Here is a 288,358-nt window from a genome sequence, read left to right as displayed (position 1 = left end):
TCAAGAGCAAGTTCCAGATGGCTGTGTCAAGATGCTCTTTGATTAAACTTGAAAGAGGAGAGAGAGGGAAGTTTCTGTTCCAAAGCAGAGCACTGACAGTATCTAATGGTAGTTTGTGTTCTTATTCGAAACATCAAAGTGATGCGTGGTGTATCAGAAACTTAAATAAGTAACAAATATAAAATGATTGGGCACATCAGACGTGTTTTTACACAACTGGGTCGGGGGCTGTGATGACAGCAGGTTACAGCTAGGCTCCCACAATTTTATCTGAGTGGATAAGAATAGGTCTGAATTTTTAAAAGATTAGGGCGGGAGATACAAGCTTCTTAACCCCTGGCATATTTGTGATATATGCGAACTCCCTCAGAGAAATGCTGAGAGAAACTTGATTCCTGAGCGGCCACAAAGAGAAAGCAAGAAGGAAGCCCAATTTAACACACAGGTGGTCTCCAATGTATAAACGGGGTATTTTTTGACTATCTGAATGCTTATGATGTTTTTATTACAGTTTTCCGTTATTAATTTATTTCTTATTTACTGTTAATAATTCTAAATATTATTTTAATTTTTAAAATTGTAAAATTGGGGCGTGTGGGTGGCTCAGTCGGTTAAGCGTCCGACTCTTGATTTCAGCTCAGGACGTGATCTCACAGTTCGTGAGTTCAAGCCCCGCATCGGGCTCTGCGCTGACAGTGCAGAGCCCGCTTGGGATTCTATCTCTCCCTCTCTCTCTGCCCCTCCCCTGCTCATGCTCGCTCACTCTCTCTCTCTCCCTCCCTCCCTCAAAAATAAATAAATAAACACTTTAAAGATAAACAACGTAAAATTGTGGGAAGATTTATGTAACATCAAATTTACCATTTTAACCAGTTTTGAAGGTACAATTCAGCAACGTTGAGTACTCTGGACTTTTTCATTATACCAAACACAAACTCTGTACCCATTAAACACTAACTCCCTGTGCCTCCCTCCCCAGCCCCTGGAAGCCACTAATCCACTTTCTGTCTCTATGAATTTGACTCCTCTAGGTACCTCCCAACCATGGAATCACACGACTGGTCCTTTTGTGTCTGGCTTCGTTCACTCAAAATGTTTTTGAGTCGTAGCATATATCAGAACTTCAGTCCCTGCAAAGACTGAATAACACTCTGTCATATGCATATCCACCTTTTGTTTCTCCATTCAGCCATCAGTGGACATCCGAGTTGTTTCCACCGTTCGGCTATTGCGGCTAATGCTGCTGTGAACATGGGAATCCGAGTATCTGTTTTGAGTCCCTGCTTTCAATTTGGGGAATATATATCTAGGAGTGAAATTGTAGGATCATATGATAGTAATTCTATGTTTAATTTTTTGCGGAGTCTCCATACTGTTGTCCATAGTGGCTGCACCCATTTATGTCCTCCCCGCCCCCAGCAATGACCAAGGGTTCCACTTTCTTTACAACCTCACCAACACGTTTGGTTTTTTTTTTTAATTTTTCTCTTATATATATTATATGTATAATTATATATATAGTAGCCATCCTACTGGGTGTGAGGTGGGGAAATCTTTTTAATGAGGTTGGAGCTGAGCGTTTGGGACCTCTGGAGCACAGTCACGTCACTTTAGAGTGCCACAGAGTAGTTTGAAAGCGGGGGCTGGGTTTTGTACCCCTTCTCAGAGTTTGTGATTTAACAGTAAGCCTTCCTTGACTTCGCTCCAAGAAGTGAGCAAGGTGATTGATTTCAAGCTGGAGGTGAAACCAGGAAAAGAAACAGATACCTCCATGCAGGGTTGAGTGTTCAGAGCCCAAGTAGAAACCAGTCACCCCCTCCTCAGGACCAGGTTTAGGACCAGAAATCATCCCTCTCCTCCCTCTCTCCTTCTCTCCCCCTCAAGCAACCACAGTAAGACTTCATTTCCCTGCCCTCCCTTCAGGAGCCCCAACACACTAAAAGGAATTATCCCAGTGTAAAACATTTTAAATCAATAGCAGTTTAGGGGCTGGAGTTTAATTCAGGTAGACTCCTCTACAAACCAATCAAAACCATCATCACTTCTGGGGAAATTTGTGGGGGGTCCTGGGAACACCTGCGGGAGGCCGACTCCCAGCCTTTCTCGCCTCCTCCCCCGTGCGTGCGGCTGCGAGCCACCTCCAGCCTGCTCAAGTCCACTGCTGCCTGGCCCGGGCTGCGCAAGGCTGTGGTCCTGCTCTGGGCAGCCACCCCTCTAACCCCACACTCAATTCCCACTCTTGGGAATCTGCTCAGGTCCTCCTTTCTCACTCCTCCAGAAGCGCTGAGGGGCTCTCTGCTCCAAGGAAAGGAAATGTTTCCTGCAAGTAGCCTTTGGCTGTGATGGCTCTTTTGGCCTTCCGAGTGCAGCTCCTGCCTGTTAGGAACTTGTGTCAAAACCCCCAGGGGCAGACTTTGGGGCTATTTGTCTGACGTTCTCCTCACCCGCTGACATGCCAGGGGAATGGGTCCCCCGGTCTCAGGATGAGTTCCCAGGCTCCTCCCAGCCCAAAGGGTTCACGACTCCTTCTCTGTTCTGGAGTATGTTCTACTGCCCGGGAGGTGTGGTGCTGAGGGCCCAAAGGTCCCCTCAGAGGTGCCCAAGGGGCTTGAGGCCCCAGACAGGTCTCCAGCTGACTGATAAGCCCATCAGGCTGAGTTGGGTTGCAAGTAATGGATAGTCCCACTTCAACCAAAAGAAAAATGTATTCTCTCGCTGGAGCAGAAGTCCTGAGGCAGGGCAGCTCTGGGTAGCTTGATTCAGTGGCTCCATAGCGTCTTCAAGGACTCCAGTTTCTCCGTCTTTCTACCAGCATCCTCAGTGTTTGGCTTGATCCCTGGGGTAGCTTCCTAAGGCGCAAGATGGCTGCTGCATGTCGTACTGCATGTACTGTGTGCCAATACTCAATCCAGACACTGCGATATCCAGTAGAAGGAAGGAGCGCTTTGTCCCCTTTGCTCCTCTCTTTAAGAGCAAAGCTTAACCAGCAGCCCCCTGGGCATTCCTTTAAATCTCACTGGCCCTGATTATATCATATGGTCAAGCGCAAGAGATCATTGCAGAGGGATGGGAACCATCACTATTTGGTTTTCTTCAGGTGTGTCCAGAGACATGTGCACCCATTCGTGAGCAAAGCCGGGTTCTGAACACCAGGAGAAGGTGGAAGGGGCAGCTGAAGAGATTACGAGACCACCGCACTAACCTTTGGGGTCACCCATTGGTGTTTCTCATGTACTTGCTTTGTTACATTTTTCCACTCTTTTCCTTTTTTTTACATAAGAAATGTATACGTATTTTCTTGTTCTAAATAATTTACTCCATACAGAAGTATGTGGAGTAGAAATATGAAAGGTGTCTTTCACTGCCCTCCCCAACCTCACTTCCCTCCCCAGAAGGAACTTCTGTCTCTACATTGGTGTCTCCTCTTCCTATCCCCTTTATGCATCTGCATATATACATATGTTCATTACACACATAGGTGCTTTGCTTTCCTTTTTACGTAGATGGTATCCTGTTCTGCCAATGGCCTTTTCCCACTTGGCTCTCAGTACTTCTGGATCCACTTGATTCACTGTAATGACCGAATATTATCCCTAAGGGTAGATATTCCACTGCCTTGTATCTTAGGTAACTTTTCAATCTTGGGCCTTATCTCCCTAGCTAGAGTATGAATATCCTGAGGGCATATTTTTCTTTCTACAGCCAAACACTTAATATAAAATGTTCCTGCAAAGTGAAAGTCTATTAATAGCTATTGATGAAAGGATCCTCTCTCCCTTGCCACCTGAGTTGTCTTAGCACCTCTGATGGACTGACAAGGAGCCCTTTTCTGAGCCAGTAAAGGTACCCGGCACCATGGTCTATCAGTTTGTCATTCTTTGGCCCATCGACAAGAGTGACAAATCAATCTACGAGCAAGAGAAAGTTGGTCATCTTCCACTGGTGCTTTGGTAGCGTTTTCTGAGTACAGGATGGCACAACATCTCCCTCTCCCTGAGCAGGCTGTCAATTCAGAGCACTTTGGGCTACTTGCAAAGTTATACATTATCTCATTGTTCAGCTCACATAGGAGCATCGGGGCAGAGTTATTAACAGCCACACTTCCTGGAGAACCATTTCAAGGGCTACTAATGGTGTTCACAGACTGTTGAACTGGAAAAGTTATCCATTTGCCTAGACACACACTCTTAATAACCCTTTCCAGGTTTCTTAAGGCAGTCACAACTACATAAAATAGATTACAACTGAACCTATTCTAGACCCTTTGGTGGGGAGAAATTACTTCAATATGAGGTTATCACCTGCAAACAGACCAACCAAATGAACCTCTCAGGGCAATCACTCTTTAAGCAGATGTTGGCATTCAGACCTGCTGATAGCATCAGCGGATATCATCTTAGGCCTTGGTGGGGCTCCTTGTACTTCTGAATCCATGAGCTTCCTGTAGTAGCCGAAAAAATTACCATTGTGAAAAAGCAAAGAAATGAAACACATGTCTCCCAGATGTGCTCTTTGCATTGGGGAAGACTCTTAAAGCTTGGGCCTTAACAGGAAACTTGGGACGATGAAAAGAAATCAAGCAATAGGAATGAAACTGAAATTAGTTTATGTCCCTCAGCTGATAACACACAAGGGGAAACTATTTGATCAATCATTTTAATTAATATTGATTATGAAAACTCTGGTCCCGCCTACTCAAAAGCCTACATGTGAATTAGGGAAATAGGACACCCACATGAAATATTGGACACCACCACCAGGTGATATGGGATCAAGACTAAGTAAATGCCTATTGTGGGTTTAGAGGGAAAATCTATTGAGCTGCAAGGCTATGCTTCCCAACAGGACTGGTAACCTGCCTTGTTATACTCCAAAAGGATTGTACTTGACCCTCCACTTGTATAAAAAATACAAGCATTTCTCTTTGGGAACCCAGCCTGCATTTCTTTGCTGACTTGCATGCCTCTGTGTGTGTGTCTTCATCTGTTGGGGTTGGAGGATTCCCAACCCGCCTCCCTCTGTTTCTACCACCTCCCTGACCTTGAAATAGTCATGACCATTGAAGACCTTTATGACCCTTCTCCCCTCACCTACACCCACCATCTCACCCTAATTCGTTGAGAAAACTATTGCTGGCAGATAGAGAAGGTAGAATCAAGAGAAAATCTAGACACCACTTGCTAAAACAGGGTAAAAGAGGGTTCATAATAAGTAGGTCAGAGCTGATTTGAGGGATTTGGCTGGGGGTTACCATACAGGCTGCACCTCCATGCCCTGGTATTGGTGTCCCCAATACCTCATGTGGGTATTTCTGTAAACAAATATTTTTTTAGGCCAACATTGGATTATATGGCTGCAGATCTTGGAATTCAAAAGGGAAAGATGAAACCTTCACAGTAACTTGGGAGTTTTCTTTCAAGTGGAGTTTTCTCTACAGAATGTTTTTGCTTTAACTGGTAATTAAAGATGAGCAAAACACTCCTGAAGAAACGGGCTTTCCTCCTCACCAAGCCTGTCTCTCCAAGAGAAACAGGCACAGGCAGGGCCACAGAACCCACCCTCCCAAGGAACGCCAACTGCTCCTGATAGTTTATGGTCTGGTCCATGTCAATTTCTCATGTGTTACCCCTTCTAGGGGCTGCAAGGCCCAGCGATCTGGACACAGGCCAAGAAGTCAAGAACTGTTGAAGCCAACGTCTCCACTCTCCTACTGACACCAGCGACCACCCAGCCCAGCCCAACCATATGGCTTCTTGTTTTCCTGATGTATGAGGTGGGTAGAATGCTCTCCCCCTAGAAGAGGACTCCAAGGGATCAATTAGTTAAAACCTGTAAACATGTATCATTATAATTATTATTCCAGTTTCTAGTTAAAATTGAACCGGCCAAAAGGAAAGAAAATACCGAGGCTGCCTCTGAGGGCAGCTCTCTTTGCTTTTCCGGTATTTCTAGTCTGACTGGTGGAAGAATGTCCTGAGCAGCTCTATGCTGGGGGGCTGAGAGGGAGCCGTGCTCACCGCATTTGAGGTTGAGGAGGCCAAGAAGACGATTGAGCCCTGGATATTACGGGGTTCTGGCTATTCATACCACCCTCTCTAGCCAAGGCCGGACGGCTCCCGTGAGCCCCACGGGTGAAAGCACGTCTCAGGCAGGGCCCTGACTGTGCCCCTTTGGCAGGTTGTGCAGGAGATCGGTAAGCAGACTTGGTTTCTAGGGTGTCGCTCTAAACCAAAACCTCTAAGGCAGTGACTACTGTATTCCTCAAGAGAAGAACCTCGGGACTCCTGACGTTGTTAGAGAAATTTTCAGCGTGGTGGGGGCAGCCTCCTTTCAGCATTGCCTCTGCCTTTCTCCTTATTTCTTCATGGAGACTTTCAGACAACACCTCAGTCACCTTACCACAGCTCTCCTTCTTCTCTGGGTCTGAAAAGTTCCATGGCATCCCCACTCCTACTTTCCTGTGGACACCTCCATGCCCATCTACCCTTCTCTAGCTTAGCCCAAAATGAGGCCCCGGACACTGGCCACGCAGCTTCTGGCCTGAGCAGCTTCCGGCCCCAGCAGCTTCCGGTCCGAGCACAGCCCGAGCGTGGCCTCCTCTCAAGATGGCCGTGCCGCCACCGGAAGTGTATGGGGCCCAGGGCCGTTCCCCCACCCGCAGGCCTTGGGGGATGCGGTTAGCACAGCGGCCGTGCCCGGGGCCGGGTGGAGACGAGCTAATAATTCCACACTGTTTAAACGGTGGTTTTAAAATATTTGTTCAGTATTTACTCAGAGGAAAGGCTGAGTGCTCTGAATAAATCAAGGAAGGGCCCAGCAGGAAGAAGGGCCCTTGGGGGCAGCTTCAGCCTCTCCCCTCCGCTCCAGAGACTTTATTTCTGCCTCCCAATTTGCAGCCCGCTTGCAGCAAAACAGAAGCCCGGCAATTAAGGGCACCGGCCTGTGTCAGAAGACACTGTTCTGGCTCTGGGAACCCCTCACTCCGGGCCCGGCCGCATTCAAGAATCCTTCCCTGTCCCCTTCTGTTCCCCCCGAGGGCGGTAGTGGAAAAGACTATTGTCTCTCTGTCTTGCGGTGTTTTGGTTTTTCTATGATGGTGCAGGCCCAACCTGGCTGATAGAACAGGGCGTTTGGTCTCTTTCCAAGCACACCGGTGCTCCTGCAGGTGGTGTTCCCCTGCCGGCCTGCCCCTGCCCGCCACCCCTGGCCAGGCCCCCCGACACGGTGTCGGATAGACCGTGACACGGAAGGGGAGCAGAAGTCAGGAAGGTTTGTTCTTCACGTCTTTATCAGCTTGATTTTGGCTTCCATCTGGACGCTCCGTCACCCCCGGCCCCGATGGGCTCTCCCAGGTGTGCAGTACTGCTTGTGAGGCTGCTTCGGATCGCAAAGTCCCCCACCCGGTCCCCAGGGGCTCGCCGAACCTCGCCCCCAGGTTCCTGTACCATTTCGCCCCAATCCCCTTTCTGCCCATTCTGTGTCCACACAGTAATTCAACACTCAGGCAGTTGTCTCTGGACTCTTTTACCTGGTGATGGCCTCAGATCCTGGAAGCCTCAGATCCCCTGCCACACGTTCCCCTGGATTTGATGGGGTCCCCCCAGGCTGATACTGCCTGTTACTAGAACTATTCACCAGCCAAGGGTGAGAGCAATCTAGGAGTTGCGTTTCTTGCTTTTGTCGATGCCTCTTGACCTTTACAGCATGACTGACTTTATGCGACCCCCTCGTTTCACGTTACACCTTTGGCTGACCATACCTGCTGCCATTTCCCGCAGCTCTTGCGTCTCTGCGACGGGCACCTTGTTCCGTGTTAAATTAATACATACTGTTACTTAAAAGAGAAGACAGAAGCGTGTGATGGCGGATACAAAACTCCCTCTCCTTTGTCTAGAGCCTTTGCTTCACTCCCCAGAGGTAACCATTGTGAACAGATGCTTATGCAGCTTCCAGAAGCGCTCTCTGCATGATCAAAATGCATATGCTTCTTGTTTCACACGAATATGATCACACTGTACCCATTGTGCTCAACTGGCTTCTTGTACTTAAAATTGCGCCTTGGAACTCTTTCCACAGGACTACACAGAGGAGCGCTGAGCCTTTTAATGGGGCGCTCTCTTCCACCGTGCGGGGTGCCATTGGTTAACTAGACTCTCGTTGAGCGCCATTTTGGTTTCATCCAGTTTTTTCGCCAGCAAAAAGAATCAACGAGTGTTGCCTTTGCTTGCTGTAAGAGAGTACCTGTAGGGTGAATTTCTAGCAGGCAAACCGCTGGGTTAAAGAGTATTCACAATTGACGTTTTGATAGTATGATAGCATCAACAGGGCATTTTTTCAGAGAAGCAAAATTGTCAACTCGGCCATCCATACGTGGAAAGCCATGGTGCTCTAAGTCACGTTTCCATCAAAGCCAGCTGGTTTGGACCGGGCCAAGCCAGGAAGGAGTTAATGCACTTCTCTCACAAAACTAAACACATAAGATTTGAGCAATTCTGAGTGGTTGTGTGTTTTCTTTTCACTGTGGCCCCCCGAGTTCCTCTTATCCCAAGGTCAGGTTGTTGTGTGTGTGCATTTGGCAAGGGGGGCAGCTTAAGGGTGATGGTGGGGAGTCTCTGAGCCTCGAAGAGCTCGTGGGGTTCTAGGGTGAGCTGCCGACCGTGGGCTCAGGGCTGCGGCTCCCCGAGGTGCTCTGTTCTTTGGATTTCTTTTTACCCCTCCAGTCATTCTGTGTCTCACAATCAAAGTGCCTGTTCTTCAGCCCTTTTTGACCTATGTTGTCCACTAGAAAATTAGTAAGGAGTTTAATAGGGTTGTTGTCCTGGGGTCCCCCTCCCGCTACAGCTCAGGTGGGCTTTCTGCAGTCCTTCCCAAGCTATTTGGGGTGAAAGACTGTTTTTTAATACTTTCCAATGTGTTACGGACCAGTACTTTGGTAGAATACTAGATATACTGAATTACTAGAAAAATGAAATCAAAAATACATACAAAATATGAGTTCAGTTTCTTTCTATTACATTTCACAGACATAAAAATGACTTTGTTATTTTGCTATAAAAGTATTTTGAAATGCTGAATCTCAGTTTCTGTTCTCATCTCATTGGAGATCTGGAACAGTTTGAGCAGCAGTACTCTATGCACTTTTCCAGAAGCTTTTGCAAGCTTCCTTTTGACCCAAAGCCTCTATTATTTTGCTGGGAGAGTGATTCTCCCCCAATAGGGGGATTCATCCAGGTTTTCATCCGTGGAGGCCTTGGTTTAATTCCCAGGGTTTACACTGGGCTTGGGTTTAAGCTTGAGGCCCAGTCCCGTTGACCCTGGCTTCTCCCCCCTTTCCCCCGACCTTTCTGGTGGTGGCAAGAAATAACTCATATGCACAAGGTGCCATGATCTGCCGCCTTCATGAGAAGACATTGTTTTCTGTCCTTTAGATTTTACTTTTTCCTTGATTTAAGTCAAACACCAGCCTTCCTATTACTGTCTATTCTCTATAACCCACTACAAACAAGAGAAATGTGAAATCTAGGGGTGTGGATCCAAGGGAAGCAATAGCACTTTTTCTTTCAAGCCTTTCAAACTTTTCAATTCACATTTTACATAATTTTACACCTAGGGATATACTTTGGTTAGGTCTTTTTTTTTAATTTTTTTTTTCAACGTTTATTTTTATTTTTGGGACAGAGAGAGACAGAGCATGAATGGGGGAGGGGCAGAGAGAGAGGGAGACACAGAATCGGAAACAGGCTCCAGGCTCTGAGCCATCAGCCCAGAGCCCGACGCGGGGCTCGAACTCACGGACCGCGAGATCGTGACCTGGCTGAAGTCGGACACTTAACCGACTGCGCCACCCAGGCGCCCCGGTTAGGTCTTAATACAAGGGACGTAATGAGCAGCAGCTCCTCAGAATATGAGACTTTTAAGTCTTTTGTCTTCAAAAGAGGTGGATTATTACAATTTTAGGTACTTGGAGAACATTGGTTTTCAGATTGCCTTTGAAACCTGAAGTAGCAGATTACAGCGGCATCTAGTGGACACTAATAATATGCACTGCACTGTATTTCATCGATTATAAAACAGATTTTTCCCTGTTTTGAACTTTTTTGAAACTGGGAGTGTAGCTCATAATATATGGCATATTATGGTTTAATTAAAAATGTTTCTGTCTCACCGATAACTTCTTACAATTATCTTTGTTTCGTCAAAATAGGATTTTCGATATGAAACTTTGTAGGATGTTCATTCTTTCAGTAATATTTATTGAATATTGAATTGTATCTGTAACTTACGGACTTATTGCATGTATTATATTCAAAACTATTCATTTTAATGCATAATGTAGGTCTTTATCCTTTGTGTTACACTAATGCATTGATATTCTAACTTCATAAATTTAAAAATCCATTATTGTCTAGACCCAGTAGTTCTCAACACTGGCTACATGTTGGAATCACCTGCAGAATTTTCTAAATTATAACTAGGCAGAGCACGCTTCTCAGAGACCTGACCTAATTGCTCTAGAATTAAGAATTTTAAAAGCTTCCCAAGCCTTTAAATGTGTTGCCCAGACTGAGAACCTTTTCCTTCATTCATTCAAGTCAGATGTTTCTGAGATTGTATAGATTTTTTAATAGTCAAGAAATGTTCAGTATTTTGTTTTATAAACAAAAACTAAACAACTCATGTTTCTTATAACTATTATAATTACGAAGGCAAAGAAACTCTACTTATTAAAGCAATCATGAATAACATTAAAACCACGATACTCAAGAAAAAATTCATTCCTAAAGATATCATCATTTAGTGCATCATCAAATAACGTACAACTTGCATTTGATTCTTACACATTCATCTGTGCAACATTATTTGAAGTGAACACCACAATAAGATCAGGAATGTCAATGAAGTGTAAAACGGTGGCTATAAAATTTACAAGACGTCACAGTAATATATCTTTAACATACCGTAACCCTCTCACGTAATGTCTATCCACTAAGGCAAAAAAAAAAAAAAATCTAAGGTATCATTTCCTTGGAATATTCTTTTCTTGGCTGGGAGTGGAACCCTGCTAATTCCGGGGCTGACCCCCCAGCATATTACAAAGATGGCGTAACTGCTCTTGACCTGGCTAGTGGAGCAGTAGAATGTGATACCGCGTGAGACTACAGTGGGGAGAAGAAGAATAGTTCATGGGAGACAGTGTAGAGAAGAAAGGACCCCGTTCATTTCTGGGCCTTACCACTTGCTAACTTTGTAATTTTGTGCAAGTTACCGAATTCGCCAAATCTATTGTTCCCCACTATGCAAACTGGGGATAACAGCACCAGCTTCAACTATTGTGGCTTCTGGAATTCACATGTGTAAACACGGAACACAAAATGGGCAGCTGATCCAATAGTAAGTACTGTGGCTTATGGTGGTTTATTCTTACTGCTTTTAGCTCAATATGAGAATCAAACGATGGTGTTTTTCTGCATATTTAAGGCAGAGCAGTACCATTAAGCCCTTCCAGCTTGTCTGGTCCAGACTCTCTAAACCGTGCTGTACAAGGTCTAGGCATGCAATTCATGTTTAAATAATAGCTGAGGGGTGCCAAGTGGTGTCCGGGTCGAGCACCCAACTCTTGATTTTGGCTCAGGTCTTGATCCCAGGGTCATGGGATTGAGCCCCGGATCTAGCTCTGTGCTGAGTGTGGAGTCCTCTTGAGACTCTCTCCCTCTCTCTCTCAGACTAAAAAAAAAAAAAACAAAAACAAAAGTTGAGCCCCTTTTGGGGTCTTTGGACTTCATCAATCACTGGGCTTTTTAAATTCAGAGAACTCTTTTCTATCCAGTGTTCCTTCATGGCCGAGTAACCAAGTCCTAAACTATTCTCATTTCAATCTTCCTCATTCCATGAAAAGCCACCCTTACCCAGGATCAGGGACTGGCTGGGAGCCTGCCATGTGTCCCTTGTATTGAGAGAACCACGGGTCCTCTAATTCAGGCCCAGGCTGCTGCTCAGAGAGACTGAGAGAGCCTGCAGTTGCGATGGACCGCAATGGCCACCCTTGGGTACAGGGCAGGAGGGCTGCGCCCATGCCCTTGGTGCAGGAAATATGGGAGGGAAGCCGCATAAAAGGGATCTTCGAGTGGGAAATGTGGGGGTGCTTGGACCCAAGTGTGTAGGTCCCCAGTTCAGCTCGCGGGTCTCAGCCCAGAGACGAATGTCTCAGATTCCAAACGTCCCAAATTCCACCCGGCCCCCACACCTTTGAGCATGACGCTTCGTGGGTCAGATGACAGTGGCCATATCCCAAAGGTGCTGATTATGTTCTGATTGGATCTTGAGCTGTTTCTACCACTCACGCTAGTGACTCTCAGTCATGCTTCTCAGGTTTATGGAAAGAAATATGTGAACAGAAGCTCTCTGCAGACATGTCAGTGTGAATGAGTGCATTTCCTCACTTTTCATTTTGCTAACACAAACTAGGAGGATAATGCAAGTCTTTCAGCCCTCAGCCAGACTTGGTTTTTTGCCTTCTTCCAGGCAAGAGACAAGGCTCAGCCTGGGGTAGGTCATCAGCAGACCGAGAGGGCTCATGGTGCTGAGAAAACATGTTGCTGAGTTGCAAGCCCCGGTCCCCATTTATGAGCTGGGTCATGTTGTGCCACTCACTTAACGTCTCTGAATTTGTCTTCTCATTATTAAATTTTTTTTAACGTTTATTTATTATTGAAAGACAGAGACAGACAGAGTATGAGCGGGGGAGGGGCAGAGGGAGAGAGAGACACAGAATCGGAAGCAGGCTCCCGGCTCCGAGCTGTCAGCAACAGAGCCGGACGCGGGGCTCAAACTCACAAACCGCGAGATCACGACCTGAGCCGAAGTCGACGCTTAACCGACTGAGCCACCCAGGCATCCCTGTTTTCTCACTATTAAATGGGATCTGATGATGCCGACTACATAGAGTTTTATGCGGATTAAATGAAACGATGTAAATGAGACAGACGGCACAGTGATGGCCATTAGGTTATTATGAAAATGTAATATGGCATCTATTTGAAACTTGAAAGTAAACATCAAGAGGACCAGCAATTTACTATTGAAAGGTAGTTGTTTTAAAACAAAACAAAACAAAAGGTAGTTGAAAGATGGACTATATCTCCATCTTGGAAAAGGATCCTTCAGACCCTGTTGTAGGGCAGGCAGTGGCTGGACGCGTCACTCCGTCCCGAGGCACCTTAGGCCGCAGTAACAGGTCGGACCTCAGCTGAGCTCGCAGCCAGGAAGGTGGGTGGGGGACGCGATTCAGCCCTCCCACCATTTCCTTTCATTTGCCTGCCCTCGACTTCTGTCAGACCCGGTGTCGGACTCCTGGATACGGGGCCGTGTGCTAACTTGCAATAAATAGACTAAAAAGGGGGAACTTTGCAACTAAGCCAAGTCAAACACCGCTGTGGAAACCTATCCCGAGTTGCCCTGAGGTGTTTCCAAAAGCAAAGCAAACATTATAAATGAACAGCATGCTCTAATTCTCCGCCTCGGGGGAGACCAGCATGGGAAGACACGTAGGCTCTGTCTGCAGCTGGGGCAGCCCGGCACTGCCCGTGGGGTCACTCAGGAGACCCCCCAGTTTCTCCCCACCAGCCACCTGATTCTGTGAGGCTATCACTCTGCACCAGGAGACCATGGCAGTCCTTGAAGCCCGCTGGTCACCCAGAAAGCAGTAAATCGTTTTTGGCTTTGCCCCGGCTGGCTCCGTGAGCTCTAATAAGCCACTCGTGTGTCCTTGGCCCCACCGGTGTATTTCGAATCCGTATTTGTTACCTACGGGTCTGGATCCGTGATTCTCAACTTGACCGTGCACAAGAATCACCTGGATTGGGCTGGAGCTGACGTAAAAACACAAATTCCCAGACCCGCCTCCTGAAATTCTTCTTCAGTAGGTCCGGGTCGGGGCCCCGGAACCTGCCTTTGAACAAGCAACCGTGCGGATGCTAACACAGGCAGACCTCAGGTCCACCTTGAGAAACTCAAAATGCATATAAAACAGCTCGATTTTGCCCCCGGTCATGCTGTGTTAACATCCTCAGCTGACTCAGTCCCTAGTGAGTAATTCTTTCTAGGAACCCAGGCCCATAACGCAAAATGGCTGCATTCATACACGTTTGAAGGGAACAACTTACTAAGTGTTCTGTCCCTGGATCGTGCCGTGGGGGCAGAAGCAGATATATCCTGGCCTCAGCCTTTCGAAAGCCTAAAATCTAGCCGGGGCGACGGCTTGTGAGTGAGAGAGAGACACCAGCGAGAGGGAGAGGCGGCGAGTGATTCAGGGAAGGAGTGACCTCCACATCGTCCCTCTGGGTACTCGACACAGAAGCTGTGGGTGCAGCCTAACGTGCTTGGGAGAGAGGCAGAGAATCCCGCTCAACGGACCAAGCACGAACTAAGACCCACTGTGTGCCGGTGTGGCGACACAGCCGACGGAAGCTCACTGTGAGGATGGGGAGGGCTAGCTGTCAGGAGGGAGGACAGGGGCCATCGGGCCAGAGCGCGGTGGCCGGAGGGCGGAGGAGGGCAGGGCTGGAGATGCGGTGGGTGGGAGCACACAGGGACAGTAGGGTGAGGCACGGGGGGCAGTGGGGAAGGATGTTGAACATGCAGGTAGAGGAGTTTGATCCTAATGACAGAGGGAGAGGGGGAATGGGTTTCTTAGTAGCAGCATAATGTTAAGAGAAGGGCCTCTTCTGGGACAGGAGCTGTCAGAGATGAACCGCGAGACCGGGAGCTTCCGTGGATGAATTCCCTGGGATTCCAAGGACCGAATTCTGTGGACTTCCGTGTAGGTGGAGAATGAGGATGTGCTGGGTTGAACAGTGTGTCCCCTCCCCAAATCCGTGTCCTTCTTAGGACCTCAGAATGTGACCGTATTTGGAAGTAGGGCTGTGGCAGATGTAATTAGTAGAGTTAGGATGACATCATACCCCAGGAAGGTGGCCTCTTAATCCAATATGCCTGGTGTCCTTCTGAGAAGAGGACAAAAGACACAGACGCAGAGGGACGATGACAGAAGCAGAGGTTGGGGTGATGTGTCTGCAAGCCAGGGGGCGCCAGTGATTGTGGGCAACCAGCAGGATCTGGGAGAAGAGGCCTGGGCAGACTCTCCCTCTGAGCTCCCATGAAGACTCAACCTGCTGACACCTTGATCTTGGACTTCTGGCCTCCTGAAGTGTGGGGGAATTAGCTTCTGCTGTTGGAAGCCACCCGGTTTGTGGCCATCTGTTCGGGCAGGCCCAGGAAGTTATTGCAGGGGGCTTGAGGAAGAGGAGAAGGTGAGGACAGGTCCCCGGGGAGAGAAGGATGCTGGGGCAATGGCAGAGGCCCCAGAGATAGGGCTGCGGCCCCAGGACGCCGGGCAGGCATCTGTGCGGCCCCCCAGCGGTATCCACGGAAAACAGGAGGCAAAATCCTCCGAGGAGGAAGCCGGCAGCCGCCGTGGGCTCCCCCCTCTGCCCCCACCCCTGCACATCTTCCTATTTCCTCTTCCACGTATTTCCTAAACAGGTATCACAGTAGGCACATGCTTAGTCGAGGTTTCTGAGCCTTCTCCGGAAATTAAAGGATTTTTCTGGTTATTAAATGTGTGCCCGACGATTGTTAAGAGCGGGTCTTGTTTTTCCACTTAAGTATTGGGTTGTTTCAAAGAGAAAACACAATGCCCCCATTTTCCTCACTAAATTATAGCCCCGGACTTCCCCTATAAATTCAAAATTGGAGAAGGCTGAGGGCAGAATGGCCCCATTCACACAAAAACTCTCAAGGCTGGTTTCCCATGAGCTGCGGGCTTCCGTGGCTCCCCCGACCGGTGTGTTAAGTCACTTGCGGCGTGCCTTCGTTGGTATCATCGCTGTGTGTCCCCTTCCCTCGGTGAAATTTCCTAAAAGCAACCAAACATTGCTCTTCTGTCATACCAGGGTGGCTCGTGTCCACCAACATGACCAATTGGTAAAACCATAATAATAATAATAGTAATAAATTTTTTAAAAAGCTGTCTCACCCAGATGACTGGATAACACAAGGAGGCCCCTGTCTGGGTGGCTAAATTACAAAAGGTGTCCCTGCCCGAGGGAGCCACTTAGGAGAAGATGACGTGACCCCTTGGCAGGGAGGGAGGCTTGGCCAGCAGAGCCCTGGTTGAGTTTCAGGTCTGTGAGCCCCCCGTTTGCACAGGTGGGCCCAGCAAGCCCGGTCCCAATCCGGAACGGAGGATCGTTGGGTCGTCTTCCTTGGAGCTCAAGGTTCAGCGAGGGGTGTTCCCACCTTGCTGTGGGCGGTGCATGTGCATGTCTGTCCCCGGCACTGTCAGCTTTAACCTTCTCCAGTCGCAGGTCATCCCAGCCTGTTTGTTGCACTTCAATGCACGTATCTAATCTGACCCTGGACATCTCATTTTCCTCCACCAACCTGTCACCATACAAACAGCTTCTCCCCTCCATTGTCCCACTGGTCTTTCATAACTAAACCCAGACAAGAGACGCAAAACAAAATTCTGTGTAGGAGGAAAGGGCAATTTTTCATCCTCCAGAACCAGGGAAAAGGCATCATTATTATCATTTCCCTTTTTCTTCTCTCTCCACTCGTACCTGTCCCCGCGCACAAAGGCACCCCCTCCTTGTCAACAATGTCACCACCAGTGTTGAGACCAAAGACTGACCACCGGGGAGCACCACCACTTCCAGAGGCTTCCTTCAGGGCTGCCCTGAAAGCGGCAGAGGAAATTAAACCACAACCCTCGCGAGGCCGCCCCAGCCCTCGCACCCCTGGAATAACATCGAAGTCACTGGTAGCAGATCTGAGGCGCAGCTCATAACTCAGCCCCTGCACGGGGGCTCATGCAGGTGTCTTGAGGTGGTTGGGACCCCAGTGACAGCAGTTAAGGGGACAGGTGTGACCTGTGCGGGGGAACAAAGTCTCCGTCACACAGCGATGAAATAAGGAGTGATTTCTCCGCCTCGTTCCGGCTTCCCCGGGCTCGGGGCAGGCCTCGAAGATGATTTATGTGAAGGCTTTGAAGTTAGGTACTTTCACTGCTCTCGCCGGGCCTGCTGGAGTTTGCTGAAAGGTAGAAGGTACTGGAGATAGGGAAGATCAGTCCGATGGAAGAGAGAAGAAAACAGACTCAGAACTGCTTCCTTCCGGGAAGCAAGAAAGCCTTTGTGCCCACGCAGGCTCCGTTCCCTCCTCCCCCGCAGCTGGCTCCTCAGGAGTGAGTCCTGCGTGGGTGACGGGCATTTGGTCTAAGGGCTCCAGACCAGGTGACTTAAACCAGGAAGCAGGTGCGAGGGATGCTTCCCGGAGATGCCCTGCCGCCTCCTGGACCCTGAGTTCCCCGCCAGGTTCTAAATCTGCAGGAATCCGCCCTCAGGAGAAAGGCTTTTAAATCCACTTGGATTGAACTTGGCCCTTCAGAAATCTCGACCTTGACGCCACGGTGTTTTAGCTCCCCAGGGCTGCCGTAACAAAGTGCCACCGATTGGGTGGTTTAAAACAACTGACATTTATTCTCTCACAGTTCTGGAGGCTAACAGTCCAAAATCAAGGTGTCAGCAGGGCCATGCTCTCTCTGAAGGCTCTAGGGAAGAATGCTTCCCTGCCTCTCCCGGCTCCTGGTCATTGCAGCAAACCTTGGTGTCCCTTGGGGTGCGACTGCTCCACTCTGGTCTCTGCCTCTGTCTTCACATGGTCTCCTCTCCGTGTCTCCTCTCCTTTTCGGATAAGGACACCAATCAGATTGGATCAGGGCCCACCATTATGACTTCATTTTGCTTTTTTTTACTTTTATAAAGGCACTGCCTCCAAATACAGTCACATTCTGAGGGCCTGGGTGTTAGGACCTCAACACAAGAATGGGAGGGGGGGAGGTCACAGTTCAGCACATGACAGTCATTCTTCCATGCCAAGATGGTGAGGCTCAGAGTCACTTCCACCATTCAAGTGTGGGGGTGCCATGAAGCTTCTTTAGTTCTCTTCCTCCTGAGCCCTTGTCCCCTGGGTAGCAGAGGGGACTTTTATTTGTCATCAGGATTACCTCTGCCCTTTCTGTTGAAACAATTACTTTGAGGGGAGCAGGCTTCATGAGGGAAACGCTCACCGGTTTACCTCTCATGAGTTTACCTCTCATGAGTGCTGGGTCTCTCCTTCCTAGGCTCATACCAAGATGGCAGCTAGTACACAGGGGAGTTCATGGGCCCCATGGGGAAGGGACAGATCTCCCATCCAGTCCCTGCACTGGCCTCTTCTACCTGGAAGCCACATTGGTCCTGGTGAGCGTGCTGATAGTTACCCGCTCAGAGAAGCATGGGCTGGGTCTGCCTTCTGGGCATCAAGCTGATGTCCTTGCTAAAGACAAGGAACTGAAGGACTAGGCTTGGGGGCTCTCACGTGTGACCAAGCCACTTTGGAGATCCCCCAGTGACTGGTGGGATGCCCACTCTATCCCTGGCCGAGGCGGGCTCTTTGCAGCCATTGACTCCCAGCCAGACTCTTGGCTACATGCGATACCTGCTTTGGGGACATGTGAGGATCCCTGGGTCCTCTGTAGGCCTCAGAGGAGACAAAGGGAGCCAGGAATCCTGAACTCAAGCTCATCCATCCCACCTTCCTGTGACCACATTGCACTCCCAGCACCCACGCACCCCAGTGTTAGGATGGGGTTGTCTCCTCCGAGGATTCAAACAGGTAGCAGAAGAAAAGCCCATTTTCTTTGGGGTCCCCAGAACGTTCAATGTGGGGGAGATGGGGGCAAGCATATGTGACCACAGGCTTCCCCTTCCTTATCCACGAGGGCTGGAAAGAACTGAGTTTCCCCTGCTCCTCGGGGCAGAAACTTATATGCTATGTCCTGAGTTTTCTAGATTATAAGAAGTTCAGGCATCAAATCTCTAGGCCCAGATCTTTATATGGTAACAGGAGCTAAAGGAATTTTGAAAGTTATCTCTTGCCAATCAATGCCTGGCTTTCACGAACACTGTCTTTCTGAGAACATAAACACCTATATTGAATATCACAAGCCAGAAACCTAGTCCTTCTTGCTACTTCTTCTCCACGCCCTGCCTTCCAGAGCAGCCCTCGCTACCCACAGAATCCCAATTCAGCTGGGACTCCTACGGTGTGCCACCTCTCTGTGGAGCTGGCCCTGAGACCAGGAGGGTAGGGCAGAGCCTCTCATCAACTGCTCTCTCTAGGGCTTGCTTCTTTCATCCTTGGACCCAGGAGCATCTAAGTGGCCATCCAGTGATCTCCTCTCAGGTAGCAGAAAAACAGACCAGCTACCAAAAAAACTGGCTCAATAGGTATTCTCTCAAGATCAGTTCTTCCTGCTTCTCAGCTCCTTACTTAAGGGCCAAGACTTTGACCAAGTTCTCCCGGGTTCTAATATGCCCCACCTCTCCCAGTCTAAACAGCTCCCAGCCTGAAGTGGGGGGTGTACGCATTTTCTGCGACTGCCATAATAAATCACCACAAACCAGGAGGCCCAAAACAACAGAGCTTGATTCTCTCACAGTTCTGGAGGCCAGAAGTCCAAAATCCAGGTGTCATCAGGGCCATGCTCCCTGAAGGTGCCAAGAGCCACAGGGAAGGATCCTTTCTTAGCTCTTTCAGCCTCTGGCGTCTCTTGGCACCCAGTGGTGTTCCTTGGTTCGTGATGGAATCACCCCAATCTCCGCCTCGTCTTGACATGGGCCTCTTCTCTCCTGTGTTTCTCTTCTCTTATAGGGACACCAACGAATAGATTTAGGGCCCACCCGAATCCAGTATGACTTCTTTTTTTTTTTTTTTTTTGAGATAGAGAGAGCGTGTGCATTTGCAGGGGAGAGGAAGAGAGAGGGAGGGAGAGAATCTCAAGCAGGCTCTATACTCAGCACGGAGGCTGACATGGGGCTCGATCCCACAACCATGAGATCATGACCTGAGCCGAAATCAAGACTGGGACGCTTCACTGAGCCACCCAGGTGCCCTATGACCTCATCTTAACTTAATTACACCTACAAAGACCTTGCTTCCAAATAAAGTCACAAATAAGGTTCCAGGTGGACATAAGTTTTGGGGTCAGGGGAGCAGTATTCAACACTACAGGGTCTCATGGGTCAGTGCTTCCTAATATTGTTCTCACTCTGGTGGCAAAACCCCAAGCAGTTTAGGTGCTCGGGAAGAGAAAGGCGCCTGTTCATCCTGCCCCATTCTGCCAAAATGTACCATATTTATGTGCAAGCTGTGTGGGTTTTCATAATAGCCTTACACATACCTTCCGAAGGTAACAGCGCCTGCAAACACTGGCCTGTGGCATTTGCTCCAGGCTCACACACACTCCCTGCTTCTGGAACAGCCCTTCCCCTGGTCATTTATGCCCCTTTGCTTATTTGTTTATACCCTTTCTTGTTCCAAAAAGGATTTCGGGCAGATGGTTTTTATTACCGGGCTAAATGAACACAGAAAGATCCTGTAGCAAATACAGTGCTCTCCGCAAACATAAATTTCCATGAAACCAACATGAAAAAACCCAAAAGCACTTGGAAATTAAAATGATGGTGTTAAGTTTGACATCGGGCTCCTTTCTTATTTTCGTTGACTTTCTGAAACATATTACATTCCTCGCTGCTCTGGTTTTGCAAGCTTTGTGCGTTCTTTCTTATTTTCTGGTTAACCTCTTTATGGAAGAGGCCCCTGGTCAAAGAAGGGAGATTCTTGAGCTAAAGGTGGAGATTAAAGTGTCTTGTTTTAGGGCACAAACTCTAGAAAGGAGATTGTGAGGCAAGTCCATCAGGGCACAAGCACACGTCGCTCCGTACTTCTCAAACTGAATATTCAGAGTATTCCTCTCCCTTTGGTAAAGGGCCTGATGGTGTCTGAGTGTGTCCTGAGAGCCTGACTTTCTCATCCACATGCTGCCTGATCTGTGGCAAATGAGATATTCTAGAAGTGTTGTAAGCTAGGACCCAGCAAAGCCATGCTGGTCGCTCAGCTGCGATGGACGTAAGCCAGGAATGGAACTGGAGAGCAAAGCTTTTCTGAAAATCGTGCTGGAGACCCACCCTTGTTCACTCACCAAATCTTGATGGAGCGTTCAGTGCCCGCCTGCAGACCTCCACCCGGAACCCACTTGCTCGTCACCGCTGCCTTTTCTGACGGCTTGAGGGAGGGCTGGTGACCCTGGGCGGGCAGCCTAGGGAGGAAGGAACTTGAGCTTGGGTCAGAGGCCCAGATTTTTCTATGATCAGCTGTAAGGACTGGACAAGATGCCTAGACTTGATAACGGATGACTCACAGAGTCGTCTGTATGATGAGATGATAGCCTGTGTGCAAGCCCTTGGTAAATTAGAAGGCGCAGGAAACCCGGAGGTGTGACACCAGCATCAGCCGACCTTCTGCACCATGAGGGGGTAGCAATTAGGAGGAATCCAGGGCGGGCGAGTCTAGAATGGCAAGTGGATGACCTGGCGGTCTTCGCAGGCCCCACCTGATGCTTCGCAGGTCCCACAATGGGGCTGCGTGGCTGCTGCTTCTGCGGTGGCCCAGCCGCCGGCACCTGGCTGAGTAGGAGCTTCCCACAGCGCACCCTTGAGGCCAGGAGGGCTCACTGCAGGGAGGCCACTGTTCACGGCCTTAAAGCCTCTGATAGTCCTTGGTCCTCCCAGGTGGACCAGGGTCAGGCTTTGGGCATTTGGCTCTCAGCACTATCTAGAACAGAGACAAGAGGAAAGTGTTGTTTGGGTTAATGTCTGAGAATATTTATTCCAATGAAACTCCTTGCACGTAAGCGAAAGAACTACTGCAAGACCACAATGGATGGGGCGGTCCCACTCAGAATGGCTAATATAAGACACACAATTTGTGAGTGTGCGTGTGTGTGTGTGTGTGTGTGTGTGTGTGTGTGTGTGTCTTTCATTGTGGTAGAATACACGTAACATAAAACTTACCATTTTAATCACTTTTCATTGTATAGTTTATGGCATTAAATACATTCGCATTGTACAACCATCACCACCATCCATCTCCAGAACTTGTTCCTCCTCCCAAAAGGAAATCTGTCCCTATTAAACTCTGACTCCCTATCCCCCCTCCCCTGCCCCCGGGAACCACTGTTCTACTTTCGGTCTCTATGAATTGGACTCCTTTAGGGACCTTAGATAAGTAGAATCACATAATATTTGACTCTCATGACTGTCTTATTTCACTCAGCATAACGTCTTCAAGGTTCATGTGGTAGCGTGTGTCCAAATTTCCTTTCTTCCTAAGGCTTGTAAATAATACTCTACTGCATGGATAGACCTCATTTTGCTTATCCATGCATCCATCATTGGACATCTGGATTGTTTCCACCTTTAGGCTACTGCGAATAATGCCGCTATAAACATGGATGTACAGATATCTGTTTGAGTTTCCAATTTCAATTCTGGTGATCTCTTAATATTTAAGACATATCTTTGGTTGTCACATATCAGGTAATCTCTGGGCATTCTGACTGTGAAGTTACTAGGATCTATTTCGTCCGAAAGGTTAAATCTTCCTGTGTCCAGAGTATGAAAGACCAATTAGCACATACAGGATCATGCTGATATGTGTGTTGCTGAGATTGCTGACAGCTAAATTATGGGCACCAGATTAAAAAAAAAAAGTGAGGTCATGTCTCACAGATGTGTTGTTTAAATTTCAGAAACTTCTCATTTCACACCAAGTGGCCAGCATTAGCCAAAATATTTATGTTCAGACAACATCAGAGAAGCCCAGCTTGAACTAAGGTCTACCTAGTCTTCCAGGATAAAAGCATAAACAGGGGTGGGGGGGGTGCCTGGGTAGCTCACTTGGTTGAGCCTCTGACTTCAGTTCAGGTCATGATCTCACGGGGTGTGAGTTCGAGCCCCGCGTTGGGCTCTGTGCCGACAGCTCAGACCCTGGAGCCTGCTTCAGATTCTGTGTCTCCCTCTCTCTCTGCCCCTCCCCCACTCACGCTGTCTCTCTCTCTCTAAAAAAAAAAAAAAAAAAAAAAAGAGCAGGCAGGGAAGGAGCTTCCTCCACCAAGCCTGTCCCTCCGTAGATAACACCATGGTCAATGCCAGGACCCCAAAAGGACCCCAAACCAGGACCATAGCAACCTGGCACCCACAAGAGCCCTCTCTGTGAAAGAGTGACAAAAACTCTCCTTGTGCAACAGGAGCCCAGCAGCTGCCAGCACATTTTGGAGATGTGATTTATATATATGGGGATATGAGCCCAGATACTAAGGCCAGTCTGCCTGGGTTCAAGTCTTGCCTCTGGTACTTAAAGCTGGATGACATTGGACAGGTCATTTATCTCCTTGAAGCCTCCATTTCTCCAACCATTAAATGGTATTAATAGTAGTGCCTAATAAAGCAAAGGGCTATTTTGAGGGTTAAGTTAGTAAATATATGTAATGTGCTTAAAATCACATGTAGCACACAGTGGGTGCTATGTTAGTGTTTGGCATCATTTTATTATCATTATTACTGATAAGAGGAATCCACCAAAGTCAGGCCTCTGTCAAGTTAACGTGAAACCTAGAACAGTGGTTTCCACTGGAGTCTAGTGGCTTTGACTAGATATGCTGTCAATAAATTTAGCGAGGTCAAGTTTTGCAATGGCCTTTACCCCCAGGAAGAGAGCTGAGAGTCTGCTAACTGCAGACCCAAAAGGGGCCTGAACCCCAAACCACAGGCCTACTGCATATATAGCTTCCCTTTCATTAAATTGTTCATTCAACAAACTTTTTACCAACTTCCTAATGTGTGTCAGACCTTAGCCCAGCTCTATGAGGAATCAAAAAATGAATCAAGCTTCAAAGACCAATTGAGAGCAGAATAAAGGTGATATATTCATCTGCCCATCCACCCATCTATCCATCCATCCATCATCCATCCATCCCTCCATCCATCTATCCATCCATCCATCATCCATCCATCCCTCCATCCATCTATCCATCCATCCATCCATCATCCATCCACTTATCCATCCATCCTTCCATCCATCCATCCATCCATCCATCCAGCTGCCCATCCATCCATCCATCTATCCATCCATCTATTCATCCATCCATCCATGCATCCATTCATCTAATGTGAAGTATCTACTGGCTTCTATCATATCCACAAGGACAGAGGTCACCCTAACTCAATGGAATGATTTTAGGGATGTTAGGAAAATGCTCAAACCTTCTTTTCCCCAGTTCTCCTTTGCATCCTGATTGGTGTTTGAAATTTCACTATTAAATCTTTATACCTTATATTTAAAAACACCTCCCGGGTGTGATAAAATGTTAAGCCATAATGAGTCATTTGCACCTGAGAGCTTTAAAAAAGGGATCCAAAACTGGACTTTGATGGCACGTTGAAGAAATGAGGATGAGGGTCGTGGGTGGGAAAGGAGGGCTGGAGCCCCGAAGCCTAACCTCCCTGCCTGCCAACTGTCCCTGGTGCAGCTGGCTTTGCATGCCTGTGACCCCCCACACTCTGAGGGGGCAGGAGTAGTGTCTGTCTTGCTCACCAAGCACCCTGTTGCTGACATGTGCTGGAGTTCAATAAATATTTAATGAATGAAAAAAATGAATCGATACATTTATACACAGATTGAGTCATACAGTGAACCTGTAACTCTGCCCTCTGGCCCAGGAAAGGTTCGTTCGTCCATCAGGAGCCACAGGCCAGGGCCATGGGTCTGGGAGCTTTCACACTTCAGCCCAGAACAGGAATGAACTGTTCCAGAGAAAATAAAGATTAATAAAGGTTTAATGAAAGTCTATAAAACATAACATTATGTCCATTCTGTTGATGGTTACATGTAGTATTTATAAAAATACTATAATCTTTTGAAACAATTTGGGGTTTGCATTTTCTCTCTCTTTGCAGAATTTCCCAAAAATACATAATCAGTACCAAGAAATCAAAGGCAGTTGCCAAATCTCCCCCAAAGACAAAAGTCCAAAAATCACTCCCCCCAAATTCCCTGCCTAAAATTATAGATCATGCAGGTGCATTTTACTATAGATGATATTTACTAAACACAAGAGGCTCTGAACCTATGAATGCCTCTCAACTAAAGATTTTGTTTACAACGGTTACTTTTGGAGAAGAGATTAAAAATCTTTGTGGATTTGGGTTGTGGGTCAATCCTCAATCAGTCATATCTAACAGACATTTCTAAACCACTCCAAGCTCCCAGCACTTCCAAGGGACACCCTCTCTGCCATCACTGTCCCATTGCCAGGGACATAGGGATTAGGTTTCTGGTCCACACTCAGGGCCATTTGCCCATGGCTGAGTTCCTTCATCTTTTTTTTTTTAATGTTTTTAAATTTATTTATTTTGAGAGAGAGAGAGAGAGCATGAGCGGTGGTGGGGGCGGAGGTGCAGAGAGAGAGGGAGAGAGAATCCCAAGCAGGTTCCGCACTGCCAGCACATAGTCCAACATAGGGCTCGAACTCACAACTGTGAGATCATGACCTGAGCCAAAACCAAGAGTTGGACTGAGCCATCCAGGTGCCCATTTCACTGTCCTTAAGCACCACCCAAAGCCACACAGATTGAGGGGTGCTGCTAAAGGAATACAGAAGCCCAAGTCCCTGCCCTTGGACCGTCACGATGGAATCAATGAGAAAGGGACAGACACAGGAATCAAGTTAAATGGTGGTTCTCGGCAATTCTGTACCTGAGAATGACCAGCAGCACACCTGGAGAGGCTGGAGGCATTCCCAGCACAGTGCGGTTCCCTTGGCCACCCTTGGGTGCTGTCCTAACTTTTAGAACTATGCCCAGCCCTACTGGGCTCTCCAGGCAAACTCCCTGTACATCCCAAGAAAGCCACCTTCTTCTTTTGGCACTGGCTTCACATTTCACCTTGTCCCTTATCTCCAACTCGTGGCACATCGTCCCTCCTTCCATGCAGTGCCCCATGGCCCACCCAGCTCCATACTCTACCAAAAGACTCTCCTAATGGCCCGTATCTGCCATTGTACCCGGAAAAAAACAAACAAACACAGTTGCACCTTGGTCAAAATTCAGTGATTTGCAACCAGAGCATAGCAGCCTGCAAGTTGAGAAACCCTTGAGTTGCTCAATATGATCAAAGTCCCAAGCAGTGTGGGGACAACTGCCAGGTGACCGGCCCAGAGCAGGATGGGCAGACAGGGTAACAGGAGGTGATCCTTGGCGGGAATCAGGCCGTTCCCCGGGGAGCCGTGAGTAAGGATACAGGGGAGGGGTGTGCCGTCAGTGGGCCCAGTGCGGGGAGTGTGGGCAGGCAGGCTGGGCTGACAGTGGGTGGCCCTCCGTGCCGGGCTTGGCAGTCAGGCTTTATCCCACTAGCCCCAGAGAGTGACCGGAGGGTGTTTTAGGGAGATGACTATGTGTATCGGGCATTTTTCCAAAGTACAGAAATGACATTTCTGGTTGGTCCTGAATGTCCGCCTTGGCCCAGCTGCCTCACATCGTGCACGGGGCAGTGAACCATTCAACCAATGACACACGTGCCCACGCAAGCCCTTCTCAAAGAGCAAGGTAGCACTTTTCTCACAAATACTCTGGCTTTGAAGCTTCCAGCTGGAGGGAGAGGGAGGACAGGAGGGCGGCAGCGTCCCTGCAGAGTCCTGTGTCACACAGGCTGCGCCCCAGCCAGGGTCCAGAGCAGCCCCACTGGCGAGGGACCCCATGAAGTGGATGGGACGCAAAGACATGTGAGTTTGGGGTGAGGCTCTGAGCCGGGAGGGTTTGGGGTTGACAGTCATGTGTCTCGGGGCTGTGAGGCCCCCGCCTACCAGAGCTATGGGCAGGCAAGGGTTGTCCAGGTGACACAGTCAACGTCCCCCCTTCAAAAGGGCAGCTGCAGTGGGCCGGGGACCCCTGGGGAGCCCAGCAGCCGACTGTGAGGGCAGCTGGGTTCCTAGTGAGCCAGAAAGGACAAGATCCCGTCCCTGAGTGTTTGGGAAGAACTCTTTCATTGCCTGCCGGGTCTAGGGCTAAATCTGTTGAGTGTTTCAAAGCGGTGTCAGCTTGAGCTCGCTGTCACTGACCCTTTGCACTGTGACAGGCTTGCTTCTCCTGCGAAGAGGGCCAGGCGGGGCACTCAGTTTCCAGACGTGGGAGCCTTTTCCTCCCCACGGCCCTCACCCCTCCCGCCAGCTCACACACACACACTGGCATGGGAGAAGGGGAAGGGAAGTTATAGATCTCTCTTAATAAGGGTAAAACAGGGGAAATTCCATGCAATCTGACCCCTGACTTAATCCTTCAACTACCTTGAACCCCACACCCCCAACAGCTGCCATGGTCTTCCCGGGATGGGCGGTCTTCCCGAGGCCTGCTGGGAGGGCCACAGGCAAAGTAGAAAGGGATCCGGGATTAGTGCCCTGACAGGGTCCCCAAACCGTGGAGTCACTCAGGACACTGGCTTTTTTGGTTGCACATTCCCACCAAGAGACTTAATTCCTGCAGTTTTCAAGGTCCAAAACCTCTTAATCGCTCGGTTTAGTTGTGAAGTCTTGGGAAACCGGAGAAGAGCCCCGTGGTTCCATTCTTCAGCGACTCAGCGCCAGGTCTGGGCTCAGCCCCGGTGCTGGGGTCGCAGCTTCGATGGACTCGGGAATGGATTCATCCATCATGATGATAAATCTTTAGCAGCACAGGCCTTGCATATGTTGGGCGTCCTTACAGGGCTTACAGGTTTTTACATATATTATCTTAGCATCTTCTAGATGGCTCTGGGAAGCAGCTGTTATGATGTAGATAGCCAGGTGAGTCACGTAAGGCTGAGCTAGTTGCTCAAAATTACTCAGACCTGAAGCCAGCCTCCATTCTTATCTGGCACCATCTGCTTTGCAAAAATCTTTTAAGCTGACTGTGTTTTACTTACCTGCATATATAATGGGATCAATGCTTTTTAAGCCTCTACAGAGAAATCTGTAAAGAAAAGGAAGAAACACAGATTCGTCCTCTGGTACCATGAAAATGTTACTAGAAATACTTGTTTTCCAGTTAGGTGTTTGTTTTTGTTTTTAGATAAAAATCAATACAACTGAATGTCAGTTTTTGTTCTTAAAAGGCTCATTCTCTTCTATCAGAGATCGTCTTCTATTACAGAAGAACAAGAAGTCTAAAAGCCTGTTTTCAAGGCTTCTTCCAATGTCTTTTTAAAAATGCAGACAGTCAATCTTGCCAGTTCAGGGGTGATTCTTGGCGCTTTTAAGCTCAAACATTCCTCCCTTCAGCTAATCTTCATATTCCTCACTCTGCTTGCGGGACGGATGGCTGCCAGGGCCACAGTTCTTGGCCCCGGGTTGCCAACGGCAATAACGCACCGGGAATTTTCCACTGGGGGCCGTTCTTGGGGAGGGCACCCAGCGCTTGGTCTCCGAGATCCTCCTATGTGGAGGACCCTGGAAGGAGCACTCTGGAAGGAACAAGGAGTAGCTGGGACTCAGAACCCTCGGCCACTTCTCGCTAGGGGCTGGGGGCCCTGCCAGAGCTTGGGGGCTTGGAGCAGAGTCTCCAAGAAGAAGCAAGCCACCCAGAGGCAGATGTTCCCTCTTCAACTCTGGGACGTGCACACCCACACCATGCACACCAACAGCTTCCCTGGAACAAGAGGGAAGTGAAAACAGATTTAGAACGACAGGTCTGTTTCCATCGGAGGCCACTCTTGGGCACAGGAGACCAGCAATAGCTTTGTTTTCGAAAGGCTCCTCCTTGGCAAGTACTTACAGCGGGCTACACTTAAACGAAGAAAAAATAAATATATGAAACCATATTTTTTTATTCTTCAGAACACTGCAAAAGTGTCTGCTGTTCCTTTCAATATCTCACCTAGATGTACTCATGGGTTTAAATAAGGAAAAATCCAAACCTCCAGTTCCTGGCTCCATCTGTAACAGGACCCACAGGAACCCACCCTCAGGAGAGGCCCATGCTGGTTTGATGCACTGTGGTCGCCATCTTGGAATTCTTCATGATTTTTGCACAAGGGGCCCCACATTTTCATTTTGCACTGCCTTCTGCAAATGATGTAGCCAGTCCTGAGAACAGGCAAAGGTAACCCATAGTGCCCTGTACTTTTCAGAGAAAAAGCACAAAATGGCCCTTTGTATTATGTCTGAAGACTAAGCTAGAAACACCACACGCTATTTCATCTGCGAGGCCTTTGACTTTATGAAGAATTCTGCAATCTGAAATTTCATACTTGACCCAATTAAGTCTAAATTTCTTAAGTGTTTTAAAAACACATGCCTGAAGGTATCACTGGTCTCCCTCCGAGGGCTGACCCAGTCATATTCTTACCAATGCAAGTGTTATTTGTTAGGGCCAGGGACAGGAGATTTATTTTCAGGGGCCATCTGGGAAAATGTAAGTGTCCTGTGGAGTAACTTCTTGGCCAGGATTAATACATGAGGTGGAGTGAGTGCTCAGGAGGGGCTGGGGTCCCAGAGGAGGACTGTAATGGTAAGAACAAGTTTATGGGGGGCTCTGGGAGGGCACTTGATGTCCAAGTCCTTAAAACAATGTTCTGGGCTCATGTGCCCCATTCTGATTCTCTCTTGAACCCATTACTATCACTCCACCAAAACTGTGCTTACCAGGGTCTGTAGTTTCCTCCATGCTGCTAAATCCAGTGATCACTTCTCAGTACTCATATTAGTTGATTTGTCTGAGGACTTGGCATGGTGGCTTACTCTCTCCAGTGTGGACCTCTGTCTTCACTCACCACTCTGGGTTGCCTCTTCCCTTGTGGCCACTCCCGTGCCCCATGCTACTGGGTCCTCCTGATCACCCAATCTCTGCTGTCGGAGGATTCCTGGAGTCACTGGCAAGGCCCTCCCCTTTTCTGTCTACAGCTCTCATCTAGTCTCATGGCTTTCAATCATAAGTCTATGCTGTTGTGTCCCAAATGGCCTTCTCCAGTCCAGTCTCCTCGCTGAACTCTACACCTCTATATCCAACCATAGGTGTCCCCACCTGTGCAGTGACAGCTATCCCAAACTCAACATGTCCAAAACAAAACTCCTCTTTTGTGCCCATCACCCTCCAAACCCAGATTCTTCCACCTCCCACTGTCTTCACCTTCTCAATAAGTGGAAACTCCATTCTTCAGCTGCCTAAGCAGAAACCTTGGGGCTATGTTTGACACCTGTCTCTCACACCCCACAGCTAACCCATCAGTGAAACACTTCCAGCACTCACTTTTGTCACTGCCGGCATCTCCTACCTGGATGATCACAGGTCTCCCTGAAACAGCCCAGGCGTGACTTTGGGCAAGTTACTTAACCTAAGCTTCAGTTTCCCCACCTGTAAATGAGGACAACAACATACACGTGATAGATTTCTTGAAGGATTATATAAGTTAATGCCAACGGAAGCGCTTAGCACATGTTTGGCACATCACAAGCCACTCACTACATTTAGCTGTGGTTATTTTTATTCCAATCATTAATAACTAACAGCATCTGTGAAGTTGGGTTCAGAAAGCTAAATTTATAGAGAATGAGCATTAGACATTGTATTTAACTGTATTTTATTTAACATTAGTAAATCTCAGTCTCATGTTTTCATTTAACACTACATTTTTTATCACTGCAATGTTTCCAGTTCATTGCCCAGATAAATCATTTTCACAAGCTTAAAAATTTCATGGAAGAGTTATCTTGTTCATGGAGGTTACCAGTCCAGCTAGGACAATGTCCTGTTGCTTGTTTTCATTTCTGTTTTGACGTTAAGCCCCAAAGGGAGGTCCCACTGAGCTCTACTGGATTTCCAAGGGAAAGTCTGGCAGGCTGGGATCCGTGGATTCATACACTTTTCCAATCTGGAGAGGTTGAGTCATCTGATTGCTGTATGGGTTACTTACTGTAGTTGGCACTTGCTCTTGAGTTTCCACAACTACAACGAGTCTTCCAAATTCTTCCTTCTCCATAGATTCTGTCCTCTATGCTTTGGGGCACAAAGCTAACTTCTGCCTTATTGTTTTCCATGACAGATGTGAAGCCACCAGACTGTGATCAATACCCGTTCTAGAAAGGACCCACTTCTATTCAGACACGAGTGCTTTTTTTCTACAACTCCGCATATTGCCATTCAGCTAGTCCCCTGTACTGGCTTCCTAGGGCTGCTGTAACAAAGTATCACAAACTGGGTGGCTTAAAACAACAGATACTTATCTTCTTACAGTTCTAGAGACCAGAAGTCCAAAACTAGGGTGTCAGCAGGGCTTGTTCCTTCTGAGGACTGTGAGGGAAACTCTGTTCCACTCCCCACTTCTGGTGGTTGCTGGCAAACCTTGGCATTTCTTGGCTTATAGACATATCATTGCAATCTCTGTCTCCTTCCTCACATGGTGTCCTCCCTGTTTTTCTGTGTGCTTGCAAGGCCATCTTGTTATAAGAACACCAGTCTTATTGGTTTAGAAGCTTACCCTAGTCCAGTATGACCTCATCTTAACTATATTATAATGAGCTTATCTGCAGTTATATCTGCAACGACCTTATCTCCAGATAAAGGCACATTCTGAGGCACTAGACATTAGGATTTCAACATTATCTTCTTGGGGGGGGGATATAATTCAACCCATAACATCCTTTATTATATAAAGCTTTCCCATGGAACATTTTAACTATGAATCATCTAATCTTTGACTCTCTAGACAATATTCTTATAACCTGTGTCTTTTTACTTTTTAATATTTTTCTTGTCTAACAGGTTTTTATTCACCTATACCTTGAAAAGGGAAAAACAACAACATAGCAAATCTAGACAACTATCTTGTCAGGAAAAACAGCTATGCAAAGGCACCAATGTATTTTATTAAATGAAATCTGATCATTTCATTTAGAAATATCTATCTGCTGTATTTTTAATGGCTTCTAATGAAATTTGGTGAGTTGGAATTAGAGAGATCATGCCTCCTGAGAAATGGTTTGGAATTTTTATGACTGTGGTTACTTAAACTCGGAGTTTTCACTAAATCAATAGATTGCTCAATCTCGCTGAGTTGAAAATGGTCTCTACAAGCATCTAACCACATACCCATGGTTTTCATTTGTATTAACACGGGCTTCTCCCCAAACCAGTTCTTATTATGAAAAATAGGTTTTTCTTTAGTCCTCCAAAAGAGAGGGGAAAAATTTAATCTATAAATTGTCATTTCTCTATGATGTGGGAAAGATGTTTCACACTGATATCCCTGAATGACATGAGCAAGCCCTAAACACCATGGTAGTAAGAAGTTAGTCATACAATTATTCTGTCTCTGCCTGTCACAGAAAGACTGCAGTTCTACAACATGGGTAGATGGCAGTGAAGTCCTCATAAACTTAAAATACAGATGCCTGCCAGTCTGAAAAAGAACCCAAGGAAAGTTATAGAATGTTTGGAGCTGTAATGAAGGAAACTTCATTTTTAGAGCCAAAAAACCCCACAGTGTGGCCCATTCTGAATGAATATGAAATGGTTTTTCAAAGGTATTACTTGATCACTTTCTCATAATTCTTATATATTTGTGTAAGAAGGTGTACTAAAATCGCACCTCCAGCTTCTAGGAAAGAGATCCATTTGCTTTGTACGTTAATAAGGAACACGGCAGCCAGCATGTGCTTAGGAAATACTAGAGTATTGCCGCTGGAGTCCAATCCAATTATTCGGATATAGCATAAAAGGTCTTTCTTTTCTCATGTTAGTTTTGCTCATTTATATCATTAAGGTGAATCCAAATCTTCCTTGAGTTTATTCTTAGTTCCCAGGCTGTAGCATTTGTGAAATATCTAAGCAATAATGCACAGCCAAGCTAGCTGGGGCAACAAGAACAGACAGTTTTTTGAGCCATTTTCTTAAACTGCTGAACATCAAGGTTGAGACAACTCTGCATTCTTTCAAGGTCCAAGGACCATTTTCACTTAAAGGCAGCTCTTCCTCTTTCTTGATAAGTGCTAGGAAACAAGGTTGTATGCTGTCTCCACAGTGGATCCAACCCCATGTCAGGAGCCCTTGGGGACAGTGTGATGTGTGTGATGAGGTGTGTGTGATGGCCCGTTCCCAGATGGCTTGATATCTCCCACTGCAGGGCAGACAAAACCTAAAAAGAGGCTGGGTGGCCGAATCTTCCAACTCTTCACCAAGACATGAGCCCAGGGGGTTCTGGATAAAGAAATTCCCACACGTCTGGCTCATGAACCTCCTTCCCCACGGGCTGCACCGCTCCCACGCCGGGTCTGACATGCCCTTCAGTAGTGTGGGTGGGGAAGGGCCAACGAGCCCCGTGTGTCCACAGGAGAGCTAAAGTAGCCAAAGGTGAGACTTCTGCAGGATGGGGACATCGTGTGACTCAAAGGTCCTACTGGCCTCACATCTGCACCCCTCCAGGCAGCCTGGGGGGCAGGGAGGCCTGAGCCCACACCTTATCCAGCAGGAGAAAGGTCTTCGGGAGACCAGACAAAATGAAGAATGGATGTGCCCAGGGACACTGGACAGTAAAAAAGCAGGAGCAGGGGCTAGGCAAACATTGTGTCTGTCCCTTGTCCCAGCCAGGCTGTCCCCACTGGCCCCCACTGTTGACACCTAATTAGGAGACAAAGCTCCAAAGCTGACGCAGCTAGACTCCAGGTGGGCTGGGAGGATGAATGCAATGGAGAGACTACACCATGTTCCTGCTCCTTTTTTTTTTTTATTTCCTTAAAAAAAAAAAAAAAGGAATGTAGCTCACAGACAACAGAGGAAGGAGCACCATAAAAGTTTATATGGAAAAAAACCCTCACCTTTCAGATCTGGTGCTCATAAAACCAGATCCAGTTTGAGGGGCCGAGCGTGCCCTGGTGTGTTTCACAGCTGGCCTTCATGTTACTTTATAGCCCCGGGGCTTTCTGAGACCCTGCTGAGGGCAAACCCTACATCCTGCTGGCCTTCCTGTCTATGCTCATTCACCTTCCCGAAAACCAAATCGGTTTTTTGGTTTTTGGTTTTTCTTTTAGCAATTCTAGCTCATCACTGCCCCATGAAACTTTCAAGGGACTTATAACCTCTCAGCCTGCTTGCCAAAGTGATTTGACTTCAGGCCGTTCCCGTTCCCTGGAAAAGTCAGGAGAGGATGTCTCTAGTCAAGCAAGTTTAGGAAACGCCGCGCAGCGTTTTCTAGAAGTTCACAGTGCACACCTGCATAGTAAGGGCGGTGAGAAGGTCTGTGGTTACCGGCTTTCGACAGACCCACCTGACATTTACATCCTCACAGGAGACATCCTGCAAACACAGCGTGGCAAGAAACACTCGCTGGGAAACACCATCCTAAATCGTGCTCACGCACACACCTAAGCCACGTATTGCCCACCCAGGAGTGTGCTTTGGAGGCTTTGCAAACCCAGATGCAAGACACAACATTTATTCCTGGAATGCATTATCTTGTTACGCTCAGCCTCACCCACCCAGGCCGTCAAGGTCTTTTTTGGAACTTGATTCTTAGAACCATGTTTGTCTTGGACTCACATCTCTCTAGCGCACGCTTCCACAAGCACGCACACGTCTGCAGGGAAAAGTGGCCCGCAGGTGAAGCCAGTTGCGACTCTACATGGCCCGGCGGGTCCTGTATGCACTGCCCCTCTTGGGAGGCATGCTTGGGCAGGATCCTTCCGGAGCATCAGGGATGGTTTTAGGTGGTTTCCGAGGAGGTGCGTTCATTTGAAATTGTTTTTCCATTGAACGGCCCCACGGAGAACAGTGGTTGCTGGGAAGCTGAATTATGACCTAATGCCAGTAGCAGCTGCTGGTAACTCCAGGGAAGGGGTGGGGAGCTGGTGTCTGGGAGTTGGGGGCTCATTAACACTCACTTCTTAAATTAGCAAATCCTTCTAGTACAAGTTTAAAAATAGCAACCTAATGGTTTCTAAAATTAGCAGTCACAGCTCTCCATAAATATTTAGACCTCCAATAAACTTCTGGTCCACTTCCCTAGACTAACGGGGTCAAGCGGGCTTAGCTTTTATGCCACATTCTTGAGGATCAGTGTACTTAACGATTGACCTTGACAAGCAAGAGCTTTGAGAAGCCTCAGAATGGCCAGGACCAGGGACAGCCTGAGCGGCCATCAGCCTGGGGACAACCTCCATGCAGGACTGGAAGGATCTCAAAGGCCACTTGGAGAAGTTGGGAGCCTCCAGGCTACGTGTAGGAACCGATTGTCCAGGCTGGCCTGGGACTGTCCCAGTTTCACACTGCGAGTCCCCCGCCCTGGGCAACCTCTCAGTCTCCAGCCAACCAGAACCATTGGGTCACCCTGGCCACCTGAACCACTGCAAAAGGATCAAGACTAATGTTCTCTGGGGACAAGTGGGACAAGTGTTGACTCTCCAGAATACACTGATGACACCACCCCTCAGTCTTCATGCCAACGTCCGTCCTATTGACTCACGAAGCGTAGCATTTGAAGGAGGAATTAAACCAGGGAAAAGACCAGCCAGGCCAGGCAGAGAACTTCACCCCCTGCACCCGGTTCCCCCATGTGTAAAACAGGATGAACAGTCGCTGCATGACCGGGTTACTACGGGGACACATGGGGCAACGTTATGTCAGTGCTCTGCAAAGTGCCCGGCATCCCTCAGGCCCAGAAATGGGCACTTTTGGTGGTAGCTCTGTTGGGGCACTCAGCACATGGGGCGGGGGGCTCACTGCAGCAGCCCTGCCTCATCCATCGGAGTGACCCCCTACCCGGGTGCCATCTCCTCCCCGGCAGTGGCTGCAAGACAGCCGGCCCCGCCCTGCTCTGGACAGCAGAGATTGTCGGGCGCCCCCCACCCCGAGCCCAGCCCCTGCACAGAGTGGGTGCTCGCTAAGTGGAGGGCAGAAGCCTTGGAGCAGAATCTAAAGAAAGCCAGCATCATGACAGGTGCAGGTGGCCTGTCAGGGCGAAGTGCGTGCGGAGACCACCGCGTCCTGAAGAAAGCATCATTTAAAACGCCTGTGAAAACCCTAACATTGACCACTGCGTGTCCTGCTGGGCACCACGCTGTTTCGTTGTCCCCTAGTTTTGTTTGTCTGTTAAGCAGCACGGAACTAAGAAATACCCGCTGCAATGCTGAGACATCGAAGCCCAGTAGTTCTAAATCCCGCAAGATGACGGTACGGGCCCCCCGTGGCAATGTCACTTGTGTTACTAACCAAATCCTGCGCTGTAACTTAGTAGGGGGTTTCTCCACAAGGGGACCCAGGGTTAAAGACAGTCGCAGTGAGCCTCTGTGCCGCCTGGGAGATGCCCTCCCAGCCCACATTTCGCTCCCTGCAGCCTTCCTGCGCTTAACTGAGATGAAGGAAGTAGGTTTTGCCCACTGAGTTCTTCCTTGGTTTGGGATGCTGAAGTGACTTGTCATCAGCAAAGAAGCTTCCAGAACCAGGAAACACTCTGGGGCCATGGAGTCCAGCTCCCTCATGTTAGAGAAAGAAGCTGAGCCCAGACAGACACCCTGAGTCACTCAGCGGGTGGGGGTGACAGGGTGGATTGGTACCCTGCCCTGGGCAGGAGAGAGGACCCAGCGGTGTTCACCAGGGTTTTCTGCTCACCTGCCCGCCTTCCCTCCTCCCTTCCTCTCCTCGTGGCGTCCTTTCCCCTGCCTCCCTGCCTCTCTCCTTCCTCCCTTCCAACACTTCCTGAGTGTCCCCTATTCGTCTGGCACTACATAGGTGCCGGATCCTTGCCCCCAAGAAGCGTTCTGGGTTTGGCCATGGTTAGAATTTCTGAAACCTCTGAAATGGCTCCGCATTCCCGTCTCTCTGCAAGTCAGGTAGCGACAAGCACACCGCTCCGCAGACAGGTGTGAGGGGAGGTGCCCCGGTTTGTGGTCCTGGCCCCGGCACCTAAGGAGCTGTGACCTTGGTCACTCCCTGGCCCCTGACATCAGTGCGCAATCTCGAAGTTCACATCCAGCTCTGGGGTTCTGGAAGAAAGCGTCAGACCTGCCTGTGGGTATTAAACCCTTCCCTCTCTGAGAGCCCAGGGAAGTCACCCCCTTTCGGGAGACGTTTCATCCTGACAGGCAGTCTGGGGCTAATTTCTCAGGCACAGGTAGCGCACACCTTAGCCCTTGTCAGTCCACGTGTGGGTTTAACAACGGAAGTGATTCCGGACCAAGCAGCACGAAATGAGATTCAAACGCAGCCGAAGTGTTTAAGGGTAGCCAGAAGGTAGAACTTTCCACGCCGGCTTGCTAAGTGCTGCTAGATCAGAAACTGGGGCTCTGGATTGCCCTTGCGGGGCGGGGAGGGGGGCGCCGGGGAAGGGCAGGCGGGCCGGATTTCTGCTGTCATCCCTTCCCCTTCTGGCCTCGCAGGGAAAATGTCTTGGACAGGCAGCTTATCCTTGCACCCAATGAAGTGTCAGAAACTGTTTTTAAAAATAGGTTAATTGTCCTAGCAACTGCCCACGGAAAACTCAGTTTCGGGGGCAGAAATAAACGCAGCAAGATAATCTTTAACCCATTTCCCTTCTCTCCCTGCCCCGCCTCCCGGCCTCATTAGGACTCCGGCGGGCGCCTGAGCGAGCCCGGCAGCCGGCCACCGGGGCCATGGCCAGCACCGCCGTGCAGCTGCTGGGCTTCCTGCTCAGCTTCCTGGGCCTGGTGGGCACGCTGATCGCCACCATCCTGCCGCACTGGCGCCGCACGGCGCACGTGGGCACCAACATCCTGACGGCCGTGTCCTACCTGAAGGGGCTGTGGATGGAGTGCGTGTGGCACAGCACGGGCATCTACCAGTGCCAGATCTACCGCTCGCTGCTGGCGCTGCCCCGCGACCTGCAGGCGGCGCGCGCGCTCATGGTCATCTCCTGCCTGCTCTCGGGCGTGGCCTGCGCCTGCGCCGTGGTGGGCATGAAGTGCACGCGCTGCGCCAAGGGCACGCCCGCCAAGACCACGTTCGCCGCGCTGGGCGGCGCGCTCTTCATCCTGGCCGGCCTGCTCTGCCTGGTGGCGGTGTCCTGGACCACCAACGACGTGGTGCAGAACTTCTACAACCCGCTGCTGCCCAGCGGCATGAAGTTCGAGATCGGCCAGGCCCTGTACCTCGGCTTCATCTCCTCGTCCCTGTCGCTCATCGGCGGCACGCTGCTCTGCCTGTCCTGCCAGGACGAGGGGCCCTCCAGGCCCTACCAGGCCCAGCCCAGGGCCGCGACGGCCACCGCGCCCGCCTACCGGCCCCCCGCCGCCTTCAAGGACAACCGGGCCCCCTCGGCCACCTCGGCCTCGCTCAGCGGGTACAGACTGAACGACTATGTGTGAGTCCCCGGGGCCCGTCCCTCCCCGAGTCCACAGCGGCACCAGGACCCAGACTGGCTCCGATGCAGGGTCCCGGCACAGAGTTTACTTCCGGGCTACTTTTTTGTCCAGAGGAATTAATATGAGTATGAGGGAGTGGGCTGAGAACACAGGGAAGGAAGGGAAAATAGGAGAGGGGAGAAGAGCTCTGTATACCAAAGACTTAAAAAAAAAAATCCTTTCTGTTTTTGTATTTATTATATGTATTTATGTGGGTGATTTAATAACAGCTGAATGAAAAGCGACTTGGGAGTTGGGTCAGTGGGGTTTGTTCGCGATACAGGAATAAACCTCTTGGATGTGGTTATTAATGAAATGGACAGTATTTGTTTCTGTTTCCAGTCTGTTCTGTCTGCTAAGGTCTTGTAACCACAACCTACTGTCAGGACTCCATATCACCAAGCAATGGGGACCCTCAGAGGGTGGCCACAACCCACATACGATGGGAAAATCAGAGGAGAGCCGGGCTGATATTCATGGAAATGATGCTTGAGGGATATTCACCAAGAACAGTCACTCCAGCTTAAGCCCAGAGGCAGGGCAGGAAGTACGGGGTCCCTGGGGGAAAAGATGATTGCTTTAAATCACAAAGTAAAGATAACAGTCGTTTTCTCCTGGTAGCCTCCACTAGTAAGGAAGCAAAAGTCAGAAGAAAAAAGAGCAAAAGGCGCCTGGCCGCTTGGCTCCCGAGGCATTGGCAAGAAGCCCAGTTAGGAGCACGGCTCAAGCCCAACTGCCCCGCAGATCACCGCTGGCTTTTCTGGGGACAGAAGCATGATGCCAGCTGCCTTCAGAGCAGGTACCAGAGTCTGTTGACTTCTTTAGCTGGAAAGAACTGCTGACCGGGCCACATGAGCTCTGACTGCTGTCAGAACATTGATGATGTTTTCTGGTTGTGATCTAAATCACGTGGTCACACACACACACACACACACACACACACTCACTCACTTACACTCAGACTCTTACAGCTGTCCCATTAGCTGGTCCGGGGAGCTTGGTCCTGTTCCATGTCCTTTCATTCCACAGCCTTGCCCATGATGTCCCCTGATGGTGCCCTGCTCTTATCTCTGTCCCGAACTCAAGTTCTGAACGTGTAAAGAAAATACCCTGTTGGGGGAAGAGTGGAGACTGAGACCTACCCACAGAGTGGCACTTTCACGAATTCCTCCATTCTCAAGGGGTTTTGTAGAAGGGCCACCAGGGCTCCAGGGTTCTAGCATTACTGCCTGCAGGGAAGAGAGCCACAACAGGTCAGCACAGACCCGGAGCCAACTGGCCAGGCTTGCTGCCGTGGCCTGGTGAAACCCTTGCCCCAGGACCAGGGGGGGCTAGAAGGGGAGGCTCCAGGACAAGGGTCAAGAGGCCAGGCAGGCCGCAGCCTGGGGCCCCCGGATCCAGTAAGGCCAGAGGTGGGTTTATACTCAACGAACTTCATCCTTCCTCCTGACAAGGTCCTCCAGGCCCTCAGACCAGGCCATGGAGATGGTGACGGGGAATCCCAGCCGCCGTGGGCTTCTCCTGCCATTGGTGTCTCCCCCAGACGGAAGCTCTCACCAGTAATGTACAAGCACTGAGAGCCCATCTGGTCCCTTTGGGCCTTACCAGTTAGAGCTACTGAACTGCACCACTGCTGACTCGTAACAGCATGAAAAATGAGGGACTAATGGAGCAGCTCCGTACTGTTTTTTGCTGACCTTCAGACCCCAGGCAACAAGTGCCATGTCTGTTCGGAAGGACGGGTGCGGTCCATTTTAGCTTTTATCCGACCGCAGAGAAGCTACGTGGGCTGGGATCTGCCATTCCTTTCAGACCAGGGATTTACACCCGAAACGTCATTTCGTGCAGGTTGAAACCAGCAATTTTAACCTACGATTTAAATTACACAAATCAATCAATCTGAACCAATAAAGAAGGCAAAGAAAGTCTAAAAAGAGCATGATGTTCTGTTAGTCCTACCTTGATGGTCATGGTCTAGAATGTACCTGGTGAAGTTATTCTAGGTAATAGACTTAGTACAAATTAAAGAAAAAAAATAGGTTTCTTTTTTCAAACTCTTTCTCAAATTCTGTCACAACTAAATTAAATATGTCTGTATCTCCTACTCAGGTGAAAGACCGATAATAATAGTGATTAGAGTTTATTGAGCACTTACTATATGCCCAGTTCATTCTTTTTGTTTACTAATCTGGTCCAATGAGATAAACGCTATTCTTAACCTCATTTTACAAAGGAGGAAGTTAAATCCGTTAAGCATTGGACTTCCACTCAGGTCAGGATCTCACAGTTCACGGGTTCAAGCCTGGCATTGGGCTCTGTGCTAACAGTACAGAGCCTGCTAGGGATTCTCTGTCTCTCTGCCCTTCCTCCACTCACTCTCTCTCTCTCTCAAAATAAATAAACTTTAAAAATATTCTTTAAAAAAAAAAAGAAACAAAGGAGGAAATGAAAATATAAAGAGATAAGTTACTTGAGCAGTATTTGCCCAGGGTCACAGCGCCAGTGAGTAAAAGACCCAGGATTAAAAGACAGGTGAGCAGGGGACAAATACGTTCACTCAAGTAGCAACGTGACCCATAGTCTCATTACTTTTGTGTCCAGACTATTTGCAAATAATTCAGCGATTATTTCAGGACCACACACGGCTCTTTCCACAGTCATCATCCCACAGAGCTTCTGGCTCTGGCTGGATTGACGAAATGTGATGTCAGACCCCGAGGTCCAAATTTGAATCCCCATAGGAAGCAGGAAGTGACACACAAGACAGCGACACATGGATGGCTCCGTCCTATAGCCTGGCCAGCCCAAACAGGAAGTAGATCTGAACAAGACCTTGACTCCCTCCCTCAAGTAACGGGGTATAGGGATGAGTTCCCAGTTTCCTCCTTCACTCCCAACACAAGTGCCAGGCCCTGCTCCAGCCCCTCTTTTGCCACATTACCACCAGGGCCGTCACATAGATGCATGTTTTTGGTTTTGCCCAAATCTTTGGGACTGGCTGGTCTTAACTAAGTCTGCTTTGACAACAGTCTGGTCTCCTTTTGGAGGTATAACACACAACCCCAAATTTCAGAATAAAAAGGAAACTTGAGTCGGACAGTTGTTATGGATTTAAATTACAGCAAGACCCTTATGGGATAAGAAATGCTACATTTCTTTGCTTCTCTGAATCAAATCAAACTTGGCTCTGATCCAGAGAGGTCTAAAGCCAGCCATGTTTTCTGGTTCCCTCCCCTGCATTTAGGTCTCAGGGCCGCAGCACTAAGGGAGGCCCTGGATTTGCAGGAGCCTTTAGTCCTTGGGGACACCTTGTTACCCGCTGACGGCCAGCGTCGATGCCTTTACAGCCCAGGGCCTCCCGATGCTCCTCCCAGGCCACAGCCCGTGCATCCCCAGTCATCCACGTCGTGTCCCAGACCCTCCCGGGTCCTGTGTGAACAGACACTGGAAACCTCCACCCTGTGAACGCTTTGTCCCCGTCCCTGACTCTGGGAAGCCACTTCCTGAGATGGAGCCACACCCCTCCTGTACTCAGAGCACCTGAGTGTCCCCTCTTGGATGACACACCTTGAGTGCTTTCATGAGTTCCCAGAGAAGCCTGCTTTCGTGTCAGCCACTGTCGCCCTAAATGGAAACAATTTAAGAACTATGGCTCATTCACAACCTGTGTGGTAACCGTCCATTACCTTTTAGCGATAAACTGAAGACAGGGCCAGGATTTTCACCCCTCAGTGTCCGACCCCCAAGTCCCATGGTTGGCCACAGTGCCACCCTGCTTCTCCCTGCTTTGGTCCCTCCTTGCTTTCTCCCTGCCCAGCAAAGGGAACGGCACGAATGGCGACAATCCAGGCAGGAGATGTGGGTCTGGACCAGGTGGCAGGTTGGAAGGGGAAGAAATCGGGATGCACCGGAAGGCAGTGCCAGTGGGATTTACTGGCGGGTTTGGTTGTGAGTGTGAAAAAAAAAAAAAAAAAAGAAGGCATAAAGGTTGATGCCAAGATTTGAGCCTGGATCACCTGGAAAAATGGGGCTGCTATTTTCTAAAATGAAGGGGATTCCGGAAAGAAAAGGTTCTGGTCCCGGAAGGGAGACTAAATCGTTCTCCAGGTGTTTGGTCTGAGCTGCCTCAAGTGGAGACGTGGAGTGGGTCTTGGATATACGAAGCCGGAGTTCAGGAAGAGGTCACTCTGGGAGCCATCGGCCCAGGAATGTCGCGCAAGCCGGCGGCTAGAAAGGATCACGTTGCAAGTGAACACACGTGAGGAATCAAAGAGGCCAAGAGAGATTCACGTTTCGAGGCTGGAAGGATGAGGCGGATGGAGCCAGCAGCCAGAGGGGGAATGCCCAGCGAGTGAGGAGAACTGAAGAGAACGTTCTAGAAGCCGAGGAGAAGGGCGTGATCAGCGGTGTTAAATCAACTCCTCTACTTTCACGCTCACGCGGGATGTAGGTGCGGTGGCTGGCTCCATTGGCAGGGGAGGCAGCTGGGCTTAAGACAAGCAAAGGGAAAGCTGAGGGGGCTGCCAGGCGGAAGCAGCAAGCTGCCTGAGTGGAGAGCGAACGCACTAGAACAGTCTTGTTTCCAGTGCAGAGGTTGCGAGAGCCCGCTAGGAAAATACGCAGTTCCCGCTCTTCCTGCGTAAGCACTAAGGCGACCTATGGATCCCTCCCGAGGTAATACATTGGGGGTCCTCTCACCGGGTTCTGTATAGGTTCCCATGAACTCCACCTCACATTAGTACTTTTCTTTTAGTTTACTTATTTCTTTATTCTGAGAGAGAGAGAGCAAGTAGGGGAGGGGCAGAGAAAGAGGGAGAGAGAGAGAGAAAATCCCAAGCAGGCTCCCGGCTGCCAGCACAGAACCCAACATGGGGCTCGAACTCATGAACCCGTGAGATCATGACCTGAGCCGAAACCAAGAGGCTGACGCTTAACCAACTGAGCCACCCAGGTGCCCCAAATGCTTCTGAACAGAAAGAAAAAAGATAACTATGTAAGATTTCAAAAGGAAACTAATGATAATTGACATGGTTGTCGACATATTTACAAAGTGTGGCATAGCAATATTTGTGCTCCTTTTCAAATGCACTAAATGACAATATCCGGCGATAAATACTGGAAGGCCAAAGCAGTAACGAGCATAAATAGTATCTTGAGACATTTGCAATGACTGTTGTTTGATTTGAAAATATTTGTGATTTCCAGGAGGGATAAAGTCCCGAGGGCTGAAATAAAAAGTTAAAAAAAAAAAAGCAAATTGCTCGGATGACTTAAAGATACATTTAAAGCCCCTTCACATGAGTTTGTGCAAGCAGAAATTCACATTTCCTTCTGCACGCACGTAATAGTTTACTAAAATAAACCCTAAGAGGGGCGCCTGGCTGGCTCAGTCAGAAGAGAATGCAACTCTTGATCTCAGGGTGATGGGTTCGAGCCCTACGCTGGGTGCAGAGATTACTAAAATAAGTTTAAGAAAAATTTTTTTTTTAATTTTTTTTTCAACGTTTATTTATTTTTGGGACAGAGAGAGACAGAGCATGAACGGGGGAGGGGCAGAGAGAGAGGGAGACACAGAATCGGAAACAGGCTCCAGGCTCCGAGCCATCAGCCCAGAGCCCGACGCGGGGCTCGAACTCACGGACCGCGAGATCGTGACCTGGCTGAAGTCGGACGCTTAACCGACTGCGCCACCCAGGCGCCCCAAGAAAAATTTTTAAAAATTAAAACGAAATAAGGCCTAAGAGCTTCCCCAGGCACCCCAGTGGCCTATGTGTATCTGTAGGGGTTGGGAGACCCCAGAACAGCAGCCCAGACCTGGAGCACAGTTCCTGAAGACAGCAGGAACCTGGCTTCACATTGAACTTCTCAAGAAGAGTCGTCTCAAGGCCCCAGGGGAAGGAATTGCAATGGCCCGCAGGCAGTATTCCCACCTGTTATAGACCCAGCAGGAGCTCCTCATGGTGGCCAGGGAGGCACCAGGCTTAAGTACCCATAGTAGGTTTCCAGGCACTGCCATTTGCATGATCCACAGACAGGAGGGAGGGAACAGAAAATGAGTCCCCGGGAGCAGCCTTGCAAAACGAAGTCAGGCCAAGAGCAAAGGCAAACCCGTTACACATTCCTTCTGCCAGAAACATCAGTTTTAGACAAATGACATTAGAATTAACAACGCCCAGTAGCTTAGCAGTCACTGTGCACTGGAGAGGGAGGAACAAGCAGAGGTAGCCTGGGGCGGTGGGTGGGGAGGGGGAAAGACACACGAGGAAACCTGGGTGAACTAAGATTTAGAGGATTAAATCCTCTGCAGTGTCCTATAGTATCTACAATGCCTTTGTCCCCCAGGACGAGACACAGCGGTGTGTGTGTGTGTGTGTGTGTGTGTGTGTGTGTAAGAGAGAGACCGAGAGAGAGACGGAGCCAGACAGAGACAGAGATGGAGACAGAGGAGGAGAGATTGAAATCTGAGGTCCTGGATATTTGAAGCCATTTCTTTCTTGAATCAAAAAGCACAAAGCCAATTGCTGGGCAACTATCCAAATGAAAACACAGAAATTTCATTCTAGTAAGTTATTTTGAAATACTACCAACTGGCCTTTGCAGGTGCGTGTGGCAGGGGAAAGGCATTAGCCAGCAGCCCATTTCCTGCCGGGGAAAGGCCAGTGGAGGTCACCCCATAAATCTGGGCGGGCCCAGCCCCTGGGGGCGATTCACCTGCATCGTCCTCTCCCCTCTCGCTCTGGCAGCTTCACCTCAGAAAAGCTCAGCACGGCGCACACTCTACACTTTAATTCCTTTCTCCTGAGGGGCTCTCGACTTAAAAGCTTGCCACCCGCCATCCCTGCTGGGCGACCGAGGGACCGGCCCAAGCTTTCCGTCCCACAGGGCGGCCCACCAGCTCCTGCCAGCAGCATCAGCCGCCTCCAGCTCTGGGGAGGTCTAGGGCTTTTTCAGTCATCCCAAGCATTTTTCCAAAATAAAGCATTTGCATAGATTTCCCACCCAGCGTAGTAAATAGCAAGAAGGCAGGATTTAACAGCCAGGACAGCATAGGAGAGTTTGGGTCTAGTGGCTTCAGCAGGTGTCTAGGGAAGCTGGTGTCTGCCTTGGGGAGGAGCTTATGTGAATAAGGGGACCCAGTGCTACACTTGGGAGTCCTTGAGCCTAGACAGAACCTGACCCCCAGCCTCTCCCCAGACAACCCTCTCAGCGGGAGAAGGAGCCTCTTTTTCCATTCACGGCTTCACAGATACCTCATTACGAAATTCACCATCCCCCTTTGCAATGACTGGCATGAGAATATCACACGACTTTGTTATTCTAACATCAAATCCGGTTCTGATTTTTTTTTATAAATTTTTAAAAAAGGTTTATTCATTTTTGAGAGACAGAGACAGAGCATGAGCGGGGAAGGGGCAGAGAGAGAGGGAGACACAGAATCCGAAGCAGGCTCCAGGCTCTGAACCGTCAGCACAGAGCCCGATGCAGGGCTCGAACTTACAGACTGTGAGATCATGACCTGAGCCGAAGTCGGACGCTCAACTGACTGAGCCACCCAGGCGCCCCTAAAATCCGGTTCTGATTAAAACCCCAATGAGATACTGCCACGTGCCCGCTAGAGTGGCTAAAATGTAAAAGATCGACAACATCAAGTGTTGGCAAGGAAGTGAAGCAACGGCAACTTTTGTTTTCAGGAGAGAGAAGGCAAATCAGTATCATTACTTTGTTCATTGGCAGGGGGCACTTGGGGGGCTTCTGGGTGCTGGTAACGTTCCCTCTCTAGACCTGAGTGGTAGTTACGCAGCTGTATTCGTTCTATGATCATTTATCCGGGTAGATACTAATCATTGAGGTATGTGCATCTTGTTGTGTTTTGTTTTTTACAACTTGCCCCGTGCTCACCTCCTTTCCCCACGAGACTGTGAGCCTTCCTGATCTAGTCACCGTTTGATTCCCATGGCCTTGAACATGGCAGCTCCTCAAGAAGAGACTTGTAGCTGAACGCACAGCTTTGTGATTCACAAAAAGGCACCATTGAATCCCTTTAAATATACAACTCTTCTCACATATTTTACATATGAGTTAGTTTATTTTAAAATCCATTTGCACAGGGGCACCTGGGTGGCTCAGTCAGTTAAGCCTCCAACTTTGGCTCAGGTCATGATCTTGCAGTTGGTGAGTTTGAGCCCCGCATTGGGCTCTGTACTAACAACTCGGAGCCTGGAGACTGCTTCGGATTCTGTCTCTCTCTCTCTCTCTGTCCTCCCCCCCACTTGCACTCTGTCTCTCTCTCAAAAATAAATAACCTTAAAAAAAATTTTTTTTAAAAAAATCCATTTGCACAGAACTTCCCAGGACCTCAGTGTGTGGAAAACAGGGTCTCCTGGCATCATGGGCCACTCTGCTATCGGAAACTCAACTTGACCAAAGCTGAAAAGGAGGAGAAAATGTAGGGCGATGCATTTTGTTCAGTGGCCCCAGAGCCCATCCCTTTTTCCAAGTGGAGGCTGAACCTTGTTTCACCAGGAGAGTCGACAGTAGGGAGCCCAAATGTGTCAGGGTAAGGGTTAAACCAGGGTCTTTGGGGAGAGGCTCTGAAGTGCCATTCTGGTGCTCGGAAACATCTGTACATCTCATCTTCCGTGCATGAAATTCTTGTAATGAATGCAAAGCCTTTCCATCCCTATTTAAAGAGAAGGCTTTAAGCTTCCTGAACCTTCTCTCCAAATCCCCCGACTTACTTGTCGATTCCCCTGTTCTGCGTCCTCTCTGCTTCTCTCCCTCTCAAGAGCCTTCTTCAAACTGGGGTCCCAGCCCCTCCAGACTTCTCCAGATTGCCTCCTCGACTATTTCTCTCTGTCCTGTGCTATTCAGTTCTTCGATATCCTTCCTGATTTTTCTACCTGGCCTACCACCTATTGAGAGGGAGGGGTTGGAGTCTCCAGCTATAAATTGTGGAGCAGTCCGCTTCTCCTTACACTTCTATGAGCTTTTACCTCATGTATTTTGAAGCTCTGTTATTAGGTGCATAAATTAGAATTATGTCCTTTTGATGTCAGCCTAACCATATCAATAATCACATTAAATGTACAGGGACTAGTAGCTTCAATTTCAGAAATAGAGATGGTCAAACTGGATAAAAAAACAAGACCCGGGGTGGCCCAGTTGGTTAAGCATCTAACTTCAACTCGGGTTATGATCTCACAGTCCGTGAGATCGAGCCCCACATTGGGATCTCTGCTGTCAGCCTGTCGGTGCAGAGCCCACTTTGCATCCGCTGTTCCCCTCTCTCTCTGCCTCTCCCACACTTGTGCTCTCCCCAAAATAAATAAATATTAAAAAAAAAAAAAGCAAGACCCAGCCATATGATGCCTGCGTAGAAATCCACTTTAAAAATAAGGACAGGGGCGCCTGGGTGGCTCAGTCGGTTAAGCAACCGACTTCGGCTCAGGTCATGATCTCACGGTCCGTGAGTTCAAGCCCCGCGTCGGGCTCTGTGCTGACAGCTCAGAGCCTGGAGCCTGTTTCAGATTCTGTGTCTCCCTCTCTCTCTGACCCTCCCCTGTTCATGCTCTGTCTCTCTCTGTCTCAAAAATAAATAAACATTAAAAAAAATTAAAAATAAGGACAAAAATAAGTTAAAAGCAAAAGGATAGAAAAATATACAATGTTAACACTAATTTAAAGAAAAAAAGATGGACTGGCTCTAATATTACCGGATAGAATAGATTCCAGAGCAAAGAATATTAAGAGGGATATACAAGCTCATTTGTTAATGAAGGGGTCATAACAATTCTGGACGGTTCTAGAACCAGATTCACTCTTATGCTCCTTTCTCATAAGACAGCCAAAGTAATCTTTTTAAATTGGGAACTTGCAATTCAAGACGGCAGACTAAGTTTATGTGTTTAAATGCCTCTCCCTGCTTGGACCCCATTAAAATAATAGTAAATAATAAAATAGTAAAAAGCACAACAAAGAGAACAGAAGAAGGACTGTTAGGGTTGGTTTGTTTTTTTTATTCTTGAAAACAAAAAGCTGATGTGAAAATATAAATTTTTTTATTTTTAATTTTTTTAATGTTTATTTATTTATGAGAGAGAGAGACACACAGTGTGAGCAGGGGAGGGACAGCGAGGGAGAGAGAGGGAGACACAGAATCTGAAACAGGCTCCAGAATCTGAAACAGGCTGACAGCACAGAGCCCGACATGGGGCCTGAACCCACGAACCGCGAGATGGTGACCTGAGCCGAAGTCAGACACTTAAAGGACTGAGCCACCCACGCACCCCTGAAAATATAATTATCAAACCAGAGTGGTGGAAGGCACAACAGGGAGTGCAGTGGAGGGTCTGCAACTGGGGGGGGGGGGGTTCCTCCCTTTACTGCTTCCCCCCACCCCCACCTCACACACACAGAGGATCCGGCTAGAGCAACTGAACACACTTTCTGGGGACAAGGTCATAGGGCAAGTAGCACAGGTGTCTGCCCGTCACCATGAGCCCTCTACTGGCATTTCAGAAGTTCTCCAGAAGTCCAGCTTCCTGCTCCATTTGGCTAAAGGCAAGCCTGCCTTTTGACAAGTCCTGCTTGCATAAGCCACACTCCCCACCAGCTTCTGCCTTGCCCCAGGCTTCAAAACAGCGTCAGACATTTGAGGAAAGCCTGTGCCTGTAGCACAAAATCGACAAAAACTGACATCAGAGGAAGTAGCCGCGTCAGGGAAGAGAAGAGAATGTTTCAAAATCTCCCTTCTAGGGGCGCCTGGGTGGCCCAATCGGTTGAACATTTGACTCTTGATTTTGGCTCAGGTCGTGGTCCCAGGGTTGTGTGATGGAGCCCCACGCTGGGCTCCATGCTGAGTGTGGAATCTGCTTGGGATTCCCTCTCTCTCTCTGCCCCTCTCCCCTGCTCTCTCTCTAAAATAAATAAGTAAATAAATAAATACAATCTCTAATCTATATTTTTACAGAAATTCAAGGTCTTACCTCTTCCATAAGAAGAGAATGCTATGAAAAGAATTGGAAAATGGGAAAGGCTCTTAAGTTAACATTTTTTAATAGAATATTTAAAAGTTTTATATAAAATAAATACATTTAAAAAAAATTGGACCAATTGAAACATAAAGTAGAGAAAATACTCCAGAGCATGACAAAGATTAAAATACAAATCAGAGGGCACCTGGCTGAGTCAGTTGGTAGAGCATGTGACTCTTGATCTTGGGGTCATGGGTTTGAGCCCCACATTAGGTGTAGAGATTGCTTTAAAAAATACAAATAATAGGGAACCACAGACCAGAAGACGAAAGACATAGAGGATCCCTGTGGGAGGTCAAACACCTGACAGATGGGAGTTCCTGAAAATAATAAAGGAGATGTATGAATAGCAATTATCTAAAAACATGAAAAAAATTCCCAGAACTGAAAGAAAGAAGACATGAATTTCCAAATTGAAAGGGCTTAACAAGTATTAAATAGAATTAATAAAGTTTTTTTTTAATTTTTTAAATGTTTATTTTTGGGACAGAGAGAGACAGAGCATGAACGGGGGAGGGTCAGAGAGAGGGAGACACAGAATCCGAAACAGGCTCCAGGCTCTGAGCTGTCAGCACAGAGCCCGACGCGGGGCTCGAACTCACGGACTGCGAGATCATGACCTGAGCCGAAGTCGGATGCTTAACTGACTGAACTACCTAGGTGCCCCTAGAATTAATAAAGTTTACACAGATAAATAAGATACAACCTCATGAAATTTCAGAACATAAAAAAAAAAAAAAAAAAAGATGTTTAAAAAACTTCCGGGGGAGGGGGGAGGACTCAGATCATATAGAAAGAATAATTGGTTCCTTCTCATCCACATCCCAACATCCCTGTTAGGCCCTATCTCAGCATACTTTTAACTCCCTCCACCCTTCTCAGAACGGGTAATTGTTTTATAATTTTGTATGTACATTTTTTTCCCTGACCCCTCCATTAGACTCCAGATCCTTCAGTGCAGAGATTTTGTCCATGGCATTCGCTGTTGTATGTGAAAGGACTGCCATAGCCCTGGGTCAAAAATAGGTCTATGATGATTTAATTAGAGTTCCCTGGAAGGAGGGAAGGCAAGAAGCGTGAGTTCCTCCTTGGATCCCTAGCAAAGCAGCATTGACTCACACTACAGTGTGAATGACTGATCCCTTCAGCAAGTTCAAGTTCCTGAGGGTGGAGGGAAAGGGGCACAAAACGGGGCAAACTGGAACACCACGATTGACTGGGGTCCTATACCATCTGGCAGCCTGTACAACCAAAGAACATTCTTCGGAGAGGCCTCACTCAGCCCAGAGGCTGCCTTTGGAGTTTGGGTCAAATTCACTCCAGAGTCAACGTGGTGTGCCGGAACGTAAAGCCTGGGGTAGAGGAGGATGGCACACGGGGGCGCGGCCCACGGAGGAAGCTCTGGGAGCCCCCGGAGCGGCAGCTGGGTCCTCAGCCTGTCCTGTGCATCCCAACTCCATCCCGCTGCTCAGGCAAGGTGGCGCTCTGTGAGAGTGGCCACTCTGGTCAGACCCCTCCACTCGAGCCCCAGGGCCACAGGTGTTACCACTGACCCTCCCTCCCTCGGGGTGCTGTTCTGGGTCACTGGTCCCCCAGAAGTAACTCAGTCTGTGGAAGCTGAGGCTCCAGGGGCAGCCCCTCGATCGCTCCTGCCCTCCCACGTTGGCTGGGTCCCGGCAGCAGAGCAGCCCTTCTCCATGATGCCCTTGCTCCATTTCAGCGCCTCCTTCTTCCACTCCCGAAACACCAAACTGCACATCGAGAGCCGTGTGTGAGGGCCCAGGATTAAGAAACCCTAACAGCGTGTACCTTGGAGTCCATGACCAGGACTGTGGGCGTATTTCCAGTAGGTGAGACTGAAGAATTGAGAAAGCGTGCGAGGATGGGTGAGAGTCCTGTAGAAAGTCCCAGAGAGTGGCTTCACCAACACATCTTGAGGAGTGGAGAATCCTTCTAATTAAAATGTAACGGTGGCCCAGAAACTCTACCCCTAGGTGCACACCCAGAAGAATTGAAAACAGATACCCAACTGCTTGTACACGAATGTTTCTACAGCAGCACTATTCACAATAGCCAAAAGGTGGAAACAATCCAGATGTCCGTCAGCAGATGAATGGATAAACAAAATAGGGTGTACCCATACAATGGAATACTCCTCAGCCATAAAAAGGAATAGGGTTCTGAACAGATGGTTTAACGTGGATGAACAGCAAAAAAGAAGACAAGCTAGGTGAAGAAAACGGACACAAAACGTTACATATTGTATGATTGCATATATGTGTATATATATATATATATATATATATATATATATATATGCAATTATGTAACATCTTCAGGATTCGTCCATGTCGTGGTATGTATCAGAACCTCGTTCCCTTTTTATGGCTGATTCATATTCCTTTGCATGGATCGTGCTCTGTGTGTTCCCTGTTGGAGCAGCCCAGTCAGATTGGTGGTTCTCAGGGACTAGGGTGAGAGAGAAGAACAGAGAGTAATTGAGGGGTACGGGGTTTCTTTGGGGGTGATTAAATGTTTGGGAGCCACATAGATGCAGTAGTTATACAACAGTATGATCACATGGCACTGAATTGTACCCTTTGAAATGGTTAATTTTATGTTACTGTGATTTTTTTTTAAATGACTAATTTTATGTTATGTAAATTTCACCTCAATTTTTGTTTAAATGTTGTAGTAGAGGCTCTCCATGGCTGGGGATCTCACAGCCTGAGGCTGCAGCCCGGCAAGGTGCAAGGGACAGCAGCAGCCCTGCTTCTCTGCTCTGACCACCCACACACAAACCACCACGTGTTGGCACTCGCTCAAGAGCGACTGTAATGCCCCCGATTTTGAATCCGAGAGACCACCAAGGAGCCGATACCGATGCAAACGCACGAGGGTTTATTTGCAAGCTCGAGCTTGGGCCCAAGTATACCCGACACTTGGGGTATACTCCCGACACGGAGCAGGGACTTGGACCCCTAGGTTAAGAGGGGTAGCAATTTTATAGGGGCCAGTGTCCAATGAGATTGTAACACACACAGAAAGTTGCATAGTCATGTCAGTCCACATACAGGTGGCCAATTGAATTACAATTTACCCTATAGTAACTGTTTGAACTAGCCTATCACTCTGGTCAGAATTGGCGCGCAAGGTTGGCGGGCAAAAGGCGGGGTTTACATTCTTTGGTGGTTAGGGGTTCCGCATTCCTATATGGGCCGGTTTCCAGTAAGGGTGTGCTCAGTGGCTTGACTAGGGTGGGGGAGTGTCTTAAGCAATAAGTAGGTCATGTGGGGGTTATACATGAGATGGTGGGTGTAGCACAAAATGGAGTTAGTCTGCTCTGCTTGTCCAGGGGTAGGGGATTTTTGTTAAATTCCTTGGGTCCCACACGACCTAAAGAATAAAACATTTAATGATGATCTCTGGTTTGCGATGAAGTACAAGATATAACTACCCCCTCTGTCTCCCTACTAAACCTTCAGTAAAATCTGCAAAATCACTCATGCTTTTGGACAACTGTTTGCCCAAATGTTTGGAGGGAAATTGAAGAAGTTCCTTGCCTGGGCTGGCACACGTTACATGTGGATTCAGGAGCAAAAGGACACGAGACAATTGATATCTGGGTTCTGTGAGAAAGACAACTCCATTTAGGCTAAAATTATGAAAGGCCCCAACCCCTTCTCGACTTCGAAGACCGTTGTCAAGGGGCGCCTGCGTGGTTCAGTCAGTTAAGAATCCTATTCTTGATTTCAGCTCAGGTCACAATCTCATGGTTCATGAGTTCAAGCCCTGTGTTGGGCTCTGTGCTGGTTGGAGCCTGCTTGGGATTCTCTCTCTCCCTCTCACTCTGCCCCTCCCCCCACTTGTGCTTTCTCTCTCTCTCTCTCTCTCAAAAGTAAATAAGCTAAAAACAAAAACAAAAAAACAAAGGCCATTGTCCAGATGTGCATGAGAAATGGCACACCAAGAGTATACACAGGAGTACTTGGCTTGTGAGCACAGTGAGTGCTTTCAGAGAAAAGGAAGGAAATTCTGAAAGAATCTCCCCCTCCTGAAAACATCCCCTGGCTTGAAAGAGTTAATGGCATGTGCGGGCTGGGGAAGGACAGAAAAGCCCTCACTAGAACAGCTCCCGATGCAGATCAGTAGGCACATAAGACTTAAAGAAAAGGCTCTCAACTAAGGAGCACCAAGATTTCTCCCAGCTCTGAGCTTTATGTGCTGTTCCTTTTTCCTAGAATGCTGCCCCCTAAATCTTCAAATGGCTTATTCCTTCCCTTCATTTGTGCTTCTGTTCAAATGTCAACTCCCTAGAGAGTCAACTCCCTCCTTTCCTAACGGGAAACTCTGGAAGCTGCAGACAAGCAGCAGCTCTTGGATAAAAATAATTGTACTACAGTCCCCACAACAAAATTCTTACAAACCAGGCTGCAAGGCGTCATCACACCCACTCAACTTCCACTCAACTTCTCGCACCAGAGGAACAAACTGAAAGCCAAGGTAACTCCAAATGCACAGAACAAGATAAGACATCAACCCAGTTTCCCACGGACTCAACAAATTCAGAGAGAAACCACAGGGCAAGAGCTTCCAGAATGCAGCTGCCTACAACCTTGGTCTTCCTCCCAAAGTCTTAAGCAACTGAAGATCTCAACAGAGAACATAGGTTATTAACCTCCCATCTTTCAGAATAAATGCTAAGGGAAGGATTGAAATAGTGTTCAGGAACACAGGAAAGTCCCACCCACATTACTTTTGAGCAATCAAGACAACAAACATTTCCATCATCTCCGAAAGTTTAGTCATGCCCCTTAACATCTCCTGCTGCATCTGTATACCCAGATAACTGCAGTATGGCTCCATATAAAACTCTAGAGTATTCAAACAGGGATAAGTACACTGTGTCACTTCTTATCTTCATGCCTTTTATTTCTTTAACTTACCTTATTGCAATGTCTGTAACTTTCAAAACTATATTGAATAGAAGCGTTCAAAATGCATATGCCTTATTCACAATCTTGGGGAAAACAACTCAGTCTTTCACCATTGATATGATATTAGCTTCAATCCAGTATATTTCAGAGAAGTCTATATGAATGATATAGCTCATGAATTCCTGACCATTTGATAACATCTTTCTGCTGCCTTGTCATACGAATGATAATTTGGCTGGGTATGGAAAATTGGGTCAAATAGTATTCCTCAAACAAAACCTTCAATGGACATTGTACCATTTTAGCCTTTCATTTAAAATTGCTAAGGAGAGGGGTGCCTGGGTGATTCAGTCAGTTGAGTGTCCAACTCTTGATTTCAGCTCAGGTCATGATCTCACGGTTCATGAGATTGAGCCCTGCGTAGGGCTCTGTGCTCACAGTACAGGGCCTGCTAGGATTCTCTCTCTCCCTCTCTCTCTGCTCCTCCCCTGCTCACGCATTCTCTCTCTCTCTCAAAATAAATAAAATAAACTGTAAATAAAATAAAATAGCTAAGGAGAAATCTGAAGTTAGACTAATTTTTTTAGTAGACAATTTTATTTCTGCCATATTCCCTTCAACCTCATCTTTCAATAATTTCATAAAGAGGTTATAGTTCTTTATTATTTTTGTCCCAAAAAATAAAAAACTCTTTTGATGTACAAATTTATGTCTTTCTTTATTTCAGAAAACTCTCGTTTTTATTATATCTCCTAATTGTTTTTCTATTCAATTCTATTTTTTTTTTTAGGTCTACAAAATTAAGTATATATTGGATATTTGGTTATCTATCCTCCACACTGAGCACTGCTTTTCCTTATATAGAAATGTGTGTTATCTTGTGTGTGTAAATGTGTGTTCTGTATGTGTTTTTTATAAATTTTTGTTACCTTGATTGTAGCAACAGTTTCACAAATGTGTGTGTGTGCATAAACTGATAAAATTGTGTACTTTGTATATGTGTAATTTACTGTACTTCAATTATATCTCAATAAAGTTGAAAAAATACTTAAAGATGTAATCCGAGAGATAAAAAGAAATAATTCAGAAGTGGGGAAGTCATAGGATTAGAAAAGCATTGAGCATTGACTATGAAATATACAGAAATTCTAATAACAAGAATATAATTATTATAATTCCTGGGAAAGTAGGGACTATTTAGTTATTTTTAAGTGATAATTATATAAAGTAGGACAAAAATTCCAGAACAAGCAAATAAAATTTGGGAAGAGAATCCAAGAATACAGTAGTTTCCCCTTACCTAGGATTTCAGTCCCCATGGTGGTTTCAGTTACCCATGGTCAACCAGGGTCTGGAGGCAGATGATCCCCCTTCTGACATATCATCAGATTAACAGCAGCCTAAGGCGATGTCACAACGCCTACATCGCTCACCTGACTTCATCTCATTACGGAGGCATTTATCATCTCCCTTCATCACAAGAAGGGTAAGGACAGTGCAATAGGAGATTTTGAAAGTGAGACCACATTCACATAACTTTCCTTACAATTATTGTTACAATTATTCTATTTTATTAGTAGTTATTTTTTAAGTTTATTTATTTTGAAAGAGAGAGAGTGCACGCTAGCAGGGGAGGGGCAGAGAGAGAGAATCCCAAGCAGGCTCCACACTGTCAGTGCAGAGCCCAGTGCAGGGCCCGGACTCATGAACCATGAGATCATGACCTGAGCTGAAATCAAGAGTCGGACACTTAACCAACTAAGCCACTCAGGTGCCCCACTTAGTTATTGTTGCTAATCTCTTACTGTGCCTAATTTATAAATGTATGCATAGGGGAAAAAACCCAATATATATATGGTTCAGTGTTATCTATGGTTTCAGGTACCCACTGGGGATGTTGGAAAGTATTCCTCACAAATAAGGAGGGACTACTGTGCTAATTGTCTCATCTTTTTTTTTTTTTATATGACAAAATAAAAAGGACGGTTGTGTTACTGAAGTTGATAGTGTGAAAAAAAATAGGCTTACGCATACTATATAAAATTATAAAGGTAAATTCCCAGACTATATATACTTTCTAAATTCAAAGGAGAAAAAAAAAAGTCAGCACAGCAAAAGGAGAGAAACAGAAGAAACAGCAAGAAAGTATTAAAAATATACACATCCAGGGTGCCTGGTGGCTCAGTTGGTGGAGTGTCGGACTCTTGATTTCAGCTCAGGTCACAATCTCATGGGTTTGTGAGTTTAAGCCCCGCATCAGGCTCAGGGCTGACAGTGCAGAGCCTGCTTGGGATTCTGTCTCTCTCCCTCTCTCTCTGCTCCTCCCTTGCTCATTCTCTCTCAAAATAAATAAATAAACTTACACACACACACACCAAAAAATGCTTTCAGATAAATGTAAATCAATTGTGATATAATCAGATGGACTTAATAAAATATTTAAAAAATCTCATACTGAATTTAAAAAATAAAATCTAACTATATGCTGATATTAAAACAAAGTGACTCAGAAAAGCTGAAAATAAAATTACAAGTGAAAGGATAGGAAGACTGATGAATAAGTAATGGGTAAGATGATGGCAAGTAAAAGGAAGCAGGGGAAGGTATCTAATATTAATACCAGAAATTTGAACTCAAGGAAAACTCATTAAGTGGCACATAAGGGTCACTTCATCATGATGGATTTTATAATCCACAATGAAAAGCTATCTCTCATGAACTGGGGAAAAAAATGGCAGAAACACATTAAGAGTAAGATATTTTTTTTATCTTTTTTTTAATATTTGTTTTTGAGAGACAGAGATAGAGCATGAGTGGGGGAGGGGCAGAGAGAGAAGGAGACACAGAATCCAAAGCAGGCTCCAGTCTCTGAGCTGTCAGCACAGAGCCCGACACGGGGCTCGAACTCACAAACTGTGAGATCATGGCCTGAGCCAAAGTCAGATGCTTAACCGACTGAGCCACCCAGGCGCCCCGAGAGTAAGATATTTTAATTCACTTCCTTTGGTCCCTATCATCAAGTAAAACAAACAAACAAACAAACAGATATAGATGATCCAAATAAGAGGATGAACAAGGCTGATCTTGTACAAACGTACCTACTTCTGTGTCCTAAAAAGAAAGAAAAAATACAATACACTGCCTTTTCAAAAAAAAAAATAGAACACTTACACAATTTCACTGTATATTAGATTACAAAGAAACCTCAACAAATTCCAAGAAGTGAAGCAGAAACCACATTCTCAAGCTAATAAAACTAAAAATAATAAAGTTAAATAAAAAATATATTAATACCCAGCCTATCAGAAATGTTAAAAAAAAAAAAGTCTGTTTTTCCTTGTTTCAAAGAGGAAATCGAAGTAGAACTGCAGCCTATCTAGGAAATTACAATAATGAGGATATTATATATCAACCCCCATGGGAGAAGGTCAAAGCTGAAGGAAAAGTAATAATCATATCCTTAAACACGTCACACAAAAATTAATCAAGCATTCTAGAAGGAAGAAAATTAGAAAGATTAATATAAAACTTAAAGAAAACATAAGGGGGAAAAAAAACAAAAGAACTGATCATGAATTTAAGATTTAGGGTTTTTTTTTTGAAAAACAGAGTAGAAAGACCACAAGGTAGCTTGCTCACTTCTTTTTAAAAATTTTTTTAATGTTTATTTTATTTTTGAGAGAGACAGAGAGTGAGTGGGGGAGGGGCAGGGAGAGAGGGAAACACAGAATCTGAAGCAGGTTCCAGGCTCTGAGTTGTCTGCACAGAGCCCGACACAGGGCTTGAACCCACAGACCATGAGATCATGACCTGTGCCGAAATCAGATGCTCAACGGACTGAGCCACCTAGGCGCCCCTGATCCCTTTTTTTTTTTTTTTTTTTTTTTTTTTTAATAAGACAGAGATGGGAGGGGCGCCTGGGTGACTCAGTCAGTTGAGCCTCTGAGTTAGGCTCAGGTCATGATCTGGTGGTTCGTGAGTTCGAGCCCTGCATCGGGCTCTGTGCTGACAGCTCAGAGCCTGGAGCCTGCTTCGAAGTCTGTGTCTCCCTCTCGCTCTGCTCCTCCCCCACTTGTGCTCTGTCTCTGTCTCTCTCTCAAAATTAAATAAACATTAAAAAAAATTAAAAGACAGCAATGGGAGAACACAAAGAGATAAAATTCAGATTAAATAGGAAAATAATTATAAAACAATATTTTAGCCAACTCTATGCCAGTTAATGGTATTCTGGGGAAGTATATCTCAATAAAACTGGACTGAGGAAAGATGGAAAGGCTAACTCAACAATTTGGGTAAAAATTGTAAAAAAAAAAAAAAAGCTGTCCATGAGCTATTCCCCCACAAAGGGCTCATGCTCAGATGGTTGATGGCAATTTTTTCAAACTTTGAAAGAACACATGCTTTCGAGACAATTTAAGCTACTCCAGGTCACGGAGAAAGAAGGCAAGCCTCCTGATTCTTTCAGGTGCTCATTATTTACCTACAGTCTCTGGTCTACACTACCCTTCTGTGGTCGGGTGGATACCAGGACTGGGATCCCTTTGCCGTTCAGATTCCAGAAGCAGCTGGTTCTGACGTCTGGGTTCTCCCCACATACCCTGTGGTAGCCTCACTGCACCTCTTCAGCGGGGCCAGTGGAAACCAAGCAGTGACCTACACTAAAATCCCTCCAACGCACCTAGCGTGACTTCTAGCTGGCCGGACCCCGACTCATACAAACACCGCTAACAAAGCCAGTTAAAAATATCCTACACACACCAAACAACAGACCAATCTCAGCATCTCAGTTAAAAATACTGATATAAATGCATGATAAAATACTGGCGAATAGATCACATCAAGATAAACATACACCATGAATAACATAAGTTCATTCAAAACAGATGTCAGAGGTCTCCGGGCGCCTGGGTGGCTCAGTCACTTAAGCAACTGCCTCTTGATCTCAGCTCAGGTCATGATCTTACCATTGGCGGGATCAAGCCCCGCATCAGGCTCTGTGCTGAGCGTGGACCCTGCTGGAGGGTCTCTCTCTCTGCCTCTACCTCTCCCCACGCCACGCGTGCATTCTCTAAATAAATAGATAAATAGATAGATAAATCTCAGAGGTCTCAGTAGGTCGAAGAAGAAAAACAAACAAAATGAACATCACAAAAAGAGCCCTTAACGTTTGATAAGCTGTCATGGCCTTTTCTTTTTGGAAGCAGAGAAAAACAGAGTCAGAAAAAATTTCCTTAAGTTTATATTTGCATGAAATATCTCTGCAAAGACACACAAGAAACGGATAACTTTAGCTGCCTCTGTGGAAGGAGACAAGGGTGGGAAGATGATTTATTATAACTTCTTGCTATATAGTCTTTTATACCTTTGAATTGTGAACAATAGGAATGTATCAAATATTCAAAAGCCAATAAATTTAAGGTTAAAAAAGAAAAAATGTTTTAAAAATCTGAAAAATACTTGGGTAAACTAGGATTAGGTTACTATTCCTTTATTTTTTTTTTAATTTTTTTTTTAACGTTTATTTATTTTTGAGACAGAGAGAGACAGAGCATGAACGGGGGAGGGGCAGAGAGAGAGGGAGACACAGAATCGGAAACAGGCTCCAGGCTCTGAGCCATCAGCCCAGAGCCCGATGTGGGGCTCGAACTCACGGACCACGAGATCGTGGCCTGAGCTGAAGTCGGACGCTTAACCGACTGAGCCACCCAGGCGCCCCAGGTTACTATTCCTTTAAAGTGAGAATTTATTTTCTGTACGTGTGTGAGCAGATATGCACATTTTAGGTATAAAGAGCACACCCCCCCCGTTATTGAACGTTTTTGAACAAAATAACCCATAAGAAATAAATGGAAAGTTATGTTTATATCCAGTTTTACGGTTGAATGTCTGAGGGGTCTAGTTCAGTAAGATGGCTGGTTAAAAAAACAAAAAAAGCAGAAACAGACCCACAAATACAGAGAACAAGCTGATGGTTGCCAGAAGCCAGCGGTGTGGGGGGGATGGGCAAAATGGGAGAAGGGCAGCAGCAGGTACGGTCTTCCAGTTATGGAATGAATTCGTCACGGGGACAAAAGACAGAGCACAGGGAAGAATCAATGGCATTGGAATAGTGTTGTGTGGGGACAGATGGTAGCCACACTTGGGGTGAGCACAGCATAATGTCTAGAGATGTTGAATCGCCTTGGCGCGCAAGTGAAATCAATTTAACATTGCGTGTCAACCACACTTCTGTTAAAAAACAAAGATGGCTGGTTAAAGAATAGATAGATAATAGATAGCTAGGTAGGTAGACGGAGATAGATGATAGGTAGATGGATAGGAAGGTAAATAAAAAGCTTTCCTGTGACAAGCGATAACCGTGAAGTATTAAGATATTAAGATCAGGTAGGATGTACTAGTTATAGGACAGTAGTTAATATAAGGAATTGGCTAGACGGGCATTGGACAACAAGAAAAGTGTAAAGGGGACTATGGCAGGAAAAGGAAAGTCCCCACAATGTCTACCTCCTAATACCCAGAACCCATGCACACATCAGGTTTCCTGGCGAGGGGGAAGGAACGCTAAGGGAACAGGTGGATTTAGGGCGGTTCATCAGCTACTTTAAGATGGGGAGAGGATCCTGGAGTACGCAGGTGGGCCCAGTATAATCACAAGCGTCTTTATAAAGCGGAGGAGGAGGCAGAAGGGAGAAGTGGAGAGAGCGCGGTGAGAAAAGGTCTTGGCTCGGCATTACTGCTGGCTTTGCAGAGCAACGAGGGGCCATGAGCTGAGGAACGCAGGCGGCCTTGGAAAAGGCAAGGAAATGGATTCTCCCCCAGAGCCGCCAGAAGGAACTCACTCTACCAACACCTTGAATTTAGCCCAGGGAGACCGGCATTGGACTTCTGACCTCCAGAACTGTAAGATAGCATCTCTGTTGTTTTAAGCCATTATGTGTGTGATGATTTGTTGCGGCAGCCACAGGAAATCCATACAGGGACACTGGGTTAACACGGAGAAAGTAATTGCAGGAGGCCACTGTCCCCCTGTGAGTCTGAAAGCTCAGAGGACAGGTCTGCAGAGCTGGGGCGCAGACGTCTGGGGCGGGAGTCGGTCCTCTAGCATCTCCGACGAGCCCAAGGGGGCTGTTTTGGGAGGTGCAGCCCAGCACCAACCACTCTGGAAGGGTGAGGGTCCTGCAAGGCAATGCCCCCAGGAAAGCAAGCCAGGGAAGGTGGAAGTCTGCCCTCCTCCAGCCTCAGTCTCCCTCCGTGCCGCTGCTGGCAGAAACTAACACACAGTCAGCATTTAAAGAAGAAATGTCAGAGTGAACATCCTTGTCTTACTTCTGATCTTGAGGAAAAGCTTTCCATTTCTATCCATTGAGTATGTTAGTGTGAGTTTGTCATATGTGGCCTTTATTAAGTTACACTCCTGCTATAGCCGATCTGCTCAGGGCTTTCATAATGAAAAGATGTTGTATTTTATCAAATGCTTTTTCTGCATCCATTCAGACGACTGTGGGATTTTTATCTTGCATTTTATTAATGTGATGTATTTACTGGTTTGCATCTGTTGAACTATCCTTATGGCCTAGAGAAGAATCCTACTGGGTCGATGGTGTATAATCCTTTTTATGTGTTCTTGAATTCAGTTTGTTAATATTTTGTTGAGCATTTTTATACCTATATTTGTCAGGAATATTGGTCTAGGGTTTTCTTGTAGTGTCCTTATCTGGCTTTGATAATGTTGGCCTTGTAAAATGAATTTGGAAGTATTTCTTCCTTAATTTTTTGGAAGAGTTTGAGAAAGATTTGCATTAACTCTCTTTTGAATGTTTGGTAGAATTCACCAGTTAGATCATCTAGTCCTGGGATTTTCTGTGTTGGGAGGGTTTTGATTACTGATTCAGTCTCTTTGCTCACTATTGGTTTCTCACCAATGTTAATCAATATAACACTAGAAGTCCTAGCTACAATGATTTGGCAAGGCAAAGAAATAAAAGGCATCCAAATCAAAAAGGAAGAAGTAAAACTCACTATATTTGCAGATGCTGTGATTCTGTATATAGAAAATCTCAAAGACTCAAGCAAAAAGTTGTTGGAAACAATCAATGATTTCAGTAAAGTTGCAGGATACAAAATCAACGTACAGAAATCAGTTGCATTTCTACACACCGAGGGTGAATAGTCTGAACAAGAAAACTATCTAAATCACAATAATGTTGAAGACAAAACACTCACAAATACATTTAACCAAGGAAGTGAAAGATCTATACCAAGAAAACTACAAGACTTTGCCAAAAGAAACAGACGCAAACACATGGAAAGACCTCTTGTGATCATGGGTCAGAAGAATTAATATTGTTAAACTGTCCATACTACCCAAAGCCCTCTATAGATTCAACACAATCCCCTTCAAAATACCAATGGAAATCTTCACACACACACACACAAAAAAAATCCTAAAATTTGCACAGAACCATAAAAGACTCCACATAGCCAAAATCATCCCCAGGAAAAAGAACAAAGCTAGAGGTTTCACACTTCCTGGTTACGAACTATACTACAAAGCTATAGCAAAGAAAATAGTGTGGTACTGGCACACAAAAAAACAGACACATAGACCAATAGAACAGAACACAGAGAGCTCATTAAACCCTGCTTACTCCATTAATCAATATTTGACAAGGGAGTCAAGAGCACCCAGTGGGGAGAGGATATTGTCTGCAACAAATGGTGTTGGGAAAACTGCACGAACACGTGCAGAGCAATAAAACTGAACCCATATCTTGTACATCCCACAAACAATCTGAAATGGATCAAAGACTTAAAAATAGGATCTGATACTATGAAACTCCTAAAAGAAAGTGAAGGGAAGAAGTTCCTTGACGTTGGTCTTGGCAATGATTTTTTGGACCTGACATTAAGCCTAAACAAAAGCAAAAATCAATAAATGGGATACATCAAACTTAAAAACTTCTGCACAGCAAAAGAAACAACAAAATGAAAAGGCAACCAACCTACAGAATGGGAGGCTTTTTGCAAACCATGTATTAGGTAAGGGATTGATATCCAAAACCTATAAAGAACTCCTACAACTCAATAACAAAACAAACAACTCACTTTAAAAGTGGACAAAAGAACTAAATAGATATTTTTTTTCAAAAAAAAAAAAGGCACCAAATGGTCAACAGGTACATGAAAAGAGGTTCTGCATAAATAACCAAGGAAATGAAAATCAAAACCACAGTGAGATATAACCGCCCGTCTATTGATGAGACCATCATCAAAAAGACAAGAAATAACAAATGCAGGTAAGGATGTGAAGAAAATAGAACAGTTGTGCTCTAGTAGTAGAAATGTAAATTGGTGCAAACACTGTGGAAAACAGTATAGAAATTCCTCAGAAAATTAAAACTCGAACTATCATATGACCCAGAAATTCTACTTCTGGGTATTCAAAGAAAATGAAAACACTAATTCCAAGACCCACATACCAGCATGTTCACTGCAGCATTGTTTACAATAGCCAAGATATGGAAACAACCTAAGTGTTTCTCAATGAATGAATGGATTTTAAAATGTGGTGTGTGTGTGTGTGTGTGTGTGTGTGTGTGTGTGTGTGTGTGAATATTATTCAGCCATGAGAAAGGAGGACATCCTACCATTTGTAACAACATGGATGGACCTTGAACACATCATGCTAAGTGAGCTAAGTCAGAGACAGAGAAGTCCTGTGTGATATCACTTATATGTGGAATTTTTTTTAATTAAACATATAAAATGGTGGTTATGAGGGCTGGGGATAGGGAGGGACAGACAGATGTTGTTTAAAGGTACGAAGTTATAAGTAGTAGATAAGCCCTAGAGATACAATGCACAGTACAGTCAGTATAGACAACAGTATTGTATTACAACCATCTAAGTTGCTAAGGTGGGGCTAGATCAGTGGGAGAAGGATGCAGCTGTTGATCTCAGGGTTGTGAGTTCAAGCCCCACATTGAGTGCAGACAATACTTTAAAAAGAAAAATCTTTAAAAAAATCTTTACGTTGCTGAGGGACGATAACTTATTCTACCTACTAAAAAGAAAACATATTTATGTAATGTAATAAATAGTTAATTATCACTACAATGGCCATCATATTCTATAAATGTATCCAGAAAGTTTCCAGAGTCCCAGCCCCATCATCACAAAGCTCTAGAAACAACTTTGATGCTAACAGACAGTGTGCATAGCTGGCAAGGCAACTTAGAAGTCATTACTGAAAATTTTCACTTATAAACCATCGTAAAAATGCATTTAAAAATCCCAAAGAACAGATAAATAAACTGCTCACATGCATATGGGCTTTATTCAGTGATAAAAAGCAATGAGCTCTTAAGCCACAGAAGGGCATAGAGAAATCCCAAATGCCTATTGCTAAGCCAAAGAAGCCAGAAGAAGCTGTGTGATTCCAAGTATATGGCATTCTAGAAAAGGCAAAACCATAGATAGAAACAGGAAAACCATCAGTGGTTACCAGGGGCTGGTGGGGAGGGAAGGAGAGATAAATTGATGGAGCTCAGGGGTCTTTTAGGGCAGTGAAACTTCTCTATAGGGTACTGTAGTGGTGGTTACATGGCATTATTTTTTAAAAATTTTTTAATGTTTTTAAGACCTTAGTTAAGAACAATGTATCAATATTGTTCATCAGTTGTAACAAATGTACCTCACAAATGCAAGATGTCAATAATGGGGGAATCTAGGCAGACGGGAGAGATTGAGTGGGTATACCAGAACTCTGTACTTACATCACAATTCTTTTGCTAACCTAAAATTGCTGGGGGGAAAATAAAGACTGTTAATTAAAAAACAAAACAAAGACCTCAAGGAATAAACTTAAGAAATATATAAGACTCAGAGAGAAGTTTTTTTTTTAACTCTCCTGAGAAAAATTAATGAAAATTTGAGTGACTAGAGAATTACCTCCTGTTTTGGGGTAGGATGACTCCATATGGTAAGGATGTCCTTTTTCCTGAGATCATCTGTAAATTTAATTCACTCTGATAAAAGCTTTCTTTTCCTTAGAATCTGAAAAGACTTATTTTGAAACTTGCCTGTAAGAATTAACACACGAGAATAACCATGGCATTTCTGAAGAGAAACAAGGGGGCACGTGGTATACAAGGCATTAAAGCTACTTTTTTGGTTTTTAACTTCGAAATGTTTATTTTTGAGAAAGAGAGCATGAGCAGGGGAGGGGCAGAGAGAGAGGGGGAGACGGAGCATCCAAAGTGGGCTCTGCTCTGACTGAAGTGAGCCCAGTGTGGGGCTCGAGCTCACAAACTGTGAGATCCTGCCGCGAGCTGAAGTCAGACGCTCTGCCCATGAGCCACCTGGCGGGATCCCTGAAGGTATCTTAACATATAGGAAGGAGACCCCTCTTTTTCTTGCCACCCAGAATCCACTCACCTTTATCCTCCTCTTCTGGTGACACTGCCCACTCTACCTTTACACAACCAGGTTCCCCACCTCAGCCAAGCCCTTTGGGTGAAGTTGAGTCCATGCCTACTTGGACTCGTGCCTGCCCAGGGATAGGCACGTGACCCAGTCAATGCCCACGAGAGGCAACGGGGCTTATACTGCAGCCAGAGAGGAGCAGGATGGGCTTCATGGACCTGATGTCACTGGCCAGACTGAGAACAAAGTCCAGTGATGGAAGGGAGGAAGAGAGGAAGGAAGGAAGGATGGATGGATCTTGGTGACTGTTAGCACCCCCTTGTCTTTTTCAGTTACTTGAACCAATATATTCCCCTGTCACATAAACCAGTTCAAGACGGATTTTCCATCACCTTGTCACCATGAGGCAGCATACATAAAGTAGCTGATTTTTATGTATAAATCTTCCAACTGTCCCGGCACCTGGTGGCTCAGTCAGTTGAGTGTCCAACTTGAGTGTAAACTTCAAATCATGATCTTGTGGTTGGTGAGTTCAGGCCCCACATCGGACTCACTGTTGTCAGCCTGTCTGAGCAGAGCCTGCTTCAGATCCTCTGTCCCCCTCTCTCTGCCCCTCCCCTGCTTGCACTCTCCCCCCGCCTAAAATATAAATATTAAAAAAATAAAATAAAATCTTCCAGCTATCTGCTATTCACTTTGATATATACAATGAGTTGTCTTTTTTAAATCCACATTTTGAGGTTTTTTTAATGTTTATTTATTTAGAGAGAGCATGAGCTGGGGAGGGGCAGAGAGAGAGAGAGAGAAAGAGAGAGAGAGAATATCCCAAGCAGGCTCCACGCTATCAGCTCAAAGCCCGACATGAGGCTCGATATCACGATCTGTGAGATCATGACCTGAACTGAAATCAAGAGTTGGACACTTAACCGACTGAGCCACCCAGGCTCCCCTCAAACCCACACTTTGAAATTTACTTGATCAGTTATCATTTGTCCAGAAGAACGATATTAGCTGTCCTCGTATTACTGCATTCCAGGTGTGGCTTCTGGCTCTTCCTACATTGGAAAATTTGCTGTAAAGACATCTTTAAAGATGTCCCCAAAGCTCTGCAAACCGTGGGACCCTCTCCTGCTCCTTAACCATCCTGAATGCTAGTCTGCTGCAGAGTGATTGTTAAAAGGGAAAAAGAAAATTCATCGCTCTAAGAGCTATCCCCACCGTCCAACAGTTGACCCCACCTCTGATCCCCTGGCTGGAAAATGGGAGCCAACGATGGACGTATTGCAGCAGAAAGCAGGTTCTGAGGCTCATAAATACGTACGTCCAGGCGAGCGGTGAAATCAGCTGCAGTGTTTCAAGTTTCAGAATGTCATTGCAAATGGAGCCCACTTGTAAAAACACTCTCTCCACGGAACATTAGCACTGCCGGAGGGAGGCAGGGGTCTCCGTTAATCCCTTGGACTTGTTACAACAGAGTATAAAAAAGAACCTTTCAAACGGCATTTTATTGACTTTTAACATTCTGGTCACCGCCTTTTGGTTTTTTGCATTTCCACTGTTATTTCCTCTCTTTTCCCTGCTTTTTATCTCCAAGGTACGTTTTTTTCCAAAAGGACCAAATGAGTCTGAGGAAGGCCAAATCCATAGCAGGATATGGGGGATCTGTTGGTGGCAGAGCGGGAAATGTACTTGCCAGGGAATTGACAAAGCAATCTCTTCCGAGGTGTGATTTCGAGTTTGGGAAACAGCTCAAGTTTGTCTGGCAAGAGGAATAACATTCTGCAGGATGCTTTGATGCAGACACAGTCTCGAAAGGACAGCCTAGAAGGTGTTAGTGATACGCTGAGAGCTGCGGGCGGGGAGAGCCCATGGCTATGTTTCACTCTCTCTTACTGGGACCTGTCAGGTCCTTACGCCACCTGGCTAATTCTTGGAAATCTCTCTCTCCTGAACCAGTGTTTTGACTTCCATTTGATGTGGCCACTTCTACAAGGGGGCTGTCCGGGGGTACCCGAAGCCAGTGCAACTGAAAAGCGCACATGGCATCAATGTGACTTGTTCAACAGATGTTGCCATCCCTGTGTTTAAGACACAGAGACAAGAACTGATTGCTCCCAACCACAGGGCATGTGTGCATGGGACCCTCCCCCTGTGTGAGGTGGAAGGGAAGGGGAAGGCCCACGGGCAGCAGAGTCCTGTCCCGTCACCTGGCAGGGTGCTGAGTCTCAGGCTGGACGCTTGGGAACGGTAGTCCCTGGCTCAGATGAACATTGAGATGCTAGGGCCTCAGTTTCCTCCTCTGTAAATGAGGCTCCGAGAGCAACACTTAAGTCCCAGCCAGCTCTCAACGTTCCATCCCTGGGGGGCATGGAGAAAAGAGTCAAAATGGGAAGCAGCTCCAGGGCCCTTTAAGACACCCTGCATCTCTCTCCGTGGGTGAAAAGTTTTCAAGCACAGAATCATGGGGGTCCAGACAGATCCACAGGTTGATCTTTGGAATAAACCAAACCTGTGGCTGGGCCTGGCCCTTCCTGCATCCCCAAATCAGTGAGGTCTGGAAGGAAGCCTCAGAAACCTCCCTGTCTGGGCTGCACCCTAGGATGGGCTCCCAATAATGGGAGCCACTATGGGCCACGAGGCTGTGCCCAAGCACCAGAGATGGGCTCATAAGTGGGATGGAGGGGTGCATGGGTGGATGAAGGGTGCTCAGGTAGGTCGGCAGTAAGTGATGGGGTAGTGGAAGGTGAGAGGTAGATGAAGAGGTGGGGGGACGGTGGCTATAGCGTAGGTAGATGATGCCAGATGGGTGGATGTTGGTTGGGATGCTGGGTTGGTGGACGGGGGTGGGAGGTGAAGGGGTGAGTGGATGAGTGAGAGGCTACCATCAAAGAAGCCATTTTCACAATTACTTTTAGAGAGAAACGACCAATGTTTCCAACGATTCCAACAAACTCTCTGGCTTGTGAGCAGTGTGAAAGGCAAGCGTTCCTTGTGGGTTTGATGTTTTCCAGCTTGTGAAGCTCACTCTTCACAGAATGTGGATCTTCAGCCAAGATTTACCCCTTCCCGGCTGCCATTTGTATAGTCACACAACAGTGCCTGTCTTCCCTTAATGGGTAATTCATTCATTCAACAGCTATGTGTTTAGTATCTAGCTTTTTTATTATTATTTCTTAATATGAAATTTATTGTCAAATTGATTTCCATACAACACCCAGTGCTCATCCCAACAGGTGCCCTCCTCAATACCCATCACCCACCATCAACCCTCAGTTTGTTCGCAGTTTTTAAGAGTCTCCTATGGTTTGGTTCCCTCCCTCTCTAACTTTTTTTTCCTTCCCCTCCCTCCCCCATGGTCTTCTGGTAAGTTTCTCAGGATCCACATAAGAGTGAAAACATATGGTATCTGTCTTTCTCTGTATGACATATTTCACTTAGCATAACACTCTCCAGTTCCATCCACGTTGCTACAAAAGGCCATATTTCATTCTTTCTCATTGCCACATAGTATTCCATTGTGTATATAAACCACAATTTCTTTATCCATTCATCAGTTGATGGACATTTAGGCTCTTTCCATCATTTGGCTATTGTTGAAAGTGCTGCTATCAACATTGGGGTACAAGTGCCCCTATGCATCAGCACTCCTGTATCCCTTGGGTACATTCCTAGCAGTGCTATTGCTGGGTCATAGGGTAGATCTATTGTTAATTTTTTGAGGAACCTCCACACTGTTTTCCTGAGAGGCTGCACCAGTTTGCATTCCCACCAACAGTGCAAGAGGGTTCTCGTTTCTCCACATCCTCGCCAGCATCTATAGTCTCCTGATTTGTTCATTTTAGCCACTCTGACTAGTGTGAGGTGGTATCTGAGTGTGGTTTTGGTTTGTATTTCCCTGATGAGGAGCGATGTTGAGCATCTTTTCATGTGCCTGTTGGCCATCTGGATGTCTTCTTTAGAGAAGTGTCTATTCATGTTTTCTGCCCATTTCTTCACTGGCTTGTTTGTTTTTCGGGTGTGGAGTTTGGTGAGCTCTTTATAGATTTTGGATACTAGCCCTTTGTCTGATATGTCATTTGCAAGTATCTTTTCCCATTCCGTCAGTTGCCTTTTAGTTTTGTTGATTGTTTCCTTGGCAGTGCAGAAGCTTTTTATCTTCACGAGGTCCCAATAGTTCATTTTTGCTTTTAATTCCCTTGCCTTTGGGGATGTGTCAAGTAAGAAATTGCTGCGGCTGAGGTCAGAGAGGTTTTTTTCCTGCTTTCTCCTCTAGGGTTTTGATGGTTTCCTGTCTCACATTCAGGTCCTTTATCCATTTTGAGTTTATTTTTGTGAATGGTGTGAGAAAGTGGTCTAGTTTCATCCTTCTGCATGTTGCTGTCCAGTTCTCCCAGCACCATTTATTAAAGAGACTGTCTTTTTTCCATTGGATATTTTTTCCTGCTTTGTCAAAGATGAGTTGGCCATACTTTTGTGGGTCCAGTTCTGGGGTTTCTATTCTATTCCATTGGTCTATGTGTCTGTTTTTGTGCCAATACCATGCTGTCTTGATGATTACAGCTTTGTAGTCGAGGCTAAAGTCTGGGAGTGTGATGCCTCCCGCTTTGGTTTTCTTCTTCAACTTGACTTTGGCTATTTGGGGTCTTTTGTGGTCCCATACAAATTTTAGGATTGCTTGTTTTAGCTTCAAGAAGAATGCTGGTGCAATTTTGATAGGGATTGCATTGAATGTGTAGATAGCTTTGGGTAGTATTAACATTTTAACAATATTTATTCTTCCAATCCATGAGCATGGAATGTTTTTCCATTTCTTTGTATCTTCTTCAATTTCCTTCACAAGCTTTCTATAGTTTTCAGCATACAGATCTTTTACATCTTTGGTTAGGTTTATTCCTAGGTATTTTATGCTTCTTGGTGCAATTGTGAATTGGATCAGTTTCCTTATTTGTCTTTCTGTTGCTTCATTATTAGTGTATAAGAATGAAACTGATTTCTGTACATTGATTTTGTGTCCTTTTTTTATTATTATTAAAAAATATTGATGGCGTGGTGCCTGGGTTAGAAGCTACCAGGAGCAGAGGGAGGGGTGATTGGAAGTTAATGCTTAATGGGTACTGTGTTTCTGTTTGGGGCGATACCAATCTAGAGATGGATGGTGGCAACACGTGCACAGTGTAATGAATGTAATTAATGCCACTGAATTGTACAATTAAAGATGATTCCAGTGGTAAACTTTATGTTCTATGTATGTTACCTCAATTTAAAAAAAAAAAAGGAAAATCCAGTCCCTACTTTCCATGAACTCACAGACTGGTGGTCGTGATGGGGGTAATGGACAGATGGAGCAGGGGGAGGGGAAGCTTGGTGGAAATGCTCCTCGGTGGTGAGCTTGGTGGCAACATCCACCCCAGAAGAGCGATGGAAGAGGCAGGCTCCCAGCCGACGCTGGAGACCATGCCGGTGTGATGGCGGGAGTCCTGGGTCAGGGGCAAGGGTCAGCTCGAGGAGAAACTGAGATGATTCTTTTTTCCCCTTTAATTGAAGTAGAGTTGACACATACACCTGAAACTGGTACAGTACAGTGATTCAACAAGTCTGTACATTACACAGCGCCCATCACAGTAAGCGAAGCTACCATCTGTCACCCTACAGTTGTCATTAAACTGATGAGTGATGCACATCTTTTCGTGTGTCCGTTGGCATCTGTGTGTCTTCTTTAGAAACATGTCTATTCAGAGGCACCTGGGTGGCTCAGTCTGTTAAGTTTCCGACTTCTGCTCAGGTCGTGATCTCACAGTTCGTGAGTTCAAGCCCCGCGCCGGGCTCCGTGTTGACAACTCAGAGCCTGGAGCCCTCTTCAGATTCTGTATCTCCCTCTCTCTCTGACCCTCCCCCACTAACACTGTCTTTCTCTCTCTCAAAAATAAACACTAAAAAAATTTTTTAAATGTCTATTCAGGTTCTCTGCCCATTTTTAAAGTTGGATTATTAATATCTTTGGTGTTGAGTTGTATAAATTATACATTTTGAATGCTAACCTCTTACCAGATCTATCATTTGCACATATCTTCTCCCATTCAGGAGGTTGCTTTTTCATTTCATTAATGGTTTCCTTCACTGCACAAATGCTTTTTATTTTGATGAAGTCCCACAGTTTGTTTTTGTCTTTGTTTCCCTTGCCTCAGGAGACATACCTAGAAGAATGTTGTTAAGGCCAATGTCAAATTACTGCCTGTGCTCCCTTGTAGGATTTTTTTTTTTAATTTTTTTTCCAACGTTTTTATTTATTTTTGGGACAGAGAGAGAGCATGAACGGGGGAGGGGCAGAGAGAGAGGGAGACACAGAATCGGAAACAGGCTCCAGGCTCCGAGCCATCAGCCCAGAGCCCGACGCGGGGCTCGAACTCACGGACCGCGAGATCGTGACCTGGCTGAAGTCGGACGCTTAACCGACTGCGCCACCCAGGCGCCCCCCCCCCTTGTAGGATTTTTATGGCGTCAGGTCTCACATTTAGGTCCTAAATACACTTTGAGTTTATGTTCGTGTATGGTGTAAAAAAGCGGTCCATTTTCATTCTTTTGCGTGTTGCTGCCCAGTTTTCCCAGCGCCATTTGTTGAAGAGATGGTTTTTTTCCCATTGCATATTCTTGACTCCTTTGTCAAAGAGCAACTGACCGTATGATTGTAGTTTATTTCTGGGCTCTCTGTTCCATTGACTGGAGTGTCTGTTTTTGTGCCAGTGCCATACTGTCTTGATGACTACAGCTTTGTAACATAGCTTGAAGTCCAGAATCACGATGCCTACATCTTTGCTTAGCTTTTTCAGGATTGCTTTGGCTATTTGGGTTCTTTTGTGGTTCCATACATATTTTAGGACTGTTTGTTCTAGTTCTGTGAAAAATGCTATTGGCATTTTGATAGTGATTGCGTTTTAATCTGCAGATTGCTTCGGATAGTATGGACATTTTAACAATATTTGCTCTTCCAGTCCATGAGCATGGGGTGTCTTTTTATTTGTGTCACCTTCCATGTCTGTCTTCAGTGTTTTATAGTTCTCAGAATACAGGTCTTTCACCTCCTTGGTTGGGTTTATTCCTAAGTATTTTATTATTTTTGGTGCAATTGTAAATGAGTTTGTTTTCTTAATTTCTCTTTCTGCTGTTTCATTATTACTGTAGAAAATGCACCAGATCTCTGTATATTGATTTTGCATCCTGTGACCTTACTGAATTCATTAGTCAGTTCTAGTAGTCTTTTTCATGGAATCTTGAGGGTTTTCTATATATAGTATCAGGTCATCTGCAAATAGTGAACATTTTACTTATTCCTTGCCAACCTGGATGCCTTTTATTTCTTCCTGTCTAATCACTGTGGCTAGAGCATCCAGTACTTATGTTGAATAAAAGTGGTGAGGGTGGACATCCTTCTCTTGTGCCTGACCTTAGGGGGAAAGCTCTTCGTTTTTGACCACTGAGAATGCTGTTGGCTATGGATTTTTTTTTCTTTTTTAAAAAATTTTATTTAAATCCAAGTTAGTTAACATATAGTGTAATAATGATTTCAGGAGTAGAATTCAGTGATCCATCACTTACATACAACACCCAGTGGTCATCTCAATAAGTGCCCTCTCTAGTGTCCATCACCCATTTAGCCCATTCCCCTGCCCACCTCCCTGCCAGCAACCCTCAGTTCTCTGTATTTAAGAGTCTCTTATGGTTTGCCTCCCTCTCTGTTTTTATCTTATTTTTCCTTCCCTTCCCCTATGTTCATTTGTCATGTTTTCCAAATTCCACATATGAGTGAAATCATATGATATACGTCTTTCTCTAACTTATTTTGTTTAGCATAATACACTCTGGTTCCATCCATGTTGTTGCAAATGGCAAAATTTCATTCTTTTTGATCACTGAGTAATATTCCATTACACACACACACACACACACACACACACACACACCACATCTTCTTTATCCATTCATCAGTCAATGGACATTTGGGATCTTTCCATAATTTGGCTATTGTTAATAGTACTGCTAATAAACATTGGGGTGCACATGCCCTTTCAAATCAGCATTTTGGTATCCTTTGGATAAATACCTAGTAGTGCAATTACTATCTTTAATTTTTTGAGAAAACTCCATACTGTTTTCCAGAGTGGCTGCACCAGTTTGCATTCCCACAGGCAGTGCAAAAGGGTTCCCCTTTCTTTGCATCCTCACCAACATCTGTTGTTTCCAGAATTGTTAATTTTAGCCATTCTGACAGGTGTGAGGTGGTATCTCACTGTGGTTTTGATTTGTATTTCCCTGATGATGAGTGATGTTGAGCATGTTTTTATGTGTCTCTTAGCCATCTGGATGTCTTCTTTGTAAAAGTGTCTGTTCATGTCTTCTGCCCATTTCTTCACTGGATTATTTGTTTTTTGGGTGTTGAGTTTGATCAGTTCTTTACGGATTTTGGCCTCTGGATTTTTGATATAAGGCTTTTATTACATTGAAGTATGTTCCCTCTAAACCTACTTTGTAGAGTATTTTTATCATAAATGGATGTTGTACTTTGTCAAATGCTTTTTCTGCATCTATTGAAATAATCATGGTTTTTATCCTTTCTCTTATTGATGTGAGGTATCATGGTGATTGATTATGAATACTGAACCACCCTTGCATCCTGGGAATAAATTCCACTTTATTGTGATGCATGATTTTTTTCAATGTATTGTGGGATTCGGTTTGCTAATATTTTGTTGATTTTTGCATCTATGTTCATAAGAGATATTGGCTTACAGTTCCCGTGTGTGTGTGTGTGTGTGTGTGTGTGTGTGTGTGTGTGTGTGGTGTCTTTATCTGATTTTGGTATCAGGGTGATACTGGCCTCACAGAATGAATTTGGAAATTTTTCTTCTTTTTTTTTTTTTGAATAGTTAACTTTTCTGTAAATGGTTGATGGAATTTGTCTGTGAAGCTGTCTGGTCCTGGACTTTGTTTGTTGGGAGGTTTTGTTTTTTGTTTTTTTTAAATTTTTTTTTTAACGTTTATTTATTTTTGAGACAGAGAGAGACAGAGCATGAACGGGGGAGGGGCAAAGAGAGAGGGAGACACAGAATTGGAAGCAGGCTCCAGGCTCTGAGCCATCAGCCCAGAGCCCGACGCGGGGCTTGAACTCACGGACCGCGAGATCGTGACCTGAGCTGAAGTCAGACGCCCAACCGACTGAGCCACCCAGGCGCCCCTGTTGGGAGTTTTTTGATGACTGATTTAACTTCATTGCTGGTAATTTGGTCTATTTAAATTTTCTTTTTCTTCCTGTTTCAGTTTTTGTAGGTTATATGTTTCTAGGAATTTACCCATTTATTTTAGTGTGTCCAATTTGTTGGTATCCAACACCATTTATTGAAGAGACTTTCCCCCATTGTATATTTTTGCCTCAATTGTCATAGATCTTATTAATATGGCTAACACACATTGTTGCATTAGTTTCAGGTATACAGCATAGTGATTCCACAAGTTTCTACAGTTTGCTACATTCACCAGACATGTAGCTACCATCAATCTCCATATAGTATTTTTGACTATATCCCTCATGTTGTGACTTTTATCCCTGTAACTTACTCATTCCATAACTAGAAGCCCGTATCTCCCACTCCTGTCCACCCATTTTGCCCAACCCCTTTCCTCTAGCATCCATCAGTTTGTTCATTGTTCAGATTTATAGATCTGATTCTGCTTTCTGTTTGTTTATTCATTTGTGGGGTTTTTTGTTGATTCCATACATGAGTGAAATCATATGATATTTGTCATTCTCAGTCTGACTTATTTCACTTAGTATAATAGTCTCTAAGTCCACCCAAGTTGTCTAAAATAGCACACTGTCATCCTTTTATGGTTGTGTAATATTCTATTGTATATGTATACCACATCTTCCTTGTCCATTCATCTATTGATGGACACTCAGGTTTCTTCCCTCCTTTGTCATAGATTTATTGACCATGTAAGCATGGGTTTATTTCTGGGTTTTCTATTCTGTTCTGTTAATCTATGTGTCTATTTTTGTGCCACTACCATACTACTTTGATTACTAGTTTTGTAGTGTATCTTGAAATCTGAGATTGTGTTATCTCCATCTTTTTTCTCAAGATTGTGTTGACTACTTCGGGTCTTTTGTGATCCCATACAATTATTTGTCCTAGTTCTGTGAAAAATGCTATTGGTATTTAGATAAAAATTGCAGTGTGTCTAGATTGCTTTGGGTAATATGGATATTTTAACAATATGAATTCTTCCACTCTATGAGTATGGTATATCTTTCAATTTGTTTATGTCACCTTCAGTTTCTTTCAACAATTTTATGGTCTTCAAAGCACAAGTCTTTCACCTCTTTGGCTAAGTTTATTCCTAAGTATTTCATTCTTTTTGATACAATTATAAATGAATTGCTTTCTTAATTCCTCTTTCTGCTATTTTGTTATTAGTGTATAGAAATGCTACTGATTTCTGGGTATTAATTTTGTATAATACATCTTTACTGAATTCTTATAATTTTTTGATGGAGTTGTTAGGGTTTTTTATATATATTATGTCATCTGTAAAAAAGTGACAGTCTAACTTTTTCTTACCAATTTGGTTGGCTTTTATTTCTTTTTCTTGTCTGATTGCTGTGGCTAGGACTTCCAGTACTGTATTGAATAAATGTGGTGGCAGTCAATATTCTTGGCACGTTCCTGATCTTAGAGAAAAAGCTCTCAGTTTTCCACCATTGAGTGATGTTAGCTGTAGGTTTGTCATTTATAGCCTTTATTTTGTTGAGCTATGTTCCCTCTAACCTTATTTTATTGAAAGTTTTTATTATGAACAGATGTTGAATCTTATCAAATGCTTTTTCTGCATCTATTCAGATGATCATATGATTTCATCCTTTGTTTTGTTAGTGTGGTGTATGACATAGATTTGGCAAATATTAAACTATCCTTGTATGCCAGGAATAAATCCCACTTGATTGTGGTGAATGATCCTTTTAATGTGTTGTTGAATATAGTTTGATATTTCCTTGAGGATTTTTGCATCTGTATTCATGAGGGATATTGACTAGTTTTGCAGGGCTAGGGGAGCGGGCATTGTTTTGTTTTGTTGGTAGTGTCTTTGTCTGGTTTTGGTTTCCAGGTAATACTGTCCTTGTAGAATACATTTGGAAGCTTCCTTCCTCTTCTATATTGTGGAATAGTTTGAGAAGAATAAGTATTAACTCTTCTTTGAATATTTAGTAGAATTCACCATTGTGAATCCATCTGATCCTAGACTTTTGTTTGTTGAGTTTTTAAATTAATTATTCAATTTTTTTACTAGTAATTTGTTTGGATTTGCTCTTTCTTTCTGATTCAGTCTTGGAAGATCGTATGTCTAATAATTTATTCATTTCTTCTAGAATGTCCAATTTGTTGGCAAAAAATTTGCATACCTGTCTGTTATAAACCTTTGTATTTCTGTTGTGTTGATTGTTACTTTTCCTCTTTCATTTCTCATTTTATTTATTTGGGTCCTCTTTTTCTTGGTGAGTCTGTCTAAAGGTTTATCAATTTTATCTTGTGAATGAACCAGCTTTTGGTGTTATTAATCTATTGGTTTTTTAGTCTCTGTTTCATTTATGTCTGTTCTGATATTTATTATTTCCTTCTTTCTACAACCCTGAGCTTTGTTTGTTCTTCTCTGTCTAGTTCCTTGAGGTGTAAGACTAGATTATTTGAGCTTCTTCTTATTTCTTGAGGTAGACCTATACCACGATAAATTTCCTCTTCAAATTACTTTTGTTGCATCTCAAAGATTTTGGACCGTTTGTTTTCATTTTCATCTCCTCTTTGATGTCTTTGTTGACCCATTGGTTATTTAGCCGTTTGTTATTGGCTTTCACACATTTGTGTTTTTCAGTTTTTTCTTGTAATTTATTTCTAGTTACGTATGGCTGTGGTTGGAAAAAATGCATGATATGATTTTAGTCTTATTCAATTTATTGAGATTTGTTTTGTGGCCATATGTGATCTATCCTGGAAAATGTTCCACAACCAATTGAAAAGAATGTGTATTCTGTTGGTTTGGGATGGAATGTTCTGTTAAGTCCACCTGGTCTGATGTGTCATTCAAGAACACTACTTCCTTATTGATTTTCTGTCTGAATGATCTACCCACTGATGTAAGTGGGATGTTAAAGTCCCCTATTATTGATGTATTACTATCGCTTTCTCCCTTTATGTCTGTTAATATCTGCTTTATGTATTCAGGTGCTCCTATGTTGGGTGCATAGATATTTACAGTTGGTATATCCTCTTGATGGATTGATTCCTTTATCATTACATAATGCCCTTTTTTGCCTCTTGTTACAGTCTTTGTTTTAAAGTCTAATTAGTCTACTATAGGTATTGCTACCCCAGCTTCTTTTTTTCACTTCCATTTGAAGGCAGAATTTTTTTCTATCCCTCCACTTTCCCTCCACTTTCCCTCCACTTTTCCTCCACTTTCCCTCCACTGTATGTATCAGTAAACCTTAAGTTGAGTCCCTTGCAGGCTGCTGCATGGTCTTATTTTTTTTTTTAAATCAATTCTGCTATATCTTTTTTTGGAGCATTTAAACCATTATATATAAAGTAATTATTGATATGTATGTACTTATTGACACTTTGTTCTTTGTTTTCTGTTTTCTCTTGTAGTTCTTCTTATTCCTTTCTTCTCTTGTTCTCTTTTCTTATGATTGAAGACTTCCTATAAGGTTATGCTTGGCTTTTTTCTTTATTTTTTGTGTATTTGTTATAGGTTTTTGATTTCTAGTTACCATGAGGTGTATATGTAATATCCTAAATATGTAGCAGTCTATATTAAGTTGATGGTCACTTAAGTTTAAACACATTCTAAAAAAAATTTTTTTTTACTCCCGCTTCCACATTTCATATACATGTTGTCATATTTTACATATTTTTTATTCATAATTTTCTTCTAATTATGGCTTTTTTTTCTCACTTAAAGAAGTCCATTTAACATTTCTTGTAATGTCAGTGGAGTGGTGATGAACTCTCTTAATTTTTGTTTGGGAAGTTTTTGTTGTTGTGGTTGTTGTGGCTGTTGTTGGGTTTTTTTAGGTGATTCTCTTGGGTAGTTCTTTAAGGTTCCTTAAGGTTACCAAACCCCAAATGCAAGGCCTTTTGTTTTATTTTTGTTTTGTTTGTTTTTATTAAGCTCCAAAGATGCAATAGCTGTAAGAGTCATAGAATTAGCATATTTTTTTCACCTATTTCACCCATTGCTGCACCCACCTCCCCTCTGGTAACCATCAATTTGTTCTGTATAATTGTTTGTGTCTTGGCCTCTCTCTCTCCTTTTCCTTTGTTCACTTGTTTTGTTTCTTAAATTCCACATAAGAGTGAAATCATATTGTATTTGTCTTTCTCTGACTTATTTCACTTAGCATAATACTTTTTAGCTCCATCCATGTTGCAAATGGAAAGATTGTCTGAATAATATTCTGTGTATGTATACATATATATACATACATACACCACTATTTCTTTATCCATTTATCTGTTGATGGACACTTGGGCTGCTTCCATAGTTGAACTATTATAAATAATGCTGCAATAAACATAGGGGTGCATGTATCCCTTCAAATTAGTGTTTTTGTATTTTTTGGATAAATATGCAGTAGTATATTGAATCATACAGTAGTTCTTTTTTTAATTCTTTGAGGAAGCTCCCTACTCTTTTTCATGGTAGTTGGACCAATTCGTGTTCCCACCAACAACGCATGAGGGTTTCTTTTTCTCTATATCCTCGCCAACACTCGTTGCTTCTTGGTTTAGTCTAACCATTCTCACAGGTGCGAGGTGGTATCTTATTGTGGTTTTGATTTGTATTTCCTTGATAATGACTGATGTTGAGCATCTCTTCATGTGTCTTTTGGCCATCTGTATGTCTTCTTTGAAGAAATGTCTGTTTAGGTCTTCTGTCATTTTTAATTGGATTATTTGCTTTCTGGTGTTGAGTTGTATACTTTTTTTATATATTTTGGGTACTAACTCTTTATTGAATATGTAATTTGCAAATATCTTCTCCCATTCAGTAGGTTGCCTTTTAGTTTTGTTGACTGTGTCCTTTGCCGTGCAGAAACTTTATATTTTGATGTAGTCCCAATAGTTTTTATTTCCCTTGCCTCAGGAGACCTATCTAGAAAATGTTGCTATAACTGATGTCAGAGAAACTACTACCTGTGCTCTCTTCTAGGAGTTCTATGGTCTCTGGCCTCACATTTAGGTCTTTAATCCATTCTGAGTTTATTTTTTTAAATTTTTTTTTTCAACGTTTATTTATTTTTGGGACAGAGAGAGACAGAGCATGAACGGGGGAGGGGCAGAGAGAGAGGGAGACACAGAATCGGAAACAGGCCCCAGGCTCCGAGCCATCAGCCCAGAGCCTGACGCGGGGCTCAAACTCCCGGACCGCGAGATCGTGACCTGGCTGAAGTCGGACGCTTAACCGACTGCGCCACCCAGGCACCCCTGAGTTTATTTTTTTTATAGAGTGTTAGAAAGTGGTCCGATTTCATTCTTTTCTTGTAGCTCTCCAGTTTTCCCAGGACCATTTATTGAAGAGACTGTCTTTTCCCCATTGTATATTCATGTCCCCTTTGTCATAGATTAATTGACCACATAAGAATAGGTTTATTTCTGGGCTCTGTTCTATTGATCTATGTGTCTGTTTTTGTACCAGTACCATACTGCTTTGATTAGTACAGCTTTGTAATATATCTTGAAATCTGAAATTATGATACCTCCAGGTTTATTCTTCTTTCTGTGGATTGTCTATTTGGGACCTTCTGTGGTTCCATACAAATTTTAGTACTATTTGTTCTAGTTTTGAGAAAAATGCTGTTAGTATTTTGATAGGGATTGCAAGGAATTTGTAGATTGCTTATGGTAGAATGGACATTTTAACAGTATTTGTTCTTCCAACCCACGAGCATAGAATGTCTTCCCATTTCTTTGTATAGTCTTGAATTTCTTTCCTCAGGGTTTTATAGTGTTCAAAGTATAGGTTTTTCACTTCTTTGGTTAATTTTATTCCTAGATATTTTATTGTTTTTGGTGTAATTGTAAATGGGATTTTTTTTTCTTAATTTCACTTTCTGTTGCTTCATTATTGGTGTATAGGAATGCAACAGGTTTCCATACATTGATTTTTGTATCCTGTGACTTTACATTTATCAGTTCAAGTAGTTGTTTTGGTGGAGTCTTAGGGTTTTCTATATATAGTATGCCATCCCAAATAGAGTTTTACTTTTCCTTTCCAATTTGGGTGCCTCTTCTTTCTTTTTGTTGTTTAACTGCTGTGGCTAGAGCATCCAGTACTATGTTGAATAAAAGTGGTGAAAGTGGGGGTACCTGGGTGGCTTAGTCAGTTAGGTGACCAACTCTTTATTTTGGCTCAGGTCATGATCTCACGGTTTGTGAATTCAAGCCCTGCATCAGGCTCTGCACTCACAGCACGGAGCCTACTTTGGATCCTCTGTCTCCCTCTCTCTGCCTCTCCCTCTCTCTGCCTCTCCCTCTCTCTGCCTCTCCCTCTCTCCCTCTCTCCCTCTCTCCCTCTCTCCCCCTCTCCCCCTCTCCCCCTCTCCCCCTCTCCCCCTCTCCCCCTCCCTCTCTCCCTCTCTTCCTCCCCCTCTCTCTCTCTCTCTCTCACACACACACGCACACACACACAAATAAACATTAAAAAAAATTTTTTTTATGTGGTGAGAGCAGACATCCTTATCTTGTTCCAGATCTTGGGGAAAAGCTCTCAATTTTTCACTATTTGTGTATGATGTTGACTATGGATTTTTCATAGAAGGCTTTTATTATGTTGAGGTACATTCCCTCTAGATCTACTTTGTAGAGGGTTTTATCATGAATGGATGTTTATACTTTGTCAAATGCTTTTTCTGTATCTATTGAAATAATCATATGATTTTTATCCTTTCTTTTATTGGTGTGGCATATCACAGTGATTGTTTTGTTAATATTGAACCACCCTTGCATCCTGGGAATAAATCCCACTTGATCATGGTATATAATTTTTTAATGTATTGTTGGTTTCAGTTGCTAATATTTTATTGAGGATTTTTTTGCATCTATATTCATGAGAGATATTGGCCTGTAGTTCTCCTGTGTGTGTGTGTGTGTGTGGTATCTTGATCTGGTTTTGGTATCAGGGTGATACTGGCCTCACAGAATGAATTTGGAAGTTTTCTTATATTTTTGGAATAGTTTAAGAAGAATGTATATTAACTCTTCTTTAAATATTTGATAGAATTTGTGAAGCAATCTGGTCCTGGACTTTTGTTGGGAATTTTGGGGGTTTTTGTTTTGTTTTGTTTAAAGTAATCTCTGTGCCCAGTGTGGGGCTTGAACTTCTGAGAGTAAGAGACACATGCTCTACCAACTGAGCCAGTCTGGTGCCCTCTTTGTTGGTAGTTTTTTGACAACTGATTCAATCTTATTGCTGGTAATTGGTCTGTTCAAATTTTCTATTTCCTCCTGCTTTAGTTTTGGAAGATGATATAGTTCTAGGAACGTATCCATTTCTTCTAAGTTGTCGAATTTGTTGGCATATAGGTTTTCATAATATTCTTTCACAGTTTGTATTTCTGTGGTGTTGGTGGTTCTTTTTCCTCCTTCATCAGTGATTTTGTTTATTTTGGTCCTCTGTTATTTATTGTTTGTTATTATATACTTTATTATTTATTTATTTTATTTTTTATCAATTTTATTTTTAAGTAATCTCTACACCCAGTGTGGGGCTTGAACTCACAACCCTGGAATCAAGAGTCGCGTGCTCTGTTGACTGAGCCAGCCAGGCGCCTCTTGTTCTTTCGTTTTTAGCATATTCCTCTGTCTCCTCATTTTGTTTAGCTTTCTGTGTTTGTTTCTGTGAATTGGGTGGGACTGCTACTTTTCTTAACCTTAAGGGATGGTCTTGTGTGTGGTTATTCCCTGTGTAGAGCGCTTGTGCCTGGTGACTTTGGCCGGTTGGCTAGAGCTGTGGCTTGCGTGGGCTGGGGTTGGGGCACCCCATGCTGGGGCTGCCCTGGTGGGGTGACCCAGCTGAAATGCGCTTGAGCCAGGGTGGCCCGATGGCTCTGCACAGAAGGCACCCTGGTAGGGCAGCTGAAGTGCAACCCAAGGGGTCACAGGGCTCTCTGCATAGAAGGTACCCTGGTGGGGTGGCTGAAGCTATGTGGGGCACAGACCAGGGTGGGGTCCAAGGGTACTCAGTGCAGGGATTCTGGTGTGGTGACTGCAGCCAAAGTAGGCATGAGCTAGGAGGCACTGGGTGCTCTGTGCCAGGGGTGCCCTAGCAAGCCATCTGGAGCCAAAGCAGTGTGGCCCTAGAGTGTTCCGGGGTACTTTGCCTATGTCACTTTGGCATAGTGGCCAGAACTGTAGTGAATGATCTGGGGTGTCCCAGGTTGTGACACATGGGGACCACCTTGGTGGGATGGCTAAGGCCGATGTGCTGGGGGCCCAAGGTTTACAGAGGTGGTAGGCTGGCTAGGACTCCCATTCATGCTATTAAGTTGGAGAGGGAACATAAACCATGGTGCTCACCAGCCCCTCTGACCCAGAGAGAGTTCCAGCAGCTCCCTTGCCATTTGGCAGGGTTCTAGGGCTGGTTCCTCTGTATTCTAGTTGCCCCTTTTAACTGCAGTGTATTTTTTCTGTGCATGAGGGCAGACGAATCTGCTCAGGATGTCTCTGTACTATCCCTCCCCCACTGCAGTTCACAGATGGGGCCGGGGGGGGGGGGTGGGTTCCCTGCATTACTGTGTCTCTATGTCTCTTGCAGTTCTCCATGTGGTCTCTCTGTCTCTTGTGCAGAAACTGTTCAATCAGTCCCAGTTCTTCTTCAGAGGAATTGCTGTATCTATAGGTATAGACTCGGTGTGTCCACAGAGGAGGTGGGTTCAGGGTTTTCCTGCATCACCGTCTCGGACCAGAATTCCCCAGATGGGTCTTGTCACACTGTGTCTTTTAACTGGAGCATTTAGACCATTTACACTTAATTATTGAGAAGCATGTCCTTATTATCATTTTGCTAATTGTTTTCTGGTCATCTTTGTATTTTGTCTCTTTTTCTCTTCTCTTGCTCTCTTTCTTTGTGATTAATGACGTTAGCATTATGCTTAGATTCTTTTCTTTCTTTCGTATACCTTTTATAGGTTTTGATTTGTGGTTACCGTGAAGTTCGTATGTAACATCCCAAGTAGCAGTCTGTAGTAAGTTGGTGGTCCTTAAGTTCCAACACATTTTAAAAGCACCACATTTTCTTCCCCCTCTACATGTTTTACGTATATGATGTCGTATTTTACATCTTGTTATTTTGTGGATCCCCTAACACGTAATTGGCTTTACTACTTTGCTTTTAACCATCATACTAGCTTTATAAGTGATTGACCTACTAACTTTACTGTTTGCTTTCTTTAAAAAAATCTTTTTTAATGTTTGATTTATTTTTGAGACAGAGACAGAGCGTGAGCAGGGGAGGGGCAGAGAGAGAGAGCGAGACACAGAATCCGAAGCAGGCTCCAGGCTCTGAGCTGTCAGCACAGAGCCCGACACGGGGCTCAAACCCACAAACCACGAGATCATGACCTGGGCCAAAGTCGGACGCTTAACCGACTGAGCCACCCAGGTGCCCCACTACATGTTTGCTTTTTACCTGTGAGATTTCTTCCTTTTATAATTTTCTTCTAGCTGTGGCCTTTTCTTTTCCATTTAAAGAAGTCCCTTTAACGTTTCATGTATGGTCAGTTTAGTGGTGATGAACTCCTTTAAATTTTTGTTTAGGAAACTTTTTATCTCTCCTTCAATTCTGAATGATAATCTTGCCAGGCAGAGTATTCTTGGTTGTTGATTTTTTCCTTTCCACAAAAACTTTATAGGCCAGAGGGAGCAGGATAATATATTCAAAGTTTTTGCTGAAAACTGAACTTATAGCCTTATGGGGGCTTCCCTATTTGTAACCAGCTGCTTTTTTCTTGCTGCTTTTAAGATTCTCTCCTTATCTTGAACCTTTGACATTTTATTTGTTTTAATGTTTCATTTTTTGAAAGAGCTTGAGTGGGGGAGAGGCAGAGAGAGAGGGAGACAGAGGATCTGAAGCAGGCTCCAGGCTCTGAGCTGTCAGCACAGAGCCTGACATGGGGCTTGAACCCACAAACCATGAGATCATGACCTAAGCTAAAGTTGGATGCTCAACGGACTGAGCCACCCAGGTGCCCCTAATCTTTGACATTTTAATTATTATGTATCTTGATATTGACCTCCTTAGGTTCTTGTCTGAGGCTATCTGTACTTCCTGGATCTGGATGTCTGTTTTCTTCCCCAAATTAGGGAAATTTTCAGCTATTAATTCTTCAAATAAGTTTTCTGCTCCCTACCTCCCCCCGCCCCCCCCCCCAATCCTGGATCCCTATAGGTGTGAATGTTAGTGTGCTTGATGTACTAGAGGTTCCTTTAAACTATGCTCAGTCTTTTTTTTTTTTTAATGTTTGTTTATTTTTGAGAGAGAGACAGAGCACAAGCAGTAGAGGGGCAGAGAGAGAGAGGGAGACATAGAATCCGAAGCAGGCTCCAGGCTCTGAGCGGTCAGCACAGAGCCCGAGGTGGGGCTTGAAGCCACAACCCACGAGATCATGACCTGAGCCAAAGTCAGACGCTTAACCGACTGAGCCACCCAGTGCCCCCACCTATGCTCAGTTTTTAAATTTAAAATTCTTTTTCTTTTTTGCTGTTCAGCTTGGGTGTTTTCTGTTACTCTGTGTTCCAGATCACTGACCCATTCTTCTGCATTCTGTAATCTACGACTGATTTCTGGTAGTGTATTCTTTCATTTCAGTTATTATATTCTTAAACCCTGTTGCTTCTTTTTCATATTTTCCATCTATTTTTTGAAGTTCTCACTGGGTTCTTCCCCTCCTCTCTCGAGTCCAGTGAGCATCTTTACGACCGTTACTTTGAACTCTTTATCAAGTACATTGCTTATCTCTATTTCATTGGGTTCATCTTCTGGAGTTTTGTCTTATTTCCTTTGGGGCATTTTCCTCTGTCTCCTCATTTTGTTTGACTTTCTGTGTTTGTTTCCATGAATCGGGCAAAATAACTACCACTTCCAGTCTTGAAGGAGTGGCCTTGTATAGAAATAGTCCCTGTGTAGACTGCATGTGCCCGCTTGCTTTGCCTGGCTGTCTACGTGAGCCGGGAGTCCTGGGGCACTGCACGCTGGGGCCACTGTGGTGACGTGGCTGAAACTGAAGCAGGTGTGGACCAGAGTGTCCCCAGGTGCTCTGTACAGGGGGCACCCTGGCGGGATGGCTGGAGCTGAAGTAGGCACTGGGGGGTGGTGTTCCAGAGTGTACCATGCTGGGGCTGCACTGGTGGGATGGCTAGAGCTCAGGCAGGTACAGGTCGGTGGGGGGGGGGGGGGGGGCGGCGCGGCTAGGGGATTAGCTGGAGCTGGTGTGGACCGGGGGCCTGGGTCTCACTGAAGCAACAGGCTGACTAAGGCGCCCAGACCCTGCTGCTGTCTGTGCTATGGAGGTGGAGGGGGAATGTAAACAGTGGCATTTATAAGCCCCTCTGACTCGGAGTTCCAGCAGTCCCCCACTTGGTGGACACCCTAGAGTTAGTGAATGGGTTTCCTTCCCTTCTAGTCTCATTGCCCCTTAAGCTGCCACTATTTTTGCTGTGTCTCAGGGAGGGCGAATCTGCAGGCACGTCCTTTAGGGCTGTCCCTCCCCACTGTGGCTTTCAGAGTAGAGGCTGGGGTTCCCATTGTTCCCGTTCTCCGTCTCTCCTGCCATCCTGTGTGGTCCCTCTGTCCTCCGTTGTGCAGAAGCTGTTCAGTCAGCCCTCAGTTTTTCTTCAGGAGGAATTGCCCTATAGGTAGGTGTGGATTCAGTGTGTCTATGGGAGGAGGTGAGTTCAGGGTCTTCCTGTGTCGCCATCTTGGATACTCCCTAAGTCTTAGACTTTCTCTCAGTGGTTCCAAATTTAAAAGCAAAACACTGACACTCGCTGTACTTCCGTATAGTGCCTACTATACAGAAAGCTCTTCAGTGTCTCATTCCACCCTCACAGACCTGAGGAGATAGGAGCTACCCGTGCTCTTACCTTTCCCAAGAGAAGTCTAAGGCACAGGGAGGCCACGTAATATTTCCAAGGCCACAGCTGCTCAGTGGTGGGGCCATGACTCCAGTCCAGCTCTCTGGGCCCAGGGCTGCCCCTTTCTGACAATGGAAGCCCAGAAGGTCCATCACAGCAGCTGAGAGTGGGGTCTTTGGCCAAACCAGGCAGGAGAGTGGCGAGCTCAGTCTTCCCCTTGACATCCACTGCATTCAGTGCCTTCCCCGGAACATTCTGGGCTCCACAGGGCTCACCCCAGGTCCTCCACTGGGACACTGCACAAGTTGTAAGTTCTGATGGAGACCTGTGAAAAAGGGCCAATCCTAACTCCTCCAGCATCACAGAGCTGAGCCCTGAAGACAGACCAAAAGGGAATGTCCAGGGAAACCAACAGTGTTTGGGAACGACTCAACCAAGGCTCTGTTTTCGGTGAGTTCATTTAGTTAAGTAAGACAGGACAACCCCACATGGCATCAGAAAATAAAACCGGTTGCACAATTCCCCACCCTGCTGAGAAGAGAAACACGAGAAACCAACCAGAAGACAAAGGTGAATGCCACGTGGTGACGAGGACACGTGAGAGCACCCACCCCGCCAAGCCCTCGCTCAGCTTCCCCTAGGACGCTCAGCTCGGTCTTGCATTTTGCACGGGCCTCTGGATGCCTAGATCATGTTTCTTCCAGCTGCTTCATCGGCCAGGGAACAGGAGCTCTCAAGGCGCAGTGCTGCCCTTGAAATAAGGATAGCCAGTGACTCACAGCTGGAGCCGATACCAGACAGACTCGGCTTTGTCACGCGGGCCAGGCTGCTCTACGAAGCCAAAGCCGTCTTCACCTCTGCTGCCGAAGCGGCTTCTCCCTCCCAACAGGGGCAGTCGGGGGAGGGGGTGGCAACTTACAGGTTAGGAGGTCCCGCTGTTCACGAAGTGTGTGTAGCCTGGAAAAGAAGGCCCCAAAGGGGGAGGTGGACATTTTGAAATCACCTGAAATTCTGGAAAGAGAGAACGGGCTGCTCTGTGGCTCACAGAACGGAACCCGAGCTGGGTTTGAGGCCGTAGATGAGAGAATGATCTACCTTGGCTGAGTGGAAATGGAGCAGGTTCCTCACAAAGGGGTGAGCTCTCCATCACTGGAAGGGTTCCAGGGGAGGCTGAGACGAAGCAGCGATCCGGGATATCCCTGCTTTAGGAAGAGGGTGGATTATATGAGCAGAACTGGGAGGGGGGTTGGGGCGGTGGGGGGGGGGGGGGGGAAGAGCCTGGATCTGGTGCTTTGTTTTCCTGGAAGCAACTTTGGCATCTGTAAGTCGTACAGCCCAGCATGGGCACCCACCCTCCCCAGGCCTCAGGCCCTCCCTCTGTAAGAAAGGTAACGGGAAATTAGGCAGATAGGAGCAATCCTACCAGACTGGCTGCTTCTAGCTCTGAAATCCAAAGCCCTGAGGCTCTTCCCAACAATGGAGTTCTAGAATTTCTACCATCAATAGCTATAGTAACCAGAGACGAGTCAATGCAGTTTCCCTTCCGTTTTGTTGAGCTAGAACTGACCTCTAGCATTGGATTACTTCCAGGTGCACAATATAAGGATCTGATATATGTGTGTATCATGGAAGGGTTTCCACAGTGGATTCTGCTAACACACATCATCACACAGAGTTGCAAATATTGCTTTCTTGGGATGAGAATTTCTAAGATCCGCTCTCTTAGCCACTTTGAAGTAGACAACCCAGTGTTGTGAACTGTAGTCACCACGCTGCACATTACATCCCCGGGACTTAATCTAACAACTAGAAGTATTTTCCTTTTGACCTCCTTGCTTTATCTCCAGAATGCTCAAGTGGGCCTGTCCCTCGGCTCCCCCTGCGTCAGCGTTCTGGTCCAGGCCCACCACCCCTGCCTGGACTATTGCAGTAGCCTCCTGACCACAGTTCCCGCCTCAATCCATTCTCTACGCGGTGTGCAGAGGACTTTCTAGAACGCAGGGGAATCAGGTCACTGTAAAGCACCCCATTTGCACTATGAACGCATCCAGACTCCTTTCCATGGTCCTCATCACACACTATCTACCCATTGGTCCACAGAGCTCCAGCCACGTGGGTGTCTGTCAAGACCCAGGCCCCTCCCCCCCAAAAGCACCTCAAGTCCCAGACCCCTCCCTTACAACACCCCAGGGCCCAGTCCCACCCCCACAGCACCCCAGGGCCCAGCCTCCAGCCCCACAGCACCCCAGGACCCAGCCCCCAGCCCCACAGCACCCCAAGTCCCAGACCCCTTCCCTCTAGTGCCCCAAGTCCCGGAGCCCTTCCCTACAGCGCCCCAGGGCCTAGCCTGTCCTTCATGGCAGGTGCTCCTTTCTCGGTGATCAGTTCAAATCTCTTCATCCCAGAAAGAGAAACCCCTCCCCAGTGTAGTGTGAGTTCTATTGACACCTGCTTCTCATGGCAAAGCACCCCATTGGCAAGAGAGACGTTTGAGATGTTGATTTTATAGCTTCTGCCATCTCGAAGGTGAACGAGGATGCACGATGTGAGTTGGGGTCCTAAAGCTTTGGTTTCAGACCCAAACTGCTGTAGCACATTCACCCACAGAGAAGCGGTCCTGTTCAGAGGCGAGGGGGATGGAGGTCTAGAAAGGAATAATAACGGCTGATAGGTTTTTGAGGCTCACTGTGGGGACATCGTACCCTCCACCCATGGCTTCCCAGTTAATCCACTCAAGTCCATCAGGCATCTCCTTTGACAGGTGAGAAGGACAAGGCTCAGAGAGGTGAAGGGATCAACCCTTGGCCACACAGTGAGTGGAAGAGCCAGGATTCGAGCAGGCTGGCCGGCCCCAGAACCTGCGACCTTCAAACCCTATGCTTGCTGAGAACCCGTGTTCCGCTGGGTTCAGCGGCAACGAGTTAACTCACAGGCGACTGGTTATCCCTGCTCCAAGGAACAGCCCTACAATGCCGCTTCAGTAATTCCTGAATTGCTCTGTTAGAGTCCTCAGATCATCGTGTGTCCTCATTTTGTAGATTAGGACGTTCAGATGGAGGGGGGTCATCCTACTAAATGGCCAGGAGGTCCAATTCGCCACGGAGCGGGGATGCAGACTCCGCACCGGAGATGGTCAGTTTGCCAGGCCACACGCGTTCTCAGTCCCCAGGGTTGGCCTGAGGTGGTGGTTGTGATGGTTAACTTTACGTGTCAATCTGTAGTGTGGTTTTCGACGAGAGTAACACCTAACTCTGAACTTTCAGTGAACAGATTGTCCCCCGTAATGTGGGTGGGCCTCGCCCAATCAGTTGAAGGCCCGGTTAGAACAAAAAGAACAGTCTCCCCGAGCACAAAGCAGTTCTGCAGCAACCCGCCTTCAGACCTCATCTGCACTGTCAGCTCTCCTGGGTCTCCACCCGAGGGCCTTGGGAATGGAACTGTAGCCGTCAGCTTTGCCGGCTCTCCAGGCTGCCAGCCCGAGAGCCCACCCTGTGGATTTCAGACTTGCCAGCCTCCATAATTGCGTGAGCCAATTGCTTTATAATAAAACGTGTGTGTGTGTGTGTGTGTGTGTGTGTGTGTGTGTATATATGCATATATGTGTGTGTATGTGTGTATATGTATATATAATATATACTCTTGGTTCTGTGTCGCTGGAGAACCCTGAACCCTGATTAAATGCCTCCCGAGGAATCACTAAATTTCTCAGTGGAGTTCTCAGCTGAAGAAGAAGGTCTGTATCTCACTCCGTCCTTTCAACCACCAAATAAGGCAAGTGCTGGCCTGAGGCCTAGGGAGGGGATGCAAAATGTGCAAAGTCACACAGCGGTGTAGCAGTAGCGGCAGAATTAAAATCTCTTTCTGGTTCCAAAGTCCGTGCCCTTCCCGCCTCCCGATGACCTAAGTTCTTCCCCTGCCACCGTCAGGGACAAACGTGTTTCCTGGTTTTCCGCGCGCCAGCAGGTGGCAAACCTTAATGTATGCTGATCTGAGCTCTAAAACCGGAAGGGCCTCGACTGCCCTAACCACAGGCACCGCCCCAACCCCACTCGCCTCCTGAGGCTAAGGTCCGGGAGCCAGACCGCCCTCCAATCGCGGCACCGCGCCTGCGCACGCCTGCGGCGCACGTTCCAGTTCCGTCAGCTCCCGGGGAGGAAGAGGATGCGCACGCCAGGCTCCCCCTGCTGTTCTTCCCCTTGGTTTTGCGCTTGAACCTTTTCCACAGCAATACATGCAACTCCAGCTAGGAGTGCGAAACCTTCTACCCTATGGCTGCGTTGCAATTTAATGGCTGTCCCGTCGGTAGACGCTTAGATGATTTCCAATCTTGTTTTCGTTTCAAAATACTGCAACAACTCTGTACATATATCTTTGTATGGTTATAAGGCACAGTGGATATTACATTTGTTGCTAATGTAAAAAAATGTCACCAAGACCACACACACACACATACATACACACAAACACACGTGTGTGTGTGTATGTATGTGTGTGTGTGTATGTATTTCTGGTTTAAAAAGTTTAGAAAGAAACCTTTTTAAGGTTAGCTTCTCCAAACTCATACCTTTGGCTACATTTAACATAAAACACCTTTTAAATCTAGATATTCGTATGTGCGGTTCTTGCGGAGGGCTCTGATTCAGTATGTGCCGTGGATTTGTAGAAGTCTTTGGAACGACAAAATAGCATGCAATTATATAGAAAGTAATAAACATGAAAATGTATTGCAATAGATAATATGCCACTTCCATAACAATGGGATTAAAAATCCTCTCATTAAAAATACATTAGTTCATAGATTGGACAGTGGAGTCACGGACTGGCAATATCGCCCCCCAGTGGTTTCTTGGAGTACTCATTCGTTAGGAACCCAAATTCATGGAATCCCCGTTCCAAACGAGGGGGGGGGGTGACCCCTGTGGGTGGCTAGCTTGGAGGTGGCTACCCTAACATAGTGTCTCCTCGTTCCTATGACTTTTTTAAGTAGAAGCAGAGTGACACTAGAGCCGGGTGGCAAAGTCTTCAAGATCCAGCCTCCTCTTGAGTAGTTGGATATGTATTTCTTTATAAAATCAGTGAGTTCAAAGAACTTTGTCCTTCACTGTTATCTTTCAGAGTTCACACACCTCCACCTGGTGGTTCTCATGCCGACTGCCCATGGAATCTCTCCGAGCGTTTTTGAAATGCACGTGCCTGGCTTCCCACCGATAGAAGCTGATTCCAGGGTCTAGACAAAGCCTAGACTCGAGTTGGTTTTCTTTTGTTTGTAAAGCCCCACAGATGACATGTGCAATGGCCGGAAAGCCTCGTGCTGCCAGCTCCTTGTACTTGGCAGGTAGTTGGCCATGGGGACAGAAGAGGGACCTCTGGGGAAAGGAGGTCTGGAGGGGCCGGGGACAGCACTGACTTCCTCCCAGACACACATTTTTCCTGAGAGCCGCCAGGGCGCTCACTGAGGGCAGGGATGTGGAGTTGTTTTCGAAGTCTTGTTATTACACTTGAGACACCTTTCCCAGGTAACGTGCTATGACAGGAGGCATCAGTCATCTGGGGTATTAAGAAACGAGGCCAGGGCCTGGGTGGCTCAGTCGGTTGAGCGCCTGACTTGATTTCGGCTCGGGTCATGATCTCACTGTTCGTGGGATCAAGCCCCATATCCGACTCTGTGCTGACAGAGTGGGGCCTGCTTGGGATTCTCGTTCTCCTTCTCTCTGCTCCTCTCCTGCTTGTGCGCGCGCTCTCTCTCTCACTCAAAATAAATAAACTTAAAAAAAAAAAAAAAGGCTGATGTCCTGACCCCACACGATCAATACCAGCATCTGTTACTACCTCTTTATTGTTTTTCTAATGTTTATTTTTGAGAGCGACAGAGACAGAGTGTTAGCGGGGGACGGGCAGAGAGAAAGGGAGACACAGAATCCCAAGCAGGATCCAGGCTCCAAGCTGTCAGCACAGAGCCCGACACGGGGCTCGAACTCACGAGCCGTGAGATCGTGACCTGAGCTGAAGTTGGACGCTTAACCGACTGAGCCACCCGGGCGCCCCAGTTACCACCGCTTTAAAAGGAGCAACACTTCTTCACAGCATCTCTAAGCTCAAATTTAAGGAAACCTAGGGCTTCTGTAGGGGATCCGAGTGAGAGTGTGTTGCTCCCCATTTGCCCTTGTCTGTGCTGAGGAAGGAAGAACTTCAGGTGCAGAGGCCACAGTGAAGGACGCGCCTTCCACAGCCACCACTTCTGACAACTTAGCTGTTAAAACCGCTGCAGAATTTGCTTAAAAGCAGGAAGCACACAACAGCGTGCGACGCGTGGCTCTTTGATCTGGAGCGAGAGCTGGACCGGATGTACGATTCAGGAAGCTTCCACTGCCAGCGGAGCGTGGCAGCCGCCTTCCCTGTCCCGATGACAAGGGTGCAGTGGTCACCCTAGGCCCGGGCCCGGTCTCCCGAGTGCGAGCACCCCCATCGCTCAGGAGGAGCCTGGGTGCGGGGGACCCCCAAACACCCAGCCTGGACACTGAGCCCATCAGTCCCTGAGCTGTGACCTCGCTCCTGGAAGAGCTGGGGCCCCTGATCTGCTTGTTTCTCCGCCCCCTCAGCTGTCGCCACCCTCTCAGGGGAGCCGTTCCTCTTGGAGCTGTAACCCTCTCCACCCGCCCCTGACGCCCATCTTTCCCTTTTCCCGTGGTCCTCTTCCAGCGCAGATTTACTTGTTTATTGCTCGTCTCCCCCAGCCAGGACGTAAGCTCTGGGAGTTGTCTCTTGTTCCCTGATGTATCCTCTGGTACCTGGGTGTTTGATAAGCATTTTTTTTTTTAAGTGTATCTATTAGAGAGAGAGCAGGGGAGGGGCAGAGAGAGAGGGAGAGGGAAGGAGAATCACAAGCAGACCCTGGACGGCCTGTGCAGAGCCCGAAGCGGGTCTCAAACTCACAAACTGAGATCGTGACCTGAGCCGAAATCCAGAGTCAGATGCTTGACCGACCAACCAGCCACCCAGATGCCCCCATATACATTTCTTGAATGAATGAGTGAGTGAATGAATGGAGATGGATACTCACATGTTACTTTCTTAACCCCCCTCCCACCCCAATTTAAGCCCTGCTCCTCTAGGACCAGCCACCGGGGACTGAAGCCAGCGTCCGGGGCCACTGTGGCCAAGTTGATTCCCAGCCTGGCAGGGCTGTGGCCTACATGGAAGGGGGCGGGGCTGTGTCGCCAGGAGCCCAACCTCAGGACGGATCCAGGGGGGACAGCGACCTCCAGTGGCCATGAGAGCTCACCTGAGAATACAGGTACCTGTTACTTCGACGGGGGAAGGTCGACCTGGTTTACCTCCAGCCCCTGTTTTTCTCACCTCTGTCCCACCTTTCCTCTTCACCCTCTGCCCTGCCAAGGTGGGCACAGTTGAGCTGTAAAGAAACTTCTTTTGGCGAAGTAACCTGTCCGAGGTCTGTGCCTCCCTTAGAGACACGCACACAACAGGTGTGAGGGAGCCGACTGGACTACAGCAGAGCAACAAAGGGAACGTGCGGGTGGGAAGGGCTGGGCCACCCGTCCTCTACTCTCCGTCCTCCACCGCCCATGCCTCCCTACTTGAAGTTTGCAGAGCCCAGGACTTGGAACCTACTTGTTGAAACGGACGCTGACACCTGTTTTGCTAAGAAGGGTGGACAGTACCATTGGCGAGCAGATGTGAGCGCTCCCCCAAGGACAGCGGAAGTGGCCGCAGGGGCAGAAATGAGTAAGAGGACCGGCCGTGACGGACGTGCCTGCCCCCGGCGGCACACGCTCGCTCTCTGCCCGAGCGCCCTTGCCCCGGTGGGCACCCCGCCCGGAGGCCGCTGGCACAGTGGCTCGGGCCCGGTCACCCACTGTGGTGTGAGGAGGCACCAGGAATGGCCGGCAACACTGAGGAGCAAACACCCCGCCGGACGGCAGATCCCGGGTGGTGAGTCGGTTCTTACCGCCCGCCCTTCAGGCCGGGCTCCTTTTGCAGCAGGCTTCCCCGGGGAACTAGCCGGATGGAAGCGGTTTTAGATCACGATGCAGGGTTACGCGGCTTGGGCTTTGACGGCTGATTCTGTAACTGACATCCGGTGGCGGCTGACAACTGAGTGGTACCTCGAAACACTACCTCAGGCTAAAGGTGCTCCTGGTCTGCCCCCCACCACCTTGTTGCTGCACAAGAGACAGATGTGTAGACAAATACGGAGTCAGGCCAGGAAAGCAGGCTCCCTCACCGAGAACACAGGACCCATCGTCGCACCTCCTTGCACAGGAATGGATGACCACGAAATATCCCTCACTCTCGCCTCAGGGGAAAAAAAACCTCAAGTTTATTTTGAGAGCGAGCGGCAGACAGGGAGAGAGAATCCCAAGCAGGCTCCACACTGTCCGCGCAGAGCCTGACCCGCCAGCTCCCCCACCTGCCCCAGGCGCCCCCAGCCTCAGGAAATTTAAAATGATCTTTTGTCTCTGAGGAGCCGATGGCATCTCACACGTTACCTTTTCAAACACACAGCAGAGCTACCGGATTAGGGGTGCCAGTGAAGACAGAGAGTAAGCGAGAAAAAGCTTTCCGTGGAAATGTATTTAACCAGAAGAGATCACATGCGGGGAAAGCTTTCCTCTTAGGATTTCCCAGTCATGGCTGGCCGTCAGAATTACTTGGAGCTCTGGGTGCCTGGGTGGCTCAGTGGGTTAAGTGTCCAACTCTGGCTCGGGTCATGATCTCATGGCTCACGAGCTCGGGCTCTGCGCCGACGGCTCAGAACCTGGAGCCTGCTTCGGATTCTGTGTCTCCTCTGCCTCTCCCCCCGCTCACGCTCTGTCTCAAAAATAAACATTAAGAACAAAATTACTCAGCTTTTCAAGAACCCTGACCACGCCCCCGGCCCCATCAGGCCACATGCTCTGGAGCAGGCACCCAGGTGACGGTGTCCTTGTTACCTGTTTGGGTGATTTCAGTGTGCGGTGAAGGTTGAGAATCAGTGGTCAAAACAGATACCATTTGACATCTTAAAAGTGTCTTCGTACTGAGTGTGACCCACACCTGTGTCGTCATAGCTGTACACACATTCACCCCCCCACCCCCCTTCAGTCCACGGTGAATCATCCCTCGGGTGCCACTTTCCCATCTAGACGGGAGGCAGACTCTTCTTCTGGGTAACTAGGTTATGGATTAAGCAACAAATTGATCCTCTTTCCAATTCTTTCCTTTGTTGCTGCTGACCTGAGTTCAAAAGGGCACACTCCTCCACTCCTTGGCCACTTCCCGTCAGACTTGACTGGGGTTCCGTCTCTTCCAGACTGGGAAGAACGCCAGGGGTGGTGGGGGGGAAGGCCTCGCTTGCACGACTCATGGTGTCCGCTATGCCAAAGTGGCAGGTGTCACACATCCTGAAATTCAACGGTAGCACCTCCTCTGGGTGAGAAGCAGCAGCGGGCGCTTCCAGACGGGGGTTCCACCCCGTTGCCGCAGGACCAGCAGCCACCGCGAGCACGTTTCCCAGGGACTGCCTCCTGTGGCCAGCACCTTGTGCGCGCCCAGCCCCCAGCTCTGGTTCCCTCCCCGCAGGAGAGAACACACCCTCAACCCGGAGATGGGGAAAGCAAAGACAGAGGCAAAAACTGCTCAGGAAAAGTTCTTTTATTCTGAAAAATCAATCTGAAAAGTTAACCTATTTGGATACCAAACTCTAAAGGGAAATCTCCACTCTCTCCCTGGGAAAAAAAAAGAAAAAGGAAATAAATATGCCAACATAGCAACATGGTTCCTTCCAGCAGGAAGAGGGTGGCAGAGTCCCATCTCGGACCCGTTTTTCCTACTTTATTCTCGCTAGCTTTCCAGCACAAGCATTTTTATTACCTTTACAGTCAGAAAGGAAACTAACTCCTAAAAACCAACTATTCAGAAGGGAACATCAGCAGAATAAACCTTCTCAAATAACTTTCTCCTCTCTCATGCCAGCTTTGGGAAGGGTCTGCTCGCAAAGCGTCTGCACTTTCCCTGTGTTTCAAGGACGGACTCCCTGTTCCATACTAGACAAGGCTGAACCGCTCCAGTTTCAGAAGCTCAAAAGAAGATCCGATCTATGAAAACGTTCACTGCTCCGAGGTAAGCATGTGTCTTGAATACAAGTGCAAACATAGTTCTGGAGAAAAACTGGTCCATGTGTATCTTCTGTTACAGTAAACAATTCACGAGTATCCATCAGGCTCCGCCTATTGCCACTGGTCTCCGGTGTCCCCGGCCTAGCCCCCCCTCTCTGTGCACGGGGGTCACAGACCTGGCAGCCTTCGAGCAGCAGACAGATCGCCTCAAGGCTCCAGACCTTGGGAACTTCCTTTGTGTTCACCAAGCCGAGGCCGCTTGGGCTCCGGAGGACTGTCCTGAGGGTCCCCGGGCGTCCCTAGAACATTAACAAGCGCAGGTTGGCAAGTAAGTGAACATTGCTTAAAATTAAGAGCTGATATTCACAAAATAAATGTTGTGCCCAGACAAGATACCAAGGGTCCTATCTGCACATAAGGGAAAGGATCTGGTGGTTTTCAACTGGGGGCGATCTCACCTGGGCAATGTGTGGGGACACTGGAGAATGTCACAAGTTGGGGCGGGGTTGGGGGGAGAAATGGGTATCGGCATTCAGAGGTGCTAAACACCCCACACACAGAATTATCTGACCCAGATTGTCAATAGTGCCCAGGTGGAGAACCCTGACCCTACAGCACCTCCGGAACCTGCCACCTACTCAGCTCCCTGAATGCCTGCGTGGAAAGGTACTCTCCCTGCCGAGAATAAACAGGCAGCCAGTGAATCTGAATGACGGTCTAATAAGATACATCCCTGCTTTCTCAGAACTGACTTAAAATTAGGTGGTTAATTTCCAAAAGAACAAAAGAAAAAGAATATCTTGAATTCTATTAAAATAACAGTATCACTTACCTGGTTCAGTTTCTTCTGTGGAAGGGGTGGAGATTATACTAATTGGTACAGAATTTGGTGGAGTCTCTGTCTTTAAGGCTAGTAAATTTATCCTCCTTAATTAAAAAACAAAGTAGGAAAGAGGTACATGGTTCATTAGTATCCTAAGAATCATTTATGATGATGCCAAATTTCAAAACTACCCAAAAGAAACATTAAAAATTTTCAGCTAATCATACCATGTAGACATTAAATGTCGATGTGCCCACTTAGTAACTAAGGACTATGTTCATGTACTAAGTTCAACCATTAGGCTTATGATAGTCAATCGCTAGTCACCTAGAAGTTTCAAAACCCGTGTTTTGTTGATCTGCAGTGGTATGCTGAACACATCACTGGACACCGCATATATAAGGCTAGCCGACAATGGTTTCTACTACGGAAAGCTCTGAAACACAGTTCTTGTTTAAAATCCAATCTTAGTTTTCAACAACTATTTTTTTTTAAGTTACAACAGAAGACGACTCCAAGAAATTAAGAGGGGAAAGGTTTCATAAGAGTATTTGAAAGAACACCTTCCCACTCCCTTCCTCCACCAAAAAACACAGAAAAACAAAAAAATGTTATTAGTCTGCAGAACTCATACACCCGAGAAGAGCCGAACGCTACATGTAATCCAGATTACAGACTGGCGAGTGAAGTCCCGGGCAGGGCAGAGGAAGCGAGACACGTGGTGCTTGTCATCTGCTCCCTCCCCAGGACTCCCACAGGGTCAGACAGGGGACTTCCAGTCCTAGGAAGACCCCTGGACCCCAGCTGCCGTGCACAACAGAAGGGCTCTGTCTGCAGCACCGGCGGGGAACTCAGGCGCCAGAGTGATGTGAAGAGGGACAGAGACACCTGCAGCATCACCTGGGGACACGATCAGACCAGACACTGCTTACCATGAGCCAGTCCACAGATGCAGTAAAAACTGCCTACAGATGTTCCTTTCATTTTCCCGCCTGCTGCTCAGTGCCCATGACTGTTCTGGGCAGGAGAAAACAGGTGACGACTGGGGAACCGCTTCCTGCCTTAAGGGGCTGATAACCTAACAGGGAAAACAGAAGCCTAACCAAACTCCTGCTACTGAATGTGATATGTTATGACAGAGGAAGGGCTGCAGGGACATCCAGGGAGACTCCAGTGTCACCAGGGACGCAGATGGCTGGGGCTCCCGGAGGAAGGTAAGGGCAGAGAGGCCCCTAGGGCAGAGTGTGCTCAGGGCCCTGGCCTCCAGGGGCAAGCTAGAGATTACGGGACAAAGGGTGAGGCAGGGCCAGTGGGAACGGCCCCAGAGGACAGGCTGTGGCCAACTGTCTATAGGCCGCGCACGGGGGTCTGGAGCCGGCCTGAGAGGCAGAAGTGGGGACGCAGCGGAGGTCACGGTTAGCGAGGTCTCCGGCAGCAGTGTGAAGTACTTATGGCATTTCCCCCATGAAAGGTTGGTGGCTTCCTGTTGGCAAGCCGCAGGGACGATTGCTTCTTCCATCAGAGGTTCTTACCGGGGTGTTGTCTTGCTCCAGGCCTGCAGCGTGTTCAGAGTGACCCTCCGGGATGGGGGTGCTTTGGGATTCTGCGTGCTGGGCTGCAGGGCCTTCTTCTCCTCGGAAGGCGCTGCTGGGGCTGGAGATGGTCTTGCCTGAGGCGGGGGTGTGCAGGGGCTGCTGGGGGTCCCCTCTACCAGCCTGGGGCCTGGCGAAGACCCCTGGTGTGGCTGACTCTTCGTTTTTTTTGCTGTATCGGGAGTTCCCACGCTTAAGACCGGCTTCTCTTTCAAAGGTGTTCCAAGTTCATCCTTCTCGAATGTCACAAACGAACAGTAGCCATCCGTGGAAGAAATGGCCAGGAAGGCCCCATCGCTGGACCTTTGTTCCCCAAACAGGACAAAAGGTTAGAAACCGAACCCAAGTCTATGGGCCCCTCGTCAGGCTCTCATGACTAGTGACACCATGGCAGTTCAAGCAAAATCATAGGCTTTGGGTGGTTGGTTTCCCAACCCCATCGCGTTTCTCGGGCACCGCAGTATCTCAGGACTGTCATCGAATTCACCTGGATGAAAGTGTGAGAACCTTTCCTTTTTTTGGTTTTTCTCCCCCCAAGATAAAAAGGAGAAAAAAGGCTGTAAAGAGCAAGGAAGAGACGGTGGGGGAGCAGGCCCAGGCAGAGCTGGGCGCAAATCAGGAACCCAGGGCTCGGAGGACCCCACCGGCAGAAGGCGGAGCGCAAGGTGACTCCCTGGGTGCAGCTCTGGGTGCCAGGAGCTCATGGGTGCGGGCTTCCTGCAAGCCCAGAGGGCCTGGCAAGCCCCCAACAAGCAGGGAGCCCAAAGGGTACCCCCTCCCTCAGTCTGAGAATCAGAGGAACCCCTGGGGCAACTGAATGGCATCATTCAGATGTTTCTGTTACAATAGGAAGCAGTATTATTGCAAATTAGAAACGGCTTTCCTTTAAAAAGAATTGGTAAGAGGTGCCGGGGTGGCTCAGTCTGTCAAGCATCTGACTTCAGCTCAGGTCACGATCTTGAGGTTCATGAGTTTGAGCCCCGCTCACATCAGGGCTCCACTGCAGCCTGCTTGGGATTCTCTGTCTCCCGCCCCCATTTGCATGGGCATGCATGTGTGCTCGCTCTCCCTCTCTCAAAATAAATAAACTTAGAAAAAAAGTTAAAAAAAAAAAACATTTTTTTTAGTGTTTATTTTTGAGAAAGACTGAGAGCCAGCAGGGGAGTGTGCAGACAGAGGGAGACACAGAATCTGAAGCAGGCTCCAGGCTCTGAGCCGTCAGCACAGAGCCCGATGTGGGGCTCGAACTCACGGACCACGAGATCATGGCCTGAGCCACCCAGGCACCCCAGAAAAAAAATAGTTTTAAATAAACTTAAAAAAAAATAATTAAAAAAAAAGAAAAAGAATTGGTAAACACAGGCCAAAAAAGCCACCTGTAGCGCTGGAATGCTCCCTGCCCCAAGGCTCTACTCCAGGCCCACCCTCCCTCACCACCGGCCACTCACCAGGAGACATCACTCAGGGTGTGGTAATGTATGTTAGACACGTAGCCAAAAGGGAACGGCTGCTGGGTGTCATACAAGAGCACAGAGTCTTCAGAAGCCACAGCAAACACCAGGCGGTAGGGCAGGTGCACCAGCTCCGTGCCCGGCTCCTGTGACGCTCTGTCTGCTCGGGTGAAAACAGGGACAAAGGGCGGAAAACAGAAGCCAGAGGAAACAAATTCCCAAAAGCCCTCTCTCAGGAGACGGAAATGACATCATTTTACTGAAGGCTAGTTTGCTATGTGCTTTACAAAAAAAAAAAATCAGTCCTTTAATTTATATGGGAATAAAGGACAACCACACGTGACCTGATGAGGACACCGTGTCTTGATCCAAGACTCAGGGGCACCCAAGGTCCAAAAAGGTGGGGGTACAAAACAAAAAAACCTGTGAATAGAACAAGTCCTATCTGATACGAAAAATAAGGGTAACCTAGAAACATTTTATTAAGGTGATTTCAAGCTTCCAGGTAATTACATTCATTCACATAAAAGGATTAAAAAACTTAAAACAGCTGCTTCTGGCGTTGGAGGAAGAGGGACCTGACTTACCCTCCCCCCTGAAGCAACTGAAATACCAGGCAAAATCTACAAAATAATGTTTTCCAAGACTTCTAACCATCAGGCACTGAGGACAGTGATCTCTGAGGGATGGGAAGTCAAGGAGGAAATCCTACATCCAGCTTGCTGCCTGGAGCTGCCAGGCCCGGGAGAGGTAGAGGATGAAGCAGGGAGGCCCGGGCAGCCGGAGTTCACAGGCACAGACCTACAGGCCCTCTCAGGTCTCCAGCTGAGCACTGATCAGCACTTGCAAGTGAGGAAACCACCCGAGGCCAGAGCAAGAACTACAGGAAAGAGGGAGTCATTCCCGAAGCTCACGCAAGGCCAGACAGAGCGTGTTCCTCCACCCAGAGTGGGAAACCTACTTCACGGGGCACCGATTACTCAGGCGGCTCTGCTTCTGCAGTGGGGAAATTAGCTCTGGACCACATGCTGCCATGGTCCCACCGAACGAGGATAAGCAGCACGGTGTCTCCGAGTAACTTCACTGCCTCCCAGAACAAAGCTCAAGAATATTTATAAAAATATACCCAGCATCCACGGAGGTAAAATTCACAATGTCCGGCATCTAATGAAAAATTACTAGACATGCAAAGAAATATGACCCACAATGAAGGAAAAAAAAAATCAAAACTAATCCTTTGTACACAAAGTCATTAAAAGTTATTACAAAAACTATCTATCTTACATGTTCAAGAGGAGGAAGGATGGAGTGTGTTAAGTAGAGACATGGGACACAGAGTACAGAAAACAGAAGTACTGAGAAGGAAAAAAGCAAGCAGATAGTAAACCCAGGACTAACCTCAAATGGCCTAACACACGTGTAAGTGGAGCCCCTTGTGGGCAGAAAGGGGGATGACAGAAAAGACATTTGACACTGTAACGGCTGAAATTCCCCAAAGGTGATGAAAACTATAAACCCATAGATCTAAGAGCTCAATGAACCCCAAACACAAGAAACCTGAGAAAATTACACCAAGGCCCATCAGAATCCGACTAAAGCCCCTGATAATGAGAAAAACCTTGAGGGAAAAAAAAAAAAAAACTAAAAAAAAACATTTTACTGCATAGGAAATGGATACTGAATGACATTCAATCTGCTCTGGATTAAAAAAAATTACTTTCATTCCTTTAAAGGTAAAGTGAAGACAGCATATTCTAGACAAGACGAACACGGGACAATTTTGATAACCTCGGGCTTTGCTCCTGCTCCTCACGGTAACTCAACCGCACCAAACCCACAGAGCCGTGCCCCCCACGGGAGAAAGCCCACATCACAACCCCCGCAGCCTGGTGACCTGCCTCGGCGAAGACCTAACACAACTACCGTGGCTCTAACGTACCTGTCTCCACCACCGGCCTCAACTCAAAGTAGACGGGACAGCAGCGAACTGCAAGCGTCGCTTTGCCAGGACAGGGAAGGTGAGCGATGGGCCTAAAAGATCGGTCATGACCTTCTTAGAAAAGGGCACTGTTACTCACCAAAAACAAAAAGAAAGGGTAAACATTTCAACGATTTCTTCCACTGCATACCTTTTAAGATTCTTCCTGGAGAAAACATAGGTGGTATTTGTTACATTTTCTCCAGACTCCACACATCCAGCTGGGGAAGCAGGAAGAGAGAGAGAGAGGTGAGGTTTTATTAGACGAAAGAAGACACACTCAAGAGCATCCAACCCTGGCCTGTAAAACATTTCTCCCCATAGCCACGTGCCCTGGACAGTGTTTTTGTGACTGAGGACAAATACACACGGTCCCGGGCTGGGCTCAGCTCTTATTCCAGCTCTACTGACCTGTCACCTCCCCCTGAGCGGCCCACCTGCTCGGGGGGGGGGGGGGGGGGGGGCTTCAGGCCTGGGCAGGAGGAACCGGGCAGGCCTCCGTCTGGGAGGCCAGTCACTTCCTGCTGGAGAAGCGCTCTCACTGTATCACCCCACTGTGTCCGCTGGATTTGAGCTTGGCTGCCAGCCAGGGCCTGCCACTAGCCTTTCCCACCTGCCTGGTGCGGCCAGGAGACCCAGGCCTCCACTGCATCCCCAACCCATGAAGCAGCTGACCTTGCTCTGGGGGGAGCCCATGTTTGAGCTCTTCCACACTCACCCTGGGATGACCTTACAACCAGGCCAGACCCGGCCACAGAATGACTGTCAACCATACAGCAGTATCTTTCCTGATACACACACACACGTCATTTCACATGTGACCGTTTCGCCTCCGCTGGGGGGTGGGGAAGGGTGGGCAGAGACCCCGTCAAGTAGTCTCTTCGACTCAGCCCACCCTTCCCGCCCCACATCCGCCATCTGAACAAACCACTGTGTCCTCTTCCCTCGCACAACCAACACCCAGTTACAACTCCATCGCGTATATATTCAGAGGGTGGGGCTTTTAGCCTAGTTTAAGAAAACAGGATCTCGTTTATACCTTCGCTTCTGTTGCTCTGTTCGGTCAACCACCCGCGAAAGCTAACTTGGATGACGTATCTTCACTAGCTGCCCCATGTTCACTGGTATGAAAATGCCGTAATTCATCCACCCGTCTTGTTCATCGGTATTATTCTTCACGACTAGAAGCCATACTTGCAATAAATATCGTGGAAGATATACTTTATGTACTAGGTTTTCATTTCTTAAAGATGAAGTCTAAGACGGTGGGGGATGGGGACAGATGGGCTGAAAGGTACATGCATTTAACGGTTTCCAGACTGTTTTCTAAACTGGCTGTAACAATTCATGTTCCTGCAGCAATACCCACATTCTGCATGCCCATCAGCCAGGGAGATTTGCACTTTTGTCTACTCTGAAGAGAATAAAGAAATCCCTAATCGTAGGTCACTTTATTTTGTATTTCTCTATCACTGAGGGTCCAAACCTTTCCCTGTGGGTGCTGAACACGTGAATTTGCTCCTCTACAAACTGCCTTCTTGTTTCTTTCACTCCTCTTTTTTTCTGGGTTTTTCTTTTTCTCTCATCGATTTGGAAGAGCCGCTGAACGTGACACACGTAAGCTCTTTCCTGTCTCGTAAACGGTGTTTTCCAGTTCCATCACTTGCCGACTGATTTCGCTTACTGGGCCTCCACTGTACAAAAGTTCACCGTCAAACGCAAACAGACCCATCGTTCCAGAGCTTCCAGGATTCCTGTCTCCGTCTGTCTTCCCTGGCCCTAGGATGTCCTCCTAAGTTTTCACCTTTTAGATTTAAGTATTGACTTCACCCGGAATTTATTTTCATATGTAAGTTAAGAGTCCAATAGAATTTTCTTCCAGACAGCTGGACACTCTAGCACCATTCACTCAATAATTCATTCTTCCCACTGTATCAGATTTCCTTATCTCGGGATCTATTTCTGGATTTTCTGTTCTGGTTCACTAATCTGTTTATTCCTATACCAATAACCATATTGATTTGATAAGAGTGGCACCATATATCTGCTGACATTTAGGAAAGTGCCTGCTCAAGTATTATTCCTATTTTTCATACTTTTAAATCTATTCTTGGGGCGCCTGGGTGGTTCAGTTGGTTAAGCGTCTCTTAGTTTTGGCTCAGTTCATGATCTCTCAGTTTCTAAGTTCAAGCCCTTCATCAGGCTCCATGCTGACTGTGTGGCATCACCTGGAGACTCTCTCTCTCCCTCTCTCTCTGCCCCTCCCCTGCTCATGCTCTCTCTCTCTCAAAAATAATAAACTTAAAAAAAATTAAATCTATTCTTCAGCATTTATTCTCCTAACAGAGCTGGCATGCTGTCCAACTAAAAGTAAACCAAAAGCCTCTAATAGGATCCTAATTGGAAATCAACGCGTATGTTAATTTTAGAACTTGAGATCTCTATTCGTTCAGAACTTGTTTTACAATCTTCAATAAGATCTTCTAGTCTTCATAAAGGCTTTGTGCCTTTATTAAATTTTTTTCCCATGTTTTGTGGGGTTTGCATTATGAATGGAATAATTTTCCTTTTTATATTTCTAAGTGCATATTCCAGTATAGAAGATTTTTAAGTATTTCATAGATAGTATCCAGCCACCTTATCAGATTTTTTTATTCTGATATTTTTAAATCTCTTGGATTTTCTAGAAACATAATCTTAACACCAAGGTTTCTTCTTTCCAATCTTTGTAATTTCATTCTCTCCTCTTCCTGCATGTATTAACACCACAAAGAATAATAATGGCAAAAGCAGACATCCATCTGATACCTGATTCTAACACAGTATTTTTAGAGTGGTCATTTAGGAAAGATTTGTCACTGAGTTTAGTAAGCAACTTTTAATATACTTAGCAACCACCTGTTGCTGATTCTGAGACACCCCCTCCCCAGGCCAATGTCACTCCCACATGATCCCCGATGTCCTAAGGCATCACAAGTATGCATGTACAATTCACACCCTCTCAGGCCTCCTCTGCCCAACCGGGCTGGAATACTTAGTGGCCAACCTGACCTGTGCCCTCCTGTTTGGCCCAGCCCTGGGTTAGGTGATCGCCTTCATAAAAAAGATGGGACCCGAGCCACGGAGAGCAGGAGACATTCTTCTAAGAACACCCTGGCAATCAGTGCCCCAGCTGACGCTGCTGGGCTTAACATCATGCCTTCCTGTAGACAATGAACCTGTCTTGTCCTTGCTGATTCTGCGGTTTCGTCATACTCAAGTTATTCCAACCAAACTTGTCCCTGCCACAATAGACTTCTTCATTGAGAATAGAAACAATAAACCTCTTTTAGCTTTAGCACTATGACCTCTACATACATGCCTAGTGAAAAGACATTAACATTTTAAGTTAAATCTAAGGGAAAATGTCTGTCACACTAGCCTAGTGGCTCCCCAACTTCTCTGCACATCAGAACTACTTGGAAATTTTTTAAATTCCAAAATCTAGACCACACACACCCCGGACCAATCAGACCATCTCTGGGGGTGGAACCCGGGGACCAGTGCTTCCTGAAGCTCCCCTGGAGGTTTCAATGTCTGAACAAGCTGGGGGGGTCACTATTTTAATCAGGATTCACTGAGCTGACAAGCGGCAACTGGAATCACCCACCGCTGCCATCACGCCTCAAATCGAAAGCTTGTCAAACCCACCTGGTGTGAGGAGCAAAGACCCATCAGGGGTAAAACTGAGTCTACGGAAGAAGGACTTCATGCTGTCATCGTGAAACATCCGGTAACTTCTGACCTGAGGCACACAAGTTTAAACATTAATCCAAATCTTTTTTTTTAATCCAAATCTTTACAATCACAATAACGGTTTACCAGTTCCTTTTTTTTTTTTTTTTTGTCTTTATATAGTGTCATTTATTACACTCACATAACAGGGGAAATATATTACAAATCAAATCACTCCAGACCGCGAGAGTGATCGTTCACAAAGATTAACTGCCCACCTGCGTTACAGAAAGTCGTATGTGCATACAGGTCTACGTGCATGTTTGTGGTTCTACAGTTATCTTTTTAAAAAGCCTCCGTGAGGACACCGTGCACTGTCAAGAGCAGTGTGTCTGGACAATGAGACCGGGGAGAAAAGCAGGATGATGTGTGTGTCCACTTAGAATTTCCAACTTAAGGAACACCTCTTATAAACTAGTCCGCTCTTAAACTGGTAGTCCCATCTTTTCAAACCTTTCTTGAACACCTGCGTGGAACGGTTTTTGCTCCCACTCACTGCCACTGGATAAACATGAAGCATTTAAGTCTCAAGGACCCAAAGACCCGGCATTACCCTCCTTACTGTACATGAGCTCCCCATTTTGTCAGCTCGTGGCCCGCTTGGCCCCGCCAGCTGCTTGAGGCCCAGGTTTGCACCACATCCCTTTTTGGTTCCAGTGACCAACCTGCTCCCTTTTGTCTAAGTGCCTGCCTCCATGGTCTTGATTCCTCTAGGACCGCTGGCTGGGTCCCCACGGTCCTGCAGGCAGCATTCGCTCTAAACCTGCCAAGACGGCCTACTGCCCGCTGCCACCTTCCTGCGGCATAGGGCCGGGTCCCCCTCGGTCAGACGCTCGTGACTCTCCCTACACCTCAGAATCCCAGAGGCCCTGCCTACCTCAAGCCAAGCGAATCACACACGCCTGGGGGGTGGGGGGCAGGCACACATGTCTCTTAATGCTTCCAGGCGACTCCACAGTGAGCTGGGGTTGGACACCTCTACCCACCATTGGCAGCTCTCCCCTGGCCCCCGGATGTCCCCATTTCCATGCAGACCAGCCCAACACACTAACTGAGCCTTGGCTGGACCTGAGGAAGCACACGGTAGTTCAAGTGTCAGGTGCCTGAGACCAGGGACTTAGCTGTAGGACACGGAGGAGCCCGTGACTTCCTGAAGCACTGCTAACACAGAAAGTCAACACTTCATACCTCTCCTTCGGCCCCTATTCCAGACAGCATCTTTGAGACATTAAAAGCCACACGTTTCTTCTGGGTGCTGTACACCCTGAGGATCCTAAAGAAAGAAAAACATTCTGACTGATCTCTTCTAGTGAACGAAGTGTTCCACACAGAAACAATCTAGCATCAAAACTGCAGGCCGATTAGACCAGGTCAGCCTCCAAGACCATTTATGACTGTCCCACTTAACTCATTATGACAGAAGCAAACCACCCAAAGGAGGTCACTAATAAAGTGAGGAAATGGGCCAGAACTTCACTTTTTATCGAGTGTTTCAACTTGTCAAGTAAGATGCTCGTCAGGCCTCGCCTTTTCAGGCCTTGACACTTGGCCCAGGGGCAGTTTGTAGGACTGCAGTGACATTTCTCTTGTATCCAACGGTCTCACCCTCAGGGATTTGCAAGTCAGGAAAACACCAACAGATAAATTTGCATCTTGCTAATTCGTATTATTCCCACTAGCTAATCAGGTCGTTTCACTCCCAACTGCCCGAATAAAACGTACAGATCAGAAAATAAATGTACATGGAACGTAACAGGAGATGCTTTGATTCATAAACACTAACTCGTCCACACTGCTGGGCCGTCTGAAATCAAACATGTTACGATTAAAAGAAGTTGGAAAATACTCAAAAGGATGACCTTGACTGATGAGTAGTACGCCCACCACCTCTGGTTCTTAGTTCTTTGTTCCAAGAATACAATTAAATGAATGATGCCAGTAACCACCACAACAAACCTTCTTTCGGGAAAGACAAAATATTTTATTTTTACATTAACTTAAATGGAGTCATTGAAATGACTGCAGTAGTAAACTATAATCAAAAAATGAAAGAAAGATGCCTGGCTGGCTCAGTTGGTGGGGCAGGAGACTCTTGATCTCAGGGTTGTGAGTTCAAGCCCTGTGGTGGGTGTAGAGATTACTTATAAATAAAATCTTTAAAAAAAAAAAAAAAAAAAAAAAAACATGAAACACCCAGGGACACCTGGATGGCTCAGTCAGTTAAGCGTCCCACTCTCGATTTCGGCTCAGGTCATGATCTCATGGTTGTGAGTTTGAGCCTCACATTAGCACAGAACCTGCTTGAGATTCCCCCTCTCCTTCTCTCTCAAAATAAACAAACTTAAAAAAATAAATAAACAGGGGCGCCTGGGTGGCTCAGTCGGTTACGCGTCCAACTTTGGCTCAGGTCACAATGTCGCAGTTCATGGCTTTCAGCCCCGTGTCAGGCTCTGTGCTGACAGCTCAGAGCCTGGAGCCTGTTTCAGATTCTGTGTTTCTCTCGCTCTCTGACCCTCCCCGGCTCATGCTCTGCCTCTCAAAAATAAATGTTAATTTTCTTTTTTAAAGAAAGAAAGAAGGAGGGAAGGGAAGGGGAAGGGAAAATTCCAACCCAACCACTAGCAACCCCTTCTTACAGAAGTCATATTTATAAAAGACTTTTTTTAAACGTTGCCTATGAACGAGCCCCACTTTAGGTGAGCCCCGCTTCTCTCTCTCTCTGCCCCTCACAAGATTCTCTCTCCCCCTCTTTCCTTGCCTCTTGCTCACTTATGCCCTCTGTCTCAAAAAAAAAAAAAAAAAAGAAAAGAAAAACAATAAACAAATGTTGTCCGTGAAATTCAAATGCAATTCAAAACTCCCTCTACATTCATTCACCCATTCAATAAAGATTTGCTAAGTACTACATATAAGGCACTTGCCCTAATTAGTTTCCACTTTCACGTTATGGTGGGAGAGTAACAGTAAAACCAAATGCTTGACAGGAAACCAAGAACAAGAAGCAAAGCTAGACCGAGCTTCAGATTGGTAAATGGTGATGAAAATCCCTCTGCAGGACATTTCAAGCCGGCAGAGAAGACAACTTGCCAAATCCTGACGTACCTGTCACAGCTCAGGGTGGCAACATACTGACCCAAGGGGTCCCAGGTTACTCCTTGGACATAACTTTTATGTTCATTAAAGATAGAGATCTTCTGTCCTGCGAATAAAGCACATGACAGCTTTACTAAAGCCTACTCGAGCACAAGCAGAATAAAGTACAGTTTAAGTATCGCGCCCTTCATACCCTCCTGTCATTTACCAGGCGCCGTGTCAGGCTCTTGGGGGACAAAGGGGACTTCACATGGCCCACACTCCCCAGGAGCCTGCTACTTTGGGGGAGGGACACACCATCAAAAGGCAAGCCAGCTGAGCATGGTATAGACGGGGCAGCTAAGAGGCCACGGTGAGGGTCGGCAAGGCACGAGCTGAGGTCAGCTCTCCCTACAGGGCAGGGTGAGGGGGGCTATGAAGGAGGTTTTGTAAGCCGATCCTCGGCACACGGAACAATGGGTCACTGAGAAGTCTACAGGGTGAGGTCCGATGCCAAAACGGCAAGACAAGGACAGGAGGTATGTGACAGCGACCCTCGTGTATCAGGAAAAGGTTCTGGGAATTCGAGGTGCGGCCGAGAGGAACACTTGGCTGGGAAGTGACCTGCATCGTGAAGACAAGACTGAGGGTCACAGAGGACATAGGAAGTACCACTAGTTAGGAGGGGACAGCAGGCCAGGCGGGAGGCAAGGGCCGGGCAAAGCCAGTAGTGATGGAAAAGGGACTCTGTGGAAAGAGAGAAAACCAGCAGCACACAAAGATTACCCAGATAAAATGCAGAGGCAGTTACGGAACCCTGGCCATTCTTAAAAACCAACCAAACAAAAACAACTCAAATGGCTCTTCTCTGCAGAGGGGTCTACACTCCCGTGACCCTGGGACCCGCCCTCCATGTGAAATGCAGCGAGGGTGCTTCAGGCTAACTTTCCTTCCCCCTCGCCTTCTTGCCAGTGTTTTTGGGGGTCTGTGAGAGTAAGGTGGCCTGCAGCCGGGTGACAGCATCTTCTCAAACGACCCTGAGTTTTACAACAGAGGCTTTTTTTCTTTTTTAATTTTTTTAATGTTTATTTATTTTTGAGAGAGCGAGCGAGAGAGAGCATGAGAGGCAGAGAGAGAAAGAGACACAGAATCCGAAGCAGGCTCCAAGCTCTGAGCTGTCAGCACAGAGCCCGATGTGGGGCTCAAACTCACAGAGTGCAAGATCATGACCCGAGCCGAAGTCAGAGGCCCAACTGACTGAGCCACCCAGGCGCCCCTCTTTTTCAAGTTTATTTATTTTTTTAATTTTTTTTTTTTTCAACGTTTTTATTTATTTTTGGGACAGAGAGAGACAGAGCATGAACGGGGGAGGGGCAGAGAGAGAGGGAGACACAGACTCGGAAACAGGCTCCAGGCTCCGAGCCATCAGCCCAGAGCCCGACGCGGGGCTCGAACTCACGGACCGCGAGATCGTGACCTGGCTGAAGTCGGACGCTTAACCGACTGCGCCACCCAGGCGCCCCTCAAGTTTATTTATTTTGAGGGAGAGAGAGCATGAGCAGGGGAGGAGCAGCGAGAGAGGGAGAAAGTCCCAAGCAGGCTCTGCCCTGTGAACGCAGAGCCCGACACGGGACTCGATCTCATGAACCATGAGATCATGACCTGAGCTGAAATCAAGAGTTGGGGACACTTAACCGACTGAGCCACCCGAGTGCCCCACAAGAGGCTTTTTAACCCACAACTGCTATCATTAGGTCAGTGTGTGAGTAGGGTTTTCTGAAGAGGGACTTTCTGCGGGACCTGTCCTGCCTCACAAGCAGCTCCCCGCAGGGCCTCTGCACTGGCTGCTCCCACAGGCTGGAGCCTCTTCCCTGCCGCATTCAAGTCTCGGAGCAACCTTCTCCGATCAGCCTTTCACTCTGCGGCCCCTTCCCAGCGCCATCACTACTAACACCCCGCTAGATGGCAGCCACGATCACGTAGGATATCAAGACCTGGCAACGTTCAAGGTCATTACAACTGGCTTCAGGGGGCTGCTGGGTGGACTGTCCACGCACACGGTGAAATTATCCAGGGCAGTGGCCAGATGTGGGGAAGAGAAGAAGACAGGGACACCGGCCCTCCATTGTGCCCAAGTCAGGGACTGGGTAGAACATGACAGAGGTGAGATGAGACAGAGGGGGTCTGACTGGATGGCAGGTGGCAGGGACCTAAAGCGGACAGAGACTGTCACTGAGTGGATAAACCGGATGTGCAGGCAGCGTGGTGGGATGCCCGCTCCGCCCTGACTCCCCCCCACCCAGGGCCCTCGGGCTGGGGGAGAATCCGCAGCCTGCGAAAAGGGCAGGCAAAGCATTTCACGGCAATTTTTATAACTTCTCACGTGTCTCCTGTCTCCCCAAACAGAAAACAGGTCCTGTAAAAGCAGTGAGGTGTCCTCGGCTGTCCTCTGTCTCCTCGAACGGATGCCAGCTCCTACCTCTCCCAACACTGACCATTCAATGCCCCATCATGACGATGTGCTAAACTTCCTGAGATCCTAAGTTCTGCAAAGGCAGGCATTAGCCCTGCCCCCAACATGTCTACACCCCCAAGCATGTGGGATGGACCTTGCTTTGGCACCAGTAACTCAGAAACCCTCATACACGTGACCACTCTGAGTTGGACCCATGATACAGGAGGCTAATCCCCACCCTACTGAGCCAAATACCTATTTTAGTTCACCAAAGAAACTCTTATGCCATGAAAGGTCAAGTAGGTTAGCTTTTTAGACCCTTAGAAAGTCCTTCCCCCTGACAAGAACAGAAACGTATTGGCTACCTTTACTGACATCCCATATGATGGCCGTGTTATCCACAGAGGCAGAAGCCATTAGATTCCCGTCAGTTGCCCAGCAAATATCGTACACATCTTCCAAGTGGCCTCTACAATCCAAAGAAGAAAAAGACAAAAACATCAAAAACTTGTAAGCAAACTCAGAGACCATACACGAGAATAGGATTTTAGGGGGGGGCTCCTGGGTGGCTCAACGGACTCTTGGTTTCAGCTCAGGTCATGGTCTCGCGGTTTCATGGGTTTGAGCCCCATGTTGGGCTCTGCGCTGGCAGCGTGGAGCCTCCTTGGGATTCTCTCTCTCTCTCTCTCTCTCTCTCTCTCTCTCTCTCTGCCCCTCCCCTGCTCGTACTCTGTCTCTCAAAGTTTAAAAAAATATTTAAAAAAATAGGATTTTAGAAACTTCCACTGGAACTCTATTAGCTGCAGCTATAATCTACCACCTTCAGAGGTACTTGTATCTTTGTAATTGATTCAATCTGACTAAAGAAAATTTTACAGCAGAAATAAAATCCATTTTAATCATGTTTCTAGCTTTTAAAATGATTCTCTTATCTCTGCCTTGTGTAAGTAAAAGGTTTAAGTACCATGTAAGTCAAAATGCAGGGCGCCTGGATTGGCTCATTCAGTAAAGCATAGGACTCTTGATCTCAGGGCTGTGAGTTCAAGCCCCATGTTGGACATAGAGCTTACTCAAAAGAACTTTTTTTTTTTTTTTTAAATAAAAAAATGCATGTGAGCTTAATGCTCTCAGAGCAGTTAGATAAGGCACTCCCATGGTCCCTGTGCAAGTTACCTCAGGGTTTTTACGACAGTCCAATTCTCCTTGTTCAGCTGGGCCTCATCATCATCCTGAAAAGCAATCTGTTCTGGCTCCTTATTATCATTCACCTTCCACAACAGGATGACGGCATCTGTGGAGCGATTCAGTGAAAGATAAGCCACGCTTTTTGCATGCTCCTTCCTTTCTGGGCTTTTAGGGCTTGAAGTCCTATTTATGTTGTTCAACAGACAGTATGGTCACAATGACGGACTTCTAAGAATTTCGACAGGAAAAACAGGTTTGCCTTCTGATCTAAAACTCCAGAATCTGGGGCGCCTGGGTGGCTCAGTGGGTTAAGCGTCCGACTCTTGGTTTCAGCTCAGGTCGTGATCTCACGGTTCATGAGTTGGAGCCCCTCATCGGGCTCTGCACTGACAGTGCACAGCCAGCTTGGGATTCTCTCTCTCCCTTACTCTCTGCCCCTTCCCTGCTCGTGCACACTGTCCCTCTCTCTCAAATAAGATAAACCTAAAAAAAAAAAACACAAAAAAACCAACCTCTAAAATCCTAAGGCATAACCTATGAATGGCTGAATAGGAAAAAACAAAGAGCCACAAAGAGCCACCGGCAAGGACTGGCAAATGGTTCCTGTGTAACCTTCAACAGGACTTAGCATCTCGACTCCTCAGTCACTTGACCTGTAAAATGGGGGTAACCGCATACCTATCTCATAGGGCTGTCTCAAGGATTAAATGAGTTAATATGCATAAAGCACTTATAACACAATGCCTTGCACAAAGTAAGCCACGGACACATTAGCTACACATACGGATGCAGCAGGTATCTTGGCCTGACGTCATCAATTGTCTGAGTGCTATAAGCCCTTGTGCTCTGACCCCAAACTCACCACCTAAGCCTGAGCACCTCTTGGCCTCCCTCTGAATGCCAGTAGGACAATGAGCGCACCAGCTGTGTGGGCACACGTGTTCTCACTCCAAGTGCACCGGAATCCCAGGAGCTTGGTGGAAAGGAGATCAGCCTTCAACACTGACAAGTGGACACTCTCCACCGTTAACAGGTTTTTGGGCCCCCAAAGCCAAAGGGCTTTGCCCAACAAGTGCTGCCCTGTACACCCTCTCAGAAGACAGCCTGTCAGCCTCCCCCAGGGACAGTCCCCACTTCCCACCTTTCCCTCTGTGCACAAACACCCTGGACACCGTGGCACTGAACTTAACTAGGTATCTTTCCTCCTCCTGCAAAGTCTGTGATTTCTGTTTTATTTTGTACTAACTTGTAGACTGTTCTGGTGTCAAAGCGTGGGAAAACGATTTACTTTTTAGTAAAACCATAAGGAAAAAGGAAGAACGACTTAGTAAACTGCTTAGGAAAAAGTCCCAGCTTTATGGGTTTAACATTTAATATTGTGAAGATGGCAACGTATCCCAAATAAATCTACAAATTCAAGGCAATCTTTATGCCACGTAAACACAAGCAGAAAATAGGAGTCAATATATTCCCAGGAAACAAACATGATTTAGAGGATCATTCAGACAATACTCCCCCAGCGAATCAATTAATTACAAAGAGATGTGGGAAAGGCTGTGATCACTTAGATCAAACTAGCAATCAAAGCCAGGACGGGTGTGTTGGGACTCTGACAAAATGGTGGGCACCTTCCTACTTGTCTCCACCGGGCAGCGGATCCTGGTGAAAGTTGGGGAGGGGCCATTGTCAAACAGGTCTTTTCGGGTTAAACTTACTGTCTTCCATCCCCTCGTGCTCCCCAGAACGCTATTTTACTGAGCTATCTAAATGACACACTGAGGTCAAATGACCCCTAAAATGAAAAAGTGGTACAGGAGCACCTGGGTGGCTCAGGCGGTTAAGCGTCCAACTTTGGCTCAGGTCATGACCTCACCATTTGTGAGTTTGAGCCGTGCGTCGGGTCGGGCTCTATGCTGACAGCTCAGAGCCTGGAGCGCACTTCAGATCCTGTGTCTCCCTCTCTCTCTGCCCCTCCTCCGCTCGCACTCTCTCTCTTTCAAAAATAAATGAACATTAAAAGAAAATTTTTTCTTTAATCACACCTAGCTCAAATCTCACTATTTAACGTGAGACACACAGGTATCTGGTTTCTAAGGAATTTTGAAGGATAATACTAGTACTCACCATCTCCTCCTGATGCTAAAATTTCCCCATTTGGAGAAAAACGCACGACATTGACAGCTTTGGTATGGCGGGCAAGATTGGACAAAAATTCAACAATGGCCTTTCCATCGGGTCCTTTTTCCACCTTCCAGATCTGTTGATACCAAAACATTCATTCAGGGAAACATACAGTGAGCACTTACCAATCTGTGCTTACTAAAACAACACTGTGCTTAGTTTCAGTAAGAAAATAGTTTTTCTTTTGAAACGTAAAGTGGAACTTTGCTCTGAAACATAAACCAGCAACCCCATGGCTTGCTGCCCTCCCTCCTTCCTCTTTCTCCTGCAAACCGTTCCCCAACAGGAACTGGCTCAGGATTCTTAAAAATAATGAGCCTCCCGTTTACCAATCTGGGAAACTTTACTCAAGGAACAAAGCTTTCTTTTGCTTTCATGGTTCACTCAAGGCCCGGAGAATTCATCCCATTCATCCCTCTGGGCTAGATGACGGATTGGTTTGAGTTTGTTGACTTTTGTTTCAAAGAAAAGAATGGAGAATGCACCCTCAGTAGTGCTTCTCAGGCAGGGCCTTTCTCTCTCCGCCCCACTTACCCTAACCGCCGTGTCTACACCGGCCGACGCCAGTCTGTGGATCCTCCCGGCGGTGCCATGCTGGAAGTCCAGGCTATACACCGGCTCCTTGTTGTGCCAGGCTATTTCGCAGGTAATGACTTTCATCCTCCCGAGTCTTGATGGAGCAACACAAATCCGTCGGGCACCGTTCTTTACCCAAAGACAGAGGAAAGCTGAAAATCGTCGGTAATGAACTGAATATTACAGCAGGAAAGGTGTACTGAACACTTATTATGAGCCAGGAGCCCCGCTAACCATTAAAAATGCACGCTGTAGTGGGAAAGGATGTTAGTGTTGACCTCTAATGTAACACCTTGCAGGTTCACCTAAAATGCTTCGCTGAGCCGCGGCTGTTGGAAGTTTATTCTACTGCTAGGTCCGGAAAGAGCAAAATGGAACACCCAGGCAGAGGAAATCGAGGGGCCGACCCTATGGCGCGACCGCCCCCGCTTAGTGGGGGTTGGAGGGCGTTCGGGGAGAGTCAGGGGCCGGGTCGCGCGGCGGAAGGGGCTGCCCAGGGCTAGCGGCCTCCCGGGAGAAGCTGCCGGGGCAAGTGGACAGCTTGGGGGGTCAGGGGACTTCGAGAGACACCCACTTCCCAGGCGGCTGGGGCCGCCAGGAGGAGAGGTGCGCCCAGGGTAGAAAACCGAGGCGAGGGAACCAGAGGGGACATCCCCCCACCCCCCACCCCGTTCCCAGGCCGCACGGGACCAAGCGCTCGGCCGGAAAGCCGAAAGCGGGCCTGGCGGGGAGGAGGCCGCACGGAGCCGGGGCGGGGAGCCGCAGAGCGCGCAAACGCACGCCGTCCGGAGCTGTGCCGGGACCCCGCGGCCCGCCCTCAGCGAGACCCTCTCGCTCTCGCTCGGCCCCGCGGGGAGACCGTGGGGACGCCGGAGCCGGCGCCAGGGAAGCAATACCTGCAGGGACGCGGTCAGTCGGCTGCACACCCAGCTCCCGCCGCCGCTTGCGCTTCTTCCCGCGCGCCACAGGCCCCGCCTCAGGGTGGGCGGGATTCCAGGTACGACCCGCCTCTTTGCAGGCGGGATCCTCGGGGAGCCCCGCCTTCGCATGGGCGGGATTACGTGGCGCCCCGCCCCTACTCGGGCTGCAGAGGGTGGTCCAGAGCTGCGGAGTCCTCGGAATCCCGTTGGGCCGCTGCTAATTCGGTTAATTACCTGTCCGACCGACGCATCGGTGGAAGAATAGGTGAGTTATCGACTCATTCATTCAATCATTTCTTCCCTTTTTGATTAACTCTTTTAACATTTACTGAGCATCTGCTAGCCTCTGCACCCTGTGCCGGAGCTGAATAAGCAGTGGAGAGCGAAACTGACTCAGACTTACTCTCAGGGAGTTTTCAGTCCGGTTAAAGGAAAAGAACGGCCCTGTACGACTGGTGGGCAGGCTACAACTCTGAGACCCGCCCAAGACCACCCCGTCTGTCACTGGTATTCTTTCACAGCGAATATTTGAGAGCTGTAACCTGCATCAGGCCCTGTCTCCATCTCTGGAGTTTCAAGCAGACGGTCTTCTGGCCTCCTGTACACAAATAATTATTTTAAAAAGATAAAGTGAAAAGTGGTGTATAAGGAACAATGTGCTCTTAACAGTTCTGAGGACGCGGTTATTTCGGATTTAAGGGCTCAAAGGAAATTTGAAGAGGGCATTTAAAATGGGCTTCAGGTAATAGTTTTGGATGAGCGGCTCTGGGAAATGGGAATTCAAGCTAAAGAAACTCATAGTTGACAACAAAAGCATAAAGGGGGAGCAGTGGGATCCGCGATGGGAAAGCATGGATGGAGCAAAGACCCGGAAGCATTTAGACATGAATGAGCAGGTCATGTGGGCTCATGTGTCTCAAAGGCAATTTTCTCATTACAAATTAACTGGAATTCTGTGTATATTTGTCTGGGAGCTTGGTTGGGACGAGATGACAGATGGACACTCTCATGCTAACAGCAGGTTTCTGAGTCTTCAAGTCCAAAGGACTTTCCAAAACGAGTGCTGCCCTGTGCAACCTTGCAGAAGACAAGGCTGCCAGCCTCCCCCAGGTGACGCTCCCACTCCCCACCCTTCCCGTCTCCGTCTCTCCCTCTCCCTTCACCCCCTCCCTGGATATCAGTGCACTAAACTTAAACAGGTTTCTAATTCCTTTAGCAAACAAAAATTGAGAATTTTGTTTTTCATATATGTTGGCTTTTAGAACGTTTTGGAGAATTCAAAGCTATCGGATCGTCCCATGCCTGGATTGCTTACATTACACTGCAATAAGCAGATGTGGTTATAAACACTTGTTAAAAACATAATTTAACATTTTCAAATAAGGTTGTAAATCAGAAGGCAGAAATAGATGCAGCAGGCCTTTTGAAATGGGATGATTTTCCAAATGGGACAATTTATCTGTGAGCTTCTGAGAAGGCCAGGAAACAAATACCTTGGGATGCATAGCTCTTACTTGATAAAAGGAACACACAGGTTCATCTGAGGAGCCAACTCTTCTGTTTTCAGGAAAAAGAATAATGTGGATTCTTATATAAATTCTGGTTGATGCTTTTAGCCAATTTTATGAAAGGTATAGAAATTGTCACGATGTCTCATGTTGACAGGAATGACTGGAGGCTCCTTAAGCCTGATTTCTACGAGAAGCTAGGATAATGTAACCCAGATATGTAGTTTTAGATCCTGTCTCCTAAATCATTGCTGGGATTCAGAGAACTTGGACTGGGAATGGCTAATATGTACTTTAGCTTTTCTGGCTGTTTTAAAAGTACAGATTCCTGGCCCTACCTAAGCCCACTGATTCAGAGTATCCAGCAGAGGGGCACCCTGGGGAGTTGGGGGTGCTGCATTTTCTCAAGATCCCAGGTGAGTCTGGTAATCAGTCTGGTTTGGACATCAGTGGTTCAGTTTCTCTCATAACCATCAGGTTTCTTCACATTTCTGACAAATGTTTTTGATTCACAAAGGAATCCCGATTATCTCCTAACATGCCAGGCTTCTAGACTATAGAGTACACACACACACACACACACACACACACACACACACACACACACACACACACACACACACACACACACAGAGGTTTAGGTACTAAATATACATCAAAGAGTTGGTTTTCTTGGTGGAAATTTTTGGGGCTTGACATTGTTGCCTGCCAGAGTGGGGATCTGAGATGTGTCAAATGTTTTCAAAAAAGAAAGGAAAGAAGGAGGGGAGAAAGGAGTGAGAGAGGGAGGGAGGGAGGAAGCAAGGAAAGTGTTTGATGGAGGCCTCAGTGTTTTGCACCAAGTTGGGCTGCAGGTGATTCCAACTAGATGCTTCAACAACTTCAACAACTACTGAACTTCACTTTGGGCCCTAAGCGTTGATTTTAGCACACTGCATCACTCTTAAAGGAAGGGGACCACAGTTATTTGGTCTCCCAAGAACTTTATATAGCGAAAATTTATATAAAGGGAATAAATCTTTTTTTTTTTAAGTTTATTTATTTTGCAAGAGCAGGAGGGGGAGGAAGGGGGCGGAGAGAGAATCCCAAGCAGGCTCCACACTGTCGGCGCACAGCCAGACTCAGGGCTCGATCCCAAAAACTGTTAGATCATGACCTGAACCAAAATCAAGAGTCAAACGCCTAACGGAGCCACCCAGGCAACCCTAAAGGGAGTAAATCTTAATCTGCCCTCAAAAACAAAGACTTCTCTGAATGTACTTTACTATCATTCCCTTTTCTAAATACAAATACTCTGGAATAAAAATCTGAAGTCAGAGGATGTTCTAATAAAACATTATTAAATGACAGGAAATAGAAGTGCACTAAAATTTAACATCAGAAATTGAAAGTTCAATGCAGGGTTAGGAAAAGATATTAAGCATATTTTATCAGAATAAAAAGAGGAAAACTAGAAAAGGAGAGAGAAATTGAATGCACAGAACCTCTAGCACACTGCTAGTGGAAGTGTAAAATGATACAAAGGGCTGTAGGATGAATGTGTACCCCCACCCCCTGCCAAAATTCGTATGTTGCAGCCTTAATCCCCAATGTGGTGTCTACATTTGGGAGTTTAAGGAGGTAAGAAGGTTTAGATGAGGTCATGGGGGTGGAGCCCCCATCATGGGATTGGTGAGAGCTCAGGCATGCCCACTCCTACTCTCTCCCCTCCCCACCCCCACCCTATCCCAGGTCTCCATCACAGAGGACACAGCCATCCGCAGACTGGGAAGAGTGCCCTCACAATACACCAGATCTGCTGGTGCCTTGATTTTAGAATTCCTCACCTCCAGAACTGTGAGAAATAAATGTTTGTTATTTAAGCCACCCAGTCCATGGTATCTTTGTTATATTAGCCTGAACCAAGATACAAATACTTTAGGACACTGTTCAGTAATCTAACTCAAAGATATGTCTTGGGTGCCTGGGTGGCTCAGCTGGTTAAGTGTCCAACTTTGGCTCAGGTCATGATCTCACTGCTAGTGGGTTAGAGCCCCACGTCGGGCTCTGTGCTGACAGCTCAGAGCCTGGAGCCTGCTTCAGATTCTCTCTGCCCTCTCTCTCTCTCTGCCCTTCCCCCACTCATGCTCTGTCTCTCAAAAATGAATAAATGTTAAACAAAATAAAGGGGTGACTGGGGGACTCAGTCAGTTAAGCGGCCAACTTTGGCTCAGGTCGTGATCTCACAGTTCATGGATTTGTGCCCTGTGTCAGGCTCTTACTGCAGCATCATGGATGAAGAAGCATTATGATAAGCACAAGAAGGAATTACTTCAACTGATTGGCAAACACAGAAATGTGATACTATCCCAAAGAAAGCTTAAACTTAATTATGTTATGTGGTTAGGAACTGAGATTTCCAGCAAGAGAGAAAAGATTAGAAATCTAGATATATAAAATCTAAGAAGACAGATTCTTTACATTGGCAGTATTGGTATATATTCAATATATATTTTGTCTTTAAAAAAAAAAAGAATGGGGCGCCTGGGTGGCGCAGTCGGTTAAGCGTCCGACTTCAGCCAGGTCACGATCTCGCGGTCCGTGAGTTCGAGCCCCGCATCGGGCTCTGGGCTGATGGCTCAGAGCCTGGAGCCTGTTTCCAATTCTGTGTCTCCCTCTCTCTCTGCCCCTCCCCCGTTCATGCTCTGTCTCTCTCTGTCCCAAAAATAAATAAACGTTAAAAAAAAAAAAGAATTAAAAAAAAAATGATTTAAAAAAAAAAAAAAAAAAAAAGAAGAAAGAAAGAGAAAGGATTTCCTAGCTCAGTCCACTAAAAAGACCTAGATGAAATATACAAACAAGAAGCAATGAGTAGGTCTGTGCCTCGATTATGGTCTCTAAATAGCATTCCCTATGAAAAGAACCACAGTTCCCTGAAGGAATGGCTGTTTCCAGGTCTAGAACAGAAAATGTATTAGATGAGCCTGAAATACTTTATTATACAGAAAACAAGAAAATCATCAAACACTCCTAGGATTGTGTAATAAGGACATGAGGGCCAATATGAAGACCTCTAGCCGAAGTCAAACAATTTAACATTGGAAAATTGTCACAGTGGATAGAAACACATTGAACGCTAAAGTTTACAAGCTTATAATATTAACAACAAGAAAAAGCCTCATTGGTTACCTTTGGGAAACAAGGCATAAGCCAAACATCTATCCTGCCTGTTCTATATGAGCTATATGCCTCAGGATTAACTAAATGGGTTTCTTTTTAGATGTCCCACAATTCAGAAGTAATGATAAAATCTGAGTATCACCTTTTCACAACTCCTAATAAAATAATGGATCTAGGTGTGATTATTACAGGATGGTAAAATTATTAGGTAAAGATTGATAGGAAACTTTATAAAGGATGGTTTAAGAGAACAACACCTAAACTCAACTAATTAACCTTAATATATTAAAAGGGGATGGATAGAAGAATGTACCTCCTGATGTGATGCAGCACAAAGAAAGTAGTACCACCTAAGGATTCTTCCAAACAAAGCGAAACAAAACCAAAGAACTTGAATCTAATTAACTTTACAGATCTAACTACCAGCTTATAGGAATACAAGAGAAAGATTTTTCTAAGAATTAAATGATACCAAAAATGAGGGAAATTCTCAAAGAAAACTGTTCTGGTTTTTTCAACAACTAAAAAGTAAGAAAACAGAGTTAGAACCTGCGGATTTAAAGAAACCTCAGAGACATTTGAACCAAATGCAACTTGTAGATTTTGTTCAGATTCCAATTTGAACAACCACCTGGAAAAGTAATTAGAAAACGATTAAAGACATTTGAACACTGGACTAGATTTGATATTAAAGAATTTTTAAATTTTAAGGTGTAACAATACTTTGTGGTTTAAAATCCTCATATTTAAAATCTAAAATGAGGGGCACCTGGGTTCAGTTGGTTAAGTGTCCGACTTAAGCTCAGGTCATGATCTTGCAGTTCCTAAGTTCGAGCCCCAGGTTGGGATCTGTGCTGACAGCTCAGAGCCTGGGGCCTGCTTCGGTTTCTGTGTCTCCCTCTCTCTCCGCTCCTCCCCCACTCGCGCTCTTTCTCTCAAAAATAAATCAACATTAAAAAAAAACAAAACAAAACTTTGGGAAGGACAATAAAAAAACAGGAAAACAATAAAGAGAAAGTAAAAACCAAAAGTTGGTCCTTTAAAAAGATCAACAGGGGCGCCTGGGTGGCGCAGTCGGTTAAGCGTCCGACTTCAGCCAGGTCACGATCTCGCGGTCGGTGAGTTCGAGCCCCGCGTCGGGCTCTGGGCTGATGGCTCAGAGCCTGGAGCCTGTTTCCGATTCTGTGTCTCCCTCTCTCTCTGCCCCTCCCCCATTCATGCTCTGTCTCTCTCTGTCCCAAAAATAAAAATAAATGTTGAAAAAAAAAATTAAAAAAAAAAAATCAACAAAACTGACAAACTTTTAGCTAGATTGACCAAGAAAATAAAGAATACTGAAATTACTAAACTCAGAAAAGAAAGGGGCATTACTACTGAAAATAAAAAGGATTATTTTATGGAATAAAAAGAGAATACGATGGACAACTGCATGCCAGCAAACTGGATAGATAACCTGTATTAATGGTCAAATTCCTAGAAACATACAACGTATTAAAATTTAATCATGAAGAAATAGAAAATATGAATACTTAAAACTACTAAGAAAATTGACTCAATAATCAAAAACCTCCCAAACAAAGAAAAGCCCTGGATAGATAGATTCACTAATGAATTCTACCAAAGATTTACTGAAAAATTAACACCAATCCTTCTCAAACTCTTCCAAAAAAGTAAAGAGGAGGAAACACTTCCTAACTCATTCATTACCCTGATACCAAAGCCAGACAAACCGTACAAGAAAAATACAGGCCAAGATGAATTTTGATGCAAAAACAAGAACACCTCAACAAAATACTACCAACAACTAATTCAGCAACATACTGAAAGGATTATACACCATGAACAAACGGTATTCCTGGAATGCTAGAATGGGTCAACATGCAAAAATCAACTTAATCCACATTAATAGAATGAAAGGGGACAAAACCACACGATCATCTCGGTTGCTGCAGAAAAAGCATTTGACAAAACTCAACACACTTTCATGATTAAAAATAAAAAACAACAATAAGCTAGGAATAGAAGAAAACTTTCTCAATGATAGCCATAATATATGAAAAGCCATAGCTAAAGAATGCCATTCTTAGTGGTGAAAGCTTTCCCCCGAAGGTCAGGAATAAGACAAGGATGTCTAATTTTACCACTTCTGTTCAACACAGTATTGGCAGTTCTAGCCAGATCAACTGAGCAAGAAAAATAAAAGACATCTAAATTAGAAAGAAATCAAGTTATCTTTGTGCAGATGACATGATTTTATATGTAGAATATCCTAAAGAGTTCCCCTGTCCCCCACACCTGTTCAGGCTAACAAATGAATTCCGCAAAGTTGCAGGTTACAAAAAAAACACATAAAAATCAGTTGCATTTCTAAACGCTAACAATGAACTTTTGGAGAGGAAATTGAGAAAACAATTCCATTTATAATAGCATCAGAAAGAAAAAAAATGCTTAGCAATAAACTTAAGGAAATGAAAGACTTGTATAAAAAAAATATATTGCTGAAATTAAAGAAGACAAATAAATGGCAAGACATCCCATGTTCATGGATTGGAAGATTTGATATTGTTAAGATGTCAATGCCACCCCAAATAACCCACAGATTTAATGCAATTCCTATCAGAATTCCAATGGCATTTTTTGCAGAAATAGAAAACTCTGTCCTAAAATTCATGTGGTATCTCAAGAGACCCTGAATTGCTAAAACAATCTTGAGTAAGGACAAAGTTGGAGAACTCACACCTCCTGACTTCAGACCTTACTGGAAAGTTACAGTAATTAAAATACTGTGGTTCTGGCATAAGGACATACAAACCAATGGAATACAGAGCCCAGAAATAAACCCTCACTTATGTGGTCAATCGATTTTTGACAAAGATGAGAAGACTATTCAATGGGGAAAAGATAGTCTTCTTCAAAAAATGTTACTGGAAAAACTGGATGCCCACATGCACAAGAACGAAGTTGGAATCTTACACCATATGCAAAAACTAATTCAAAATGGATTAGAGACGTCAATGTAAGAACTAAAACTATAAAACTCTCAGAAGAAAATCTTCATGACATTGGATTAGTCAAGGGTTTCTTGGGTATGATGCCAAAAGCACAGGCAAGAAAATAAATTCAACTTCACCAAAATTTAAAACTCAACAGTGGAAAGACAACACATAGAATGGGAGAAAATACTGGCAAATCATATATCTGATAAGGAGTAATATCCAGAATTTTAAAAAAAATCATATCCTGCAAATCAATATCAAAATATAAACAACCCAAAGTAAAAATGGGCAAAAGACGTGAACAGGTATTTCTCCAAAAATATACAAATTGGCCAGTAAACACATGAACATCACTAGCCATTAGAGAAATGCAAATCAAAACCACAATAACCCCTCACCCTCATTAGATGGCTAATTAAAAAAACAAAAAACTCAGAAAACTACAGTGTTGTAGAGGATGTGAAAAAATTGGAACACTTCTGCACTGCTGGCTATTATGTGAAATGGTGTGTCTTTGTGAAAACAGTTTGGCAATTCCTCAAACACCTGCATAATTACCACATAATTCGTCAATTCCACTCTTAGGTATGTTATCCCAAAGAACTGAAAGCAAGGACTCAAGTAGATACTTAGGAAACAATGTCCAGAGCAGCATTATTCTTCATAGTAAAAAGGTGAAAGAAACCACCACAAATGTCCATAGACAGATAAATGGGTATCAAAATGTGGTACGCACATACAATGGACTATTCAGCCTTAAACAGCAATGAAATTGATATATGCAACAACAAGGACGAACCTTTAAAAGGTTATGCAAAGTGAAATAAGCCAGACACAAAAAGACAAATTTTTGATTCCACTGCTATGAGATACCTAGAATAAGCAAATTCAGAGGTAGAAAATAGGTGTTACCGGGGGTGGGAGTACAGTGAATGTACTTAATGCAACTCATACATTTAACAAATCATTAAATGACAAATTTTATGTGTATTTTTCTGCAGAAAAAAACCAAAAAAACCAAAAAACCTTAACGAGTTAGTATTTTTGATCCACATTCCAGTTTTAGAACCGCTCATTCATCCTCTGTGACTGGGCTCATTTAATACCTTCACCTTATCTGAATGGCTTGATTTACCAATACTCTGTCTCCTTTGGTCTTGACTTTCTCCCTACAGGCCAGAATACGGAAATTAATTTTGTGATCACGAAATTTAATTCTAAACATCATACATATAGATGTCTTTCTTTACACCAAGTGGGTATTAATGGCATTCTTTTTGAGCTGTGGCCATCCAGTGTGTCTGTCACTCCCCCCAGTGAGGGTTTAGGAGACCCTGTACAAAATAAGATTTAGCCTACTGTGGATTTTCCAAAAGTTAGCTGTCTGGGTGGTGTCTGTGGCCACATTAACCAGGCTTTTAGCTTTTGTAAAAACCACTTCTTTAACCCTCTCTCTCTGCCCCCCACCTCCATGCATGTGTGCGGTCTCTCTCTCAACAATAAACACACACTGAAAAAAAAAGTTTTAAAAGCAGTAAAACAAAGAGCCCAACAGAAAAGAATGGTCAAACAATATGCCGTAGTACGCAGGAAAAGAAATTACAATGGTCAATAAAACATACGAGAGCATGTTCAACCTGAGACAATGCAAGCTGTCATTTTTTCACAGACCAGATTTAAGTTTGATGAGGAAAGAGAGGGAAAAAAACACACTTATACATTTATTTTTCATAGGAGTTTAAATTCCTTTTTGGATGGTAACATTTATTAAAAGTTACATAGCATACACTCTTTGACCTATCAATATTCACTGCAAAGAATTTACACTCTGGGTATACTTATAAAAGTGTGTGTGGTGTGTATTAACTTCCACAGTATATTCTGTAATGTCAAAACATGAGAAATAAATGAGCATTAGGAGCATATGCAGATCACAGAATGTTACCAAACCTATTAAAAAAAGTAACATGGAAATGTTAAGATACCAATTATCTGGTGTACCATCTTTGTGTAAACTTGAGATACAAATATATAATCAAATATAAAGATATAAAAATTTAATATAAACTGAATGCATATATATGAATGTGTATATGTATGCAGCTAATATTTTCTGGAAGGACCTACAAAAAGCAACCGTGGTTAACTTTGGGGAAGCAGTGGGTAAAAGCCTTTCCACTTGATCCCATTCTGTTCCATTTACATTTCTAACTTGGGCGCCATCTCTGCTTCTTTTTCTCCCTCCTGGCTCGCCCCAGTGAGAAAGTAGCCCTGCCAATCCTGAGTTTGTTTCAGGAACGAACTGAGTTCAACACCTGTAAACACTCACCACAGGAAGGTATAGATCAATGGTTCTCAGTTCTGATGGCACACAGAGAGGCCTTAAAAAAACAAAAAACACAAAAAACAAACCTGATATCTGGGCCCAAACCCAGACTCTGAATTAGTATGGGGTGCATCCTTGCATTGGGAGTTCTAAAAACTCCCCAGGTGATTCTAATATGCACCTGGGGGTGGGGGGGAAAGGGGGTGAGAACCACCAGATGTATTTAATTATTCTTCAATGACAAATAATGACCTAACGAGCTGCTGATTACAAGAATTAAGTGTCTTGAGACCATGGGCAGAGTCACCAGCAGTACCGCCCACATTAGGAATTTGAGGCCCAAATAAAAAACACACTGATATGCCACACACCAGTCCTGCTGTGTGAACACTTAGCTAATTAAAGCGGGTCCTGTTTATAGGGATTGTGGACTGTGCTGGTTTACTTCCTCATACTGTTTTTGTTTTACAGTAGTAACTAGTTTAAACACCACTGTCCTCCCACATTAGCCTTTTACAAATTTAACTTAACAACAGAAGACAGATACCTCTACCTAAATATGATATATACATGAAAACCCATGTTGTTGTTTTGTTAAATTTTGTTAGCTACATTTTCAAAGAATTGTATCCTGGCAATATTTGCTTAAAAGGTGAAATATATGTAAGTACTTCCAAAGAACCAATTTAGCAAGCAAATTTACTAATCCTACGCCTAACTTTCCCATTAAGCAAGATAACAGCCATATAAAATATATATTTTTGCAAGAATATAGCTGACCCAAAGAAGGGGAAAATAGCAAATTCCAGAAAGAACTGCTACATAAATATTCACAAACTTAGACATGCTCTACATTGCTATCACTTAAGCAAGATTTCTTTAGCCTAAATGATTTACAGAGGAAAAAGTCTCTTCTCGAGTGTAAAATACACATACACACGCACGCACTCACGCATTCTCTCAAGATGAGCTCAGTCTTTAGAGTCTTAATGGAAACAGTCTTAGTCTCCTAAACAGAACTTGTAATTAATATAGTAAAATGAGCTCAACTTGAGGGTCTTCAATGAGTTTTAGTTTCCAAAATATAATTTGAATATAGAATTCTTTAAAAGTAGTATCTGAAGAGTTAGCTATCATATATATATATATATATATATTTACTTTATTACAAGATATTTTAAAATTTGGGCAGATACAATTAGGACAGAAAACCAGCTTCATACCAAAAATACACTTTCAATTACTTTATCAAGCAAATAAAAACAGCTTTCATTTATTTGCTTTTTTTTAGAAGTTAATGTACAGTAAAAATTTAATATTGTATATGAAAGACATGTAATTAAGCATACATACAAAAGAAACATGTATTGAATGTTCAGAAACAAAAGTAAAAATAAATAGCAATGATAAAACTTTGAAAAAAAATAATGCACATTTCCGTTGTGGAAAATACGATTCTTAATTAATATATACATAGTTATACTTAATAGAAAGCCATCTCTTTAAAATTGCACAAACATGGGACCAATAAAGCATTAATTTTTATGGCATGTAATACTATAATCCTAGGGCAGTTTTCTGCTTACCTCCAAGACATATAAAACACCTAGGTCTGTAATATAATGAAAGGTATGCTGTTCTGTTTGAGAAAGATTGTCTTCCTCAACTCTCATTAACCTGTAGTAATCCTACATAAGGCTGTACAGGAAATTTCACAAAAAGAAATATTCAACAATTATTGTGCCCACTCCATGCTGACTAGGCAGCCAAAAATGGGCTTCAAAGTAAATGTGGTGGGACATTTAATATTTTTGATACTTTTTTATACTAAAGATCATTTCTTTGTTCTATAAAAACACTGCATTTAACCATGATTGGCAGTCCTGACACAAGGAAAATCCTGGCAAAATGGATGGAGAGTTTCTGCTTACCTTATTTCCATGAATAAAATATTTCAGGAGATAAGAATTTATAGAAAAGAAACATTACGGGTCAATTCACTTACAACTTCTCTTATCAGGAGTATAATTCCATTTTTAAAAAATCCTGTTTAAACTTCTCTGTAAGAAAACCAAAGGTAACATTTCCATCTGTAGTATGGCACAGCCCTCGCTTCAGAGAAAAATACTTTGGGAACCAGAAAAGATTGCACAAAGGCTAGGGGCAACCTGAAGAGCTCTTGGCGAAAAACACTGAAGTCCTCTAGGGGAATAAAAAAATATGTGCAGACTTAATTACAAATATTTACATTTCAAAACCGAATCTTGAGTTAGCTATTCAGCTGCTCAGTACCAATGATTCACAGGCATTTCAAAAGGTGTGATAATGTGTCCACAGTATTTGTGACCACACTTGAATGCATAGAATACAGTAGAGATTATGGTTCTTCAGTCTGTTACCTATCATATCTATAAAACAAAATTGTTTACATTTTGAAAGCTGTACAACCAAAAAGATTAAGCAAATATTTTTATTATCTCACATAAAATATACCTTAGGTACTACTGATTTCACTCATTTGTTCGACAACTTGCCCTAAAATTTCATCAACCACATCAACATCGTAATTCACTTGCTGAAGATCGAGATCAGGTACAATCATGGCCAACAGCTGTCCTACGTTAACTCGAAGAGATCGAAGTTTGAGGCTGCAAATAGAAATATTACATCTATTAGATGAACGTCCTACCACAGTTTAATATTCACATAGAGCCTAAAATTTAAGTGATACATGAAGTCGCTTAACTTAATAATTTAATACCTAAGTACTCATCTCTTGGTAAGTAGAGTGTTTCATAAAACTAGTGGCTCTGGTTCCAACTAATACGATTTTAATTTGCAACTGAAGAAAACATGGACTGGTGAAATACATTTAATTGCAAGATGTTACTTATAATATAAAATATTATCACCTGGAAAACAGTAGGGGTATACTAGTGAGAACGCTGGTCTAAGAATAAGAATGCATCTCTTAGGGGGCACCTGGGTGGCTCAGTCAGTTAAGCAACTGACTCTTGATTTCAGTTCAGGCCATGATCTCAGGGCTGGTGAGATCCAGCCCTTCGTCAAGGGGCTCTCTGCTTGGGATTCTCCCTGCCCTTCCCCAGCTCGTGCCCTCTCTCTCTCTCTCTCTCTCTCGCTCTCAAAAATAAATAAATAAACTTAAAAAAAAAAGAATGCATCTCTGAATTTCAGCTTGTGAGGAAAATAAAAACGGATTTGTTCTCTAAAACATTTCTATGAGATACCGTCCTTGTGTAAGAGGAAAAGGAAATGGTTCAAGGGGTCATAAGCTCACAAAACTTTGGGCTAAATAATGTTAAACAAGTTTTTTTAGATGCAGGACCTCCCTGGACCTTTCATACGCTAAAGTTCACAGGCTGCCCATTTTACTATGCATTTATAGGGAATGGTGTTTTGCTAAAAATACTGGGAATCTCTGGATTAGATGATCATTATCATTCCTTCCAAATGAAATACACATATCTGAATATCAACATCCTAGACTTTAAATACCTACAATTATTCAGCAGCCTTTGCTTCAAAAGACTGAGTGAAACCAAGGGCCTGAATGTTACAGTTGCTCTTAGTCTGTCCCCCTCCCCCTCCCAAATGAAGGCAGCCCACATTTACTTAAGATACTGACCTAAGGTGGAAATCTCTGAAGAGTCAAGATACTCATCCTTGGGTTGACAATGCACAGAAATGTGATTTTAAGCATGTTTTGTGAGCTTACAGGGTAAGGTTCTGTTGGTCCTTAGAAAAAATTTTACATCATTCCCACGCCAGCCATTTTTTGTCCAAGCTTCCCCACTCATCTTCGATCGGAGGCCCATGGTTCAAACACGTTTCTGCTTTGCTTTTCAGAAGTTATTAACCATTCTATATCCTTACCAAGAATATCCTCTTTATCACAACCACAACTTTTTATCTACATGAAAAGTTGGCAAAAGACTAGTAGGACCCAGTGACCTCTTACATGTCCTTTTCTTTAAGTCTTTTGATCGTCCCTGGCTGATTCCTCCTGTCCACCGGACATGCCACAGATTCTTATTTTTAGTGTACAGAACAGCACTGTCCAAGAGAAAGATTCTGAACTCCATACGCAATTTAAAATGTTCAAATAGCCAAAGTAAAAAGTAAAATGCGACTGTAAACTTAACTGTAGTTATACATGTAACCCAATGTAACTAAAATATTATTTCATCACATAATCAAAGTACATTATTTTTTTTTTTTGATGTTTATTTTGTTTTGGGGACAGTGAGCGTGAGCAGGGGGTGGGGGAGTGGGGCAGATAGAGAGGAGGGACAGAAGATCTGAAGCAGGCTCCACAATGACAGCAGCGAGCCCAACATGGGGCTCGAACTCATGAACTGTGAGATCACACCCTGAGCTGAAGTTGGACACACAACCAACTGAGCCGCCCAGGCACCCCTCAAAATATGTTATTGATGAGGTATTTTACATCCTTTTCCTTTTTCATACTAAAGCTTCAAAATTTTATTTTATTTATTTATGTTTATTTGTTTCTGAGACAGAGAGAGACAGAGCATGAGTGGGGGAGGGGCAGAGAGAGAGGGAGACACAGAATCAGAAGCAGGCTCCAGACTCTGAGCTGTCAGCACAGAGTCCGACACGGGGCTCGAACTCACAAACCGTGAGATCATGACCCGAGCCGAAGTCGGTCGCTCAACCGACTGAGCCACCCAGGCACCCCAAAATTTTATTTTTTATTCTATACTTAAAGCACATCTCAATTCAGACTAGCTAAATTTCAAGTAGTATATACCTATACTATTTTGGAAAGCACAGGTTTAAAAGATCAGTTAAAAAAAAAAGTAAATAAAAAATAAAAGATCAAAGATCATCAGTTACTCAAAGATCAGTGTGCAAGAGAACCATCTTAGAGATTGCTTAAAAATTTCTAAAAAAGTTTCCAAAAGTTTAGGGGCGCCTGGATGGCTCAGCAAGCGTCCGACTCTTTGATTTCGGTTCAGGTCATGATCTTACGGTTCATGAGTTCAAGTCCCGCATCAGGCTCTGTGCTAACAGCATGAAGCCTAATTGGGATTCTCTCTCTCTCTCTCTCTCTCTCTCTCTCTGGAAAATAAACATTAAGAAAAAAAGTTTCCAATTAAATAAAGTACACTGCAGTCCAAGCATCTGCATTTCTACAAGCACCACAGATGCCTGGGGTTCCCAGAAACATCGCTTCTGAGCCTTAGCCCTCCAGGCTTTTCTGTACTGCTCTGCTCCATGTGTATGAACAGATTTACTGAAATCCTTCAAAAACTTAAGTTAAAAAACAAGGTAATAATATAACTGATGTCAAGAGATGATGGCGGGAGATCATTTCTCAACAGTGCCTTTTCAGTCTGCAGTCATCCTGTATTAGCAGGAAGAGGTGCCCAGTTTGGGCCCTTAACGGCTACTTTCAGATGGTAAGACATCAACACATCAGCAGCACCATCACCCTCGCCCACCTGAACGTCTGCCTCCCCTACTCTCAACACTGAAACAAAACCCCAAGCCCATAGGGTAACCGTTCATTTACTATTTTCTTATTTCCACAGAAGACTTCTTCCTACTAACCACCTGGACTATGGCAATTTTTAGTAACTTTGTGATTACCTAAAAGTTAAGATTGGGAGGTCACAGAGTAAAATGAGGACAGCAAACCATAAAGAAATGGGGCCAACGGGGCGCCTGGGTGGCGCAGTCGGTTAAGCGTCCGACTTCAGCCAGGTCACGATCTCGCGGTCTGTGAGTTCGAGCCCCGCGTCAGGCTCTGGGCTGATGGCTCGGAGCCTGGAGCCTGTTTCCGATTCTGTGTCTCCCTCTCTCTCTGCCCCTCCCCCGTTCATGCTTTGTCTCTCTCTGTCCCAAAAAATAAATAAACGTTGAAAAAAAAAAAAATTTAAAAAAAGAAATGGGGCCAAGAACAAAAGTAAAAGAAATCCAGGTGAAAAAGTAAGTTTCACGAAATAGTCCCTTGTCTTTTAGTCATGGCCAAATCCACCCTCTTCCGTGATAGCTAACTCAATTTCCACTTTTCCCCAAACAGCATTCCAAACCACTCTAACCAACCACCCGTGCTTTATTTATTCCTCCCAAATTCCTGTGTCTCTTAAGCTGAATTTCCACTGTTCTTTCCTAGAAGGGAAAGATGAGGATGTGTACTTCTTTTGATTGAACAGTATCTGTCTGATGTGTGCTTGCAAATAAATATCACGCTAACCATGCGGGCCGCCCCAGAGGAATGCCTGGTGTACTATTACCTTTCCCCGTCAGTATAATTTACAGACTCCTCAATGTTACTTGAAGTTGAAACATCTGCTCCTAACTGGTGATTTGTGGATTTTAATTGTTCAATTTCAGTTTTCAGTTCTTCACATTGTGAACGCATTTGTGATTTTTCCATTTCCAATAATTCAACCTGACAAAAAAAAAATTTATTGAGTGTAAAATTTAGAACTAATGCCAAAGTGCAAATTTAAGCTAAGACATGTAGAAAACCTGAGTGATGAACATTACCATCAAAAAAGGGCAAAAACCCCACAGAAAAAAAAAAGCTTCCTCTGTTTGGTGTCACCTCGACATTTCGTCACACTGGAAACAATACCAAAGTGGCTCTCATTTCTTGCACACACTCACCAGCTGGAAGCTACAACAGAAAGCTTATATTGATTTTTATATATTTTGTCATCTGGCTCCAAGCCAATACATCAAGATGAACGTTCAGATGAGCTGTTACGTCCGCATTATCTCCAGGAAGAGGGGGCAGGAGAGCAGCACACTGCTGTTTCCGAAATCTTAGCAGAAAAACCCTTCTTTCAAACGCCACATTAACAGGATACGTAAAATACTTGTTTTTGGAAGAAGCGATCCAAATTTGAATGGGGAGTACACACAGAGGCTACTACTTGACGCCTGACACCTACCATTTTTCTCCTTCTCCTTCAGTAAAGGAACCCCTGAATAAAGACTACAGTTCCAAGGCGCCCATTAGCCAGGTGGCTAAGTTCTGACAGGTGGAACGTAAGCGACTTTCAGGGACCACACCCCTCCTCTGTCCTGCTGCTTGGAATGTAGATATACGAGGACTGGACCCGGAGGGCCACCTCCGACCATAACTGCATGCGGAGAAGCGAAGCAACAACGTAGGAGCCTGCTGTCTCTGAGGCCTGCGGAACCGCCAGTTGGATGTTCGTCTCCGTCTCCTGCCGGCAGACCCGATCGTAACTAATACAGGCTGTCTCTATAAAATGAGGACATCATCCACCTTGTGTGGTTTTTGCAAGGCCTGTTAATAACGGATGTGAAGTTCCCTATATTCAGTAACTGAGTGCCTCAATGGGAAGGAGAACGGTATTCTGAGCAGGACAATCCTTCATTATCTAGAAATTTCCAGTACCCTATAGTAAATTTACCATACCTGTCACTACGTTAAAATTCCCGTAATGCCCATCTCCTCAACACACGTGTCCATATGCCCCCCAGGACCGCCTCCCCAGCTGAGAAGCAGTGGGGTAGCAGAGTCAATAAACAGGTTGTTACGTGATCTATTCTAATCTAGCCACTGGGGGCTCTTTATGCTTTAGATGCCCGGGGACTCCCATGACTCTTACCACGCTGGCTGACACACTCACCTCACTTTTATACTGGTCCCTCTCCGCAGTGCACTTGTCCAGCTGTCTAAACACGTCATCCAGCTGCACAACCATTTCGTCCACTTCACTTTTGCTCTCACTGTTGGAACACTGACTGCACTCGGCCTTTACGTGTTGCAGAGCACTACACTGTTTCTTCAGCCTTTCTATTTCTTCCAAAGCTTGCCGATACTGAGACACCACGTGGTCCGGACTTTCAGATTTGCCATTAATACTTTCAAGTAAAAACACAGCATCAGTTTCGGTAGACTGATGGCACGTCTCCTTCTTCACGTATTTGTCGTTCAGTTCCAGTATCCTCTGTTGTAACCCTTTGATTTGGTCAGTGAACGCATTACACTGTCTCTTATAATTTTCCTTTTCTTGGGTCACTAGAAGCAGCTCATTTCTCAGTTCATTTAACTGGCAACCAGCATCAGCCGCAGATTTATCAAAGGCTTCCTGGGTGTCCTGTGTTTTGCCTTCAGCTTCCACACAGGAGGGCAGCGCAGCCGTGTCATTTCTGGCATCTATGTCATCTTCAAGGGTTTCCTCCTTTTTGACAACTACACCCGGGACTTCAGTCTGGGTGGCCGCGGTAGTTCCCTGATCACACCGGGATGATGAGGCGCCCGATGAGCTCGTCTGGCCACAAGGCTCCTTCTCGGCCACAGGCTCCACGTGACTCTGTTCTGATTTCACTTCAACATCATGATCTACTGCAGGTTTGGGAGTACTGTTTTCTTCCAAGATGATGACATCTTCATCGTCATCATCTTTATAAGCTGAATTTTCAAATGCTTGATTACTCAATCTCCGAGTCTTGGAGTTCAGAATTGACGAACGAGTAGAAAGTCTCCGTTTCAGGCTGGAAAACATTTTATATAGAAAATATAAGACTATACAATATAGAAATGAACAAAACAGATGACCTTGAAGCAATCTAACGATCTTAAAATTCTAAGAAATGTCCGTGCTCGTTTAAAAAAATGACACAGTACTCCTCGATGATTTGATGAAGTAAAGAGGATTTTCTCCTTACACAGTGGAGGAAACAATTAGACTACTGAGGCTGCTTTCAAGTACTAGCTCTACATACTGCCAAACATCCCTTCATTTGATGTCTCTGGGCATTTCAACGTATCCACGCCCAAAACGGAGCTCCGCAACCCAGCCAGGTCTATTCTTTGTATCCGAGCGAGCTCTCGGCTCTGCACCATTCCCGTTCGCTCACTGTAATTTTTACCAGTGTTCAGTGATCAGAGGGGAGCCACACCAACTAAACCAGCATACCCTATCCTTCCACTTCGCCTGCAGTAAAAATCACCTCATTTTGCTCATCAGCTTGGTTTTCTTTGAATTTACCTCCAACTGATTGTCTTTTTCCCCCCTTAGAGTGATATCTGTCCTGGTTTGCTGTTTGGGTCCTATGTGTTAGCCCTCATATTTCTCCATCTCAAGAAAGGTTCTTCTTCTGCTTGGCTTTACTGTCTCATGCCAAGGGGGCACAATCTCCAATAAAATCTCGAGAAAGGGTACACAGGACATAAAAAATATAAAACTTTACATCCTGAAAAGTATCTTTATTCACTTCTCAATTTTATGGCCTGCTTGGTTTTTATAAAGCATCATTCCAGGATCATGTACCATTCAGTGTTCCTGCCATTCTAATTCCTGATCTTTTAGCAGGTAACTTGTGTTTTCCCCTCCCGAAAAAAATTATTTTCCCTTGTGTTCTAAAATTTCATGATGTTTCTTAGATCTTTTTCTTTTTTTTTCTTTTACGTTTATTCATTTTTGAAAGAGAGAGAGAGAGAGAGACAGTATGAGCAGGAGAGAGGTAGAGAGAGAGGGAGACACAACTCGAAGCAAGCTCTAGGCGCCACACTGTCAGGACAGAGCCCAACGTGGGGCTCGAACTCACCAATTGTGAGATCATGACCTGAGCCAAAGTCAGACGCTTAACCGACAGAACCACTCAGATGCCCCAGAATGGATCTTTCCCCAGACATTTTTGCTGAGTATTTGGTGGAAGTTAAGTCTCATGCTACTTCCTCCCCTTTGTTTTCTCCAATTTCCCAATCTGAAATTCCTTTATTGAGACATTGGCCCTCCTGTATCTTGTCTTTTCCTTTTTCTACCCTCTACCTGCTTATCTTTTCTAAGTATGTGTCTGTTCAACACCTACCCACCTCCCAGTAAATTCCAAAGGTTTCTGCTACTCCCTTTGTTTCAGTTGGTACATGTGGTGATCCCTGCCTATCTCTATGTTTCAGAGTGAGGCTGAATGGAAGCAGTGAGGGCTGGCCCTGTGATTCCAAGCGTGCTCCAACTCTCAGCACCGTCTAGGGCTTTTCTCTTGGGAGCCTGAAGAGGGGAAGAAGGAAGGGGGATTTCTTACCATTTAGTATTCAAATGTTCCCTTACCCCTCCTGTTTCAGAAGAGTGGTTCCCCCACACTGTCAGCAGTGAAACTGGCCCAAAAAGAAAATGTCTTGCCTTCTGACAGAGAAGTCACGTCAACAGACTCAGCAGGTTGTGAAGAAGTCTAGAGAACGACTCTTCCTTAAACTCTCAAATAAGCCTCCTGTACTCACCCATTTTCTACCTTAACAAGTACTCGATGCTTCTGAGTTTAGAGCATGCCTGGGCTTCCATGGAGTTAATCATTTAACTGGGAGCTGCCCTATTTTTCTTACCAGGCTAATTGCTATTTATCTTTCTTAAGATTCAGTTTCGGTACCACCTTTCCACAGTCTTTGGCTTTATTCTTAAAGCTTCTGTTTTTCTCAAACTCAAATTGCAAATTCTTCAGGCTTTAAAAATTAATGAAAAATTTCTATTCTCTTCTTCTACTTGGGTGGAATAAATCACTTTAAAGATAACTTCCATTATCTTTTGTCTGTAAGCTTTACAGATTTTGTTTTTTCTTACTTTGTTTGGAACCATCTTTAAGAAGAAAAGTCAAAAATATTAAGGAGACTAGTTACAAAAAAAAATTCACACAAGTTCTTAGTTAAGTAGCAACCCAGCCCCCAAATACGCCTCTAAAATGTAGGCTACAAACAGCAAACTATTTTAGAACATGCCCTCCTGATGTATATACGCATAAAAGCAATACTTTCTAATCTTTTTGGAGGTCAAAAATCCCTGAGGATTTAATGAAGGCAATAAAACCTCTCAGAAAATCCCATCCGGCTATCTCAGAGAACCTCCTTTCAATGTTGGTTTTCCAACAAAAGACCAAGTATAATACAGTCAGTCTGATGCCCTAGTTTGTTGGTATCCTGTTTTCTTCTTCACCTGTGTTCATTCTATTCCCTCTGAATGGGCCACCTGCACAGAGAACTGCTTTTAGAATTTCAGGAACCAAGTACTGTATCTCATTACAAAGCCTTTCCTGACCAGTCAAGAGACCTAACTGTTCAATTTACATATCACTCATACATTTCTTTCTCTCTCCCTCTCCATCCACTCATCCAACATACACAGCTTGCCACGAGCTAAGAACTTACAGGTCACACCTGACATTATAGTGTCATATACTATTAACTACTTCATGTTTTTCTTAAATACTGGTAATTCTAAAAGCAGGAACTTTCATACTATATAGAATTTGAAAGAGGTGAAAATTCAATCAAATCCACAACGAATACAACTGATATTTTAAAAATTATTGTAAATAGGTGGCATAAGTGGGGTGGGGGTTTTGTTTAGACAAAAAAGCAAATTAACTTATCCCTAAGACTTCTTACATGCACGGAACTACAGCTTCTCAGAAGGGCATTATTGCCACACAACGTCAAGTGAAGGCTCTGTTTAGTATTCATTCCCCAAATGGAAAAGCGCATTTTAGCCACTGACTTGTTGCTCTCGGGTTCCGACTGGGGTGAACCTCGATGGTTGTTTAGAAGTCTTGTTGTATATGTATTTGCCACTTCTGAAAGATGTCCTCTTGGAACACTTTCCTTCACGGGAGAAAAGCTCTGACTTGACACGGTGGGTGTCCGAAACAAGAGTTCAGCATTAATCTGTTGGAAGGAAAAAATGTGATCTTAAAAGGGCTTTTTTAACATGCCAAGCCCAAAACATGAGATATTATTTTCCCTTCTCCCCTTATCCCAGGAAACACTAAGAACCATCCTAACCATGTAAATTCTTTATGCCCCACCAGGGAACAACAAACAGGCCAATAAGCCAAATCCAGCCAAAGAATGGTTTTGCATTTTTAAAGGTGTGACAAAACAAAGAATACATAACAGAGACTGTATGTGGCCCACAAAGCCTAAAATACTTACTATCTGGCCTTTTACAGCAAGATTTGCTGACCTTGTACTAATATAGGACTTGTCAAGACACAAGTAGAAATTAAGTTTTCTAAGAGAAATAAACTGAAGATAAAGTCAAAGATACTGCCTTTAGAATAAGTAAGCCCACTATTCTTTTCGCCCAGTTCTGGTGTCACCTCCAAACCCTCATCCTTTACATAAGAAAATATTTCAATGCAATCAAAAGCAAACATACGATTCTGCAGCAGACCAAAGCCTCTTACACAAGAAGCACAGCGCCCTACCCACATACTCAGAAAACGCTCCTTAACCACCATTAAGCACGGAGAAAGAGATGGAAGGGCCAGGAAGAGTGGTCAACAAAGAGAAAGAAACACTGTAGCGCTCCAGGTTGGTACTAGAACATGGCTCCCCAGGGCTTCCTGGGAAGTTTCCCTGACTGCCTATGGAACAGTAAGATTCTTAACCACTTGCCTTTCCTCAGAAGATGCCCCACAAAATAACAAAACTGAACAGTTTGAATCAAGTCGTTGGGTTAGGAAGGAGGGGTGTAATAAAAGGAGTTATGTGAAATGAATGAATGAACAACCACTTCAATTTGTTGTGTAACAGCTTTAATAGCAAGCTTTCACACTCAATGTTTGCTAAACTAACCACTACCCAACATAGGACACAGCTATAAAACGGAAGGCTTAATTCATTACCCGAGGGATCATTTCTGGTTGTCGGATCCGGAATTTGTCCTTGTCTCTTAAAAAAAGAAAAAAAAAAGATGAAAATGTATGTAAATTTATTTATTATTTTTCAATTGCTTCCCATTGACATACTTGCCATTTCCCTGAGTCACTCAAATAGGTACACTGAACTTTGCTTCAATTCCATTATCATCAGTGGTAAGCCTTAAGCAGGAAATACTTTCCACCTCTTATCTCAGTAACGCCCTGATGTCTGCCCTCAAGTTCTCCATCCTGACCAGCATTATTCCGACCTTTGAGTGGGAACACCACAACTGGCTTCTAACTGGTTTCTTTACTCCCAATTCTGCTGCTGGATTTACCGTCAAAAACAGTGCACTCTATATCAAAACCTGGAAGTTCTGCATGAACTCAGCCCCTGCGTGTGGTACACTAGCCGGAAGTTCACCAGGGCTATCGTTCATTACCCAGCTTCTCCCTCCCACCTCTATTTTCCATCGTGTCCATTCACATATTTACTCTAGTTAAAGCCGAACGCATCACTGTTTCCTATACATTCTCATCCTACCCGTCCTTCAAGGCATATTATACAGATGTCCTCCTTGAATTTTCCTCATCTGGGTTTCCCTTCCCATCCCCAGCGAGAGGTCGTCTCTCCTTATGGGCTTCCCAACAGGACTGGATCGTGCCTTTTATGATACTTGTCAACTTCTCGTAATACGTACATGCCTCACCTTCCCTATTAAGGCTTAAGCTCATACTGGACAGTACTCTATGATTCATCTGTGTGTGGCCCCTAAAAGACAAACTATTCTGTATGCAAACTATCTTGTAGACAGGACAGCAATAAACAGCAGGTAAAAAAGAGTGGATATCCACACTATACTGTTAAAAAAAAACAAACCAAAAAAAGCACCCGATATTATGCATCCACAACAAAGTCTTTTTGGGGGTCATAGTCTTCTTCGGGTTGTACGAGCATGATCTTGGAGAAACATCAACTAATGCTGCAGACCCATCGCTGGTGCTAACCTGCGCATTATTTCCCTACCGTACGTTAGCTCAACACTCACTTCTTTTTGTAGGTTTTTTCATAAGTAGGATGCACCACATCTTCATCTTCGGGTTCTTCTGGAACATCACAATTTCTAGTCAGAAAAATCACATGGGAATAACACGTCACCAGCGCCTATTCATACATCTTGAACAGTACTTTCTGCCTTTCCAAAAAGGGTACTACCAACTATATGGTACCTGAACTGTGGGTCAGGGTTATTGGAGCAATACCATTTTTCTGGAAGTTGATCTATTCCATCTGGTAATTTTCGCCACTTTAGACAGGAATCACATTGAACCCATGTCTGATCAGGACGTTTCCTGTAACAAAACATAATATTAGCATGAAAATATGGATGCTAAGTATACTTCATTAGGTCTTCTACATCATTTCCACAGATAAATGCCTTGATTATTTAATTTGTCCCCGAAATGTCCATGACATAATTCTTGTCATACAGCAAATTAAAATTTTTAAGCCAACAATTTTTGTTACCTTCAAAAGATTAAAGCTAACAGGTCAATTTCAACAGACTGGGGCACCTGCATGGCTCAGTCAGTTGAGCGCTCAACTTTGGCACAGGTCATGACTTCATGGCTCGTGAGTTTGAGCCCTGCACCAGGCTCTCTGCTGTCAGCACACAGCCTGCTTTGGATCGCTCTGGATCCTTTGTCTCCCCCTCTCTCTTTGCCCCTCCTCCGCTAGCCAGCACACAAGGTGCACGCGCACACACATATATATACGCGCTCTCTCTCTTAAAAACAAACGATTAAAAAAAAGAGAGAGACTTAAATGTCCTACTTAAGAGCATACTATTCAATTTGTTCTCTGATAATAAAAACTCAAAATATTGCAAACACCTTGTTTTGAAATTTATATTAAGTTAGCAATTGCAAGGTCCTATCTAGTATATTAATTAGCACAACAAAACACTGAAGTACATAAAACAGACAAGCTGTTACTATAACTTAAGCAATTTTTAATAACTGTATTACATTTTTAGCCTCTACTATAGCATATCTCTGAATATCTACGTGCATATTCTTTTACTTTATAAAGTGCTTCATAATTTTATCATTTGAAAATTGCAATGATCCTATGAATAATGTAGGTATTCATTTAACATTTAACAATTATTTATTAACAATTCATTTAATCTATGAAGACTGGGGCACCTGGGTGGCTCAGTCTGGTTAAACATCTGACTCTTGATTTTGGCTCGGGTCGTGATCTCATGATTTATGGGTTCAAGCCCCAACTCAGACTCTGTGCTATCAGCAGGGAGCCTGCTTGGGATCCTCTCTCCTCTGCTCCTCTCCCACTTGTACTCTCTAATAAATAAACATCTAAAAAACAGTATTTTTTAAATAAAAAAAAATGAAGACTTCACCTTAATGCCAATAACCTTTTATTTTTATTTTAAGTATTCTTTACTTAAGTAATCTCTACACCCCACGTGGGGCTTGAACTCACAACCCCGAGACCAAGAGTTGCATACCCTTCTGACTGAGTCAGCCAGGTGCCCCTCTACCAACACTTTTTAAATCTAGTTTTTTAAAAATGCATTTATAGTTAGATAAACTTCAAATAATCTAGAAGTTTATAAAGTAAATACAAGTCTCTTATTTTAGGAACCTACCATTGTTCATTTTTTTAAACCCTGGCAGAATTTTCTATGCTTAAAAAACTAAAAAAAATAAAACGGGAAATTAATACACTGAATTGCATCTTTTTGTTCTTCATTACACATCTTGGTCATCTTTCCATCAGTACACAGCTATTAGTCATAAATAGAGCTGGTACTGTGTGCTACCAGCTTGTGTGGCATATTTTTAAGTCTTATAACTCTAGGAGATGAGTGTTACTAAAATGTTCCCATTTTACAAGTGAAAAAGTAAACTTGTAAGAGGCCAAGTAATATGTTCAATGTTGCATCATTATTTAAGCAGAATTACAATCGAAATTCAGGTCTGCTTTAGATTCATGATCCTATTACACAAGACGAAGGTTTTTCAAACAATGAGTACAACCCATTAGTGGATCATGAAATCAATATAGTGGGGCAAGACTTGCATTTTTAAAATAAGTATCAGCATGTAACATTTGGGTAAACACTATTTCATGCATCTTTTGCGTGCATGATGTATAAATGTATATATTCATTGGTTCATTTCATGGTGTGCTGACTGGAGCTGTAGAACTTACATCTGACTATGGGTTAGTCAAAAGTTTGTGAACACTGTACAATCACTATACCCTCCCCATATCACATCTTGATATTAGAATGGTTGACATTTTTTCATGTACGTACTGAATATCTTCAACTGGCAAATTTAGAGGATATTCTGAATTTTTCTTGACTTTCATTTCATTCCAGTAATCATTCAGCTTTTCTCCTAGTGCTGCTATTGTCAGCCTTAAGAAAGAAAATCATAAAATCAATTTAAGAAAACAAAAAAAAGATAAAGATTACATTTATGTCAAATACAGAGAAAGCACAAACAACCTAGTAATGATTGTGTGGACATTATGGGGGAGAAGGGATGATGACTCCCAAAGGTACAGTGAATAAAGAAGGCTCTTGTGGCAATTTTCTTTAAGGACATTAAGAAGTTCCTAGAGGGGCTCCTGGGTGGCTCAGTCGGTTAAGCGTCCGACTTCGGTTCAGGTCATGATCCCGCGGTTAGTGATTTTGAGCCCCACATCCGGCTCTGTGCTGACAGTTCAGAGCCAGGAGCCTGCTTTAAATTCTGTGTCTCCCTCTCTCGGCCCCTCTCCCGCTCACACTCTCTCTCTCTCAAAAATAAACAAACATTAAAAAAAAAAAAAAAAAGTTCCTAGAGCAGAGCCAGAGCCAGGACCATCTTTGAAGACACAAATAGTAATATTTTGTGTCCTCTGTTGGGAAAATCTGCTGCAGACCACTTAGTGGGAGAATCGCAGGCTCTGAATTCCAACCCCAACCAATACAAGCTTCAAGTCAGAATAAATGTAGGCAATCGTTACCAGCAAGTATACTTCAAAATAGCTTCTGTCCCACAATTAAGACTGTCCGTTCTTCCCCAGTAAGACGTTAATAAAAAGCAAATCAATGGGATCTACTGAGATAAAGAACGCTAAGGCCATCCTTAAGCAATCACCTGAGTTCAGCACCTACTCACTCACAAGGTACAGTCAGTGTAACATTCTAAATTTAAAATAAAGCTTTCAAACTTGATATTTGAAAATTCATATTCTACACTGGCAGGCTAAATCAGATATTTCTATACCCAACCATTATCTCTCACTAAATTTTCCTCCATGATCACATAACACATAAGCATTCAAATGAAAATGAATCTTGTCTCCCAGATATATCCCCTCCCTACATCTCATGTTTTCAATCCCTCTTCGTCCCTTTTTCTCATCACCTCTATTCCTTAGTCCAGAAGACCGCACCCATTTCTGCTGAGAATACACCGAGGAGTGGAGCTGCGGGGTCACAGGGGTGTGCATTGATGTTTGGCTCTACTTGATAATCTAACAGTTTTCAAAACTGATCAATTCTCATACCCACTAGCAATGACGAGAGTGCCAACTGCCCTACATGCTCTTACTCATTTTAAATAACTTTTCCATTTCTGCCCATTATGATCAATACTTTTTGCATCTTATTTTAAAAACCCGCTTACTACTGGTTCTGAAAATTTTCTTGTTTCCATTTTCTGTTTTTGTCTTTCTCATTTAGGTCTAAAGTCCATCTGGTATCAATTTATTGCTACATCTGAGGCAGGAGCTATATTATCCATACAAACTGCCAATTGACCCAGCATTTTTGGAAAGATGATCATTTTCCCACTACACTATGATGTAATGTTTGTCATAAATCAGGTCATCGAATGTATAAAAAGTGGGGGGTTATTTTGGGCTTCTCCATTTCACTAGACTGTTCATCCTTTCATTAATACCACACTTGGTGAATGGCAGCTTTGTAAGTGTTGGTATTTAATAGTATTAAGTTTTCTTGCTTTGTCGTTCTTTAATGATTGTCTTTAAGTATCTTGACTCTTCTGACTTTCCACATAAAGTTTAGAATAAGCCTATTAATATCAACAGCAACACATACTGGCATGGATTTTTTTTAAAAACTGGAATTATATTTAATTATTTTGGAGAAAAACTGACATTTTATAATATTCAGCCTTCCAACTCTTAAACTTGGTATATCTACTCATTGAGGGCTTTAATTTTACTCCACAATATTTCATAGTTTTCAATGTGTATATTGCATATTTTATTTATCCCAAAATCAAGTACTTGATTTTTTTGATACTTAGTAGGACTTCTTAAAAATTTCATGTTCTGGTTTTTAGTCATTGGTAAACAAATACACTCATTTCTGAATACTTCTTATCCAGCAACCCTAGACTACATAGTACTTAACTTGTTACTTTATTAATTCTAAATTTGTGGATCATTTTGGATTTTCTATATACTTAATACTGTCTTGTACAGGAAAGTTTTATTTCTTCCTTTCCAACCCTTGTAACTTTCACTTCTTTTTCTTCCCTTATTATTCAAGAATGGTGGATAGCAGATATCCTTGTCTCATCTTCACCCTTAAGGGTAAAGCTATCAATAATTCACCAGTAGGAATGATGCTTGGTGTTCTGTGTACATGCTCCTAATTGCTACTATGCCCTTCCATTAATCGTTTTGTAAGTGTCCCCTTTTTTTTTTCTAAATTACAAATTTGTGTTGTGATTTATCAAGTACTTTTTCTTAGCTATGAAAATAACCTCTGAGAGTTTTCTTTTCTCACATCAATGTGAACTGCATTGATTTTGGAATATTAAAACTACCCATGTCATCTTGGAATATACTCCAACTGGTTTTAATGTATTAATTTTTCTTTTTATATATATCACTGGATGGTATTTGCTATTATTTTAATTAAGATTTTTGTATCTTGATAATGAGAGGAATCAACATAAATTTCCCATCTTGTAATATATTCATGAGTTGACTAACAAAGTTATGTGCCCTCATAGTATGTTGTAAGTTTTCTAAAAATTGATTCAATTTCAAAGGAATGTACCCGATTCATCTAAGATGGTAATTGTTCATATTATTCTTCTGATGTTTTTGTGTCCATAGATCTGTAGTCATGTCCTCCTTTTCATTTCTGATAGTGATGATTGCTATTTTCTCTTTTCTTCCCTTTTATTGCCAGATGCTTATAGATTTTACTACTCTTATCAAAGAACAAACTTTGAGCTTTTTGATTTTTTCTGTTATGAACTTGTCTCTCAGCTTCAAATCCAGTCTTCTTTGCTCAGATTTCTGATTCTAAAACTTGATGGTATAAATATTTATCCTTCGGCAGCCTGAAAAATGTTAAACTGGATTAACAGGGCAATGAACTTGCTAGATGATGATAGCAGGACACATGTCCTTCATGTTCTGGTATGCGGTGTTATTGTTTGACTAGAGTCCAGTGGCCCCCCAGAGAGGCTCTAAGCTGTGTTCTCTAGCTATGCTCTGCCCCCAGCAGCCCACGACCTCCAGCAACAAAGACCAGTTCCAGTGTGCCCACATCCTTGGGCAAAGACAGGTCTCCTCTACAGAGCAGCTCCAGCACACCCACACCCTCTGGCAACAGTGGACCACATCTACAGACCAGCACTGGCCAGGCCTTCTATCAAGTTTCTTACCATGGCAGGTAGCTTGTTCCTGTGTTTGTCTGAATCTCTGCCGGGGGGGGGGGGGGGGTCCTGTCCTAGTTCCTTTATTGTCTATTCTTTTCTTTTAAAAACAATTTTTTTTTAATGTTTTTATTTATTTTTGAGACAGAGAGACAGAGCATGAGTGGGGAAGGGGCAGAGAGAAAGGGAGACACAGAATCTGAAGCAGGCTCCAGGCTCTGAGCTGTCAGCACAGAGCCCGACACAGGGCTCGAACTCACAGACTGTAAGATCGTGACCTGAGCTGAAGTCGGACGCTTAACCAACTGAGCCACCCAGGCGCCCCGTGTCTATTCTTTTCTAACCATGAGGTAATCGTCTTTCATATCTGCTAGTTCTGGATACCTGTTGTCCTCTTTTACCCCTTCTGGTAATCACCCTCTACTATCTTAGTTAATAATCCTTAGATTAAATTATCCTCATTAAAAAAAACAGGAGTAGGATCTGCCTCAGGAGTGAATTCTGAATGTGTATTGATTTTCTATATGTGTGTTTCCTAATTTCACTGATTTTGCTCTCACCTTTATTATTTTCTTCCTTCCACTTTCTGTTTTATTTCTGTTGTATTTATTTGAATAAAGGGCCTGTTGCATTATCTTTATCACAAATGTTCCTATGTTTACATTCTATTTCGTTATATATGCTCAATAGGAAAACTGTGCTTCCTAAAGTTATAAGTCACATTGATGGTCATATTCATCCTATGGCTTCTAACCACTCTTATTTCTGTCTAAGGCTCATAGGACAAAATTACCTTACAGTTCCCAACTAATAAGCACAAAGTGTCAGGACATTACATAATAAATGCTGACACCAAGAAAGCAAGCACACCCTCTATATTTTCCACAAAGCTCAGAAATACTTCATCAATAAAGATAGGAGAGAATGTATTCCTACTTGTGATGGAGTACAATATAATTCCTAGGATGGGAGAAGATGGTTAAATGTGTGTTCTATCCATGCCTCTCACCTACCAATTTCCTTAAAGTTCTATGCTATAAAAACATCCACAAGACAGAAAAAAAAATTTTCAGCTAAGGAAAAGTTATGACAGTATTTCTAAAACTGTAAAAAACCAGTAACTTAAATAGGTAACATACCTGTACTCATTAGTATAGTCAAAATCTTGTTTATTATGAGTTGGCTTTAGGAAATTACACTCTATAATTCCCACCACTCCAACACCCATGTTGTTTGCCTGAAAAAGAAAATAAAATCAGTGTTTTAAGCATAAGACATGATACTCAACATGATTACCCTTCCACAAGGATTTACAATTTGTACGAAACATTTTTCTACATTTTATGTCATGATTCTTAGAAAATTTCAATTGAAAAGTAGTGTCTCGTAGATAATTTTACTTTTCTAGAAGTTAATTCCCAAATATATTAGAGCCTTCCTCCAAAACACTTTCACTGTTGTCAAATATCCATTTAGACAAGTATTACCCCCAATTTTATCCAAGAGAAACAGACCACCTCTACTGGGATGTATTTCTTACATAGCAGAAACCACAACTAACTCCTTTCTATATCCACAAAGACTAGCAAAGACTCTAGCAATAATATGCCAAAAGTTTACTAGATAAAAATTAAAATCATTTATCCAAAGTTACACATCTAGTTGTTAATGGTGATGGAATAAAAACCTAGGTCAGTTGAAGTCAAGTTATTTTAAAAATGCTACTAGCTAAAATATTGAACTCAAAGTATATGAGTCACATATTCTGATTACCTACGTGTGATCAGCAAGTGTATTTTACTCACAATTGTAGCAGAGTCTACAAAAGGAAAAAGTGGAAGAATATATAACTTACGTAGTGAAAATGTTCATAAACAGAGCAACTATAGAAGAAACCATGCAAAACTAACCATAATCCCACTCTACCAAAACCATCAGTGGTTTGTCTCATTCGATCAGTAAACCACAATAGCCTTCAATGTGTGGGTCCTGTTTGCCTCCTTTCGAGCCTCATCTTCTTGCCTCTCTCCCATTATTCTCGCGACTTAACATCTGCCCCCCAGGCAGAGCAAAACTACTCCCTTACTGAGGTCATGTTCTCAGAAGCCTCTTTCCCTTCCTGGGCAGATATTTTTCTCTGCCTGGGAAACCCTTGCCAGACTTTCAACACAATAACATCAACTAAGACTCCATCACCATGCTCTCCAAAAAGCTTCTTCTGATGCTTCCGACTTGTACTACAGTCCCCTCACCAGAAAGAGCTCTGAGAGCATGCTCTGTACCTTATCATCTTTTTATTCTGATCATCTAGCATGGCAAATCCTATCAAATATCTGACACCTATTTAAAAACTGTTTATTGAGTTCAAAGAATGCAAATACTATAAGGCAAATCCATCACCTGGTAGAGAAAAATAAAAGTTGGCTGTAAAAGCCTATTTTTTACCAGGTCAAGCTTAACCAGAAATTATACACAATGCAAACACAATTGGGTTGGAAAAATGGGCTGTGTACCTTATTTTGGTCATTTCATCAATGATAAAAGAAAAAAATAATTAACATTCTGTCACAGATACACGGTTTCTTTTGAAAACCAAAGCACCTGAGAAATAAGGCTTATTACCAAAAATGAATTTCCAATTACCAGTGAAATTTAGTGACTTTAATTATAGAATACTTCTGTTGAAAATTACTAGTTGGATTATAAATGAAAATTGGTTTTTTAAATGTGATTGATACTGCATATCATGGTTGCCATATTTCTGTATTTATTTATTTTTTAATGTTTTATTTCTTTGAGAATGAGACAGCATGAGCTGGGGGAGGGGCAGGGAGAGAGAGAGAATTCCAAGCAGGCTCCAACACAGAGCCCAACAAGGGGCTCAATCCCATGAACCATGAGATCATGACCTGAACCAAAACCAAGAGTTGGATGCTTAACTGACTGAGCCTCCCAGGTGCCCCTCTACATTTATTTTTTGACTGAAATTAGTGGTTACCAAGAAGAGCCCAACCAAGTTTATTTACTTTTGCAAAAATGCTATATTCGGGACTTGTGTCGATGTAAAACATGTAACAGAGTTACAACCCTTACTACATGATATTGAAAATAAACCCACACTATTATACTGTGTAGAGCTCACATCATTCTACAAAGAATTTAGAATGAAATAAGATGAACAGAAAATGAAAACCATAGAACTGGAAAACAAAATATGCCTAGACATAAAACCTTTAACAAACTTGATTTTCAAAACTTATCACTCAATTCTTAACACATACACCCCCAAAAAACCTTTCTGTGAAAACATGTTTAAGGATGAACAAACAAGCATAGTGTGGGTAATGTTCATCAACCTAAACTGAATTCTGCAACAACGGAAGTGGTTTAGGAGGAAGGCCTGATATATTTAGGAATTAACTCCAGAGAAGTACTCACCTATATGATCCTGTTTTTCTGGCTATTGAGTCAGGACTAAATAAAACCAATTTCATCCCAGAAATAATCACGGATCCATATCCAGATGCAGTCAAAAGATCTGCATCCGGGCCTAAGATCCATACTCGTTTTAGGTCTGGGCAAGTTACCTAACTTATTGGCCCCAATCTCCTCAACTGTAAAACAGAGATAAAATATTCTGTCCCCCTCGTAAGATTATTTGGACCAAATGGGAAATACAAAAGTATTTTAAGTTCAAGTGCCATACCAACATCATTAAACACATTGACACTTAAAAGTTATTACACAAAGCATGTTATTTCACATTTGACCCAGTAACATGGTATTTTAACTTTATAAAAGATATTTTCAGATCTACAGCTTACCCTTAACTGACATCCAACTTTTTCATAAGCTTTGATGAGTCTATTTCTGTGATACATCATTATCCCATAATGGTCTTTATTTCTGCAGTTGAATCCAAATGTAATTCTCACTGTTTTAGTCTTAAATGTTAAGGAAAATTCTGAACATGCCACCTCACTTCCTTCAAATCATCCTTTCTAAGTCATTTTTTAATGAATCCCAAAGTGCATAAAAAAGGGCACAGTTGGAGAGGACTCCATATCAGAATAAAAGGAGAAAGGGGGAAGAGGAATACACTTTATTAATGTGTCTTTATATGGCGTCATAAAAAGGAAGATAAAGGATACTAAAAACTTGGGTCGATAAACATCACGTTCAATGTAGGCAAGACTCTTTGAAACCAGCTGTGTCTTCACCTTCTGTCCACGTAATATTATCTGCATTCTTGGCTTTAGATACAATATACTGCAGTAAGCCTGAAAAGACACACAATAATATCTGTCTTTTCCAAATAATTACCCACAAATGTGTTCAACTTTACTGATATATGTATTTAGGAAGAAAGCTATGACCTCGCTTTGATAAAGGACCCATGAACTCTTCAACAATACAGACTATAAAGCTGTTATTAGTTAACATTTGATTGCTCTTCTTTAAAAATGAAACTCAATATACTAAAGCCAGAGAAATGGTTTGCAGAAAACAATCTATTGACCTATACAAATGCCATATTAAATTGCAAATAAACTTTTCAAAAAGTTACAAAACGGCGCATGTGGTATGATCTCATTTTAATTTTTTTTTAATGCACAAATGTACAAAAAAAGGGACTATATTTTCTGACTCTTCTGTCAAATATATATATTGCTATACATTTTAATTTTTGTTAATGTTTATTTTTGAGAAAGAAAGAAAGCGAACAAGCACGGGGCAGAGAAAGGGAGACACAGAATCCAAAGTAGGCTGAGCTGTCAGCACCGAGCCTGACATGGGACTCAAACCCACCAACCGTGAGACCACGACCTGAGCCAAAGTCAGTTGCTTAACTGACTGAGCTACCAAGGCACCCCTATTGCTATTATATTTTATTTACTATTTTTTAAATTTTCTTTCTTAATGTTTATTTATTTTTGAGAGAGAGACAGAGAGCAAGTGAGCGCACAAGCAAGAGAGAGGCAGAGAAAGGGAGACACAGAACCCTAAGCAGGCTCCAGGCTCTGAGGTGTCAGCACAGAGCCCGACACAGGGCTCAAACCCACGAAGTGTGAGATCATGACCTGAGTGGAAGTCGGACACTCAACCAACTGAGACACCCAGGTGCCCTGATTGCTATTATATTTTAAAAGTAGCAATAAATTTTATTTAGGCAAAAATGACAAAAAATCTAATACAGACAAAAGGGTCTATTATATACTTCAAAAGGAAAATATCATAAATAATATACCAACACTTATGCTGAGTAAATAAGCTTAGTTTTTTTCAATTTTTTTCAAAATTGAGTTGTAACAATCAGCAGGAATCTAAATGTGTTTTCAATTTTTTTTTTTAAGTTAGTTTGTCTATCTATTTAATCTCTATACCCAATGTGGGGCTTGAACTCACGACCCTTGAGATCAAGAGTTGCATGCTCGTCCAACTGAACCAGCCAGGCACCCATTTTCAATTCTTTTTTTTTTTTTAAGAGAGAGAGAACTCGCAAGTGGGAGAGGGAAGAAAGGGAGAGGGAGAAGGAAAGGGAGAGGGAGAGGAAGAAAGAGAATCCCAAGCAGGCTCTGCGCCAACACAGGGCTTAGATCCCATGACCTTGAGATCATGACCTGAGCCACACCATCTACTCTGACTGCCTCTGGACCTGTTTCATAAGTGAGCAAGATTTTCATACTTCAATAATGTTTTGGGGTATATCAAGGAATACTTAAGTATCTTACATTGTAACTGTTAAGATCTCCAAATGTTACATGGTAAACCTGTAAATGTCAAATGTATCCTCAGCTTGGGGTTATGGAATAATCTCAGCACAAAAGGTAAAGGGAAAAGTCAGTATTATATGTCTTATCACAGTGAATAAAAAAAAAAATTCTTTTTATATCCTACTGTTATTTGATTATTAATTTCTTCAATCTTAAAAACATATTCATTTCTAGGTTTAATGTCAAAGGTATTTATCACAAAACTGTATTAATACATAGGATCTATAGTCTATAAATACAGGATACATTATATATATATATATATATATAAAATATATATATATTAAAAAACAATTGGTATTTTTGATTGAATCAATCACTATGGCTATCATAGGACATACTGATTCTAGGATTCCTAATTCAAATAATGTAACCACACAGTGAAAGAACTACAAGTGCTATTAGACCTAATGACTTTGCAGTTAAAAAATCATTTTCTGGGGCACCTGGGTGGCGCAGTCGGTTAAGCGTCCGACTTCAGCCAGGTCACGATCTCGCGGTCCGTGAGTTCGAGCCCCGCGTCAGGCTCCGGGCTGATGGCTCGGAGCCTGGAGCCTGTTTCCGATTCTGTGTCTCCCTCTCTCTCTGCCCCTCCCCCGTTCATGCTCTGTCTCTCTCTGTCCCAAAAATAAATAAACGTTGAAAAAAAAGAATTAAAAAAAAAAAAAAAACCATTTTCTGAGCCAAATACAACCACCAATGCGCTCATGAAAAGTTAAATAAATTGGTTCTGAGATACTTTCACTGACAGCATTTATAACATAAGCAGAAAATGTAATTTCCGTCATTTGCTGATTTTCCCATGTCCAGAAAGAGTTGAATACAAACCCTCAGGGAATAGTCACTCTCAGGGGCAATTTGGTCCATCCTTTCTTGTTTCTTGTACCCCTTCTTCCCTGTTGTCTCATCCAAATCTTCAGGAATTCTGATGTCATATTTATCCTTATCAAAATCAAACTCTGTTGCACTTTTGTAGCTATAAAAACAATTTTTTGAAGGAGGTAAATTTTACCTTCACGGCAAGATAAGCAAATACACTGCTAACAAAACAAAACACCTACTCACGGTAGATGTCCTGGTTGGGGGGTGGGGGGGGAGGGAGACAAAAGCAAGGGAAAAATGAAAGAACAGGAATCCAGAAAGAGGCAAAAAACTGTATTCACCCTCACACTGCTGGTGGGAATGTCAAATGGTAGAGCCACTCCAAAAACATTCTGGCAGTTTCTTAAAAAACTAAACAGGCAACTACCATATGAGCCAGCAATTACACTCCTGAGCATTTACCTTGGAAAAAGGAAGATTACATTCCATGAAAACCTGTGCATAAATGTTTACAGCTGTATTTGTAATAACCCAAAATGGTAAAAATCCAGATGTGCTCTAACTAGTGAATGGTTAAACACAGTGCTCCACGTATACAGTACAACACTACTCAGCAAGGAAAAGGGAGCAAATTACTGACACACACAAGAACCCAGATGCATCTCCAGAGAAATATGATGAATGAAAAAAGCCAATCCCAAAAGGTTTCACACTGTAGGATTCTATTCATATGACATTCTCAAAATGACAAAGTTACAGAAATGGAAGACGTGTTAGAGGTTGTCAGGGATGAAGGAGGGAGTGGGTGTGAATACAAAAGGCCAACATGAGAGATCACTGTGGTGATGAAAATGTCCCGTATCTTGACTCTACCAATGTCATTATCAACACTACTGCACTACAGTTTTGCAAGATGCTGCCACTGGGGGAAACTGGATGAAGGGTACACGAGGCCCATTATTTATGCACAGGAATGTACAAGTATCTCAAAATAAAAAGTGTAAATAAAAAAAAAGAGGGGAGTAAGGATGGGAGGGGCATGAAAGAAAAAGCAAGAAAAAGGGGAATAAGGGAGATCAGAAAAGATTTAAAGTGAAAGTATTTTAGGCTTACCACTCAATTTGTGCTTTATTCATATCATTCTACGTGTCTAGGTATCAACATTAACACATTCATCCAAAGTTTTAAAAAAATCTTATTTGCAAATGATTTTATCCTCACAAGGATACAAAACCTTAACAATCCAGAGGCCTCATCCACATTACTTTTGTCACCAGATGTTAAGTCATGCTTAGCTTTAAGTCACGGACAAAGACTTCTCTACCTAACTTACGCAGGTCGGGGCTCGTCAGGTGAGATATGATCTTCCCATTTCTTTTGTTTGTTTCTTTTTGAGGAGAGGGACAGAATAACAGAAAGTGAGAATTGGCCTCTCTGGATACTGAATATGCAGGGCTAGGAAATTTAGTTTTAATAATATGAAATTACCTCGAGTTGAAGCCAAAGTGGCCTCAATAAAACACCCATGGAAAAGACAAATCATGACCTATGCCAAAAAATGAGTACCTTCCCAAGTATTTCTATTCTGTACGACCACGGATCAATAGAACACAACTATTTTTGCACAAACAGTTAACCTCCCACACACGTAATCACTGGTTCAGGTCGATATTTACCTTCTAAGGTTCCAAATGATGATCCTTGTCCCCTTCTTACCCATAATAGCATCAAGTTCTGCCAGTAATTTCTGTTCCGTAGAAAACAGAGAATGTTCCAGAATTGCTGCAAGGCTTGCTTTGGATTCTGCTAAATTTATCATCTGTCGTATATCCTAAGTTAAAGACTTAGAACAACAACATATTTTTCACAATTGACGTATGCGAACTCAAATTTCGGTAACAACAACAAAAAAAAACTATTTCCTAAATTAATATCTAAGTTTTGAAACTACAGTCTGATTTCAGATGAACACCAAGAAAGATGAAGTAGAAGCAAGTTTATTATGATTCCTAATATCATAGTTCCTAATATATGAATGTGTTTTATAAAGACATAGAGGACATTTTCCTAAAGATATCTTGCTTCTCACGGTCATTAGGGGAAATTCCAAGGCAGACCACACATCTTATTAGACATGATACAACTGAAATACAGAGGAGAGCTACAGGAAGCTGCACACAGAACACAGCCACCTTGCGTTAGGGGTTTCTAAGGCACAATTCCAACGGAAGAGAGAAAGGGACAAAGGGCTGCCTCAGATGTTAAGAGGCAATGGACTGGAACAAGAGCTACAATGCACACTGTGATTGAAAAATGAGAATCGAGAGGAGGGCAAAAGGAGGGAATGGTTCACAATATTTCTTCAGAGTTTCTCCACAGTTTCTATTTCAAAATTAAAAGGATATGGTGTTTGTTGAATGCCACAATTGGGACAACAACATGTTCTGCTTTTATGACTTCCAAGTAGGTCTGAGACAAGAAGCCCACACTCATGCTTTCTCCGTTTTTGGTAAATACAATTGCATCTTTACCCAAACGCATAGAACCTGACTTGAAGCCATTCCCATACAAGCCAACTGGGACGTGACCATTCATGGTGACTTTGTCACTGAAGCCAAAGCTAAAAAGAAAACAAAAAGGATTTTTAAAATAAGTACGTATAATCTTCATTTTCTTAATTCAAAACCTGTAACATCAAGTAAAAAACCTGGGTGTAAATGTTAGACTCAGCCTTTCTAGTTGCATTTTGAGGTGTTTCCCCATCTTTGAAAAGAAGAAAACTAAACCCACGCTGCAGGGCATAAGGGTGACACATGCTGAACCAGGAGGAGCTCCTTGCCTGGCACACCCTGTCCCAACGGCTGAATTCTCAGGTGGGCTCCTGGGACCCTTGAGATTTCACCCCACGGTATTTTAGATATGTCTAAATGTGAACGATTTTCTGAATCTGAGCAAGCCCACTGTGGTATGATTACTAATGGCGCCAAGTGGAGTTTCTGGCAACGCAACATGTATTTGAGAGACAGCGGAAAGGGCTTGGCTGCCACAATTCTCTACTCTATACCTGGACTACGTACCTCAGTTTCCCTTTCAGGCACATTTGGCTGCATACTGACATCCTATTCTACGACCCTAGAGCCCAAGGCTTTATGACTATTTTATCTTGCTTCCTTACACTCTGAATCCCTTTAAAATTACTCCCCACCAAAAGTGGCATTTTACTGGCAATACTGGCTAAAACTAATTAACGCTAGACTGTAAATAACTGCCATCAGTGTTACCACTCTAAAGGAATGGTGGAACTTTAGGTAAGTCAGACGTGGTGGGGGAGGGGGAGGATGGTAGGGCTTGTCTAATAATCAGCAGAAGATGATGGGAAGACTTGAGAGCACACAGGGCACTGTGGGTACCACATGTGTTTAAAAAACAAAAACTACAGGCGATTAAGTATGACACCGGAAACCCCTGGGTAAAAGCAAGGTTTTCAAGAAATGTGACATTCTGACATACCTTAGCATTTTGTGTAATTTATCTGAAGTCATACCATTCCCATTATCAGTGAATGTCAAGCATATATGGTCATTTATCACCGTTTTGTCAATCCATATCTGTTTAGCGTTCACATCGGGATCGTAAGCATTGTCTGAGAAACAAAAGTTTTGAGAAACTCTAACTTTGCATTTTGAAAGAACAATCAGTTCAGTAAAAGCCTTTAACAGGCAATCTATTTTTCAAAATTTTTAAAAACCGCAATGCTTAGGGAACTCCTAAGACTTGAAAACACGACCCTAAACCGTACCTTGTTGTACGTGATTCATTCACCGATCAATACAGAGTTAACTCTCTCCAAAGCCCTCCATTTGTTACACAGAGAACAAAGATTGGTACCGACTGTACTGAAAAAGTACAAACGAGAAGAATCACCGCGCCAAATCGATGATCAAGACAGGGAGGTCTTCTTCTGTCCCAAGAACCAGCCCGGCTATCGAGTGAGAAACTGAGAGCTGAGTAGCACTACACGTTGAGGCGGAGGGAATGCCACAAGTTACTGAATAAATTAGAAAGCAGTGATGTTTTCTGGTAAACTGGACACACAGATGAAGGTTTACCTTCTACACCGTTGTTCAAATTGTGGCCCTCTCATTCTAACCAAAGTTTCTGGTGGCTTTTATATTTCTATGATCTCTGTACAGATCCTCACTTAACACTCTTGTTTAGCAAACACTCTTGTTTGTCTCAGAATAGGGAAGGAGGAAGGAATATGAAAGAAAGAAAGAAAGAAAGAAAGAAAGAAAGAAAGAAAGAAAGAAAGAAAGAAAGAAAGAAGAAAAAGAAAGAAAGAAAAAGAAAAGGAAAGAAAGGTGAAAAAAAAAATGTCAACAGAAGCAGTAATAACATCAGCTTTCAAACTAAGTTCCACCGGAATATCCCTGACTAAAATTACTTTCTGAGGTATTTTGAAATCTTTAGGACTAAACACAAATAATGGTTCTCAAACTATCCTTCCATAAGGGAGCCTACAATTAAAATAAAATAATCTTTTTAATCAGCCACTTCAGGAAAAACACTCTCCTGCATGAATCTTCCAGAGGAAAAAATCATGACCCATCATGCAAATGTGATCCCAGTCGTGCCTCTTTTCTCCTGCTCATTAAAACACTATTAAAATACAATTCTATACCCAATCATTCTATTGGAGGAAACAATAAATTATCACAAATCAAATGTAACATTAATCCCCCTACTTGCTAACATCAGAAAAATCCATTGTTACACATACTTCCAACGATTAAAAACCACAATTCCCATTTTTGCAATAGATCAATTTCTTTTATAATCATAATTATACTACTTTCAACATGTTTTATGCATTTGGCAAAATATTTTAATACTAATACAGGGAAAGTTGAGGAACAATTAATTTGACATCGATCTGAATAGCTGTTATACTAGATAACCTTTACCAATGGTTATCATTCAAGATCCATCTGTTTTATTAAACAGCACATTTGCATATTATTTTGCAATGAAAAGCTTTTTAAAACTTCACTTACAAGCAACAGATTATACATGAAATGTCAATTTTACATACCTATTAATTCAGCAACTGCACTGAATGGCCAAGTGTGACTAGTAGAATTTGTATGTAAAAACTTCGGGCAAAGCTGAAACAAACCAATGATTCATGTAAATTAATTCAAGTCTTACTTTTGAGACAGAAACCAATATAATTTTCTGTCCCTGTATTAAACAATTCTGGGACCAAATAAAACTTATAGCTGCTTGCTTCAGGATATACGTGAAGATGTAACCGAGAAATAAGATTCTTGGAAGGCTGTGTGAAACTACTGAATAGTTCACTCATCAAGACTTGCCTCAAAACTCTTGCCTCCTCGGGTCCACCATTCCAAAGCTATGATATCATAAACTGCCCAATCAGAAAGTTACCCCCTTACAAGACTTACCTCAAAATTACTGTGAAAACACAACTAAGATCTTGCCAATGGGGTGTTTTCTCCTGAGTGCGTTAGGCTTAATAAACTTAACTTCACAGGGGCACCTGGGTGGCTCAGTCGGTTAAGTGTCTGACTTCGGCTCAGGTCATGATCCCACGGTTCGTGGGTTCGAGCCCTGCATCCAGCTCTGCGCTGAACGCTTGCTCAGAGCCTGGAGCCTGCTTTGGATTCTGTGTTTCCTTCTCTCTCTGCCCCTACCTCACTTGTGCTCTGTCTCACTCTGTCTCTCAAAAATAAATAAATGTAATAAAAAAATTTTTTAAAATAAACTTCACATATTAATCAACAGGCTTTTCTAGTGGTCTTTTGGAAAATCAATATTTGATACCTTATTATTTACTCCAAGTTCATTACAGTTAAAACTGCAGGAGTGGAGTAATATACATTTATCAACCATTTTTACAGAATGTCAAAAGAAGTTCAAGTGAAACAAACGTTACTGATTTCCAAGGATTTTAGGTCTGATTTTATTCACAGTAATACAGTATAGAAGACTACACCAATCAACCTCATGCTACAGAGGATTCTCCAAAATTCCTTAGAAAGACAGATATCAAATGTATAAAAATGTACAAGCGGCTTTGAAAGGCCGAGGCTGGAAAATTTCAATATGCAGACAATTTCCACGCAATGGGTATTTTATGTTCCTTTTAAACAGATCAGCTCACATTTAAAGGAAAAAAAGAGAGTGGACACTTTAAGATGAAGAGCTCTGGAAATGGGATGAGATTACACATCAAACCAGCTGTGTTTGCAGTGTTCAGCTGCCGCCACAAGGTGTCAGAAAGAGGTCGACTTTTCCTCTATCTGCACTAGACTTTAAACAATCCCCAAGCATTCATTCACCATCAGCCTGAAGTACACACGTGAGAAATGAAATTCTGTAGAAGAGCAGTCTTCAGACGGGAGCAGGGCACACATTCATGTAATGTGGAATGCAAGTAACTCAGACTTTCTACAGCATACATTACAACGAGTTTTTAATAAAAATCAATTTCCAGATCTTCACCCTGCACAAGAGACCTTTTCTCAAATTAATCTACCTGAGGACCGTGCCAGGACCAGCCATCAGGAGGCTCTTCACATCCCAGCCCCTCCCCCTGAGCAATTACCAGGCTACCAGTTACAGAAGAATGGTACGGTCCCCACCTGTTCTAATTTTATAAAGGGGCAGGGCTTTAGAGTGTGAAACCACTACCAAAGGAGAGGATTAATTAACCACCAAAATCCCTTAGAGCATTTATCTTTGCTCTATTTTATACATTCTGTTAGACGTGAAGTCTGGAGTTAGAAATGCTACATTTTGAATTTTAGATGTATGAACAGAATGTGATAGTGGTAATGTCAATTTTCATGTAATGTCTTCAGCCTACACATCAGTTCCAAACTGACACAGCACACATCGTTCTTGAGCAAGAATCCCAGGAGAGCAAAGCAAAGGCGGCATTATTTCAGTAAGAAATAATGAATAGCAAACAGTGGCTTTCTGGATCTCTAAACATAAGCAATTATTTTCAGCTATTCTTTAAAAAATTTTTTTTAATGTTTATTTATTTATTTTAAGAGAGAGGGAGAGAGACAGCAAATATGCAGGTGGGGGAAGGGAAGGAGAGATAGGGAGAGAGAGAATCCCAAGCAGGCTCTGCACTGTCAGCACACAGCCCAACGCGAAGCTCAAACTATGATACGGTGACCTGAGCCGAAATGTAGAGTCAGATGCGTAACCAACTGAGCCAGCCAGGCGCCCCTCACCTATTCTTAATTCTCAACTCTATGTTGAGAACATGTCATTAGCTAGGAGGGGGGGAAAAACACCCTGGGGCAGCCAAAGCAGTAATAGATAGACGCGCGCACACACACACACACACACACACACACACACACACACACACGCTCACGCACACGCGCGCTGACACGTAGAACAGAGTATGCTTAACTAGGTGTGTGATCTTGGGCAAGAAGCTTAACCTCTGTGCCTCAAGTTCTGTCATCTATAATAATGAGGATGACAATCATATCAGCTTACCAGGCTGTTAAGAATATTAAGTAACTTAATATTTGTAAAACGCTCAGGAGACCAACAGAAACATAGTAAGCACTGTGTGAGTTCTTTAAAAAAAAGTTAAGTGTTCCTTAACGACACAACTGAGCTCATATAAAAATAAAAATGAGGAAAATCATTAATGGCCTCAAGTAAGGAAGGAATTAAAAATAAGATTTGATAATGAGGATGCAATGAGTGACTGGAATACAAAGGTTTTGGTTTTAATTGTGACTCAGAGATAGATTTGGAAGTAAATGCCCCTCTCCCCACTCCTCTTCCCCTCCATTAGCAGAAGAGGGGTGCGAATCTGCTTAATGGGAAGCTTGTCTGTTTAGATCTGGATGCTTAAAAAAAAAAAAAGTGTAACACGAAGTTCTGTAAAAAGAGGCATGCCTTTGCTTGGGTTAAGTGTTTCAATTTATATAACCTACAGAACCACTATGGAGACACAGCCTCAATCTGACAGCACACGATTCCCTACGTCATTATTTAGGGGAATATTTTGAGTACACAATCTAAAATAACATTTAAGGGAACAATCCACCAGGAGAAAATGTTAGCAGGCAAGATATGCTAGTACTAGACATCACCCCCACCCCCAAACAGTAGGAAACACGCACAAAAAACCAAGATGCTCTGAAGACCACACAGATTTTTTAAAGAATCAATATAACTTTTAGAATCAGGGAGCCTGGGTGGCTCAGTCCTTAAGTGTCAGTCTTTGGCACAAGTCATAATCTCGCGTTTTGGGAGTTCAAGCCCCTCGTCGGGCTCTGTGCTGACAGCTCGGAGCCTAGAGCCTGCTTCGGATTCTGTCTCCCTGTCTCTCTGCCCTACCCCCACTCGCACTCTGTCTCTCTCTCAAAAATAAATAAACGTTAAAAAAAATTAGCATCGGGGCGCCTGGGTGGCGCAGTCGGTTAAGTGTCCGACTTCAGCCAGGTCACGATCTCGCGGTCCATGAGTTCGAGCCCCACGTCAGGCTCTGGGCTGATGGCTCGGAGCCTGGAGCCTGTTTCCGATTCTGTGTCTCCCTCTCTCTCTGCCCCTCCCCCGTTCATGCTCTGTCTCTCTCTGTCCCAAAAAAAAATAAATAAAAAACGTTGAAAAAAAAAAATTAGCATCAACAAATAGTCACAAATTTAAAAAATCAGTTAAATATATAAAACTTTTTGGAAGCCTGAACACATAGAGTGTTCACTTAGGCTCCCAACTGAAATTGCTCTGTAATGAAGGGAGGAAAAAAGGGAATAAACCCAGAAGAACAAAAACAATCAGAGAAATGATGGATAATAGTACATAGAATAGTCCGTGGTTTGGATAACGACAACTGATTTAATAGCCTGTAAAGAGCAAAGTCTGAAACCTATAGGAGAGGGGAAACAAAACAAGAAGCAGACCAGGAAGGAACCTTGGCAGAACTCCAGAAAGCCTCAGGAATTAGACTTTTGTGGCTCTGAAGTCAAAGGTACCAGAGGCTGTATGAAAACAAGACAGGTTTGGGGCGCCTGGGTGGCTCAGTCAGTTAACCGTCTGACTTTGGCTCAAGTCATGATCTCACGGTTCGTGGGTTGGAGCCCAATTGTGGGCTGGCTCTGTGCTGACAGTGCGGAGCCTGCTTGGGATTCTCTCTCTCTGCCCCTCCCCTGCTTGTGCACGGCCTCTCTCTCTCTCTCAAACAAACATAGAAGAAAAAGAAAGAGATGGAGAATAAGAAACAGTAAAGACTCCCCTCACTCCCCACCCCCGTTCCTTCTTTCATCCTGCAACTACTCTAAGCAACCCAGCAGAAAGCGGGCAGTCTGTTTTCTGGAGCAAGTGATGATGGCAGCTCAGAGACAACGAACATAGGTGGGTTAAAGGCAAGTCAGCAGACAGCCCAGAAAAAAAATCCTCACATATATGGCCAAATGGTCTTCCACAAGCGTGTAAAGACCACTCAATGGGGAAGGGACAGTCTTTTCAATAAACAGTGCTGGGAAAGCTAGATATCTACACACAAAAGAATCAAGTTGCACGTTACCTCACATCATACGGGGGGGGGGAATTAAAATGGATCAAAGATCTAACATAAAGAGTTAAAACTATAAAATTCTTAGAAGAAAGCACAGGGGAAGAGTTTCAGGACACTGGATTTGGATCTTGGATAGGACACCAAAAGCACAGGAAACAAAAAAATCAATTGTACTGTATCAGAATTTAAAACTTCTGCACATTAAAGGATACAACCAACAAAATGAAAAATCTATGGAATGGGAAAAAATCTGCAAGTATGTGGTACAAGGTTAACATCCAGAACACATAAAGAACTCCTACACAAATCAACACCAAAAGGACTAAAATCCTAAATAGTTGACAAAGGACCTGGATATTTCTCCATGGATGGTACACAAATGGCCACTAAATACAAGAAAAGATGCTCAACATCACTAATCATTAGGGAAATACAAATCAAAAGCACCGTGAGATACCACCTCACACTCATTAGGACGGTATTATAAAAAATTTTTTTTAATGTTTATTTATTTTTGAGAGAGACAGAGAGAGAGAGAGAGAGAGAGACAGAGCATGAGCAGGGAAAGGACAGAGAGAGAGGGAGACAGAGAGAGAATGCAAAGCAAGCTCCAGGCTCTGAGCGGTCAGCACAGATGCACTAGATGCAAAATTCCTCTCTAGAAAATAGAATAATTTCTAAAAGCTCCATTTGGTTCTTTTACAAGTTGTGCATGGGGCTCGACCTCATGCACCGTGAGATCATGACCTGAGCCGAAGTTGGACACTCAACTGACTGAGCCACCCAGGTGCCCCAGGATCGTATTATAAAAGTAAACATAGAATTGTCATGATCCAGCAATTCCACCGCTGGGTATATACTGAAAATAAATGAAAGCAGGATCTTGAAGAGATTATTTGTACACCCGTGTTTATAGCAGCATTATTCACAACAGCCAAAAGGTGGAAGCAACATAAATATCCATCAACGAATGGATAAACAAAATGTGGTATATTCATACAAGGGAATATTTTTCAGCCTCAAAAAGATACCTTGACACATGCTACAGCTAACCACCTTGAGGACATTATGCTAAGTGAAATAAACCAGTCACAAAAAGGCAAATAATTCATGACTATACTTATATGAGATACCTACAGGAGTCAAATTCACAGATAGTAGAATGGTGGTTGCTAGGGGCTATGGGAAGGGAAACGGAGAATTATTTTTTAATGGGTACAGAGTTTAAGTTTTGCAAGATAAAAAGAGTTCTGGAGACTGTACAACAAAGTGAATGTATCTGAAGATTTTTTTTTAAATGTTTATTTTTGAGAGAGAGACAGAGAGAGAGAGAGCGAGCGCATACGCACCTGCACATGCATGTGGTGGGGAGGGGCAGAGAGAAAGGGAGACTGAGGATCCAAAGCGGGCTCTGCGCTGACAGCAGAAAGCCCGATGCGGGGCTGGAACTGACGAGCCCTGAGATCATGATCTGAGCCGAAGTCGGACGCTGAACCGACTGAGCCACCCAGGTGCCCCACGATGTGAATGTATGTAACACTACTAACTTGTACACTTAAAAATGATTAGGATGGCAAATTTTATGTGAAGTGTATTTTGCCACAATAATAAACAAAGAGATAAATACCAAGTCAGCACACTGAACAATGTGACACGCCTCCTTTCCCTAGCTGAGCTTTCAGATGAGCTACCAACCAGAATTATATATGCCATGGCAAGAGACTAGATGCAAAATTCCTCTCTAGAAAACAGAATAATGTCTAAAAGCTCCATTTGGTTCTTTGACAAGTTGTGTCAAGCCCTTCTGGATAGCATCTTATTTTTGTTGTTCCCACTTTTTAAAAACTTTTAATAATGTTTATTTTATATTTTGTCAAGCTTTTATTTAAATTCCAGTTAACGTACAGCATTAATATAAGTTTCAGATGCGCAATATAGTTGATTCAACACTTCCAGAGAACGCCTAGTGCTCATCACAAATGTTTAAGTTATTTTTAACAAACTTATGTTCTAACACTTCCACTCTTTATGGTCTTACAAATACTGACATAGGGTGCCCCCAACAAAATATAACCGATTCCTTCCTGCCTGGTCACCCAACACTGAAGCCCACCAAAGGGGCTCTACTCATGTACAAACATCTTCCAGTCAGCTTTTAGTGTCTCACTTGGAAATGTAAGCAGGTTAACCACCTCCGGACATTTGAGAATGTGTAAAATTAGAAATCAAAAACACGCAGAAAAAGGAACAAGGTAGTGGCAATGCAGTGAGCAAAACAAAACAAAAACTTCACAAAAATACTATGATCAATATGCCCAGCAACAGCAAATACTTTGTCCAGGGAGACTTTAAAAAGACATTCAGAGAGTAAGATAGTGTTTATAATAATTAAACACATGGTAAGAGAAAGGTAAAAGAACAAATGGAGAAAATCTCACAGAAAAGAAAGAAAAAACAGTGAGAAGGAAAACAAGAGACAACAGAGAACAGAAAACCAGAGGGATGAAATTTGTCAAATAAATGAGAACACTTTCCTGATTATGAAGGACTTGAGTTTCTAGCCTGAGTGCCCAATACAATGCACAGAACTCTATCACAATAAAGCATGCCTTTAAAATTCTAAGAGAATCATTTGTAACTTAGAATTACAAACCCAGCTAAATGATATGTAAAGAGAAAGCAATGTATTTCCAAGAAATGACATAAAATTTCTTCTCGTGTACTCTGCTTTCAAGAAGGTATACCTGTTTTTGGAAGGATGGATGGGCTCCGCCACTACCAGGAACAAAAATAGCAAGTATTTACAGAGTACTTACTATATGCACAGGCCTTTTATACGTATTTACTCCTTTACTGTTTAAAACCACCCTTTGAAGTGGATAAATTATGCCCATCCTTCAGACTGGAAACTCAGGCATAGAGAGTAAGTAACTTGCCAAGGTTACACATCCAGGTGTCAGGATTTGAACCCAGGCAAGTGGGCTCCAGGGCCCATGCTCTCAGTCACTGACCTGTTGTCCCTGCCAAGGGAGTAAACCCTGAAAGAGGAATATGTGGAATGGGGACCCAACAAAAAGGGGAAGGAAATTTCCAGAAAAATGATAAAGGGAAGTCCCCAAAACACAAGTGAGCCAACAAAACTGACAAAATATTGGGTGTGCTTGAATACATCTGGAAAAGATTTTCTAGGTCTGTGAAAGTTTGGATGAAAGAGTGATCAGTACAGACCAAATCTAAGCAAACAAAATACAATTATTAACTTCAGAAAAACAAAAAGCTGTACAGCAAAGGAAATGCAATCATAAGTTCTGTTTGGCTCACTTGTGAATTGTGGTAAGAGTGATAAATCAGACAGTAATTCAACAAAAAAGAGAGATACGTGCATTGGAAGGATGGGAGGAGATGAAGAGTGTGCACATGTCAGTTAAATCCATAGCAGACTACTGGAAAATAACAAAATGGTACCAGCATTTTTACTTAGAAATATGGAAGCAAAAAGCAACAATTTAAGTGTTTTCGTCACTCTGCAGTCCATTCTAAGATCTCTCACCCTCCAAAATTAAAAAAAAAAAATTGCATAATTATGGTTCACCTCTGTGCCTTAGGTTCTACGATTTTGACAAATGCATAAACTCATTAATTCCGAGACTCCCCTAATGAAAACATTTGAGAGCTATATGCAAACAATGAGCAGGACTATATTCCAATGAAACTTTATGGAAACTGAAATGTCTATGTCACATAATTTTTCTATGTCACAAAATATTCTTTGATTTTTTTCCAACTGTTTAAGGATCATTCTTAGCTTGTGGGTCACACAAAAACAGGTGGCAGGCTGGATTTGGCCCATGAGCTGTAGTTTGCCAATTCCTGTCCTAAAGCAAGAAGATGGGTGGAGATACGGTCCAGAAGCTGCAGATGGGGGACTTCTGTCAATGGGGTTCCAAACAGCCCATATTACCCACAAAAGAAAGATTTAGCACAGGGACAGCTGTTTCACCCAGACATCCAACTAACAACACTACCGGTCTCTTAACCCTGTTTTGACCTTTGTCTTTGCTCCCTTTATCACCTCAATCTTGAAGAGCCTGAGACATTGCAGGGGCCAGGGAAGGAAAAGAGAATCCAAGTGTAGAAATAGGACCCAACCAGTTCACTCCCTTTCCCCTCTACACGATTCTGGTCCAGAATGTGGCCCAATCTGGGAAGGGGAAGGGCCAGGCATTAAACTGAATAAGAGATTTTAAATTAGATGAGGTCACACTTTACAATACCTGAGGCTAATTGGAGTGTGTTATCTGCCCAGATCCACTCAGGCATGGAAAAGAACCATTAGCAAGTAATATTTAAAGCCAGACGTAAGAAGAATAAAGTTTTCTCCATATTCAAACTACTAAATACTATCTCATTCAATAAGCCAGTTATGTAACCAAAGGACCTTCATTCAGTATGGGTAAAGAATGCTTATAGATCAATAAAAATTTCTCTAAAAGAGAACAGAAAAATGGACAAAGGATACGAATAGGTTATTTTTTGTAATGTTTCCTTCATTTTTGAGAGAGAGAGAGAGACACCCCAGCGCGCTTGAGTGCGGGGGGGGCAGGGGACAGAGAGAGACCAGAATCCGAAGCAGGCTCCAGGCTCTGAGCTGTCAATAGAGCCCAAGGCGGGGCTGTAACTCACAAACTGGGAGATCGACCTGAGCTGAAGTCAGACACTTAACCAACTGAGCCACACAGGCGTCCCATTTTTTTAAGGAGTAAAATGTTAATAACTTTTAACTTCACAGTCAAGGAAATGTAAAGTAAACCCACGTACATTTCACACTCGTCACACAGGAAAAATTGTTAAAGTCCAACAATACCAGGTGTGGGTAAGAATCTGGATAAATCTACAAAAGTCACAGGGCAATGCACCATTTTTAAAGCAATGGTATTACCACCCGATTGTTCAATTTAACGAGACTAAGGTAGACATTCTCTGGCAAGAGTCACCAACCTCAAAAGAGGAGGTACACTTTCGCATATCAACACCAACTTTTTAAGGATAATCAGGCAGAGAAGCCACGCCCACATTTTAGGAGGTGAAATGTTAATTCTAGTGTGCGACCGCTCCCTACGACTTAGGACTACTAGATACGAGAAATACTGGAGGATTTCCAAGAACGCCCCGAAACAGACACGACCGAGAGGCTACAGGAAACGGGAGAGCCCAGTGACCTGGGGATTTGGGCCCGAGGGCTTAACTGGAGGGAAGCGGCAGGAATGTGAACGAATCAGGAAGACTCGTTCCGGCTCGCTGCACCCCATCCCACTGCCTAGAGGTCAATGCCGCCTGGCATTTCGGGCCGCGATCTGCCGCTGCCGCTCCCCCCCCCCCCGCTCCGGGGCGCCCCGCGGGTCCGCAGGCCAGGAAGGGTCAGGGGCCCCGCTGTCCGAGGGGCGGGCGACCCGACCACCGAGGCCTCGCCCTCGGACGACAGCTGCGAGGCAGCCAGGAGGGAGCCGGGAGGAGGGGCCGCGGCCCCGGCCCGCCCCGAAGCCGCGAAGGCAAAACAGAAACCTATCGCGGAGGAAACGGAACGCAGCCCGACCCGCGCCGCCCGACCCTGCCCGCCGCCGAGCGGCTCCGCGGACGGGAGCGAGATGGCCGCCCCCTCCCCCGGCCCCGCCGCGGCCCCAACCGCCGCGCCGACAAGTCGCCACCGCCCACTGCCTGCCCCCCCTCGCTTGCCCGCCTGCCCGCCCTCCTGGGACACGGCCCGCTCCACCCCTCGCGGCTGCTCACCGCGCTGAGGCGGATCCCGCTGGGTGGCTGCGCCGCCATCTTGAGCGAGCTACAAAGCCAGGACCGGCCTCGGCCGCAACCCGACTGGGAGGCGGCCGGGAAGACTGCACGGCCTGCTGGGCCCACCCACTTCCGGGGCGGGGCGCGCGGCCGCCCCGCCCACCCACTTCCGCCTCGGGCGCTGTGGTACGGAGAGCTGTGGGGAAGGTAAATTGAGGCTGGTTTAAACCAAGAACTGGGCTCGCAGCGCCCGGCCCTGCAGGGGTAGGGCGCATGCGTGAGACGGGCGGGCGCGAACGGGTCGCTGCATTAACCGGACCTGGAGACCTGAGGGTCTGGAATTCGAAGCCTATAGTGACGTGTGCCGGGGCCCGGAGAAGTGCGCTCCAGGCGCCTGAGCTGGCTGGACGTGAATTGCGCCAAAAAAGCCATCCCATGCCCACCTGTGTCCGTGTGATTTGAAACCTTGTTAACGAAATGTAGATTTTGTGCATACTGGAGTTGTCCTGGAAATTATCATCCTTCATCCTTATGAAAAGAGTCCTTTCTCGCATGCACATTTATTCGGTGTCGGCTTGGAGCCAGGCACCGGGCTGAGTGAGGAAGATAGAGAAATGAAGAAGTATAGGGTTGTTTGTTACATATTGCAGGTAAAGAGAGGATGGAAACGGTTTTGTTTTGTTTTGTTTTGTTTTTAATATCCATTTAGGTTTTTTGCTTTTTGTTTTTCCTTTTATGTCTTTGTGCTGATTTGGGGTAAGTTTAAGCACCTGTCAGGTCTCCAACACTTGTTTTTGTTTCGCTTAATTTTTTCAAAATTTTTTCAAAAAATTGTTTAATGTTTATTTGAGGGAGAGACAGAGCGTTGAGTGGGGAGGGACAGAGAGGGAGACACAGAATACGAAGCAGGCTCCAGGCTCCAAGCTGTCAGCGCAGAGCCTGATGGCAAAGCTCACAAGCTGTGAGATCCTGACCTCAGCCAAAGTCTGATGCTCAACCGACTGAGCCACCCAGGCGCCCCTAATTTTTTTTCAACTAAAAACAAAAAGTTATCCCATTTCTCCCACCCGCTTCCCACCTATTGCGTTTTTAAACTTTGTAAAATGCAAATCATACGGAGATATGACACAAAATTTACTCCCAATCTCTTCACCAGAACGTATAAACAATTTGGTATACATTAGTCCAGGCTTACTATAGACTAAATATTCCAATACAGATGGTAACCCAACCCCCACCCCCACTGACCCCAGTTCTACTTAGGATTTGACGACTTTACCGTGGTGCGGAAATGATACGCATTCAGTAGAAACTGTACTTGGAATTTCGAATTTTGCTCTTTTGCTGATGTGAAAATTAATAACCAGAAACCTGGGTAAAGTGGAGTAGGGGGTTTGACAGAGGGCGCTCTGCCGCCCTACCTACCACTCCTTGTCAATTGCAGGCCCAACAGGAAGAGACTGTCTTGACACTACCCGGACTTGACCTTGCTGCTTGGTACTACTTTACTATGGGGGATGGGGGGAGAGTGGGGAAAAGAATAAAGCCTTACCTTATCTCCTACACCCCCAAAACAGCTCAGCCAAGACACTATACTTTGAACTCCCAATTTACTCCAGTGGACTTTTTAGTTTATAACAGCCTTCCCAATCTACCCATTTTCTCCTTAAGAGAGGGTACCTCTCCTTTATTCTCTGGAATCACCTATGGCTTTGCCGCAACTTGTTTGTCCCCAACTGCAGTTCTCTTTTATTCTTCAATAAGCCCAATTTTGCCAGTAAAACAACTGGCAGTTTTTATTTTATTTTTAAGGTCAACACCGAGCTAGCGATATCTGGTTTGATCTTCCCTCATGATGCTGGGTAGCAGCAAGCTGTAGTTCCCAATCAGCCATGCTATCAGAATAAACAACCCACACACTTAACAACAATTGCAACCCATAGGACCAGGCTGGTTTTCACTTTCAGTACAGTCTTTAAACAAAGAGATATCCAACACTTCCTTATAAAATAGGCTCTGTATTAGATGATTTTGTCCAACTGTGGGCTAGCGTAAGTGTTCTGAACACATTTAAGGTGAAGCTACGCTAAGCTCTGATGTTCGATATGTTTATGTTTATTAAACGCATTTTCAACCTACGATTTTTTTTTAATGTTTATTTATTTTGAGAGAGAGTGTGAGCAGGGGAGGGGCAGAGAGAGAGAGGGAGGGAGAGAACCCCAAGCAGGCTCCAGGCTCAGTGAGCATCTCAATCTCATGACCTCGAGATCACAACCTGCGCTGAAATCTAGAGTCGGACACTTAACCGACTGAGCCACCCAGGCGCCCCCACCCTACTATATTTTCAACTTACAATGGGTTTATTGAGAGGTAGCTCCATCGTAAGTAGAGGAAGATCTGAATGTACGAGGAAATGTTAAAAAAAAAAAAAGTTCTGTTGTCACCCTTGCCACTCACTCACTGGGCAAATGACATAATGTGAATCGCCTAAATCAGGGTGCTAGTTACTACCCTTTGTAATGCCCTGCACTGGATAATTTCTCGGTTCCCTCCAGCTTTAAGATTGTTATGTAACTGGCTTTTTTTTATCAACTCTTTATTGAGAGCCTTCTTCATATCTGTCAATGTCAGGGCTCTAAGGATGCCGTGGTGAACAAAATAGCCAAGGTTTCCTCTCTTGAACTTACGATCTCAAGACTGTGTTGGTTAAATAAATCGTGGCCCATTTGTGACTTGTGAAATCAATTTGATGAGTCTCAACTATCGTTTTGTGGGAATCCAAAGAGTTTTAATTTACTAGTATAGTGCTGTGTCAGTCTAGGGCTGACAACTTCTTCACTTATTACTATTATTATTATTCCAACTTCCCTTATTGATCATATGCTGTTCAGCACATTTTGAGATGAGATTAGCCTGGATTATGTGGTTGGGCCCTAGATGCAATCCCAAGGGTCTTTGTAAGACAGACACAGGGGCAACCTGGGTGGCTCAGTTAAGCGTCAGACTTTTGACTTCAGCTCAGGTCATGATCTCACAGGATTCCTGAGTTTGAGCCCTGCATCGGGCTCTCTGCTGGCAGCATGGAGCCTGCTTGAGATTCTGGTCTTTCCCTCTCTGCTCCTACCTCTCTCGTACTCTCTCTCTCTCAAAATAAATAAGTAAACTTGAAAGAAAAAGTTATATAAGACAGGGACAGAGGGAGATGGGATCGCAGAAGGTTATTTGGCCTCTGCAGCAGAGAGAGACTTGAAGATGCTATACTGCTGATTTTGAAAAGAAGGGGTCTTGAGCCAAAGAATGCCAGGAATGAGCTCTAGAAGCTGGAAAAGGCGAGGCCACTCCATTCTAGAGCCCCCAGAGTTTGCAGAGGGAATGAAGCCCTGCAGACAGCTTGGTTTCAGCTCAGTGAAACTTATTTCAGACATCTGGCCTTCAGAACTGGAAGAGAAGAAATTTCTGTAATTTTAAGCCACTAAATTTGTGGTAATTTGTTAGGACAACTACAAGCGTAGACAATATATTCATGTGCAAGCAAGTACTTACCTATATATACGGATTCTTGTCCCCCCCGCCCCTTTTTTTTTTTAACACAATTGAGCACACTGTGGAATTCTACATCCTCAAGGCTTACTCATATCGAAAAAAATGTGAGGCAAACACGTACAGGCTGAACTTACACTACATTGGTATAAAAGGGGATTTTACAGAGAAATAAATGCCCCACCACACCCCTCTGGTACTTGTATCAAACCCAAGCTTACATGGAAACCTTTATTTTTTTAAAAAAAAAGCTGAGTTTGATGTGATTTTTTTAATGATAGAAAACTATCTTATTTGGGGAGCGCTGTAGACTGTCTCCCCCACAAATTCATACATTGAAATCCTAGCCCCCAATGAATGTATTTGGTGGAGCCTTTGAGAGGTGATTATGTCACAAAGGTGGAGCCCTCATGAATATTAGTGCCCTTATAATAAAATAGACCCGCCAGAGCTCCCTCAACTCTTGTGCAATGTGAAGACAAGGCAGGAACAACCAGGAAGGTACCTTGACCTTGAACTCTTAGCCTCCAGAACCGTGAGAAATGAATGTTTGTTGTTTAAGCCACCCAGACTACAGTATTTTTGTAGGACTAAGTCAAAGGAAAATGGACTAGGTCAAGGAAAGAGAAATGTTGAAAGTTCATACAGGAGTTAGAATATTTGTCAAATAAAATCTCTCCCTGATTTAATAAATACAATGTGAAATCTGGTTGCTTTCACAAACCTATACAGATATGCACCTTGACTTTTACACTGAACAGTATATTTTGTAGATCCTTCCAAAACAGCCTAAAGAACTTCCTCATGTTATTTTGCAACTTCCTAACATTTTTTTTAAGTAATCTCTATGCCCCACATGGGGATCGAACTCATTGACCCTAAGATCAAGAGTTACATATTCTACTGACTGAGCCAGCTGGATTCCTCAATAACATTCCATTTTATTGATGTATTGTAATTTCTTTAGCCAATCCTTCCTTGTGCTGGTGGGCAAAGGTTGTCTCCAAAGTTTTGTTATTATCAATAAGACTACGGTGAATAATTTTTATGTAAGTTATACATGTATATCAGAAAAATTCCCAAAAGTAGGATTGTTGGGTCAAAAGATACACCCAGTCATAGTTTTGATAGAAATTGACAAATTTCCTCCAAAGAGCTTGTACTAATTTATATTCCTTATTTATAGAAGGGATCCTGTTTTCCCCTAATACTAATATCTGCTGAAACGGTCAGTGAATAATATTTCAGAGCAATTTTAAGTTTTTCCTTATATTGTAAGTTTGGACATCATTTGACATGTGTTAAAGCCAATTGTTTTTTCATGTGTGTAGAACCCCCCGTTCATTTCTTTTGCTCATCTTTCTATACTTTATCTTTCAATAGGTGTTCTTTGAGTATTGGAAAAATTAGCCCTTCATAAAAGGAGTCTTTTCAAATATGTTTCTCGTTTGCCATTTGTCTTTTACTTTGCTTATGATTTTTTTTTCAACGTTTATTTATTTTTGGGACAGAGAGAGACAGAGCATGAACGGGGGAGGGGCAGAGAGAGAGGGAGACACAGAATTGGAAACAGGCTCCAGGCTCTGAGCCATCAGCCCAGAGCCTGATGCGGGGCTCGAACTCACGGACCGCAAGATCGTGACCTGGCTGAAGTCAGACGCTTAACCGACTGCGCCACCCAGGCGCCCCGTGCTTATGATTTTTTTATGCAGAATTTTTAAAAGAAAATTCATATAGCCAAAATTATTGAACTTTCTCTTATGGCTTCTGGGATTTGTATTCATCTAAAAATGATCATTATTGGCTTATATAAATGCCTTCTCTTCATTTCTTCTAGTATTTTTATGGTTTCTTCATGGTTTCAATCTTTGATCTCTTTGGAATTTATTTTGGTGAAAGATGGGAGGTATAAATCCAATTTCTTATTTTTTTCTGTTGGTTACCCAGCTATCCCAATACCATTTATCAAATAAGCCACCTGTCTTTCCCCCTATTGGTTCGAATACTACATTTTTCTATGCATTTGTGTCCATTGATGGACTTTCTATTTTATTCTGTTGATCTGCTGTCCATTCCTGCACTGGTACCAATTATTTTAGCTTTATAATATGTTTCAAGACCTACTCAGTGTAGTTCTCTTCTTTACTCCTTGTTTTCAGAAAATTTCTGGCTACTTTTGCCTATTTTTCCAAATAAAATTTAGGATGAGTTTATCTTGTTAAAACAAAACAAAACAAAAACCAAGTGTTGTTTCTGGGGGATTGCCTTAAATTCATAGATTAATTTAGAATTTACAACTTGATGATGTTGAATCTTCCTCTTTAAGACCTAGTGAGCCTTTCCTTTCACTCCAAGTGTCCTTTACTCCTTCAGAAATATTTTCTTCAAGGAGTTCTTATGAAGCTTTTTTTTTTTCCTGGATATTTTATTGTTGTTGTTATTGTAAGTGGGATTTCATCTGTCTCATAACTAGCCATTTAGAGATGTTGATGTCAAAAAAACTATATTGATATATATATGCATATGTGTGTATAAAGCTTTTATTTTCATTTTTTAAAGTTTATTTATGTATTTTGAGAAACAGCAAGTGCAAGAGAATGAGCATGAGTGGGGGAGGGACAGAGAGAGGGAGAGACAGAATCCCAAGCAAACTTCGTGCTATCAGCACAGAGCCCAATGTGGGGCTGGAACTCACAAACTGTGAGATCATGACCCGTTTGAAACCAAGACTTGGACACTTAACTGACCAAGCCACCCAGGTGCCCCTAACGATTGTATTAAGTAATTCCTACCCCCAAAGTAGGGCTCGAACCTACAACCCCAAGATCAAGCGTCAGATGCTCTACTGACCGAGCTAGCAAGGCGTCCCTTGATGTATATGTATTAACTTTTTATTGAGTCTGATTGCCTTTAGGCCAATCATGCTCTTTGATTAACCACAAGCTCCACCTCTCTCAATCATATTAGACAACTCGTCTGTTTCCTGAAGAAATTTAGATTCCTTAACAATTAGATGCTTAACCTGGCTTAGATTCAGAAACAAACGGAAAACAGTTGCAAGGGAAACCTGGAAGAATATACAATCAAGTGCTTATGAGTTAAGATAGTAGCTTTACTATAACACAAAGAGCTCTCCAACCAGCACGGTGGTGCCCAGGGCCAAGTGTTCACCTCCCACACAGTACAGCAGTGTTTTGTTGTCAAAGGGTCCAATGAGAATTGAGGACACGCTCATGGAGGATAGAAAAGGCAGTCTTCACATGTTTTTCAGGTGGGTTGGGCTGACTGTGAAATCAGGTAGTTCAAGGACCAGCAGGGAAGAGTGGGGACAGCAAGCCAAGAAGAGTGCCCTCATGCGCCAACACTGGGTGCTCAGTGAGACAGCAGGAGCCTCCGGGGAGTGGTTACTAGAGAGGGTCTAAGTTTGGGGCCCAAAACCCACTGTTCCCTGAGCCCCCCACTGTCTAGTCCTACAAATTACTTTATTCAAACTGGGGTTTCCTACTCTTTCTTCCTCCTCCAGCACCACCTTTATCAGAAACATCAACCTTTATGTTCTTCATTTAGTTACTGTGGACAGCCTACATATGCCAGACCCCGAAGGAACTGAAGAAGATACAGGGTCTCTCTCTTCCACAAAAGGGCGCCTGCCTCGCAGCCAGCGATGGGCTATGACATTAGTAGGTGCTCTAATAGGGCTGTCCTGTGACAAAGTGCCTCACTGTGTCTGAGGAGCTGCAGAAAGAAGCAAGACTGAGGAATTCGGATCTCAAAGACTGGCTCCCATATGTTTGTTACATAAACAGTTTGAGTGGGACGTGTCAGGTGAAGGAAAAGAGTATCACGTAGCTGGAACAACATAGAAAAGATATGCAAGAGATTAAAATGCCGAGTGGTTAGGGGAGACAGAAGAGACAGACGAGAGGCCTCCAGGTCCCAAGGATTAAATTCCCACCTCCCCTCTGCTTCTGGTTGACTTTGTGGGGGAAACCCCGGATGAGACACTGTTCATCGCATAAGGGGAACCCTGGCTTAGACCCTCTTCCGTGCCCTCCTTTTAAACTCACAGTAATTTTGGTTTTGTGTTAGAATTTTTATTGGGGTAACATACACAGAACATGAAATTTGCCATTTTCACCCTTTTTCAGTGTACAATACAGTGACCTTAATTACGCACACATTGTGGTGTCACCATCACACATCTCCAGAACTTTTTCATCTTTCCAAACTGAAACACTGTACCCATTAGACACGAACTCCCCATCCCCCTCTCCCAGCCCCCCGGTATCCACCCTTCTACTTTGTGTCTATGAATTTGGCTACTTCAGGTCCCTCATGCAAGTGGAGTTATCCATTTGTCCTGCGACTGGTTTACGTACCCTAATGTCCTCAAGGTTCACCCATGCTGTAGCATGTGTGAGAATTCCCTTCCTTCTTAAGACTGAATAATATTCTGTTGTGTGGATAGACCACATTTTGTTTAGCCATTCATCTGTCAATGGACATTTGGGTCATTTCCACCTGTTGGCTATTGTGGATAATGCTGCCATAAACGTAGGTAGGTGTACAAATATCTGAGACCCCAGGGGCACCTGGGCGGCTCAGTCGGATGAACGTCCAACTTCAGCTCGGGTCATGACTCACGGTTTATGGGTTCACACACGAACCACTCGTGCTTGCTTGCTCTCTCTGTCAAAAATAAACAGTAAAATAAATAAATAAAAAAAATCTGAGACCCTGTTTTCAGTTCTTTTTAAAAAATTTTTTTAAATATTTATTCATTTTTGAGAGTGACAGAAACAGAGCATGAGCAGGGGAGGGGCAGAGGGAGAGGGAGACACAGAATCTGAAGCAGGCTCTGAGCTGTCAGGACAGGGCCCGACGCCGGACTTGAACTTACAGACCGTGAGATCATGACCTGAGCTGAAGTCAGACGCTTAACCAACTGAGCCACCCAGGCGCCCCTGGTTTTAGTTCATTTTAGTGAACTTGCTGGATCATATGGTAATTCTATTTTTAACTCGTTGAGGAACTACTTTATTCCTCTCCTAGACCCACAGTATTTAAAAAATTTTTTTGGTGTTTATTTACTTTTGAGAGAGAGAGAGAGAGGCAGCGTGTGAGTGGGCAAGGGGCAGAGAGAGGGAGACACAGAGTCCGAAGCAGGCTCCAGGCTCCGAGCTGTCAGCACAGAGCCCGACGTGGGGCTGGGACTCACAGACCGTGAGATCATGACTTGAGCTGAAGTCGGACACTTAACCGACTTGAGCCACCCAGGCGCCCCTAGACCCATAGTATTTTAAAATGTATTTCCTTTCCCATTGGTTTAAAGGTGGACTTACTTGATTTCGATGGAGAACTGCTTGGAAGGAGCTACCTATATAGGATGAGAAGTAACCAAACAAGTTCAGCCTTGCTGGCTTCCTCCTGGTTTCCACGTCATACTTATGAATAAATTGCTCTGAAAACTAGCGTGTCTCCAAGAATGATCCAGGAAGCACCGGTGACAAAAATAACTTGTTACACATGCAGATTCCTGACTGTCACCCTTTCTACTGACTCAGACTCTCTGGGGAGGAGGCTAGGCATCCTGCAAGTTTGCAAGCTCTCCAGGTGGTCCTCGTGCACATGCAGGTGGGAGGACCCTTGCTAAGCATAGTTCCTCTGCTGGATTCTAACCGTAACTGACAGATTTCTAACCTCAGGATACCCCTATCCAGCCTGAAAAATGCTTGCAGGGGTCCTCTTCACTCTGAACTTCAGCGACGGCACCAAGTCCGATTGGAGAGGATGCAATGGTGTGGAATGATGACTGCACGACATAACAAAACACATACACATGATCACACACACAGGGTACTAACTTGACCCTCCTGAGCCCAGTTGCTCCTTCAGGTAGAAGGTGGAGACTCCTCAGTGTGCCCTTGGCTCATCCGCATTCTGCTCCTAATCGTATTCTCTTTGAAGGTGTTGACTTTGCACGTTCGTTGGTTTATGTGTCTCACTGAACTGCAAGTAATACCCGCTAGCAGGCATTGTCTTAACACCAAAGCATTTTATTCCAATAGCACAGAACCTGTCTGGGTAGTTCAAAACTTTTAAGTTCAACCTTCCTTAACTACTTTGGCAAACCTAGCCATTTCTCCTAATTTAACCGCGCATAATGTACAAATACTGGAAAACAAGGCGTGTTCTCCTCTGAAAACAGATCTCGCCACACTTTCAAAGCTAGGCGCTACTTTCTCTGTGCTGTGGCCCTAGCACGAGCTGGTTTTGCAGGAAGTCATACATGGGCGGGGTAGTTTCAGAAACTTGTCTTCCACACATTACGGAACAGCAGTAGCCACCATGGGGATTTCCTGTCTAATTTTCTCAGCACTGGGGTGGAGAAAAGGGCTCTAAGAGGGAGACAGATCTAGGTTCCGTTTCCTAGCTCTGCTGGCCTTGTAGAATGGGGTAAGCCTCTACTTCCCAAGGGGGTGGGAAGAGAGAATGTGACGCCCGGGAGGCGCCTGGCACCGTACCTGGCCCCTGGAAAGCACTCTAGTTACAGGGATCGGTTCATCCGCACGCATGGGCCACCCTCCCACCGACACTGCCCGCAGCTGTGTGTGTTCAAACCCGCTCTGTTAGAGCACCAGTCTGTTCTCCTTGGCTACGGCCACTCCTGGCAAGTCCCACCTCTCCCAGCACACTCCCTGCCCTCAGTGCAGTGGCTGAGGGCTGGACGCGGAGCATTTCCACCGGGAGGAATGGAGGCAGAGCAGTTGGCTCCACAGTGTGGTGAAGGGCCTCGGTTCCAAAGTAAGAAGAAAATACGGAACCGCTAACCTTGCTTCTGCTCATCTTACCGATATTGGGGTGGGCACAGTCTTCTTTTTCACTGAGGGGTGCAAAACTGTTCACAGATCACAGAAATGGTTAGTTGCTAGAACCTATGATGCAGTTGCATTCGATAGTCCCATTTTATAGATGAGAAAACCGAGGCACAAGTTTTGCTCACGCTAGTATGTGGGAAAGCTGAACACCACACCCAGGCAAGCCGACCTCACAGCTTATAACCCCAACTACTACGGTATTCACGAACTAAAGATTTATTTTTAAAAAAAAATTTTTTTTTCAACGTTTATTTATTTTTTGGGACAGAGAGAGACAGCATGAACGGGGGAGGGGCAGAGAGAGAGGGAGACACAGAATCGGAAACAGGCTCCAGGCTCTGAGCCATCAGCCCAGAGCCTGACGCGGGGCTCGAACTCCCGGACCGCGAGATCGTGACCTGGCTGAAGTCGGACGCATAACCGACTGCGCCACCCAGGCGCCCCACGAACTAAAGATTTAAACGTGCATCACGTTGATAAGACTTCCTTAGTGTTCCATGATGTACTATGGAATTCCTTTTAAGATTTCCATTTAATAAATAAGGATTCACTTACACACACATGTTCAGAGACCATTAAGCTGTTTTAGATACTAGAGAGAAAAACCATCAACAAAATTTGTAAATCTAAGCACAGATGGCATAATAGCTCCCGATGATGTAAGTTACTAGTTTTGTAAATTCTGAAGTATGAACATATGCATGCCCTTGAGGTTAACTATTGATCGGCATATGGTTATCGCTTCACAGTCTGAATTACAGCAAACTCACAGAACTTACATAGAAATTATAGCTCTACGCTTCGGTATTTAAAGCTTTAGTCACCAAGCTTGCAAATGTTCTTAGAGATACCCCTTACATGCACAAACCCATCATTTTCATGTAATTCTTAACACGTATTTGTATGAATACCCCTATTTCTAGTGGTGAGCTTGAATTCTTCTTTTGAGCCCTTATGTAGGTAATCGGGTGGTTCTGTCCTCCCCAAATCCCATACTGGGGCTCTTGACACTAATTGCTTCTACACTGCACACACGCTAGGAACTAGTAGGATGTTACGGGAAACTTAACCGACGATGCTGGTTAATTCCAAACCGATCCCTGGCGTGCAGAAAGGATGGACAGGAGAGCACGCATTAGGCCAGCGTGCATCATCTGGCCTGGAACCCGACTTCATGCGATGCTCTGGAGGCTGAAAAGGGGACATGAGGTAGGCAAGTCTGGAAGGCAAACCATGCTCCCTGGCAGAGAGTTCAGGCTCCGGCAGCCGAGCCAGGATTCTAAATAGGGTAGCTGGCTTAAGACAGAGAGGCTCGGCAGGAGTGGGGTGACCCCCTGCCAGGAGAGAGGAGTCTGTGCTTAGGAAGAGATTATTTTAATGAACAGTGAGGTCTACAAAGTGGCAAAGAGATCCCAGAAAGGACAAAGGAAAAGGGAAGAGTCGAGAGTCCGTTTCTCTGACAGAAGCTTCAGGCATTAAAGGCTCCATGACTACATCGACTGATTTATGTTAAATGGAAAGTGCTGGCAAGGCACATCATGGTACATAACTAAGGTTACAGCTGTCAGAGTTCTGAAAACTATGTATTTCTTTCAAAGCTGGATGCACTGTGATTTTAATGCATGACTTATTTTAAAGTTTATTTACTTATAAACTTTACAACCAACACGGGGCTCAAACTCACAACCCCAAGATCAAGAGTCGCACATTCTTCTGATTGAGACAGCCAGGCATCCCCCCCTTTTAAAAAATGTTTATTTTTTGAGAGCGAGAGAGAAACAGCGAGTGAGCGAGCGTGCGCATGCGAGCAGGGATAGGGGCAGAGAGAGAAAGAGAGAGAGGGACAGAATCTGAAGCAGGCTCCAGGCTCTGAGCTGTCAGCACACAGCCCGATGCCAGGCTCGAACTCACGGACCTCACGATCACGATCTGAGCTGAAGTCGGTGGCTCTTCTGACTGAGCCACCCAAGCGCCCCAGCCGGGTGCCCCTTAATATGTGATTTTAATGAGCAAGAGTTAAATATGTTGAGATATCTTCAAGCCCTCACCACTGCTGAACCGTCAATGGTAATGGGCAATTATTATTTTCAGAAAACAATGTATTTTGGCTTTAAAATGTGGTACCAAAATAAACATTTTAAAGGACATATGTGTGAAGGGTTAAGAGTAATACCCAACAAGTGTAAACTTTTAGAGAAATATACCGAGACAGCCCATATAGCTGCATCAACAAAGAAAACAACTCTTCATTGCCTTCATGCTTCATATTATGAATTTTGTGCTTGCATTAGATGATACATTAACTTTATTTTCTTTACATAAATTGAAGACGAAACATACAATCAGATCCAAATATATTACAAGGCATTTAGGGAGGTGTGTTTTCTTGCCCAACAGAAAATTATCTGAAATCTACCTTCAAAATCGAAATTGGCTTGTTTAAAAAGCACTATCCTTGGCTCCTTTCTCGTTTAGAACGCACGTATCCTGGTTGTCACTGACGTATCGGTAAATGGATTAAACAAATCCTGTCTTATGGGGCTAACATTCCAGATGTTCCAAAAAATCATACTCAACACATTCTTCTAGCTGTTGCAAGACCCTCGGGCTATCTGTGACCGGGAACTCTAAGACTGGAGGTCCTTGGGTGTCGGCAGACAGCTTACTCTGGGTTTTAAAAGCACGATTTAGAGTCTGGAAGAATGGCATCAATTGCCTAATGCTGGAAACAGAATGCTGGCGCAGCAGAGGGAATTCATTCTTTGCGCTGATCTCATCAGAGCTGCCAATTTCCTACAAAAACAAAAACACCGCATAAAGATGATAAGGCTTTGTTAAGGGTTAGAGGTGCGGGCCAAGGACATGTGGGCAGCAAATCTAAGCGATGGGTTCTCTGGGGACCACTCATCGTCAGCACTGGTGGCAGTTTCCCAAAAAATTCAAACGCGAGGTCTTCAACCGACGTTTCCCGCCGGGATTTCACCCCAGCCCCTCCCCTCTCCCCGAGACCCCTATTCTTCCTGCAGGGCCTTCCTCCGCCTAATAAACCGACTCTGTGCGAAACCTCTTCCACGTGATTGTGGTTCTCCAGGAGGCGCACCTCAGCATGTGGGCAGAGAAAGTGACGTGCCGATGAGGAAATAAAGATGGGATTTGGACCACCTCCGAGTTTTAACACTCAGACCAAAGAACTTCTGAAAACTATTCGGTCATTAAGATCAAGTGGCACATGACGGGCTTCTCTCGCGGCCCTCACTGCCTAGCCTCTCTCCCCTCCGCCACAAACGCTGACTGTAAAAAGGAAGACGTTTACCCCATATTTTAACTTTAGAAGTTCTAGAATCCTAACAGTGTGGGGTTTGCATTCTTGGTGATTCTCCTCTAGGTCTGACAGGAAGGCAGGGACCTCTGTGTCCACTTCTGGGACAAATGCCCACCTGTAACTGGATGAAAACAATCCGAGGTCAGGCGTGCTGGCTCAGAGCTCACTTCGAAAAAGATTTTTCAACAGGTTTATGGAAAAATAATTCACATACCATATAGTACGCCCATCTGAAGTACATAATTGAATTAGCTTTTAGTTTATTCACAGAATTGTTTATCCACCACCATAATCAATTTTAGGATATTTTTTTCATCACCCCAAAAAGAATACCCGCTCCCTCTAGCTATCGCCCCTCAACCCCTTACATCCCCTCAATCTATTTTCTGCCTCTACATATTTTCTTATTTGAAAATATATTTGGCATTTCATAGAAACAGAATCATGCAATATGTGGTTCTTTGTGACTGGCTTCTTTCGCTTAACATTACATGGTCAAGGTTCATCCATGTTGGAGGACACGTCAGTATTTCTTTTTTTTTTTTTGCTGAATGTTTCATTGTAAGGATATACCAACGTTATTTACCCTCTCGTACATTCGTGGACTTTAGATTTCCTCCACCTTTTATGAGTAACGCAGCTATGCACAATCATATACATCAGAACCCACTTTTAAAAAAACTTTCCTTTTTGGAGCAGTTTTAGGTTTGCAACACAGTGGAGCAGGAAGTACGTACAGAGGCTTCCCATGTGCCCCCAGCCTCCTCTCCACGCAATGCCTTCCCCGCTATCAATACCCCACCAGAGCGGTACGTTTGTTATAATCAGTGAAATGACATGAATTTGTGTTATCATCCAAGGCCAGAGTTCACTTCAGGGTGCACTCTTGGTGGTGTGCATTCTATGGCTTTGAATAAATGTATAATGACATGTATTCGTCATCAAGGTACCAAATAAAGTAGTTTCAGTGTTCTAAAAATCCTCTGTGCTCTGACTCCGTGTCTTGCAATCCCTGACAATCTTTTTTGACTGTCTCCATAGTTTTGCCTTTTCCAGAGTATCACAGAGTTGGAATCATACTATTTCAAGCCATTTCAGATTGGCTTCTTTCACTTTGTAATATGCTGTTAAAAAGAACCCACATTTTAACCACAAACATTTCTACGTGATAACTCTTTCTTTAGAGGGGGCAGGAGAGAGAGAAGTGGCATCTGGGGCCAGGCATGAAATTAAATGTATGAGCAGCTGTGTTAAGCCTACAGGAAATGTAAGCCAATAGGGGCAAAGTGAAGTGGAGACAGCCTGTTCCACTTATTAAAAACAAACAGACGAAGAAATCTACGCAAATGCAGTGAGGACCACCAGTCCATGACTCTCGTTTTACGAGCATTCAGTAGCAAAACTACCTAAACGCGTATACACCACAGAAACCCAGCCATCAACACTACTGTGAGGCAAATCCAGAAAACCACAGGTGTTGTAAGCACTCTGACATCTGGTATTCTGAGGAGGCTCGTGGGCCACCAGAAACCCCTACGGCGGCTTCTCCCACCCTGTACAGAACAAGTGAAAGTGCTCACGAGGAAAGTCACCAATTCAAGGAGGGCACACGGGCTTATCTGACTTACATTTGAAACAACGGCATCTTGTCAGGCGGAAAAGAAAGTGCTGTGTCCAAGAATTTGCAAGCTGACAAATATAAGATGAGCTCACTCTGGGCTATCTCCCCCAGGGAGGGCCCGTTGCCATCAGCAACTGAAACTTTTGTTCTGTTGATTTTGTTGCTGTTTCTAAAAATTTGCAAAGAAACTCTTGTTATAAATTCATTCACGTATGCTGTAGTCCATTTACCTATGCAATGTCCCTAAGAAGGGTTTTTTCCGTTTAAGAACAGTTGAGGGTTGGCTCAGCTGGTTAAACGTCTGACTCTGGCTCAACTCAGGTCATGATCTCACAGTTTGTGAGTTCAAGCCTCATATCGGGCTCTGTGCTGACAGCTCAGAGCCTGGAGCCTGCTTTGGATTCTGTGTCTCCCTCTCTCTTTGTCCCTCTCCTGCTTATGCTCTGTCTCTGTTAATAAAACATTAAAAAAAAAAAAAAAAGAATGGTCAAATGGCTGGTCTCTTCACAAGTATTTCAAGAAAATAATATTGAGTGTTTGGGGATGCCTGGGTGGCTCAGTTGAGTGCTGACTCTGGCTCAGGTCATGATCTCATGGTTTGTGGGTTCAAGCCCCACGATGGGCTCTGTGCTGACAGCTCGCAGCCTGGAGCCTGCTTCAGATTCTGTGTCTCCCTCTCTCTCTGCCCTTCCCCTGCTCATTCTCTCTCTCTCTCGCAACATAAATAAACATGAAAAAATTTTTTTAAATGATAATATTGAGTGTTACATAATCCTACATCACAAAGTGATGTCCGCTCACATGTGTGCATAGAACTCATACAGCTTACCTCAATAATTCGTCATCCTCTTTCAGATCTTCTTCAAGCTGTATGAATGTCTGAATCTTAAAAAGAAAACAATTCAATTTACTATTGGAGAGGGGTTAAACCTAGCTTAATGTTTAAGATTTATATGTCCATAAAAAAGAGCAAATAAAGCAAGAGACTCGGCAAAAAGAACCTGAAGAATAGGAAAAAATACTTGCTAACCAAGTATCTGATAAAGGGTTAATATCCAAGATGTATTTAAAACAACTCATACAGGGGCGCCTGGGTGGCGCAGTCGGTTAAGCGTCCGACTTCAGCCAGGTCACGATCTCGCGGTCCGGGAGTTCGAGCCCCGCGTCAGGCTCTGGGCTGATGGCTCAGAGCCTGGAGCCTGTTTCCGATTCTGTGTCTCCTTCTCTCTCTGCCCCTCCCCCATTCATGCTCTGTCTCTCTCTGTCCCAAAAATAAAAAAAAATAAAAAAACGTTGAAAAAAAAAAAAAACAACTCATACAACTCAATAACAAAAAAGCCAGTAACTTAATTTAAAAATGGGCCAAGGACTCGAATAGGTATTTTCCCAAAGGGGATACCATGGCCAACAGGTACAGATGCAAAGATGCTCAACATCACTAACCATCAGGGAAATGCAAAGTAAAACCCCAGTGAGGAATCACCTTACACCTGTTAGAAGGGCAAGCGGCAGAAAGACAAGAGACAAGTGCTGGTGAGGCTGTGGGGCAAATGGAACCCTCGGGCACCGTTGGTGGGCATGTACATTGGGACAGCCACTCTGGAACGCAGCACGGAGGTTCTCCAAATAATTAAAACTAGAACTACTATATGATCCAGCAATTCCACTTCTGGGAATATACCAGAAGGAATGCAAATGCTAGGTTCAGGAGATACATGTCCACCCATGTCCACTGCAGCACTATTTACAACAGCCAAGACAAGGAAACGTCCTAAATGTCTACTGATGGATGAATGGATAAAGAAAATGTTGTATATGTACATACAGTAAAATACGATTCGGCTATAAAAAAGGAAGGAAATCCGGCTATTTGGAGCAACGTGGAAGACCTTGGCAGTATTATGATAAGTGAAGTCAGTCAGACAAATATTGTATAATCTAGTTTATACGTGGAATCCTAAAAAATCAAAACGAAGCCAAATTCACAGAAAAAGAAATCAGATTTGTGGTTACCACAGACAGGAGATGTGGGGGAGGGGAAATTGGATGAAGGCGGTCAAAAAGTACGAACTTCCATTACAAGATAAAGAAGTATTAGGGATGTCACATACAACATGACAATAGTTAACACTGCTGGAGGGCATATATGAAGTAGTTAAGGTAAATCTTAAGAGTCCTTATCACAAGTTCTTATCACATTTTTTCTTTCTCGATTTGCTTTTTCTGTCTATAGGAGATGATGGATGTTAGCTGAACTCACGGTGGTCCTCATCTCACAATGTTAGTCAGATCACTTTGTACACCTAAGGTTATATTATACTGTATGCCAATTATGTCTCAGTAAACCTAGAATACAAGTTTAAAAAGCAGATAGTATCAAAGAATACAAATGAGTGTGAATAAGCTGACAGTTAAAAAAAGGTCAAATATAATTACAGAAGATAACATATTCTCTATTTGGCCAAGAGCCATGTGCTATCAACTTGAAAATTTTCAGATGAAATTAGATATAGATGAAATAGTATATCAGTCCTGAAAAGGGAATTTTGAAAACATTCCTAAATATCTATTCAGAATCTTATGACATATCCTCATGAGTAATTGATAACTAAATGTGGGTAAGGAAAAAGAATTAAATGCATGGAGTATTTCGGAAATGCTGCTCTTAAAAGCCTATCCACAAACTTCTAGTGCTTTCCGAGATTAATGTTGTTAATAGCCCTCTAAACAGCATTCAGCTTTCCACTTTAAATATTTCTATATAAGGCATGGCTTCAAAGAAACCCACAACATAAGTACAGGGGGCCTATTATGGAAATCTAGTATCAGTGAACGTGAACATCTGGCTAGTAAGTTCTTCAACTGAAATTTGAAGGATTTAGGACAGATAATTTTTCATTAGGAAGCTTCAGTTACATGGATTCATGGAGTGGTAGGTCATGGTATGTGATGGATGTGATGGTAATGTTTTCAGGGATGGGTGTAAACTCTATAATTTAGAATTTAAAGGATTAATCTTCAGATTAGGTAATTCATGTCACCACAAAGTATAGCCTGCCAGTAGCTCTGAAACATGATAACCTGACCTCTTCCCTCTAATTTGATTTTGACTTCACATGAGATAGCATCTCCAACTCATATATTTGGTTATCCACTTATCTAAACAGGATCTGAATCTTTTCTCCCTAGAGGCTCTCGATCTAACAGAGCTTACCTAGAAACTTTTCTGACTGCAGGTGAAGGCAGAGAGCAACTCAGAGGTTTTATGTTTTTTATTTTTATTTATTTTTTTTATTTTAGAGAGAGAGGGAGAGTGTGCGAGCTGGGGAGAGAAGCAGAGGGAGAGAGAATCTCAAGCAGGCTCCACGCTCAGTGTGGAGCTAGACACGGGGCTCAATCCCACAACCCCGGGATCAAGACCTGAGCCAAAATCAAGAGTTGGAGACTCAACTGAGCGTCCCAGGCGCCCCACGTGTTCCTTGAATTTTACCTTCTTTACTTGTCCAACAGTGGCCGGTTTGTAATGTGTAGTTATTCACTGTGCCTTAAAGTTTTATACTTTGTTTATTCAAACTATAAAATTTCCCAGAGCTACATTAAATGGTTCTATCTTTAAAAATTCTGTATTTAACCAAGAGCTGACTACATGCTACCAACCTGACTGAAAATTTTGTAGATAAAATAAAAAGGAAATTTTGCAGATAAAATTAAGATATATTTGGAATAGTTGGGGCGCCTGAGTGACTCAGTCAGTTGAACGTCTGACTTTGGCTCAGGTCATGATCTTGGGTTCACGAGTTCGAGCCCCTTGTCAGGCTCAGTGCTGACAGCTCAGAGCCTGGAGCCTACTTTGAATCTAGTCTCCCTCTCTCTCTGCCCTTCCCCCGTGCTCGCTCACTCTCTTTCTCAAAACTGAATAAACATTAAAAAAAATTAAGATATATATGAAATATTCTTCCTGAAAAAGCATTTTAAAAAGCACCAACTCTGCTTTCAAGAGTTAAGATTTTTGTACTTACTAATTCAGAGACCATTATTGGCCACAATGAAGTCAAATGTTGGGGAGATATTCTTAGCAGCAAAACTCTGAAAAAAAGAAACATCTGAGCAGCAACTGTGGATGTCTGTCCAACTCTGAGATTGTCTGTCAGGCGTTCTAAGGAAAGAAGATTTTAAAGACGTCACACAAATATGCAGTTTGGGGTTTCTCATTAGACAAAGAAAAAGCATAAAGCTGTAATCGCTTTGGCATTTAACGACAACGCAGCCTAAGTGGTGCGTGTTGGGAGTCTGTTTCTGCCCCTCTTGCTGACCTCCAGCCCTCTTCTCTGTGAAGTGAAGCAGGTCGTGGCCTTGGTTGAAGGAAGTGAACCAAGCAGCCCTTTACTGCCCTGCCACAGCTGACCAGAGGGACACCAACTTCTGACTGAAACCAGAAACCCGTCAGATGGCCAGTGGCCACCGCATTTTCTTCAGAGAATACGAAATACAAGACACAAGAACCACAGACGGTCCTCAGTGAGTGACGGAGCTACAAGATCACAGAGGTTAGCTGGCAGCTGACACCACATTCTGGGAGTGAAGGGTGAGAAGTGCAGGGGCTGAACAAAAGAGCTGTTTTCAGTGAACTTTTTCATGGCCATGATAAAAACTTTAATTCCTGCAGGAACAAAAGGTGTGAGTTCCTCCAGCCCCTCACAGTCTTCCCCACTTCTCTGCTGAAATAACTGTAGAATATGACTCCCCTGCCACCACCACACCCCCCCCCGCCCGTAATTTAAGGTTTCTTAGAAACGTAACAAATTGTTACAGCAAACAGCCAGATAATGGTTCATGCCAGTTAAGATTTATTTGTAGTATCTCAGTAATAAACTCTTGATGTGAGCTAGCTTAAGTGGGTTTTTATTTCTTGCTTTTAAAAGTACTCTTGGGAGGGGCGCCTGGGTGGTTCAGCTGGTAGAGCTTGAGACTCTTGGTTTTGGCTCAGGTCATGATCTTGAGGTTGTAAGATCGGGCTCTGTGCTGAGCATGGAGCCTGCATAGGATTCCCTCTCTCTGTCTCTGCCCTCCCCTGCTCATGCCGTCTCTGTCTCTCTTAAAATAAATAAAATTGAGAGAGACAGGAGGGGCAGAGAGAGAGGGAGACCCAGAATCCAAAGCAGGCTCCAGGCTCCCAGCTGTCAGCACAGAGCCTGATGTGGGGCTTGAACCCACGAGCAGTGAGATCGGGACCTGAGCCGAAATCGGGTGCTTAACCAATTGAGCCACCCACGCACCCCTCAAAATAAACAAATAAACTTAAAAAAAACACTTTTAACCAGGGGTGCCTGCCTGGCTCAGTCAATAGAGCATGTGACTCTTGATCTTGGGGTTGTGAGTTCGAGCCCCAAATTGGGTGTAGAGATTAAATAAAACCATAAAAAAAAAAAAAAAAAAACCACTTTAGACCAAATGAAGGATCAAGCATAGCTCAGACACTTGACAGATAGACTGGCATTAAAAAAAAATTTTTTTTTTTTTTAAGTAACCTCTACACACAACATGGGGCTTGAACTCACAACCCTGATGTTAAAAGTAGCATGCTCTACCGACTGAGCCAGCCAGGTGCCCCAGGTTAGCATTTTTGAAGAGGGCTTTGTTTCTGGTTCTGGATGAGATGGAGTAAATATATTACATCCTATTTTTCTAACTGCAATTAAAAAAACAAAACAACTAAACCCTTGAGTAAAAATACATTGACTATCAGAAAACTGGAACATGAAGGAAAGGCAGCAGGATGGGCTAGGATCTTGGGACTTAAGCAATGACCTGTGAATTTGCTAGGGTTTTTAAATCTCTTATTTAAATTGTTTATTTTATTCGGGCCTGGACACCTGAGGAGAACATAAGCTGGAATGCCAAAGTCTCAACCTGAACGAGAAAAGATAAGAAAAGACACCAGTGCAGAGAGGATATGGAGGTTGGGATTATCAGGAAAGGATTTTAAAGATGTGGTCTAAAAATATCCCAATGATCAATTATGGACATTCGAAACACATGAAAAATAGAAACTGTCACCAAAGAAACAAGAGATACAAAGAAGAGACAAATGGAAATTTGGGAACTAAAAAATAAATCCGTAAAATCGAAAAGCTCACTGATGGGCTCAATAGCAGAACGGAATGGACAAAAGAAAGAGGGAAGTTGAAGACAGAATTCATGGGGATTATTGGAACTGAACAAAAGAAAGAAAAAAGGCCTGGGGGTCGGGAGAAGCAAGCAGTCTCAGGGACCAGAGGGACAACAAAACGTCTAGCATTTGTGTCACTGGAGTCTCCCCCCCAAAAAAAGAAAAAGAGTACGGGTTGGAAAAATAATTGAAGAAATAATGACTGACAACTTTCCAAATTTGGTGAAAGACGTAGAAGTCTACAGACAAGAAGACAGACAAGAAGCTGGGTGAGCTCTGAGAGGGATAAAACCAAGGAAATCCAGTTCAGTCACATAATAAAACTTCCGAAAACTGAAGCTACAGAAAAAACCTTGACAGTGGTCAGAAGGGAAAGCTACATGACAGCGGTCTCCCAGCTTCTCCACGTTCTGCTTCCCGAGGCCTCACTCAGCCGCGGTCCAGAAGCACACGATCCTTCTGACACGCAGTCAGAAGGTCAACAGCAGCCTCACGTTACACGTCACAGTGCCTGCGCCTCTCACCTCGCTTCAGCTCACTATGGAGGCACTTTACCACCTCCCATCATCACAAGAAGGGTGAGGACAGAACAGCAAGATATTCTGAGAGAGAGAGAGAGACCACATTCATGCAACTTTCACTAGGGATACTGTTACAACTGTTGCATTTTCTTGTTGTTGCTAATCTCTTGTTGTGCCTAATTTACGAATTAAGCTTTATCTTAGGTACCTACATAAGGACAAAAACCACAGTACAAGTAGTATTTGAAACTATCCATGGTTTCAGGAGTCCACCGGGGGTCTTAGAATGTATCCCCTGTGGAAAAGGGAGACCACTGTGCTGAGAAAGGAACACTAATTTGAAGGAGAGCAGATTTCCCTCAGAAACCACGGAGTCACAAAGAAGCGGCACATTTTTTCAAGCCCGGAAAGAAAAGAACTTCACCCCAGAACTCCATTTCCAGTGAAAACATCCTTCTGGAATGAAGGTGGAAGGAAAAAACCCAACCCAGACCAAGAAGAAGGAAGACAGTCTCCGTGGAAAACGGAGGAAACTTGCAGCCAGCAGATCTGCGCTCCAAGAATGTCTAACAGATGTTCTTCAGACAGAAAAGGAACGGTAACGGCAGGAAGTGTGGAACAGCAAGACAAAAAAGCGACAGAAAGGGTAAATCCATGAGTAAAAATGATGTTATCTTTTGAAATTACGCGGGACAGTGGAAGTGGCATCGGAGGTGGACTATGCCATGTGAGACGCCACCACAGGGGAAGCTGGACGTATGGTACACAGGACACCCGCTACTGTTTGTGCGGCTGCTTCTGAGTCTTAACCCATTTCAGGACAGAAAGTATTACGGAAAAAGTGGTTTGCACGCACAGGGCCCGTTTCATGTTGGTGCTCCGAACAGAAGCTAAACTCGTGAGATTCTTCTTTAGCCACGACGATCTGTTGCAGAATCACTAACGTTCTTCAATTCTAATATTCCTTCCTCAGCTGAGTGATAAAACCTTAGAAATCTAAGGAGCTTCTGCGAGCAGAGAGCGGGAGGGCCGGAGACAGTCCCCGCCCCACCGTTCCAGGTCGTGGGACCCTGTGCAGGCCGGCCACCTAATCTTGCCGCGCTCTGTCTCCCATCTGTGAAACCGGAGCAGTCCCCTACTCCACCCCCCTCCCAGGGCACCTACTCAAGACCACAGCCTATCGCTGGGAACCAAAGGGCTCAGGTTTCAGGCCTGGTTTTGCCGGTCATGGCAACACAACTTTAGGCAGGTGCTGCTCTCTCTGAGCAGCAGTATCCTGATGTAAAAATAGAGCTAATACATACAGGACAAGGAGGGAGACTTAAAAGGTGGGACATCCTCCAACAGACCTGGGAAGGGCCAAAGTCACCCAGCCTGAAGGGTACAGAGTGTTGCCACTAGATCCTTCTGATGCCCCTAGTCAGGGCCTTTGTCGGGGGTGGTCTCCTCTCACCTGAGACAAACAGCTTTTTGCCCCTTAAAAAAAAAAAATCCTTGGTTTGGGCTTATCTACAGCTTCTTTTGTGATCAATGTAAAATTTATGTCCCTCTGCGCCAAGCTGTACAGAGCCACTCAGTTCTACACCCTGTACACACCGACCTCCTCCAGGGCTCCTTGATGGTGCCATCAGTCAGGGGAAAGGGACTCCAGGGTGTATCCCAGGGGAGAAATGTTAGAAATTCCTGACTAATTTTAGATTAGGCCTGAACTATTTACCATGGCATGCAAGTTAGAAGCTTCTGGATGCATCTCTTCTCCTGACTTGGGCATCATTGCTCCTTGGGGGCCAGTCAAGTGTCCCAAGACTATCAGAGAATGCTCTGAATTCTATCACCCCTGCCTCACAGAGGCTGCGTCTATCAACAGTCTTGGGGACAATGACAATAAAGTGGAAAATGCTTTGTAAACTGTCAGTTAACAAAATATGAAATGGGGTAAAAATGCCCATGTTTAAAAACATGGATCATTATTTAAAATGCAGCATTTGAGCTATGCAAAATGGAGGGTATATGGGGAAATTCTTGCTTCTCTCAGGGCCCCCAAACCACCTCCAGATTAAAGTCAGCACACATGCACAAACACACATGCTTTTATATAATATGTACAGTGTTATATTGCCTCTCCTCAGAGGTACGATTGCTTAGAACTGCTGGATGCTTCAATCCTGCCATGGTCAAACCACACCACTGTTTGAAAAAGGCTGTCATCTATACTTTTCCTGTCCTACACAGGTAATACCGTCTTTCTAGCTCTCTGGGCCTCACCCTAAATTTTAAAGGCGTGTGTGATGGGAGACGGGAGAGAACGAGCAGGTGTTTGCTCTCAGACTGGAAAGGCACGGGAAGGACTGCAAGGTGCTCTGGCCAACACGTTCTCCCTTCCAGCTTCCCCCTCTTGCCACCACTGAAAGTGGACTTTCAGACGCTGCTGAGCGGCTGGGTGCCTAAAGCACCTGCTCGCACGCTGCACAGGCACGAGGGGGCGGTGCTCCCTGCAGTCCTCTCTCCCTCCAGATCTTGTGGGGGTGCAACAGAGCTCGGCTCGGACTCTGCATTCAGCCAAAGTCTCTGGAGGTCTGCCGTTACCCTTACTGGCACTCCTGGGCGCCACCTGACCAAGTCAGCCTCCCGTCAGCAGTTCCAGAAAGGATCTGTCAGTATCTGAACATTCGCTTTCACGTATTTCAAGTGTTCAGGGCGTTAGGACGTGAAAAATCTAATGTGCCTCACGTGTTGAAGTTATGTCAGTTTCGCTGTAAAGATATTTTATTATTGCAAATATATAGTTATAATTAGTAACTGTAAAAGCTATTAGTGTTCTGAATTAAGACAATTAGGAGCTTTCAAATAGTCAAGTTGGGATGTGGGCCGACACTTACTACTAATGTCAAGATGGGATGCGGGCCGACACTTACCACTAATGTTAAGAGTGAGTAATCAGGATAACTTTGGGAAGAGGACTGCTTTGTGAGCTGACAGGTACTTATAAACATTTTTTTAAACGTTTATTTTATTTATTTTTGAGAGAGAGAGCGTGTGAGCAGGGGAGGAACAGAGAGAGAGGGAGAGAGAGAATTCCAAGCGGGCTCCTCACTGTCAGCACAGAGCCCAATACGGGGCCCGATCTCAGGAACTGTGAGATCACGACCTGAGCCGAAATCAAGAGTCGGACGCTTAACCGGCTGAGCCACCCAGGCGCCCCTATAAAACATTTTTTTTAAAGGATAGAGTACGAGATTTATGTCATAATTCCACCTGAAAACCCGAACGTCCTTCAAGTCACAGACTGGAATACCGTTCAGCAATAAAAAGGAGTATGCTGTTGATAAATGCAATGGAACAGATGACTCTCAAACAGATGACACAAGTCAAAAAAGCCAGACTCGAAGGCTGCACCCTAGCTAATTACATTTCGGGCACTGTGGAAAAGACAAACCCGTATGAACAGAAGGCAGAGTAGCACTTGCCAGGGGCTGGGGAAGGGGAGGGGATGATTCCAAGGAGCAAAGGGAACTCTCCGGGGTGATGAAAATGTTCTGTGCGTTGACTGTGGTGGTGGTTACGTGACTATACGTATCCACCAATTCATAGAGCTGTACACCCAAAAGGGTGACTTTTACTTTATGTAAATTATAGCCTAGTAAACCCGACCCTCAAAAGAAGATTCACAACATAATTCTGATATTTGTAAAATTATGTTACACTAGTCTTTGTAGTATTAATTAAAAAATCTGTCAAGAATTGTATTAATTTATTTGATTCCAATCAGGCTGTGAGTCTTAAGGAGAACATATTTCTTTTTGAGAATTCTTTCATATCGTGGAGAAGGGTGAACTTAGAATGCTCACTTCACCATCTCCACATTTTATGAAGAGAAAAACCCTTCAAAATCATGTATAATAGCTGCAATAATTCATGGGAACGCAAGCTGGTGCAGCCACTTTGGAAAACAGTATGGACGTTCCTCAAAAAGCTAAAAATAGAACTACCCTATGACCCAGCAATTGCACCACTAGGCATTTATCCAAGTGATACAGGTGTGCTGTTTCGAAGGGACACATGCACCCCCATGTTTATAGCAGCACTATCAACAATAGCCAAAGTATGGAAAGAGCCCAAAGGTCCATCAATGAATGAACGGATAAAGAAGACGTGGTATATATATACAGTGGAGTATTACTCGGCAATCAAAAAGAATGAAATCTGGCCATTTGCAGCTAAGTGGATGGAACTGGAGGGTATTATTGCTAAGCGAAACTAGTCAGTCAGAGAAAGACAAATATCACGTGACTTCACTCATATGAGGACTTTAAGAGACAAAACAGATGAACATAAGGGAAGGGAAACAAAAATAATATAAAAACAGGGAGGGGGACAAAACAGAAGAGACTCATAAATAGGGAGAATAAACTGAGGGTTACAGGAGGGGTTGTGGGAGGGGGGATGGGCTAAATGGGGAAGGGGCACTAAGGAATCTACTCCTGAAATCATTGTTGCACTATATGCTAACTAATTTGAACATAAATTTAAAAAAATAAAAAATAAAGCAAAAGAAATAGCTGCAATAATTCATTTTTGAAGCAAAGAACAGAGTGAGTATGAAGTACTGTTAAGGAAAGGTCAGGCACTTCCCCAAAATCATGCTCCTTCACTAGCCTCGGTTGGTGCTGTGACCTCACAGTATCTTGACTACAGGAGGGATCCGGCAGGGACAGTGCCGAGAAAGTACTGTCAGACTTTTAGAGACTACCTAGTGGAATCTAATAGCATTATAATAATTGAGTTTTAAAATAAAGCTTCAGATTCACCAATACATTTCTGGATTGTTCTTCTACGATAACCCCTGCCAAGTGCCTATTTCAACACTCAACCATCCTGCCAGAATGTGCCCTGGCCCGCTCTGGTAGCCGGCCCGTGTCAGCCAGCCGGGGGGTCTGCCATCCGGCAGAGGGGTGTGCTCAGGGCAAGGGAGGGTGGCCTTCTTACCTTGTATCAGAGGAAGGTACAGGTGGTATTGATCAAGTTCTCCACTGAAGACAGCAAAAGCCTGACGCTTGAGCAGCATCGCTTTCTGCTCGAAACTTGAGAACAGTTTTAAAGAACTGCTCTGCATGTCTATGATAAATACAGTCAGGAAGTTCCGTTTAGTGAGAAAACCGTAGTCAGAGGGAAGCAACAGGAAATTCACACTAGTGCAATTTCTATCCTTCCTGGTGAAAAAGTCGTGATCTTGACTAAGTAATTATGATCTTGTGGTTACTATTCACATATTTATTTGTAAACAGAAACATTTCTCTAATGATCATTAATGACAGGGAGTTGGAAGAGAGGATGAAGGACGGACAAGTACTCCTAATAAATTACGGTGAGTGAACCAATCCTTACTCTCTAAAAAGTATCCCTCCACTGAAAAGCTGCCAAAAAGGTTGTCAGGGCCTTCTGGTCAACAGACTGGAACTGGGAAGGCTCGTTCATTAGTCCTGACATGTTATGCACATTATATTATGGTCTGCAGCTTAGATGGCACCAGAAAAGATCCTAGTGGGGTTCTGAAATACGTGATAAAAGCTGATTATGATGTATTGGTTCTTTAAAAGTGACTTATGTGCACGTAACATACAACTTACTCATTAGATCTTTAAACATGGTTTTCTCGTGAGTCAGGAGATGGTCAATAATGGACTTCCAACTGGATATTGAAAAGAGCAAAATTAACTATGTCAAGGATGACAGTCTGATTAAAGGCATTAAGAACACACCCCCTTTTAGATGTATTAAAGACTTTTCTGAAAAGTTACTGAAATGAATAGTTTCTATACAAGGGAAAGGTGAGCAAAAGCTCTTCATTTACACACTAAACACAGGCAACGAATAACACGGAAAAGAATGAATAATTCCCAGCTTATGGTAAACAAAGAATGGTTTTTTTCAAGAGTTGCCCTTGACTATGTTCACACAGGACGTTGTTCACACGCTTGTGCTGATGGACACAAGTGGGGAGTAGTGGCAATAAACACCACCAGTTTTCAAATGGGGTCCCCAGGAGGGTTAACAGGAGCTCGAGATGGAAGCCACAGGACTCTGGGGGGAGGCAGGGCAAACTGTCAAGCTTTATGGACTGCTGACCAGTGTCCCCCTCTATCCCTGTGGTTAATGAGGACATGTTGGGCCACACCAGGGGGAGAGGCACTGAGTGGTTTTGTTGACCTTCCAGCAAAAGGCACTGGGAGTTCACCTTGTGTGTGTACCTCAATGGATCTCTGCCAGCAAAGTGTCTGGCCGGCTGCACGGTCTGAGAACCTGTGTAAGCTGAGACATGGGATAAGGACACCACGGCGTCACTAGTGGGCTCTGTCATCTTAGTGCCAGTGGAATATCGTGTGACTCCCAGATGGAGCAGTACCAGACCAGGGGCCACGGGAACCCTGTTTTGTGTGCTCTGGGGATAATACGCTCCCTTAATTGAGATTCTTCTGAGAAAAAAATGCACCTCTGTATTTTTAAAACACCTGATCTTTCTTCCATGAACACAGTTAGCCTGCAAGCTTGTGACAATGACGTCCCAGGATCTGGGCTGATGCTGACCGCTCCCATTTCAAGTATGAGAATTAATTATGTAAACCGAAACCCTTTTTCCACTCAAGCATTTGCAGCACCCTTTTGTCAGGGCAGCGTTTCTTACTGTGCACAGCAAGTGTCCATCTGAAAGAAAGCAGGGTCCAAGAATAACTCCAGGACTTCTTTTTTCCAGGCTCGCTTGGTATAGGCATAGCCACTCAGGGAGCTCAGCAGCTGAGCGCCGGCTCGGAAGCTGGGGGTGTTGTAGGCACTGAACAGGGGCAGGGAGGGAAGAGGGTCGAGGTCAAAGACTGTGCAAAGAAAGCCACTTGATGCATTTCCCATAAGCTAGTGTGCTACCTACGGGCAGGATACCTGTGATTGCGCAGGTACGGAAACACATAATAGAGCAAGCGGGAGATGAGTGGCACCGCCTTCTCCTTCTCGTCACTTCGATAAACCATGTCCAGGAGAGAGGCCAGGACCTACCGGAGCAGGACCACAAGAAGACAGAAACCTGCTGAAGCCAGCGACAGTGAGAGTCGGTCCTCAGGGTGGACGTCACCTCCCAAGAAAAGTCTGGGGTGCAGCTTGGGGGCAAGAGCGACTCCCGAGCTCCCCTGCGAGGGGCGGCCTGCCTGCACAGAGCGTGGAGCCGGCCGTCGGGCCCGCGAGGGAGGACCAGTAGGGGGCGCACTTACATCTGCCAGGAGAGACAGGGCCTGCACGCTGTATACCGAGGGGGCGGAAGCGGACACCATTGCTGCAGCCGTGGCGGTGGCATCTGCTGACAGAAAGAGGCAGCTGTGTTTCAGTCACGAAGGCTGGGCCACCATTCACGCCTCGAAAGCATCGTATGTACGTGTGACGAGTCCCTCTTCTCACGCGGAGTATGAATGTCCTCCATAGCGTGCTCGACTCCACAGTAAGCATCTGGGCACTGTGATCAAGGGCGTCAGTGCCGACTCACTGTCTTCCTCCCCAGCTCTGTGCTCTGAATCGTTCTCGGGGCATCAACAGCCCCTTAGGTGATCCATCTGACACCTTGGCCTCTGAGCCCCCTGACCCTCTTCTCTCTTCTGACAATCTTTTACTCTGCACCAGCTCTGTCATTTGTCACCATCACACCCTTGATGTCATCAATTTCTCAACTCTCCACTTCCAGCCTCCTTCTCTGACTATATCTTATCTTTCCCAGATCCTCGCACAGGCCACCAAATCCTTCATCAACTCCTCCAGGTCTGCCCTTCTCTGCCTCCCCACCTGCACCCACGGTCTGCCTTCTACCTGGGAAGCATCCCGACTTTTGCTGTTCTCTCCCTCTGAGGCACTCACCTGGAAAAATGCAAACCTGGAGAAACCCAAAGTTCGGCCTATGCAGTTCTGTGTAGGTAAGTGCTCTGGAGAAAACCAAACCACGAGACAGACCTCACTTCCCCCCATGACCATGAACCTCAAAAAGAACCTGATGGCTACCAGATAGTCCCACCCATGGACCTTGGTGGTATGCTGGCTTCCCTTCTCTCCAACATAATTCAGATCCTCCTTCGATAACCATCAATACTCTCCCCTTGTCAGCTGGTAACCTCATTCATATTTCATGGAGAAAATTAATGGAAACAAACAGGACTCTGTCAGTTTGGCCACGATGAGTTATTAATCTACAACATATATATCTATGTTCTCTGCCTGGTCTCCTGTGTTGATAAACATGCCCCTAGCTCCTATGGGAAGACCATAATTCCATTTATGACACCAACCCTGGCCCCATGGCCATCAAGGGTTTTGCTTTCTAACTATCCTTTCTCTCTGTGGTATTTATTTCTTCTCTGCTGCACTGTTGTTTTTCTGTTTTTTTAGTTTGTTTATTTTGAGAGAGACTGAGAGAGACAGAGAGACAGAGAGAGAGAGAGAGAGAGAGAGAGAGAGAGAATCCCAAGCAGGTTCCATACTGTCAGTGCAGAGCCTGACACAGGGCTTGAACCCACGAATAGTGAGATCATGACCTGAGCTGAAACCAAGAGTCGGATGCTTAACCAACTGAGCCACCCAGGCACACCTCTGCCGCACTGTTCGGTCACCACACAAATATGCGTTGGCATACTCCAATTTATTTACTTTTTATTTTTTTTAATGTTTATTTATTTTGAGATTGGAAGAGAGAGAGAAAGCAAGCCGAGGGACAGAGAGAGAGAGAGAGAGATGGAGGGAGAGCATCCCAAGCAGGACCCGTGCTGTCAGCACAGAGCCTGACATGGGCTCGAACTCACAAACTGTGAGATCATGACCTGAGCCGAAATCAAGAGTCAGAAACTCAACTGACTGAGCCACCCAGGCGCCCCTGGCATACTCCAATTTAAAAACAAATCAAGTAAGAGATATTCTTTGGTCTTTGGTTCTACTTGGTTACTGTCCTATTGACAAGTGAGCTTCAGGGAGTTCTCTGCATTCATGCCATCACTGCTGTCTCCTCCCCCTCCTTTTCTCCCCAGCCTCTTCTCTACCTACTCTGGTGTTCCCAGCCCAAAGACTTCCATGTTGTTGAGCCCAGTGGGTCTCTGTCTGACTTGCCTCCATTTCTTGGCAGTCTTCCACTGTGTTATTCCTCCCTTCCTCTGGAAGCACTCTTATGTTTCTGTGACCCTACGCTCTCTTGGTTTTTGTCCAACCCCAGTGACCACCTAAGTGTCTTTTCTGGCTCTTTCTCTGACATCTCAAATTTGATACTTGCAAAACCAAGCTCAATTTCCTGTTCCAGAATGCTATTTCAGTCTTTTCCACCTCAATAAATTGCGTAAGCCAAAAACCAAAGTCATCCTTGATTGCCTTTTTTGTTAACCACTACATCCAGCCCATGAGCAAGTTCTGTGGACTCTGCATCTAAATCAGTCCACCTTTTTGTATCGCCCTTGCCTCTAAGCCAACACTGTCTCTTGCCCACACCACTGTGAAATCCTTTTAGTTTTTAATTTTAATTAACTAATTAATTTCAGAGAGAGAGAGAGAGGGAGAGAGCATGAGTGGGGGAGAGGGGAAGAAGGAGAGAGAGAGAGAATCTGAAGCAGGCTCTACACAGCACAGAGCCTGATGCAGGGCTCGATCCCACGACCCTGTGATCATGACCTGAGGCAAAATCAAGAGTTGGACTCTCAGTGGACTGAGCCACCCAGGCACCCCAGCAGGTATCATTTTCTGACCCCGTGTACCTACCACACAAATCTTCCTCAGCATCAGATTCTTCTAGAGAGATCTGAGGCTGGGCCTTCACTTCCAGGTTTCTACTTAGCCAGCTTGTTTGTTCCAAGGAAGAGCCAGCAATGTTCCCTACAGCTTCTAGGATTTTTTGAGTGACTTCCTGAAAAGAAGAAAGGAAGTTAGCTCAGGAAAAGATGCTGAAATGCCTAAAACCGCACCATTCGGTAGAAACGTAACATAGGTCACAACTATGAACCACACAGGTAACGTGAAGTTTTCCAGGAACCATATTAGAGGGTCAGAGGAAACAAGTTCACAATTTCTAACCTCATATACCCAAAACATGATCGACACGTAATCAATATAGAAATTATTAATGAGATTTCACACTCTTTTTTTGCACTAGACCTTTGAAATCTGATGTGCACATTCAATTCAGACCAACCACATTTCAAGTGCTCACCAGCCACAGGGGGCTAACGGCTACCATACTGGCCATCATGGGCATGCCACAGAGAAACAGGAAGTTATAGCTGCACACTGCCATCTAGCAGATTTGTTTCCGGTATCTTTGGGACCATGGGTCCTTGCTAGAATGGCATCCTTCGATAATATAACAAGAAACAAAATTAACTGAATTAAGTTGACTCGATGAGGGTGAAGTGAGGAACGATTCATATCAGGAGTATAATCAGTAAAGAATCTGGCCAAGTAGCTGGGATAGAGGCAGAAATGCTGAGCCCCTTTCTCAAGCCAGCACCATCAAGTCTCACCAGCAAAGACTGGTTGCACATCCTTGCCGTCTGAGAACGGAACAATCCTGACTTAGACCGTAAGCCCAACTGGTAGGCTGGGGTGGTCAGGCACAGAGCGAGACCACTGCCAATGGGAAGAGGGGCGCACGTGAGGGAGCTACCTCGGCGAACCCGGGCAGAGGTGTGGTGTGGCCGACGGTGGCAAGAAAGAGCAAGAAAAGAGACTGAGGGCTCGGGGGTATCCCACTTCCCACGCAGCGAGTGGGCAGGGAAAAGGTGTAGGTGTGCCTCGAAGCAGGGGTGAGGAGTTGGGGTGTCAGGGAGGCTGGGCATCATGAGATGGGAGCAACCAAAGGGAGCAGGGGTGAGGCACACCAGCTGCCGTAACCCCCGAGGCCAACGCTACCGCCAGAACAGACAGAAGGCAGGGGCGTGCTGTAGGTAATAGGCCACGAGGCAGGTGACCTTGAGAGGCTAGTCTGGGAAGTGCTGTCCAAGTACTGGTCGTGCAGCGTCAGCTTTCTTCCCCACAAGTGGAGGCCACGCGGGTCCCTGGGTTGTCTAACTAAGCCTGGCTGTGCTTTAAACCGTGCTCCAGTGGATCAGCACTGGAACCGGAGAGACCTTTCACAAAAGCCAGGGATAATGGTCAGCAGTAACATCCCCAGGGCTGTAAAACTGATACACATCCCGGTTTAACTCGAAGCCGTGGCTCCAAAAGCCCCTCAACCAGCGATTCTAATGGTTGCAAAATCGTGATTTCCTGACCCCACCATTCTATTTGTAGTTGGCATTTTACTCTAAGGCTTCCCTTCTCCTGGGGTGAATTTCACCTTTACTTTTCAGGTTTTTGGAAACTTTCTGTGAGCAAATACTGCTTCAGCAAGGAGGGGCCAAAATGGTTTCAAGGACAGAAATCCACGTGTACGGAGTTGCTGTCCTAACGCTGTGCAGGAGGCGTCTCCACCTCTATCTGTGTGCGGTGGGGGAGAGGGGGCATCGTGTCAATCCCTAGCGGACTGCTCAGGCCAGACGCAAGAACTTCAGCAGGAGACCCCGGCCCGGGTCCCTCGAGCCTCCGAGAGACAGTAACGAAGGAAGTGAGATCTAAGAGCTGATTCTGCCCAGTGCTGATTATCCACGAGCACGTCCTCTAAAGGCGGCCACTACTCCTGGAACGGTGGCATCGCTACCCTTTTCACACACAGACCTGCAGGTCTCTTTGGTCCTTCTTGCTTTCCAGGTTGGGAGTTCTCGTCACAAAGTCGTTCAGCATGCTGTTGAGAGACAAGCAGCTTCAGACTAAGAATGTTGCAGGAACAAGATGCATTCCGGCAGGAAAACACGGTGACGTGACTGCTGGGGCACGGTACCTGAGAAGCAGAAAGTATCCAGGCGGAGCTAGATTCAACTGCACGGATTCCTTTAGCACACCCAACAACGAAGGAAAGTTCTCTTGCAAGGCCGTGACTGGCAGCCTATGTTTAAAAAACCAGGAAAAAATAACCCGACGGTGAACAAGTCAAAACATACATTATAAGCACATTTTAGGTCCAGGCAGTTGGAAAGCAGAGGACATATGGCCTATCTGACTGACCTCTTTGTTCTTGTTCAAATTAAAATACGCACGAGCTACATTTTTTTATTCTGGCAAGAACCTGGGGAGTCTGGAGACCAGAAATCCTGCTGCTGACAAGTCAGATGCTCCCAGTTTCCTGTGTATCAAATAAAGGCCTTGAACCAGAGGACTATCTGACCCCTCGGGCCAGTCTAGCTCTAATATCTGGCCTTTCCAGTGTCGCTGGTAACGGGCACAGCCATCAGCCCACAAGGTCACCCGCCAGGAGCTGATCTTCAGTAGTTTTCATGGTGAGGCCACACAGGGCGACAGGCCGCAGCCCAAGGGCCCCAGGTTCAAGTCCTGAGCCACCTCAGCAGTGCCTCCCCTGCAAGAGGAGGAGGATGGAAATCTGCAGCTGCTGACGGCTCATGGGTCACTGAGACCACCGTAATGCTGAGACCCGCCAGCATTACAAAGCACAGCAGTGACCACCAGGACGGACGTGACCAGCTCCTCTTTAACCCCTGGAAGAAGGAACTGGAAAATCGCTTGTGGGCGAAGTATCGACAGCGGGTTCGAACTTAACCCCAGACCCAGGGACTCCTGGCACTATGACGCTCGGATCTACCCGCCTGTAGCCGTGGGGGTGGCAAGCTGCAAGAAGCTTGGCCCGAGAGCCTTGTTAACCAAGGGGCTGGGACCTGGTTGTCAGACTGCCTGACTGTGCAATTCCCGCCACACGAGAAGGGGACTGTGTCCCCCACTTCGCCTTCATGACCGTGACAGAGGCGGCCCCGCATGGTGGATCCGGTATGGCTTCCCTTCCACCTGCGGAACCTGCTTCAACGTCCCCTGTAGCAGAGGCTGAAAACAGACACGAAGCTCACAGGCAGAAACCACAGGAAAGCACTGAGGACTCAAAACAATCACTTCTCCTTTTTCTAAGTCTTTAACACTTTGATGCCAAACGTGAAGTGTTCAAGGGACAGCACACGGATTTTACAAAGTCCGATTGGATCTCTGGAGGAGAAGGAAGAGCCTCAGGGCATTCATTCTCACACCTTGGGAAGAAACCAGGCAGGACACCTTCAAGATGCTTTCTGAACTAAGGCTCTCCAGTTGGCAAGAAATGCAATTGGGAGTTACGTTTATAATCGGCGCAACTGCATCTGTGCAGAGATTACTGAGACTGAGCAAAGTTTGTGAAGGGTTTGCCTTACCTTTGGATGAAAGCATAGCAAAACTGCAACACGGGGATATCCACGAGCGGCGCTTTCTGAAAATGAAAGTGAAACCAATCACTCCAAGTTGGTTAGGAAATAAGGTTAAAAAAAGAATTAGAATACAAAACGAAAGAGAGTCTATATCCTCACAAAGCAAAGGATTTTAGCCAGAGTCTCTCAGATGGGATAGCACATGGGAAAGCAGCCCCCAAGCGTGACAAAACACATGCACACTGTGAGGTCCCAAATCATCACCGCCCTTCTTACCAGACTTCAGGGCGAGTCCCCTCCAGGCTTGTAACAAGTATTTGGGGGAAGCTGTGGTGTAATAAAACTTTGGTGGCCCAAGTGGACCCTCATGAGTGCATGAGACTCACTACCGACAAGAGACAATAAAAAGTTCTAATTCTTAGCTCAAGGAATTCCCTCAAACTCAGCCCAGACAACTTCCCTACATCCCAAGGGGTTGGAGCCACTTAGAAACTGGTTTTAAAAACATATTTTTTTTCTCTTCTTGCTTATAAAAAGCTATTTGCGGAAGTTATGGAAGTTGAACTGATTAACTAATCAATAAAATGTAATTTTGTTGTTTGAACAGTCAAAAACCAGCCAGCCAGACGAGATCTAATGGTTTTTTTTTAATGTTTATTTATATATTTTGAGAGAGAGCAGGCACACGCATGAGTGAGGAAGGAAGAGCGAGAGAAGGGAGAGAGGATCACAAGCAGCTCCACACTGACATAAGGCTCAATCTCACAAACCTGGAGATCATGACCTGAGCCAAAATCAAGCCCGACACTCAACTGACAGAGCCACCCAGGCGCCCCCTCGTGGTTTATTTCTAGCCCACGAGTTGCAGATATTTGTAGAATTTCAAGCAACATGAAGGAACAAAACTACAAGGGCCTGCCTGGTCCACAAAAGCCGTGGCAGAGCCTCCTTCTGGAGGACAGCTCCCTCTGGTTCTGCAGCTGTAATGCTGCTCATAGAAGTGACCACAGCTTGCAGGGTCAGTTTCCTGACACCTGAGACTGGCTCAGAGTTATAGATGCAAAGTCACCGAGGATCTGACAGTTTCTCCAACCCTGCTCCTCTCTTCAGGGTTGATTACTTTAATATTTATGTACCAGAACGAAAGACGACAAGTCTCCTGGGCATTCGAGGGAGGCCCCGAGGGCAGACGTCAAACACACGCCGTGGACGTCTCCCATGACATTTTACAGCTGATCCCTTAAGGGCTTCAACAGCTCCATCATCCGGGCCTCGTGGCGCTCATTTTTAGGCTGGCTCGTCTTCTTTTCCCAACTAGAACACAGCTGACTGAGGGCAGACATGGTTTCACTATTGAGGATTCCCTACCCCCGAAGCACAGTTATCTTCAGTTTTGGAACGAAGGAAGGGCACAGCTGACTGGCTGGAGGACCTCGCAGGCCTGTGCCACGTGCCACTGGCTGGAAGACCACTACCCTGTGCCACGTGCAAGGGGAGCCCTTCTGGAGGAAGACGTGACCAAAGGCAGAGTTGTGCTTCAAGACAAGCAGAGCTATGAACATGGCCTAAGACCTTCTTGGCCAGTTTTCTCACATACAGGGTGACAAATGGCTGAGAACAGTGCTTATTCCAAGGTTCAGCTTTTGTTTGCCATCCTGGGTGAGAACTTTAAAATTCAAAGCTATATTCCTTTGTTATAAAACTTTTTATTGTAATAGAGTGTACATAAAATTTACCATTTTAACCATTTCTTTTTTTTTTAATTTTTAAAAACCATTTATTTAGCTTTTGACAGAGAGAGAGGGCAAGGGAGGGGCAGACACACACACACACACACACACACACACACACACACACACAGAATCCAAAACAGACTCCAGGCTCTGAGCTGTCAGCACAGAGCTGGATGCAGGGCTCAAACCCACAAGCTGTGAGATCATGACCTGAGCCAAAGTCAGACATAACTGATTGAGCCACCCAGGCGCCCCTCATTATAACCATTCCTATGTGTCCAGTTCCGTGGCGTTAAGTTCCTTCACAATGTTGTGCAGCCATCTTCACCAGCCGTCTCCAGGACTTTTTTATCTTCCCAAACTGAAACTCTGTCCCCGTTCAACAGTAACTCCTGTCCTCTCTCCTCCTACTTCTGGCAACACTACTCTGCTTTCTGTCTACACAACTGAATATTCTAGAGACGTCCTATAAGTGGAATCCTTTCACTTTGGTCCTTCTGTGACTGGCTTCGCTTGACATGTCCTCAACGTTCATCTGTGTCGCAGCAGGTGTCAGAATTAACTTCCTTTCTAAGGCTGAGGAATACCCCGTTGCATGGATGCACCTGCTTTGGTCTATGTAATCATTCATCGATGGATACCTGGGGTGCTTCTACCCTTTCACTTCTGTGAGCAACGCTACTACAAATACTGGTATACAACAAATACCTGTTTGAGTGAAACTGTATTTTATTTATTTTATTTTATATATTTTTAATGTTTACTTTGGAAAGCGAGAGCATGTGCGCATGCCTAGACATGCGTGTGAGCGTGGGGGAGGGGCAGAGAGAGAGAGAGAGAGAGGCAGACACAGAATCTGACACAGGCTGACAGCTCAGAGCCTGACACAGGACTTGAACTCATGGACCACGAGATCTTGACCTGAACCGAAAGTGGATGCTTCACTGACTGCACTACCCAGCTGCCAAAAAAAATTTTTTTTTCAGTAAAACTGCATTTTTAAATAATCACTTTGTCCGTTCCACTAGTTTCCATTTATGTAATTATTCTTATATTTTTCCTAACAATTTTAAATCACTTCATAGAATGCAATTATTTCAAGGCTGAAATAAATCCCTGCTTTCTATCAAATTAATGAATTAAGAACAAAAACAGCTCCTACACTTTCAATGAGGCTCCCCGCTTTGGTAAAAACAAAAACCTCTGGGAAGCCTGGCTGGCTCGGTCAATGGAGCGTGTGACTCCTGTTCTTGGGGTTGGGAGTTCAAGCCCCATGTTGGATGTAGAGTTTACTTAAAAATAAAATCTTACCAAAAAAAAAACAAACCCCAAGTGGTTTTGTTTCAAAACCACTGTACGTGACTGCAAGAGGCCTTGGGCAGCAAGGACTCCACACCCGCTATGCAGAAACGGCCTGCAAAACCATAGGAGCCTCATGGTCCCATCCTAGCTCTCTACACACCACGGCTTCTGCCGCAGCCAGATGAAATCTCTTCCTTCTCAGAATGCCTCACATGAGTCCTGTCCTCTGACCCATTTTTTTTCTTTTATGTAAAAATTACCAAAGTTTGAATTCTGGTCAGAGCTCTCTTCTCCACCAGGCCTCCACTTTGGCCTATGAGGACTGACTTTCAGCAGAAATGATCCCGTCCATCCCCCACGCTAACCTGAACAAACACCACCAGGGTTTCTAGCAGCCCAAGGTGGTGTCCCTCAGGTGATGACCCCAGCCCCCTTAAAATGCCTGCCCAAGAGAATTCAAGGCTGCCAAAACAATCGACCATGTGCTCAGTTGGCACCCAACGGGCTCCTGACCTTCCTTCTCAGAGCATTTATTAAGGAAAGTGTAGTTATAAATCCTTCCTCTGTCCTTTGAGATGCACGTACATTTCTTTTTTTTTTTTTTTTTTTTTTTTTTAACATTTTTTATTTATTTTTGGGACAGAGAGAGACAGAGCATGAATGGGGGAGGGGCAGAGAGAGAGGGAGACACAGAATCGGAAACAGGCTCCAGGCTCTGAGCCATCAGCCCAGAGCCTGACGCGGGGCTCGAACTCACGGACCGCGAGATCGTGACCTGGCTGAAGTCGGACGCTCAACCGACTGCGCCACCCAGGCGCCCCTGCACGTACATTTCTTACAACAGGACTGTTTTTCTCAAGGAGCTGGGAGCCGTCCTCTGGAGTACCATCATTGGGAAAGACAGGGCCCTTGTCTCCCAGTCTCCGGGAGTATAGGAGCCTACCTTCCATGAGCACCGGTCAGCAAACCCAACAGCCTACTCACAATGACCAATCCCCTTCCCCACTTTTTTGTAATTTTCTACTTCCCTGGCTTTGCTGGAGCCCCTGCTCCTTCACGCTTCCTACTCCTCCATTTCTCAAAGTACTCTGTTACCTCTGCACAAATCAGAACTGAGGTCCGCTCTCTCCCCTAACACAGTAGCTACGGAATATAAGTTGGCCTTTACCACCTTCAACTAGTGTCTGGCTTTGCTTCTCTTTGATGCCTCTTAGGCTGCTAGTTCCTTGAGGCAAGTGTCATTTCCTCTTTTTAAAGGTTTTGTTCAACTTGGCATACTGCAGGCACTTGGTAAGAACCCACTCCCAGGCAGTGCGTGCCGCAGCAAGGAGGGAACGATGAAAGATGGCCGCTGACCTCCGGTGGTTCCCACCTTCAAACAGGTGCACCAAAGCCCTTTGGGCACACTTCACGTGGCCTCCTCCAAGCCCAGCAAAATACCTCCATGCCACCCCCCAGGGAATCCTAGCTGCTCCTGAGACTTCTGCTTCCCTTCCAAACACAATTTATAAGACACAGAGACAGGAGGGCGCCACGCATTCATCTGGAAGATCCCCAGGCTCCTGACCTCGTCCCCTCGGATTTGCGGCGGCCTCTTCACCACCTCCTTCGCCAGGTGAAGCACCGTGTCTGTCTGCAGGGTGCTGAGCGCACAAATCAAGTCGACAAGGGTCAGCTGGGATGTGCTTGCCGCCGGGACAATCTGCCAAGGAAAAAAATAGTTCCCTTAAGGCTCACAGAGAGAAAACAAACATAAGAACAATGCACAGAAAGTCTTCTATAAGAGCTGCCCCCAGAGAAAGAACTTTGATATTTTAAATAAATATTTAAACAAAAACTGGGTAAAGGACTCTCTTGGTGGGGACAAAGAGTGAGCTAAGCATTTAATCACTGTGACAGAATTAGCATCTGACATACATTAGGAATAACAGGTGCAGTTGATGATGGGGCAGTGACACTGGTACGTTCAAGCTCAGAAAGCATTTATTTATTTATCAAAAGCAATTTTTTTCAACATTTATTTATTTTTGAGAGAAACAGACAGAGTGTGAGTGGGAAAGGGGCAGAGAGAGAGAGGGAGACAGAATCTGAAGCAGGCTCCAGGCTCTGAGCTGTCAGCACAGAGCCCGATACGGGGCTTGAACTCATGAGCCATGAGATCATGACCTGAGCTGAAGTTGGACACCTAACTGACTGAGCCACCCAGGTGCTCCAGAAAGGATTTATTTTTTAAAGTAATCTCTACACCCATCGTGGGGCCTGAACTCACAACCCCAAGATCAAAAGTTGCATGCTCCACCAACTGAGTCAGCCAGGCACCCTTCAGAGAGCATTTTATTTATTTATTTATTTATTTATTTTTTATTTAAAAAAAATTTTTTTTTCAACATTTATTTATTTTTGGGACAGCGAGAGACAGAGCATGAACGGGGGAGGGGCAGAGAGAGAGGGAGACACAGAATCGGAAACAGGCTCCAGGCTCTGAGCCATCAGCCCAGAGCCTGAGGCGGGGCTTGAACTCACGGACCGCGAGATCGTGACCTGGCTGAAGTCGGACGCTTAACCGACTGCGCTACCCAGGCGCCCCAGAGAGCATTTTAGAAACAGATACACTTAATTTGAAGGAAGCAGGCCGACATTGAAAGGTAGCCCTAGAAGTATGAGGATGGTAACAGAGAAAACAGATAAATCAGATTCTTGATAGTTGGCCTTGGCAGGAAATCCCAGGGATGGGAGACACATCTTTTTTTTTTTTTTTTTAATGTAGGGCTTGAACACAGGGCTTGAACTCACGACCCTGAGATCAAGACCTGAGCTGAGAATCAAGAGTCAGATGCCCAACTGACTGAGAGCCACCCAGGTGCCCCCGGAGACACATTTTTGATGTCAAGAGTCTCTATAATGTGGCTACATGCACTTGGAAGGATCAGACTTACAACCAGTGAATACCCCACAGGTGCTAAGCTGGGTGGCCTGGGCCACCAACCTCTTATGCCTCCTCAGGGAATAGGAGCCTATGTTGGACACTGAGATAGTGTCCAGGGGGTGGGAAAGACCCTCTGAGGGAGGTGTGACGTAGGAACCTAGATGGTCAAGAGAGAAAAAAGGAAAAGGCTTGTGTTGGTTTTACAGAAATAAACCAAGTCCCTGGAGGACTGAGTGATGGACCACAGTGGATAAAGAATGGATGAAATGTAAAACGAAGTTATCTTTGGGAACAGGAACGTGAGGATTTGAATCAGGTATAAATTTTTGTAAGTACTATTTTTACAAATTAAAAAGCCTATGGGTCCTGGGTGATAATGATGTGTCAAAAAGTAGGTTTCTGACTGTAACAACAAACACACCACTTTGTGGGGAGGTGTTGATAATGGGGGACACCATGCGTGTATAGGGTAGGGGGTACTGGGGAAATCTCTGTACTTTCCCCTCAATTTTGCTGTGAACCTAAGACTTCTCTTAAAACAAAAAGCAAAGTATTTTATGGTTTAAAAACATCTATAAGAGGGGCACCTGGGTGGCTCAGCTGGTTAAGTGCCCAACCCTTGATCTCGGCTCAGGTCATGCATGATCTCTGGGTTCATGAGTTCAAGCTCCGTGTCAGGCTCTGTGCCAACAGCGTGGAGCCTGCTTGGGATTCTCTGTCTCCCTCTTTGTCCCTCCCCTGCTTGCGTATACACATTCTCTCTTTCTCTCAAAATAATCTCAAAAAGATAATAATAGAAAGAAGTATTCTACATTCATCACAGAGAGATCCGAAAGCAGAAGCCAGGGGTAGCTCCCTGCCTGCCCGCCTGCCCGCCCGCAGTCCCAGCTGGAGTGAGACACGCCTGTGTCATCTACGCATTTAAAGCAGTGAAAGCACTTCAGCGGTTTCCCGAGCCGGCCTTTACCACCACCGTCACTTGCATGTGACTCTGGTGATCCTGGCAGAGCAAGTTTAAATACAACTTTGATTTTTAAACGCTACCTTCATCTTACTGAGGCGTTTAACCTTCTTCCTGCTCCATACTGCTGCAACAGCGGCTGTTAACTGAACTCCCAGATGCGCCGTCAAGGGGTTCAAGAAGTCTAAAATTTTTTGTCGTATGGTCTAGAACACGGGAAAAAGAAGAGTTATGGCAGAGTGGGGCCGGGGCCGCTACGCAGCGCCTGTAACGCAAGGAGTAGAAGCCCGCTAGCTGGCCTCGGGAAGGCTGCCCCGCAAGCCCAGCCCCAGTCCGGTTCCCTGGTCACATGCCATCAGAATGTCCTGCGTTTCCTCTGTTTCTCGTCATTACTTTTAAACTGGAGGGTAACGGCTGTGTCTGCCGTGAGCACAGGGACTTCTTCCATCTTGCTCACCGGGTATAAACAAGGCCCAGCACACAGCCGCAGGCACGCAAATATTTGTTCGAATGAATTTACTGAGCACGTACTATGCCCCTATGCCTATATTTAATATCATTTTATTATTTTTAGATACAACGAGCACATGAGGGAGATGTCCTCCTTCCTGGGTCCTGGGTCCAGCCTCAGGGCTGCCTTATCAGATGTATAACTGACTGGAAAGCACTCACTCTCTCTACGCCCCAGTGTTCTTGTTCCTAACTTGGGACTAATAAGAGTGCTTACCTCCTATGTGAGGGCTAGATATGCTAATAATTGTACAGCACTTTGGACGGTGTGTGCTTCCAACCAAAGAAACTCCAGCACAGAGAGGCTAGTGAACTTTCCCAAGGTCCCAGGGAACTGAACCCAGGCTCCCCAGCTCCCCATGCTCTGAACCAGTCCACCCAGCCTGGGCTGCTGGATGCCTGAGTGAGCCCAGAGGCCACACCTGGCACTGGGTGGTCAGCAGACACAAGACATGGCCAGATAATTCCAAGCCGCCATACCTGGCAAACAGAGACTGAGCCATGTGCCCGGATGCTTCTAAGGCAGAGACCGTTAGAACTGGGGGAGAGCTCAGTAAACTAGAGCTTTGCATTTCTGGTTTAGTAAAAAAAACCAGCGACACCCTAACATTCTGCCTTGACGTGCCCATGTGTCCAAGGCAATATTAAAAGCTGGACATAAGAGACAAGCTGTGTTACAGAAATGCTTGAGAGCAATAGGAAAGATCTTTAAACCCCCAGAAACTTCTAGTTTAAAAGAAAAGGGCGAAAGGAAAAAAACAGGTTAAAAACTCACAAAGCCTTTTAGTCAGGAATAGGAAAGTTATTCTAACAAACTAACTGGAGGTTTCTATCTCCGACTTATGCCTAACTTGGGTTTCACTGAGCACACACTGATTATTTATGTACACATTCCTGTACGTACTTATTTTTGGTGGGACAACACAAGACAAAAGAAATAATCAAACCACAGAGGAAGTTCTCTCACTTTGGTGGTTTTAAAGTAAACGGAAGAGGATCCCTTCGTGGCTCCAAGCAGATCGACGGGTCTCTTGTGAGTCTCCTCCTTTCTGAGAACATTCCAGAGAAGGGCCATGGTGTTAACGATTCGAGGCAACTCTTCCAGAATGGCATTCTTGGCATTTTTCAAATTGGTCGGATCGCTTACAGCAGTGGTCTAAGAATTGGAAATGAACATGAGTCTCGGCTGCGTGTGTGGCAGAACTAGATAACCAGAATCCGGTGATCGCCAGGGCACCGGTGGGATGGGAGTCTGGGCCGTAGCACTCACACCTCTGACAGGTCCCACAGGCAGGGATCTGGAAGCAAAATGCTTTCCTGTGCATTTCAACCCATAGCCTTCTTTCTAAGAGGCGCCCCTGGGAGTCCGAGGCCCCACGTCACAGACTCCTTTGGTCATCCGGCCAAAGCAGCAGCTGCATTCTAAAATTTTAATCCCCAACAGGTCAGAGCAACCAACAGCTAAAATGGCTTCAGACTGCAGATTTCACAAACGCCATGAGGTCAAGGAGAAAATATGTCCAAGAAAGAGGACATTTTATCCCATTTGGTTATTGATCTAACACTGGGCACTGGTAAGGAGCCCCAGGGAGCGCCAGAAGAACAAACTATGCTTGTTTACTCTCACACAGCCTTGTGCATGCGTATTTGCATATGCACTTCATTTGCAAGCATACATTTGCATACATATTTTCATTACTCACATGTGCTGCACATTTCTTATTTGAACCGGTCATAACCCAACGAAGACAAAACAATACAAGAAAATTGCCTCAAACTCAGAAAAAAAAAATTTTACCTTCTTGTTTTGGTTGGGTTGTTCCAAAAGACAAAAGTGAGTAATGGTTGTCAGGCCTTCCAAAAGAGTGAGCGGATAATCCGGAGAGATGTTTTCCCTCTTGGCGGTTATGCTTTGGTGAAGAAATGAGAAACTTGTTTTGAGAATTTTTAAAAACGAGGCTGTAAAGTATTTAATCCTACCTAGAAACACAGAAACCAGAGAGACAGCGGTATCTTAAATAAACCGGGGCCCTCATACTGAAATGGTTATAATAACGATGGGCATCCTTTGTGCAATTTTACGTAAAGTTCATATGGTCATTCTAGAAAAATGTTTTCAGATGTTTTAGAATTTCTGTGAAGGTGATGCATGTTTTTAGTTTTGTTTTGCAAAAACAACGGAGGGTGACGGCAATACTCAGCTGGGCTGGGTATCTGTGTAGAATAAAAAGTAAAGGATGGGAGCATTTCGTTCCTAGATACCCCTCCTGACGACGCTAGACAGGCGGCTGATCAGGCTGAAATGATTCTCCAAGTGGCTTCTACGGCAAATTAGTCATTCCTCGCAAAAAACTGTCACTAAGGCAAGAATAGCGTATCAAAGAGTTGGCCGTACCTGATAGAGAGCTTCACAGATTCACTTTCATACTGCTTGACTAGCTCGTCCAAATTTTTGCAAATCTGGACAATGAAAGGTGTCACCGTCCAGCCCAGGGACTTTCCGAAGTATGGCAAGGAGTGCGTGACCAAGCTCACCCAGGCCGGGTGCATGCCGTAGCCATAGGCCGGCTGCAGCCCTCGCACCACGGCGGACACCAGCAGCCCCTGGGAGGTGAGCGGGTGGGGCTGCACGTACTGCAGGGCGCTGATGGCCTGCTGGAAGTTCAGGGCTTTCCGCCACTCCCGGGACAGTTCTGGCTGATTTTCAGCCTCCTCTTGGACCTGGCCCAGGTGATGTTCCAAGACGATCAGCACCTGCAGGAGCTTCAGCAACTCGATCTGCAGCGGGTGCTCGCTCCAGATCTGATCCTGGCCCAGGTTGATGAGACTCTCCTCGAAGAGGCTCTCCTCCTGCAGGGCCCGGCCTCGCTCGGCGGTGGCCAGGCCGTAGCGCTTCTGGCTGGTGTACATGGACGCCGACAGCGAAAGCAGGACAAACTCCTGAACTTTGCACCTCTGCAGCAAGCTGTGAATGAACTCCACATTCTTCCCCTCGGCGGACTTGGCCACGGAGACCAGCTGGGTCATTATTCGAATCAAAACCTCCACGCTCTTGACCTGCACGTCCCGGTTGCCGAGTATGTCTCGGTGGGAGACCTTCAGGTAACAAGGGTAATAGCTGCGCAGGAAACTCAGGCACAGGTAGGTGAGGAGCTCGATCAGCAGCGAGTGGGGACACACGCTGGGAGACTGGGTCTGGAGCTTCCCGTAGAAACTCTGGCCGATGAGGGCCTCCTGGTGGCGAGCGAGCAGGTTGGAGATGAGGTTGAGGTGCGCGGTGGCGCTGGTGTCCATGCTGGTCCTGGACACCGCCTCGATGAACTCCTTGGGGTTGGTCTTGAGCACGGCCTCTAACACGGAGAAGGCGTACAGGACCCTCCGGGAGTCGTAGGGCTGCAGGTAGAGCAGAATGTGCTTGAACAAGGCCTCGATGGTCTCCTGCCTTTCCCGCTGCTGCTTCAGCAGCCGGGACGCACTGAGGGCCTGGAGCTCCAGGTCGGCCTCCTCGTCGCTGGACAACGACTCGGACGCCCGGGTCCTGTCTGAGTCCACGCGCGCCAGGCTCAACTTGGCAGTGGGCTTGAAGCTTTCGGCCTGGAAGGCCGCCAGCAAGGCCGAGCGCTCGGGGTAGGCCCTGCCAGCCGTGGGGAAGGGCGCGCAGCAGTTCTCCTCGTTGCTCAGCTCCTGCGGGTCGTGGGAAGGAGAAGAAAAGGAGGACGTGTTCTCACTGTCCGTGTGGGCAGAGCTCGTGTCCGCAGACTCCGTGTGCTCGCTGCTGTCCACGGCGCTGCAGGCGGGCCCGTCGGGAAGGTCCATGTAGTAGGGCAGGTCGTCCTCACTCGGCTCGCTTCCTGGGGGGCACTTCTCTGGTTCCTTCTCCACCTCGGCCCAGATGGCCTCACGGTCGACGGTGGTGAACTGGCTCAGAGACGCACCTTCCTCCGAGCTGCCTTCCTGGAGCTCGGGCGCTCCACCCGCCTCTTTGAAGGGCGTCTTCTGCCGGTGAAACCAACGGTGCAAGTCTTCTGGAAATTACAAAACGACAAATGACTTCAGAACAGGAGGGTCAGCCACGATAAGTCAGTTCTAGAACGATCTTTATCTTAAAAAGCCAGACAGAAAGATCAATGTTAATAAAACTCCCCCAAAAAACTATAACAACTAGAGTCCACGCTGTATTATGGACAACAGGCAGATAAGTAAAACAACTTTAACGGGGAGGGTGATTTTTAAAAATGTGTATTATTTTGTTCGGCAGTTTCCTTTCAAGAAACGCATCCCACAGAAACGAAAGCAGGAAGTTTTCAAAGCTGTAAGGGTATTCATTGGACAGTCATGTGTGAGGATAAACCGGGAAGTGAATAAAACATGTAGACTGGAAAAAAACCTCAGCTCACGCATGCAATGAAGTGCTACTCGGGTTTTTAAAAGATATGTGTCCTGATACGGGGCAGTGTGTGGGATATATTACACGAAAAAAGGAAAATCAAGGGGCGCCTGGATGGCTCAGTTAGTTAAGCGACCATTCGACTCTTGGTTGTGGCTCAGGTTATAAACTTGTGGCTTCTTGGCAGCGTGCAACCTGCTTGGGATTCGTGCCCTCCCTCTCGCCCTCTCTCGCTCTCTCTCCCTCTCTGCTCCTCCCCCACTTGCCCTGTCTCTCACTCAAAATAAATAAATAAATTAAAAAAAAAAGGGGTGGGGGAAGAAAAATCAAGCTGCAGAATCAGGCTGTGGTGAATGAGCTCATTTACATGAGAGCATCTGAAATACACAGCTATGAAAAAAATCTAGAAGACTATCAAACTATTATCCGTACCTAGCTCTAATCGCATTTCAAGGGACTTTGATGTATGTTTTTACTTCAGTTTTTTTCTTTAACGTTTATTTATTTTTGAGACAGAGAGAGACAGAGCACAAACAGGGGAGGGTAAGAGAGAGAGGGAGACACAGCATCTGAAACAGGCTCCAGGCTCTGAGTTGTCAGCACAGAGCCCGACGTGGAGCTCGAACTCATGGACCACAAGATCATGACCTGAGCCAAAGTCAACACTTAACCGACTGAGCCACCCAGGTGCCCCGTTCAATTTTTAAAATAAGCATGTTAGTACTTCTATAATCAGAAAATATGCAATACTTTAAAATATTTAGGTCTTAGGGCACCTGGGTGGGTCAGTCCATCAAGCGTACGACTCTTGATTTCGGCTCAGGTCATGATCTCATGGTTCATGAGATGGAGCCCTGTGTCAGGCTCTGTGCTGACAGTGCAGAGTCTGCTTGGGATTCTCTGTGTCCCTTTCTCTGTACCCCTCCCCTATTTGCGCATATGCACACTCTCTCTCAAAACAAAGAAATAAGATAAAAAAATAACATATGTTTTATAAAAAATAAAATACATGATTACATATTAAATACAATTATACATATTATATTATATTATATTATATTATATTATATTATATTATATTATATTATATTATATTATATTATATTATATTTCAGGTCTCTGTAAACAGGAACAACAACCAGAAAGAAGACTTTGGTATGTATCACCAAACCATCTTAATACACAGCTCTCAGCAAATCTATTCCATGAACATTAAATAAGATTAGGGAAGGAGGAAGAATAAGACAGAAATAGACGAGCTGCCTGATGCTCATAGTAATATCTCCAGTATAGATTTCTACACTATTACACAGATAGTGTGAGTAAGGCACTACACTTCTAGTTCCTTCCAGGGGAAGGGCAAGGCAGGGAAAAAACATTTTCTCTTATTGGGAAGGGTGCAGGGAACATGGGCTACAGGAAGCAGCAGGAAGTGCTGTGTGACTTTTAAAACCAGCACACGTGTCATTAAAACTTCCTTTTTCATTTTTTTTTTTTAAATTTCACTCCAAGTTAGTTAACATATAGTGTAATAATGATTTCAGGAATTGATTTTAGTGATTCACCACTTACACACAACAGCCGGTGTTCATCCCAACAAGTGCCCTCCCTAATGCCCATCACCCCTGTAGCCCTTCCCTCCACCCAACACCCCACCAGCAACCTTCAGTTTGTTCTCTGTATTTATGAGTCTCCTGGGGCGCCTGGGTGGCTCAGTCGGTTAAGCATCCGACTTCGGCTCAGGTCATGATCTCATGGCTTGTGAGTTTGAGCCCCACATTGGGCTCTGGGCTAATAGCTCAGAGCCTGGAGCCTGTTCCGGATTCTGTGTCTCCCTCTCTCTGCCCCTCCCCTGGTCACACTCTGTCTCTGTCTCTCTCAATAATAAACATTAAAAAAAAAATTTTTAAAAAAAGAGTGTCTCTTATGGTTTGTCTCTATTTTTATCTTATTTCTGCTTCGCTTCCCTTATAGAGCTTCCTTCGTAACACAAAGGAACACTAAAAAATTTAGCTGCCATAAATGATAGCCAAACTTTCGAGAAGGTGCTTTAGTTTACATTTCTTTGGACTTTACTTTCTCATAATATGGAATAATAAAAGGCCTTGTCTTTGAGGAGGCAGCCAGCTTTCTTTCCTAGAGGAAAACGGGAGATTACGGTTTTAGGCAGCATCTCCAAAATTGCTGCTTATGCAGGTGTTAGGCTGCTTTTCTCTGTAAGACAAGACTGGTGCAAACAGTATTTACAGCCCAGTGAGCTAACTCAAAGCCCGTAAACAAGTTAACTCAAAGCCTGTTAACCCACTGCTTAGAAAACTGCAGGAAGTCATAAAACACACCTATTGTGGGAAGTCATGTTAGTTCATAAACTGTGCCAGGAGCTAATCACCCAAATGGAACGCACTCATCAGGTTTATTTTAGCCTTTCTTTTCTTCTTCCTATTTACTGTTACTTGTGCTAAAGATGCCTCTGGAAGTTTTTTGGAACTCAAAGGCTTATTTCTTCTGCATTTCTGATTGTATGTTCACAGAATTTATAGCTGGAAAGAACCTTAGAGAGCAGACAGAAAAATGGATAAACAGAAACCACTGTGGTTTCTGTGGTTTCTTACCATGTGTTTGAAGGCTCACAAGTCATTTTTCATAGATACAATTGACCAGATTACATGCAAATTTCAACTTCTCGGCCATTCCTAGCTGGAGGCCACCTAAACTATCCCTAGCTCTGAGCAGGGATCTGGAGAGAAGTGCCAGCCTAGCCTCCGCAAACTTAACTTCCTGCTGGACACCAAACTATGACTTCTAAGTGAAGGCATCGGCTTGGGAAGACTGGTGTGGATGGTCTGTTATTCTTTCCTCCTATCTTAGGTGCACTTGAATTTTTCATTAGCAAAAGAATAAAAAAAAATCAGCTATTTTTTTAATGTTTTTTTGGGGGGGGGGAGGGGCGGAGGGGCAGAGAGAGAGGGAGACACAGAATCCGAAGCAGGCTCCAGGCTCCGAGCTGTCAGCACAGAGCCCGACGCGGGGCTCAAACTCCCGAACCGTGAGATCGTGACCTGAGCCAAAGTGGGACGCTTAACCGACTGAGCCACCCAGGCGCCCCCTCAGCTATTTCTTATTGGAGCATGGGTTACTAAACATTTCCTTTTTTATTAAAAAAAAAAATCCGATTTTTCAGTGAAAACGACAAGCACACTCCGTAGCATTTCTAAGTGCTGGTTCATCTGCTCCTTAACCTTCAAAAGTCTTCACAACTTTACAAAGTACTCTCACACCATTTGAACCTGACAAAACCACTGAGTGGGGCAAAGGAACTTGACTGTCACCACGGGCAACTGGGGTCGGGGCTGCCCCTCCCTCCCTCCCAGGCCCAGGGACCCCGGGGTTGCCCTCCCTGGCGGGCTCACCTGCTGAGTTCTCCCGCTTGAGGCAGTGGATGGAGGTCCTCTGGGTCTTGGGCTGCAGCAGGAGCAGGAGCATGGGCTCCAGGATGCGTGCCACATCACCGAGGGAGAGCGCCCGCACCAGCCAGCCCTGTGCTGCCGCACTGATGGCACCGTCCGTGCAGGCCAGACTGTCCAGCACGACGAACAGGGACCTGTGGGTGGGAAGGGCACCACTGAGTCAGCGTTCGGTGACCCCGTGCACCAGGACGCCCCCAGGAGGCTCCATGCAAACCGGGTTTAAAGACCCACGCAGACAAAGGCCAGGGGATTTCCACCTTGGTTTCACACTAGCATCGCCGGGGGAGCTTTCCAAGTCCCCGGGCCTCACTCGGGCTTCACCTCACGTTGGTTCAATTGACTGTGGGGCTAAGCCGCCAGCATCAGAATCAGCTGGCATCTCTCTAAAGCTGGGCACCTGGTACCACACCCAGGTTTGGAAACAAGGAAGGGGCTTTAAAAAAATTTTTTTTAAGTTTATTTATTCACTCTGAGAGAGGGGGAGAGAAAGAGAGAGAGAGAGAGAGAGAGAGAGAGAGAGCACGCGAGAGCGAGCACAAGCAGGGCAGGGGCAGAGAGAGAGGGAGAGAGAATCCCAAGCAGGCTCTGCACGGTCAGCGCAAAGCTGGACACGGGGCTTGAACTCATGAAGCGTGAGATCGTGACCTGAGCAGACACTTAACCGGCTGAGCCACCCAGGCGCCCCAAGGAAGGGGATTTAAAAAAAAAAGTGCACTAGATTGTAGTGCAGTGAAGTTCACATCTCATGAACATGGTGGACACTGCGAATGTATGTACCCAGCGTAGCCAACCGGCCCGTTCCAGACCCAGACCACCGTCCCCTACAGAGGTCCCCTCATGAGGCATGTTCTCCTCCAGTGATTCTGATACATGCTGGGCTTCCTGCCCCCAGGATCAAACTGAGAACATTCCTACCACGTATTCACATGTGTCTGGCCAGAATTCACTTGGGGGATCGTGGGAACCGTTTGCTGTACATCCAGAACATGGGGTCACATTTTCCACTTCACACGCTCCCATCCCCAGCCGGACGCACTGACCAGGAACCTCGGCAGAGCGTCCTGTGCGTTCAGGGTAACTGCCCACAAGGACCACCTTACCTGTCTAAGGAGCGGTTGTGAGATGTCACGCGACTGCCTGGGGTCTCTCTCGTCAGGTGCCAGATGACGGAGAACCTAAACAGAGCTTCTAGTCTTGTCCCCTTGATGAGGAAACAAACGGGAGTGAGGCACTAGTTTCCTAACAGCATGTTGTCCACAGTCAGCAAACCCCACCGCGTAACAAACAGGAGCTCAGCAGGGCGGCAGAGGCGCTGGGCTCCGACCGGCCTGAGGGAGGAAGACCTACGTCCTCCTCTCTTCCTTGCTCACTTTACCACAATAACGCGCATGGTCAGATGCCACGTTAGCCTACATCCAGGGGCACACCTGGGCCTGTGATCGAAGATCACAAGAGAGCGTGGCGTTCTCACACCTCTTGAAGGTGTCAGGCCCAAGTGGCTTAGAGAACCAGGATACAACTTGACTGCAAAGGACGGCCAGGGCCTAAAAGGGCGATGCATTCTCTATGACTGCCTACTTTACCTGCGAGAGCTCACGGTTCCTGCAAACATCACAGGAGTTGGGGTAGACTCCCCTGGTGAGCCTTAATATGGACACAACCCATGTTCTCAGGACTCTGAAAAGGATGGCTAGAGCTTCTGAAGGCCTCCCAACCCCAAGATTCTATAACACCTGTTGATTGATCAGGATGCCCGCTGAGCCCCGGCATGACTGTATGTGTGTAAGTCTGTCCCGGGCACAGGCAGTGATGGGTGGCCTGGCAGTTGGGATCATAGGACAGAGAAGATAGGCTGCTAAGACTGACCTTGTCAGGGTCCAGGAGGGCGTGGCAGATGATGTCCTCACAGATGTTGGCCGTCGGGGCCAGGCAGTGCAGCCGGTAGAACAACTCTACACAGGTGACGTGATGCTCCCGGGTCTCCTTGTTCAGCTGATTCCAAAGCACACGAGCCACCCTCTGTGACAGAAGGGAGACCATGAGAACACAGCCAGCACCCGCATTTCTTCCTTGTGCCAGTCCAGTCCCAGCCCCAAGGAACTGGCTTCTATCTACACTTGCTACGTGAGAATCCTTAATATACAGAGAAGTAGCATCAACAAACAAAACAAAGCAAACCAAACTCCAAACCAAACTAAAACCCCAGCAGGTAATGTGATAGGTTAAACTTGGAGGTTTCTCTACATCCAATGAGGGGCTCAAACTCATGACCCTGAGATCAGGAGTCGCAGGCTCTACTGACTAAGCCAGCCAGGCGCCCCAAAACAACGCTTTTCATTTAATTTTTAAAAATGTGTTTTTTAACATTTTTATTTTTGAAAGAGAGAGAGAGAGAGAGAGAGAGAGAGTGAGCGAGTGCATGAGTGTGGGAGAGAGAGGGAGACACAGAATCTGAAGCAGGCTCCAGGCTCTGAGCTGTCAGCACAGAGCCTGATGCGGGGCTCGAACCCATGAACTGTGAGATCATGACCTGAGGCAAAGTGGGATGCTTAACTGACTGAGCCATCCTGGCACCCCACTCTTTTCATTTTTTAAGTAAGCTCTATGCCTTGTGGGGCTTGAACTCATGGCCCTGGCATCAGGAGTTGCAGACTCAATCAACTGGGCCAGCCAGGCACCCCTTGAAACTTGGAGGTTTCTGACCAGCTAAGAACACTGCAGCTCTTGCCCAAACCTTGACGTTACTTTCCAAGAGATATCAATTGGAAGCAAGAACCTATTGGCTGACGTATCCGTCCGACCAGCACACTTGACCCAGTCTTACTATGTGCTGGCAGTGTGGTAGATTTGCAGTGGTCACCAGTCTCGAGGTGACACTTGCAGCACCTTCCCTACCACCTGTGGCTGGTTCAAACTGGTCACCACACGGCAGCGATGAAGACTCGTGTCTTTCGAGGTGTTAACTCCATAAACCTGCCTGTTCCCATTTCCACGCACAGTGCCGTGGCAGATGCCCAGCTCACTTTCAGGACACAAATCACACCCAAATCAAGTCTTCTGTCTCCTCAGCCCTGATCTTAGCTCTTTAAACATGCAGGGTCTGTACCTGGCTGCAGCCCTTCCCTAAATTCCAGGGAGCCCCAGTGAGGGTTGGGGGTGCCTGCCCCACTGGGTGAGACTCAAAGGGAGGGTCAATCCCATTTTCTGGAAGGAATCTCTGAAGGCATTCTTCCAGGTCATGTTAAAAGACTATGCCTCCCCATATTTAAGGGTCTCTTATGTTTTAACAGAGGGTTACCTGAGAAGTTGTGGGGGGAGGATGGGCTAAATGGGTAAGGGGCATTAAGGAAGCTACTCCTGAAATCATAGTTGCACCATATGCTAACTTGGATGTAAATTAAAAAAACAAAACAAAAACCAAAAACCAAAAAACAAAAAAAAGACTATGCCTTATAGACTGTAATACTTTATAAGTACATCTTAGACCAAATGACTCCTTTTTTGGCCCCTTTACTTCTATTCGACAAAACTATCTTCTCTGCATAGATCAGATTAACCACCGACTGCCTCGAGCCCCTAACCATTGATGTCCATTATTTTTTTTAATCTAAAGGAATGTGGTTTCCAATTATCAAACTGCAATTAAACCTCTGATACAAAACTTTTGACTAAGCAGAGTAGTCCCTTTACTTGTAGTCCCCATGGGCAAACTTACAGGTAAGAGACTCCTCCTGGAATTGAAGGGTTGGAGAGCGGATGTCGATCCCAAAACACACACCTGCTCCTTCATCTACGTTGGACTTCTTGATCCCTATGTTCTGGACACTTCATTAGTGAACTGAATTCTGCCTTTACCACCTGATCGGAAAGGTCAGGGGATTCATGGGATTGCAGACCTTATTCTGTACGTCGTGGGCAACAGGAACACTGGTACGTGGACTGTTCCGTGGGAATGAGAAAAGTCTAGAAGATCTGGAAGCAGCCCTCTTCCTAGAGCCCGAGAACTGGGGGGCGGCCTGGATGTTGGTGCGGGCTGCTTTACTGGCTCCTGTCCAGCATCTGGACATGGTCAGGCACCGGCCCCTGCCGCCCCAGCCCTTGAGAGTTGTATACTTTAATAAAGGATGCTACAGTGCATGATGAGTGGTAAGTACGGAGATATGTACTAAATCGATTCAAAACAAAATTCAAGACTTCAGACAGAACTCGAAAAAGCGTCCTTTTCAAAAACATCACTAAGCGTGTATCATCGCAAGAGTAATTAATGCGGTCAAAGATTCATGGGCTAAGTTCTTTCCTCTGTTTTCCTCTCTGTGCCTATAATACAATGATGCCAAGCTTCTCAGATATATGCAGGACTGAGGAAGAAGGACTTGCCCAATCACTGCTGCTGTATTACGGTGACACTGTTTCCAGTTGCAAGATCCACACGGGCTCAATTTTGGCAGGAAGGGGAGGGGGACAAGGGGCCCAAGCCAAATAGCAATTAAATAAAGCTCCACCAGGACCTAATACTGTAAACGGGATCTGAGTATGCAAGTTAGTACGGCTGTGTGAGGAGCTCTGTGGACTATCAGAGAAAAATAAAAATAAAAAAATTACAAAAAAATTATAAAATTATAAAAATATAAATTACAACATTTTAAAAAATTACAGAAAGTTATAAAAAAATAAAACATAATTTAGGGTCTTTGGAAATTATCCTAAGGGCATTCAGGAAATAAAGAAACATTTATTCAAGAATATCTACTAAATTACAATTAAAGCAACAAGTCTGTGGCAGTTGAACTACAACCCTGCCCACCCCCTTGGCTCAGTGAGGCTCGAGGAACAGGGTGACTACCCACTCCAGGTAGAGTCCCCTCCCCACCAGCTCCTAGTCCAAGGCTCTGCGAAAGGGAAGGCAGCGGCATTTCACTCCTCATCCCTCCTCTCGGGTGGAGGCTATAACTGGGCTGCAGGCCAACAGTGCTGGGGTTCTGGTCATTCTTACCCTACTTTCCTTACAGGGGGGAGGTTATATGCTGGGAGAAGCCAGCTCACAAGACTGGAGGTTTCCCCCCCTGCAAGTAACCTGTGGAGCTTTCACTCCAAAAGAAGCAGGTCACTATTTGGGTCCCAGCTCTTCCTGAGCAATGGGACATGGAGACTTCGCCCAGGGGGAGAGGCAGGCCACAAAACAGAGAGCTCCATCAAGGGAAAAGAGTTTACTTGGAAGAGGGTGAGGAAGTTCAAGCCTAGGGTACTCTTAAAAACAATGGAATTTTTGTAGTAAGTAATTAAGAGGAGGCTGGAAGCTCCAGCACAGCAACAAATTAAACCACAGGCCAGCTGCTTATCAGAAATAACCAGGAAATGTGGCGCAGTCGGTTAAGCGTCCGACTTCAGCCAGGTCACGATCTCGCGGTCCATGAGTTCGAGCCCCGCGTCAGGCTCTGGGCTGATGGCTCGGAGCCTGGAGCCTGTTTCCGATTCTGTGTCTCCCTCTCTCTCTGCCCCTCCCCCGTTCATGCTCTGTCTCTCTCTGTCCCAAAATAAATAAAAAACGTTGAAAAAAAAAATTAAAAAAAAAAAAGAAATAACCAGGAAAAGAGGGAGCTAGGAAGAACTCTCCTGGCAAAGCAAAAACAACAAAACACAAAACCCCTCAAAGACTAGTGTCAAAAAATTATCAGGCTGTGGAGTAATTTACGCCTTTGGGCCCCGCTGGAAACAAGAGAGCAATCGGTCAGCAGTTAGTGGAGCTTAACAACTGGGTGTGATACCAAAAGACACAGCTTCAGAGAGACCAGGGAGAGATATAGTCAATGAGAACCCAGCTAAGACCACCGTCATCTCAGGGGCCTGCACATTCCTCCAGGGAGTAGCGCCACAGGGCTCACACCTCCGGGGAAACAGACTTCACTAAAACGGTCTAGGCAAGTCACTAAGCAATAAACAAGAAATGAAGACAACAAAAAGACTTGGGGAGAGGGGTCAGAAAAGTTGCTATGATACATTATCTAAAATGCCCAGTCTTCAAGAAAAACTATAGGACATGCAAAGGAACAAAAGAATACAATACATACACAAGGGAAAAAAAGCAGGCAACAGAAGGTGTCTGTGAGGGCGACCCAGGTGTCAGATTTATTCAACAAAGACATCAAAGTAGCCACTATAAATGTGTTCAAAAAACTAAAGGAAACCATGTTTTAAAAAGTAAAGGAAGGGCACCAGGGTGGCTCAGATGTTAAGCATCTGACTTTGGCTCTGGTCATGATCTCACCGTCTGTGAGCTTGAGCCCTGCCTCGAGTGTGCCCCCGCTCGCTTGCTCTCCCTCTCTCTCTCTCTGCCCTTTACTCGTGCCCTCTCTCGGGGCAGGGGGGGGGGAAGTAAAGAAAGGTACAATAACTTCTCATCAAGTAGATAATATCAACAAGTAGAAAGCATAAAAAGAAAAAAAAAACCCAATGGAAATCTAGAATTGAAAGTACAATAACTGAAATGAAACTTTCACCCCTGAGGAGGCTCAGCAGTTCATATCAAAGACGAGGAAGAATCAGTGAAGAAAACCGGTCAACAGAAATTATGAAATCTGAAGAACAGAGAGAAGAAAGAATGAAGAAGAATGATCAGGGCCTTAGAGAAATGTGGGACGCCATCAAATGCAGCAGATTCCCACAAATGGAGTGCAAGGTGAGGAGAAGAGAAAGCAGCAGGAAAAATATGTGCAGAAATAATGGCTAAAAAAAACTTCCCACATTTGATGAAAAAACATTAATGTACACATCCAAGAAGCTTAAAGAATTCCAAGTAGGATAAACTCCAAGCCATTCACATTGGACACATCACAATGAGATGCTAATGGACAAAGGAGGGAAAATCTTGAAAGCACCAAGAGAAAACTCACTCATCATTTATAAGGGAAACCCAGTAAGATTAAGAGTTGCCTTTTTATAGGAAAGGCTGGAGACAAGACAGTGGGATCACGTATCCAATGGTGAATTCAAATGGTAAGTTCATTTGAACATTCACATGAGCATTTGTTACAGATTATTTAAAAAGTGCTGCTTTCCTGGGGCCACCCTGGGTGGCTCAGTCGGTGAAGCACCCGACTCTTGGTTTCGGCTCAAGTCGCGATCTTGTGGTTGGGGAGTTCGAGCTCCACGTTGCACTCTGTGCTGACAGCCCAGAGGCTGGAGCCTGCTTCCAATTCTGTGTCTCCCTCTCTCTCTCTCTCTCTGCCCCTCCCCCACTCGCACTCTGTCTCTCTCAAAGATAAATAAAAATGTTAAAAAATAAATAAAATAAAAATAAAAAGTGCTGCTTTCCTTAAATATTGCATATTCAGGCATACCCAGGGCTGATTAAAGTAGATTTGTTCTTATATTCAAAGTGTTGAAAGGAAAAAAAAAAGCCCAATGAAGAGCATGCTATCTAGTAAAACTATCTTTTATAATAGAAGGTGAAATGAAGACATTCCCAGATAAACAAAAACTGAGCAAATTTGTTGCCAGCAGACCTGTCTTATAAGAAACATGTAAGGAAGTTCTTCAAGGTGAAAGCAATCGACCCCAGTGAATCAAATCCATAGAAAAGGCAAAAAGCACCAGTAAAGGTAATTACATGGTTCTACAAAGACAACCTAAGTGTGTATCTCCTTTTTTCTTTCCACTGATTCTCTTCAAAAGTTTGTGTGAACAACAGGCACACAGGTACTGCTCAAGTGCACTGGCGGGACACAGCATCAGTGGCACGGGGGAGGGGGTGGCAGTGCAGGTGCAGAGGAGGAAGGAAATGGCCCAGGTACGGACTGAAATCCACAAGAGCCAGAAATGGTAAAAAAAAAAAAAAAAGGAGGTTAAGTAACACACTCTGTCTCGCTGTGTGTTTTCCTTTCTTCTCCCAGCTTCCTGATAAGGACATAAAATTACGTAACGACTATAACACCACATCGCTGGGTTCGTGACGTGCATGGATGTCACGTGCGCACCAACAGCACAAGAAGGGGAAGAGGAGAAGCCCATGCTGCAGGAGGCCTCTGGGTTTCACTGGAATTTAGTTGGGAAGTGAGTCGATTCTGGCAAGTTAGGATGTACCTGCTATGCCCTAGACCGACCACTAACAGCTCCAAAAATATACTGAGGAAAATCATTAAAGCGATTAAAATACTGAACTGGAAAGCATTCATTTGCTCAAAAAGAAAATTGCAAAAGAGAAATTAAAAAAAGAGAAAATAGGTAAAATGGTACAATTCTGTGAATATGGTAAAAACTGCTGAACTGCACATTTCACATGGGTGATTTATGTGGTATGTGAATTCTATCTAAATAAAGCTGTCACTAACAACACCAAAAAGCAATAAAGCCGAGAGGTGGCCTCAGTTACGTGACTTGCTTGAGAAGCGCTCATCCCAAACAGGAGAAGGGTGGCCTATCTCAAAGGCCTTTCAGAGCACAGGCTGTTAGGACCTAAAGGGACTGGACGGTTTCAATATCTCATTCACCCATAAAATATCAGAAAGCTCTCTTCCTCAGTGTCAAAACTTTTCAGGGTGTCTGCTGCCCCATCACTGCAGGGAAAAGGTCCTGGTGAGCAGGCACATCCCTTTCTGCACCCCTGGGCCCCCATCGCTGCTGGGCGGGCCGGAGAAGCAGGGCCCTGACCCACAGGTGCCTCACTGACAGACTGTTTAGTAACACTGACCAGTTCACAACTGTGGGAAAGACATACAAACATCATTAGCTACAGGAACTTGAGGGTCACATGGCAGACCAAAGGTCAAGTGGCAACCGAGTTAGTTAGGTGACCCCTGAACGGCCGAGCGACGTGGAGAAGGAGCAGCCTCAGGATCTAACAGCCGCCCAGCGGAGAGCCCAGGAGACCCAGCTGCAGTCTACGCTTGCCCTTTGGCATCCACGGGCACCACCTTTATAATAAATTTCACTTTTCCTCATGACCTAGTTGGAACTGTTTTTTTAACATTTTTTAATTTTTGAGAAAGAGAGCGCGCGTGAGCATGTGCTCGAGTGGGAGAGGGGCAGAGAGAAAAGACAGGGAGACACAGAATCTGAAACAGGCTCCAGGTTCTGAGCCGGCAGCACAGAGCCTGACACGGGGCTCGAACTCACGAACTGTGAGATCATGAGCTGAGCCACCCGGGGCCCAAGCTGGAACTGTTTCTAACTTCTTGCAGTTAAAAGAGCCCTATCATATGTAGCTTTAAACTATTTTACACTGTCCCCAGAAAGAGGAACAACAGCTGCTCACCATCTTCAGCGAGCTTTCCTAAATTTGACAAGTAACTAAGTTTTCCTTGAGGCTAAATAGCTTCGGAGCCTTTAACCCTATAAATTAGGGCCCAGTCTCTTCTTCCGTATGTTTAGAGAATCTAACAGTCCTTATGTACGAAGTCCAGTCAGCCCAAAACTGAACACAAATACTTTACTGCCCTCTTGCCACAGAGCCAGAAACTGTACCAGGAGCCTGGGACAGAGGGACAGGCAAGGCAGGCACAGGGTTCGAGCAACCCTCTCCAGCTGTCACCAGAGCTGCCACATCCCTCTTATCACAGTGACTGGGACCTTGGGGAAACTTTAGATAGCTGGCTGGGAAGAGGGCGTCACCCCCCTCCTCCCAGTGGGACGTACCTGATAGAAATCTGTTTTCTCTGCAATGACTTTCAATATTCCTGGAGCAACGGGAGGGACGGTCACCATCTGCAGCTTGCCGAAAAACGGGTTGTGTCCAGAGCTTTTATAGCGTTTCATCTTGTCTTCGATGACCAGGGCGAGGGACTGGGAGTGGTTGATGACCTCCAGCAGAGTGGAGATGGCTACGTTCTGGAGGAAGCAGTCAGACACACAGCAGCAAACGGTCATGAGGGATCTCAGCCACGACGGGAAAGTGCAGTCGCCGCCTCCTGGGAGGAAGCCAGTCAGAGAGGATGGAGATAAAGAAAATCGCGTGAAAATGGTTCACAATTCGCAGATCCTAAGACACCCTGAGGTCCAGAAGTCACACGGCCAGCAGGTGCGATAATCTCTCGTGGGGATGTGCTATCAGTCATTGCTCAGGGCCAGAGGACAAAGGGGACTGGGCCTGCCTTCAAAAGCTTGTCAGATTACCTGAATTTTGAAAACGTGTCAGGGCTCTGGGATGATTCAAAGCGTCTTTTATTTTAAAAGTTTACATCCAGTAAAACTGACATTAAAAATTTCTTTTAAATTTACATATAGTATATCCACATTTTTTGGTGTAGAGTTCAAAATGTTTTTTCAAGGCTGCTCTCTCGATAGTGGGACTCATGGCATTAGCTTTAAGAGAGGCCCAAAATATACTGTGGACTTGAATTCCAAGTGCAGTGCCTCCAAGTACGGTGTCATTTGCAGCTAATGATTTGAGAGACAGACCGCACAGGAAATTTACCGTAATGGGTACAAGAGGGGACAGCTTTGTCCTGTGTTCCTGTGTTCCCTTCAATTTGATCCCTTCTTTCTTGTTTTCCATGTTCCTCTCTTTTTCTTAAAGTGTTCAATGCCTGCTAAGGACTGAATTGTGTCTGCCCCAAATTCAGATGTTGAAGCCCCAAACCCTAAGGTGCTGGTATTCAGAGGTGGGGCCTTCATGACGGGATTAGTGCCCTTATAAGACACATTAGAGAGATCCACCCCCACCCGCGTCCCCAGGATGTTAGCATCCTGCAAAAAGGTGGCTGTTTATAACCGAGGGGAGAGCCCTCCTCAGGAACGGACTATGCCAGCATCCTGATCTCCAACTTCCAGCCTCCAGAACTCTGAGAAAGAAATTTCTGTGGTTTAAGCCACTTGATCTATGGGATTTTGTTATGGCGGCCTGAGCTTCTAAGAAGCTGCCTGTTATGGGCTGAACTGTGTACCCCTCACCCCCCAACTCTCCCAAATTCTTATGTTGCAGTCATAAGGTCCTTTAGGACCTCAGAATGTGACCTTATTTAGAAACAGGGTTGATGCAGATGTAATTAGTTAAAACAAGGTCACATTAGAATGGGTCCCTGATCCACCACAACTGGTGTCCTTATAAGAAGGAAATCTGAATGCAGGACACATACACGCACATGGAGGAATGCCATGCAGACTGGAGTTACAACGCCACGGTCCCAGGAACTACCGGGGAGGGCTAAGCTAAGGGGGAGGGCTGGAACACACCCCTACCCAGAGCCTTCAAACGGAGAACGGCTCTGCCAACGGGCTGATCTCAGACTTCTGCCTCCAGGGCCGGAGACAGTACCTTTCTGTTTTTTTAAGCCACTCAGTTGGGAGGACTTTGTCACGGCAACCTTAGCAAACTAACACAAATCTTTAACAACAGGCCTCATGAAACAGCCTACTTCTTGATTATCATTAAGCACCTTTTATGTTCCAGATCCTTTAATGGGCTGCACGGGACACCTAAAGGTCAAAACTACAGCCCCAGCCTCACCAATCTGCCATCAGTAAGACACAAGGCAAATGCACACACAGCTTATGACAAAATAAGGAGGAGACGAGTGTGGGGAAGAGTCTCCTCCCAGCAGACGCGGTTTCAGCCTGTCTGCAAACATCAGCTAGCTGTCGGGACTCCTTGGGGTGGCTCCGTGGGGCAGGGTGCTCACCGGGGAGCCGGAAGAGCGTTTCACAAAGACGCTCTGTCTCTTCCGCGGACAGGTACACAGGGAAGGTAGCGCAGTCCAGCAGCAGATGGCATGCGGCAGCGAAGGCCTCCCGGCAGGCCTCCCGTGAGCTCCCCAGGTCCACGACCCTCTGCTCCACGGCCCAGTCACCCTCCTTCTTCCGGCCAGGGCTCCGGGGCACAGGTGACGGTGACTCCGTACTTTTTGTCTTAAATGGAGACCCTCGAGCCATGAAGAGGTCAGAAAGCATCTGCTTAAACTGGGGCACGCTGATGGGCTTGGCATCCCAGGAGTTCTTCCCGCCGGTGTCGCTGACCGCCGTGCCTGGTGGCCCGCCCTCGTCCCTGTGGCCTGTGGGCTCTTCGCACTTGGTTTCTTCTCCAGACGCCGTCGGCTGCACCCCAAAGATGTTCTTGTGGGCAAAGGTGGCAATCAGCTCCTGGATGCACAGAAACGTCCTCTGCATGCTCCCACCCTTCTTCCAAACGTCATCCTTGTCGGGAGACACCCTGGGGACCCGCAGGTGCTCCGACAGCTCCGGGGACGAGGCGCTGAGCCCGATCCCGCTGTCTTCAGATTTAAGGGGAGGAAACGAAGCTTCTTCATCACCCGGAATCACCGCCTTTGTGTCTATAATTACTTCACTGTTTTCACCTTTTACTGGACTCTGCAAAAAATGGAGATTTGTAACTGTACACCATCTCACGGGGCCAAGGGATTCAAGAATCAGCCGAATCCAGCAAACCAAAGCTTGCACCTCCTGTTTTCCAAAATCAAAATTCTCTAGCCCAAGACAACCCCCGTGCAAAAGTGTCTAATAAAATGAAGAAGGCCCATCAGGGGGATGGAGATGGGTGCAAGCCCAGAGAGAGGCCGCTGTGTCTCCAGCTCTTTGCGCAGGCTGGCTTTGAGCCCACTTTGTACATTCATTTAGGCCTTTGAGGTTCAAAAACCTTTTGCAAAAACAGTTTCTGATCTATTTAAATTTCAAACGTGAATGAGGACATTGGAGTGGGGGTAAAATAAAGGCATGAAGAAATAAAACGAGAGCAGAGAACTAGAATGAAGGGTTTGCCCCTGTATATATAGCACCTTATCCATCCATCTACGTGTGTGTGTGTGTGTGTGTGTGTGTGTGTGTGTGTGTGTGTCTACACTTTGTGGCTTTTTCAAAGGGATGCCACTGCAACCTTTGATCACCACCCTCTCCTCTTACACTGTTAACTTACATAATATTACATTAAATTTAAAACACTTCACCATTTACGCCACTGTGCTCTCTAGGGAAGAATGAAACAGTACGCACTTCTAAAAACACGGTTAATTATGTTTATAGACAAACGCTTAAACTTTGTACCTTAAATCATTTATAGGATTTTTTTCCGATTAGCTATAACAGCTAGAACAAGAAAAGGGCTCACTGTGGAAAGGAAATGTCTGGGAGTGAGTCTGCACCCGAGGAGCAGGCCCAGCGCCTCCGGGAGTGCCTGGCTACCAGCCTGTCCACTCTCCTGCTCTTGGCTACACTGAATGGGTGTCAAGGCCAGAATTTTCAAATCATTTTTTTTTTTTTGAGTGAGAGAGAGAGAGAGAGAGAGAGAGAGCGAGCGAGCATGTGGGGGAGAGGAGCAGAGGGAGAGGGAGAATCCCAAGTAGGCACCATGCTCAGTATGGAGCCCGACACGGGGCTCTGGGCTCGATCCCACGACCCCGGGATCATGAACGGAGCTGAAATCAAGAGTCAGACACTCAAGGGACTATGCCATGCAGGCAGGCACCTCAGAATTTTCAAATCTTGAAGCGAAGTGGAAAATAAAAAAAAAAATCGAACTGCTTAGGGAACTGTGACACAGTCTTCTGGGGACCCGGTCTGGCAGCGCCCACATCAAGTCAGAAGGGGCAAGCGTACCTCTCTCCCAGTTTAAAAAGAAATGGGTTTCATTACAACCCATTTCAAGTCATTGATCCTTCAGAGAAACCCGCAGCCACGAACAAGCTGCACTAGGACGCAGCGCGGTAACAGTGAAACCCAGAAACCGCCTAAATAACCCCAACGGGGCAAGACTGGAAGACACTGGAAAGCCCACAGCTAGACTGTTGTGGAGACTTCTGGCTTCCAGAACCGTGAGACAACAACTTCCTCTCACGTAAGTCACTCGGTCCTTGGTACTTTGTTATTGCAGACCAGGTAAACTAGTATCTCACTTAGGTGGTGGTGGTGTCGTTTTTTTAATGTTTATTATTTATTTTTGAGGAAAAGAGAGCACGAGCAGGGGAGAGGCAGAGAGAGAGAGGGAGACACAATCTGAAGCAGGCACAGGGCTGTCAGCACAGAGCCCGACACAGGGCCCGAACCCACAAACTGCGAGATCATGACCTGAGCCAAAGTCGAACACTTAACCGGCTGAGCCACCCAGCGCCCCTCACTTACGCGTTTAGAGAGATACCGCCAACACACAAAAACATACACATGACGAGATCTGGAAGGTGAGTGGAAGCTAACCGAGAGCTGTAGGAGGAAGGGGGGTGGGTAGGCAAAGTGAAGGGGTGATCAGCTTCCATGCTAAAAGCTTTGGAAAGTGTCTGAGGATTTTAGAAGCATAACTTAGATATTACCACTACATCCTCTGACCTTTACTCCTCCCCTAACCGACCCTAATTCCTTCCTGCTCCCAGGAGGGCATAAGCCTCACCTGGAGAACCACGTCAGCTCCTCGAGGCACGTACCGTGCTTCCACTCGTGGGCTCCATGTCCAGGTAGGAAGGTGGCATCTGGACCTTGCTCAGCACTTTGAAACATGTCTTCAAGGCATGCGTGAGCTCAGGTAAGCTTAGAGTCTCCATTTCCTCGGCCAGAGGCTGCACCAGGCAGCCCAACACCTGCGGGAGGTACTGGGTTTGTACCTCAGAGTAAAGTTCCTGTGGAAAAAAGACCCGGGTTTAATGGGCTTTCAAGTTTTGATCAGAAAAAAGCAAACGCACCTCAAAATGGCACCTTAGAAAAGTCCATTTTTTAAGAGCATAAGTTTCATGTTCGTTCCCAAATCAGAAAACAAAGTATTTTCTTTTTGATCTAGACAAATCAACGGACATTCTTCCTCTTTTTTTCAACTGTCTTTACCTTTTCTAGTAGAAAACTGTTGCCACATTTGTTTCTATATTAAGTAAATTAGCTTCCTTTGAGAAAATTAATCAACTGCACAATTTTACCTAGAGGTACATTTAATCGCTTCTCGGCCTTTTGGCTAAGATCAAGTGTAGAGGTACATTTACTCTCACTACTAAACAACATAGTGTAGAATGATGCCCAGGTCATCTCTGGTTTACATAACTTTGCCTCGGGGCGCTTATGAGTGGCTTAAAGTTATAACCTCTTTTAAATAAGACATAAAAGCCATAAGAGATTAAGTTCAGCTACATTCTCTGCGCCAAAACAAACATTAAAAGTGTCGTGCATTGGGGGCGCTTGGGTGGCTTGGTCAGTTAACTTCAGCTCAGGTCATGATCTCGCGGTTCGTGAGTTCGAGTCCCGCGTTGCGCTCTGTGCTGACAGCTTGGAGCCTGGAGCCTGCTTCAGATTCTGTGTCTCTCTCTCTGTCACTCCTCCACTCATGCTCTGTCTCTGTCTCTGTCTCTCTCTCTCAAAAATAAACATTAAAGGGGCACCTGGCTGGCTCCGTTGGTTGAGCGTCCGACTTCAGCTCAGGTCATGGTCTTGCAGTTCGTGAGTTCAAGCCCTGCGTCGGGCTCTGTGCTAACAAACAGCTCAGAACCTGGAGCCTGCTTCAGATTCTGTATCTCTCTCTCCCCCTCCCCTGCTCACGCTCTGCCTCTCTGTCTCTCAAAAACAAATAAATGTTAAAATAAATAAATAAATAAACATAAAAAAAGTGTTGTGTGTTTACATAAAACCACTTTTCAGTGTGGCAAGGTTTATCAGGCCAATGACACTAATGAAAAGCGTAAGTATCAGCCAAGCATGGAGCCTCCTCTTCACAGCAAGGGGCCTCACCAGGGGAATAACATCCAGAAGGAACACCAGAAGGGTACAGAGCTCCGAGACCGTCGGAGGAGGGCTGACGCTGTTCCCGACAGTGTAACTCTGCTTCGCTGGTCTACAGAAGTCACAGGAAAGAAAAACAAATCAGTTCTTTCTCCCATGGTAACTTCAAGCATTCATGACGCCCAATAAAGTTCCTCTAGCTCAAACATAATGAAAGATAGCTTCTGTAATTCTCATAATTAAGCTTTTTAAAACTAACACAAAGAAGTGTCAGTGTCTTGAATCTGCTTATCTCCAAAACGGGTTTGGTCAGATCTGAACTTCATCAGTTCAGATGAGGGTGGTCCCACGCCCAGGTGGGATTCCACGGCCAGCGGATCCGGAGCTCTGCTACGGGTGCAACACTAGGTCCCCCGCCCCAAACCAAAGGCATGTTCCGAGGGAAGGCGCCTGGCTAGAGAAGGGCAGGCTGAGCAGTCGTTCTACTTTCCTGAAAGCAACCTGACACAGTGCCTCCCCATAACCCCCATGAGCTCGGGCACGGGAGCGGCTTAGACTCTCCAGCGTCCACACCGCTCAGCTCTATCGGTGGCTGCTTATGCTATAAAACTCAACACTTCTTTTCAAAGAAGCAGGTGGCTGGTTAAATAGGTAAGTTAAAAAATAGATAACTATCGGTGCTCAAAACAGAGTAACTTTGGATTCATCTAGCTCTCATGGGACAACTCGACCTGAGTTCACTGTCTTCACTGCAAATTACCATGTAGTTATCTTGGCATTTATCTGAGCACTTTGAAGAAGTACACACACTCTAGCCTAGGCAACTGTTCTCCGTGTCTCCTCTAAAGAAACTTGCGCATGTGTGTGTAAAGAGACAGGACAAAGGACATTTGCAACAATGGAAAAATTGAAACTAGTGTTTTTACCAGGTGTACAGACTGCTCTCCAAAGGACTGTTAACCCACCACCAAAACAGCACACTGTAAAAAGTTATATACAACCTGATACCGCTTATGGAAAGCCTGAACAGACACACGAGACTGTATCATTTCTGGATACGCACTTGTTATAAATGCACAGACAACATCACGGCTAGGACGGACACTAATAATCCCAGTAAGAAGGGGGAAGGTGCTGGGAAGGTAGGAGTTAGTTCTATCTGGATAGCAACATTTTATTCCTTAAAAAAAAAAAATCTGAAAAAAAAACAACAAAAAACGGCCAAGGGTTAACTATAATTTCAGTAATGGGTGCATGTGTATCTGACATTACTTCTTGGTTTTCCTTATACTTGAAATGCTTCGTAGTTGATTTTTTTAAAAAAAGAAAGCACACCTTCTAACTCTGAAGTGGAAACAGGACCAAAATATAGTCCATCTTCAGTATAACGTGGCCTTGGGTTGCCCGTGGGTCCAGCTACAATTCGTTCATCACAGGTTTGAACGCCTGCTGGGACCTGGCTCTAGGGGACACAGAGCTGCACTGTGGGAGCAGCCGGGAAGTGAGGCGCTCCCGGGTTCCCATCTCGGCTGCTGCTAACTTGCCGCGCAGCCACACAAGGGCTGCGTGTCACTGGGCCCCGGCTTTCTTACGTGATACAAAAGCCCACTTCTCCTTGGGCTGTCCCGAGGCGTTAATGAGTGCATGTAGGGCTCTGAGGCCAGAGAAGGGCCCACAGGAAGCGACAAGTCAGGCTTCTGCTAAGCTGCTGGGTAGTGGAGGACAGTGACGGCACAGAGCATCGCACTCAAGGGTGACAGGAAGGAAGGCTGATAGGGGGACTCAGGACAAGACGGGCTCTGAGAAATGACGCTATTCCCCTGCTGTAGGGAGAGGGACCGGGGAAAGGCTCGCAGGGAGGCACGTGGATCCCCAGAGCGGGGCCACCATCCACGATGTTAAGGTGGTACAAGTCATCAGACCGAAGGTGACTTGAAGCTGATTGTGGCAGCTGAGACATTATGCTGTTATCGGACCTGTTATGGAACAATTTCAGTAAGAATTTAAGGAGACTGACGATTTCAAAACCACTCACTCTAGACACAGAGCCACAAAACTAAGCCTCCTTAAACACATCAGCCTCCAGGAGAACTGTGCAAAGAGTCTATTTAGTCAACGTAACTTGAAAATGCACAGGATTTTCATCTCAATTAATTGATCAATCAATTAATCAATTAATTAATTAGAATTAATAAGTAAAAAAGCTTCAGAATTATGTGGCAGAGATTACCTGAACCTTCTTAATGGCAATATTTTTTATTCTGCTAAGATCTGAATTCTTTCCCGTCGTGTGCTCAGCAGAGATCACCCACCCTGAGCCACAAAAAGCAGCTATGAAACCACAAGAGCTTCCAGTCCTTCCTGAACATTCTATAATCTCGAACTGGACACTTACCGAAAGCAGTTCTCAAAGCACCTTGTCATATAATCCCAGAGAAAGTCTGTGCTTAGGGAAGTGATCAGCAAATTCACCGTTTTAACAATCTCCGAGGCATTTCTGTTTTCTTTTATTGCACTGTAAGGGAAGGTGGAGACTCTTAACTATATCCATGAGAAACCCTTCACTACGAGAACACTGTTCCTGAAAACCTGTAATTCATTTACTTGTTTCTGGAGAGATGGACAAATCCCAAGAAAGATAAAAATGTTACTGTCCTGTTACTGGAAAGAGTTTGCATGCCATCCTAAACAGGATTTATATTGACACATTCTCTTAGAAAGAAGTGTCAGAGGAGCACCTGGGTGGCTCAGTTGGTTAGACGTATGACTTCGGCTCAGGTCATGATTTTGGGGTCTGTGAGTTCGAGCCCCGTGTCAGGCTGTGTTCTGAGAGCTCAGAGCCTGGAGCCGGCTTGGGATTCTGTGTCTCCATCTCTCTCTGCCCCTTCCCTATTCATGCTCTGTCTCTCTCTCTCAAAAATAAACATTTAAAAAAGAAATAAAAAGAAATAAGTGTCAGAGCTGTTATGAAAAGAATCTGGTATAGAAAATCAGTTTGAGTCCAGCTGTGGGTAATGAGATAGTCTGTTGGTAAAATAATATGGTATACCCATTTGGGTGGTAAATTTGGCTAAAATTTAAATGTGTACCTTCTATGACTCAGGAAACTTATTCTATGGATTTACCCTACAGAAATCCTTGCATGGTCACCCAAAGATATATGCATGAGGATACCGTTGCAAGGCCATTTAAAAATACTGAAAAATTGGAAGCCACCTACAAGTCGGTCAGCAGGAGATTGAGCAATCGGTCAGGATTTATTTAAACAGATGATCAATCCTTACTGAGGAACCTAAGACAACCATTATATTCCATCGTAGAAGAGAGCAGAGCTACTCACAACTTGCATTTAAAAGAAAAAACAGGCAATTAAATAGCTCGTAATACCATCTTTAAAATAAAAGACAGGCATCTGTATATTTATATATGCATTCAAAGTTTGGAAAAAAATGAAAATATTTTATGTTTTTCTCTCAAGGGTGGTGGAGTATGGGTGGTATCTTTTTTTCCTGACATTTTCAAATACTGGTATGTTCCACAAAGAGCATGGTTACTTTCATATTTAGAAAAACAGTAATTCTGGGAGAAAAGAGGAAAAAAGGGGAGGAAAAGAGGAAAAATTCTGGGAGGAAAAAAGCAAACACTCGGAACTCTTGGTACATTTACAATTAAGAAGCCAGATCAATCCTCAAATAGCTTTAAATTTTCAATGTATCCAATGCTAATTCAGGCAGAAGGAAACTACATCAAGAATAGGGGCGCCTGGGTGGCGCAGTCGGTTAAGCGTCCGACTTCAGCCAGGTCACGATCTCGCGGTCCGGGAGTTCGAGCCCCGCGTCAGGCTCTGGGCTGATGGCTCAGAGCCTGGAGCCTGTTTCCGATTCTGTGTCTCCCTCTCTCTCTGCCCCTCCCCCGTTCATCCTCTGTCTCTCTCTGTCCCGAAAATAAATAAACGTTGGAAAAAAAAATAAATAAAAAAAAAATAAAGAATAAAGTAAGAGGCACCAGGGTGGCTCAGTCAGTTAAGCATCCGACTCTTGGTTTCGGCTCAGGTCATGATCTCATGGATCGAGCCCTGCATTGGGGTCTGGAGCTTGCTTGGGATTCTCTCTGCCCCTCCCTGGCTCGCTTGTGCACACTCTCTCTCTTTTCTCCCTCAAAAATAAATAAAAGCATTAAAAAAATAATAAAGTCAAAAGGAAGACACTGCACTATCTTAAAAGGAACAAAAACAAAACCAAGGGTCGAGAAAGAACTACATACTCCAAGGCACCACGTCTGCCATGTCCTGAACCTCACCTGCTCTGCCTTCAGGGTCCTGTGGCACCTGCCCTCAGCGTGCCCTTGCCTGGCTCTCCCCTCTGCCACGGGCTCCACTTCCCAACCTTACCCTCCTCCTGCCATCCTCCCTGTACGTCACCACGTGGACACACACCAGATCCGGGTTTCCTACTCGCTCAGTAAATACATTTTGTACATCCCAGGCTGGGTGGAGACTGGCTTCAACGCCTTTTAAACTCTTCACGGTATTCAGCAGGGAACTGTCCTTTCACGACGACTGACTCAAGCGCACAGGTTTTATCTTCACGCGGGTTGCCATCCCTTGGGTGTCCACTTTCTCCAGCCCCGCACACTTTATACCACACGGCAGGGGAAGTGAGACGAGCAGCATCAGGGAGGGAGGAAGAAGTGCGAAGCTGGAGGCCAAACCCGTACCTTGTGAGCGAGTTTCCACTCTGGGTGTAGCTAAGTTTAAGGTCAGAGCCGAGAGCGTCTCTGCAGTAAGAATAAAAGGCCCGGATGACTTCAAGGAACAAATTCCCAACCACTCGAGGCCCTGTGATGAAAAAGAAAACAGAGAGAGGTTAATAATCCGTATTTAAATAAATAAATAAATGGCGCACTCATGAAATAGAGAGGAACCGTACACACAATTTTAGAGTCTAAAATGCTCAGAAACTTTAGTCAGATAATGACAACTTTAGCTGGGGGAACAACATTCATGTAAACGGCCAGCATTTCTGTCACGCACACTATGGGCTGGAGAGCGCCCTAAGCACGTTGTATCTATTAACTTATTCCATCCTCACAACAGCCGCGCGACCAGGTACCGACTGCTGTACGGACTACAGATACGGGGACAGAGGCAGGCAGGTTAAGTAACCTGCCCACGCCTGCTTCTGCCTGACGGATCCAGGGCGTGTGCTTGGTGTGCGTTAAGTGTGCATCACCTCTGGCCAGAGACGTTACCCGGCATAAATACCAACAGAGTAGAATAGGGCAACTTTCCTTATTTTTTCAGTAAAAAAAAATGTTTTTACACTTTGAATTTTTGCTTTTAATCTTTTTTTTAAAGTAATCTCGAGCCCAACAAGGGGCTCAAACTCACGACCCCAGCGTCAACAGTCACATGCTCTACCTACGGAGTCAGCCAGGTGCCCGTCTAAATCCTTTTCATCGTGAGCTAGAACCCCCCCAAAAAATAACACTGCTCTTGAAAAGCTTATTAAAATGGCACAAAAGAACTGGACCAGCTGCAGGTTAGAGAAGCACTGCTGTCAATCAGGCAGGTGGAAGGTGGCTGGACATTTCTGCCCCACAACCAGCAGCCACCAGGCAGTGAAGGGAGCAACTTCTCACCCAAGTGTGCAAAGGGATGAAAACAGGATTGATTCTGAGAAAGTAAAAGCTCTCTCAATGTATCCGTGTAAAAAGCAATCAGCAGATTAATCTTTGATGCTGCTTTTCCACAAAACCGAAAACGTGCCTCTGAGAAAACTTCTATTTATTCATTTTTGAGAACTTTTTTGATGATCAGCCCCAAGTATATTTTACCTACAGTATAAGAACGTTGAATGCTTTGGGGGCGCCTGGGTGGCTCAGTCAGTTAAGCGTCAGGCTCTTGGTTTCAGCACCGTCATCGTCTCACGGTTTCGTGGGTTCGAGCCCCGCATCGGGCTCCGTGCTGACATTGCAGAGCCTGCTTGGGAGTCTCTGTCTCCCTCTCTCTGCCCCTCCCCCACTCAAGTGATTGGATGTTAAGATCTTACCGTGAATGGATATCAGAGCAATTTCTATTCTCTAAGCAAGGGACAGAGGCCATCGTGTTTTTAGCTGACACTCACAGGACCACAGTGTGCAAGAGGGGACCCTTCAGGAGCTGGAGTCTAGTTCAACCCCTTTCATTTGGCAGAGGAACAGACCGAGGCCCACACGGCAGACGTGGCTTTCCCCGGGTCGTGAGGCAAAGAGAGGGAGGAGGATCCCTACTCGCTTGAAAATAAAATCAAAGTGCATTTGAAGCATGACGTTGGACTGAGGAAACATTCTCACACAATCAGTGCCCTATGTGCTCTGTAGGCACACACACAGATGCGCACGATAGGAGCTCCAAGGTATTTTTCCAACAAAAGCGTTCAAGTTATTGTGCAAAACTTTTAAGTGGTGCCCAGACAGGATGACTGAACACACAAGGTGATGAAAATGCTTCAAGATTCTGAAATTCCAATGACTGAATTATATTCAAAATAACACGTTGACCGTGTCTCGCCAAGTTTAACTCCCTCGACACAGGCAATCCACATCGGGCCTATGAGGATAACTGCATTTCTTTTTTTTTTTTTTCTCCTTAAAGTTTATTTAGAGGGAGAGTGAGCAAGCGTGCGCGTGCATGCAAGCGAGTGCAGGGGAGGGGCAAAGAGAGGGAGGGAAAGAGAATCCCAGGCAGGCTCCAAAGGCAGTGCAGAGCCCGACACTGCGCTCAATCCCACGACCCTGGGATCATGACCTGAGCTGATATCAAGAGGCGGATTCTTAACCGGCTGAGCCCCCCGCCCCCCCAGGCACCCCGGTAACCGCACTTCTAACATTACCTATTTCCGGCTTGTCCAGAAGACTGACGAGGATGCGGAAAGGCTTCAGATACGCATGATGGCGTTCCTCTATGTCAGCATCTGAGAACTTCTGGTGCAGTATCTCAGCTAGACCCTTTTTTTTTTCCCCAAAAAAGCCACATATTAGGATATTGTAGGACATTGTAGCACAGCATGACACTCTTGGTTTTTCTAATTTTAAGCACAGTATGACATTATTGGTTTTTTCTAATTTTAAGTATTCTGGGATAGTATTTCTGATAGAAAACCAGTCACAGGGCACGAAACAGACACACACAGAATTTTCCCAACCGCGTATCCAGCAACATTCCCAACGTCTACTTTGAGGTCCTACAAATCAACCTACTGAGGAATTATGATCAGGAATGTTCTGATTGGGATCTACTTTCCAGAAAGTCTCCTTTACCTCAACTAAAAGATCCTTAGAATATTTTTCAAAAAAATACGAGGACTGGTCTTCGTAAGAATTTGAGAGTTCGGATTCTGGCACAACGGTATTTCCTTTAATATCTGAACCTGCAAGAGAACAAGAGCCATGAGCTGTACCAAGATCTGTAATTTTAAGGTACATAACATTATGCAAGGGTCACATGCTGCGGTATTTTTAAAAAGAGAACTCTTCCAAGAGAAAACCAAATTCCAACCTGGTGAGACTAAGTCACATTTTCTTCTTCTGATAAAAAAAAGTGGTATGCTAAGGATTCCAGCTCAACAGGCATCAATTTAGTTCGTCCCAAGAGTTCACCCTGTCTTGGATAAGTCTGATTACAAGGAATGGAAAGAGGATCACTTTTAAAATCCAGCATTTATATGGCAGTATGTGAACTCAAGCTATTCTCCTCTATATGCTCTTATTGTGAGTTCTGGGTAAGTCTGTGAGGTCTTCAGGGCAAGAAAGGCATCTCATGGTATTAGGAGCACGGATTCTGGGGCTGAGGCTAACAGGTGGGAGCCAGCACTCAACTTGATCCCAGGTCCTCTCTATATACAGCAAGTCAAGGCCAACTAAGAGGGAGCTGAGCATTTATCAGAATCATCCTTTTGATAAAAATGCTTAAAGAGTCTGTAAATATTCTTCTTGACATCCTTCACTGGCTTCCATGCAATGGGTTCTGGCAGTTCTGTAACTAGGGAGAAGAGAGGAAGGAAAGGGTTCAGAGAACTTCCTGACTTTGGTGTGAGAAGACCTATATGTTGAGAGTTGTAAAAGCGGAGAAGCAAAGGATTCTTTAGGGCAGTGAAACCACTCTGCGTGATGCTGTAAAGGTGGACGCGTGTCCTTACACGTGTCCAAGCCCACAGAATGCTCACCACCACGAGTGAGCCCTGGGGGAAGCCACTGACGCTGGGTGATGACGTGCCAGCCCCAGTTCACAGACTGTGACACATGTGCCACCCTGGTGGGGAGGTTGTGGGGGGGGGAGGGGGAGCTGGGAACTGTGTACCTTCCTCTTAATTTTGCTGTGAACCTGAAACTGCTCTAAAATCATAAAGTCTTAAAAAAAAAAAAAAAGGCTGTGGAGTCCTTTCACGGTCACTTTGTGTGCCACCTGTGCTCAGGTACACGAACATGCAGATTTATAAAATTCTGAAGTGCTAGCCTCCAAGCCCTGGGATTTCCTGAACTCTGTCCCTGTGAACCAACCGTCAAAGGTTTTTCTACAAGTTTATGGGCTGTGCACAGAAACATGGGCCCGGGTTCTCAGGTTCTCCCAAAGTCAGTTCCAAATGTCTTCCAAAACTTTAGGTCAATACCACAAACATTCCCATCTGTTTCAAACCGTCTGTGGGTTTGCTCTCACACCCCTCAAGCCCATGAGACTTCTTCATAGCAGCAAGCTTCTACTTGAAGGAGGTTTCACTACAAGTTTTTGTGGTATTTCAAGCTTCTTAAAATGCAATTCAGCGAGCATTTTAAATATCCCATTTACGGGCACCTGGTGGCTCAATCTGCTGAGCGGCTGACTCTTGATTTTGCCTCAGGTCATGATCCCAGGGTCATGGGATGGAGCCCCACGTCGGGCTCTGCACTGAGCGTGGAGCCTGCTTAAGATATTCTCTTTCTCTCTCTCTCTCTCTCTCCCCCTCCCTCCCTCCCTTTCTGTCTCCCTCTCCTCCAATCGCGCATGTTCTCTCAATCTCTAAAATTAAAAAAAAAACCCATTTGTTTATTTCCCTGTTTTTTGTGTAACGGCTGCAACATAAGCAAAGCTACAGCGTAGGCAGAACTCATCTGACCGGTGCCATATTCCGTCAGTGTGTCCTCTCTCCATACTTCATGATTCAGAAACATATCACCAAGACTGAAACTTGATCCACAAATCAGCACTATAAGGTTTCATGTTAACTTCGACTTTCGATTGTCGTATACTGCTCAGTACCTAGTAACCACGCATAAAGTCTTCTGTTTAGAGACATATCTCTTCTCAGGAGGGTCTGGGTGGCGGCTGACAGAATATGCACGATGTCAGATCTGAGCAGAGGAATGGCTCTCTCGTTGGAATCCTATTGGAAGACAGAGAAAACTTTACTGCAGAGGGATGCACAAGTAGATCATCGGCTTTCTGAATGTGGCCCTTCCTTACCGGTCTACCAAGCTTGCTCTTAAAAAGGTAGTTCTCAAAAGGGGTTGGTTCTTCACGATGCCCACGGGCAGAAGCTATTCAGTTTTTGCTACGGAAACACCATCCTCACAAAAATGAACAAGGACGCTTCAGCCAGCTGGAAGCAAATGGTGACCGCAAAGTGGCTGCTATAAAGCTGCCTGGATCTGTCCCAACTGCCCCCTGCCCCCCACATCCTCGGGAATACTAGGGACTTCCTGGGAGAACACAAACGGCTTACCAGACATGTATAAAATGGAAAGAAGAACAGAACAATTTCCAAATTATTTCTTTGCACCAGAACATTGGAGTCCAACAGTGATGCACACAGAGACTTTACCTGTAGATGATAAAACAGCATGGACATTTCACTATCAAGTCATTTAACATCATTTATAGGCTACTCTTTACACTCACAAAAATACAATTAACTCTTCCTGGGAATCTTGAAACCACTGTGTTAAATCACATGGAATACAACAGTAAGGCGGAAATGTGGAAATATGGGTTCTAGCTCTAGACACTGGGGGTGGGGCGGTGAGAGGAGGTCATCGAGATGACGTGACCTGGCTGACCTGTGAGCTGGAGGCTCCTCACCTTCTCCTCTGTCCTGGGAGCGTGCATTCTGCTTGCCTTCCCTGCCTCAGAAGCTGCCTGAGGGACGCAGCCTTGACATGGTGATGTGGCACTGACGACACCTGCATGGTATATGTGACCAACCCAGGCAAAGTCTCTACATAGTAAACTTTTACAATCTGGCAGGTGGATGCAGAGATCTACTTGCCCTGTGCCCACCCAAGACAAGCCTTGTCAGTAAGCTCCCCGGCATGGTAAACTGGCCGCCGACCAATCTGGAGTGGCCTGCCTCTTCCTTTGGCCTCCCCCTGCCCTCTGCATGTATGAGACATTCCAGGTCACACCCAGGAAGTTCCCAAGGAGGCTGTAAACAGTGTAACATCAGACAGTGGATCAGCTGCAGCTCTCACACGTTGCATCTGAGAGCTTGAAGGCCTTGGACGAGATGGTCAGGTTCTAAGACCTCAAATTCTAGGATCCAGAAAGGAATGTCTTTAGGTTCCGGTAGGATCTTTTGACTAACCCCAAACTCCATTCAGTTACATGGATTCCAAACCAATTCAATCTATACTCTATGTGTCTTTTCCAAGTATAGATATACAGGAACACAGATGCAGAACAGTTGAGAAGAGCCATAAGGGAAATGTTAATTCGGAAGAGAGGAGGGAAAACATTGGAGTTCTGTAGGAAAGCTGAGCAGGAAGGTCAGGGAGGGCCTGCACTGAGGCCGGGGGAGAAGGGGTGGGGAGTGAGGGCAAGGAGCAGGGAGGCAGCATCACAGACTTGCAGGCCAGGCCGGGCAGTCAGTTTGGGGGTGCAGAGGGCCTGAAGGGAGAGTGAGACTGGTGGGTTGGGAGCAAACCTATAATACTCTCGAGTTTGGACTTTATCTGTAGGCAAGAGGAAGCCAGATATTTTTCAAGCATGGCATGGATACGAACAAAGCTATGCTTTAACAAAGCAAAGAGCTAAGAGCAGTAAAAAAACACACACACACACACACACACAAAACAAGCCTGGATGGGCACAGGATGGGCAGTCAGAAGATTATGATGTGGTCCAGAGCAAGGATCAGAAGCTGAAAGGAGAGCAGTGGAAATGGACAAAGCTGTTCAGTTTTACCACTAGGTGGCGACAGACTGCGGGCCATCAGACACACAAGACGTTAAGTCTAAAGATCTGGGAAGGTCAAGGGAAGGGATGACCTTGCCAGGAAAGAAAGCGGCCCTCCAAAGGGCCTGGGGATGGACACAGGAAGAACCTTGACAGTCTAGGTTTGAGAGCAGCCAGAGGAGAGGACGATGGCAAGAACAGGACTAACAGAGACAGTGGCTGGAGGAAGAGGGAGCCTGATGTGTGGACAGTGTGCAGTGTGACACAGGACAGGGAGGAAACGAGGTTCTAGCTACAGCAACACACTCCGTGAGGCCTCAGAGCACTGGTCACAGTTAACTGCTTCCCGAAGGGCCCTCCTTAGGTGCAAGTACTTGTTTGAATATGTAAAGCGTTAGTTAACGCGTATGTTGAAAACAAACACCACCATCCTGGGTTTGATTCTGGGTACTGACGCCTTGAAGCCTCCTCCTCGTTTTGCTCAGCAGCAGAGCACACACGCTCTGAAGCTTGCAACACCTCCCTTTCCCTGCCGCTCTCCGAAGCCCCTCTGCAGCCCCAGTGACGGCCTGTGCCCAGGAAGCCGGGACCTGCGTGCCCCGCTCCACCCGCGTGAGAAGCAAAGCACCCACCGTGAGCTGGTAATCCGTCCCCAGCATGTACTTCTGCTCCTTGCCGGGCGAGTCCCTGCTGATGTGGCCCACCACGAAGAGCGAGGCAGGAAGGCGGATGGCGGGGCTCACCAGGACACTCCCCCAAAGGGCAGCGTAAAACACCTCCTTGCCGACCACCAGGGACAGCCTCAGGAGCAGAGCGTCTGTTCTGTGGACAAGACGTTACGGAAGGTAAGGGCTTGGTCCCAGGCGTCCGTGTCTCACGGTACCAACAGCCCCTGCTCGCCTTCCCCTGGCTGTGGGACCATTTCTTCGTGGTTCTGAGAGGCTGCCGCCTCTTGCCTTTCTGTTCTGTCCACCTGCTGGCCATCACTGAAACCGAATTTGCTAAAACAAGCATGTCGCTGAGAGGTACAGCTTCCTGGCCAACGGGAAGTGTCTGACTGGTGGTGGCACCGTGGCTCAGATCCATCTGTGGATCCTGATGCTGCAAGACCCGGTAGGTGGGCGGTTCCGCCACCAAAAGGGGGATGAGCAGACCAGTCACTTTCATTAACACGTCAAATAAAAAATAAAAGGTCAGTGCGACTGACTGGAGACTCAAATGATGATAAAGACAGCCCTCCATCTGAGCAGAGCCAAGGGACATTTGACTTTAGAAACACTGGGGACAAAGTTCCCCTGGGAATTTGCAAACCCCCATAAAGCCTGTCACTCCATCCACAGCACCCCCTCTGCTGAGTCCTGCTCTGGGACGCTCTCCTGCTGATGTCTGACATTCCTTTGTCTCTTATCTCTATCTGGGTCTCTCTCCCATGACGGGACATCAGCAACTCCACGTCCGCCCTTGAAGAGAAGCAGGGTCCTCAGCGGGTCCGGGCTTATTTTTCCACGGACACTGACCAAGGCCCGGCCCCTCTCCGCTCAGTGGTGTGCCTGCAGCTGACTAGGGCACCTTCCCCGTCAACAGTGAGAACGGCTTACGGGGCCAATGACAGCACCTGTCAGTAAATGGCAGAGGGAAATCTCCACAAAGCGATTTCATTTAATGAGCGAAGTGACTCAAAATCCAAAAGAATTCTACCTGCCGGGTTTCCTACTGGCAAAGAAGACAGGCAAAAATCACAGGACTGGTCATCCAGGGTGACACAGTGGCCTACCCAGGTTCCCAGAATCAGGCCTGTGCTGTCCAGATCCTGTGTCTGCTTCCTGGCAAGGGTCCCTAGGACGAGTTTAACCTCTGTGCATGTTAGCTTGTGGCTCTGAGATACGGAGAAGAGATGGAGATGTTCGGACCATGACCTGAGAGTCTCCCGTAAACCTTAGCACAGGCGACCAGAGCTATCACCTCCCACCCATTACTACCAGGTCTGCTCTGCTTGCTGACACGTCCCTAGGGTCCAGATGATTGTCGGACACACAGCTGGCACCCAAAAACACGGGGAGAGGAGTGTCACTCTTTCCCTCTTATTATGACCCGAGTCACCTTCAGCTTACTTGTCAATAATCAGTTCAAGGTACACAAAGGCATTTCGTACAGAAAATTACTACCTCTTTATATTAACAGTAAATTTTGTTCTCTTTAACACTAGTCTGGGGTACCTGGCTGGCTCAGTCTGTAGAGCATGTGACTCTCGATCTTGGGGTTGTGAGCTCGAGCCCCTTGTTGGGTAAGGAAATGACTTAAAATCTTAAAAAAATAATAAATAAAACTAGTCTGACCCTTTTAGTCATAAAATACTTGAATTTTACTGGGCACGTGATGCACATTACCACCTCTGCAGAAAAAACCAAAACTGAAGAGGCACGAATGACAGCCAAATGTTCAGGAAAAGCACACAGAATGGTTTGGTGGCTAAAGATATCGACTGGTCTATTGAGGCTGAGCAAACAAATAGAGCTTATCTCGCCTGGCTCTGAAAAGAGCCCAGCAAAGGCCCCGATTTGAGGCAGGAGCGCCACTCACTCAGCAGCGGCGGCTGCAGTGCACTGGGCAGGCCGACAGGCCGGTCTGGAGCTAGGAAGAGATTCCTACAGCAGGAGATTTGAGAAAACCCGGGGAGAGCTCCCCTCTCTCCGGGACCCCTCTCAGGGGATGACTGATGCTTAGATAAAGCCCGACCCCTCTCCGGGGACTGATGCTTAGATAAAGCCCGACCCCTCTCTGGGGACTGATGCTTAGACAAAGCCTGACCCCTCTTCGGGGACTGATGCTTAGATAAAGCCCATCGCAGACACAGCAGTGCACTCACTGCCGCGGCATCTCCCTTTGCTGGAACAGTGTATTCCCAAAGTCGGTTCCACGGAACACCAACCACGAGCTATTCACAGAAGGTTCAACTGTCCAGCAATGGAGGAGGTGCCACCTAAGCTATCCCTTTTGCATTCAGAGTGCACGGGCTAGTTCCCTTTGTTGGAGAAATGCAGCTTATGTCTCATTTTATCCTAAAAAGATTAATACACATTAAAAATGTCAATGATGCTGTAGTTCAAAAAAGGGCAATTGTGACAAGACTTTGCTAAGGAGGTTAAAGTGAAGGGCAAGATAACTGGGTTAAAAGTCAAGCAACTCTCTGGGGCGCCTGGTGGCTCAGTCGATTAAGCCTCTAACTCTTGACCTCGGCTCAGGTCATGATCTCATCGTTCCTGAGACTGAGCCCCGTGTCAGGCTCTGTGCTGACAGTGTGGAGCCTGCTTGGGCTTCTGTCTCTTCCTCTCTCTCTCTCTCTCTCTCTCTCTCTCTCTCTCTCTCTCTCTCTCAAAATAAATAAATAATCCTTATATATATAAAGAAAAGCCAAATAACTCTCTACTAAGTAAGAATCACTCCTATCATCTCCAATGTGAAATTAGCTTACACCGTTTAGAGCCCGGGACTCAAATGTTTTCTATTCAGATCGAATCAGCAACCAAAGCAGCCTCCGGACCCCTCCTATTTCCATGCCTCCTGCCTCACCCCGCCTGCCGCTCTCTCGTGCCTCCTGCGAACACAAGCTCACCCTCTATTCAATGGATAGTCAGTGACACTGGCTGTTTGCTGTAAGCCTTTCCCAACTTGCCACTTGCGTAGGGGATAGTCATGGAAAGCCAACCTGTCACAGGAGCAAAGAGCTCGAGGCGTGGCCATGTGAACAAGCACAACGGTCACAACAGTGTCCTGCACCACCACAGATACATGACCAGAGTACAAAAATTCTAGAGCCAGCAGAGCTGATCATCATGGTGCCTGGAACCGACCAAAAGAAAGGTCAATAAATGTTTCAACTACCATTTAAGTCAGGCTTTCTCAACCCTGACACGATGGACTTTGAGGCAGGTAAGTCTTCACTGTGGGGACAACCGTGTCACTGCAGGATGTTTAGCACTAGATGCCAGTAACACCCTCTCCATCTCAGTGGCAACAGCCAAAAATGATGCCAAATGTCCGTGGGGGACATGAATCACCCCAGCTGAGAACCATGAACTTACGTGAAAATCTCTGCCAAGCAGTTTTTGCTTGCTTACAAACCTCTGACAATATTCACCTTTCCTCCATTTCCTCAGGAGTTTGAGATTTTCTCCAAACTACTCTTGTTTTCTCAGTGCAGCAAAACACAGCTATGAAGCTATTTCACAGCACTTTTATTATCTTATCTTATCTTATCTTATTTTTTAGAGAGAGTGTGCACACAAGTGGGGAAGGCGCAGAGAGAGGGAAACAGAATGAATCCCCATGCTGTCAGCACAGAGCCAGACTCGGGGCTCAAACTCACAAACCATGAGATCAGGACCTGAGCTAAAACCAAGAGTCAGACACTAAGCCAACTGAGCCACTCAGGTGCCCCTCGTAGCCACTTTAGAAAAGACATTCTGGCCAGTCGTCTGCAGGCATACAAGGGTCGGAAAGCCAGGGTGAATAAGAAGTCCTAACACCGGTCAGAGTTTCTGTTCTTAGGGTTCACTGACACACAAGCCAGGAAGCCTCCACCTCCGCGAAACTCGTGAGTCACCCTGCCCGCAGCGGCCCCAGCCCAACTCACCCCTCTGCATGTGCTGCCAACAGGACAGCAGGACCCCCACTGACCCTCCTTTCCCTGTTCCTGCACAGTGTCTGCTGGGGGGTGTCTGACTCAGCTCCAGAGCACTCAGGGGGAGAAAGAGCTGACGACTCTCTCAAAATGACGACTTCTCTCAAATTAACACGGACACGGAGACCAAAGACTTTGGTGCAATCTTCCCATTACTGTGCCCGTGCACACCCACTCAGAGATTCTAGAACCCTCGACCAGTCACCACCTTGGAGAGCTGAAAACGAATGACTCTGGGGTGCTGCAGACACTGGGCCTGGTTTCCTGTCACAGCTCCATCTACCCAGTGATTTCGTGCAGCTCTACTCAGCTCTTGGTCGGATGTCAAGAAATCACAAAAAAAAAGCTATGTTAAGCAATGTTAGCAACTGTTCAAATGAACCCTCATTGATCAACTAAGACAACACGCAAAAACACCCCAACTATTTACGCTCTTCTGGTGTGATTCATTCTTATAGATTAAAAAAAAAAACACAAATCACAACACATTTAGGGAACTGAGGTGTTCATCTGTCAGATGACAGAAAAAGCGTTTACACACACACACGTGAACATACCATATTTGTCTGGGAAACATGAATGGGCCAGAACTTCTAGAAAGAGCCTGAACTAGGAGTCAAGAGACAGATCTGGTAAGGGACCTCTAGTTGACTCCTACATGACCTTCCATTCACCACCTCCACACACCTACCGATCCTGCATGCGGCCACCGGCTTAACAAGGCAGTGACGCAGACTCTGCCTCCTATGGAAGTGGACGGCTGACCGGACCCGCGGCAAGGGGGGGCTCTCCGCTGGGAAGTGGGAAGCCACCACCTGCTCTATGTGAAAGCTTGAAATGTTCCAGTGTAAATTTTTGGTTAGGTTTGTCAAATTCCACTACAAATGCTGTTGACTTAAATGCACCCTTAATAACCACTAGCCACAATCCCCCAAACCATTCTAGTTATCTGGTTTCTCTGAATTTAGGGGAGCACTCCAAATAGACCTTGGATTGATTCCTTGATTCCACCCCAGCCCCTGCACCCCCCAGTCACAGCCATGACAAAGGTGGGGCGGCTGGGGCCTCTGGCGTGGGGGAAATCTGGGCAGTGCATTGTGTAATCAAATGAAAACTTTTGCAAGCACCAAGGTTTCTAAACCTCCCAGTCAGGCTGCACACAGGCTCTTAAAACAGGTCCTATTAAATAGAGGGTAATCACAGTGATCAGACGGTTGATACAACGGAAGTGAGTTCTTATGTGATAATTCCCCAAACAGGACACGGTATATACCCAATAGTCTGAATAGACTTATGCCTTCTTCTGCTCCTAAGCATGAGTGAAACAAGCCCTCCATGAGTATTTATGCTTAGGAGCTTTACAAATGTCCCCAAAGTGCTGCTGAAAGGTGTCGAGCTATTCTGCTTAGTTAGCATTGCCTTCTCGAGCCCCAGCCATCAATGAGCATGGCTCTGCTTTCGTTCAGAAGCAGCCAGGTGTAATGGGAAGCAGGAAGACTTTGGAATCTGACCTACGTGGCTCAGAATCCCAGTTCTGCCACTCACTCACCATGTAACTCTGGGAAACCTTACCTTCTGACTCTCACCTGTAACTGAAGGCAGTTCCCAGGAGAACACAGCATTCGGTCAAGCAGGGACCACCACGGCAATGTAAAGCATCACCCCGACTTCTGCACCTTTCCCTGCTGCTCCTCCTTCCCTGCTTCTTACACAGCAGGCCCCCCAATGTCCCCCCGCTGTGCACCAGCAGGTCCCCCTGCACCCCTTCCCCCGGTGCACCAGCACCCCCCCCCCCCCGCCCCCCACCAGCAGTCCCGCCGCCATCAGCACTGGATGAGACCCACCTGTCGTAGATCTCCGAGCCCTCCTCCAGGCCGGGCAGCAGGCCCACAATGAAGGCCTGGAGACTGGGCAGGAGAAGCTTCTGCAGCGGGAGAAAGTATTTCTCATACAGGCCAAGCAGCACGGGCCTCACCGACATGGCCGCGTTTGCCAGAAGAGGAAACAACCCATAGCTTTGGGAAAGAGAAAGGGAGATCGGGGTGGGGGATAAATGAGACACCGAATCAGAAGTTTGGCACAATCACCCAGCCAAAGGGGATTTTCATTTTTTTTATTATGTTTTTAAAAAAATATTTATTTTGGGCAGAGCACAAGTGAGGGAGGGGCAGAGAGAAGGGGACAGAGGATCTGAAGTGGGCTCTGTGCTGACAGCCTGACAGCAGCGAGCCTGATGCAGGGCTCGAACCCACGAACTGTGAGATCATGACCTGAGCCGAAGTCGGACGCTCAATGGACCGAGCCACCCAGGTGCCCCCAAAGGGGATTTTCAAAAGCAGCCAGCTAGCCATTTACACTAGGGACGGAGACGTTTGCCTGGCACGGGATGGTCACAATGTGCTATTCGGCAAAGAGCGGACGTCTAGGCAGGATGCACGTTACACGTCCACTTAGGACACACTTACGGGGAGGCCAGGGAGGATGCCTCCAGAAGGTGAGCCCTGGCCATCTCCTGCTGACGTCTTTAGGATGAACTGTTGCCTACCACTCCCCCACGTTGCTTGTCCTTTTCTAATCTCGTGAACTGAACTATGATTACTCAGGTAACAAAAAAGTAATACGGTAGGGAAGCTACTCTACCTGTATAGGAACAAATCCTTGGCCAGCCATTTGGTCCCCACAATTTTGAAGATAATCTCATAGGTTTCTAGGGCTTTTAGGTGCACTCCACTGGGCAAAGCAGGATGGAGGCACTGGGCTAATCTCTTGCTGATGAGGAGCCGTCTTGGCAATAAGGAATACCTCAGGTTACTCTGAAGAGCCTGGAAAACAAGACGAAAAACAGGAGGAAAAAGGGAGCAATGTTTACAATGGAAAGTAAATCTGTCGAGGCCAGGAAGACAAGAACAGATTCAAAAGGAAGACAGAGGGTCATCGTGGGGAACACCAGGGGGGCCACGAGCCAGGGGGCACGGGTATCAGGGAAGCCCCCAGCAATGCTGGAGATGAGGCAGGTATCAAAATCAATAGCAAGGAAGATTCTGTCATCATCAGACCAGCCTCTTGGCCACACACAGGAAACCAGGTACAGGTGAGGGCTCCAGTCCACGCATGAGGCTCAGCGGAGCACAGACCGTATTGGGGGAGGTGACCCCCGTCCCTAAGAAGACCCTCATTCTTGCACTGAGGAAGCCCTTGGACTCTGTCCAGGGAGAAGAAGGGGTCTGAGTTATCCCCATCATTCTCCCAGCTTGGCTTCACAGCCGGGGGGCTCTGAGAGAGGGGTCACCCCAGAAGAAATGGGGGCACACCTCTCGGCCATGACTCCTGGCATCTCCACCAGCTGGTGATCCTGCTGGGAGGGACCTGCGTCCCGCAGGAGAAACGCCCAGCCCTGTTGGGATGCGGCAACGGCACTCCTGAGCCGGGCCTTGCCTGGGTATTCGCAGCACCTGAGAACCACGATCAGGCGTGTGAGCGGACCGCGGCCGTTCTGCCCGGCCTCAAGTGACCACAGGCAGAGTGCTGCGGTTGGGTGGGTCCTCATGACTCAACCTTATGAGACAAAGTGTCTGTCATTAGGGAACAGTCCACAAATATTTGCTGAAGGCCTACAGGGTGAAGTCCACGCTTCTCAAAAAGCCACTCAAAGGCCTCCATAGCATGACTCCTGCCTGCCGTGACTCTTAATACTTCAGACCCATCTGTGATTCCTGCCTGGCTCTCTGCCCAAGCTCCATCCTGTCCACCTTGCTAATCTCCCTCACATGAGACCTAGCGCCCCGCCTCACGGAGGCGGAATGGTTCTCCCTGGCAGGGGCCCCCCGTCCCCTTCCCCGTACTTAGTTCTGGCTACTCCGGGTTCCATGGGCATATCTGTCACGGATTTACAACCCTGTTCTACTGATCATCTGCTCCACGGCTGACTCAGGTGGGCAGTGACTTGAGGGCTGGGTCTATGGTCTTCCTTCACCTGTAACAATCACTTGGGCACTCTGCATAGCACCTGAAACAAAGCCGGCGTGTTCTGGAAGAATGTCAGAAGACATGTGTGATGCCACCTGCACTCTGTGTCACAACTGCTGGCCGCTGGACCACATGTTCTTTTGATCAACGAAGAAAATGACCTTAAACATACACTGAGGTTATGCAGGAGGCAAAGGGAAAGGAAGGAAAAGAATATTTTTCATCGGAAGGCTGGAGTCTAACTGAACTCTTGAATTCAATAAACCTATGTTTCAAAAAGTAAAAAAAAAAAAAGCTCATGCAACTAGAAGTCATCAAGAAACACCTTGAAACATTATATATATAAGTCTGATATTTTAAAACAAAGGGAAAGCCAACAAATTAATTTTTTTTAAATGTCTCCTGTCAAAACAAATCCTGAGGTGACTGGAAACACATGCTGTGACGAGGGATAAGAACAAACTGAGAGTTTTGGCAGAGGGAAAATGAATGTGGGAAACGCACAGGAAAGCAGGTGCAACAGCAATGTAACCAGCACCCGGCTTCAACGAGTATCAACTCCCGGCCAATCCTGAAGACGCAGCTTTTGGAAAACCACATCTGAGACTTGACTGGCTTAACAATAATGTGGCTGTGGGCTTTCTCCATGGATTTAAGAGCAGGAGAGAGAGCCTCTGTCTTCACCTGTAACAATTATTTCTATCAGGATAAAGCACTTGTTTTTTAAGTCACTGCCTACTCTCGTTCGCCTCAGTATCCTCTGTTTTTTAAGTCACTACCTACTCTTGTTCGCCTCAGTATCCTCAGGACTTCTTCTATCTGAGGTGGAAAAGATGTGATGCACCTCCCATGGTGGTCATCCGGGACTCACCAGCATCTGCTTCCCTTGGGCTGTGCATGTAGAATCCCATTTCTCTGCCCTTGTGACCCTAGGTGTGGCAGCATGACTTACTCTGGCCAGAGAGATGAGTAGAGTGATACGTGTCATATTGGCATAGGCTCTACGAGCCAACTCAAAGCTTGTCGGGTTCTCTTCTCTTGACTCTAAGATCATGGAAATGTGGGTTGAGCTAAAGCCCTTCCCAGCCTGGCTCCCTGAGAAATTACAGAGCAGAAACCCCTTGCAGCCCAGTGAGGCAGAACTCAACCATGCTATAACACTCACAGAGATTAGGGATTGTTTGTTACCCTGGCATAACCCTCCTTATCCTGACTGATACACCTCTTCCCACATAAATGCAATGATGATGAACCACAACCATTCTTTCCAAAAGAAGGGGGCTGCTTGCTATTTCTTTTTCATTTGAATGTGTGACTTCATGTAATTTGAAAAAGATATAGGAAAAGGAATATAACCAAGAACGGAGACTGTAACCAGCAAAGGTGCACCTGGTTGTTCATTGTATGCCGTCCACGTTAATCCACACAAACACGGCATGCCTGAGACAGGGGCTCTGTGCTGTTGAGGGAAAGGTGCCTAGAAATATAGGATGCTGCTTGATCTGAAAATTCAGCAAGAATAAAGGAGATAAGCAGATCATACACAGAAAACCGGGAAGCTGTTCCTCCTTCCTGGTAAGAAAAACACCAATTAAAACTACAAGGAAATACCATCCTTTTCACCCATCAGACTGTCAAGTTCGATCAAGGCGCACAGGTTCAGGAGCGGAGCAGGGCCAGCCAGGGATCATGAACCAAGTTCCTCACTTGGAGTCAGGATGTGGCCAAACAGAACTTGCGAGCCTGCTCTGTGGAACAGTCAGGACATTCCACCCTGCAGATTTCCATCACCAATGACGGGACTGAAACAGTGCCTCGGTCACAGTGGCTGTGCTAACCCGCTTCCCACAGAGCCTGCCACTTAACAGGTGCTTCCACGCTGAGGCTAAGCAAACAAGACTGTAGTATCGTTAGACCGGTTTAACATGTGAGCGTGGGGGTGACAGCCTGGCATTCCAGTCCCACCATTTATTTGCTCATTGGGCAAATTCTTTAACCTCCCTGGCTATAGTTTCATCTATAAAAATGAAGATCATGGCGCTTCACAAAGTTGCAAGCATCAGGTGAGACACCACATGTAAAACAGGACAGCACGCTGTCTGGCACCCGGGAAGCACATGACCTCTTACTATAAGGACAAACTGAAGGGGCACCTGGGTGGCTCAGTTGGTTGGGCATCTGACTTCGGCTCAGGTCACGATCTCACGGTTTGTGAGTTCAAGCCCCGAGTCGGGCTCTGTGCTGACAGCTCAAAGCCTGGAGCCTGCTTCGGATTCTGTGTCTCCTTCTCTCTCTGCCCCGCCCACGCTCACACTCTGTCTCTCTCTCCCAAAAATAAATAAACATTAAAAAAAAAATTGAAAAAAAAAATAAGGACAAACTGAAAAGGAACCACAAGACTTAGAGATGGAGAGAAGATACACTGCATTTTAAAAGAACTGACTGATGGGCAGGGGCATCTGGGTGGCTCAGCTGGTTAAGCATCTGACTCGGTTTTGGCTCAGGGCAGTGACCTGAGTTCGAGCCTTGTGTTGGGCTCTGCGCTGGTAGCACGTAGCCTGTGTGGGATTCCGTCTCCCTCTCTCTCTGCCCCCTCCCACTCACACTGTCTCTCTCTCTCTCTCTCTCCCTCTCTCTCTCTCAAAATTAATAAATAAACTTTAAAAAAAATTTTAAAAGAATTGACTGATGGGGCACCTGGGTGGCTCAGTCATTAAGTGTCTGACTTTGGCTCAGGTCATAATCTCATGGTTCGTGAGTTCAAGTCCCAGATGGGGCTCTCTGCTGTCAGTGCAGAGCCCGCTTCGGATCCTCTCTCTCTCTCTCTCTCTCTCTCTCTCTCTCCCTGTCCCTTCCACCCCCATCTCAAAAATGAACAAACATTAAAAAACAAATTTTAAAAAGTTTCTCTAAAAAAAATAATAAAAGAATGGACTGATACCCAGTTGTTTACAGATAATGCCCTTTATTGTCACAAAAGCAAACAAGGACACTAGTTAGGGGTGCTGATGAGGAAGGGTGAAAAATATATCAAATCAGAAAAGCAAAACTCAAACCGCTCTTATGTTTGGTGGTAAGATCACTGCAGACCCAAAATATGATGAAAATCCCAAGAGACACTAAAGCGAAAAAGGAAATCTGCACAGAGGAGGTAGAGTTGGGAGAACATGAAATTTACTTTTAGGAAGACAGAGGCAAAGATAAACACCAATGCTGAAGATTAAAAGGGATAATAAAGTACTACTTCTTAAATAATATTTGAGGCAAAATTTCTAAACATTTTGCAAGCCTTAAAACTGGAGATTAGAATCGCCAGTGAATAAGGAATCTACTCCTGAAATCATTGTTGCACTATATGCTAATTTGGATGTAAATTTTAAAATTTTTTTTTTTTTTTTCAACGTTTATTTACTTTTGGGACAGAGAGAGACACAGCATGAACGGGGGAGGGGCAGAGAGAGAGGGAGACACAGAATCAGAAACAGGCTCCAGGCTCCGAGCCATCAGCCCAGAGCCTGACGCGGGGCTCGAACTCACGGACCGCGAGATCGTGACCTGGCTGAAGTCGGACGCTCAACCGACTGCGCCACCCAGGCGCCCCTGGATGTAAATTTTAAAAAATAAAAAATAAAATAAAATAAAAAACTTAAAAAAAAAAAAAAGAATTGCCAGTGAAACGCTTTGTCTGTAGTGCATTTAAAGCACTTTCTGAAATAAGGGATTCCCTTAGACAGAGCACCTCCTCCCCCAGAGTGATGGACTTCATGCAGGAAAGGAGGTTGGGGGCCCTATTTAAAAACACTTTTTAAAATGTTTATCGTTTATTTTTGAGAGAGAGAGAGAGAGAGAGAGAGAGAGAGAGGGGGACAGAGGATCTGAGGCAGGCTCTGCACTGAGAGCAGAGAGCTGGATGCGGGGCTCAAACTCACCAACTGTAAGATCGTGACCTGAGCCGAAGCTGAACGCTTAACCCACTGAGCCACGAGCAGCCCCTAAAAACACCTTCTGCGTGGACAGTACTAAGTAGCATCTCGCAAACATGCCTGAAGGGGAACATAACCTAACTCTTGATGCCATTAAGGAAACAGTGATCTGCTCGCCATCACCCTACCCTGTGTGCAGAAGCTGGGGGCGGTGGGGGGGAGGGGGACCAGTGAAGGAAGAGCCAGTTGCTTCTGGTCAGTGGTCACAAAGTGGTGTCCCTTTAGAAGACTCCCTTTCTAAGACTTTTCCTTTATTCTCGTTGAGGGCTAATGCATGGCCATGAGGGGAACGGCTCCATGTTTTCAGGGCAAACTTAGATGAGAATGAGTCATCCAATGATTCACTCTGCCACTTTGGCTGCTAAAGATTCGGAGCTCAGGGTGGTGTTTGAGCCACCGTGTCTTTTTTCAGGAGCTCCTCTACCTGGAAGCTGTCACTTAGGCATCCCTGGACATGCGGAAGTGCTTGGCCCATGTGGCTGGCCCACTTTTAGGATCTGAAGAGCACTTCTCAGTTGGAAATTGGAAGCATTCTGCCGCATCCTCTCTGAGAGTGAGATCAAGCCAGATGCCCAGAGCTGTCACTGCTCTTGAAAAAGTGAATGTTCTATTTAGAATAGCCCTGGCCTAGGAGGTTTCAAAACGGAGTGCTGGGCACTGGCGATGGGCATGTAAAATGGTGTAATCACTGTGCACACAGCATTGTGCATGGTGGCCCCTCAAAAGATTAAACATTTGACTTGTTTACCAAACTACCATATGATCCAGTAACCCCACTGCTGGGTACACGTGCAAAAGAACTGAGAGCAAATATCAAACAGATATTTGCACACCCATGGTCACTACAGCACTGTTCACAACAGCCAAAAGGTGAAAAACACCCAAATGTCAATGAACTGATAAACCAAATGTGGTCTATATATACAGTGAATATTACTTGGCCTTAAAAAGGAAGGAAATTGTGGGGCACCTGGGTGGCTCAGCCGGGCAAGTGTCCAACTTCGGCTCAGGTCATGATCTCACAGTTCATGGGTTCGAGCCCCGCATCAGACTCTGTGCTGACAGCCTGGAGCCTGCTTTGGACTCTGTGTCTTCCTCTCTCTCTGCCCCTCCCCGACTGGCACTCTGTCTTTGTCTCTCAAAATAAATAAACGTTAAATTTAAAAAAAAAAAAAAAAAAAAGGAAGGAAAGAAATTCTGACGTGCTACAACATGGAGGGCCCCTGAAGGCATTGCACTCAGTGAAAGAAACCAGACGCAAAAGGACAAATCCTTTATGACTCCCCTTAAGTGAGGGACCTAACGCAGTCAGATCCACAGATACAGAAAGCAGCATGGGAGGGGTCGGGGGAGGGGAAGTGAGTGGAGCTAGTGTTTGTGTCTAATGGGAACAGGTTCAGGTTCGGATGGTGGTGACTGTTGTACGCCCCTGAACTGTACACTCACCTAGTTGAAACGGCAAATTTTATATTACGTAGATTTTATCACCCCAAAAGAAAAAAGAAATGAATGCTGTGTTTCACCCAACCGCTCCTGTGGCCGGGCTACAAGAACCATGAACTCTCGAGCGATGTTTGCATGTTGGACAAACCACAAACTCTTTCCTTATCAGAGAACAAAGGAACTCCTTTTAATAAACCCTGAAGGGACCCAGGGACTTGGGTCCAGCCTCTCCTGAGTGTTTCCAACCCTTCAATAGCAAACTAGCCACCTTGAACTGAGTCCAGCTTCCACTGCTTGAAAACTCCTGATTTCCCTTCATCCGTTCCCAGCTGTTTAAGAGCTGCCAAGACTGGACCCCTGCGACTCTGCCTCTTTCCTGCCAGCCTCTATGCAGACGCTTGCTTCTCCGGCGGGCAAAGCCCAGTGAGTATTTCCAGGGAAGTTTCAGAAACTGTTTGGGTTGTGTTTTTTAGGAAACCCAAAACCCAAGCAAGTTAACAGATACATTGACAAACAGATACGGATAAGTATACAGATATAGTATATAATATATGTATTTATATTCCATCTACAACACGCATGGTAACCACGGAATAAAAATGATGTTTACTAAAAGAAAAAAAAAAGATGAGAAACATTCTTCAGCTACAGAAGAGACATCTCAGGGAAACTCAGGAATCTGGAAGGAAAAAATGGCCATGTTTTCAGAGTCACTTGGAAAAGTGCTAAACAGAAAGGAAAAGCTAGGATCAAACCACAAATAAACCTTCCTTCCTTATTTTCCTCAAGAACTACACTATTTTAAAAACATTCCTTCAGCTATAATCAAGATACAATTATAATATTTTGGACTTCATTGTATGTGTAGGCTCCGCAGGTTGACCTGAAAATAATAAAAAAAACTTAAAAAACGTAAGTTTGGAAAAAAAAAAAAAAAAGGTTTGAACCACATCCAAGCTTCATTAATAGAGACCAGGAAGTGTCTCACTTTGCCCCACCCAAGACAACATCTGTGTCGCACTTTGTTAAACTCTGACAGTAAACTGTCAGCCTATCTGACAGTCTGACGTCTTCTAGGACTCTCAGCACAATTTAGAGACCTTGCGTGTAGGAAACATGATTAAAAATTCCAAAAGGGTAGACCACCAACTCAAAAAAGTAACTTAATGCACTTAAACATGGTTTAAGACAAATTGTATGTAAAGTGTATTTTATCACAATTAAGAAAATTTTAAAGGGTCATTTAACAATATGGGTAAGGGGGTGAGTTATATTTGATTTTTAAAAAGTTTCGGGGTGCCTGGGTGGCTCCGTTGGTTAAGTGTCTGACTTCAGCTCAGGTCATGATCTCACAGTTCGTGAGTTCGAGCCACGCGTTGGGCTCTGTGCTGACAGCTCAGAGCCTGGAGCTTGCTTCAGATTCTGTGTCTCCCTCTCTCTGCCCCTCCCCTGCTTGTGCTCTGTCTGTCTGTCTGTCTGTCTCTCTCTCTCTCTGTCTCTCTCTCTCTCTCAAAAATAAACATTAAGAAAAAAAAAGTTCCTAGAAGAGCTCGCCCAAACCTAATTTTGCGCGGTGATCACCCTGACTTTGGAATTCGGAATGCCAGATGCCCATCTATAAAGAAACTCAAGCAAGCCAATTTTAAAGCAGGTCTCGCGTCAAGCGAATGGTAAAATACCAGCAGGTCTTCCTTCTGGAAGTTGGTCATGTCTAAAAGGATGTTCATTTCATGCTATGAGAACGAAGCCGAACAGTGAGTAAGGCTGGCCAGGTAGCATGAGCTTGAACACTCATTAAATACTTGGCCAAGGGACACCCGCGATGCCCTTCAGACAGAAGGAAAACAGAACAGACACTGAGTAATAACAAAGTGGCCAGGACTCCCCACACTAAAGTAGGCCAAGTGCTGAAGGTGGGGATGGTGGAGAGCGTCACGCCTTACCTGACATGGCAGTGCCTCAGCCACCACGCCAGCTGGGGAGGGCTAGAGACAGGAAGAGGACAGACAGGCCCCTAACAGCTACTACAGGATGTTGAGATTTCACAGATAACCAATGAAGCCAGCTTTTGTTTAACTGGGGGAGTGACACGGGCTCAACTCCTCTGTAAAAGAAGAGCTTCCTTCTTTAAAAAGGTCACGGGCTGCAACATGACTGTCCTGCGCGGGACGTGTCAGCTGACCGCTCAGGACCAGCCCACAGCACAGTGAACTGAGTGAGCAGTCCGCTCTCGACCAGGGTCACAGCACCCACACCCCACAACCCTGGCAGGGTGCCGCGGCCTCTGGTTCACTCAACCTTCCACGGGAGGTAGAGACGCACAAGAATATGTTTCTGCTTTTAAAATTCCTTATGCTTATTTTTGTCCCTTTTGAATCAGCTCCACCTTACTGCTATAGCTGATATTAACTTGTACTTTCTGAGCAAACACCATGCTGCCTGCATAGGAGCACAAGCAAAGGCTGAGCACACACAAAGGCGGGAGATGTTACAAAGCGCGGCCCGAAGGCAGAGCAGCGGGCTGTCCAGGGCCGGGCTGGGGGTGAGGGGTGGAGGGGCACATGGCAGGCCAACCCCAGCCGGACCCACCGCTGACTACCTGATGATACCACAAGCCCTGGGCCCCAGCCTCTGTGGGGCTGTCTTGGGAATCCATTTTTCTGAGCTTAACCGGAGCTGGCTGGGCTGTGGAGGGAATGCTGTGCTGGTCTAACTCATGACAAGGAGAGGCAGGGGCAGGGGCCCCGTGATGATGAGCACGGGCTCGGAATCAGGTGACCTGGGGCCCCATCGGGGCACCAGCCTTGCTCAGCTGCCCCGCTGGGCACAAGTTCCCCAGAGCACACAGGCCAGACTCAAAAGGAGCTGAAAGGTTCCACGTTCATGCCGTTCCCACTTCCCCAGGGCATCGGGATTAACAAGGAGTGCATTCGACAGGATCACGGGGTGCACCCCAGGCTCTCGCTTGAGAGGACTGGGGAATCTCCACACTGGGTCGGGAAACTCCTTTTAAAACACAACGTGACAGACGCATCGCTACCTCACAGAGGGCAAGCTGCGACACACGTGTTCCAGTATTGTTCTTTATTTTTCCCCTTCTGAGTTTATTACAACATCTAGATCGTAGAAGTCACTCCCTCTCACCACTAATGGCGATTTTCCCAATCTTCCACATGGAAACTTTAGACGGCTAGCTGTGACGCTTTCCAGGTTTCCAGACACATCTTACTCTTTCCCGGCTGCGGTGCAGGTCCTGAGCCCTCCCTTACACCCAGGCACCCCTGTGTGGGCGCTGTGGCTGCGCTGGCTGAGCTGAAACACGGGATGCTGAACTAAGAAGTCTCAAGCAAGCCTGACCTGCATTCAGTGCCTTCACCAGTAAAAGGGGTTGAATGACACCAACTTCGGAGAATTACAGGTTTGAAAAAACAATGAGTGACAAGCATGTAAGGGGGGCTCACTAAAGGGAATCATTCTATTTTGGGGGCTATGAGCCAAGAGGCTCAGGGGTGATGGAAAAGGGTGGGAGGAGGTCACGGCAGCAGAGTTAGATAGTGAACCACACGAAAGGAAATGAATTAGTGAATTAGAAGGGCAAACACGCCCTTCAGAACTAAACACGGAAACATACATGATATAGACAACACAAAATACTTGAAGAATTTATAACCATAAACCAGAAGATCTAATAAAAGCCTATCGTGAAGATACTAAATGACTCAGTGTCTGGACATATGTTCTTTTCTGCTTTTCAAACGTATTTTAATCCACATACAAATGATACATTTAACAAACAAACCAAAAGCCTATTATGTGGAAACCAACTTGTTCAAGTCAGAGCCAAAAAAGCAGCAAGAGTATCTTGGAGAAAGAGTCTCATTACAAATCCCAAACACGCTTCAGTCCCAAAAGTTCTACTCATAGAACTCCATATTCTTTCAAAGTCACAGCCAGAAGAACAGAACTGGCACGCTCAAATGGGACTGAATATTATCCCCTCCTGGGCAGAGGTTTCTCCAGAGAGCTCCAGAGCAGCACTTCCTGATCCTCAACGTTGAAGCAAAATGGGTTCAGCAGGGCTGTGTAGAGCTTGGGACACATCTTCCCAGCGCTCTGGCTCTGACAGCCCACAAAAGCCTCGGGCACCGGAACGCACTGGGCTCCTGTGACCCGCGCGTGCGGCAAGGAATGTAATTCAGAGTCACAAGCCGGGGGTGAAGAAGAAGAACACACCGCCCCAACGCTGCACTGCCTGTTCAAGCTGATCCGAACCTGACCTGTGCGTCTCCTCCTCTCTGCTCTTCCTCTGCTTCCCAGTCCCTGAGACAAGCCAGCTGCATAAAAGCAGGGACAGCTGAAGAACAAGGTAGCTCTTGGTGAGGGGGAGGGAAAAGGCTGCTAACCAGGCACACAGGGACGGTGACCAAGGTGTGAAAGCCTGGCTCTTTCCAGATCCATTCAAGCCCAAAGCTGGCTCCACTCTGCAAACCCCAGCAGCTATAAAACTGCCCGGGACCCTCAGAACCAAGACGCTGAACACATGGCTGGCATAAAGCAGGCACTCAAGGAACACTGCCTCCTCAGAAACACAACGGGGCTTCTGCACTGACGGTGAAACCCTCTGCAGTTTCTCTGAAAATGCCTTGATGCCAACCAGAACCACGCCGGTGCAGATGGCGAGGGCACAGATCAGCAGGGGACATTCCGTGCCTTTTAAGGACACATAAACACCTTTACTGCTGAGAAACAAGCGTGCCTGCTTCTGCCCCCAGAGGAAACAGGCTCCCACGGATTAAGGATGGTCCAAGGTTGCCGACTCAGTTACCAAGCTTTGGGCTGTAAAGCACAGGATATCCAAGTATACAAATCTCAATGAAGAAACGTATCACCTCACAACCTACAGCACAACCTAAAGTCTAGAGCAGTGATTCCCAAACTGGGGCAATTTTGCCCTAGGGACACGTGACCATGTCTGGAGGCATTTTTGGCTGTTATAATGGGGTTTGGGGGTGGGATGTGGACAAAGGCCAGGATGCTGATGAACATTCTATAACGCCCAGGGCAGCACTCCCTGCCCCATCACGGAAGGTCACCAGCACCAAGGCCAAGAAACTGGTCTCGGGGAGCATATTCCTGTATTTGGCTAATGCAAAGGGCTTAGTGACATCCTAAAAGCACCTGAACCTTTTCATGCTTGTGTGCTTCTCACGGTGAGTTGACTTATCCTCAGCCTTTTCCTACTGTGGCCTCAGATGTCTGCCACATATCAGCCCTAAATTCCCCCTCAATTAAAGAAGGGAACAAAACGTCAAGTGTTGGTTCCTTTCCTGTCTCTTCATATTAGAGGAAACCCTTTCCAGAAGCCAGCTGGCCACACCTCATAGGTCAGAGAAGGTCACATGCTCGTGTCTGAATCAATTCCTGCCCAGGGAAATGGAATTACTAGGAAGAAGTCGTAGACCAGTAGCATTGACCTCTGAGGCTGGGAGATGGAAGCTGCCACGCTGCAGCACATTGTTACCTGATGCCTACACATAGCTGGGTTCTTCCGACGAGGAGGCAGGGGGTGAGCAGCTGGGGAACAACCAGCACGTGTGTCTCAGTCTAAGCAGCGGTGAGCTTGAACATAAACCAGGGCGCTCTGCTTTTTTAAAAATGTATTTTAAGAGAGAGAACTCAAGTATGCACGTGAGTGGGGGAGGGCAGAGAGACTGGGAGGTGGGGAGAGAATCCCAAGCAGGCTCCACGCTGTCAGCACACAGCCTGATGTGAGGCCCAATCCCACAAACTGTGAGATCATGACCTGAGCTGAAATCAAGAGTCAGGCGTTCAGCCGAATGAGCCACCCAGGCGCCCCCGGGAGCTCTGCCTCCAAGCTCAGTGCCCCTTCCTTCATTCCACAATATCTGAATTAGCGGACCTTCCAGCAGATTGATTTCCAAGGCGTACCTCTGCCACTGAGAGAACTAGTTTAAGTACAATCATCACCAAAAGCACATGAATAAGGGGTAAGGCAGAACTGTGCTGCTTTGAAAAGAGCAATTCAACACTTTACAAACTGATCAGGTAATGAAATGCCATGCTTTCTGGCCACATAAAGATGAGAAGTCATTAAAGTTAGTAAAGAATGAATAAAGTGATGTCTGAGGAGACAGCAAACTGATGGACCTACAGCGGTGAAATAACAGTGAAACAGGAGGCACCACCATCAGAATCCACGTGCACCAGGTGGGCATGGGGACTGCCAGGTGCACCCGAATCGTGCTCCCTGCTTCTGTGGTAAGGCTGTGACTGGGCCCTGGCTGCGCGGCCAGAGGGTAATTTTCTCCCTTGAAGATACGAGTGGAAGTAATGTGTGGCATTAAGGTCTATGCACGCTCCTATATGCTGATCCCCCTTCCCAGGGAACAGAATGGCAGCGAACAGAGCAACTCTGCAAGCCATGTGTTAAAGATGGCAGAGTCCTGGGCTTGGGTCGCTAGAACGACCGTGGGGAAGAGAGCTGCCCATCTGGAACACCACGCTGAACCAGTACACGAGCAAGAAACTTCCATCTTACTGGTGGCTCTGGATTTTTGGACAGCTCTGTTACGGCAGCTGACATTTCTGTAACTGATATACCACGGGTGTCATCATTATTTAACATTGTTCCAGTAACTGCTACTAGCAAAATAGGAAAAAACACGAATTCAGTATTGATTGATCATATGTATGCTTGTCTAGCTAAAGAACTCAAAACAACTTGGGGCGCCTGGGTGGCGCAGTCGGTTAAGCGTCCGACTTCAGCCAGGTCACGATCTCGCAGTCCGTGAGTTCGAGCCCCGCGTCGGGCTCTGGGCTGATGGCTCAGAGCCTGGAGCCTGTTTCCGATTCTGTGTCTCCCTCTCTCTCTGCCCCTCCCCTGTTCATGCTCTGTCTCTCTCTGTCCCAAAAATAAATAAACGTTGAAAAAAAAAAACTTTTAAAAAAGAACTCAAAACAACTAGCTGAAAATAAGTGAGAGATAAATTCACTAAGATGGCCAGTTTTCAAATCCTGCAAGTTAATCACTTCCTACTTACCAACAACCAGTTAAAACATAGAGTGGGAAATAAACCCAGTCATACAGCAAAAGTACACGTATAAAATATCTAATACATTTAGGAAACAGGAAGGACTTATGCCAGAAAAATGATTAAGTTCTTAGGGACAAAAGTGAATACTCTCTCATCAATGAAGAGAATGCCTGCATTTCGACGCGGGAGAGCCAACTGTGTAAAGATGTCACCTCTTCCCCCAAATAGTCTACAATTGTTACCTAATACCAGTCAACCCCTCAAGGAGTCCTTTCACTTTACGAATGACTCCGAAGTCCATCTGCAGGAAAATGACCTGGCAATGGTATAAAAATTCCGAAAGAGCAGAGGGGGTTGGTTGGTGTAGACAGAGACAGACACACTCTATAGCATGGTGGTTCAAGGGCATAGCTTTGGCACCAACACATACAGACGAGCAGAACACAGACTCATGTGTCCGAAGGCTGAGCTCCCTGCCCATTGACATGGCCCCTGCCCCCACCTCGATGGACCTTGGCAAAAACAGACACGTGGGGAGAGATGTTCCTTAGAGCTTCATGTAGAATCAGGGAAAACTGGAAGCAAACCAGTCCCACACTAAAGGGCTTCCAGACTTTGTCCCCTTCCATACAACCTCCCTCTCTCTCTTCTTCTCTCCCACATACAAGACTAGAGCTATAGATGAACTGGTCAACTAGCCCTTTTTTTTTTTTTTTTTTTTTGTCCCCTTATCTTAAGCATTTTTCGCTCAGGTGACTGTAAGACTACTCCATCCGGATGGCTACATCCATCATCATCCTGTTGTGGCATGACTTAGACTCCTGCCACCACCCCCCCCATCGAGGGGGGCTACTTGCACTTTTTTGTCTATTACATACAATAAAATAGCACAGATTCTTATGGTTATCTTTGTGTTGTGCTTCCAGAAGATCAACACAAATTTACAGCGATCGTGTACTAACTGTCTAATGAGTAGTTCTTTGGGAAATGCAAAAGCCACAAGGAGCCAGTACTGTAGTCCCACTAAAACGGCTAAATTAAGGACTGTCCGTACCAAGCACTGGCAAGAGTACGGAATATATGGAGTTCCCGTACACTGCCGAATGGGTGAAAAATGACACGACCAGTCTTGAAAACGATCCGGCAGGTTTTTTAAAAAAGTTAAATATATATCCACTGGAAGCGACCCAAATGTCCATTAATAGGAAAATGGGCAAATAAATGATATATACCCATGGCATCCTGCTCAGCAGTAAAAAGGAGTGAACTCTCCATCTACACAACAGCCTGGATGACTCTCAAAACAGTTCTGCCGAGCGACAGAGACCAGACCAGGGAATAGAGTATATGCCCTTTGATTCTGTTTATATAAAATTTTAGAAAATGCAAACCAGCGTTATAGTGATAGAAAGCAGATCCGTGGTTGCCTGGAGAAGGGGGCAGAGACGGGAGGGAAGGAGAGACTGCAAAAGGGCATGAGAAAGTTTCTGGGGGTGACAAATACACCCTATTATCTTCGCGTGGGGATGGTTTCACAGGGATAGACACGCGTCAAAACTCATCAAACTATACACTTTAAGTACATCTAGTTTATCGCATGCCAACAAAGCTGTAAAAAAAAAAAGGAAAGGAAAAAGGAAAACACCATTTGAAAAAAGATAAATAAATGGGAATGCCTGCATTTGGCTCAAATACAAGCTTGAATACAGATATTCGTGTTCAATCAGTTGTCCTTTTTGAAAAATAGCCACATTTAATTCAATTCCTTCTGCATTAGTTTGCTTGAGTTGCTGCAACAGATACCACAGACTAGGGGGCTCAAACAACAGAAACTTATGTCTCACAGCTCTGGACGCTGGAAGTCCCAGATCGAGGTGCTGGCTGACTGGGTTCTCCTGGTTTGTAGAGGGCACCTTCTCACTGTGTGCTCACATGGGGAAGAGCCATCTCTCGCTCTGTCCCTCTTCTCAGAAGGACACCTTCCTATTGGCTTAGGGCCCCACGCTAATGAATGACTTCATTTAACCTCAACTACCTCCTGAAGATGTGTTTTGAGATACAGTCACACTGAGGGTTAGGCCTCCAATGTACGAGTTTGGTGGGGTTGGGGGAGACATAATTCGGTTCATAGCACTTTCCTTACAATGGCTGACAGGAAATTTCTAGTTTCATAACTTTCTTGACAGAATTTATAAAATGTGAGCAGACAACAAGCTCTTACCCTTGTCCATAAACTCAATTCTGCTAGATGAGCTTCCCCGCTCCCTCCCCAAAGATGGGTTTTTGTCATTAGATTGCTAGAGGAACAAATCACCTGCCCGAATCTGGACTATTTCTGCCCCACCAGCAGACCTCAAAGAACAGCAAAAATATCCTCTGCTCACATGCAAAACATATACACTACCCTAGCTATAAATTATCGAAAGGATAACAGCCTCCTGATTTCAGCATAGAAATCTTCTTTCCAAAGGACCATGCCAGCCTCATGCCGACACGTGTTTGAGAGGCTCACATGAGGCGGCCACCACAAGCCCAAACCAGCGACGCCCGTGCTGATCCTCAGCCCCTTCTGGAGAACCTGCGAGAGGGTGAGAAGCCACAATGCCATCTGAGCCCCATGCGTCACCTACCGAGAGGAGGAGGCCCGAACAGCAGCAGAGGACCCAGCAGCCTCTGCCTCACGTTAGGATCAGGAGCTCTGCCTGACATTCTGTTAACTAGCTATGTCTCCAGGACCGAAGTTCTGGTGCCAAGACAATCAGCATGTTGCCAGAAGCCAATGGGCCTTGTGCTTACCACCCGTTCTAGTTTACCGACCCATGAAGATTCAGTACCTGCCAAAGACAGGCTTTCAATCTGGTCTCTTCCCAGAAGGCACTCAGGCCACATCTTTCCAATATGACCCTGACACCACACTTAACTGACAACTTCCACCCCCAGGGTCACAGCAGCAGAAGGTTGCTGGAAAATGACTACAATATCTGCCCCAAACTGAGGTACCACACTCTAACACGTGGGACCCCCAAAGTAAGATGACAAGAAGGAACCGAGCATCACACAGGCTCAGAGCTAAAAGTCATAAACAGTGAAGGCTGAGAGGGGTTGAGGCCCTACCCCGGGTCACCGGCTAGAGGGGATATGGAGCAGTGATTTAAACCACATCTCACTGGAAGCATGAAGAGGCTGGGGAGGAGGACATAGAGAGACACGTGGGAAAGGACAATGTCCCCCGCCAAAAAGACACCCCACAACTAAGCCCTTATGAAAAAACTGGTACAGGGCTAGTGAGGTGCAGTCAGATGGGACACCAATCATTAATGTCACAGTCTGAATGTTTGTGTCCCACAGTGCGATGGTATTAGCGGGGGGTGGGGGTGGCTGTGGGAGGTGGCCCTCATGAGGTTAGTGCCCTTAGAGAAAGGACCTCACAGGGCTCTCCCGCCCCTTCCGCCAGGTGAGGAGGTGATGCAAGACCGCCACTGTGAACCAGGAAGCAGCCCACACTAGGCCCTGAATCTGCCGGTGCCCAGATTTGACTCCCAGCCTCCAGAACTGGGAAAGGCTGGCTGTTCAGAAGCCCAGTCTGGGGTTATTTCGTTATAGCAGCTCACACAGACTAAGACAGCCAGGAAGGTGGCCCAGAGTGACTCAGAAGTTCTTGGCACACATTGAATCACCATGCATATGAGAAGTGAAGTTCTTCACGACACTGTGGGGCAATAAAAAAAGATTAAGGAAGTAACACTCTACTGTTCCATAAGGGATGTGATGAAAAACCATCCGGGATGCCATCAGAAATGAGCTTTTTGAAAAAATTGATTTACATGGAAAAACAATCTGTACTTCATTGTCAGACCCTGTTACAGGCTAAATTGTATCCCCCAAAATTCATAAGTTGAAACCCTAATCTCTAATACTTCACAGTATGACTATATTTGGAGACAGGGACTTTAGAAAGATAACTACAGCAAAATGTAGTTCTAGGGAACGTCCAATATGACTGGTGTCTTTGTAAGACATCAAGACACAGACATGCACACTCGAGAGACCACATGAGATCCGAGTGAGAAGTTGGCTGCCTACAAGCCAAAAAGAGAGGCCTCAAAAGAAACCACCTCGGCCGGCACCTTGATCTTGGACTTCTAGCCTCCAGAACTATGGGAAAGTTAATTTCCGTTAAGTCACCCAGCCTGTGGGATTTTGCTATGACAGCCTTAGCTGATTAACATAAGACCTCAGACCAAAGGGGCTTTATCTGAACTAACACGATCTAACAGAGAAAAGTAGTTGACTAGGACTAGGGTAAAAATTGAGATCCAGGGGCGCTTGGGTGGCTCAGTCGGTTCAGCTCAGGTCATGATCTCACAGTCTGTGAGTTCGAGCCATGTGTCAGGGTCTGTGCTGACAGCTCAGAGCCTGGAGCCTGCTTTGGATTCTGTGTCTCCCTCCCTCTCTGCCTCTCCCCTGCTCATGCTCTGTCTCTCTCTGTCTCAAAAATAAATAAAAACATTCAAAAAAAAATTAAAAAAAAATCGAGATCCAGCTCAGACTCCTCGAGTTTCCAGGCAAAAGAGGTCCCGGGGCTAATCAGTTCAGTGTAGACCAGAAAGGTTCACCAGGTCTCCCATCTCCAGCCCACGTTCTTCCCCAAATAGTGCTAATTCTGAGATGCCACAGGGGGGCTGTGCTTTACCAAGGAGGTGTCATCATTAGATAAGACTTGAGAAGCTGAAACATATTACAATACCCAGCACCTCCTATTTCTCGTTATTCATGTCACCTGCTTTCTGGCCATTTTGTGAAACAAAGTGGTACCGGAAAAAAAGCCACAAAAAAGGTACTTCATTTAGGACCATTATGAAGTTTTTAAAAAAGATGTTTCGGTGATAAGATTTTCAAATGCCCAGAGTTTATTCATTTCTACTGTCCTTCATTTCAATAATCAAAGTCGTAATCCAGGCTTGGCAAGTGGTTGGGTTCATAAGAGCTCAACATGCCGCCTGTTAATTAAAATTTATCTAAAAATAATCAGTGAAAGATGATGGCCTGGCATCTCAGATAAACAATTAAGCAAAATCTACCCTATTCATGTTGATACACCTGAAAGCAATCAAAGATAAACTTTTTCTACTACATAAAAATCTCAAAATCATACTGTAAGTTTGGCAAACAAACAAAAACCCTGATGTACTTAGAACGTGAAGATAGTCTGACAAACCAAGACCTTTTGGGGCTCAGTTTCCTCATTTGCCAAGCCTGGAGCTAGATGAGCCTTCTGTTCTGTCTACAGTTTATGTTTTATAACCAGCAATCACCTACCTTAATTAAAAAGTATCTTGATCTAACCTTACTATTAACCTATAATATTGCTTCCATTTGCATTATGAAGATTTTTTTACTAATTCATCACCCATCTACTCACTGAATCTCTGTGTACACCCATGAGCTCAGGAAGCCTGACCACCACCATGGCCTTAAATCCCTTATTCACATCAACTCCTACTAAGGTTCCCTGAATACAGTTGTGAGTCTCCCAGAAGTTAGGTAGCTGCCAACACTGATCGGGGCTTGCTCCATCCAGCACTTCCTGAACCTCCAATAACTCTGATCTGACCACAAAAGCTGCTCACTGCCACCCCAGCAGGCTCCTGCGCTCGGGCTCACTGCCCACGCATCAGCCAGGATTCTTCCAGCAGGCGAGGCAGAAGTCACCTGGCTTCTCCTCCCTTGCAGAACAAAACCCTGTCATCTGCCCTGGCTATCTCTCCTCCCTCATCTCCTCTCACCTCTCTACTCCAGTCACACCCACCCCCTACTGTACCTTGGACACAGTCCCACACCCCAGATGGTCTCCCCACCAGCTTGCTCACTGCATGCAGGCCTCTACTCAAATCTCAAATGTCACATTATCAGAGCACCCCACCCTCCTTCCTCACTACCCTACTTCCCTTCCCTGGTTTATTTTTCCTTAGCATTCAGCACCGGATATCACATATTTATTCATTGTCTGCCTTCTGCCAACAAAGCCTTATGAACTTTGTGTTCAATGCCATATCCCCAGCACCTAGGTGTTCGGTCTATCTTGGTTCTACCACTGTATTACTTTGCTAAGGCTGCTGTAACGTAGCACTACACATTGGATGGCTTAAACAACAGAAGAGGATTGTCTCTGAGTTCTGGAGGCCAGAAGTCCTAGCTCAAGGTGTCAGCTGGCTGGTTCCTTTGGGGGCTGTGAGGGAGAATACCTCCAGACTGCTCCTCTTGCTTCTGGAAGTTTGCTGGCAATCTCCAGTGTTCCTTGCCTTATAATTGCATCAGCCAGACCTCTGCCTTCATTTTCATATGGGGTCTTCCCTCTGTGCATGTCTGTGTCTGAGTCCAAATTGCCCCCTTTTAGAAGGACTCTAGAACGAGTGCATCAGGGCCCACCCTAATCTAGTGACTTCACTTTAACTCGATTAGCTCTGTAAAGACCAGATCTCCAAATAAGGTCACACTCTGAGATACTGGGGGTTAAGACGAGAACCTATCTTTTTTGGAGGACGCAATTCAACCCATAACCACCACTTAGCAGCTGTACGACATGGGGCAAGTTAGTTAGCCTTCATCAATAAAATGGGTCTTAATAATTCATTGCACCTACTTCATCTGGATAATGAAGATAGTGCCCCTGACAGCAAAGAGGTTATCACTGCCCCCTTATGTAAGCCATACAGATAATGACTTGAAAAAAAGCTCAAGAGCATGGGCTTTGCAGCCAGGCAGCCAGGGTTTGAGCTCTCTGCACTTGCAGGCTCGAATACTGCAGAAGTTTCTTAATTTGGGATCAAGCATATCTCCAGATACACAGTATTATAAAATAATGCACACCAAGTCCTTAGCACACAGTATGCTCTCTATGAATGTCCACTGTCACAGGCAGGGCTGAGGCAAAGATGGACAGTGTCACCTCATCCCACTGATGTCTTGCAAGTTTTTCACTCATCACTTAATCATACATAGCAGCAGAGCACAGGAAGCTTGATCACAGAAAACACAGTAGAGCCGTTACATGGAATTGGGTACCAACTGTAACAAAAAGTTGTCTTTTGAAACTTTTATTCACTATCACTCATATCCAACTGCCTACTGACATCACGTGGGGACATCCACCAGAAATATCAAACCAACCCATCCCTTGGTCTCCCTGCTCACCCCATAGAGTGGGCCCCGCCCCCAGGGTCCCCGTTGCATCTTGTGGCTTCTCAAGCCAACAGCCTGGGAGAAAACCTGTGAATCCTACTTGACTCCTCTTCTTCTCTTGTATCCCAAATCCAATCCATGAGCAAATCCTGTTACACCTTCAAAATATATCAGAATCCAAACCTTTCTCCACCGGTGCACCTATGTTACAGCAACAGCTCCTAAATCGTCTCCCTGTTTCTGCCTTGCCTGACTCCTACCCATTTTCTAGCCCCCACAGAGCAACTGGAGCCGGCTCCAGTGGGCTAAGCTGGGCTACACTACTCACTCAACTCCCCTCCGGGGCTCCCCCATGCAGTCCCTGACTCAGTGGCCACTGTCAGACTCCAGTTTTAAAGGACCTACAAGACTGGATGCCCTCCCCACCCCTTACCTCTATAGCCTTGTGTACTACCCTTTCCCCATCCCTCGCCTGCTTTGTGACCTCACTGGACTCAGACACACGAGAGCCTCTACACTTAGCCAAAGGGCACTTTCTCAACGAAGCCTTCCTTAAAGACCCCATTTAATATCACAGCGTGTCCTCAACACTCACCGTCCCCTCCCTTCTTTACTGTTCCCATTCGCTCATCACTATCTACCCGCCCCTATATTTTGTTTATCATCCAGCTTTCCCCTGATCCCGGTGTGGGCAGAGTCTTGGTTTTGTTCTCTGCTCTGCCCTGACACCTAGGACAGTACTAGCACGTTGCAGGGACTCCCATAGCTACCGAATGAATAGCCAATGCTTTTAAAGCTCCTCCAAAAAGGGTTCATCTGTACTCGATAACCTGCATTTTAAAAGGTGGGTTAAGGGGCGCCTGGCTGGCTCAGTGTGAGAGTGAATGACTCTTGATCCCAAGGTCATGAGTTTGAGCCCCAGGTTGGGTATCGAGATCATGTAAATAAATAAACTTAAAAAAAATAAATAAAAGGTGGGTTAAAACGATTAAACATTTTAGGAAGTTTGTCAGGCATATTGAAACGAGGCTTGTTTAACAGACTACCTTGTGGCTTGAGAACTGCACTTACCAAGTTTATTATCTTACCTAGCTCAAAATGCATATGTTCCTGAATAAACAGAAAGACATCCTGTATTCATGGACTGAAAGACTTAATACTGTTCACATGGCAACACTCCCCAAAGTGATCTACTGAGTCCATATAATTTCTGTCAGAATCCCACCAGGCTTGTTGGCAGAAACTGACAAGCTGATCCTAAAAGGCATATGGAATTTCAAGGAATCCAGAACGGCCAGAACAACAGTGAAAAGCACAACAAAGAGCAACAAAGTCATTTCCCCATTTAAAAGCTTACAAAGCCTCAATAATCGAAATGTGCAGTGTGGGCATAAGGATGGACAGGTCAATGGAAAAGAAATGGAAGTCCAGACATAAACCCAACTTATGGCCAACTGATTTTCAACAAGGGTTCCAAGGCCCTCGGAAAGAACAGTGTCTTCAACAGATGGTGCGGGAACAACTGGATTTCCTCATGCAAAAGAATATGCTCGGAGCCTTACCTCACACCATGCACAAAAATTAACTCGAGATGGATCAAAGACCTAAACATAAGATCTAAAACTAAAACTCTCAGAAGAAAATACAGGGGCAAATCTTCACGATTTGGGATTCAGCAAGTTTCTCAGATATGACATCAGAAGCACGAGCAACAGAAGAAAAAGTTGATAGCTTGGACTACATAAAACTAAAAAGTTTTTGCATAAAGGATGCCATCAAAAAGGTGAAAAGATTGGGCGCCTGGGTGGCGCAGTCGGTTAAGCGTCCGACTTCAGCCAGGTCACGATCTCGCAGTCCGTGAGTTCGAGCCCCGCGTCAGGCTCTGGGCTGATGGCTCAGAGCCTGGAGCCTGTTTCCGATTCTGTGTCTCCCTCTCTCTCTGCCCCTCCCCCGTTCATGCTCTGTCTCTCTCTGTCCCAAAAATAAAATAAACGTTGAAAAAAAAAAATTAAAAAAAAAAAAAAAAAGTGAAAAGACAACATAAGAATGGGAAAAAAATATTTGCAAACCATATATCCAATAAGGGCCTAGTATCCAGAATATGTAAGGAACTCTTACACATCAACAACAAAAAGACAACCCACTTTAAAAAATGGGCAAAGATTTTGAGCAGAAATTTCTCCAAAGAAGACATACAAGGGCGACCAGCAGGCAGCTCAGTCGGTTGAGCGTCCAACTCTTGGTTTCAGCTCAGGTCACAATCTCATGGTTCACTGTTTGAGCCCCACAGTGAACTCGGCACTGATGGTGTGGAGCCTGCTGGGGATTCTCTCCCTATGTCTCTTTCTCAAATAAATAAACAAATATACATATATATTTTATATGTATACAGATGGCCAATAAGCACGTGAAAAAATACCCAAATTATTGGTCATTAGGAAAATGCAAATCAGAACCATAATGAGACACCACTACGATAGCTATCATCAAAATTTTTTTAAAAATCTAAAAGTAAATGTTGGTGAAGATACGAAGAAACCGGAATGTTCAACCATTGCCAGTGGCCATGTAAACTGGTGCCACCTCAGAAAACAGTCTGGTGGTTCCTTAAGGAGTTACACATAGAATTACCACGTGACTCAGTAATTCCCCTTCTAGGTCTCTATACCCCACGGGAATGAAGACAGATGTTGAAACAAAAATTTGTCCATGAATGTTCACAGCAGCACTATCCATAAGAGCCAAAAGGCAAAAACACAAGTGTCCATCAGTAGATGAACAGATACACAAAATGTGGTCTATCCATACAATGGAGTATTATTCATCCACAAAAGTCAATGAAGCAATGACACACGCTACAACATGAATGAACCCTGAAAACAGGCTGAGTTAAAGAAACCAGACACTGAAGGACAGCGTATGTGTGCATTTTTCATGAAATGTCCATAAACACAGAAAGTAGATTAGTAGTTGCCGGGGCCTATGTGGGGAGGCTGGGGGGGATGGGGAAGGTTTCCTCTCGGGGTGGTATAAACCTTCTGGAATTAGATAGTGGTGATGGTTGCACAACACTGCGAATGTAGTAAAAGCCATGTAACTATAAGCTCTAAAATGGTTAAACGACAAATTCTAGGTTATGTGAATTTTACTGCAACAAAAAATAATGGACACACCCTGTCCCAAAATAAGTATGCTATTTTTAGATTCCAGGAGAGTCAAGCACTAAACTATGGAAACATCTAGAAGAACCTGAATATGCCTAAATCCCATTCCAGCGCTTCTCCCTTTCCCCTAAAAGGGAGACCCACCTTCATGAATGACAGTGACTACTGTGTTTAGCTTGCACATTCCAGAGTCAGAGCTCTACAGCCAAAGAACTCTCCAGCTCTTATCTGCTGTTTTATTACACCTAGTTATCCCAGCAAGCACCAGCCGTGGCATTCACAAGTGGTAAATATACCTTGAAAGAGATCACGTCGTTTCCCGGCCACTACCTGTCATGACTGCCTACCTCCACTGTGCCTGACGGGCATCTGTGAAGGCCAACAGCTGCTCTCTGGTAGTCGGTGCCGGACTGCTAGCTGGACTGTAATCATGGTCAGGCTGCTGGAATTTTTCACTCCCTCCCCAGACCCCTCCCGCATTCCCTGCAGAGGTCAATTCTTTCCCTTCGTTAGAGGACCCTGGTGTGTGTGACCTGGTGAGTGGAGATCTGCAGAGTAGGTATGGGTATCTCTCAAGTCCCATATGGCACTAGGGTTCCAAACTCAGGTATCCTGGCCAGGCAGCAATGGAGCCCGGGATTGGCACCTTCAAGCCCGAGTATCTTCTACCTACAGTAGAAGCACTGGGCATTACTAGGTCATCCTGCTGGGCAGGATGGGAACATGCAGTGGTCCCATCTATAGGACACAAGGTCAAACCTGCATGTGACCAGTTTTGCTCTTCCTAGACTTGGCCCTTTTCTCCTAGTCCAAACACACTCACAATCTCTGGGCAGATTTCAATATTGATGGTAACTCATGGAAGACCAAAATTTGACAATCTGCAGTAAAAATGGCCATAAAAATAGACCAAAAAAGAAAAAGCCATAAAAATCCTAAGTAGTACCTGAAAAATAATTCATCTTTGAATAACTGATTGGACAATTTTATAGTTTATCTTGTTTAGATGTAAATATAGTTGAGAAAGAGACTGTTCAGCTATTCCATTGACTATATCCACGGTATAATTCTATGATCAGGAAAAAAAAAAAAAAGGTGGTAAGTATACTGACCAGGATAACAGCAGGTAACTGGGTGACAGAATTATGGGCAGTTTTTTTTTTTTTAAATATGAAATTTATTGTCAAATTGGTTTCCTTACAACACCCAGTGCTCATCCCAAAAGGTGCCCTCCTCAATACCCATCACCCACCCTCCCCTCCCTCCCACCCCCCATCAACCCTCAGTTTGTTCTCAGTTTTTAAGAGTCTCTTATGCTTTGGCTCCCTCCCTCTCTAACATGGGTAGTTTTTCTTATCAGTATTTCCTAATTGTTATAATCAACATGTTGTGTAACAACAACAAAAAAAGATAATTCCCTGCCTGGCCTAGTCAGTAGAACAGGCAACTCTTGATCTCTGGGTCTTGAGTTCAAGCCCCACATTGAGTGTAGAGCTTACTTAAATAAATAAAAGTTAAAAAAAATAAGATCTTTTTTTAAAAAAGGTAATTTCTTGAAATAATAAAAAGATAGGGGTGTCCCCCCCTCCATGCAATCCACTCTCCACCCCACCTACCTTGTTGAGCTTGCCCAGTGAAGATATGAGATCCGCCCATTCACTTGAGGACTCAAAATTTCTTAAAGCCTTTTCAATCACTGAAGAGTAATTTCTGTATCTGTAATCATTTAAGAGTTCCTGCTCTTCTGGATCCATCTTACATTCTCACAGTGGAGAAAGGATCTAAAAGTGAATTAAGAAATAAATGAGGGAGCTACCCAAGGACACAAAGCGTTCCCAGCCCAGAGCTACAGAGGACACGCGTCCACAAACACTACTGTGCACAAACGTACTCAGCAATCCAATTCAAATATTTAGCAAGGCTTCTGGGCCAGGCACTGTGGTAGATAAAAGATAAACAGTTCCGGCCCTCTTGGATTCTGGAGACAAATGGACGGAGCAGAAAAGAAGCAAAAAGGCTAGGATTCCTGAGTTGACAAAATTAATTCTAGGAGTGAAACTTACAAAGCGGCAAACCAGTCTTGTTGCCCACTGGTAATTCTGAACGCAGACGGCCCTTCCTACTGAAGGGCATTTATAAAGGCTAAGGAAAAGCAGGTCAATGCTATTACCCAGAACAACCTCTTTAGTGATCTAGTCCTTTTCGACTAGACTATGTTAGAGGATTGGAAATATTCTAGAGGAAGATCTGATGGAAAAAACAAGAAAAGTTTAAACAATAAGGATGTAAGAATGCAGTATGTGACCCCAGTGTTGCCAGAAATCCACCATGTGCCTGTTCGGTCACTGAGCTCCAATTACCCACCCATCTCCCCAACCAGGCACTGCCCTGACAGCTTCATGCCTCAGTGTGAAGAGTCTGGACGCAGGGTGGTGACACCAGGGCCCAAGCAATCACCATTTTATTCTCCTTGCCTTTGTATATTCTTTGACGGATTCTTTTATTTTTCCCTGTGGCTAGATGCATTCATTATGTATGAACCACTGCAGCTGGTATAAAGCCTGAGACCTTTATGGTCTAATCCCAGCTCCAATGGCAACCATTTCCTCTTCTTTTTATCCTCAGTGCGACAAAAGGAAACAAAAAATAACACAGAATACTGCACTGATTTGACTTTGTGGAAATATCTGTCATTTAAACATTATAACGTATGCGTGCTTAGGTCAAGTTTTGTTTTTTTTTTTCCTTCATTAAAAAAGATCTGTAGGTCAACCTATCAGTTTATTCAAATAAATAACAACTCTGACATTATTCCAGGGGTGCCTGTGTTTGGCATCCAACTTCAGCACAGGTCACGATCTCCCAGTTTGTGAGTTCAAGCCCCACACTGGGCTCACTGCTGTCAGCGCAGAGCCCGCTTCAGATCTTCTCTCCCTCTCTCTCTCTGTCCCTCCCCGGCTTGTGCTCTCTCTCTCTCTCTAAAATAAATAAACCTTCAAAAAAAAAAAAAAAAGCTATTCCACAAGATATGGAAATGTTGAAAGTCACCAAGTTCCTTACTTTGACATTTTTCTCAAAAAGGCTGCCTTAAGGCTCTGATTTGCCCTCCTTCTTTAGCCTTCACCTGATTAAGATCTATGTAAAGTATGGCAGGCATCTACCCTAAAATTCCTTGTCCCCTTTTCCATACTAAGGGAACACTAAGTTTGCTCGGGGCAGTGCTAACAGTTCCCCGCCTCCCTTGCAGCTAGGTGGCCATTAACAGTTCTAGGCAATGAACGGTCAGTAGAAGCTGGTGGTGGAGCCATCAGGAAGGCGGTTTGAAAGGAGGTAGACTCTTCTGGCATGGGCCTTCTGCCCTTCACTCTTGCCCTTCTTTCTGCCTGGACAAAGGTTTAATGTTGGAGGTGAAGCCACGTGTGGCAACCAAGAAGAAACCACCATCCACAGTGTGCAACTTTTGTGGGTAAGTGGAAAGACACAGCAGCTGAGGCCAGAGATGTCTTTAAGAAGGCATCACGTCAAGCCTGGACACTCTGCCTCTGGACTTGATGTTTTCTGCACAGAAGAGATAATGTAAGCCACCGTTTAATCACATTTTGTGATACAACCAAACACGATCAAGCCTGATTGATATACGAGGCTGACAGTCACTAGTACGTAGTCTGAAAAGAGAATAAAATGTAGAGCACTGTGATGTAATTAAATATACTGAAAATGCCATAGTGAGTTTGCTAACAAAGTCGCATGTAGTCAGTCGAAATGGCAAAACCACAGATGAAAGAAACTGAACCGTAGGGGAGCCTGAGTGGCTCAGTCAGTTAAGAATCTTACTCTTGGTTTCAGCTCAGGTCATGATCTCACAGCTTATGGGTTCGATTACTACGTCGGGCTCTATGCTGACAATGTGGAGCCTGCTTGGGATTCTCTCTCTATGTCTCCCACCTGCCCACCCCCAGCGTCTCTCTTGCTCTCAAATAAATAACTAGGAAGGAAGGAAGGAAGGAAGGAAGGAAGCAAGGAAAGAAGGAAGGAAGGAAGGAAGGAAGGAAGGAAGGAAGGAAAGAAGGAAGGAAGGAAGGAAAGAAAGAAAGAAAGAAAAAGAAAGAAAGAGAAAAGAAAGAAAGAAAGAAACTGAACTGTAGATGTGAAATGTTCTTGAGGCCTGGATCTTTCATTTACTGGCCTTGGCAAAGTTCTAAGAATCCCATGATATCTGCTAGTTCACTTTCTGGTCATTCTGGGCCCACTCTGAGCTCCCAAGGCCACCACAACTTTCAAGTTTGTCACGTCAGTGGGCCTTTACCACTCAGGAGGAGTGTGTAGCAGACCACTCCCTCCTTTTCAAAACAGCCTCCTTTCAGCCCACACACTCCTCTGGCCCCAGCAGCTTTGAGCGGGTTTCCTTCTCTGTGGTTCCTTCTCCTCTGCAGGCTGATCCTCCTCTACCTGCTGCCAATGTTGGCATGTCCTGGTACGAGGCCTTGGGTCCTCTCTCTTTTTATCCCTGGTCATCTGGCAAATACCATCTTCAAGCTAATGACCCATGCATTCATAATGCCTGCCCAAACTTTCCCCTCTGAGGTCCAAATTCATGCAGTTGTCTGCTTGACTCTTCCACTCGGATGAGGCATAGTGTCTCAGCCTTAGTGCATCCCAAACATCCATCAACAAAATACGGTCTAGCCATACAATGAACAGAGTACTGATGTACATACACCACAGTACGGGTGAACCTGAGAAATACATAACGTGGTGGAAGAAGCTGCACAAAAGGTCGCATACTGGATGATTCTGTTCATACCACATGCCCAGAATAGGTGAAGCCACAGAGATGACGAGCAGATTAGTGGCCTCCTAGGGAAGGGAGTAACAACAGGGAGTTGTTGGGCACGGGATCTTCCTGGGGTAAAGCAAAAGTGCAAAAACTGGATTGTGGCAATGGTTGCACAACTCTGTGAATGACTAAAAATCACCAAACTGTGCCCTTAAATGAAGGTTATGATCTGGAAATTACACTTCAATAAAGCTGTCTTTAAGAAAACCCTATACTGTTGGGGCACCTGTAGCTCAGCCGGTCGAGCGTCCGACTCTTGATTTCCGCTCAGTTCACGATCTCATGGTTTGTGAGTTTGAACCCCGTGTCTGGCTCTGTGCTGACAGTGTGGAGCTTGCTTGGGATTCTCTCTCTCCCCTCCCCTGCTAATGTGTGTGTGTGTGTGTGTGTGTGTGTGTGTGTGTGTGTGTGTATGTGCACATGCACGCACACGCTCTCTCAAAATAACCTTAAAAAAAACTATACTTGGGGCGCCTGGGTGGCGCAGTCGGTTAAGCGTCCGACTTCAGCCAGGTCACGATCTCGCGGTCCGTGAGTTCGAGCCCCGCGTCGGGCTCTGGGCTGATGGCTCAGAGCCTGGAACCTGTTTCCGATTCTGTGTCTCCCTCTCTCTCTGCCCCTCGCCCATTCATGCTCTGTCTCTCTCTGTCCCAAAAATAAATAAACGTTGAAAAAAAAATTAAAAAAAAAAACTATACTTAAAAAAATGTTTTTAATCTTTATTTTTGACAGAGAGAGACAGAAAGACACAGAGAGAGAGACAGAATGCAAGTGGGGGAGGAACAGAGAGAGAGAGACACACACACACACAGAATCCAAAGCAGGCTCCAGGCTCTGAGCTGTCAGCACAGAGCCCGACACGGGGCTCTAACTCACTAGCTGTGAGCTCATTACCTTAGCCCAAGTCGGACGCTTAACTGACTGAGCCACTCAGGCGCCCGCCCCCCCCCCCCAAAGAAACTATACTTTTGATGTGACCTGCTCAACATGCTCCTTCTCCAGTCTTCCTTTCCTCAGAAAGTGGCCCCACCATTCACAAGACCTCTGACATCATCCTGGATTCTTCCTTCTCTTCACTTGCCACACTCAACCCAAGTCCTGACTCTTCTTCCAAAACACCTGTGGCCTCAATTGCTCTCCATCCCCAGGGCACCACTGTGCAAGAAGCCACCTTTCCCCTACAAGCTTGCAGGTATTTCCTGACGCTTCTTCTTCACTCTTGCCCCTCTCCAATGCATTTTCACATAGCACCTCAAGAATCCTCTTAAAACATACTTTACAGTACATCTCCACCATGTTTATTATTATTTTTAATGTTTATTTTTGAGAGAGACAGAGAGTAAGTGGGGGAGGAGCAGAGAGAGAGAGACACAGAATCGGAAGCAGGCTCCAGGCTCTGAGCTGTCAGCACAGAGCCTATGCGGGGCCCAAACCCACAAACCGTGAGATCATGACCTGAGCTAAAGTCGGACGCTTAACCGACTGAGACACCCAGGCGCCCCTGCACCCCCACCATGTTTAAACTCTTCCCATTAAGCTTATCATAATCCAAACTTCCTCACCCCTCACCCCATGGCCTACAAGGCTCCATCTATCTCTCTTTGAGGCACTCTGCTTGTTCTAGAGCTAACTCAGCCTATCACAGAGCCTTTGCACATTCTGTGGCTCTCTGCAAAAATACACTGGACTACGTATATCAACGCACACAGTAAAATTGCCCACTGATCCTTGGGAAGGCTTGTCCCTTTTTCTGAAACACTAGCCATCACACTCCTTAAAAATATTAAAGGATGGTAATGAGAAATGGTACTTTATTTTCCCGAGTAAGGAGTTAGTACACCCAAAGAAACCATAATTGGGTTTTTTCCCCAGGAAATTTACAGGTTTGAAATCCAGCATCTCTGAACCACTGCAAAACTCCATACATAGTCTGTTCACTATACTAAGTGTCTAAGTACAGGGAAAGGAAACACGGAAAAAAACAGGGTTCCCCTTTCATAGTTCAGAACATAACTGAAAGAGGAAATACCTAAACATAATTTCAATTTAAGGTGGCACACGCAGGGACAGAGGGTGTGCCGACATAACACTGGCACAAGGAAAGGTCAGAGGAAGCCCAACTACCAGCAGAGGAGTCCTCAAAGTCCACAGGTTTGGGCGGCTAGTTAGTAGGAAGAGAGCCACGGTCAGCAATCAGGCTCGTGTTTAGGAGGTGGCGCCATTGCTCCTGGCAAAGAAGGGGTTGGCCAGGTAAGAGCAGGTAACTGGAGCAGTTCAGTGTCATGGCTGGCTACATGAAGAAAGTACTATCTGGTGTAACTAAAAGCACAGATGGGAGGTTTGGAAAGAGGCATTCAAGCAAACTCCTTTATTTCAAAATATGGGCATTCAATACTATGCTACTACACAAGCCTTCTGGGCTCAGTAAATCCATCATTATGCATGCATTTATCTTATGCAACACACAGAAGCCTAGGAGATGGGTATTATCTTGATGCTGCTCAAGATGAGGATATTGGGAATCAGAAAAACTGCCCAGGGCCCTCAGCAACCAACTGGCAGAGTTAGGGATCCAGTTCAGGTCAGCATAATGGTACACAGCTTTTACTACATTATGCGGCAAGTAAAATGAACAGTTCAGCCCTCAAATAGTTCTTTTGACAATGCTCTTGCAATGTATCCTGAGTACCTTCCCTGTGAGAGGCTCAGCTCAGCAAAACTGATGGAGTCCCACAGACTACTAACAATTAAATACACAAAGGAATAACCATATAAACAAGTACATCTGACCAGAAGTAGCCGCCTTAAAATCGAAAATGTCAGCAAGAAATCTCTCACCTTTTCCATTCCTAATTTCTTAGAAAAACAAGTTCAGGTGAAAAATCAACTGCCCAGATCAGAAGGAAGTTAACTGTAAAGACATGTACATGAAAGAACATGGGAATAAGATGAAACCAGAGTGAAAAACGACAAATAGCCACCCTCTCGCAAGAACATTAGATAATGACCCTTAGTCTACAGCACGGAAACACTCTTCTGCCAATGGTTTAATCAACTCTGGGGCACATTATTTTGAATTCGGTCTTTCAGAGTGGTAATTAAATTGCAGCGGAAAAAATTTAAGACCCTAACGGCAGCGGGCTTTGGGGACGGGGGGGGGGGGGGGGGGGAAGGCCTCCATCGCCTTACCAAAAAATCCTACAAAGGTTTCTCCAAATATTGAGCAACTGTCCCAGGTTAGGGAAACACCTGCGGCTAACAGTCTCCTTAAGCAGCCCTAGGAGTTGCTAAAGGTCCAACCACGCCGGCCGCAGGCGACAATCCTGCAAGACTCCGGGGCCAGGATGGGGGGAGAGCGCTCGCACTGCGGCTTGGATCTCTTGTCTTGGGGGCAGTCTAGGAGACTCTGGGGTCCTCCCTCATCAGGAAAGCCCTCAGTTTACAAAGATTTCAGTCCCTAGCCCTCCGCCCGGACCAGGACGGCACAAGCAAACAAAGGCGCGGCTTGCGTCGTACGCCGGCCGAGGTGAGGGGAAGGCGAGCGGTGACCCACCTGACCTCCACCTGCCCGACGAGAGGCCGGACCGGCCCTGTGTGGACTTGGCCGCACTTCCTTCGCCGCAGAGGGCCGGGGAGACTGGGGGACCCCGCCCTGCCCTCGGGGTGTCCCCGGGGGTCCCGGGCCGGAGCCCACGCCCACGCGCGGCCTCGCCGGGGCTGGCCCCGCACTGCAGCAGCGCCCGCCGCGGGCCCTGGCCGCGCTCGGGGGGCTCCCCTCGCCCCGGGACCGCCCCCACAGCGCCGCTCGAACCCTGCGCGTCCGGGGGGAGGACGCCCGCGCCGCCTCGCCGCCCCAGGGCCCGCGGGAGGAGACGCCCGAGGCGCCCGGGCTTCGCCCGGCCGCCGAGGGCGCGGGGCCGGCTTACCGGCGGCGGCGGCAGCGGCAGCGTCCCTTGTCGGCGGGCGCGCCCACGTGCGGCGCGGAAGAGCCGGCCGGGCTGTGGCAGGTAGAGCGAGCGGCCCGCTGCGGCTCAGTCGGAAGCCGGGACCGCGGAGGAAGCACCGCGCCCGAGCCGGAGCGGCCGCGGCCCCAGGCGGTGGGGCGGGACCGTGAGGAGGGCCCTCGGCATGGAGGCGTGGTCATGGCGGGCGGAGGCGGAGCCGGGGCGGGCCCTCGGCGCGCGGGGGCGGAGCCGGGGCGGGACCAAGGGCGAGCCCTCGGTGCGGGGTCAGAGGCAGTAGGCGGGCCTTCGATCCGGGGGGCGGGATCAGGAGGCGGTACCTTAGCGTGCGGGGGCGGGTCCTGGGCGACGACTAGCGAGCTCGGGGCTCCAGCCTCCGGTCTTCCACAGCTTCCAGGCGGTGGGCGTCGCTCTGAGTAGCAGAGACTAACTGCCGCCCTCGCAGCGGGTCTGCTCTGGGGAAGGCCTGCTCGGGTGGGCGGGGTGGCTTCGGCTTTCACCTGGGGCTCCCCCGCCACCCCAGAACCTCTGTCAGTGAATCAGCGTACCCCAGGAGGGGCTTTGTAGTTAGAGACAAGGAGAACTGCGGGGGCCCAAAAGACTGGGGCCGATGGCACCTGGCTCACCCCATCCTTTCCGTCGGAGCCACACCCAAACCTTTTGCGAGGAGATGAAATGAACCTTTCCATACATGCTGGGGCCTCTGGAGGCTCGGGGACCCTGGTTAAAGCGCCCCCACCCCCGGAGGCCGCGCTTTTCTGGCCCTCGGCATCAGAGGTGAGGAAGTTAATTTTTGTAATGAGTTCCTTTACGTGGGCTCTGGCTCAGAAAGGAGAGCATTAATATTTCCGGATAAAGTCTAACTCCTTCCTGTCATCCTTACGAGCCTTCGGACCTGGACAGTTCAGACCCACACAACCTGGCCCAACGCCTGCAGGGCCAGATGCACCTTAAGGATGGGAGTCAGGCAGAGTTCACCTGAGCATCCTAATTGCACCAGCTGGGGCTCCCAGCCAATCAAACCAGTGGCTCCTGTTGAGTGAGGTAGTAATTTCTGCACAGGCCGCCAATCATTTAACCCTTGACAGTCCCTTAAGGAATTTTCAGATCTAGTCTGGGGCTCCTAAAAGCTAGGCGGTCATGAAAGAGTTAGGAGGTCCATGCACACTTAAAAATTGTACAGAACATTTTGTGTATATGTTTCTGCAAAAGGGTATATAGTTTGTGTCAGATTCCCAAAGGGATCTGCCACCTCTCCCAAATCACCAAGAATATATTTATAGCTTGTGATGCTGACCCCACCCCTGGCCCACCCAGGCTTCTGATTCTGTTTCCATCTACATTTGCCATACACCAAGGGCCCAGATGTCAATTCTCTAACGGTCAATTTTAGGAATAGTCTTAAAGTGGAAGCCAAGGAAAACTAAAGGGTAGAGCATTGAGTAGGAAAAAAAGACTTTCGTGAAAATTGATTTCCTGATCTGAGAAACTCCATTTTTACAAAAACAGATGCCAAAGGGTGAGGTGGGTTTTTTGGTCTTAGTTTCCTCAAATCCTAGCCACACTCCATACTGCATTTAACTCATAATGAAAAAACTACTTCTACTTCCCATTGAAAGAGAGAACCAGTCTATTCATGTCAAAACCACCATGTGTAACTTTGTCCTATACATTAAATGATATACTTGCCTTTTTGTGTCACCTATCTCTAAAGAAATCCAGGTGTATGGAAAGTTAAATTAGCTTTGACAGTTTGAAGTATCATAAACCCTTAAAAGAACAACTTCATTGATAATCAGGATTGATAGTCAATGTACAAGTATTAAGATTTGAAAGTTTATTCCCCCACAAATTCTGTTTTCGTGGGTCAGGTCGTCACTCTTCAAAGTCTACTTAGGTGTATTCATCTGTTTAAGGCACATAAATAGAGCAGGTTCCTCACATAATAATGTTCTAATCAGAGCATTTCAGAGTTCATTTGAATCAGAACCTGAATCCTTACCCCTTCTGATAATAAAGAAGGGGTTATAAATGAGAGGTGACTACATTCTCTGGCTCAGGCTGGCCTACCTAGTAGAGAGATTGGGGAGGTAAACACGTTCAGAGTTTCCATATGCAAATACTGGTAATCCTCTAACCCTGTCTTTGCTATAAACTGGATTCTACTCCATCCCATCTAAAGTCCTGCTTAGTTCTGTATTTGATATTGTGCCTGCTTTGTGGTTGACTTGCAGTAACAAGTAAACCTTTGTCAGGATCGTCATTATCACCCATTTCATCTCCACACTACATCACCGTTCAGCATCTCGGTCTGT

General features: G+C 45.5%; 4 protein-coding genes across 11 annotated transcripts; 1 reads left to right on the top strand and 3 right to left on the bottom strand.

Moving 5' to 3' along the window:
* The first annotated feature begins 37,528 nt into the window (after positions 1–37,528).
* Positions 37,529–38,278, top strand: CLDN14 (claudin 14). The gene has a single exon (XM_047098581.1). The coding sequence runs from the start codon at positions 37,568–37,570 to the stop codon at positions 38,276–38,278; it is 711 nt and encodes a 236-aa protein (XP_046954537.1). The 5' UTR covers positions 37,529–37,567.
* A 58,242-nt stretch (positions 38,279–96,520) lies between these two features.
* CHAF1B (chromatin assembly factor 1 subunit B) lies at positions 96,521–118,102 on the bottom strand. 2 transcript variants are annotated; one of them, XM_047099387.1, is made up of 14 exons: positions 116,986–118,102; positions 116,048–116,218; positions 115,457–115,589; positions 113,321–113,438; positions 112,513–112,616; positions 109,723–109,819; positions 107,809–107,893; positions 106,537–106,630; positions 102,998–103,067; positions 102,808–102,899; positions 100,866–101,028; positions 99,358–99,720; positions 97,835–97,929; positions 96,521–97,301 (listed from the first exon to the last, which is right to left on the bottom strand). In XM_047099387.1, exons 1-14 carry the CDS (start codon positions 117,136–117,138, stop codon positions 97,210–97,212), a joined length of 1,830 nt encoding a protein of 609 aa, XP_046955343.1. In that variant the 5' UTR covers positions 117,139–118,102; the 3' UTR covers positions 96,521–97,209. The 2 variants fall into 2 exon arrangements, with proteins under 2 accessions (XP_046955343.1, XP_046955344.1); XM_047099388.1 differs by having other exon boundaries at positions 116,048–116,241; positions 116,986–117,052.
* Positions 118,103–126,396: 8,294 nt separating this feature from the next.
* Positions 126,397–168,417, bottom strand: MORC3 (MORC family CW-type zinc finger 3). Of its 4 annotated transcripts, none has more exons than XM_047098665.1 (17): positions 168,333–168,417; positions 158,064–158,136; positions 156,482–156,614; positions 155,377–155,591; positions 154,648–154,795; positions 152,978–153,125; positions 150,527–150,655; positions 150,200–150,319; positions 147,515–147,612; positions 143,003–143,107; positions 140,889–141,011; positions 140,708–140,782; positions 139,644–139,689; positions 138,515–138,681; positions 134,651–135,518; positions 133,280–133,437; positions 126,397–129,646 (listed from the first exon to the last, which is right to left on the bottom strand). In XM_047098665.1, exons 1-17 carry the CDS (start codon positions 168,369–168,371, stop codon positions 129,493–129,495), a joined length of 2,799 nt encoding a protein of 932 aa, XP_046954621.1. In that variant the 5' UTR covers positions 168,372–168,417; the 3' UTR covers positions 126,397–129,492. The 4 variants fall into 4 exon arrangements, with proteins under 4 accessions (XP_046954621.1, XP_046954622.1, XP_046954623.1 ...); XM_047098666.1 differs by lacking the exon at positions 126,397–129,646 and adding an exon at positions 133,943–134,259 and having other exon boundaries at positions 133,354–133,437; XM_047098667.1 differs by lacking the exons at positions 126,397–129,646; positions 133,280–133,437 and adding an exon at positions 133,979–134,221.
* A 12,620-nt stretch (positions 168,418–181,037) lies between these two features.
* DOP1B (DOP1 leucine zipper like protein B) lies at positions 181,038–286,143 on the bottom strand. Of its 4 annotated transcripts, none has more exons than XM_047098737.1 (37): positions 286,008–286,134; positions 278,861–279,025; positions 253,092–253,273; positions 252,296–252,466; positions 246,403–246,592; positions 244,323–244,421; positions 243,860–243,983; positions 241,885–241,994; positions 241,458–241,572; positions 239,302–239,422; positions 236,981–237,100; positions 234,595–234,697; positions 233,310–233,501; positions 230,565–231,249; positions 228,583–228,854; positions 220,819–220,971; positions 220,053–220,153; positions 218,896–219,086; positions 213,494–215,123; positions 212,897–213,008; positions 212,066–212,254; positions 210,672–210,794; positions 208,269–208,403; positions 203,673–203,728; positions 202,265–202,369; positions 202,102–202,168; positions 200,152–200,296; positions 197,643–197,728; positions 197,317–197,426; positions 197,066–197,212; positions 196,011–196,072; positions 195,370–195,498; positions 187,713–187,849; positions 184,523–184,578; positions 183,701–183,862; positions 182,064–182,193; positions 181,038–181,543 (listed from the first exon to the last, which is right to left on the bottom strand). In XM_047098737.1, the coding sequence occupies exons 2-37, from the start codon at positions 278,996–278,998 to the stop codon at positions 181,292–181,294; spliced, it is 6,900 nt and encodes a 2,299-aa protein (XP_046954693.1). In that variant the 5' UTR covers positions 278,999–279,025; positions 286,008–286,134; the 3' UTR covers positions 181,038–181,291. The 4 variants fall into 4 exon arrangements, 3 of the variants coding, with proteins under 3 accessions (XP_046954693.1, XP_046954694.1, XP_046954695.1); XM_047098738.1 differs by having other exon boundaries at positions 197,643–197,725; XR_006965604.1 differs by lacking the exons at positions 181,038–181,543; positions 182,064–182,193; positions 183,701–183,862 and having other exon boundaries at positions 187,713–187,779; positions 286,008–286,141.
* Positions 286,144–288,358: the final 2,215 nt, after the last annotated feature.

This window comes from Lynx rufus, unplaced genomic scaffold (genome assembly GCF_022079265.1).
Source record: "Lynx rufus isolate CCGP_SWC_20201006 ecotype Redwood Valley unplaced genomic scaffold, mLynRuf1.p SCAF_5, whole genome shotgun sequence".
NCBI classification, from domain to species: Eukaryota; Metazoa; Chordata; class Mammalia; order Carnivora; family Felidae; genus Lynx; species Lynx rufus.
This window is presented reverse-complemented; position numbering and strand designations above follow the sequence as displayed.

Coding starts and splice junctions, on each gene's coding strand:
- CLDN14 (XM_047098581.1), top strand. CDS start 37,568: ATGGCCAGCACCGCCGTGCAGCTGCTGGGCTTCCTGCTCAGCTTCCTG.
- CHAF1B (XM_047099387.1), bottom strand. CDS start 117,138: ATGCGAAGGCGGGGCTCCCCGAGGATCCCGCCTGCAAAGAGGCGGGTC. Junction 116,219..116,985: donor GACTGACCGCGTCCCTGCAG/GTATTGCTTCCC, acceptor CTTTGGGTAAAG/AACGGTGCCCGACGGATTTG. Junction 106,631..107,808: donor GAATAGGGGCCGAAGGAGAG/GTATGAAGTGTT, acceptor TGTGTGCCTCAG/GTCAGAAGTTACCGGATGTT.
- MORC3 (XM_047098665.1), bottom strand. CDS start 168,371: ATGGCGGCGCAGCCACCCAGCGGGATCCGCCTCAGCGCG. Junction 147,613..150,199: donor AAGTTGGATGTCAGTTAAGG/GTAAGCTGTAGA, acceptor TTTCTTTTTCAG/GCAAACAACATGGGTGTTGG. Junction 139,690..140,707: donor GAAAAAACCTACAAAAAGAA/GTGAGTGTTGAG, acceptor TCTTTTTTTAAG/AGACAAGGACAAATTCCGGA.
- DOP1B (XM_047098737.1), bottom strand. CDS start 278,998: ATGGATCCAGAAGAGCAGGAACTCTTAAATGATTACAGATACAGAAAT. Junction 241,573..241,884: donor CTAAGGATCTTTTAGTTGAG/GTAAAGGAGACT, acceptor GAAAAAAAAAAG/GGTCTAGCTGAGATACTGCA. Junction 197,213..197,316: donor CCGTACCTGCGCAATCACAG/GTATCCTGCCCG, acceptor GCCCCTGTTCAG/TGCCTACAACACCCCCAGCT.